A 288,358-nucleotide genomic window follows, 5' to 3' on the forward strand; every position below is an offset into this window, starting at 1 on the left:
GTCGGTGAATCATAAGCCGGGCATCTGGGTCATCTGGCTGTACCACCTGGAGCATCACCGGCACCTCTGCAGGGACCTGCAGCACATGCCCCTCTTCCTCCGCCACCAGCCCAGCTGAGCTGGGCCTCCTCCTTTCCTCGGCTCATCCACTGTATGGTTAGCAGCTCTATCGTCCTCCCAAGCACTTGCCTGTGCTTGTCAGTCTGACTCAGGCTGGGCTCGTCAGTCTGAACGAGCGGTTGGGACGGACGCGCTGATGCCCTCAGTGACGGGCAGCGTGTGACCCCCCTCCCACTGTGACCTTTTCAATATTCTGCATTTCCTTTGAGTGGCCTCCTTGTCTGCCCACAAAGGTCAGTGGGTCATGGTGTGTGAGCACAAGACAGCTGGAAAAGCTCAGCTATCAAACCGCACCTGGACTGTAAAGGTCATGGCGCTATTGTGTCGTGTACGGTTACACACCACATTCATTTCCAGCACGAGGCTTTCTAAGCTGCAAACGAGCTTTGGGTGCCAAATGACCATTAGGCGGATTGAACAAGCTGGCTCATAATGTATGTCACTTTGGAAAGACTGTCTCTGAAGCATGCGATTCAGCAGCGTAGTGTGCCTAGAAAATCAGCTAGCATCTTCCATCGAGTGTACTGGAGTGAGGTATAACGCCCCGAAAGCATTTGACTTGCATATACCAGTAGGTAAGTCCAGTGTTATCTAGTTTGGGATCAGCTCCAAAGGCAGAAAGAGACGACTAAGGAGAGCTAGGATAGAGGTCTATAAAATCATGGCTGAGGCGGAGAAAGTGAATAAGGTAGCGTTATTTACTCCTATAACACAAGAAGTCAACAGTGTGATGCTGTTGCAAAAAAAGCAAATATGATTCTAGGTTGTTGTCACATTACCGAATTGGAGGGAAGCAGCCAGATCGCTGCTGCACCCATAGGTGGGGGTGTTGGCCCCAGAAATTGGTATAAAAGGGAGCCATGTGGGGTGTTGAATGGGAGCTTATTGTTTGTTAATCTTATGTACGCTATTTATGTGAGTGTATAATGTCTGTGTGTGTAGGTAGGAATCTGTAATCTGTGTGGAAGCTGAATATTTCTGTGAATGTGGTTAAGCATGGCTATGGACAGGCTGAGTAGCAAAGCCCTGTGGGACAATGGCTCTCAATGGGCTATGGACACACCCAAAGAACAGGGTTTGTCACCTGAGGGCAGCCAGCAGGGAACATAGAGATTGGCCTCTGACCAGGTGACTTACTGCATAAAAGAAGAGGCCAGGAAGGAGGTATAAAGAGGCCATGCGGTCGATGCCATTTGGTTCTCAGCTCAGCACTTCATCCCAGAGGCAGCACTGCAGGGACTGAAGAGCCCGGAAGACCTGTGAACCCATCCTGATCTTAGGATGTGCAACAAGAACTTTTAAACCAGCAGCTGTAACGTCTCTGCTAGAGCCTGCATCGAGGACTGGGAGGTTCGGTGCATGTAACGTACTGTACTTTAACAACCTTACACTCATGTTTTTCTTTCTTGTGATAATAAACCTTTAGTTATAGATTCTAAAGGATTGGCCCAGCGTGATTTGTGGGTAAGATCCAGAGGGTAAATTGACCAGGGATCTGTGGCTGGTTTCTTGGAACCGGACAGGACTTGTTTGGGGTAGGTGGGATTGGGTGCTAGGACCCCCCCACCTGTGTATGAGGCCCGGGGCCATCTGGGGCACGGATATTGCTGGGGTGTTGGAGGGGTTTTGCTCGTGAGGCTTCAGGCAGGCAGCTGAAGTGCTCTGTGAGACTGGTTCGTGGCCTGTTTGGAGAGGTCACCAGTCAGGGGGGCTGTAAGGAGCCCCGGATTTGAGCAATTCGCCCTGAGCGGACGCCCTCAGCTGTGCCCAGACACGGCCCGGTCCGTCACAGTTGTATCAACAGGTGTGTTGTAAGCAAAACTCGTGAAGTCATTCTGCCGCTCTACTCTGCACTAGTTAGGCCTCAGCTGGAGTACTGTGTCCAGTTCTGGGTGCCACATTTCAAGAAAGATGTGGAGAAATTGGAAAGGGTACAGAGAAGAGCGACAAGAATGATTAAAGGTCTAGAGAACATGACCTATGAAGCCAGGATTCATGAACTGGTCTTGTTTAGTTTGGAAAAAAGAAGATTAAGGGGGGACATGATAGCGGTTTTCAAATATCTAAAAGCGTGTCACAAGGAGGAAGGAGAAAATTTGTTCCTCTTGGTTTCTGAGGACAGGACAAGGAGTAATGGGCTTAAAGTGCAGCAAGGGAGGTTTAGATTGGACATTAGGAAAAAATTCCTGTCAGGGTGGTCAAATATTGGAATAAATTGCCAAGGGAGGTGCTGGAATCTCCCTCTCTGGAGATATTTAAGAACAGGTTGGATAGACATCTGTCAGGGATGGTGTAGACGGAGCTTGGTCCTGCCTTGAGGGCGGGGGGCTGGACTCGATGACCTCTCGAGGTCCCTTCCAGTCCTATGATTCTATGATTCTATGAAGTAGGATCAAGCCATGAAATAATAGGCAGCAGGTTTAAAATAAACAAGTATTTCTTCACGCAGTGCACAGTCACCTTGTGGGACTTTTTACAAGACCATGTTGTCAAGGCCAAGACTATAATACAATCCAAAAAAGAACTAGATACATTGAGGGGATGGTGTCCGTAGTCTCTGTTTGCCATCAGCTAGGAACGGGTGACAGGGGAGGGAATCACTTGGACTATGTCTCGACTACATCCCTCTTTCAAAAGAGGGATGTCAATTAGGCAGATCGAAAGTGCAGATGAAGCGTGGATTTAAATATCCTGTGCTTCGTTTGCATATTCGCGCCTGATCGCTGTTTCAAAAAAAGGTATTTAGAAAGTGAAACTACAGTCTAGATGCAGTTCTTTCGGAAAAAAAAAACCCTTTTTCGAAAGATCCCGTACTCCTCATTTTTTCAGGAGTACGGAATCTTTCGAAAAAGAGGGGGAGAATTTGAAAGAACCGTGTCTAGACTGTGGCTTCACTTTCAAAATACCCTTTTTCGAAACAGCGATCAGGCGCGAATATGCAAACGAAGCACGGGATATTTAAATCCATGCTTCATCTGCACTTTTGATCTGCCTAATTCGAAAGAGGGATGCAGTCTAGACAAGCTCTTGGTGACTCCCTGGCATTGGTCACTGAGAGACGACAGGATCTGGGGTTACATGGACCTTCAGTCTGACCTGGTATGGACATAAAAAGTCATTTTAACAGCGTTATGTTGCCTACACCACATTTTCATATAAAATACATTTGAGAGCACAACTTCCATTCTTCATACACAGCAGAGGAATGAAGAAACATCCAAGGCCAATCTTTGGCTGCTGTACAGCGTGTAGTCAACCTGTGGAACTCCTTGCCAGAGGAGGCTGTGTAGGCTAGGACTAAAACATAGTTTAAAGAGAAGCTAGATAATTTCATGGAGGCTATTAGCCATAAAAGGCTATTAGCCAGGGGATAAAATGGTGTCCCTGGCCTCTGTTTGTCGGAGGCTGGAGAAGGATGGCAGGAGACAAATCGCTTGATCATTGTCTTCGGTCCACCCTCTCTGGGGCACCTGGTGCTGGCCACTGTCAGCAGACAGGATACTGGGCTAGATGGACCTTTGGTCTGACCCAGTACGGCCGCTCTTATGTATATTTTTGCTATTGTGCAGAAGTTAACAGTAGCCCCCCAATTTACATCAGTGGAGAAAGTGGCCTTCTGTGTGCAAATGATAAAGATGCAAAGACTGAAAGGCTTAACACAGTTGTGTTGTAAGATCACGAGTCAGCTCTAAACATTCCCCAGCTGATGCCATGGCTGTAGAGTGTCTCATTTGTATCGGGGCTGCTGCACACATCTTGCAACAGGTCGTCACATCGTTAGTTCCTGCAGGCGATAATAAATAAAAGAAGCTGCTTTTCCCTTAAAAACGTAAATGCTGCGAGTGTTGAGTGGCTTGTTAAATATCAACCTGATCTGACAGGGCTCCTGGTGTCTGCAGCAAGATGACAAAGCTGAACCTGCTTTTTATAAAGTAACTAACCACTGTGGTGTTAACAGGCCATTCCCCCCAGCGGTCCTTTGGAACGTGCTAATTACTGACACTAACCTGTGTGTTCAATCTCAGATTTAGCTGTGGCATTCAGGAGTTCCGGGTGCTCTGGGCCGACCCTGCGCCCACGTGGGTTTGTACTGACGGAGCCCAGCGGTTTAACGTCTGCCTCCTCTCTCCGTTGCTTCACGTTTCTTCTCTCGCTTTTGTGATGCAGTGAAAATTCCTTTTCCTGTTTCTCACTGTCGTTTTCTTTTGGAAAACAGTGAACCCTAAATGAATGCAAGGCCCCCTCTGAACTTGAGCAACCCTGCTAGAACCACAATGTCTTTTATTCCACTGCAGTCGTAAAATCTCTTCTTGTTGTGAGGCTTTTCCCCGTTGAGGTTGGTCATTACCTATGAATAGTTTGAACCAGAGTTTGTCTGTCTGTCTATTGGGGGGGGGGGGGTGGAGTGCGTGTAACTTTGCTACAGCTACAAGGACAGATACATACTCGGATTAAGTAAGAGAAGGAAATAAAACCCCAGTATCTTGCCAAGCACATGCCAGCTCCCATCCATTCTTTACCATCCGCCACTGTGATGGCCTTTATCTGCAGCTCTGGGATGGTCTCATTCAGTTCTGGCAACTGTTAAGGGTAAAATCCTAAGTCGTTCAATGTTTGGTTTGGAATGTTTGATATTCTAGGGTATCCCTGTTAAAATCAAAATGGAGGACCTGTCATCCATTTTGTAAAACACAATGAAAGACAAGCCACACGCCCTGGGTCTGTCAGAACATGATTTTCCCGCCTTTGGCAGAAAACTGGATTTACCTCAGAAGTACATCATACAGGGTCTCCCTAGCAGGGGCAGATTCCACGTGGTCTCCCTAGCAAGGGTCTCCCACCTTAGAGGGTATAAAAGGCCAATAGCCAGACAGTTTGGGGCTGCCCATCCTAGAGGCAGGGTGCACGGGGTTTTCCTTATAGATAATTGGACTCCAGAACAAGACAGCTGCTGCAGCCATACAGAAGACTCCACTGAAGACCATCGCCAGCCACCCTGACAACTACTTACCATCGACACGGAAGAGGACTAGGAGGGCTCTCCTCACTGCTCCTCTCTCAAAGCTCTCAGTGAGCTGCGAGATTTGAGGTCCTGAGTGACCGTCTGGGAACTATCAAGAAGGTTGCTATAAACTTTTGTTATTATATTGACCATACCAATTGGACTCAGCCAAAATTTTGCTTTTCCTTGTGGGTTTTGGGGTATTGATTATTGTACCATTTATTGTTTGTTGTTAGCCATTTTTGAATACCCCCTTCCCAAATCCCTGATTTTGTAAATTTACCCTTAATAAATCGGTCATTTGTTCGGTTCACCTAAACTGGGTTATTTGATTAATTAAAACGTGCCACCAGATGATAGAAGCTGGCTGTCGCAGGACTCAAACAGAGGGTTTAGTATTCTTAGGGGACCCCTCTGCTGCCTTATCATTTCTCTCCACCTAACACAACGGGGATATGGGATGTGGACGGGAGCACTTTTCTGGGATGGAGTGAGAGAGGATTGCTCCAAGAAGTTGCACTCATTGACATGTGGTAGTTCACAGTGGGGCCAGGACTTGGGGCTGGCAGAGTGCAGTGGAGGAAGACAGGGATGCTGCTGTCCATCTAGCATGTCAATCTCCCAGGGTAAAAGCAGGAGTGGAGGGTCACAGGGAAAGGGGAAGCCGGAAGGCGCCTGAGATACACCCTTCCCCCAGGGACTAGGGGTATTTGCTCCCCAGGGTTGAGCGAGCTGTGTGGTGGTGTTTGAGGAAAGCCCTTTTGAAGCTCTGTTTTGGGAGGATCCTCACTGCAGACTCCCTCCTCGGCAAGTCCCTTGTGGATTGGGTGGAAACTACTTTCCCAAGAGCCCTTCCCAGCTGAACCTACCTTGCGGCCCTTGCAACACCAACCATGCAAGGCTGTCTCTAGCCCCCTTGTAGTCTAGGGGTACTGGGACAGTGACATCCGGAAGAGGGACCTATTGTGCCAGATGTGTGTGCAAAGGCAAAGGGGAAATGGTCTCTACTTCTTCCCTCCCCTCCAAAAAAAAAAAAAAAAAACCATGACAGCAAGAGTTGTCTTGTGACACCACTAGGCTGAGACTCTTAAAATCTGGGTTCAGCCTTGTTGGGTGAGTCACGTCAGCTCTCTGCCAAAGCCCCACCTGTACCTGGGCAAACACTCTTCCATTTCACTGCCCCTTCCTCTATGCTGCCATGCCTCTATGGCACCTGCAGCACAACGGGGCCCTGGCTTCCGCTGGGACCGTAGAAGTAATAAAAGGTCACAGTATGGACAACGCAGAATGTATTACATAATTGTGAACTGCCACAACCCCATCCCACTGGACTAGCGACCTCCACAGTGGTCACCTCCGCCTTGTGTGGAGAATCATGACAGAAGCAGCCCTCACGTCATATGCACAACCGAGCTCTGGTTTCCCTGCTTATGGGACAGGTTATTTTTAATTCTGTAGCAATGATGAATAAAAGCGAGGTAGCATTCCCATGGCTATTTCCTGCTTGCATCACAACATTTCCATAATGCGCCTCCCTGCTATGCTGGTTTATCAATAGCATCTTGCATTCCAAATGAAAAAGATGATGCGGAAGGGGCTGGCTCTTATCATTGCAATTTATCCTTCTGCTGCTACGGAACAAATTGCCGACATATCGCAGGGTCCAGGGTTGTTCCCTAACGCAAGAGGGCCAAGGGAATTTTTGGTGCCTTTTGTAACAAAAACAAGTTACAAAAGTCACATTCGATTCCATGAAAGGGAGGCACGTTGTTTACGCAGACAGACTCAACCCAATCCTGGCTTTTTAATCTCAATACTATTTTATCATCAATTATGTTGAATTTTTTTTTCAGCCAATTAGATTGGAAAGATGCATTAAATCTCTGACCCAAAACTGGACAGGAAGCATCAATACCTGCCTACAACCACACCGGTTGCTTTCTTTAAAAAGCAAAACTCTATAGGCCCGCAAAGTGCAGGTCTCCAAAGCCGTTCACCTAGCCCTGGTTTTACATTGTTTGTTTGCTACCAGAAAACCCAACTCTTTCTGCTTAGACCAGATTAGAAGAGAGAGAAACAAAGCTCCGTGCATCTCTGTCTTTGGGGCTGTAGAAAGACAAGTTGGACAGACACCTATTGGGGGATCTGATATACTTAGTTCTGCCTGAGAACAGGGGGCCGGACTCGATGATCCCTTCTAGCTCTTTATTTCCATGAATCTGCCACCAAAGGGGAGAAGAGCTTTGCTGATTTGGAGGGAAGGTGATTTCTTCATGGACAGGAGGCAGCGGGAAGGACAGGGAATGTGAGAGGATAAGTGTGACGGACCGGGCCTTCAGCAACGTGACAATGAGAAGGAAGGAGATACGCGCTCCTTAGCTTTTGCTTTACAGAATTACCAGTTGGCAGTAGAACAGGCCTTTCTGTTTCCTGTGGTGGTGTCCCACCCCGCCATCATTTACAAAGTGAATCTTTAACATTTCCAGCAGCAGAGTCCCCCAGTTATAATCCAGGCTCTCTTGATGAGGTAACAACCGTTTCCTGAGACGATAAACTTGGAGGCCGTTAGCCTGGGATGCAGCCAGCCCAGGATGGGTTTACTGCCTCCTACACATGAACCAGCCTTAAGTCTCCATTACAGAAGTGACAGAAGAGAGACACCCCAGAGCTGTTTGAAGTGTGCACCTTGCAAGAGGCGGATGACTATGTGGACTGCGATGGGCAGCACTGCAATAAGACACAAAGCATCCCTTAGTGGATGCCTGGGGAAAAGGGGAGTTCCTCTGTGCAGCCAAATGCAGGACAATGTAGCACTTTAAAGACTAGCAAGATGTTTTATTAGATGATGAGCTTTCGTGGGCCAGACCCACTTCCTCAGATCAAGTGGGTCTGGCCCACGAAAGCTCATCATCTAATAAACCATCTTGTTAGTCTTTAAAGTGCTACATTGTCCTGCATTTTGCTTCAACTACCCCAGACTAACACGGCTACATTTCTATCACTATTCTGTGCAGCCAGGCAGTGGCTTTGCCAGCAGAGTCCACACATGGGCAGGTGTGTGAGCTCTGTGCAAGCCACCCGCATGCTGACTTGGGTGTGACTCTGGATGTGTGTGTCCCAGAGACCAGCACAGGGCCACGGGGCTCTGGACTGCATGGAGAGAGGCAGAAATACAAAGAGCAGCGAATTCATGGTGCTAGCTGCGGCACAGACAGCCAAGGCCCTTCCCAAGCGGTGCGCAGGGTGGGGAGCAGACAGAGAGGGAAGATGGATCATCGAGGCTGGAAGGTGAATGCACCAGAAAGTTTCAACAGGAATAAGTTCTAAGCACTGACAGGACCATGGTGACTGTCTAGCCTGTATGAGTGCAACAGACCCGTTGCTGACAACAGTCTGCTCCCAGCACGACCGCCATCAACGCACTTTGGCAGGGGAGCGTCACTGGGGAGCAAATGCCCCCATAGAAACATGAATTCTGCAGGGTTCCAGGCAAAGAGTCAAGGGGGCTTTGGCCCAAGGACTTGGCAAACAGTTTTAGCTCAGTGGCTCCCACCCAGGACCCAACAGTCACCCCCAATTCCACACCATGACCTGCCAGTCCCTTAATTCCACCTTGGTCCTGGCACTCCTGGCCCAGGCCCAGGGCAGCACCATTTCCTCTCCCGCAGAGCAGAGCACTTGCAGGTGGGGGCATGTGATGGAGTCTCAGACGTCATAACATCATAGAACCAGCCAATCCTAGGGCAGGAAGAGACCTCAAGAGTCACAGAGTCCAGCCCCCTGCCCAAAGCAGGACCAATCCCAACTCAATCAACCCAGCCAGGGCTTGGTCAAACCAAGACTTAGACACTCCCTTCCTAGGGAACTCATTCCAGTGCTTCACCACCCTCCTAGGGAAATAGCTTTTCCTAATATCCAACCTAGACCTCCCCCACTGCAACCTGAGACCATTGCTCCTCGTTCTGCCATCCATCACCACTGAGAACAGCCTCTCTCCATTCTCTTTGAAACCTCCCTTCAGGAAGTTCAAGGCTGCTCTCAAATCCCCCCCCCCCCCATTCTTCTCTTCTGCAGACTAAATAAGCCCAAATCCCTCAGCCTCTCCTCATAGGTCATGTGCTCCAGCCCCCTCATCATTTTGGTCACGTTCTGCTGGACCCTCTCCAATGTGTCCACATCCTTACTGTAGTGGGGGCCCAGGACTGGACACAATACTCCAGGTGTGGCCTCACCAGAGCCAAATAAAAGGGAATAATCATTTCTCTAGATCTGCTGGCAATACTCCTCCGAATGCACCCTAATATGCCATTAGCCTTCTTGGCTATAAGGGCACACTCTTGGCTCCTATCCAGCTTCTCATCCACTGTAACCCCCAGGGCCTTTTCTGCTGAACTGCTACTTAGCCACTCGGTACCCTGCCTGTACCAATGCTTGGGATTCTTCCATCCCAAGGGCAGGACTCTGCACTTGTCCTTGTTGAACCTCATCAGATTTCTTTTGGCCCAATCCTCCAATTTGTACAGATCACTCTGGACCTTATCCCTGCCCTCCAACGTATCTACCTCTCCCCCTTAGCATTGTTCCCTGGTGTGCTGATCGTGCTACTGACACCCACCTTCTTGCTCTCTGGTGCTCCCCACCACCCTCTGCAGTGGGGCCAGATCCTCTGGTGTTGCCCAGACAAGGCACAGAGTTGGGGTAACTGCACCCTGCAGAGCAATGCAGACATTGAACCAGATCAGCTGTGGGAAGACACAGTTCTAGGACTCAGCATCTCCAAATGGGATCAAACCCCCAAACAAATCCATCTTTCTCCAAGTAATAGTTTTACACAGTGAACGCTGATCCAGGGCAGCCCCCTTTATCAGTGCAAGGGAGATATGCACACTGGTTGTTCCCCACAGGTAAGAATTTCTCACACTGAGAGGTGAAGGAGAAACCTTTCTGCCAATACTTTGTGATAGGGAGTCACGAATATATTTCAGAGGCTACGTCTAGACTGCAAGCCTCTTTTGAAAGAGGCTGTTTAGTAAGATACTTTCAAAAAATCCTCTTTCAAAAATGAACATCTAGACTATAACCAGTACTTTCGAAAAAGCAAGCCGGTTTTTTGAAAGAGAGCACCCAGGCAGTCTGGATGCCCTCTTTTGAAAAAGCACAGTTTACATTACATAGCGCCTTTTTTCAAAAGTGCACTTTCAAAAGTTCTTTCTCGTAAAACAAGGTTTTCCGCAGTCGAAAAAACTGCTGCATTCTTTGGATTTATTTTTGAAAGAATGCAGCAGCAGTCTAGATGCAGGGAAAGTTTTTTTTAAAAACAGGCCACTTTTTTTCGAAAAAAACTCTGTAGTCTAGACACACCCTGATGGTTGAGTGGAGTTTTCAGGAAAGGAGAGAGGCCCATGCACTTTTTCTACATTTCCTTTTATTCCGACAGTAATTGGATGGATTGCATGTGTATGTGGCTCTTCTGATGTCTAAATAACTATTTGTGCAACCAGGGCAGCTGGAAAAGGAATTGCCAGCTGCCTACTCGGGCCTGTGACCTTCTCAAAAGCAAAGGCATTTTTATCTGCAAATGTGCCCTTTCAGGGGCAAATCCAGCAAGCACCATAGACGGCAGTTCTAGCTTCGTTTCATGAGCCAGGAGGAGCTGTGGGTGATGGAAATCCTAGCTCTTAACCCTGCACAGTACTGTGTCATCAGCAAGTTATATGGCCAAGCCTGTATGGCTCTGAAACGTGTCATGATGGGAGCGTGAAGAGAACCCAGGCAACCCAGTGGTGAGGAAGGATACATGTCTGCTTCTGCCCAAACTAACTCTGGGCGTGTCTTGCTGGTATTCCTCCTGGATAGCTGGCCATCACCTCACGCTGAACACAGCAACAGCAGAGGGCCTTGTCATCCCCCCAGACCCGCCGCTATCTCATTTCTCAGCCCTTGTGCTGACCACCTTCCTGCCTCTCACACAGGCCCATAAATGGGTCACCGTCTTTGGCTCAGGCCAGGTTCTCCATCCTCACGCCAGGCTAAATCTAAACCTTGCAAATTTTCTCTGCCGAACATCTCAAAGATACGGACTCTCCTATCATCCACATGGTCAAAACATCTCTCCTGGCCTCCCATTGGGATTCCAGCACCCCACCCCCTGGCCGGCTGTGTGGAACCTTGTCCTTCAGAATGCGGCTGTGGCAAGTTCAGCTTTCTAGCCTGCTCCTTGAAGCACGTCCCCACCTGTCATTCCGACCAGTACGGTCTCGTCTATAGATCGCGAGACCTTTAAGAGAGAGGCCATTTTGGCACTGTCTGTGCAGCACCGAGTGCTGAAGGACCTTTGTGACCAGACAATGGAAATGGCTCAAAATTACATGGATCACGGACAGTGTCTCACATGGAAATATCGCATTGGAATTCAGCATGAGTGACAGTCATTCCCTGCTGCATTCCTACTAGTAACCACAATACATGCCCAAGCTCGTCCTTCATCCCGCATGCTGTCAGCTACCAGGCCTGCCAATTATCCACCTTTTGTACATTCCTACCAACATCCCCCAGGTCCATTCTGGGCCCTGCGTTAGAAGCCATTTCTGTGCAGGGGCAATAAATCAAATGGCCAGTGCTTGCACGCGGGAGCCGTGCAAGTGCTTTGCCAATCTGTAGGCCACTTACCTGCACTGCATAAACATTTTGGTCATCAGCCCATTTCCATGTGGCGCCTCTGCATATGCCGATCCCAAAGCACAACCCTGAAATTACATGTCACTCGCAATTCAGCCTGAACGGGTGTGAGAAATGAAAACAGGAACGCTTCCTCTGGGTCTTATCTAGCCCAGGTCTTTCTGATGTTTTCCCATTGTTTTATTCTTTATATAATTTACCCCACACAGTATTATCCATTGGGCCAAAGTGTATCACATGCAGAAATGTCTATTGGAATAAAACACGTTTTTCTCTTTGAAATCAGGACTCTGGGGTGCTGCAAGCCAGCATTAGAAAGGACGGCCAGAGAGAAGATCGTGTCTGTTACCACTGGTATCAGGAGTGAAATTCAGCAGTTATTTGTACTAAAAATATCGAGCCACCTTGTGCCCTGAGTGCCAGACACAGCTGCGAATGGCTTACACGGGGCAAACTCCTGAAACACTTACTGAGCGGATTGTATTCAGCCAGGATGCTATTAAATTTTGTGGGAATTGTGATGGAGTAAGGACTTTGGCTGGTCACAAATGTTCCCTCTAACCAGTTTTCCAATAGGAAATTGTCTTTATGACTCCACACTTTTTGCAAAAAGCTATCTGCCCTCCAGCATTCCCTGAAAGCTGCATGCCTGGGCACAGAGCTACCTTCTGCCCTGCATGCATGTCACAGAGCTGAGAGCGGGACTGGAGCAACAGCACATGCTCCCAGCACAAGATGCTGAGCAGAGTCACGCCACCTGAGCATGCTCAGTAACTTCTGTGGAAGCTGCTGCCCTCACCTGGAATCACAGTGGGATCCCTGATATTAACAGGGACTGAAGGGCTGCGTCTGCACCACACAGTTATTCTGGAATAGTTGTTCCGAAATAGCACATCTACACTGCATGGAAGCCTCAAAATGAGTCTGACGCAGGCTCCCCTAATGTAGATGGGCTATCTCAATTGAGAACCCCAGAAGGAATAATTTAGAATGACTCTGGTGAGGAGCTATTTCGAAATAGCAGCAGTGGAACGTCTACACGTGCCTTATTTAGAAAATGCATATTTTGGAATAGGCGTTATTCCTTGTAGAATGAGTTTACAGAAGTCAGAATAAGCCGTCTGTTATTTTGCAAGTATTTCGAAATAACAGAATTGCTGTGTAGACACTCACAGAGTTATTTTGGAATAACAGCCATTATTCCGGAATAACGGCCATTATTCCGCAATAACTTTGCTGTGTAGAAGCACCCAAGGGGTGCCGCAGAGGGGGCAATCCGAGAAGGGGAGAGGACAGAATTGGTGCAAGAGGCAAACAGGTGGAGGCAGAGGAACAGTGAGGGGACTAGGGGCAAACACAGGGCTAGAGTGTAGAAACCTGGAATAAGACAGAAGTAGAGGCACATCCAGACAGCAGAGAAGGGGGCAAACCCTGGGGTAGGGAGGGGCAGAGAGGATAAAATTTACCCCATGTGGGAGGGGCCATGTGCATTGTTTGCAAAGACAGGATGCTGATGGCAAAAGGGATGTTCTCCCTCCCCCTGTCGGGATGGTTCATCTCAGTACCACGCTGCAGGGCCAGCCGGAGGCAGTCCGGAGTGGGTTGGGCTAGGCAGGGGCATCAGAGAAGAAACAAGAGAGGACTGATCCTGATCCTAAAACACCTGGAGTTACAATTACCACCAGAAATTTTCAAATCTCAGTAGTGACCCCCAGGGCTTTTTATATATAAAAACAAAAGGTGCCGGGACTCCAGGGGAAATGTTGTTGAGCTCTGATTGAAGTTGTGGATACTGTGTCTGGAGGTACCGGTATTGTGAACCAGGCAGTCCCGTCACAAAAAGCACTGGTGTCCCCCCTCCCCTTTTCCTTACCCTTGCGTGAACAGGGCAAACATCTGGCTTTATTTGTCCCAATGTTACACATGGACATTTCCCTTCGACCCACAGGACCCAGTTGAACTATTATATTTAGAAATCTGGCTCTGGGTGCTCCAAGCAGAAGTAGCCCCCAAGTACCTCAATGGCACGTCTTTTGGACTCTCGGGAAGCATACGTACGCGAGGCACGACTGTAGCAGGCTATGTCCGCACGCTGCGCTTCAGAAGTCCCTAGCTACACACTTACATGACCCAGGCTCCAGTCTTGGACCACTCGCGCGGAGTCTCCAAGTCACAACTGAATCCAGAGCACCTCCTCTCACACAGCTCAGAGGGATTTGGCTCTGGTTTTTCTATTAAAGCGTGAGGTCAGTAGAATGTGCAGCCTGCTCAGTACAAGGAAAATTTGCTGCCTTCCGTGGGACATTTTGATTTTGTTAATTGAAACAAACCAACCCAGACACCCTTTCAGCTGAAATGAAAAATGTTTCAGCTCTGAGATTCTGCTGTAGTGCCTTTGGGGGCTTGCAGTCCAGGTGCCTGTGGGATGGGATCCCAAGCTGAAATTCAGCTTCCATGGTCCACCACGTCCCTGGGGAGAAGGGAGACCGATGCATCATGGGTGATGTAGCAAGACCAGCCTAACCACTGAAACTACCACTCCCGTGAGGTAGCCTGCTGACATTTCAGGATTGATTTTTTAATTTTGTCTGAAATATTTAGAGCTTTGATTCCCTCCGACCTCTCATAACTCCAAATATTCCATGGAAAAATTCCAATCAAATTCTCTCATAGTTATTTTTGTAAGACCTCACCTGCCTCCTGATTTTTCAAGTATCCATGCTTCCGGGTTGCAGCCTATGGAGGTATTCTACATCCTAAACTGATAACACAAAATGTAATTAACAGTTATTCCCAATTCCTTGGTTTGGGCTCAAAACAAATGAGTCGGAGACCGGAGATGAACTGCAAGAATGCAGTAGTGACCTGGAGCGACGGAAGGAAGTAATGCTTGTTCAGGATAGAACTGAAAATTTACCAAAAGCTATAATCTCAAACTTTTGCAAGTAGTTTGGCTTGAATGCCAATTGCATCTGTAAGCTACTGGGTTTTTAGAAGGCACATCCCTTGCTTACGGTGAAGTCAGTGACTATAGTCACTGAAGATCATGTCTAAGTGCCACTGTAAATCTAATCCACTAACTCCAATTTCAAACCAAGGGCCAGGGCTTGGGGGTTTGCCTGCTAGCCACCAATGGAGCAAGAAGAGTTTTCTGCCCATGTAGGTGGCACCCGTTTTGCCCAGCAAGGGCTGGACGAAAGCCCCAACACTCCCTCTACCCTGGGCCCAGCAAAACACTGAAATCTTGCTCCCCGCAATGGCTGGCTGGGTTACCAGCTTCCATCCTGGTTGCTGGGTCTGGCAGAGCAGGCAGTGGTGGCTGTGCTTGCTCACACTCGGAGAAGGATATGCTAATTCCGGGCGATGAGTCACCTTCCCCCACAAGGGGAACTTTTCCCTTGTCCCGCGGTGCATGGGAGAGTGCTCCACACAATTCCTTCGGCAGGGGTTGGGGGCTGCCAGGAAGGGCCACAGAGACTCTGGCCATAAGCCCTTGCACAGAGGCTGTGTCTAGACTGGCAAGTTTTTCTGGAAAATCAGCCGCTTTTCCAGAAAAACTTGCCAGCTGTCTACACTGGCCACTTGAATTTCCGCAAAAGCATTGACTTCCTCCTGTAAGAAATCAGTGCTTCTTGCGGAAATACTATGCTGCTCCCGTTCGGGCAAAAGTCCCTTTTGCGCAAAACTTTTTCACCAAAGGGCCAATGTAGACAGCTGAGATTTGTTTTGTGCAAAAAAGCCCCGATCGCGAAAATGGTGATCGGGGGTTTTTTGCGCAAAAGCGCGTCTAGATTGGCACGGACGCTTTTCCGCAAAAAGTGCTTTTGAGGAAAAGCGTCCTGCCAATCTAGATGCTCTGTTCTGAAAATGCTTTTAACGGAAAACTTTTCCGTTAAAAGCATTTCCGGAAAATCATGCCAGTCTAGACGTAGCCAGAGTGGGGGAAAGAATAGCATGCTCTACTGTGCCCCCTGGGGAAGGGCTTCCATTTCTCCCTCCCCTCGGAGGGCCTCCTCTGACAGACTGTCCGTAGGGAGGAGACCAAGGCTTGGCCATCAGAGATCTGCCCCTTCTGGAGCAGCGTCAGTGCTGTCACTTCTCTGCAGGTCTCAACTTGCGCCCATCCCTTGGGAGGGCCTTTCCGCCGCTCTCCAGGTGGCAGTGCGCTCCCTTTCCATGAGAAGAGCCCCGCCCCCACAGGGAGGGGTGTGATGATCCCACTTATCAATTCTGACTTTACCCAATGCCGTTTTTGCATGGGGAAGCAGCAAGAAAAATTGACAAATGTTCAATGGTTCCAAGGTGAGTGAGAGAAGAAAGAAAGAGGGGAAATGGACAATGAGAACGACAGAACCTCTCTCTGAGCCTTGTCCCCTTCACCTCCACTGCCAGCTCTTCCTTACAAGCTCAGCTGTGGGCGCCAACTCGCCAGAGTAGCAGCAACTCGCCGATGGGGCGCCCTGCCGCCCACACCTCTCCCACTCAGGCACAGCCCTTCTATTCACCAGCAGGAAGACGTGAAACTGGCGCCCTGCCACCCACACCTCTCCCACTCAGGCACAGCCCCTTTATTCACCGGCAGGAAGACGTGAAACTGGCGCCTTGCCGCCCACACCTCTCCCACTCAGGCACAGCCCCTTTATTCACCGGCAGGAAGATGTGAAACTGGCGCCCTGCCGCCCACACCTCTCCCACTCCGGCACAGCCCCTTTATTCACCAGCAGGAAGACGTGAAACTGGCGCCCTGCCACCCACACCTCTCCCACTCAGGCACAGCCCCTCTATTCACCGGCAGGAAGACGTGAAACTGGCGCCCTGCCGCCCACACCTCTCCCACTCAGGGACAGCCCCTCTATTCACCAGCAGGAAGATGTGAAACTGGCGCCCTGCCGCCCACACCTCTCCCACTCAGGCACAGCCCCTTTATTCACCGGCAGGAAGACGTGAAACTGGCGCCCTGCCGCCCACACCTCTCCCACTCAGGCACAGCCCCTTTATTCACCGGCAGGAAGATGTGAAACTGGCGCCCTGCCGCCCACACCTCTCCCACTCAGGCACAGCCCCTTTATTCACCGGCAGGAAGATGTGAAACTGGCGTCCTGCCGCCCACACCTCTCCCACTCAGGCACAGCCCCTCTATTCACCGGCAGGAAGATGTGAAACTGGCGTCCTGCCGCCCACACCTCTCCCTCTCAGGCACAGCCCCTTTATTCACCGGCAGGAAGATGTGAAACTGGCGTCCTGCCGCCCACACCTCTCCCACTCAGGCACAGCCCCTTTATTCACTGGCAGGAAGATGTGAAACTGGCGCCCTGCCGCCCACACCTCTCCCACTCAGGCACAGCCCCTTTATTCACTGGCAGGAAGATGTGAAACTGGCGCCCTGCCGCCCACACCTCTCCCACTCAGGCACAGCCCCTTTATTCACCGGCAGGAAGATGTGAAACTGGCGCCCTGCCGCCCACACCTCTCCCACTCAGGCACAGCCCCTTTATTCACCGGCAGGAAGACGTGAAACTGGCGCCCTGCCGCCCACACCTCTCCCACTCAGGCACAGCCCCTTTATTCACCAGCAGGAAGACGTGAAACTGGCGCCCTGCTGCCCACACCTCTCCCACTCAGGCACAGCCCCTTTATTCACCGGCAGGAAGATGTGAAACTTGCGCCCTGCCGCCCACACCTCTCCCACTCAGGGACAGCCCCTCTATTCACCGGCAGGAAGATGTGAAACTGGCGCCCTGCCGCCCACACCTCTCCCACTCAGGCACAGCCCCTTTATTCACCGGCAGGAAGACGTGAAACTGGCGCCCTGCCGCCCACACCTCTCCCACTCAGGCACAGCCCCTTTATTCACCGGCAGGAAGACGTGAAACTGGCGCCCTGCCGCCCACACCTCTCCCACTCAGGGACAGCCCCTCTATTCACCGGCAGGAAGATGTGAAACTGGCGCCCTGCCGCCCACACCTCTCCCACTCAGGCACAGCCCCTTTATTCACCGGCAGGAAGACGTGAAACTCTGTAAGTCCCCAAGGCTATGCACCTTCTTCTCATGGACACTGCCCCCAAGGCAGACCAACCCGGCCCGTGTCGCCTTTGCCTCTGCCCACCTGGAAGCGCTGCCCTTGCAGTCAGGGACAGACACCACCGGCCAGTCTCTCGCAAGGCTGATCAGGAAGGGACTCCGTTATCTTAAGATTGGCCCTGCCTTGCATGACCAGGATCCGAAGACTAAGCGCCAAGCCAGTTTCATCAGCACTCAGAAGGAAAGCCCACACCATGCCAGGTCAGACCATGCGCCACAAGCAGGTAACATTGGTCTTCCCATACAAACCATTGTATCCTCAGCCCACACAGCAGCAGCAAACCATTTGCATATTTCCCATCACCACTTAGCACCATGGCTGGTGCATGCAGGAGGGGATCCCATCAGAATTTCAAATACCATTTAGCAGCAACTCATAGTACCTCTTCATCAACACAGCCCCTTAGCACTGGTGTTAGCATGCTCTCCTTGAATGCCATGCCCACAGCTGGGACCCACTCGGACACACCCACACTGCCAGCAGGTTCCCAGCTGATACCTGAAGTGAAAGAGCCGATGATTTAACAGACATGCACGGGGCTAAGAGAGTGACAGTGGCAATCACAGTGGATCAGGAGGCCATCTGTTCGGGAATGTGGCATGGCACCTGTTCTAGACGGGGTTACTCTCCCCCTTAAAGGACAGGTACGCAGCTTGGGAGTCCTCCTGGACCCTTTTTTAACATTTGAAAATCAGGTTTCTTCGGTGGCCAGGAGGGCCTCTGGGCAGCTTCATTTGATCCGCCAGCTGCGACCCTTCCTGAACAAGCATGACGTGGCCACAGTGATCCAGGCTCTTGCTACATCCCGACTGGATCACTATAATGCACTTTATGTGGGGCTGCCTCTAGAGAGCCTTCGGAAACTCCAACTGGTCCAGAATGCAGCTGCTCGAGTTTTAACCAACACTAGTTATGCGGAGCACATTATGCCAGGTCTTCGGCTGCTGCACTGGCTTCCGGTATGTTTCCGGGCACAATTTAAGGTTTTAGTTATGACCTATAAAGCCTTAAATGAGTTGGGTCCAGGGTATCTGAAGGACCCTCTTCTCCCATATGAACCTGCCCGGGGATTGAGGTCAGCTGGGGAGGCTTTGCTTCGTGTTCTCCCACTTGTGGAGATAAGATTAACATCTACGCGGAACAGGGCATTCTCAGCCTTTGCTCCCAGGCTGTGGAATTCTTTTTCTCAGGATATTCGCATGGCACCAATGCTAGTGTTGTTTCGGCATCAGGCTAATGCCAACCTTTTTATTCGTGCTTTTATTAATGTTTGAGTTTGAATGTGTCTGTTCCTCCTCTCTATATGTTTTTAGCTGGTTATGTCCCTCTGTTGTCTCATATTTTAAATTTTTGTATATATTTGTATTGTGTTTTTTTGAAGCCGCCTTGAATATTTTAAATAGAAAGGCAAGGTAAAAATATTTAAATAAATAAATACATACCTGAGGGAGGGGAACAAGGACAGAATTATTTAAAAAAAAACCAACTATTTCATCTAGACATGAGAAGAATAAGAAAGGGTGCTATTGGGAGATGGTACCGAATGGATTAACCAAACATCACAAGAGGCCATGGATATGTGTGTGGGGCGGGGAGAAAGCAAGAAAGGTAAACAGAACACTATCCTGGCTGTCCTTATTCGCTCCCCTGGCCATGTAAGAAAAAGTAGGAGCTCAACAAAATTACAAAGCAATTAAACTAAATGGCTAAGATGAAGCTAGGCTTTTTATGCAACACACAGTTACACAGTGTATTTCTGTGCTCCAGTATGTAACAGATAACCCCATTATAAGCAACTTTGATTGCAGGACTTTCCTGGGGGAACCTGATTCATCAATATTTGAGAGTACAATGTTTTTTGAGAACTCATATTCTGCCAAGGCAACAGTATGCATCAATTCCCGGGTAAATGTTCTTCAATGTAAGGCAGCTGTGTTTGTGACCATTAGTGACTGCACTATGAATTTCTAGCAAAAGCAGATGAAGTGTGGGGTATGCTCTTATGTATTATAAATAAAAATAAATAAATGATAATAAATATGGAGATGAAATTTAACTGTCTTGCCAGCATCAAGGTTTCTCCGTGTTTTTCTCAGTGCTTCAGAATTGATGTAAACTTTAAATCCCAGAAGCTTCATCTGTACTAGATTGAACCTGTCATGACTTCTGGAAGAAAAGCTTCCAAATTATTAACAGAATGTGAATCTGACTGACGGCAAGAAGAACTACAAAAGCCATCAGCGCTGGAGGTCCTATAAACAGTCCAGTGTGTATACAGCAGAGTTAAAAGATACAGCCAAAGGTGCATGATAGCCAATGAGGCTGGACACTTGGGTCCTATCCAGATGTGTCCTTTAATCTAAAAGAAGATGTATTTCTTGTCTCATCTGGGATAAAACATATTCAGAGAAAGGAAAAATGGAGGCATGTGAGTGTGTAGCAGTCAAGAGTGGAATAGTGCGCATCGGAAGAAGTGGGTTTTGCCTACGGGTGGCTCATGATCATATATATACGTGGGAAAGCTCATGATTTTTTTTTAAATGAAGCTTTGTTAAGACATTTATTAGACAACTAATGCCGATCAGTCAAAACAGGAAAAAAGCTCATTGTCTTATTTTGTACTCTTGACAAAACCGTGCCTTATGTCGTTTATTGCAGGGCATATAATTCAGTCAGAGAAAAAAATTCCCAGATGTCATCCGATTTAACGAGAACCTGCTAATTCAGTTAAACTTTCAATTTGGATGTGATATTTTACCAGCTCAGCCCAGCTACCCAAATAATATCCCACACTATTATGATCTGTTGTAAAAGCGATAAATCAATCTAGGACTCTATTTTCACTTTGTAACTTGGCAACAGCTAAGCAATAAGTATTTTGATGGTGCCAAGCCCAAGAGACACTAAGCAACCCATTTCCTTCTCAGGGCAGAAACCCTTCTCAATTATATGCAACGAATCTTGAGTGTTTTTCATGAAAAAAAAATCTGAAAAATAAGAAAGGTAATTCTTTTCTTTTTAATTTTAAATCTGGGATATGTCCATTTCACTTCTGTGCCACCCAGGTGGACATGACGAAGGAATCAGTAATGAGAATTGTAAGGTCAGGAAAAAGATCATCCAAAGCTTGGGTCTTAATTTCAAGGCCAATTTGCCTAGTGTCTCTGCAGTCAGTTCATGGAAATTTAGCAAATCTGACAGCTAATTAATTATAAAGGAAGACAGGAGACAGACCAGGCCTAGTGGTACAGGAGAATTCATCTGGTGTGTCACCCTACTTAAGGTGAATCCATTCTCTTAGCATGGGAGGGAATACCTCTAGTCAATTTTGTTTATCTTCCACATCTAAAAGGGAAATCAAACATGACATGAACAATTACCACTGCATTCTAGGGGAAATGCACTCTTAAAAAGAAAACATGAAATAAATTACAGGCTGATACCATATATTTCCTTCTGATTCTTTGGTCTATATTGAATGCAGCATTTATAAATCACGTTACACCAAACTGTAACATTTCAGCTTTGGAACATGCATTCACCGAGGAAGAATTCCACGCAAAGGGGAAGTACCCACTTACACAGCAGAGATAGGTAACACAACACTTCCAAATAATGATGATACTGTTTAGGCCAATAATATGCAAAAGAATTAATAGTCACGTTCGCCTCTATGGCTGGCAATTATAAATACAAAACAGAACCAAAAGCAACAGTCCTTCACAGCTGCATAGCAATCAGCAGCACTATACATATGGGAACAGTTGCTGAAATAGTGTTTGGACTGTACAGAAAATGTGGCAGGTCTTTGCCGAGGCAAAAAAGCGAGAAACCCTGCAAGGACCTGGCAGGAGCTGTTGACATCAGTACATCCTGGCTTCCCAAATATCCGTGCCCGTTGCAAGAGTTAGCTTCTGGAATTTGTGTTTTTCTTTCACTCTGAAAGCTGACTGTTGACACTTCCCCTCAAGTACAACGTGTGGAGGAGCTGCAAATATCAACAGGCAAATATGCCGGGATTCCAGTGGAGACAGTCCTGACCAAAGCTGCCGAGACACTCAACAGGGCTGACAGCATGCTGGCTAACCAGAGCGCAACATCATCTGTTCTCATGGAGATCAAAGCAATCTCCCGTCCCTTGTAATCGTTACTACCCAATGCCACTGATGCGCACACGCTTCTGCAGTTTCACTTTCTCCTCCCTCCAACACTCCAGAATGAGGTTTGCCTCACCCCAGACAACAGCCTGACCCATAATATCCTACTGGGCTCTGGTGCAAAAATGGGTACTGCAAAGAACTCCGGAACGTGAGAATTAAAAGCAAAGTGCAGGGCTACTTCTGCAAATACAGTCCTGAGTGCGCACAAAACAATTACTTCCCCTTGAATTTGGCCTGCCCTGCCATTCACCATTCAAGGATGCTGATAAATGGGATGAGGTTCAGAGAAGAGTCCTGAGACTGATTCAAGCATTAGAAAACAAGCCTGAGAGGGAGAGACTCAATGATCTCAGTCTGTTTAGCTTGCTCAGGAGAAGGGTCGGGGGTGAGGTGGTCATGGATGGTCAGTATCTACTCAAGGAGCAAATACCTAATAATGGGTTTGTCACAGTGACAAAGCTATAACTTGATCCAATGACTGGACATTGAAGCTAAACAAATTCAGAGGGGAAATCAGACACACATTTTTAACCAAGAGAGTAATGAACCATTGGGCCTCTTTACCCAATAGCATGCTAGATTCTCCATCGCTACCCCTTTATAAACCAAGGCTGGATGTTCCTCTACAAGATCAGCTCCAGGATTGGTTTGGGGCAAGTTCTGTGGCCTCTATTAGAGAAGTGCTTAGACTAGATAGTGACAATACTCCCCATCTGCACACTCCCACTGGTAATGGGCTAAGAGAGGAGAACATGTCCTCTGCAATATCAAGTTCGGAGAAAGAATAGTGAAGGGCCTTTCCCTAGAGAGTTGTGGCCGATACACACACAACACGCCACTTTCCCGCCGTATTCTTACAGCAGAGGATCTTGTCCCAGACTCCCTCACTTGAATGACACGTGTGTCCAACCTCGCTGATCAGCTGAGTGACAGAAACTTGCCAGGATGTAAATATCACCCTTCATCGTGTAGCCATTACACCGAACAAGTGCACTCCGCTGTTCCTCCCACCCTTCTTAACGACTGTGCATCCCACCCAGATGAACCGCTCATGGCTCCCATCACCTGTGCCAAGTGGCAGGGAGGAGGAGCACAGCCTGCCCAGGTACCAGAGGAAATGTCTAGACAAGTGGCCCAGGGAAGTAGCTGCCAGACGGGGAGTTGAACAAACCCAGTCGGTTGCCTCTGCTTAAAGTCCCTGGGCTGGAACCTAGAGCAGAGGGTGGGCCTGCATTCTCCCCGACCCTCCCTATGTTGCTGCAGAGTCTGCCCCTGAGCCGGGAGACCAGGGCTATGGAGGGGTTTCACTCCAAACTGGGGACTAGCCTGTGATGAGGATGGCTCAGGAGTTGGGGCCCTGGCCTCTAGAAAAGAAGAGGCCGCCTGGAGGGTCACTGCGAGCCTCTGAGGCAAACACCAACCCTCCCGAAGCACCGGGCCCCCAGGACTTGGCCAGAGCTTGGCCACAAGTTCTAATAAACAATCTTTTTAAGCCCCCATGAGGTTATTTGTAAGTACACAAGCAATGGCTCCTAAGGACCCTGATAACAACTCAGTGCTATGACAAAGCACCGCTTGAGCCACTTGCCAATGTACTTCACATCTAAAGCTGGTCTTAATTCATCACTGATACAAAGTGCAGAATTTGTTGCCGTCTGCAGATTGTGCTATAGAAATATGAAGTTTGGGTTTCTATGACAACGGGTGTCATAAATGCCAAAACTCTCCTTTCTCACTTTCTTTTCAGCTTGAGGATAAATCATGTATTTCAGTCCTTTGGGTTAACTGTTTCCTTCGTGCCAGCGAGGAATTAGCCGTGCATTTGGCCTGGGGGCAGCAGTGGGGATGTTCAAAGTCTCCTCCCACCCTGCCCCCGTCCTGCAAGGAGCGTGTGGCACCTAGAAGTGCCGTGCCCCTCGCAGGGCGGGAGCAGACTTTGTGCGCTCTCCCTCCACCATGCCATTCAGGGCTTGGGGGAAGGGGGTGCATGACGTCTCCTTCTGCCCTGCCAGGAGCACACAGCAGTTCTAAGCGCTGTGAACACCTTCTGGGAGGAGTGGGGGGGACAGAAGGGGAGGAGACTTTGGGTGCTTCCCCCTGCCTCCCCACCCTGATTGGCCTGGGGGTAGGGGGAATGGCAGGGCCTCCACAGGCTGGATCAACTTGCTTTGTGGGCCAGATCCGGCCCGTGGAGGCCCTATTGCCCACCCCGATCTAGACCATCCCTGGCAGGCATTTGCTCTTAAAAACGTCCAGTGAGGGAGATTCCGCAACCTCCCCAGGCAATTTATCCCAGTGGTTAATCGTCCTGACAGGTAGGACATTTTTCACAATGTCCAACCTAAATCTCCCTTGGTGCAATCTCAGCCCATTGCTTCTTGTCCTGTCCTCAGATGTGAAGGAGAACAATTTTCTCTCTCCCCCTTAAACAACTTTTATTTGAAAATGGTTATCATGACCCCTCTCGGTCTTCTCTTTTCCACAGTAAACAAACCTACTTCTCTCATCTTCCCCAATAGGTCAGGTTTTCTAGATCTCTAATCATTTTCTGTGCTCTTCTCTGGACCTTCTCCAATTTGTCCACATCTGTCCTGAAATGTGGCACCCAGAATGGGACCCGATACTCCAGCTGAGACCTAATTAGTGCAGAGAAGAGTGGAAGAATGACTTCTTGTCTCTGGCTTATAACAACTGTTAATATATCCTAGAATGATGATTTTTTCTTTGCAACAGTATCACACTGTTAACACAAATTTAGCCTGTAGTCCACTGTGGGTCATATGGCCCCTAGGCCCTTTCCGCAGTCCTTCCGCCAAAACAGACCTTTCCAGTTTTGCATGTATGCCACTGATGGTCCCTTCTTAAATGCATTTGTTCTTATTGAATTTTATCCTATTTCCCCTCAGACCATTTCTCTAGTGTGTCCAGATCATTTTGAATTACGACCCTATCTGCCAAAGCACTTGCAACCCCTCCCGGCTTGATATCATCTGCAAACTTAATAAGCATCCTCTCTGTGCCTTTATCTAAATCACTGATGAATACATTGACCAGAAGCAGACATGATCCCTGCGGGCCCCCACCCATGGTGCTCTTCCTGCCTGACTGTGAAGTTGACTGTAAGTTGTACCCCACCTGCGGATGACTCTCGGCCGGGGATTCCTCCAGGGGAGTTTGGCCGTAGGGCTTTAGAGGGAGGCAAGTTGGTTGTGATTTTAGGGTAGCTCAGAAAACCTACAGCAAAGTCTGGCCTAAGTTCTGTCTCCAAGCAGGGTGGCCATCGGCAGAACACACAACAAGGCCCCTATCATTGGCGTGGAGGTAGCTATGATGTTCACCACAGTGGCCCCAGGGACACGCTCGAGGGCAGGAACTGTTTCCACATGTCTGGAAGGGAGGGGACTGCATGATCACCTGCCACTCAACCAGAACACCTGGTCCAAAAGGGACCCTGGTGGCTCCAGGCAGCACTGCTGACCGGGCTATTAGAGTCTAATCAGCAGCCCAGAAGAGCTAAAGCCAGCGTCCTGCCTGCCTCAGCTCTGCACAGGGCTGGAAGTGGCCAGCATTTCTCTCTGGCCTCTAGGCAGAGAGGCAGCCCCGGTATGCTGCTCCTGCCCTATTACTACCTCTGTGGCTCCCATTGGCTGGGAAGGGCAGCCAATGGGAGCTGCATGTTGAGTGCCTGTGTGCATGAGCAGCATGCATCATGCAGAGGCCATACATGGTGGCCGCTTCTGAGAGCAACACGGAGCCAGGGTAGGCAGGGAACTGTGTCACCAACCAGAAGCTGCCTGAACTAAGTGCCAACTGCCAGGGCCTACATCCCACACCCTGTGCCCCAAATCAAATCCCTTTCCTGCATGTCCCAGAGCCTGCAGCCCCTCCTGCACACCAAACTAGGAGGGCTTTAAACTAGGTTTGTCGGGGGCAGGTGAGCAAAGCCCACAGGTAAGTGCTGAATGTGCGGGACTGGGAGATGGGTTGGAAATAGGGGGGACTACGGCCTATAATGGCAAGGAGAAAGGAGGGTCAGGGCACAACAGGGAGGCAAGATCAAATCAGTATCTTAGATGCCTATATACAAATGCGAGAAGTATGGGTAATAAGCAGGAAGAACTGGAATTGCTAACCAATAAATACAACTATGATATCATTGGTATTACAGAAACCTGGTGGGATGGGACGCATGATTGGAATGTTGGTATGGAAGGGTACGGCTTGCTCAGGAAGGACAGACAGGGAAAAAAGGGAGGAGGGGTTGCCTTGTATATTAAAAATGTACACACTTGGACTGAAGTGGAGATGAATGTAGGAGATAGCTGTGTAGAGAGTCTCTGGGTTAAGCTAAAAGGGGTAAAAAACGAGGGTGATATCATGCTAGGAGTCTACTACAGGCCACCTAGCCAGGTGGAAGAGGTGGATGAGGCCTTTTTTAAACAATTAACAAAACTATCCAAAGCCCAAGATTTGGTGGTGATGGGGGACTTCAACTATCCAGACATATGTTGGGAAACTAACACAGCGAGGCACAGGCTATCCAATAAGTTTCTGGACTGCATTGGAGACAACTTTCTGTTTCAGAAGGTTGAAAAAGCTACCAGAGGAGAAGCTGTTCTGGATTTGGTTTTAACAAATAGGGAGGAACTAGTTGAGAACTTGAAAGTGGAAGACAGTATAGGGGACAGTGATCACGAAATAATAGAGTTCATGATCTTAAGGAAAGGTAGAAGGGAGACCAGCACAATTGAGGTAATGGATTTCAGGAAGGCAGATTTTGATAAGCTCAGAGAACTTGTAGGTAAGGTCCCATGGGAAGCAAGACTGAAGGGAAAAACAACTGAGGAGAGTTGGAAGTATTTCAAAGGGACGTTGTTAAGGGCCCAAAAGCAAACAATTCCGCTGTGTAGGAAAGATAGAAAATATGGCAAAAGACCAGCTTGGCTTAACAAGGAGATCTTGCATGATCTCAAAATAAAAAAGGAGTCTCATAAAAAATGGAAATTAGGACAAATAACAAAGGATGAATATAGGCAAGCAACACGGGAATGCAGGGGCAAGATTAGAAAGGCAAAGGCACAAAATGAGATCAAATTAGCTACAGGCATAAAGGGAAACAAGAAGACCTTTTATAAATACATTAAAAGCAAGAGGAAGACCAAGGACAGGGTAGGCCCACTGCTTAGTGAGGAGGGAGAAGCAGTAACAGGAAACTTGGAAATGGCGGAGATGCTCAATGACTTCTTTGTTTCGGTCTTCACCGAGAAGTCTGGAGGTGTGCCTAACATAGTGAATACAAGCAGAGAGAGGGTAAGTTTAGAAGATAGGATACACAAAGAACAAGTTAAAAATCACTTAGGAAAGTTAGATGTCAGCAAGTCACCAGGTCCTGATGAAATGCATCCCAGGATACTCAAGGAGCTGATAGAGGAGGTATCTGAGCCTTTAGCTATGATCTTTGAAAAATCATGGCAGACAGGGGAGATTCCAGAAGACTGGAAAAGGGCAAATATTGTGCCCATCTATAAAAAGGGGAATAAGAACAACCCAGGAAACTATAGACCGGTCAGTTTAACGTCTGTCCCAGGGAAGATAATGGAGCAGGTAATTAAGGAAATCATATGCAAACACTTGGAAGGTAATAAAGTGATAGGGAATAGCCAGCATGGGTTTGTGAAGAACAAGTCATGCCAAACTAATCTGATAGCTTTCTTTGATAAGATAACGAGCTTTGTGGATAAGGGAGAAGCGGTGGATGTCATATACCTAGACTTTAGTAAGGCATTTGATACGGTCTCGCATGATATTCTTATTGATAAACTAGGCAAATATAACTTAGATAGGGCCACGATAAGGTGGGTGCATAATTGGCTGGATAACCGTAGTCAGAGAGTGGTTGTTAACGGTTCTAAATCCTGCTGGAAAGGGATAACAAGTGGAGTTCCTCAAGGGTCTGTTTTGGGACCCATACTGTTCAATATCTTCATCAATGATGTAGATATTGGGATAGAGAGTACGCTTATTAAGTTTGCAGATGATACCAAACTGGGTGGGGTTGCGACTTCTTTGGAGGATAGGGACATAATTCAGAATGACCTTAGCAAGTTAGAGAAATGGTCGGAGGTAAACAGGATGAGGTTTAATAGAGAGAAATGCAAAGTGCTCCACTTAGGAAGGAACAATCAGTTCCATACATACAAGATGGGAAGCGACTGTCTAGGAAGGAGCATGGCAGAAAGGGATCTAGGGGTCATAGTGGACCACAAGTTGAATATGAGTCAACAGTGTGATGCTGTTGCAAAAAAAGCAAATATGATTCTAGGTTGTATTAACAGGTGTGTTGTAAGCAAAACTCGTGAAGTCATTCTGCCGCTCTACTCTGCACTAGTTAGGCCTCAGCTGGAGTACTGTGTCCAGTTCTGGGCGCCACATTTCAAGAAAGATGTGGAGAAATTGGAAAGGGTACAGAGAAGAGCGACAAGAATGATTAAAGGTTTAGAGAACATGACCTATGAAGCCAGGCTTCATGAACTGGGCTTGTTTAGTTTGGAAAAAAGAAGATTAAGGGGGGACATGATAGCGGCTTTCAAATATCTAAAAGGGTGTCACAAGGAGGAAGGAGAAAATTTGTTCCTCTTGGTTTCTGAGGACAGGACAAGGAGTAATGGGCTTAAAGTGCAGCAGGGGAGGTTTAGATTGGACATTAGGAAAAAATTCCTAACTGTCAGGGTGGTCAAATATTGGAATAAATTGCCAAGGGAGGTGGTGGAATCTCCCTCTCTGGAGATATTTAAGAACAGGTTAGATAGACATCGGTCAGGGATGGTGTAGACGGAGCTTGGTCCTGCCTTGAGGGCAGGGGGCTGGACTCGATGACCTCTCGAGGTCCCTTCCAGTCCTATGATTCTATGATTCTATGATTCTATGAAACCCCTCAGCCCCAGCCTGTAGCTGCAGCCAGAGCCCGTACACCCACCCCCCTGACCTGAGCCTGTTCTCTCACTCCAAACCCCTTGGACCAAGTCTAGAGTAACCTCCTGCTCTCCAAATCCTTCATCCTAAGTTCACACCCCTAGCTGGAGTCCTGCACCTCTGTCTCCTGCAACAGCCCTCACCTCTCCTACTCCCTGAACTCCTGCACCAGCCTAGTGAAAATGAGTGAGGGGGGGAAGACTGAGTGATGGAGGGAGGGGGCTGAAGTGAGTTAGGGGCAGGTCCTCAGAGAAGGGGCAGGACAGGGGCAGGGCCTCAGGGAAGGGAGCAGGAGGTAGGGTAAGCTTGTCTGGTTTTAGGCCATTAGAAAGTTGACTAGCCTGCAAAGAGACATTGCTTTTCTGTTTTCCCCTGGGCACCTAACAGATTTGAGACATGCAAAAGGTAATAAACAAGACTAAGAAAGGCAGCTCCTTTGCAGATTTCTGCCCATTCTTTGGTCCTGCAGTCCTCAAAGCTCAAGGGGACCGTGTCAGCTAGACTCTTTTGAAGACGACTAATGCTAAAAACAAACCAAGGGCTCTTTGGAGAGAACCACCATTAAACAGAAGATTCAGGATATTTTCATGTGTCCTTGGTCTGCTCCACTACTCAACTTGGAGCAGGGCTCATCCTTCCGCTCTGTGAGCTTGTCTTCCTTCTGCCTTGTTAGTTTCATTTTTGCTGCTGATGTAGCTGCTAGGACACTGGTGTGGCCCTGGCGAAAGGCGAGCATGAGGTTCAGGCATGAGATAGGAAGTGCAGCTAACCCATAACAAAATGCTAACACTGATGTCACAAAGGGCATGTCTACACTACAGACTTTTGTCGGAAAAATGCTTGTTTTTCCGACAAAACTTGAGGAACGTTCACACTACAAACATGTTCTTCCAAAAGAAAAAAAGTTTTTCCGGCATTGGTAATCCCCATTCTACAAGGAAGAAGCCTTTTTTATGAAAGAGCTCTTTCGCAAAAAGGCGAGTGTGGATAGGGAAGAGGAAGTTTTTTCAGAAGAAGAGAAAGAAAGAAAGAAAGAAAGAAAGAAAGAAAGAAAGAAAGAAAGAAAGAAAGAAAGAAAGAAAGAAAGAAAGAAAGAAAGAAAGAAAGAAAGAAAGAAAGAAAGAAAGAAAGAAAGAAAAAGCACAAGTGCCCTGGTGGCCATTCCATCCATAGTAATCATAGTTACACGTGAGAGAGTGTCCGTTCAGTCTGGACACTCTCTTTCGAAAAAGCAGATTGCTTTTTTGTTGTCCTTTTGCAAGGTGGACGCTCTCTTTCAGAAGACATTTTTTCAGAAGATCTCTTCTGAAAAAAGCTTCTTCTGAAAGAAGGCTGTAGGCCAGACATAGCCAAAAAGTTCTGTCAAATGCTCTAAGAAAACAAACTAAAATATAAAGTGTGGGAGCCATTAGAGAAACAAACTTTGTTAACAGTGAGGCGCTGGAGGAGATCCGTTCTCACATATGATCATACACAACACAATCATAACTATGATTATGAAATTATTATTATTATCATACCCCTATTTCACTGGTCTCTTTCTTTAGCTCAAGTGTATAGCACATGTGGAAATTGCTGTATATGAATCAACCACTGGAGGAAGCCAGAGTGACAGTGTATTAATATGGGGTAACAGACATATTGTCCAAATATGAGGATTTTTATTGCATTCCTACTACTGACTTTATCTGATAACTTCCAAATAACTCCTGCCATTTGTAAGGTCATCGGTAATTAGTAAAATCCAAGGAACAAAAGCTCTCAGACAATGTTCTCCAAAATGTTCACTGAGAAATTAACATCTTGGCTGCTCTGGGAAAGAGCAGACAAGTATATTTTAAAATGATATTTGATAAGATGCTTTATATTCTCACAAAATGTCAGGTTCTTCTAACAAGAAGAAAATCAGAGGTTTTTGTTTGTTTTTATTGTTGGATTTAAATATGAAGTCGTAGTCTTCATGGGAAACAAAAGGACAGGAAGTTTTTGACCAGATCAATACTTTATCTTTAGCACTTCTCCGACCAACTAAAAAGTTCATTGTGAAGCTATTTTGCTCCATTTGTCAAAATTCTCTCACCTGTCTTCCATAACAACAGGTCCCCCAGTAACAATGGTCTGCCACCAAGAACCACCAAAGGTGCACAAAGTCCAACACAGGAGGTAAATGCCCAGCACCGCACAGCGTCAGGACACTTAGATGCTTCATGTGGATCGAAGACCCTAAATTCAAGCACCCCTGTTGGGATGTTACCATCGTGAAACATAAACACGTTTAAAAGAGAAAAAGGAGAACTCCTTCCCCTCCTGTGCTTGTAGAGTGCACCAATGCGGCAAAACACCAATTCACAATTAAAAGTACTTGCGGGGGAGTCCTATTTGAAGAGAACTACGTTAACAGGCACTAGGATCCTTTTTGTTCACACCCATAGCGCTATCATAGGAGAGCTACAGAGCAGCATGTGGGCGTACCCACGTACTTACATCACCACTCCAGGGCACACTGTGGGCAGTGAGGATTCAGCCCTACTCCCTGCATCCATCTGTTTGTTCAAGAAACAGTCTCTCTCTCTTCTTGCAGGCCAGTAATCACTTTCTACGTGACCGCTCTCGGTGCGGTAAGCCGGGGAGACAAGCAGCGCTGTAGTTGTTGGTATCGGTAGATCTGTGTCACACTCAGCCACCGTCAACTGATAATCTCCTCAGCGCACACTTGGGCAAATCAGATACTCTGACGGATGGCTTACTCCCACAGCTCCAGTCTCAAGGCACACTCTGGGCATTGCACCAGTACATGCAGGATGGTCTCATTCAAATTAAAACAGCACACGGAATCTCCATTTTAATTCACAGTCTTCTTCCTGTGTTAGATCTTCAGCATGCGAGGATGCCAGGTCCGTGTGTGCTAGGGAAGGCAAAGGTATAAAGTTAAAGACAGAAATGCAATGAGCCTGCAAGCCTCGAGGCCTGTAAGACAATAACGTAGCTAAACTAATCAAGACAGAAGGCCCCAAAGCCTGAGCATAAGTAGCTACCCAGGCGTAACCTAGCTCACAAGATATTACGAGACAGGATGCTAATATGCCAAAATGACTGATGGGTAACCACTCGATGCCAGTTTACACCAGCTTGAGATATCGTAAAGTTGGATAAAGCCCTTCAAGTTCGCCAATATCCGCTTTGTATCCACAGATCTACTTCTCTGCAGAGGTGGATGCAGAGATCCTCGGACCATTTTTGCAGACTGTGGTTTGGATGTGGACACAAATATTGCATCAGCACAGGGCTCTGAAGTTAGGCCTATCAGCAGATGTCCAACCACAAGACTATCATAGTAACTAACAGATGTATATGCTAATGAGCTTGGCCCGGTAACCTGTAGAAGGTCATCTCAATAGGGTAAGGAAATACAAACATAGGGGCTATCAGGCAGTCCAGGGCTTTATAAAGGAGTGAGTCAGCGACCAGGGAGCTTGCGAACAGGAGTTGCTAACAGGGAGTTTGGAGAGGGAGTTCTCCAGATAAAGGAGGAAGCTAATACAGGACCCTTGAGGGAAGTGGCTGTCTGTAGTGTGTGTTTGTTTGTGTTTGTGTTTGGTGTTTTCTTGCTGCGTGCTGAGTTTGTGTTTGGCTGTTTGTTTTGTTCTTTCCCTTCTTTGACCCCAGGGTGGTCAAATATTGGAATAAATTGCCAAGGGAGGTGGTGGAATCTCCCTCTCTGGAGATATTTAAGAACAGGTTAGATAGACATCTGTCAGGGATGGTGTAGACGGAGCTTGATCCTGCCTTGAGGGCGGGGGGCTGGACTCGATGACCTCTCGAGGTCCCTTCCAGTCCTATGATTCTATGATTCCCTCTCCCTCCTCCTCCCCATGGAGTATGTGCTATGGCTGGTAAGTGGAAGCTGTAAGCTTCTAATCAGGGTTTGAAATCTAGAAGCCTCGGCTCATTGGTTGAGTCTTAATCGGGGGAGGGGCTATCAGGCAGTCCAGGGCTTCATAAAGGAGTGAGTCAATGACCAGGGAGCTTGCGGACAAGGGCTGCTAACAGGGAGTTTGGAGAGGGAGTGGGAAGGGAGTGAGACATTCGCCATACTTTAAAATCCTTCGACTACATTCCTGCCCTTCAAGGAGGCATTTAATAACAACTGAAGAATCTCTCCGAAGGAAGGCAGGTATGGATGGTGATAGGTCTGCTGTTGTTACCTGCACAGTATGTGCCATGTTTGTCTTCTTCCTGGAAGACAGAAGGCATTTCATCTGCACTAAGTGCAAGCTGGTCACCATTTTGGAAGAAAAAATTAGAGGACTTGAGGCCCAAGTATCGACCCTGCGTTCCATCAGAAAGGATGAAGACTTCCTTGATAGAAGGCAGCATTTAATCCTGCAGGCAGAGCAGGCTGAAGAGCCAGTGAGGGCAGTACAGGACAAGGAAGAGAACTGGCAGCATGTAACCTCTAGAAAAAGGAGAAGACAAACTCAGGTACCCCCCAGGTAAGTAACCACTATCATGCTCTCTCCACAGGCACAGTGGTGGAGAATGCTTTGGCAGGGACCTCTCAGGGAAGAAATCAGAAGGGAACACCATCTACTGGAAGCCTGGGATGCATAGTCCTAGGGATGGGGGTTCCACAACCATCACCGCCAAGAGAAGAAGACGTGTGGTGGTGGTTGGGGACTCCCTCCTAAGAGAGACTGAGTCATCCATCTGCCGCCCAGACCTGGAATCTTGAGAGGTGTGCTGCTTACCGGGAGCTCGCATTCAGGATGTGACCAAGAGTCTTTCAAAACTGATCAAACCTTCAGATTACTACCCCTTCTTGCTTCTCCATGGAGGAACTAACGATAGGGCCAAGAATGACCTTGAGCGGGTCACAGCAGATTAGGTAGTGCAGAGAAGAAGGCTCAAGGAATTTGAAACGCAAGGGGTGTTCTCGTCCATCCTTCCAGTTGAAGGAAAAGGTCCAGGTAGAGATCGTCGAATTGAGGAAGTAAATGAGTGGTTGCGCAGGTGGTGTCGGAGAGAGGGCTTTGGTTTCTTTGACCAGGAGATTCTGTTCTGGGCACAAGGATTGTTAGGAAGAGATGGGATCCACCTAACCAAGAGAGGAAAGAGCATCTTCACGGGCAGGCTTGCAAAACTAGTCAGGAGGGCTTTAAGCTAGGTTCGTTGGGGAATGGTAACCAAAGCCCTGAGGTAAGTGAGGAAGTCAGACACCGGGAAGAATCACAAGGAGAAACGAGCAACAAAGGAGGACCCCTGATTCGGATGGAGAAGGCAGGGTGAGCAACTGGTTAGCTAAGGTGTTTGTACACAAATGTGAGAAGCCTGGGAAACAAACAGGAAGAATTAGAAGCCCTGGCCCAGATGAAGAACTATGATTTGATTGGAATAACAGAGACTTGGTGGGATGACTCGCATGACTGGAGCACTGTCATGGGAGGGTATAAACTGTTCAGGAAAAACAGGGAGGGGAGAAAAGGAGGAGGAGTTGCATTGTATGTAAGAGAGCAGTATGATTGCTCGGCGCTCCAGTATTTAGAGGGAGAAAAGACTGTTGAGATTCTATGGGTTAAGTATAGAGGTGAGAGCAACAGGGGTGATGTTGTGGTTGGTGTCTACTACAGGCCACCGAATCAGGTGGATGAGGTAGATGACGCTTTCTTTGGAGAATTGAGAGAAGCTTCCAGATCGCAGGCCCTGGTTCTTGTGGGGGACTTTAATCACCCTGACATCTCTTGGGAGACCAATACTGCAGTACACAGACAGTCCAGGAAGTTTTTGGAGAATGTTGGGGATAACTTCTTGGTACAAGTGCTGAAGGAACTGACCAGGGGCCATGTGCAGCTTGACCTGCTGCTCACAAACAGGGAGGAACTAATAGGGGAAGTAGAAGTGGGTGGCAACCTGGGAAGCAGTGATCATGAAACGGTCGATTTCAGGATCCTGACCAAAGGAAGAAAAGAGAGTAGCAAAATACACACCCTGGACTTCAGAAGAGCAGACTTTGACTCCCTCGGGGAACTGATGGGCAGGATTCCCTGGGATGTTAACATGAAGGGGAAAGGAGCCCAGGAGAGCTGGCAGTATTTTAAAGAAGCCTTATTAAAGGCACAGGAAGAAACCATCCTGATGCGCAGCAAGAAAAGCAAATATGGTCGGCGACCAGATTGGCTTACCGGGAAAATCCTTGGTGAGCTTAAACACAAAAAGGAAGCTGACAAGAAGTGGAAACTTGGACAGATGACTAGGGAGGAGTATAAATATATTACTCGAGAATGCAGGGGGTTATCAGGAAGGCAGAAGCGCAATTGGAATTGCAGCTAACAAGGGACGTGACGGGTAACAAGAAAGGGTTCTACAGCCATGTTAGCAATAAGAGGGTGATCAGAGAGGGTGTGGGACCCTTACTGGATGAGGGAGATAACCTCATGATAGATGATGTGGGAAAAGCTGAAGTACTCAAGGCTTTCTTTGCCTCTGTCTTCACAAACAAGGTCAGCTCCCAGACAAATGCACTAGGCAACACAGTATGGGAAGGAGGTGGACAGCCGTTGGCGGGGAAAGAACAAGTTAGGAACTATTTAGAAAAGCTAGATAAAACACAAATCCCTGGGTCCAGATGTAATGCATCTGAGGGTGTTGGCAAATGTCATTGCGGAGCCTTTGGCCATTATCTTTGAAAACTCGTGGAGATATGGAGAGATCCCAGATGATTGGAAAAAGGCAAATGTAGTGCCCATCTTTTAAAAAGGGAAGAAGGAAAATACAGAGAACTACAGACTCATCAGCCTTACCTCAGTCCCTGGAAAAATCATGGAGGGGATCCTCAAGGAATCCATTTTGAAGCACTTGGATGAGAGGAAAGTGATCAGGAATAGTCAACATGGATTCATGAAGGGCAAGTCGTGCCTGACCAATCTGATTAGCTTCTATGATGAAGTAACTGGCTCGGTGGACATGGGGAAGTCAGTGGATGTTATATACCTTGACTTCAGCAAAGCTTTTGATATGGTCTGCCACAATATTCTTGCCAGCAAGCTAAGGGAATGTGGATTGGATAAAATGGACGGTAAGATGGATAGAAAGCTGGCTAGACTGTTGGGCCCAACGGGTAGTGATCAACGGCTCGATGTCAGGTTGGCGGTCGGTTTCTAGTGGAGTGCTGCAAGGATCTGTTCTTGAACCGGTTTTGTTCAACATCTTTATTAATGACCTGGATGAGGGGATGGATTGCACCCTCAGCAAGTTTGCAGATGACACTAAGCTATGGGGAGAGGTAAATACACTGGAAGGCAGGGATAGGGTCCGGAGTGACCTGGACAGATTAGAGAATTGGGCCAAAAGAAATCTGATGAGTTTCAATAAGGACAAGCATAGAATCCTGCACTTGGGACAGAAGAATCCCAAGCATTGTTGCAGGATGGGGACCGACTGGCTAAGTAGCAGTTCTGCAGAAAAGGACCTGGAGGTTACAGTGGATGAGAAGCTGGATATGAGTCAACAGTGTGCCCTTGTAGCCAAGAAGGCTAATGGCATATTAGGAACATTGCCAGCAGATCTAGAGAAGTGATTATTCCCCTTTATTTGGCTCTGATGAGGCCACATCTGGAATATTGTGTCCAGTTCCGGGCCCCCCACTACAGGAAGGATGTGGACGCATTGGAGAGGGGCCAGCGGAGGGCAACCAAAATGATTAGGGGGCTGGAGTGCATGACCTATGAAGAGAGACTGGGGGATTTGGGTCTGTTTAGTCTGCAGAAGAGAAGAGTGAGGGGGGATTTGAGAGCAGCCTTCAGCTTCCTGAAGGGAGTTTCCAAAGAGGATGGAGAGAGGCTGTTCACAGAAGTGGCGGATGGCAGGACAAGGAGCAATGGTCTCAAATTACAGTGGGAGAGGTCTAAATCTTAAATAATCTTAAATAATTAATATAATTAATACACAACCACTAGATCAGGCAATAATACTGAGCACGACAAACTGGAAAAAAATAATGAAAGTCTTAATAGTTTGATGCTTTATATATATTGAATACATGACACAGAGTTTTTGGAAGCTGTTTTTCCTTCTTGTGTAATATTTCAGCACAGAGCACGGAAGTTCCATTTCTCCATGGCAGCCGTTCGATTTACAGCCTATTTATAACACAACATATCACCGTTGTGAGAAATGAGTTTCACAATTTCACCATAAAGTGTTCCACAGATGAGTTGCCCCACAGTGCAAAGAGAAAGAGGTTTTAATAATCGAACGTCATGAGTTGCTACCTTGAAATTCAAACTGAATTACAGGCAGAATGTTAAAACCTGTTTCCAGAGCTGAGAATGAACAGGAAGAACCAGTACATTCATCTTCAGAGTGTGGCAATGGCTACATTAGCCCAGAGCTGTCTGGGGTCCTGAGGTTACATTATTCCACTGAGTGAGAGGAAATGCTCTTTGGGTGCCTGCAGAGAAGCTTTTCAAAGGGGGAAAGAACTTCACAGTAGTTCTCAAAAAAAAAAGAGGTGGGGAAATGTGAGAAAGCAGTGCCAGGGTACGTCTATACAGCGACGCTATTTCAGGATACTTCCAGTAACCCAAAATAGCTATTCCACATCTTTTAAGCAAGCCCGTTATTTCAAACTATAACAGACTCGCTATTCTGATGTCCCTGCAAGCCTCGTTCCACAAGGATTAAGGGACATTTTGGAATAGCGCCAAATTACAAAATAAGCTATTTTGAAATTAACTAAAAATAAGCTATACGATTTGTGTAGCTCAAATTGCGTAGCTTGTTTCAAGATAAGGGTGCGGTGTAGACACCCTCTTTTCCCCCAAGATTTAGGTATTTTGATGGCATACTAGTACTGATTCAAAGCACAATGAAATCAATAGGAGTCTTTTCATACACTTCCTGGGGCTTTGGGTGAGATCTTCACTGGAAAGAAGAGGCTGCAGTAAACTCAGAACTTCCACTATTCAGGCAAAAAATGAGTCCTCGGCAACATTATTTTGGGTCAATTCTCCACTCCCAGAGAGCTGAAGACCACTATTTGTGCAGGTCTGTGCTATGGTTCAGGAGCGAGTGTCTATAGCAGCTGAGTTGCTCTACCAGTGCTTTAAGGAAATAAACTCTAGGCTTCAGCAGTCTGGGATGCTCCAAATAAGAAGGATGTTAAAGCCCCTTCTGCCTCCAGGACAACTTTTCCCTTCCCAAAATATGGAGAGAAATGATTCCGATCCTCCACATTTTGTCTCACATGGAGAGAGACATTTTGATTAAAAACTAGAACAATAGAAAACCAGCCTGGCCCACATTCACTGGATTAAAACCAGCTCAACTGAGCAGTCTCAAAACGTAATTGTAAACAGGGAATCTCGCTTAGAGGGTGTGTTCCCAGTGAGCTCTTGCAAAGATCGGCTCTTGCTACTACGCTAAGGAACATTTTGATCAATTACCTGGAAGGACACATAAAATCACCCCCGAGCGCTGGTTTACGACACAAAATTTGAGGATGTGGTATACGAGGAAGAGGACAAGTCCCTGACACAGAGTGAGGGACCTGGATCGCTTGAGCCAACCACATGTGTTTTAGAGAGTTGAACGTAATTGTGCATGGCGCAGGACAAAGAACGTCAGCTGTACTTGCAGAAGAGGGGCGTCTCCCCTGGGAGCAGTGACTCTGAAAAAGACGTAGGGATTGAGAAGAGTAAAGGCTGAACATGGGTTCCCAGTGTGATGCCGTGGCCAAAAAGGGCTAATTGTGATCCCTGGAGGGAATGACGGAGGGCTTTTGAGAAGGGAGGACAAAGATTATTTTAATGCTTTATTTACCATAGTTATTTTATTTTGTGGAACCATTGTGGAAAAAACTTTTCCAGTTCTGGTGTCCACAATTCAAGAGGGATGTCCACAAAATGGAGAGGTTCCAAAAAGAGCCAGGGGCATAATTAAGGACTGGAAAACATTTACATTGCTCAGACCCAGCAAATGGGAAAGGAGGCTTCTGTGATGCAAAGGAAGAACTTTAACAGGAAAGTGCTAATGCTTGTTCATTTGAAGGCAACGGTTCACGATCTGTGATCACCAACGGTCAAAGACTCCAGATGCATTCCTCTCTCCCCTCCCTCACAGCAAGTGCCCACATGGGTGGTGACCCTGTCAGCTTGTTTTCGGAGAGAGGAAGCTATTCGTATAGAGAGGAGGAAGAATTCATCCTCTCAGGGCTGTTTGGATTCTAAGGGGGCAGAATACCTGAACTGAAGTTGTGGAGTTACTCTGGCTAGCCCAGAGAGACGTTTGGAACTGACAGATTTCTACATCTCTGCTCCAGTTTGGAATTACAAACTGTGACTCATTTGTACATATATTTTACCTGCTGTAACCTCTCAAAAACTCATTGGTTTTGCCTAGCTAATAAACCAGTAGTCGGCTTACTACAGAAATGGCTGCCAGCATTGTCTTTGATGCGAGGTCGGGGATGCAAATTGATCTGGGTGAGTGACTGATCTCTTGGGACTGGGTGTATCTTGGAATATTTGTGGTTTTGTGAGATAAGGAACCATTTATCCAATAACCCACCCTGTCAGGATGGCCAGATTGTCTCTGTAGGTAACCCAGTCTGTTCACGTATGGGACTGTCTGTGACTTACAGAGTTCACATTTGTTACCGGCTTGGTGAACTCTAATTGCAGAACACACCACTAGCTTGAGGTATTTACCCCGCTCTTGGCAGTCTGTGCCATGGGAGGCACTCACAGTCATGAGACACTCCACACATGTGGGACGACAACCTCATTGTACAGAGGAGGAACCAAGCCATAGAGTGTTTAAGTGACTTGACAAAGCCACACAGGACTTATGTGGCAGAGCTGAGACTTGAAACCCTAGCTCTTGAGCCCAAGTCAGGGGCTGTATCGTGAGATCTTCCCATCAAATCCCAAAGGGGTTTGAGCTGGGTTTCAAGTGCTGTGAGAAATGACTAATCTTGTGGATTGCAAGATCTCTCGCTGAAGCATCACCAAGATGATTGGGCAAAAGGCTCTGCCGGTATAAACTGGTGCAGCTCCATGGACTTCAGCAAAACTGTGCAAACTTGTACCAGCTGTGAATTTGGCCCATCATTTCATACACCAATTGCAGAATTTTAGCTAGTCCTAGATAACTGGAAACAGCACAAAGGACACAAAGGAGGAAAAACTTCCTGTCGTGCGATAAGAGGGAAAGTCCTCTCATGGGTTGATAACTGGTTAAAAGACAGAAAACAAAGATCAGGAGTAAATGGTAAGTTATCAGAATGGAGAGAGGTAACTAGTGGTGTCCCCCAAAGGTCAGAACTGGGATCCATCCTACTCAACCTATTTTAAATGATCTGGAGAAATGGGAAAACAGTGAGGTGGCAATATCTGCAGATGATACTAAACTGCTCAAGATAGTTAAGACCAAAGCAGACTGTGAAGAACTTCCAAACGATCTCACAAAATTAGGTGACTGGCCAACAAAACGGCAAATGAAATTTAATGTTGACAAATGTAAAGTAATGCATGTTGGAAAAAATAATCCCAACTATGCATACAATATGATCGGGAGAAATTTAGCTACAACTACTCAAGAGCGAGATCTTGGAGTCTTTGTGGCTAGTTCTCTGAAAACATCCACTCCGTGTGCAGCGGCAGTCAAAAAAGCAAATAGAATGTTGGGACTCATTTAAAAAGGGACAGAGAATAAGACAGAGAATATCTTATTGCCTCTATATGAATCCATGGGATGCCCACATCTTGAATACTGCATACAGTTGTGGTCACCTTCTCTCAAAAACATTACATTGGCATTGGAAAGGGTTCAGAAAAGGGCAACAAAAATGATTAGGGATTTGGAATGGTTGCAATATGAAGAGAGATTTAAAAGACTGGAATTTTCATCTTAGAAAAGAGGTGACTGGGGGGGGATAATATAGAGGTTTATAAAATGATGACAGGTGTGAAGAAAGTGAAAAAGGAAAAGTTATTTACTTTTTCCCATAACATAAGAACTAGGGGTCACCAAATGAAATTAATAGGTTGCAGGCTTAAAACAAACAAAAGGCAGTTTTTCTTCTCTCAGTGCACAGTCAACCTGTGGAACTCCTTGCCAGAGGACGTGGTGAAGACCAGGACTTTAACAGGGTTCAAAAAAGAACTAGATAGATTCATAGAGGTTAGGTCCATCAATGGCTATTAGCCAGGAGGGGTAGGAATGATGTCCCTAGCCCCTGTCAGAGGCTGGGAATGGATGACAGGGGAGGGATCACTGGATGATTCTGTGTTCGGTTCAATCCCTCTGGGGCACCTGGCATTGGCCACTGTGGGCGACAGGACACTGGGCTGGATGGGCCTTTGGTCTGACCCAGTCTGACTGTTGTTATGTTCTTCCTTTTCTTTGGAAAAGTTAAACTTCCTCAGTGTGCTATGCCACCTGACTGGTGAAGGATGGTCCTTTTCAGACAGATGATTTGCCATTGGAATTTGCTTCTTAATTTAAAATCCCCAGGTGGCATCAACAGGCCATGGCAGCACCAGAGTCAATAGGGCCAGCCCCCACAACTGGTGTATAGTGGCCTGGCACCAGTGCCATCAGCACAGCAGGATCTGGCTGCTGCTTTTCCATCCCCTTCTCGGCCACCATTTTCTCTTCTTCAGCATTTAAGGAAAGAGTCTAACCAACCTGATTGCCTTCTATGACAAAGTACCAGGCTCTGTGGACACGGGGAAGTCACTGGATGTGATATACCTTGACTTTAGCAAAGCTTTGGATACGGTCTCCCACAATATTCTTGCCAGCGAGCTAAGGGAGTATGGATTGGATAAATGGACGGTGAGGTGGATAGAAAGCTGGCTAGACTGTCAGGCCCAACAAGGAGTGATAACAAGCAGAGCCTCCACACTCCCCAGCCTGTTATTTCAAAATAAGGGGCTGGCTATTTTGAAATAATAACTCCTGCTTTCCTCGGGAAATGAGCTTATTTCAGAATAGTTATTTCAGGAGTTATTATTTCAACTGTAGTTATTTTGACATTATTTCCTAGTGTAGACATGCTGTGTGTTCAGGGCAACCTAGGGGTATCTCCACATTGCTGTAGTGCCTGGAGACTGTCAGGATATAGGAGGCCTCCAGGCACAAGTGGTGAATCTGACCCCAAGAGGATACTAAAAATGGAATAAAAAAACTTAAAGCAACAATGGTCCTGTAGCAACTTAGGGGACTAACAAAAATCTATAAATAGCATCATGAGCTTTCGTGGGCACAGCCTGCTACTTCAGATGACAAATATCAAGACACCAAAAAAGGAGAAAAATTGAATCACTGAAAAGGGATTTGGGTCTCTTTAGGTGACAGAGTCAATAACTATCCAGTGTAGTTTGAGGCAGAAACTATAAAATAGTCACAAGAAAAATACAAAACTGTCCAATTAGTAACCCCCTAGAATATTGAGCAGAAAATAAATCGGGAGCATGGTGCATTTGCAATGATTTTCTCCCCTTTTCCCCTCAGTCCAGAGCACAGCTGTGGGGGACGGAGGGCGGGAAGCTGACTATCAAATTACCAAGCTGACTCTGCATTAGCTGAAATGAGGAGAAAACAGACATGCAATACGACAATGTGGTGGACTCCTGCTGCCACTGAATTCAGGGCCAGAGAGTTCAATGGGCACCAGACTGGACCTGACGGATCTCTCTGCAACATGACAGATCACTTTGCAAGTCAGAGATGCAACAAAAGACCACAGAGATAGCACCTGGGTATAAAATGTTCTGACTTAAGGCCTTGCCTATCCTTCCAGCTCTGCAGTGCTGTAGCGCTTAGGGAAGGTGCTATCCGTGGGAACGCTTCTCATGCTGGCATAAATACTCCACTTTCCCAAGAGGTGGTGTCAACAGAAGTCCTCCATTGACACCGGACTGTTTACATAGGGAGTTAGATCAATATAATTACAACACTAAATTATGCTAGGATAACTGTAGAATAGAACAGGGATTATACAGTGGTATCTTCCACTACCATTGGATCCACTCTTGCACCGTCTTATACCAGCCATTTTGTGTGCACATCACACACACACACACACACACACACACACACACACACACACACACACACACACACACACACACACACACACACACACGCCCCAGAGACCTTACAAACTAAGTAAGAAACTATGATGTGAAATTTCAGTGAAGGCAGTTGGTGTATTGAGAAAAGAGAAGATTTTGAAATAACTTTTTAAAGGGTTTAAAGAGCTCAAAGGCAGAGAGACTATCCCATTGTGATATACATCATAAACTTAACTCAAATAAGATAACAAATATTTGGAACATCTGACTGGGAAATGAACTTTTAAAAAAATGTTCAATCTCATGTGGGTTTGAAGGCTAAATATTCAAACACTGAGAGACGGACATGTGAAAATCTAGATGACATGTTACAGCATGAACACGTGCCAAAAGAAACATCCTTGCCTGGCATTAGATGGGAGGCATGAATGACATATTTCACCTTTTTGGAATATAAAATGCATGTAACTATTTCTGTTTCACATAGGTGCCAAGGCAGTGGAAGTAGAATTATAGCTGTACATTTGTAATTCCCAGCGGAAGGTTCTGTGGGCAGCTGGGCTAATTCAGACAAATTAAATGCCCAATTGCTCCCAGCCTCAGTGAATGCTGTAGTCATTAACATGTTTGTATGAATCCGGAGGAAGGGTATGAGAAAGCTCAGAAGACAAAGCTCCAGGCAGGCAAATTCGTGCTCAGGTCAGCAAAGGAATCGCTGTTCCTCTTAGACCACGTATATGGAACGCAACGTTTTACGGGAAATCAGATGCTTCCAGAAGTCCCTGTCCTTGCTTTCCCTATTGTGCAGTAGGTGTAAATGCTGTCTACAGCTACTCAGGGAACACCTGTTTTCATTCTCCATAAGGCTGTGGAACGTAACAAGTCTAGGATCAGGCATAACAATTTGCTTTTCTGTGATGCTGAAGGAGCTCCCTGATTTCAGTAATGTCACTTGCTGGACTCATATTGTCACCACATGCGTGGGGTTTATTCCAGTTCACAGCCATGCTCAGCAAATTGCCTTTCTGTTGCTGTCAAGTCTCTCAGGACTAAAACAGCTTTTGGAATTACCCGGAATTGAAGTGGATGAGCGTGGGAGGGGGAAATCACAGGTATTTACAGATAATGTGACTCAAGCGACGTTCCAGGAGATTAATCTGTCAATTTAAATAACCAGGAGTCCAGCGTGAGATGGCAACGTTAGGCCATGTGAGGCTGGGGCCCACACAGGCTGCAAATTGATGGAGACAGTTGCCATTTGAAAGCTCACTTTGCCGTGATGGCTTTCAGAGATTGAGAATATGACACCTTCACGAGCGCCTGACTTCCAGGGCAGGGGTAGGAGTGGCTTCCAAACGCCGTAAGACCATAAGAATGGCCATCCTGGGTCACACCAATGATCCACCTCGCCTAGCAACCTGTCTCTGACACTGGCTGTAGAAAGGCTTCCTGGGAATGTACTGAAGACGTCAGCGATGCAGCGATCCACCCACCTTCCACTCCCGGCTTCGAGCAGTCAGAGGTTCAAGGTTGTGCCCTCGACCATCTTGGCTAAAATCCACTGATGGACTGGTCCTCCATGAGCTTTTCCAGTTCTTTTTTTGAACACATTTTTGTTTTGGTCTTCATAACATCCAGTGCCAGATTTACACACAAGCTACAATTTAAGGCTTCAGATTATGAGGGGACTCAACCAACACACACACACACACACACACACACACACACACACACACAACTGGTTTTTAGTTGCATCCTTGCCTGTGTACTGGTATATCCTTGCCATGGATCATCACCTTGTAGTGATGGAGAGGCTTGTGTGTTCCAATGACCCCCAAGAACGATGTTGCTGGAGTCACATACCCCCTTAGGGTCTCCATGGCAGAACGGTTCCAGACAAAGTGTGATCCTAGCTATCCTCAATGGCAGAGCAGATGGAAGAGAGCTGCACTATGGAGGTGAAACTGTTGTGTGATGTGACCATGGCTGTGAAGGAGGATGAAGGCTGAAGCAGACAGAGGATTGCCAATCGTCGTGGGGTCCAGGCCATTGGTTTCAAGCACCAGTCTCCCCACGGGGTTTAACATCGATATTGCTGCAACTAGAAGAGCTGACAAAGAAAAGGAGGAGAAAGGGAGATACAGCTACTTCTGGAAGGGAAAATCTTTCGGTGAACCTCAGCTGTATGGAGCAGGCTTTGCTATTAAGAATAAACTCATAAGGTGCCCCTCTGAGCTGCCAGCTGGCATCAATAAGCGGCTTGTGACACTCTTCTGGATAATCAAGCACAGCTCAGCTGGGTCTCTGGCATGGAATGGAACCTGGCATGCCAGTGCATAGGGTTTGTGCCACCAGATTCCACTTGTGCTGCAGAGACATAATATCTTTCTCCAATTCTTTTTTCAGAAGATGCTTTTCTGACATTTGGCCCATCTATACGGGGCCAAATGTGGGAAAAATCTCCTCTTTCAGAAGAGCTCTTATTCCTCATAAATTGAGGAATACAGGGCTTCTGAAAGAGCATGCCCGCTTTTTCAGAAACTGATCTGAAAAAGTGGACGCGTCCCCTGGAGTCTACGAAAAGCTATGTAGCGTAGACATAGCCTCAGCTAGAAACCATTCTATTGGAGACCCACAAAAAAGATCGGATCGTTCTTCTCGGGGATTTCAATGCACGTGTTGGATGAGACTCAGACCTGTCGAAGGGAACAATCAGGAAAGAAGGAGTTGGCAAAAGCAACTCAGATGGAATCCTGCTCCTGACCGAGTGAGCTGAACATGAGCTTATCATGAACACCTTTTTCAATGAAAGGACAAGTTCAAAACATCTTGGAGATGCCCATGTTCACACCACTGGCATTGTCTCGACTAGGTCATAATTCATGCTCACGATCGCAGTGACACACATCACACAAGAGCAATGACAATGACAATGACAATGACTGCTGGGCTGATCATCGCCTCATTCAAACCACAATTAAAATTAAGATCGCCCCCAAATGGAGGCTGCAAAAGAAATAGATCAGGTGCAAGCTAAAGGTTCAAGATTTGAAGGATCCCATTAAGCGTGACCACTTCCAAGCAGTCTTAGAAGAAAAGTTTCCATCAGTTTCCAGAAGAAACTGAGGAACAATGGAGCCAGCTGAAAGCTGAAACCATTAGCTACCCCACTAGACAGCATCAGGTCTAGTTGGATGAGAATGATGTTGAAATTGAGCAACTGAGTGAGAACAGAATGGCATTTCGTCCTAGGCAGAATGGTATGAATTGCAAGACAGAGAGAAGCCCCTGCTAAGGTGAAGGCGAAAGTCCAATGTAAAACCAGAGAACTCAAGAACAAATGGTGGACTGAAAAAGTGCAAGAACTCCAACATTTCGGGGATACCCATAGATACACATGATTTCTTTAGTGCCATTAAGGCTGTTTATGGGACAGCTTGTCATGGCATGAACCCCCTTCGCTCTAAGGATGGAACCACACTTCTAAAGGAAAATGAAACCATTAATTTTCACTGGAAAGTATATTTTGAAAATCTTCTTAATTGTAATTCCATGCATTAACAAGTGTGTTGTGAGCAAGACACGAGAAGTCATTCTTCCGCTCTACTCTGTGCTGGTTAGGCCTCAGTTGGAGTATTGTGTCCAGTTCTGGGCACCACATTTCAAGAAAAATGTGGAGAAATTGGAGAAGGTCCAGAGAAGAGCAACAAGAATGATGAAAGGTCCAGAGAACGTGACCTATGAGGGAAGGCTGAAAGAATTGGGTTTGTTTAGTTTGGAAAGGAGAAGATTGAGAAGGGACGATAGCGGCTTTCAGGTATCTAAAAGGGCATCACAAGGAGGAGAGAGAAAACTTGTTCTTCCTGACCTCTGAGGATAGAACAAGAAGCAATGGGCTTAAACTGCAGCAAGGGAGGTTTAGGTTGGACATTAGGAAAAAGTTCCTACCTGTCAGGATAGTCAAACACTGGAATCAATTGCCCAGGGAGGTTGTGGAATCCCCATCTGTGGAGATATTTCAGAGTAGGTTAGATAAATGTCTCTCAGGGATGGTCTAGACCAGTGGTCTCCAACCTTTTTAACCACAAGATCACTTTTTCAATGTAAGTACAATGTAAGATCTCTCTCAAACCCAAATACCCTGCCCCCACTTCCTTCCCACTCCTTTTCGAGGCCCTGCCCTTGCTCCACTCCTCCTCTGAGGCCTCAGCCTGCTCACTCCATTCCCTGTCCTCCCTGAGTCTCATTCGCTTTCACCAGGCTGGGGTGGGGTGTTGCAGCGCAGGCTCTGGTCCAAGGAGTGGAATGTGGGTGGGGCTCCAGGCTTAGCCCAGGGCATGAAACTTGGGAGGAGTTTCAGGGTGCAAGCTCTAGGAAGGCATTTGGGTGCAGGGGGACTCACATCTGGGGCAGGAGGTTGGGTGCAGGAAGAAGTTCAGGGCTGGGACAAGGGTTCAGGAAGCAGGCTCTGGCAGGGCATTGTTTCACTGAGACGGCTTCCTGGTGGAGCAGCGGGGTTAAGGCGGCTGACTCCTGTCCTGGCCCTGCACCACTCCGGAAAGCAGCTGGTGTGTACAGCAATGGCTCCATGTGCTGCCCTCATCTACAGGCACTGAGCCCACAGCTTCTACAGGCCAGTTCCCCATTACTGATCAATGGGAGCTGCAAGAGCGTTGTCTGCAGGAAAGACAGCACGTGGCGACCCCCTGCTCTGCCTTTTCAGGGGCTGCAGGGACATGCCAGCCATGTTCAGGAGCAGCAATTGCCACCGGGATAATTATCCCAGCCACGACAGGAACTTTAGAACTCACAGCTCAAAGAATTAAATGTAATGTAATTAAATTCCTAATGTCCAACCTAACCCTCCCTTCCTGCAGGTTAAGCCCATCGCTTCTTGTTCTATCCTCAGAGGCCAGGAAATGAAAATTATGAAATGCACAGACCAGTCAAAAACCTAACATAACCCACTTTGCAAGCAGTAAAAGAAGTAACAAGCCCTCATGTCTGTGTTGGGTCGGGAGATGAGAGGGAAGGACAGTGTGTGTTTGTGAGAATGACAGAGGCGCACATATTGTGTGAAAATGACAGAGATTTGCCTTGCCAAGCGCCCACCATCCCCTTCTCTCTGTGTGGAGACAGGGTACAGAAGTAGGGAGAGGAGGGGCACGCTGACATCAGCATCTCCCCTCTTCTTCCTCCCACAACCTGCACAGAAAGTAGGAAGTGCCCATGGGGGCAGCTCCAAGCAAAGGGCTGGAGCAGCATGATGGGGTGGGGGGGCAATTGAAGTGCCAGCGCTTGGCCAGCTATCAAACCTGTCAGGATCACCTGTCAGAGACTCCAAGATCTACTGGTAGATCCTGATCTACTGGTCGGTGACCACTGGTCTAGATGGTGCTTGGTCCTGCCATGAGGGCAGGGGACTGGACTCAATGACTCTCGAGGTCCCTTCCAGTCCTAGTATTCTATGATTCTATGATTGCAGATGAAGTTCTTGGGCAAATCCCCCAATGACCTTCTAGGGATGAGCCTGGAGACCTTCACAATTTGCATGAGGTCTACAATGCCATCAAATAGATGAAGAACAACAAGGCAGCAGGTCCTGATAGGATCCCCGCTGAAATCTTTAAAGACAGTGGACCAGAGTTCATTTGGCCTGTTAGCCTGCTTATCCTTAAAATCTGGATAAAGGAGGAGATACCCAGGGAAATGAGGGATGCCTTGATCATAACTCTCTTTAAGGAAGGGGATAAAGCAGACTGTGGAAACTATTGTAGAATCTCTCTTCTTGCTGTTGTAGGCAAAGTTCTGGCACGAGTCCTTGCAACCCGTCTTCTGACCCTGTCAGAAGAAATTTTACCAGAGTCACAGAGCGGCTTCCAAACATGTTGTGGAACTGCGGATATGATCTTAATCACACAGCAGCTGCAAGAAACGTGTTGGGAACAGAACCGACCACTGTACATGGCTTTTATTGATCTAATTAAGGCCTTTGACCCAGTGAATCACCGTGCCTTTTAGACTGTTCTTTCGAAGTTTGGATGTCCCGATAAATACATCAATGTCCTACAGATGCTTCATAAGAACATGAAAGTGATTGTTCTGAGCAGCACTGGCTCCCAGAGTGAATCTTTCAAAGTACAAACAGGAGTCAAACAGGGTTGTATCATTGCCCCAACCACGTTCGCGGTCTTTATTGCCATCATTTTCTACCTAATTGCTAGGAAGCTCCCAGCTGGCGTTGAAATCATCTACAGAATGGATGGAAAGCTGTTTAGGCTTAGCAGGCTGAAAGCTAAGAGTAAGATTTCCACCACATCTATTGTGGAACTTCAGTATGCTGATGACAATACAGCTTTTGCCCACTCTTAGAAATATCTTCAAACCATTCTAAATGTGTTTGGTGATGGTTACGCAAGTGTTGGTCTCACCCTCAACATCAAGAAGACCAAAGTGCTCCATCAGCCCTCTCCACATGACATACCATATGCCCCATCTATTAAAACCAACAGAGAGAGACTGGAGAATTTCAATCATTTTCTCTACCTTGAAAGTGGCCTTTCATCCATGGCAGATATTGATGTAGAAATCCAACATCATCTGAGTTGAGCCAATGCAGCCTTTGCTCATTTACGGTATAGGTATTTTTAAAGATCATGACATTCAAACAGACACTAAACTTCTTGGCTGTGTCTACACTGGCCACTTATTCTGGAAAATCAGCTGCTTTTCTGGAATAACTTGCCAGCTGTCTACACTGGCCCCTTGAATTTCTGGAAAAGCACTGACGATCTACTGTAAAATCATCAGTGCTTTTCCGGAAAAACTATGCTGCTCCCGTTCGGGCAAAAGTTCTTTTCCAGAAAACTGTTCCAGAAAAGGGCCAGTGTAGACAGCACAGATTTCTTTTCCGCAAAAAAGCCCAGATCACGAAAATAACGATTGGGGCTTTTTTGCGGAAAAGCGTGTCTACGTTGGCACAGACGCTTTTCCAGAAAAAGTGCTTTTCCGGAAAAGCATCCTGCCAATGTAGACGCACTTTTTCCGGAAATACTTATAACAGAAAACTGTTCCGTTTTAAGCATTTCCGGAAAAGGGTGCCAGTGTACACGTAGCCCTTGTCTATTAACTTGTCATTCTCCCAACACTACTGTATGGGTCTGAAACCTGGACAACCTACAGACATCACTTGAAAGTCCTTGAGAGGTATCACCAATGCTGCCTCTGCAAGATCTTGAAGATCCAGTGGGAAGACAGGTGCACTAACGTCAGTGTTCTGGAAGAGGCAAAGACCCCCAGTATTGAGGTAATTATCATCTGTCAGCAACTTCGCTGGACTGGTCACGTTGTTCAGATGCTAGACCGTCACTTCCCAGAAAAGGTCCTGTTTTCTCAGTTGAAAGGACACCGTAATGTGGGAGAACAATGGAAGTGTTATAAGGACTTGCTAAAGGAGAACTTAAAGAAGTGCTACATTGAGGTTGACACTTGGGAGACACTCATCCAGGATCACTAAAAATGGAGAGAAGCCCTACGCGATGGCTCCCTGCATTTTGAACCTGCCCACTGACATGCTGAGGAGAAGAGGCACAGGAGGAAGGAGAGACTTGCTTCTAATCATGGCCAACAGCCTCTTGCTATCCCTGGAAACATCTGTCCTCACCATAACAGAAATTGAGGTTCAAGGATCGGCCTTATCAGCCACCCGAGGGTCCACAACTCCAATGGAAGATGATCATTCTTGACAACGAGCGATCACCGTCATCATCACCGGCATATGTGCAAATATAAAACTTTATTATTTCTATTTTCATTATCCTTTCCATTAGAATAACACTCATTTTTGGTAATGCTGTGGGGCCTCTTAAACTTGACATAACCTTAACCCCACCCTGGCAACAGCCCTTGGCAATGAGCCCCATGAGTTAGTTGTATGCTACCTTGCAAAGCACTTCCTTCTGTCTTACATTAATCCTGTAGCGATTAATTTCATGAGGTGACCCTGGGTTTTTATATGGTTTGAAAAAGTAAATAATACTGCTCTATTTACTTTTCTCTCAGTATTCACAATGGTAGACCCGTGGCATGTCCCTTCTTAGGCATCTTCTATCTACGCTGAAGCCAACCCCCTGCCTAGACACAAGAGGTCCTGTCCTTTGATTCAAGGTGGCTGCATCCAGACTGGCAAGTTTTTCTGCAAAAGCAGGCGCTTTTGCGGAAAAACTTGCCAGCTGTCTACACTAGCCGCTTGAATTTCCACAAGAACACTGATGATCTCATGTAGGAAATCAGTGCTTCTTGCGGAAATACTATGTTGCTCCAGTTCGGGCAAAAGTCCTTTTGCGCAAAAGGGCCAGTGTAGACAGCTCAGATTTGTTTTGTGCAAAAAAGCCCCAATCGCGAAAATGGCGATCGGGGCTTTTTTGCACAAAAGCGTGTCTAGATTGGCCATGGATGCTTTTGCACAAAAGTGCTTTTGCGGAAAAGCGTCCGTGCCAATCTAGACGCTCTTTTCTGCAAATGCTTTTATCGGAAATCTTTTCCATTAAAAGAATTTTGTAAAATCATGCCAGTCTAGATGTAGCCGGTAAGTTTGGGTGAATTGTTTTGAGCAAACTCTTTTTTTCCCAGTAAACAACGCAGATACAGATCGACTGAAACATGTAGCCAATCTGTGCCACATTTGTCACATTGCTTTGGTCAGAAAGATCAAATGAAATAATCCAGAAACAAATCTAAATTATTTGATTAACATTTTCAAAACTGAGCTCTTTGATTTTTCAGTTCAAAATTATTTCAATTTTGAAATTTCATTCAAATATCTTTAAAGTTTAAAAACCTAGATGAAATGTTTTCCCTGAACTGACGAATTTCCCCACTTATCCTTTCACTGAACATTTAAAAACAAAGATTTTAGATCAACTTAAAACAATTTTTTTTTAAATTTTTAGAGCTACCAAAAAATAATATTTGTTCTTCTACTCTCTGGTATTCTATGGAAGCAAGTTTGGGATCAAAGCTATTTAACTACTATCGCCTCTCACACAGCTTATTAAATTTCATAATGGAAGAAGGGAAACGTTGGGGTTTTTCTTCTTAATGGTTTCAGATCTTCAGCAGCTAATACCTGCCAAATGAACCTGGAATTTTAAAATCACTGTTTTGTGATTAAATTGTGTAAAAATATAATTACAGATATTGTTCTTTAAGTAATGTGGTCCAAAATAGCTTGAATCTGCCAATTTCCAGGCCATGCCACCATGTCTGTCTCTAAGGGTGTGTCTAGACTACATCTCTTTTTTGATAAAGGGATGTAAATTAGACATGTTGATATTGCAAATGAAGCCAGGATTTGAATTTCCCGAGCTTCATTTACATAATAGCAGCTGCCGCTTTTTTTTTTTAAATGGGTTTTTTTGAAAAAAAAATGTAGTTTAGACAGGAATCTTTTGAAAATAAAACCCTTTTTTGAAAGACCCTGTACTCCTCAAAAAATAAGGTTTACAGGATCTTTTGAAAAAATGGTTTTGTTTTTGAAAGATCCCTGTCTGAAATGCCGGGGGGGGGGGGGGGGGGGGGGTTCCGAAAAAGTTCCATTTTGAAAAAAAAGCGGTGGCCTCCATTATGCAAATGAAGCATGGGAAATTCAAATCCCGGCTTCATTTCCAACATCGACATGCCTGATTTATATCCCTGTACTGAAAAAGGGATGCAGTCTTGAAACACCCTAAGTGGTGATGTAGCTGAATACTGTACTCAGATATGAGGTGAAAGATACATGAGGAAGTTTGTTTACTTTTCTGTGCTACAGGGTTATTCCGTGCGATCATCGGCTGTGGGGCTGCTGTTTGTTGGAAGACACCTTTTTCTGTAAATAATGTCCAAAGCTTCCAAAAGACTCACCCAGGCTCCGCTTTGCAATATTGCAAATAAATTAATGGGGTAGCCAACTGAAAAGCATCTCGACTACTTTGCCCTCTCAGCAGGCCTTGTGTCAGCAGGAAATGACTCTGGTCAATATATAACATTGCTGTGCAATGTCACAACACAAGGCATTAAAAAAGAACCCTCTGGGTTCCATTAGCTCTCCCATTTCTAATCATTCACACAGCTGCTGCCTTCCCTCCTCCTCCAGCTTTGGCACACAGTTCACGAGAAACCTATGAAACCCAGTTACAAGCCTCAGACCGAGCCTTTGCTTCCTCAGGGCTGTTTTTTTTTAAAACATTTATTATTTCCAAACGCTCCTCCGTGTCCTGGCTTTAGTTTTGATCAGAAAACGTGATTAAACAGTGCTTAGAAATCGTTGACATTCAGCACAGGCCAGAATAAGAAGAAGCACACCCTTACTAGGAAAACTCCTCTCCCGGGTTCCCTCCCTGCTTTTCACACAGAGACGTTTTCATAGGCTCAGCTTTATTGTCGGTATTTGCATAACGTGTAGAGCACTCACCACAGGCCAGGCTCCGCGCGCTAGGTGTAAACACACAGTGACAGGTAATCCCTCCCTTTTAGGCTACGTCTAAACTAGCGGCAGAGGGATGTAAATTAGACGTTTCGAAAGTGCAAATGAAGCGAGGATTTTTTGAGGAGCACAGGATCTTTTGAAAAATCACCCCGTTGTCAGAAAAACTGTGTCTAAACCGCGGTTTCAGTTTCGAAATGGCGCGTGTTCGAAACAGAGCCAGGATGCGATTATGCAAATGAAGCGTGGGATATTTAAATCCCCGCTTCATTTGCACTTTTGAAATCTGTAAGGGTATGTCTACACTACCCTGCTAGTTCGAACTAGCGGGGTAATGTAGGAATACCGCACTTGCAAATGAAGTCCGGGATTTGAATTTCCCAGGCTTCATTTGCATAAGCCGGGCGCTGCCATTTTTAAATCCCAGCTGGTTCGAACCCCGTGCCGCGCGACTACACGCGGCACGAACTAAGTAGTTCGGACTAGGCTTCCTAGTTCGAACTACCGTTACTCCTCATTGTACGAGGAGTAATGGTAGTTCGAACTAGGAAGCCTAGTCCGAACTACCTAGTTCGTGCCGCGTGTAGCCGTACGGCACGGGGTTCGAACCAGCCAGGATTTAAAAATGGCGGCGCCCGGCTTATGCAAATGAAGCCCAGGAAATTCAAATCCCGGGCTTCATTTGCAAGTGCAGTATTCCTACATTACCCCGCTAGTTCGAACTAACGGGGTAGTGTAGACATACCCTAATTTACATTCCTCTGCTGACAGAGGGGTATAGTTTAGACACACCCTTTGGGTACGTCTAAACTACATGGTTCTGTCAATGGAGCCATGTAGATTTGTTTGTTCGGCAAAGGGAAATGAAACCGCGATTTAAATAATCGCGGCTTCATTTAAATTTCAATGGCTGCTGCACTGAGCCGACAAACAGCTGATCAGCTGTTTGTTGGCTCAGCGCACTAGTCTGGATGCTCCGCTGCCAACATGAAAGTCCTTTATCGACCTCCCCGGTAAACCTCATCCTACGAGGCATAACGGGGAGGTCGATAAAGGGCTTTCAGGTCGGCGCGGGAGCATCCAGACTAGTGCGCTGAGCCAACAAACAGCTGATCAGCTGTTTGTCGGCTCAGTGCGGCAGCCATTTAAATTGAAATGAAGCTGCGATTATTTAAATCGCGGCTTCATTTCCCTTTGCCGATCAGCCTAATCTACATGGCTCCATCGACGGAGCCATGTAGTTTAGACACACCCCTAGAGACATACAACAGAAATGGACCAAAGAAGCAAAAAAATGGGATATGACCCTATTTTACAGGAATTGAGCCCAGATTCACACATAGCAAATCTACCCAGCATCTGGGAGATGTAATTCCTAGCTGAGGTCTGTCCACCTACATGTGCTCACTCGCCCCGGGGAGAGAATTGCTTCCCCAGGATTCAGTTTGGACAGTTCCAGTGTAAGGGGGCAGTTACGTGGATCGGCACAGAGAAGGTCCAAGAAAACCAAAACTAAAGAAATCATCTGATCATGTGCAACTAAACATTTCCTGTTCTACTTGCACAGTTGCGGTTTGGTTCAGGGTTTATGGGTGCTAAAGGGATTAGAGATCAGTCTCATTAACAAGCTGCTAGCCTCAGCACATGGGTCCCCCCCAAAATAAACAGGCTCAGCACATGGTCCTCCAACCAAAAAGACCAAACCCTACCTTTCAGTGGGTCAGCAAGCACACCACAAACTCAAACACTCATACATTATCAACAACACCTTATCCCAAGGGTCGTGTAATTGTGCCTCTTTTTCCTGGGGACTGCCCTTGAAAACTCCTCTGTTCGCTGCTCCTAAAAGCCTCCCGGATTTTCTGTGGGTGTCATTAATGCCTCACCTTGTGGGCAGAACTGAGGCAATTGCTCACAAGAGAACTCATTGCAGGAAATACCTTGAACCACAGAGCTGATTCTCAGAAGGGATCACCAGCCCCAGCTGCCCCTGCCATTAAGGTTGCATCCTGGAAGCTGGATACATATCAGCATTTGTGCCTCAATTTCCTGGTTCATATATTCTTCTAATTAACTCATTTGTCTCAGCCAGGGAACCTCACAGAGAGAAACTGTTAAAAGATGAAGTAGGAGAAACTGCCATCTTCTCTGTGCAAAGAAGAGAAGAAATTGGTTTCACGCTATGAATAGTATTTAAGCCAACTTGTCATGTGGAGAGACAGATCAAACTCAGTTGCCATCTGATATTTGGGTCCCCCCCTTCTATTTTAAACTTTAAATAGATTTGCAAACCTCTTCTGATTTATTGAGAGAGACACTGGATGCAGATGGAATGGCCATTTTCTACATGTTTGTGAACTTGGCAAATTGAGACTCTAGAGAAAATGCTACCTAATTATCAGGAGTGCATTAAGAGGAGTGTTGTGAGCAAGGCATGCAAAGTAATTCTTCCCCTCTATTCTGCACTGATTAGGCCTCAGTTGGAGTATTGTGTCCAGTCCTGGGCACCATGTTTCAAGAAAGATGCAGAGAAATTGGAGAGGGTCCAGAGAAGAGCAACAAAAATGATTAAAGGCCCTATGACCTATGAGGGAAGACTGAGAGAACTGGGCTTGTTTAGTTTAGAAAAGAAAAGACGGAGTGGACATGACAGCATCTTTCAAATACCTAAATGGGTACAAGGAGGAGGGAGAAAAATTGTTCTCCTTGACCTGTCAGGGTAGGACAAGAAACAATGGCCTTAAACTGCAGCAAAGGAGGTTTAGGTTGGACATTAGGAAAAACTTCCTGCCTGTCAGGGTGGTTAAACACTGGAATAAATTGCCCAGGAAGGTTGTGGAATCTCCATCACTGGAGATATTAAAGAGCAGATTGGACAGACACCTGTCAGGGATGGTCTAGATGGTGCTTGGTCCTGCCATGAGGGCAGGGGACTGGACTTGATGACCTCTCAAGGGCCTTTCCAGTTCTAGTGTTCTAGGATTCTATTATTCTCAAATGATTGAATTTAGCAGCTGCACATTCAAAGCAGCAACACCACATCTCTGTAGCATGGGTGGAATCTGGTGCCAGGATCCATTCCTTGCCAGGGACCCAGCTAAGCTTTGCTTGGTTATCCAGAAGAGAAGAGGAACATGTGTGTGAGCACTGACTGTGATGTCGCACAGGAGATTTGGCAACAGGTGCTGTCACAGCAGTGACAATGGCCACACAGATGCAGGAATGTTACACTAAGGACCGGACTTGACTTCCTAGAAGATCAACGTTGCAGTGATCAGTCTTCTGGAATTTGATTTAGTAGGTCTAGTTAAGACCCGCTAAATTGAACACCGATGGTACCCCCATCGACGATGGCACTCCTCGATTTGCGAAGAGTAAGGGAAGTTAACAGGAGCATTTGCTCCCATCAACCTCTTGCTGTGGAGATGGCGCCAAAGTTCGAATCAAGGTAAATCAGCCCTAGCTACGCAATTACCTAGGTGGAATTGAGTATCTAATTCAAACTTCCATGCAAGTATACACACGGCATAAGTCCCTGAGAAAGGCAAAGAACAGAGCAAAATCAAGGTTCTCTCACATTTAAAATGATTGAATTCACATAGGAGAGTGAAGCAGCTACTCTTTAGAAATAACTTTTCTTCAATGTCGGAGTAAAAAACTGCCAGCATGGACTTAATGGTACACGCAGCTCTAAAGTGTCTAGAAATGATACAATACTTTCAAACTGTTATTTATCGATATGCACAGCCCCTCTGTGCCCACGTCTGTGTGTACATATGGCAGGAAAGATCTTTAAAATGAGATCTTTGTCAACTCCAGGTGCCTGAAGAGTGAACCTTTTTGTGCAGGCAGTTTTAACTACAGTTGCTAAAACAACAACATGTTGCAGAAGTATTTTTACTCAGAGAGAAACCATGTGAATTGAAATGTGAGTTGTGACTGGTGTGTGAAGTCCACGATCTTTTTAAAAACACAGAAGTTCTCTCGTCTGCCAGGAGACCGCAGTTTGGAATGAAGCCACATGCCCTGAAATAACTCAGACTAGAGCAAAGCAGCCCATCTGCTTAGCAACGCTGTCAACAAATTACCCCAGCCCTCTCCTCTGACTCTGGGGCTCTCAGGCAGTTCATAGCACGCGGTTCAAGGTCTCTCAACTCACTGATGTGTTTCTGGTCACTCCTTGGAACATGGGCAAAACACGAGCTTGTTCTTAGATCAGAAGGGATAATACGACCCAGAACACGCTTGCATAAATGGTGAGACCAAAGGTCCATCTAGCCCAGAATTCTTTCTTCCTACAGCACCAATGCCAGGTGTTTGAGAGGGGCAACAGAAGAGGCTATCCCCAAGTGATTCATTCCTTGTTGACTACTCCCAGCCTCTGGCAAACAAAAGCTCAGGACACTCCGAAGATGATGCTCCAGTGGTTGAATGACTTGTTCATTTTTTAATCAGTTTCACTTCACCATTTCAATGCCCTAAAGGTCAAACTTAACAGTTGAGGATACCATGACAGCATAGCAAGGGTTGTGAAAAGGAATAAGAAAAAAGAGACTGGACTTTGGCAAGCTAAAAACACTTCTCATTGGCTAAATAATCACCTGGAAAATAATTGTCTGTTTTCAGGGACAAGGAAACATCAAATAAGTTTGCCAAGGAAATTCAGATGTAATCATAGTTATGGGAAACCTGTTCAGGGTGATATGTTTTTACATTTGGAAAAGATACTAAACTCAAAGACTGTGTCTAGACTGGCCAGTTTTTCCGGAAAATCAGCCGCTTTTCCGGAAAAACTTGCCAGCTGTCTACATTGGCCGCTTGAATTTCTGCAATAGCACTGACTTCCTACTGTAAGAAATCAGTGCTTTTTGCGGAAATACTATGCTGCTCCCGTTTGGGCAAAAGTCCCTTTTGCGCAAAATTTTTGCGCAAAAGGGCCAGTGTAGATAGTTGAGATTTGTTTTGTGCAAAAAAGCCACTATCACGAAAATGGCGATCGGGGTTTTTTTGTGCAAAAGCGCGTCTAGATTGGCCACGGACGCTTTTCCACAAAAAGTGCTTTTGCGGAAAAGCGTCCGTGCCAATCTAGACGCTCTTTTCTGAAAATGCTTTTAACAGAAAACTTTTCCATTAAAAGCATTTCCGGAAAAATCATGCCAGTCTAGACGTAGCCAAAGGGTCCATCTAGACTACATGGCTCCGTCGACAGAGCCATGTAGAATGCTTTACTCGGCATAGTCAATGAAGTGGGGATTTAAATAATCCCTGCTTTATTAAAATAAAAATGGCCGCTGCGCTGTGCCGATGAACAGCTGATCCGGCACAGCACAGCAGTCTAGATGAGATGCGGTCAACAAGGGAAGCCTTTGTTGATCACGCTGGGTCTAGACTGATCGTCTAGACTGTTCAGCTGATCGTCTAGACTGTTCAGTTGATCGTCGGCACAGTGCAGTGGCCATTTTTATTTTAATGAAGCAGGGATTATTTAAATCCCCGCTTCATTGACTATGTCGAGTAAATTATTTTACATGGCTCCGTCGACAGAGCCATGTGGTCTAGACGTACCCAAAATGCTACCAGATCGGTGTGTGAAAATCTCTGTATTACACATTGCTAGTGACTAGACAGAGGAAACCCTGAAATGATGGTTGAGATCAAGAAGGGAACTGTTTGGAAAACCAAATTTGCTGACTTCAATTTCCAAGAAGCAATCATTGAGCATGTCGGGATTGAAGAAAACACTCAAGGAGTGTAGCAACCCTGCAGAGACAGCCCAGTAACATTCCAGCTAGCAAGAGCAAGAGCCCAAAGAAGCAGCCTAGGGTTTACTGAGGGGCTATTTGCATATTTTCGGGGTGCTCCGTGGAGGGGTCATATGGCTCCAGCCCCCCTCAGTGGTTTTTATCTCCAGATGTTTTCCCATCTCCAGGTGCGTGCGAGGGTTTGTGCGCTAAGAGCTAGGAGGTGACCTCTCTTTCTTCAATGCCGAGAAATGTTTTCATTAAAAATAAAACAGCAGCTACATCACGACATTTCCTCTTGTAAAGCTCTATGTTCTGAATATAAAATAGGGTGAGCCCATCTTTGCAGTGTTGCTTTGCAATGCTCTGCTGTGAAAAAAAAAACAAGGCACATGCTGGATTGTTTCAGAAAGAAGATGAAACCATTTGTGCGGACACCACTGTGGGCTAGTTAGATCTCTCCCCCCCAAGAAAAAAGTTCTGAACAAATAAACTCTGTGAAATATTAAATAAAAACATGATTATTAATAATAATATTCCTTAACCATCTCCTTAGTTTCAACTCCTTATTCCAAGGAAGGGATAAAATAACCCGAGTTTTTTCACCTGGATAGGCTAACGGCTAAGTAAAAACATTCAGATCTGACCATGGGTCAGCTCAAGCACTGCATGAAAACCAAACATTCGAACAGTTCAGAGCAATTCAGCTCGTGATAAATGATCGACGTTTCCCCTGCCTTTGCTGATATCCCATCAAATCCACAATGGGACTCAAGCAAGTCTAGCAGAGCAGATATTCTCACTGTGCTGAGATTATGTCTACACTCCACGGCCACTTCCGGGGTTTGATTTAATGGGTGTAGTATAGATTGCCAAATCAAACTCAACAGGTGCCCCCCGTTGGTGCCCCTACTCCTATTCCTTGCCAGGGGTAAAGGAAGCCGACGGGAGTGCTGCTCCTGTCAACCTCTGGCAGTGTGGACGGGGATTTAAGATCCGTCGACTCCAGCTAGGTAATTTACTGGAGCTGTGTATCTTACTTTGCCCTTCCCCTGTAGTAAGCCTGGCCTTGGTCATTTGTTCCAATAGTTAATCACCCTCACTGTTAAAAACATTTCTGCTTTTATTACTAATTTAAATATTTATGACTTCAGCCTCCAGCCACTTAGGTCTGTCTCTCCCTGTGAGTCCCTGGCATTTTCTCCTCCTGAAGGTACTTCTGCATTGCAGTCAGGTCACGTCTCAGTCTTCCCTTTGATAAAATAAACAGCCGGAGCTCTTTCAGTCTCTGACGGCGAGGCATTATCTCCAGCCCGCGAATCAACTTTTGCAGCCCTTCTCTGCCAATTTTTCAGTGTTCTTTTAAACAGGCAGACACTAGCACTGGAGGCAAGACCCCATTTTTGGCCGCAGCAAGCCACTCGGCAGAAGTCAAATCACAACCCTGGTACTCCCGCCTGTCTCTCCAGCTGTTCTCCCGCCTGTCTCTCCAGCTCTTCAAGGCTCACATTGGCCCTGGAAGCACGTGTTGAATTGTTCATCCACTATGACCCCCAAATCCATGTCAGAGTCACTGCAGCCCAGTACACGACCCTCCCACCCCCATGCTGTAGCGATAGCCTGTGTGCAAAGCCTAGCGAGATACACACTGCCATTCTGTCTACGGCGGCCCCGCTTACCAAGCCATCCAGATCTCCCCCAGCAGCCGCCCAGCTCTCATAGATATTTTCCACCCCACCCACCCGCAAATTTCATCAGCCATGCTCGTCTATTTACTTCCAGAGCACTGAGGGCAATGGTGAATAGCATTGGCCCAGTGCTGTACTTACAGAACCTGACTGGAAACCCTGCCCCCCAATTGATGATGGTTCTCCATAGATAATTGTTTCTGAGAATCTGTCAGTTATCCAATGCCAAACTCTGTTGATTTATCTCGTGCTAGTTTTAAAAACACAAGGCCAAGGGGTACTAAATCCAATGTCTGATTTGTTTCAAAGGACATTGCAGTTACAGTTATTTTATCAACCAAGTCCCGTGTTACTTTAAAAACAAGCAGTCCTGTGGCACCATGGAGATTAACCAAAATACGTAGGATCATGCGCTTTCATGGGCACAAGCCACTTCTTCAGGTGAGCTGCAGCCTCCCAGCTGGGTGTCTTGTGCAGATTTTATAATCATGCCCAAGTCTTTAAGGAAACTATGGGTTTAGTATTTGACCCAGGACTGACCTCTGCGGGATGCCACTCGATGCGACCTCCTGTTTGGACAGCAAACCACTGATAACGACGATAGAACCTCAGAGTTCTGAACATCTGAGCGATGAACTGAGTGATCAACCTTCTGGCTCATTTGGAAGCAGAATGTGCAATCAGGCAGCAGAGACCAAACGCGCTGGCCGGTGCAGATCTCTGTTAAGTATTAGCCACTCAAACGATAAAGCAAAAGTTTAAAAAAACAAAAAAGGTTTGACCAAGTAAGGAAACTGATTCTTGCGTCAGCAAAAATGAGACTGTTAAAACCAAAATTCTTCTTCTGCCCAGCCAGGTGCTCTGTTAAGTCCCTGCTCCCTTGGCGCTTTGGAAAGAACGTTATTGTTCCGAGTTCTGAGCAGGCTCCATTCGCGAGGTGTTTGTCCCTGCGAGGTTCCCAGGGCTGTTGGAGCAGCGTCTTCCCATCGCTGGAGCACCCGCCGCAGGGTAATTCCATCTAGACCCCTTTCCCGAGGCTTTTAACGAGAATGTCACACGGGATTGCGCCTCACTAAACTCAAGCGGCATCCTGGTCTCCTGCTTCTCTCATCAGCCAGGCAAGAACCCTGTCCAACCAATCCATACCTGAGGGTGCTGGGCATGATTCGTTCTTCACAGATCCAGGCGGGCGACTTTTTATAACCCTGTTACCGTTACACGCTGCTTAACCATGTGTCCCGCTGACTTTGCTCCTATCAGGACGGGCTGGTCTGCTGGTCTAAGCCTCCGGGACCTCCCCTGGCCCCCAGGGGCACTCAAAGGGAACGGCTAACGATTCCGAGATGGCGTCAGCTAGTTCCGCGTGTGCCCCGGGCTGAACGTCATCAGCAGGGACCAGGCCTTTCATTATTTAATGTAATGTAACGTATTGATTGATTGGCCACCGCCCCCAGGCTCCAGGTGCTCAGGTGGCAATTCTCTGGTTTTCCGGCTGCTGTGGGGTCCTAGTGTCCCCCCGCTATCACACTGTGCCACTCCAGCAGCTTGTGCAGAGCAATCTGACCTGGCCTGCCCCTGCCCCACCCCCTCCAGGCTTCTGTCTTGGAGGGAGGGACCCCTCCCTGTTCCAGCAGTGGGACCCTCCACCAGTCCAGGGGCCCCCTCCTAACACAGGTGAGTGCCAGCAGCCAGTCTCCATCAGGCCCCTTTGCCCCAGCCCGAGACTGGTGTCCCCCCCCAACCCCACAGCTCCCTCTTCTACTGCCCTTTCTCCCCTCCCCCAGCACTGGGTGTGGAGGGGCCTTGCCAGCAGGCTCCAGGCTGGGGTGGGGGGGCAGCCCTTAGCACCCCCTGCCCCAGAGGGGCCTCCTGGCCTTGTCCAGCTCTACAGCAGCAGGCTCCAGCCTTGGGCTCCCCCTCCCCACAGTACCAGGCCCCAGGTACCCACAGCTCCACCCCCACACACCAGGGCATGGGGGTGCTTTCTGGGGAGGGCCCAGCATTGGGGAAGACAGGAGTGGAGACATTAGAAGAGGGGGAGGGTTGTGGGGGGAGAGTGGGTTGTGGGGGGCAGAGATAGTGAGATGGGAGGGAGGAGAGGGGAGAAAGACTGGGGCTTAGGTGAGGAAGGCATATTGAACCTGCAGCCAGTAGCCGCCCTAGGCAGCCACTGCAACCAGATTTCACCTGTGTGAAAAACGTCCAGGGGGCCCCGTTCAGGTGACTTGCCCAGGCCCCACAGCCCCTCGCGGTGTCCTGCTCACCGCTGATGGTTTTCGTGGGACCGAAGCCAGATCAGCATTCGACACCTCAGCTGCCAAGGCCCCACACTGCCCTTTGGCCCACTCTGGCCTGGCCTGGTGTTGGTTTGCCCCACGGCGAGCTTCCCACAGACCTGGGATGGACCCCGGGCGTCCTCCTCCACGTCTGGGGCTCAGGGCGGGCGGATGGAGAGAGAGCACGTTCCACTCTGCAGCCTCAATCCCGACCCTTCCCGGTCGCAGTCGGGCCCAGAAGAGTCCGGAGAGCGGTTCAGGCCTCTCTCAGTTGTAGTGACCAACGGGGGGTGCTTGCTGCTCCCCGGCTGGGTGTGGAGGGCACAGGAGTCACACTCAGCCTCCAGAAGCTTCCAAACCCACCGCAAGAGGGGCTGGATTTCTGTAAGAGACATCCCGTGTCCCTAGGCGCGCCACGGAAAGACCACGATCGCTCCCGGCAGCACCGGCGCGGCAAGGAAACGGGAGAGCTTACCGGTACGGGGGGGCCACACCAGCTCAGGGGGACACCTGACTCCCATGTGACTATGCCCCACCCCCAGCCTGGGACCTCCACCCTCGTCCACTCCCCATCCCCCGTTCCCCATGGGGAGGGAGGCCTGGGAGCGCTACGGCCGTTCCGTTCCTTGCCCCACTGACCGTGCCAGCAGGGCAGGGAGCAGACTTCCAGGCCCAGCCGTGTCTGGCTAGCGGGTGGGGCCTGGACTGGGAGTCTGCTCCATTTCCTGCCGGGACGGGCAATGGGGCAAGGACCCAAACTGCCTGCCCCTATCCATGGAGCTGCTGCGGCGCAGCCTGGCAGGGCTGGGGATGGGGCGGCAGCCGGGAGCTGCCGGCGTTTGGCTCCTTTCCCCGTGGCCCCCAGAGCTGGGGAGCTCTGCTCCTTTCCTGGCTGGGGGGGCAGCGGTGCCAGGCACAGAGAGCTGGCAACTCCTCCAGCCGCGGTAGCCCAGCTAGCCCTGCTCCAGGCCCGGCCCCAGAGATGCAGCAGCAAGGAGGCTTTCCCGTACTCGGTACCTGCTAAAAGGACCTTGCCGTTACGGTGTCCCGGACCACCCCAGCCCACTTGCTGGACTCCGTGTTGGACCATCCCTGGCAGCTGTCTGTCTACCCTGCTGTTAAAAAGCTCCACGATGGAGAGTCCACCCCCTCCCTGGGATTTATTCCAGTGCTTCACCACCTGGAGAGAAAGGAAAATTGTCCTAATGTCTAACCTACCTTTGCTGCAATCTAAGCCCATTGCTGCTTGTCCTCTCCTCACAGGTTAACGAGAACAATTTTTGTCCCTCTTCCTGGTAACAACCTCTTACGCACGTATGAATATAGATTCCTATTTGCATGCAGCCATCTTAGACAAGCTGTTGCGTTTTGTGAATATTTTTCCATATATTACTTACAGCACAGGTATTGCCTCAAGGAATGTTCTGAAAGCCTCTCTCCCCCAAAAACAGTATGACGCAGCATATCTGCCATTCTTGGACAGGAAAGTCAAGGTGTATCTGAGTTCCAAACTCACTGCCATCGAGAAGCTGTTCCCTTCAGTCTGAAATCATAGAACAGAGGGACAGGCGCAAAGAACAGAAAAGGTTCATATGCTGAAATGAACCTTGCGACTGTGAGACAGCCTGAGCTGTAACCTGGTCAGCTGAAGAAGTGGGCTGTGCCAGCTACATGGGATTCCATCTACGTGTTTTGTTAGTCTATACAGTGCTACCAGACCATTGGCTGTTTTTTAAGTGTAACCTCTGAGGCGGATGAACGGGACATTTCTCGTTTCGATGTTATTTGCACAAGTATGGAGCTGGGAGTGTCACACTTCAATCTGAAAATCTTGGGAACCACGGGGTCTTAGTGCCCACCCACGCACCTCTGCCTATCCCTGCTCGGTGGCTCTGGTTTCTCGGGAGAGGAGCTCGGTAACTAACGAGTGACAACGCCTGCCAGAGCTATTGGCAGAACATACAACCTGTGAAAGAGCCACTCAAGCAGCAATAAAAACAAGAAGTCCTGTGGTACCTTATAGACGTGAGCTGTGTCTACACTGCACCCCTTTCCAGAAAAGGGATGCAGATGAGACAAGTCGGAATTGCAAATGAAGCAGGGATTTAAATATCCCCTGCTTCATTTGTATAAACATGGCTGCCGCTTTTTTCCGGCTCGGGGCTTTGCCGGAGAAAAGCACCAGTCTAGACAGGATCTTTCGGAAAATAAAGCCTTTTCCGAAAGGTCCCGTATAACTGATTTATTCCTGACGTTCTACTGTATGAAATCAGGGCTTCTTGCGCAAATACTGTGATGCTCCTGCTCAGGGATAAGTCCTCTTGTGCAAGTGTTCTTGCGCAAGAGGCCAGTGTAGATAGGCAACATTAATTTCTTGTGCAAGAAAGTCCGATGGTTAAAATGGCCATCAGAGCTTTCTTGCGCAAGAGGCGTCTACGCTGGCACGGATGCTTTTGCGCAAAAGCAAATCTTTTGCGCAAAGGCACATGCCAGTGTAGATGCTCTCTTACTCAAATACTCTAACGCAGTGGTGCCCAACCATTGGAGCCTCCCGGGCGCCCGGGGAGCGGGGCCGCGCGTCCTGGGGCACGCCAGGGGCGGGGATGCCCTTGCACCCGGTGCCGGCATGTGCCCCAGGGTCAGGGCCACCCAAGCGCCTTGTGCCGTGGGCCCGGAGCTGGCGCCGCCGCCTGAGCCGCGCGCCTGGGGCCGGCGCCTCCAGTGCACCGCGCGCCGGGGCCGGCCCAGGTTGTCGGCAGGCGCACACAAATGCCCCAGCAGGTGCCAGGGCACCCGCGGGCACCACGTTGGGGACCACTGCTCTAACGCAAAAACTCTTGCATTTAGAGTATTTGCACTAAATCTCGCCAGTCTAGACATAGCCGAAGTGTTACTTTTGCTGCTTTTCAGGCACCTAGAACTTCTAAATGGCATAACATTTGCCTGCCAGTCATCCTCTCTCCTTGGTGTCCATGGAGTCCAAAATCCTTTATAGGAAGGTAGAACGCCACCACAGTAGCAGCTGTGGGATAATGTGCCTGATATATTAGCTCTCGTTAGCCTGGTCTTTGATAGTTAGAAATTGGCTTAAATCCTGCAGCCCAAATTTAATGTCCCTTCCAAACTGTTATCATCATGAATTACGGCAACACCGGGTCGTCTTGATGGTCATAAAATTGTCCAATCTCTTTCTGAGTTCAGCCCTTAATCATTCTCATCGCCCTCCTCCCAACCCCTGCTAGTTCTGCAAGATCCTTTACGAGCAGGGTGACCAGCACTGTGCACATTATGCAGATGAGGCTGCACCACTGATTTATTTCGACTCTCTCTAATAGCCCTGGTGTTATTGCCCACCCGTTTCCCCGCGGAGCCAGCGTCTTGCTTGGTTTTATGGCCATAGCTAGCAGCACACTGAGCCGAGGTCTCCAGGGATGCCAAAGTCTCTCGTGGCGGATGAGCAGACGGAGTATCTCTCCAGCTCTCATTAACGCGCGGTTATGGACAGTGCCTTTTATTTGCCTTTGTGTCAATTGGTCGCCTCCGGCAGGCAAGTGTCTCTTAAGTTTCAATCTCCAGCCTATGGAAGCAGCCGTGGGTCCTGCCTAGTCAGGGTGTTGGTTTATTTTCCTTCATGCAGCAATCGGTGACATTTCTTGAATCATCCCCTAAGGATTCTTGGGAACTTGCAGCCACTCCGCTTGGCAGGGGGGTCCCATTCCACCGAGCCTGGACTTCGCTCCCTCCTCCTCCGACACCATTCTGCAGTGAGCTGGGAGAAGGATTGTCGTTGTCCCCGCCTCCGGATCCAAGAAACCACCTTTTCCTTTGCGCTTTCCTCTCTAATCTCTTGACCGGATTCTCTCCCAGCATGAACCAGCATCAGCAGGGCAGGGAGGCAAGCAATATCCACACACAGAAAGGAGGGAGAATGAGAATCGGCCAACACCACCCCACGCCGGCCGCCTCATTATCCAAAGGAAACTTGTAAGACATTTGCCATCCTCAGGCCTCAATTGCATCTTGAAAACCACCCTTGGGAGGAAGCTGCCGTATCTCGTGGCTGATCATCCCAGTGTCTCCTGAAATCCGTATCCAGGTTGGACCTCTCTCATCCGGCACCTCGACACCGGGCCGGTCCCAAAGAAGGGATTCTGTCAGACCAGGGCAGGTCATTTCTGGCCTTCCCAGTATCCCGACCCAGCCCATCTGGGCTTGTGGTCATGGAAGGGCTGCCAGCTCTTTGCCACCCACCCCTCTTCTGCCTTCCCCCCTGCCTCCAGCCCCGCTGCCCTGCCAGCAGCCCACTGCCCCAGCCAACTGGTGCTCCGGCTACCCTGCCGCAGCCCAGCCGCACTCCTGTGGCAGGGCACCCGGCTGCTGGCCCCCCTGTAGCCAGCCTGGCTGCCCTCCCAGTCCCTGCAGGACTCTCCACCAGGACCCACTGGTCCAGGAACAGCTGTGGTCCTGCCGGACTCTGGATGTTGCCAGACCAGAGAGTTCTGATTGAGAGAGGTTCATCCTGTACCCCACAAACTCTCCATAAAATACCCCCTTGCTTGCCTTGCAGCATTACTGGTGCAAGCCAATCAGCATGGATCGTACCCAAAGGGCATTCCTGGAGCTAATCGAAAAGTTACAAACCTTTCACGTTTGTACAAAAAATCGACTGTTTGCTGTGGCCTCGCGCTGGAACAACCGGCACTTCAGTGAAGGTGGAAATAAAGAGAATCGCTCTGAGTGTTCCAGCAACGCCCTCCCATTCCGCGCGGGGGAATAACCCCCCGGTGAGAGTCACCGGGATGAGTGTTTAAGTCAGTGCAAATCACAGCAGAGGCTGCAAGTGCACAGAAGGGAAAGGCTCAGTTGGACCAGCCTGACCCTGGGCTCTGTTGTGCAGACTCCTGACCCTGTCTGTCAGTCCGAGTGTAGCCCACGCGACCTGCCTCTGTCGACATTCGGTCCCCCTGGGCAGGCGCACCCACAGGCCTTTCAGAAGAGGGAAACGAATGAACAGCTTTTCATCCCAGCTCAGCAAAGCCCAACAAGTCCCCAGCGACAAGTGACTCATTCACACTTAGTGTTCAGTCGCAAATGCACTGAGAAGCCGGGCAGGCAGACTTCGCATTCCTAGAGTGCAGCGCCCTGGGAAGGAGTGACAGACACCCGAGATCCTAGATACGGAAATATTGGTATTTTCTCAGACACAGCCGCTTAGCTCATGCTCTGCAATGGCGCTGGAGTGTGTTGTTAATTCTCAGAAATACAGTGCTAGCCCTTCCATGGCGCAGGTGTTACTCTGAGGGTAGTTACGTCTAAGCCCCTGTTACTCAGCTAGAAAATGGAATACTTCGCTTCCTTTCCGGCTTGAAGGGAGCTACTTTCTGGGGGTATGTCTACACTGCCACCCTAGTTCCAACTAATGGCTAATGTAGGCATTCGACCTTGCAAATGAAGCCCGGGATTTAAATATCCCAGGCTTTATTTGCATGTTCCCAGGCACCGCCATTTTTAAATGCCCCATAGTTCGAACTCCCTGCCCGCGGCTACACGCAACATGGACTAGATAGTTCGAATTAAAGCTCCTAATTCGAACTACCATTACTCCTCCTGCAACGCACTCCAACACCATTGCAGAGCATGAGCTAAGCGGCTGTGTCTGAGAAAATACCAATATTTCTGGTATCTAGGATCTCGGGTGTCTGTCACTCCTTCCCAGGGCTCTATGCTCTAGGAATGCAATGAGGAGTAATGGTAGTTCGAATTAGGAGCTTTAATTTGAACTATCTGGACCATGCTGTGTGTAACGACCAATGCCAGATGCACCAGAGGGAGGGAGCACAACAGGGAATCCTCACCTGATCCCTCCCCTGTCACCCACCTCCAGAGAAAAAGAGGCTAGTGACACCATTCCTACGCATCCTGGCTAACAGCCATTGATGGACCTACCCTCCATCAATCTATCTAGCTCATTTTTAACTCAGTTAAAGTTCTAGCCTTCACCGCATCCTCTGGCAAGGAGTTCCACAAGTTGAGTGTGAGCTGAGTGAAGAAAAACTTCCTTTTCTTTGTTTTAAACCTGCTGCCTATTCATTTCATTTGGCGACCTCTAGTTCTTATATTGTGGGAACAAGCAAATAACTTTTCCTTTTTTACTTTTTCCACACCAGACATGATTTTATAGACCTCTGTCATATCCCCCTGAGTCTTCTCTTTTCTAAGCTGAAAAGTCCCAGTCTTTTTAATCTCACTTCATATGGGACCCGTTCCAAACCCCTCATCATTTTTGTTGCCCTTTTCTGAACCTTTTCAAATGCCAAGATATCTTTTTTGAGATGAGGCGACCACATCTGTATGTTCTTATGTGCTTCATCAGGGGTGTGCAGCTGTTTGGTATGGTGGGCGGGGGGAGGGGGTAATCCAACATTCCTATGCACTAAATATTCTAGATGGCATGAAGGAATTGGCTTCCAAATATGGTAATAGCTTCACTAACACACCGCGTAAGCTCGTAAAAATGCCCTCTCGATTATGCCAGAGAGCTGGCAATTTCATAATCCAAACTATTCCCTGCAGTGTGGGAAAGGCATGTTCAATCTTTTGCTCTCTTGGCAATAATCACAAAGGCAAAATGTGTAGCTGGAGTCGGCTTCCCTTAAGCCGAGCCGCGGTGGTGTCCGATGGGAGTCTGATGGGAGCAAACACGCCCATTGGCTTCCCTTACTCCTTGCAAAAGAAGGAACATTGGAGACTGACGGGAGCTGCCCTCAGCGTTCGATTTACGGGTCTACACTAGACTCACTAAATCAAACACCAGGAAATTGACCTCCGGAGCATCCATCTTTCGGTAAGTACAGACCTAGAATCATAGAATCATAGAATAATAGAACTGGAAGGGACCTCGAGAGGTCATCGAGTCCAGCCCCCCTCCCTCAAGGCAGGACCAAGCTCCATCTACACCATCCCTGACAGATGTCTATCTAACCTGTTCTTAAATATCTCCAGAGAGGGAGATTCCACCACCTCCCTTGGCAATTTATTCCAATATTTGACCACCCTGACAGTTAGGAATTTTTTCCTAATGTCCAATCTAAACCTCCCCTGCTGCACTTTAAGCCCATTACTCCTTGTCCTGTCCTCAGAAACCAAGAGGAACAAATTTTCTCCTTCCTCCTTGTGACACCCTCTTAGATATTTAGATACCTCCCAACTGGAACTCAGCAGACCACCTCCTGCCTCTGAGGCTGGAAATTCTCACCACTGCCACCACATGCTCACTCTTTCCTCTCCTGAGGGAGGCTCTGAACAAGAGCAGGGTACGTGCTGTTCACACAGGAAGAACCATGTTCTCAAATGTCACTTCTCTCGGTGACAGGTGGCTTCCTTCCCACTCGGACATAATCCTGAGAGATGCCAAGGGGAGGAGATGGCGAGAAATGTGGAGATACTTGGGCAGTGATGGTGATGGGGGAGCAGACTAAATTATTTAATCAAAAGGTTAAAAAAAGTTAATTGAATCTAATATTAATCTGAATTTATCTTGAAATTTACTTGTTCTTCTCAACCATCCTCTTGTTATTTTATTCAGGTCCATGCTTAACCTCTAATGATGCTGGTTGCTCTGAGATTTCAAGAAAGGAAGTTTTAATAAAAGTTTGATTTGCTATCATTCCAGGAAAGGTTCTGCGTTTAATTAAGCAAGCGGCTGCAGAGATGTGTTGACAGGATGTGTGCCTGCAGTTCTGTACGGGTAAACAGCCTTATGTCATTTGCTGGAACGCTCATTCCAGCTTTCAATCAGCCCTCCCCCCAAAATGCCCATGGGGCTTTGTACGAATTCTTGTCATGGCCACATGTCTGGAACAGCAGAGGCAGCTCTAAGAGTGAGACAAGAAAAAACGCGTCTTACTCGTTTTGTCGAAGGAGCTACGTTGTGTCCCAACGCATGGGCTCCCAACGCAGTATGCCCAGGAGAACATGGTTCGGGTATAGCCAGACAATACACTGGCTGTGACTCACCACCGCAGCGCCTCCTGCTGGTCCCCTCGGGAATTAGCTCTGTCCTCAGAAGGGCGCCCCCTTCTGGCCGGTGTCGTTGTTCCATGCTCTCCTGTCGGTGCTCCGTGCTCTCTCCGTGCTCTCGCTCTGGACCCGCATCGCTCTCAGGACCACCACCTCCTCTTCAGGACGCTGGCTGCCCCTTTCCGGGAGGTATCAGCTGCCCCCAGCCTCGGGCCTGCCACTGTGTCCAACTGCAGCCTCAGTCTAGCGCCTCGCCTCAGGGGCCAGCCGCAGTCCATACAGGCCGCTCCTCAGCGTGGCCAGGTTTGGTGCAAGGGGCGGAGGGGGGGGGAGGAAAACCCAGGCCCAGCCACTGCTCTGGGGCCCGGCTCAGGGACCCTCCGGCAGCAGCCTAGTCCTGCCTCCTCCTCTCCCCCTCTACTGCTCCTGCTCCCTGGGCCACGTCTCCTGCGACGCTCACACCCTCCTGGCCCTTGTGTCAAGGCCACAGCCTGGCCAGGGTCAGGCCAATGCCTCTCTCATTCTGCTCCTGAGCCTGCCCAGCCCACGTGCTCTCTGGGTGCCAGTCCTGCACCCCCTGGTCAGCCCCCAACTGCCCTCCGCACCGCTGAGCAGCTCCTTATGTAGGGTGTAGCGGGGCAGCTGCCCTCTGATTGGCTTCTTAAAAGCCTCCCTCTGATTGGCCAGGGTTCGGTGCAGGCTCCTTCCAGCCTGCTTTAACCCCTTCCGACCAGCATGGGGCACCTGCCCCGCTCCCGTGCTGTTCATTGCTGAGGGACGGCTGTGCTGCCGGTCTTGCACCGGGGCTCTTATGATAATTCCCTCTGTTCATTGAGGTGCAGTAACCCTGCTGGGAATGGCTGCATCTCTCCCAGTGCCCCAGCCACTCTCCTGTGGAGAGTAACTTCAGCTAAATCAATGGGCCATTTGCTATACGCAGAGGGGGACATCCTGGCCCGCTGGGAAGTCAGCGAGAGTTTTACGCAGGGCCAGGATACCACAAAAATGCCGTAAGATCAGGTCCTAAATTGGTAGCTGTTTTTGTATTTCCCCATCATTTGCTACTGAAGGGGATGACAAATCGCTGCAGATGTGGACAAATTACCTCATACCTGGCCCTAGATGTGTTATTGCCACCTGCTGCCTCCTCGCCCTGCAGCATTGGTCCTTCGCTTCTGGAGGGAAATGGCTACCCTGCACAACTCGTTTTACGTTCTGGGGACATAGCGCCCTTTGAAATCAGTGCAGCTCTCCAGGCTTACACTGCGGCGGGGCCCAGAGGAGATCCACTTACACCAGACCACCTTCGAGATGAATGAATCCAGCGTCTGCACAAAGAGGAGCTTCCAAGTCCATTTTATTAGGCGCAGGAACGGTTTGTTAATTAATAATCCGAGCGCAGGCTGGAGCCAGCTCGGTCCATTAACCTGATAAGGTGAAAGTTGGAAAGGAAATGTGCTGAAAGCTATTACCGACTTCGGAGAAAATTCACAACAGGAAGGTTTATTAACATTTTCCATCCACATTAAAGGGTTCACTCCTTTCAGAGATTAACATAACATTGGTTTAAGGGGACAGCTTCATTTAATTAAAAGATGCCTTTTGAAACGTTTATTTCATTAACGTTGGCTGCAGGCACCGAGCAGCCAGACCAGACATGCCTTGTCCACCACTGCCACAAAAGTAACTCCACCCTCCCGAGGGCCTTGTCCTGGGTGAGAACGCCAAGGACGGCTCCCGCCAGGGACGCCCCATGGCCAGACCAGCCAGGCTGGCACGCTGCGAGCTTGCAGGGTGTGCGAGTGAGCTCCCCGCCACGGGGGAGGCCCAGCTGGAATCGCATCCTCTTGTGACCTGTCTCTGTGCACAGCTCCGGTGGGAGCCCGCGGTGGCTTCCCAGTTGGCCGCCTGGTTCCTATCCCCGGCACCACGTGCAGCAGCCCCATCCACTCCCTGCACTGCCATCAATGGTTAAGCTGCTGGAGAAGCCAACACAGGACACTTAGGGACTCTCTCATGGGCCGAAATCGATCCCTCCACTCGCTGTGGTGCTCACAACATGAGAAGAGAGAAATCAGCTGAAATCTCCCTTGTTGGAAGGTGCAACGTAACAGCACTGCACTTCCTAGAACGAGAACACACGGGAACCAGAGCAGAGAGGCAAAGCAGGCTGCTCCCTGACAGAGAGGCATAAATCAGCCCACTTTCCAACAGTCGCATCACATGGTTCCCTAGCAAGCTCCCTCCTGGCAAACAGCACCAGGAAAACCCTAGAGAACGTAACAGTTTTCAGAAAGCCCCTTCCAGCTGGAGGCTGCTGCCTTGAGACAGGCCTCCAGCCAAGTGCAAGCAGAGTATCTCAGCCACATTCATGCTGTCCCTGACTTGTTCAGGCAAAAACACTTGCCTTTGTCAGTGTCACAGTTTAGCAGCTTCACAAGTATCCAGACACAACGCACAGTCAACCTGCGGGACTCCTCACCAGAGGATGTGGTGAAGGCCACGATGTTAAGAAGATTCAAAACAGAGCTACATTCATGGAGGTTTGGTCCATCAATGGCTATTAGCCAGGATGGGCAGGGGTGGTGTCCCTAGCCACTGTCAGAAGCTGGGAAAGGACAACAGGGGAGGGATCACTGGATGATTCCCTGTTGGGATCCCTCCCTCCGGGGCACCTGGCATTGGCCACTGTGGGCAGACAGGCCACTGGGCTGGATAGGCCTTTGGTCTGACGCAGTCTGGCCGTTGTGTTCTTAAGACTCTTCTCTACCAGGGTCAGTGGTAGCCTGAAGTCAATGGGATCTGGATCAGGCCCTAACTTTGCAACCCGTTATTTTTTGAGGGCACAAACGCTGAGCAGATGGTTTGAACACGATCCACTGCAGGGAATTTAGAGCCTAGCATAGGCACTAAGAGGAAGAAGAGTGTCCTTCTCCCCCGGAAAGCACCGGCGAATTCCTGGAGTGGCTGGGGGAATCGGAAGGGATTAAAACAGACTTACCTCAGAAAGTCTGGCTGCCTCACTTTCCCCCCTTTGCTGACACGTGTTGTAACTCCGCCACTAGTGGTGCAGCGCTGATAAGCTTTAAATAGCATCCCTGCCTTTGTCAAGCAACCTGGAGCTTCCTTTCCCCCTAAAACCAACAGAGATTTTCAGATGAAGACTGTTTTAAAGGACTTATCGCGCTGCGAGATAGGTGTGCAGACAGTACCTTCAAGAGTCAGTGACTTCCCTGAACTGTTCTGACTTGCTTTAGATCTTTCCATCTTTGCATTTGCTCACCAGCCTTTTAATTTTCAGGAGCGATATCAGTAGGAAAATCAAGAGAACGGATTAGAGTTTCAGTTCCTATTAAAAATCAAAACCAGAGAGAATTACCAAGGGCACCGAGAATGATTTAAGTAGAAAATGAAGAAATACCTGGATGCTATTGAGGGCTTCTTAGACGACACATTATTCATATCAAACCTTTTTTTTTTGGCTTTATAATAAAACTCTACACAAATACCAGTGTTCAATAATAAAAGTTTGCCAGGTTCATTCTATTTTTCTGCTAACTCAGCCAGATCACCGTGCCGACATACTGAGACTTAATTTGAAAAACTTACATCTGAGTTGACTAGAATGGGTCAGGGTTTTCTTTCAACATGATTTGTCTTTGAAAAATAGCATTTGCACAAAATACAAATGTGGCACAGAAAATGTCAGTGTTTCTGGTGTTTTAATTCTCGGTTAGGAAAAATCTTTTGAAAAAGCATTTAGTTTTGGATCAGTTCAGCATGAACTAGAATGTTTGGGTTTGTGCCCCTGAACTAGACATTGCGTTTTGAGTCAGGTGTATAAGTTTATTGTCAAAGGAAGGTGCTATGGGTGCCTGCTGGGAAATGTAGTTCGGCAGCTGTGTCCTCAGTCTCTCTTGTGGGCTGGGTTCCTTGGGTAGACTACAGCTTTCATGTAGACTACAGCTTTCGCGTGTAGTCAACCTGTGGAACTCCTTGCCAGAGGAGGCTGTGAAGGCTAGGACTATAACAGAGTTAAAAGAGAAGCTAGATAATTTCATGGAGGTTAGGTCCATAAAAGGCTATTAGCCAGGGGGTAGAAATGGTGCCCTGGCCTCTGTCTGTCAGAGGCTGGAGAGGGATGGCAGGAGACAAATCGCTTGATCATTGTCTTCGGTCGACCCTCTCTGGGGCACCTGGTTCTGGCCACTGTCGGCAGACAGGCTACTGGGCTAGATGGACCTTTGGTCTGACCCAGTATGGCCGTTCTTATGTTTCATGATGCCCCAGGGTCTCCCCTGCTGTCCAAGCTGTGAATCCTGGGAGTCACATAACTGATGCATCCTGGAAATGTAGTCAGGGCAGACTGCCAAGCCAAGAGGGAAGAATAGGACCTAAGGCACCGGGACCACAGCTCCAAGGAGACATTGTGCACCTTAATATCAGGTAAATCAAACCGATGGAAAGAAAAAATGTCTAAATCTCCCGGTCCAAAGGAAATGTTCAAGCTGTGAAAGGTTTTCGTTAATGTGGGGTTTCGTCCCAATTCAATGTCAAACAAATATTGAGATACCAGGGTTTCCTGTGGGATAGAAATTCTAATTTCTGCTCAGCTCCCACGTTGCCTATGTCTAAAATATAATTTTGCATTGGATGTGAACTTGCAATCCAGCAAGCCGCAGACTCAGAGACCTTAAGGTCAGATGAGACCATCATCAGGCCTCACCTGCAGTTTGGTGACCAGTTCTAGGCACCACATTTCAAGAAAGATGTGAACAAACTGGAGAAGGCCCAGAGAAGAGCAACAACGATCACAATGGTTCTTGCTGGCCCGAACATCTATGGCTCTCTCAAGAGATCACTGAGGGTGTGTTTAAGCTACATGGCTCCGTCGATGGAGCCATGTAGATTAGGCTGATCGGCAAAGGGAAATGAAGCCGCGATTTAAATAATCGCGGCTTCATTTAAATTTAAATGGCTGCTGCGCTGAGCCGACAAACAGCTGATCAGCTGTTTGTCGGCTCAGCGCGCTAGTCTGGATGCTCCCGCGCCGACCTGAAAGCCCTTTATCGACCTCCCCGTTATGCCTCGTAGGATGAGGTTTACCGGGGAGGTCAATAAAGGGCTTTCATGTCGGCAGGGGAGCGTCCAGACTGCCCCGATCTGCCGACAAACAGCTGATCGGCAGAGCAGGGCAGCCATTTAAATTTAAATGAAGCCACGATTACTTAAATCGCGGCTTCATTTCCCTTTGCCAAACAAACAAATCTACATGGCTCCGTCGACGGAGCCATGTAGTCTAGACGTACGCTGACTGGCCCATGCCACTAGCCGTCTGGACACTGTCCAATGAACTTTGCAAGTCTCAGAGGGGAGCCATGTTCGTCTGTCGCTTTATAAACAATGTGCAGTCCTGGGGCACCTTAGAGACCAACAAAGGTCTAAACTATCATGTGCTTTCATGGGTAAGACCCCTTCATCAGGTGTGTTGGGGGCCTTACCCTGCCTTACCCACGGTTCTATATAATTGGGTTAGTCTCCACGGTGCCACAGGCCTGCACGTTGGCTCTGGGCCTTGCATCTGTCACACACGGGTGCCCCACAAACATCCGGGTGGCTCCTGTGGGTTATTCCTGCATTTTTACAGGGCGGTGACACCCAGAGGCAATGGTGAGGGCCCCATTGTACAATGTCCCGCAGACACGCAGAAGGAGAGACAGTCCGGGCGCAGAGTGGGAGTGGGAGCACTGGCTGACAAGTGCCCACTAAGCCAGGAGCAGAGCCCTCAGGCTAGTGTCCTGCTCACTAGGCTACACAGCTGCCCCGTAGGGTTAAGCAGACAAATGTTATTCCTGGGTTCATCTGATCTCGCAGGATTGTGCCGCCCTGTTGCCCCCAGGCTCCTCGGGCCTGAGGATTCACCTCCACCAAGTGCCTGGCCCCCTAGTGCAGAACGCCAGATAAGCAAAGCACCTCAGGACTCCTCTCTCGCAGGGCTCTGTGTGCGGAAGCCAGCCCTCCCCCTCCCCAGCCAAGGTCCCGGGGGCCAGGGAGAGCAAGCGCTCAGCACCCGCCCCGCTCGGATGGCACCGGTGTGACTGAGACACAGCCCATCCGACACGGGACCCGCCGCGCTTCTCGCTGTGTTAAGCGGTGCTCTGGGGTCCCATCCCCCACCCCCAGCAGAGCACAGGCCAAGCTGTAACGTGCGGCTCTGAAAGCCGCCTACTCTTTGATGAGGTTCGGCTCTGAGGCTCCTGTTCAGGTCCATGACTAACCGGGCTTCTCCTTTTGCAGACGCCCCACGAGAGAAAGGAAAGGGAGCTCTACAGGGCCTGGAGGGACCCGGAAGGAATTGAACAGCCAGGCTTCTTACATAGGACCCACCAAATAGACCCTAGCAAAGGAAGGACCCAGCTATCCAGCCACGCCCAGAACAAGGGACCCGAATCCAGAAGTGGGATGGAAAAACACATTTTGAACTTCCTGAATGTTTCCAAAAACGGAGATTTTAAGAACAGCTGGAGTGAAGTGGGAACCCGTTTCCCATGAAGCGTTCTGGAGCCAGCGGCTCCGAATGTCCCAGTTCCCAAGACATGGACACCAGTCTGTGGCACTGTGGTACATGCCGCTCGCCTTACCTCGCTGGCTGAAGGGTGACCATACCAAGCTGTGTTCCTGTAATACCACCCCAGAGTAACCAACGGCTCACGGGCCAATTGCAACCACCAAGGATGCTTCAAGGGAAGCATGACTAGAGCCCTGAGGGCGCAGGAGCCCAGGGTGAACGAGCCAGCGCAGAACAGTGCAGGGAGGGGGCTGTGAGGACTGGAGTGGCGTTTCTCAGCCCATGGGCCAGGACCCAGAGCTGGGTCACTAGAGCGTTTCAAAGGCTTGTGTGGCAGCTCCTGTCCCTCCCACGGGCTGGCCTCCCTGCTCCAGGCTCTGCCCCTTTCGGGTTCCAGCGCCGCTGCGGTCAGGCTCAGCCTCCACAAGGGCAGGCGCCCAGCCAGATGTGCGTGAGTGAGCCAGTCGGGGCGCACGTCTCCGCTGCAGTCAAGGGGAAGACCCAACCGCCGCTGTGAGGAGAGCGATGGGCAAGACCCAACCATGCCGGGGGGAGGGGGAGGCGGGATACAACTAAAAGCAGCCCTGGCCTGCACCCCCAGATGATTTACCACAACACAGCAGGCCACAGACATCTCCAAATGGGCCCTGAGCCCAAAGAAGGGAAGAACCAGAATCTATGTTCCTTAGCCCCGAAGTGCTGTGTACTTTCTGTTCTGCACAGATCCAGTGGGAAGAGAAGACTCCAAATTAACCTGGTCATACATTAATCTTGGTCTCATAAGCAATTCTCCATATGTGTGGCAATTCTTCAATAAGAGACTGAGTTATTAATATCTATGCACAATCTGTGGAACTCCTTGCCAGAGGATGTGGTGAAGACCAGGATTTTAACAGGGTTCAAACAAGAGCTAGATAAATTCATGGAGGTTAGGCCCATCAATGGCTATTAGCCAGGATGGGCAGGAATGGTGTCCCTAGTCTCTGTCTGGAAATAGATGACAGGGGAGGGATCATTCCCTGTTCTGTTCCCTCCCTCTGGGACACCTAGCATTGGCCACTGTGGGCCGACAGGACACTTGGCTGGATGGGCCTTTGGTGTGACCCAGTCTGGCCGTTCTTATGCTTTTATCTATTAATGTCCAGAGGGTGAAGGGTAAAGGAGCCTCTGCCAAGTGGAGCCAAGAAAACTGAGCAATTAAAATAGTAGCCAGGGAAGCCCCAGAAGCAAGTTCAAGACAAATCACTTCTTGTGAACTCAGTTGCTAATTAATAAGTAAGCCTCTTCCACGAGATGTCTGGTCTCTGTTGGCACGAATGCTAACAGGAAAACAAGGAAAAGCAGCTTCATGGATCAGTACACAACTGAAATCTCCCAAAAGGTTTTATCCTCCCGTGGTCATAGTCAGTCACCTCCAGTTCTGGCTGCCTGGGAAGTCGGGACATTTCCTCACTTCCTCTTCTGCCTCTCACAATACACTAGCTGCCAGCACTTCCCAGTCAGATGCCAAATCACCATCGTGAATTGGCATCTTCGCAAGGGGATATGTCAGGATGTGCAGCGCCAGCAGTGCCCCTCGGCCATGCACATCGCCCAAACTGGGCAGTCTCCGAGCCCACGGATAAATGGACACAAATCGGACACCAGGAATGGTAACACACACAGCTGTCGGGAACACTGTCACCTGCCTGGACAGCCAGTGATGGATTGGAAAGGAGCCATCCTTCCACAAAAGAATTTCGAAAACCAGCCACCAAAGGATCTGAACTGGACTTCATTTGCAAATACAACACTGCCCATTTAGGACTGAATACGGATCCTAACTGGTTAATGCACTGCAAAGGCCAGAATAACTGTCTACACTGCAGAAGGAATAACAGGTAGTTCGAAATAGGGCTTTATTTCGAACACCCGTTTCACTGCTGCGTGTAGACACGGGCAGTTATTCTGGGCTTGTAAATTTCAAAAATGGCGCTCGGCCAGGAAGATGAAAACAAGCGTGGGATATTTAAATCCTGGGCTTGATTTGCAATTCCGAATGCCTACATTTGCAGCCCTATTTCGAATTAGGCTGCAAGTGTAGACATAGCCTAAGAGAGTAGATCATATTAATGTCCATGTCTTCTTGTACCTCTGAAGACTACACGTTCTTCTGTAAAAAGTACGGCAACCATTATCTGCTGAGAGATTGTCCCGTATTATCATTCAGCTTTCCATGGGCAGACAGTGAGAGCTTTGCTCACAGGCACCCTATAGACCCCAGATAAACCAGCTGCTGCTACTGACGTATTTTGCTAGCTCTCCATATAAAAGTGGACACCTAGCGCATATCTGAGTGCCAGAATGAGGCCTGCGGGGGAATGAAACCAGGCCTGTAAACTACCAAAGAGCAAACGTAGTGGTTGAAATAAAGCCGTTTGTTTACAGATTCAAGGGTTCGGAGAAAGAATTCCCACCCAGAACTAAGCCTGTCAGCGTGGGTCACCAGTAGGGAAGAGACCAGTTTAAGCTGAACAACTCTTATGGGAGGGTAAACTTTTTGACTTATCTTTCCTAGTGTTTCCAATCCTTGAAATATTTGGAGTGAAATCCTGGCCTCATTAACGTCCAAGGCCATGGTCTTCAAGGAGGCCCGAATTTCACCTTTGGTATTCTTCTGAAGGCTCCAGCTCTGGACTTGGACAGGGACCTCAGCTTTCATTAAAACCTAATAAAACGAAAGGGTGTTGGCCCCTATTGCTGCAGAGACAAATTTGAAAAGGTGACCCACTGCTGGCCCAACGCCAAGGCGGCAAAGCAAAAGGACACCACGTTTTGTTCAAAATCAGCATCAAACAGACTTAACGCCAAGCCTCGCGGCTCCTGACGTCTTCCTACCGCGTTCATGCGGCAGCCTTTGGTCCCAGGTAGTGCATGCAAGGCAGGTAGGCCATTCAGCATGCTTGGCCCTGTAAGAACTGACCAGATCTGTCCAAGAGCCGTTAAGGGGAACTCAGGCAGCCAACTCGGAGCTGGTAGAAGTTGGCAGGACTCCACCGACCGCGGGAGGCCGCCAGCGCTGTTCGCCAGCCTTTGGATTTTTCTGAACCTTGCTCTTTGCAAGGGCAGGTCCAAAGACTTCTCTGTCCTCGGCCGCTCGTCAGGTCCAGGGCTCTTTGTGCTCCTTCGCTCCCCCCTACCGAGAGCAAGAAAGGGGCTGGACCAGCTCCGGCTGCTGGAAGATGACTCCTCTGTACAACCTCCCCCACCTCACCAGACATCTCCAAGCCTACAGAGCTGAATACGGCAGAAGAGTCCATTGTTCAGCTGGTTAAATCGGTGCTAGAACACGTTCAACAGCTGCAGTACCGTTTTCTATTACTTCTTTTGGATGTTTCCATACGGGAGAGCCACTTACTACTAAATGTTCCATGCTCCTGCTGAAATCATGGGTTTTTCATTCTTTTTTAACACTCGTGGTCCTTATCGGGCACACACACTCAAGTCTATTTATATGGTTGCCTGAGGCGGCATCAGTAAATATCCCCCCTCTTGTTATTTCCATAGGGTTTTTTAATAAAAACACGGGAGACCGAAGATAGGTGAGTTGATTAAAGTGAGAGGAAAACATTGTGTCCTGAACCCAGTAACAACCAGAATTGTTCTTGGAGTATCCAGGAATTGAACGTTAATCTGATTAAAGATGAGGTCCAGTGAGGAGGCCTCCAGTAATAGATGCCCACCCAAAATAGGCAAGTGTAAACCAGGATGGGAAAGGGAGAAAAGGAAACGAATGCAAGAGTAGGAAAGGGTGACTAGTTACAACAGGCACAGCTAGCGGAGGTGAGTTCCACACAGAGGTTCCTAGCCATTTCTCTTGTTGGTTCTTGGTTCGGTAAAATGGCGGGAGTCCCAGAGGCTTAAGGCCAAATACCCAGTGAAAACACCGAATGATGGCAAGACAAGTTTTAACAAAGAAGGAATGATTTATTAAACTGAACAACTTAAAATGAGCAATTCCCCAATATTTGCCACAAAACAATTGAACCACAACAGTTTTTTAAACTCTAAGTTACAGCTAAGTCAAATATATACACATTTCAAAACCTGCTTCTTTAAACATACTGACAATAGCAAAGGTAAAAGTTATAACTGCTCTTTTAAACCACTTAAACAGGGAGGGTAAATTAAATACTTACGAACTCAGCAACAACAACACAAAGATATCCAAGGAATCAGAGCATGCTTGAGATTTGTACCCCCGAGATTTGTAAACCCCTTTTTAGATTCGGTGGGTGGGAGGCGGCCTTTGGGTGATCAGTCCTAAGCCAGACTCAGATTCTGTCTTCCGATATTCGGGTGTCCTCCCCGAGCTTAGGGCTCAGGGGTTTTTATGTTATTGCCTATTACCATATTTGGTATTGTTTGTGCTTTGGGAGTGGCATGGGTGTGGTCGGGGTGCGGTGTGATACCCATATATGGTGTTGAGTGCTGGACTCTGACAAGCTCCATTTTATTGGCAGATAAGCCTTGTTGCTATCCATGTGACTGGTGAGGTTGCTGAGGCAGATCTCGGCTATGCGCACGAGGCCTGGCCAAGAGAACCCATACTTGACATCTCTCAGTGGTGCAACATGGACGCGGGTCTGCATGGCTCCGTGTACCTCCCGCTAGAGAGAAGACAGGGTGAATCTGACCTTCCTTGTGGCGCTCTGCCTCCTCTCCTCAAAGTGGTTAGCAAAAGGTGACTGCAGAGCAGCAGAAACACCGGCCGTTTGACTCGTTCTCAGCAGCAGGGCTTGAGGTAGGAGGCACGAGCTGGGAAGAATTATGGAAGTGTAGGACTGGAAGGGACATCGGGAGGTTATTTAGGACGGTCCCTGGCAGGACTAAGTAATAACGCCTGACAGCCGTTGAGTAAGCTTTTCTTGAAAACCTCCACAACCTCCCTACACAACTTGTTTCAGGCCTTACCTACCCTGACCATTAGGAAGTTTTTCCTAATGTTCAACCTAAACCTCCCTCGCTGCATTTTAAGCCCCTCAACCATTTCTCTGAAGCAAGGTGGGAGAAGGGAGATCCCAAGCAGTCACTGTTTTATGTTTTTCCAGAGGAAAGGATTAAAAATACTTTGTGTGCTTGTTTACACTCAAGCCCACAGCTTCTGTCTCGTCTGCAGTGACAGACACATATTAGGTCCGTTAACCAAATCCCTCAGGCCTTTTTTCACTCCACTTCTGAACAGCTACCACGGCCAAAGTCAGTCGGCCTTGTTAAGGGCTTGGACGGAAGGGACAGTATGATGCTAGAGAATGTGCAGAGCAGATGTAATGAATGTGTTTCCAAGGGAACAAACGACTGTGCAGAAACTAGTCAGAAGCCACATGAAAACGTCTGATATCAGTCCTGGCTTCCATTAGGAATTCTCTAATGGCTTGTAAAGATGCAGGCAAGCTCTCAAGCAGTCAAGTAGGGGAAAAACACACTGGAAAACACTACACAAAATTAAAAGGTCTTTTTTTTTTCTTCCAAGCACCATCTCCTCTTGTACCATTCATCTGAGCTTGTGTTCATTTCAGATTAACTGGTACAGAGCCTCACACCGGGAGAAATTCTTGGCTCTGTCTTCATTATTTTTATTAAAATATGATTAGGAAAACCCCTCTAAATGAGCCACCAACATATCTACCATGCCTAAAGGCCTCCCTGAGCCCTTCTCCTACAGACATTCATTGTGCCATGGCTGCAGACACGTCCGTACTTCCTGGGGAGTTTCACCCCCAGACACTTAAGCGTGGGCATGCTGTCCTGGGAGTAGGGCCTCAGGCTGCAATCTCTTCTCGGGAAGGACCGATTCTCGCCATTTCTGCTCAATGTCGGAGAAAGAAAGAGCCTGAAATATGGGCCTGGCATAAGGCCTGAGTCCTGAACCAAGTTTAGCAAGAGTTAAACACTGAGTAACAGGCAGGGCCTGACCCAAGCCAATGTCCGGGAGACGAACTCGGCAGTGGTACTGCTAAAACACACGGGCCATGTAAACAGCTTCCACCAGGTCACCCCTGCTTAGCACCCAATTAAATAGTTTGACAAAAAGTGATGAGGAGTGAGATTTTGTCAGAAACATCATGGCTGTGTCTAGACTGGCCAGTTTTTCCGGAAAATCAGCCGCTTTTCTGGAAAAACTTGCCAGCTGTCTACACTGACCGCTTGAATTTCCGCAAAAGCACTGACTTCCTACTGTAAGAAATCAGTGCTTCTTGCGGAAATACTATGCTGCTCCCGTTCGGGTAAAACTTCCTTTTGCGCAAAACTTTTGCGCAAAAGGGCCAGTGTAGACAGCTCAGATTTGTTTTGCGCAAAAAAGCTCCGGCCGCGAAAATGGCGATCGGGGCTTTTTTGCACAAAAGCGCGTCTAGATTGGCCATGGATGCTTTTCTGCAAAAAGTGCTTTTGCGGAAAAGCGTCCGTGCCAATCTAGATGCTCTTTTCCGAAAATGATTTTAACGGAAAACATTTCCGTTAAAAGCATTTTTGGAAATTCATGCCAGTGTAGACGTAGCCCATAAGTAAAAGCCCGATACCAAGACAATATGCTTGTCTGAAATGTCAGGAGGAACGAACAGAGGGAGGTGCCAAATGTGTTGTTAACATGCAAATGAGATGTACGGTGGTTATCAGACTGTTTAAATGTTGGGGCACCTCGGCATCTCTGTTTGGCCGGCCGAGGGGACAACAGAGAATCCTTACTACTGACTGAGCCGGGTCCACGGTCAGCGGGTTCATATGCGGAGTGGTTATGGCCTTTGGGGATCTCGCGAGGTCTCTTTTGCTACCTGCGCAGAGCTGCGTGGTGTGCGGCGGGAGCATGCGAACACGCAGGCAGCCGAACGTTGATCATCACCGATGGAGCAGGAGACTTGTCGGGATGCCGCACCGGTGAATCCTGAATTCACTACATCGCTGTCCTGCCCTACTACACTCTAGAGGGTCCGGCACAAACCCATCCACCACCAACAGACTCCCCGGCTTCGCCCGGGGTTGGATCCTCGGCACGTGTTGGCGCATTGCGGTGGGAACGGTGCATCGGCATGGTAACAAGGAGCATCCCAGCAGAGAGGGTGAGCTACCGAGGTGCCCCGGCATGCCTCCATGTGCTGGCTCCCAGGGACGATCTCAGCACAGATGCTGCTGTCCCTCCGTCACTCACCCCTTGCACCCTGAATGACATGGAGCCCTGCTGATCTTCCCCTTTTGCAGCTTTCTCCTCATTGCTACCCACTCGCCCATTGGGTCCCTCACCTGCGCCAAGCCCTCTCCCTCCCTAGGCAGCACCAAGAGCTCCCCCTGCTGTTCACTCTGGGCGGCACTGTTGACTCCTGCCATGGCGCTCGGCTGACTTGTGCGCCGCTCAGCCGGGCTGCCACAGGGGCACAAGCAGCTGTTTGGACCCTGCGCTCCCCATGCAGTGCTCCCCAAACAGCCGCTTGCTCCCCGAGGCGGCCTGGCTGAGCGGCACAGAACTCAGCTGAGCGCCACGGCGGGAGGAGAAGGCAGTGGGGCGGTGACGTACACAGCCAGGGGGTGGAGCCTGGAGCCACTGTCATGCCACACATCACTGCTCCACCCCCTTTCGCTGTGCTGCTCAGCCGAGCACCACGACAGGAGGCAAAGGGGGGCGGGACGGTGATGTTCACGGCCAGGGTAGGGTAAAAAAACCCCAGAAACTGATTGGGGGCTAGAGGAAGGAGGGATTGGCTGGGAGGAGGGGGGTGGGAGTGGGAAGCAGAGCTGGGGGAGGGGGTGGTCAGAGGCAGCATAGCTGGCCAGGGAAGAACTGGGGAGGGGTGGCCAGCAGGAAGGAAAGTTGGTCGGGGATGGGAGCCAGGGCAGCAAGGCTAGCCGTGGGAAATCAGGAGGAGGAACTGGCTGGTGGGAGGTGGGGAGAGGGAATCGGCCGGCGGGGAGCCAGACACACCCGGGCACGTGCATCCCCGACGAAGACAGGAGAGCGGAGAGAGAGTGAAAGGCAGGAGCGGGAGGAGAAGAGAGAGGGAGAGTGAGAGGCAGGAGGGGGAGAAGAGAAAGAAAGAGATGGAGAGAGAGGCAGAAGGTGGAGGAGAGTTGAGGGGGGGGAGGCAGTAGGAGGAGGAGAGAGAGAGAGAGACCGGAGGCTCAGGAGAGAAGACCAATGTGGAGGAGAGACCTGAAAATCCCCTCTTATGACAGGCTAATTGGCTAGTTTCCAAATAACAGGCCACTTATTTCTAAATTTGTCCTCCTGCTCATTATCGCGAACAACGCTCATTCCAAAACAGTTATTTCAAAATAGCGGTCGTGTGAACGCTCCGGTGGCATTATTTTGAAATAACGACTTCCCAGAGTAATTCAAACTAATTACCCCCCCAAGCACTTCCTGGGGCTCTAAGTCGAGGAAGAGCATCCACATTAACGGAGCCTGCCTCAGACTCATTCGAGGCTTCCCCGTAGTGAGGACACGTTATTTCGATTTTGTAAAATCGGGAGCCAAGTCAAGGGATACAGGGAAACTTGGAGGAATGATGGGAGAGGGAGAGGGAGGGAGAGAGAGAGAAATGTGCAAGGCCAGAGAGCATGACAAAGTGATTTCCTTAAGCGCAGCACTTGCCCAGCTGAGAAGAGGAGAGAAGAGGAAACGTCTCATCAATATTTGAATAGCTGATCACGTAACTCACTTGACAGGCCATTTATACGGCAAGATTAGATCACTGCACTGTGCAGTCTGAGTCCACTCTGCCCTCACGTTCACCTTGCACATCTCACCTGATGCAGAAATGAAACGAAGAGGAGAGAGGCCGCGTCTCTCGTTGGAGCTGGGTGCAAGCGGCGGATCTGGTTCTGGATGTGCAAACACACCAACCCTGCTCCTTCGCCAGGCCAACAGAGACTCGCACGGAAAACGTGTGGAACACACGCTGGGGGGCACTTTCACACTATTCTATGTGCATTATGCCCATAGCAGGTATTGAAATCCCCATTTGGTAATTGACGCCTGCAGAACGGCTTCTCTTGGGAGCCAGGGAAAGCGGCAAAGGAGGGTGAGGGGAATCCCCCAAACCTCCACTGGGGGATTCTGGGGTGGGGAGACGCTTTTCCCCAGTAACTAAACCAGGGCAGCCAGTCAACAGGTTTCTCAAAGCGGTTGTGTGGCCCGAACACTGGTCTAGGGGAATAGAACATTGCCGCATGGGGCAGGGCCTGGCATGCTGGTATTATAGAGAAAATTTTTCCTTCAGCATAAGAATCCTGGCTGATATTGGTTACATGGTCTCTTGAATACACTGCATGCAAACCGACATAGGGTCAAGCGATGGATCACAGACTTCCTCACTAATTATCAAGCCAAGCCATGAGCCATCCAACCAAAACGTTGGCCAAGCAGGCCGGGCGTGTTTGCCACCTAGCTGCTTGTGAGGGGCAATGCTCAGTGAGCTCTGGGACGCTGGTGTGTGTTTACCCAGGCACACGCGTGCAGCCAGCCAGGCCTAGGAGCACTGCTAGCGCGCCGACAACCCCAGTGTGCACCAGAGTGCCGTGTAGGTTTGGTGAGTGAGACTATGGGAAGAAGCAACTCGTTGTATAAACAGGCAGGATAAAACACTTTGGCCAAATCTCAATATTTGAGGAAATTCTGGGCAAAAAGCCACTTTTAAGTAATTCTAAAGAGCAAAGCGCTTCCCTTGTCTGTATGACAGAGTAACAAGAGAGGAAAGGAATTCCAAACAAATATTGGATAATAAACAACAGCTCTGAATTCAACAGCATGAATCTTGACACTCGGGGTCACGTCGGTAACTTGTTTAGACTGGACACCATCCCTGCTAATAGCCATTGCTCAACCCGTCCTCCATGAATCTATGTAGCTCTTTTTAAAACCCCGTTAAAGTCCTGGCCGTCACCGCATCCTCTGGCAAGAACAGGTGGGATGTTATAAGCCGCTGTAATACCCTCAAGAAATGAGGGAAGAGTGGGGGCTTGTCAGGAGAGACACGGCTACCAAGAGGGAAATTAAACTGAGCTGGTGGACACAGGCGAAAACTCTGAGAACCCCCGGGAAGTTGTGAGGAGCAGCTAAGGAGAGCAGGGGCGGGCATTCCCGTAATCTGGCATTCGGACACAGCAGCAGCTCAGGGGAATGAATCCAGGTTTTGTGGGAACAGGTACCTCTCTCCTCCCCGCGCCAGAATAAAAACCCAGAGGCCCTTGTTCCCAGCCACTTGCTCTAACCACTGCACCCCATTCCCCTCTGCCCGTTAATAATATAAACCCTTTCTTCCCTCTGACTCTGCTCATGCGGCTCAGTTTGCTGAACTCATTGCTGATGCTTGTACTTTAAAATGACCTCACAGAATTAATCTCTCTTGACTCATGTCTCTCACCATCCTACACGGCTTTCTGCCTCCCTCCTGCCTCACTGCGGTCTCAGTGCTGGAGTTATTCCTGAAACCCAGCACCGCAAAAGAGGGAGAGATTGGGGAAAAAAGGTCATCAAAATGCTCAAGGGAAAATTTTTACTTCAAATAAATCCAGTGAATTTGTGATTTTAACCCTCAGGAAAGCAAGAGCTTAAGATACTTAACTTCCTTGAAGCTCTGGTTGCCCAGCAATAGAAATGCTAAGTCTGCTTCTAACCCTAGCCACTAACTACTCTGGGAACTACTCACAGATGTACCCAGTGTTACTCGGGTCCTTAACTGGCACAGTGTTTGGGTTATTTTTTTTAATAAAAAGGAAAATGCACATTCTTTAGGGAAATGAAGGGGGCTGGGTGCGTGGCAGGCTCAGGGCAAGGGTGGGGGTTCAGGTGTCAGGGAAGGGGGCTGATGATGCGTCCTCCTGGGCGGGGGAGGTGCGAGGCCACACTCCCTGGCTAGTGACACCTCCTGAGAGCTGGGGATCCAACCCAGCCTCCACCTTGTCTGGGCGGGGGGACAGGGTGCAGGGGCCAACTCATCCTCCAGCTGCCCCATACAGGTGGCTCTCGGAGCCCTGCCTTCCCCGGACCAGCAGCAGGACGGGGAGGGGGCAGCTACACCCCAGGGTTGGGCCCCAGATCCCTCCCCCCAGACTAGCTGGAGGGAAGGGGGAGAGCTACATACCAAGCCTTCTCCCCCCAGCCTCCGGAGACCTACAGTTTGACTGGGGGCCAGGTTTCAGCATCTAGCTGCATCCCCTGCGCTGCCACTGGTTCAGGGGGCATAGGCCTCCAGCTGTCCACCCCCAGCTCTCCAGGGGCATGAGGCTCTGAGAGGATACAGGAAGTTCCCTCTGTCCCCGGGGGTGTTCCCAAGGGGCCGGGGCAGGGAGGCTCCTCCCCACACACCACTGTTCAGGGCTGAGGGACTTCTTAACTGCTCAGAAGGCTGGTCATGTGGAGCCCCGTCTACAGCTGCTCAGTCCTCTGCTGGTGTGGCTGCACCCCGTGGTCCTCTGCAGGAGAGCGCCCCACGTTCGCTCCCCCCAGTGGTCACTGCGTGTGTTGCGTCCCTTCCCTCTGCCCCCTCCCTCCACAAGTTAAAATCCTAGAATCACAGGACACTAGAACTGGAGGAGACCTCTAGAGGTCATCATGTCCGGTCCCCTGCCCTCACGGCAGGACCCAGCACTGTCTAGACCATCCCTGACAGGCGTCTGTCCAACCTGCGCTTAAGTATCTCCAGTGATGGAGATTCCACAACCTCCCTGGGCAATTTATTCCAGTGTTTGACCCCCTGACAGGTAGGAACTTTCTCCTAATGTCCAACCTAAACCTCCCTTGCTGCAGTTTAAGCCCATTGCTTCTTGTTCTATCTTCAGAGGACAAGGAGAACAATTTTTCATCCTCCTCCTTATGACACCCTTTTAGATACCTGAAAATGGCTCTCATGTCCCCCCTCAATCTTCTCCTTTCCAAACTAAACAAACCCAGTTCTTTCAGCCTTCCCTCATAGGTCATGTTCTCGAGACCTTTCATCATTCTTGTTGCTCTTCTCTGGACCCTCTCATGCTCCCATCAACATGTTTAGTCTTTAAGGGTTTTCCCGTTACAGACTAACTCAGCTACCCCTCTGAAGCTATTGTAACATGATTCATGATATTGTAACATGATTATAATCCCACCACATTATGTCTCCTCCCTAGCAGCTGGGAGAGACTTGCTGCTCTGTCCTCAGCAGGGGCTGCTGCCGTCACTGACAGAGAGGTGACCTCGTGCATGGAGCCTTGAGCCCCTGGCTGGGCGGGGCTCATTAAATAGCTGTGGGGCCATGCTGATGTGCAGCTTAGAGGGAACCTCAATATTCACTGAGAACAGCCTCTCTACATCCTCTTTGGAACCCCCACTTCCACGAGGAGTACCGGTAGTTCGGAATAGGAAGCTTAGTCCCAACTACCTAGTCTGTGCCGCATGTAGCCGCGCGGCACGGAGTCCGCACTAGCAGACATTTAAAAATGGCGGCGCCCAGCTTTATGCAAATGAAGCCCAGGAAATTCAAATCCCGAGCTTCATTTGCAACTCCGGTTGCCTACATTACCACCCTAGTTGGAACGAGGGTGGTAGTGTAGCCATACCCTTGGAGAACAGGAACGTTCTCTTTAAATTGGAGTTTAACACAGAGGTGCAGTTCTTACAAGCATACATTGATCTTAAGAATCCGAAGGAAGTCAGCCTTCCCAGGTGCTCGTGACAACAGCTCTCCATCAAAGTAACTGTCAGCATCATCTCTCTACAGGGCGGCACTAATTGTCACCCTGATGCGTCCGTGTGTGGCACTGACACGGCCCTGCACAGGGCAGGCTGGAGGATAAACATTTGTAGGGTGGTGAGAATGTGCTTATCTGAGGCGTGTTTAATGTTTTATTCAAAGCTCAGTGGTGCTCTGGAGCTGTCAGAGAAAAACCGAGAGCACATTCGGATGCTGTGGTATGCCTGCCAATCTCCCTCCCGCCCCGCCCCAAAACCAAAAGCTTCTCTGCTGCTGTTCTGCTGTAGGGCTTCATTTGAATCAAGTGCACAGAAGGGAAGTAGCAACATAAACACAAATCCCGTTTTTGTTTGCCATTCCTGCCATATGTCAGACTTTTCCACCCCTCTGATTTTCACGGAGATACCAGGCTAGCATTGCAAAAGAGTTGGCTAAAATGAAAGCACGAATGCATCCCACTGTGTCTTCCAGAGCTACGAGGAGCATATTCAAATTGCCAGCCCCAACCGACTGAATAGAGAGCAGCAGAAACCTAACCACCTTCATGTATCAACAACACCAGATTCAAAGGGGCCTTTTGACTTTGCTCCAATTGACTCTAACCGCATTGCTTTCCCCAGTCCGGAACAGTGCGCCTGTCCCTCACGCTAATCGGTCATGGAGAACAGAGTGGACCCTGGAGGCACCGAACTGGCCTTGCAAGGCCTTTGGAAATGACTGCAAGCCCATCGGAATGCTTTTGAAAGCATCTAGGTGGCATTTTTGCAAGGCGACAGGTGGTGCGGCGGGTGTGTGTAGGACGCGTTACCGTTTCCTCCTTGCAAGGATTTGGCACCAGGCACTGCCACTGTTCGATATCCCCGATGTCAGGAGCGCTGCATCAACTGCATATGGCGCAAGGAAGAATCTGTGCCGTCCTTCCGGGTGCAGACTCCACCATCTACAGCAAGGGGCATTGCTAGCTGATGGACACACCCGGAAAGACCCAGGTCTAGTGTCAGGACGTGGTTTGACGCATTTCTGCAGAAGTAAAGGAAAATAAGAAGGGCCACACCGGGTCAGACCAACAATCCGATCCCGCCCAGGGTCCTGCCGGCCGATAGTGGCCAGTGGGGGATGCTTTAGAAGAGAACAGGGCAATTTATCAAACACACATCCTCTGTTGTCCGGGCCTTCAAAAGTGGGGAATGGAGGCCAGTCAGAATGAGCAGAAAAACACACTGAGAGGACGCCGCCCGTGGCTGCCAGACTCCCCCAGGCAGAGAACATCCATTCCCAATGGACTCCCCTACTCCTGACACAAAGGGCTCCCCATGCCTGACCTACGCCTGGCCCCACATCCCACTTAGCAGGCGTTTAGCACAGCCTAGCACACCTCTCTGTGTCACTTCAGCGGCTTCTTCTGTACTTTCTTCCTGGCTGAAAGCCCCACACAGGCAGCAGCATGCCCGCTTTGTCCAAAAGGAGCTAAGACACACACAATTTGCATCAGCATTTCAGGGTGGGGGAAGGGATTCCCACCTGGTCAGAATTACGGCTACTTAGTGCCACAGCCACTAGACAGATGGACCTGCTTTCACCCAGGTCAAAGGCTCATAGGCTCCAGAATTAGTTACTGGATGAAAATCTGCTTTCAGTTGTACCCGTGAATGAATTCACACCACTCTGGCCCGTGAATGAATTCACACCACTCTGGCATTGGCAAAAGTTCACACAAGGGCAACACAAATGATGAGGGGTTTGCAATGGCTGGCCTATGAAGAAAGAGTAAAAAAGATGACACTTCAACTTAGAAAAGAGGATAAGGAGGGATATGATAGAGGACTATAAAATCATGACTGGCGTGGAGAAAGTAAACAGGGAAAAATTATTTCCTTGTTCCCATAACACAAGAGCTAAGGATCATCAAATTAAATTAATAGGTAGCGGGTTTTAAACAAACAAAAAGGAAGTTTTTCTTCATGCAATGCACAGTCAACCTGTGGAACTCCTTGCCAAAGGATGTTGTGAAGACCAGGATTTTAACAGGGTTCAAACAGAGCTAGATAGATTCATGGAGGTTAGATCCATCGATGGCTATTAGCCAGGCTGGGCAGGAATGGTGTCCCTGGCCTCTGTTTGTCAGGGGCTGGGAATGGGTAATGAGAGAGGGATCACTGGATGATTCCCGGTTCTGTTCCGTCCCTCTGGGGCACCTGGCACTGGCCACTGTGGGCAGACAGGACACTGGGCTAGATGGACCTTTGGTCTGACCAGTCTGGCTGGTCTTATGGTGAATTCAATGCAGAAGCTCCTCAGCATGTGTAGATTGCAAATCGATGGAGCTATGACAGCTGAGCTGCCCTAAGCTCTCCCCAAGATAATGGCTTTTAGCACTCCCAGGATGTGCACCATGTGCAGGGTCTATGAGATTCTCTCTTTGGCCCGGATTTTGCAGGCTCCGAAGCAGGAGTGGAATTGTTCTCACACGGAGTAGTTCCGACATCCTGCCGCAGCATTCGCAGGGTAAGGGCCTTTTCAAAGTACACCTGACGAGAGGAGAATGTGGGATCTTTGTTTCTGGAGACACGGCACGGGCTCACTAGCTGTGGTCAGATCCAGCCATGCCCATCAGTTCCCCAGCTGGACCAACGTCTGTTTAGCATTCGTGCAATCTGCCGAAATCCACACGAACGGGCAATTCTCTTCTCAGCTCTCGGCTCTGGTGCATGAACAGTTCACAGGAGAAGTCAGAGCTATTGTTGAGGGAAATATGACTGGCTGCTTTGTAAGCTGAAGTGTTTGCTTAGCAAACTGCCTGGAGTTCAAAGAGCGGAACTAAAATGACATCTTAAACAAAGGGCTCAGCTCGGCCAAAGAGCAGAAGCCCAGAGCACTGGCTATACATTATTTATATCAGTGAACAGTATGTCGGAATCCACCCCAACAGCTGCAACAGCAGTGCTCTAAGGGCAAGACAGAGTTTCTAACACGAGCCTCAATTTAAAACCTAGGCAAGCTCAGCTCAGCTCGGATGGAAGTTACAGTCCCTGTCTCCGTGTCTCTGGACTGCGTTCGACGATCTGCCCAGGATTGCAATGTCGTGCACCATAGTTCTACAAACATGCTTTTTCCATAGCACGAGCTATACACGTGGAGGAGTGGAAAAAGGAGGTTCCTGTCCGGCGGTGTTCTTCAATTAGTAAAATAGTGATGGGCCGTGTTCATTAGCGAGTGCTCACCAGAGTGCATGTGCCATCCAGGTTCGCCCCTCAGCAAACAAGTTCATTGGGCTCACCAAGGACTTAAAGACCAGGCAGAATTTGGCCCACAAGTTCTCAGTGGCAGATGCTATTGTTTTGGCACATGACTATAAATCAGCTAGTCTATGAAATAGGAGACAATGGAAGGAAACCAAAGCCTATGGTCCCATGTTAAAATTCAAGCCCAAGTTACTAACGGCAAAGAAGTTATGAGTAATGGCTGCCTTTCCTGCCTGCCAGCTATTGCTGCATCGGTGGAGTACATATATAATTTACTCAGTTTAATGGAAGTTAAGTTTGATACTTTCATAGCGAGGCTTCTACCCCAGGCAGTCCTTTAGCCGCTGTAAATTCTGACAGCTTAAGGAACTCATCAATTATAGGTCACTCAGGGAGATCTATGATACACCGGTACATACAGCTAAAAGCAACGAGCTGGGTTTTTCCAAAGCAATCCATTATCACAGCTGTTTAGGATCAAATACATGTTCCTTTTGAAGTTGGGTTAAAATTACCAATAGCGCAAACAAACGCGAGTGTGCAAAATATCGGCAGCACCCGACTCCCATCACTACACTTCACCCAATCTACTTGCTAATGTAAATGTCTCCAATGAGATTCTGATCCCGACTCTATGGCAGCGGAAAGACGTGTGGAAAAGTCCCCGTGCAACATGAGGAAAGGCATCAGTCTCTGGCCCTCAGTCTGTCATCTCACCGGCACACTCTAGAAGCTTGCATGTCACTTGTTTACATTCATGAGATTAGCACCAGGCAACGATTACAATTTTGATCATGTCGATAGGATCTAGGAGCCCTATCGCTCCAGGAAATGCAGGGTCAATGAATACTGTTTGCCCTTTAACCTACAGAACTGATCATCAGTGGCGATAGCCCTTCCCCCCGTTCTTCCCATTCTCAAAACCCGTGTTCGGTGTCATGTGTTCCTTGATGTTCATCCCTGCCCTGCTGTGCTTGTGTGCACCAGACTCGGCTCCAAACAGGGCTACTCTGGAAACATAGCCCAGGTTAAGTCAGCGTTCAGGGTTCAATAAGAGAGAGCTATACAATTGTGGAAACCCAGGCCTGGAAGATCAAGAGGTTGTGTGCACAATGTGAATTGGAGCAGCATTCCAATTCCCTCCATCTGGGATGCCTCAGGATCTAGGCCACTTCTCCCAGTGTGTGTGGCGGGAAGAAGGGGGGAGAAATCTGGTTCTGCCCTCTAGTGTGGCCCCAGCCCAGGGACCCTGTAGACAGCAGCTGCCTGCTATGTCCATTCCACTGCTGCTTCGATTCCCTGAGCCACTCACCCATGGCCCCGTGTGGTCTTTGCCCTTCCCTCAGGGCTCCGACTTCTTTGCCATCAGCTCTTTCCACCGAGCTTTCCACTGCACTGCTACTGTTTCAGCCAGCCAGTCTTCACTCCTTGAGCTGCACAGAACAACTAACTGCTGCTCTGCAGCTCCTTTTATATGGCCTTCCTGGCCCCTGATTGGCTGCTTCCCCTGTAGCCACTCTAGTATGTTTGGAGGACCTCTCTACTGCCTTTTTTAGGGGTAGGGTGTGGCAGGAGGACAAGTCCTCCAGCAGGTGGCCTCAAACTCTAGTCCCCCCCCCCCCCATCACACTCTCATATAAGTAAAAAACTAAAACCCATCTATGCGGACTGGGCAAATCTCCTTCTGGGGTCTTTGAACAAATGTAACGGTGTCTTTGTTTGCTCTGTAGGCTGGTCACACAAATGGGATCAACTTCTGAGTTCTTTTGACTTCAGCATGTTTCTTGGCTGCTTAGTGGCAAATGCCCTGTTCCTTTGCTCAACAAGGCCTGAGATACCCTGGCCGTGGAACGATGTACTAGACTGAGCAGTAAAAACATTCTTATTCTTTCTCCAGACACCATCCATTATATGAACCGAATCCGGAATGTTTAAAGCTTGACTCCACAGTTTATTGCTCTTTGATCCCTGTTGATAGAATTCACTGTGTTTTCTTCTTTCCCGTAACAAATGCAGCCGACATCAGATGCTCTTAGAAAATGTCCTTTACTGAGTGGATTGTCATGAACATATTTCTGTAATGATCACTCCGTGTCCCATATGTACAGAGCAGTTCTCTTCCATTTTCTACCTTCAGAAATGACATTGTAAACCACAGATACAATAGCTCTGAAACATTTTGTCATCTTTGCTGGTACCCTCAGCTGGAACAATGGCCTCTTGAATCTTAATTAGTGTCTTAAATAGTTTATTCATTCATTACAATCTGTTCTGTCATTTTCGGGATATTGTACAGCTCCGGGAAGTCCTGCTTGAGTTTTTTTTCCCCGTGAGCTATAAACATCAGATATGACTAATCGTTCTTAATTATTCTTCCCATGCAAGTATTGTAGCACTTTGGTCTGTCTCTGCTGAGCACATCCAGTGTCAGCAATGAGCTTCTGGAAATGGGGCAGTGAGGCAGTTTTGGGATTAGATGAAACATGCGTAGATAAATATGAATTACCCTCTTGTAGACTGGCAGGAGTCACGCCCCTGGGCTTCAAGACGGGATCTGAGTCATTGTTTTGATAAGACGTTAGCAATTAACTGAAGCAGTAAAGTTTTGACACAAACTTTCTCCCAGTGTCTGTGCATGGCAAGGATGGAGGTCGGGTGTTTTTGAAACCCAGGGTGCATACAGGGCCGGATTTTTGCATCCAGTGCAGCACCAAGTGGGTAGGGGAACAGGGGAACCTGTCTGGCTAGCTTTCTGACCATGGCTGAACGACTGCTCAAAATAACTTAGGACACTCTAAGGGATGGTCTCAGTTGCACTAGCTACAACGGTCCTTGAGCTTTGTGTTGGTGAATCCATCCCTGCTCCTCTCCACTAGGAACAAGTCTTTCATTTCGTGGAGTATCAAGTACTATGTGGATGCTTAACCAATAGTGCTGCTGATTCGAGGTGGTGGAAATAGTGACAGAACCGTTCTCCACCAAAAATTGCACTTTCATCAGAATATTTTAGTGGGAACCTCTCAGTTTTGAGACAATTTTGAAGGCAAAAAAGTCAAAATGTATCATTTTGATAATGTCAAAACATTTTGTTTTAATAAGTTAAAAACACTTCATGTTGACTATTGGTTTGTATGATATTTTAGAATTCTGCATGATAGCAAAACTATACTATATACTACATATAATATAGTAATATAACTACTATTTTACATATCATGTTTGAATACAATATACATTCTATACAACTTTATAATATCAAAATGAAGATATTTGAAGGTCATAATTACTTTTGGAACTTATTTCATGGGAAATATTGTAATGTTGGCCTTAGGTTCTGGTTTGGAATTATTATTAAGTGTTTGAATTACCTAGATGAAGATTCTTGTTTCCAAAATCTGCATATATTAATGAGAAGACCAATGACTAAGAGACTGGAATGTTGGCAAGAATTTGTAGGAGGTTTGACTCAACAAACCAAACTCAGAGCAGTGTTGGACCCATGACAATACTATTCACAGAATTTAACAGTGAGTAAAAAGTAGAGCTGGCCAAATACTGATCAACAGCTATTGTAAACCTTGCCTCAAGAGGCAAACTTCACTGATGTTATTCCTGGTATTCATTATTCATGGTGTGGGAATACTTCTGAGAAAGGAATTTTGCTTCCATGGTGTTGGCAAATGAGTATTTTTTTCTTGAAGTACGTGCCCACATTCTCACACGAGTTGCTGGATTTGAGTGTTCATTGCAATTTACTATTCTTCATTGGTTTGGAAAGACTCGCTTGTGCTGTCAGGGATCTAAAAGAATACAATGTGACTCAGGTGACCAGTCATGCCCCATGAATAACCAATAGCAAGTAGCCAAATTGAAGTGATGAATAACCCAGAGGCTCAAAACTATTTGTCCAAACCACTAGCTCATGTTGAAAGGCTAAATTTAGTCTTAAACCATTGTAGAGGTTTTTCTCCTAAAGACATTATGGTATTAACGTTCCATAGGGAAGGAGATCTGAGGTTAAGATAAAGCCATAGACAACCACCTAACCTCAAGATGATTCTTACCAACAACCACAGGCCATACCACACTAAGACCAACCCTGGTACCTTCCCTTGCAACAAACCCTATTGCCAGCTTTGTCCACATATTCACTCTGATGACACCATTATTGGACCTAACCAAGTGAGTTATAAGATTAAGAACACATATTCCTGCGCATCCAGAAATATAATTTATGCTATCATGTGCCGAAAGTGTCCGTCTGCTATGTACATTGGACAAACGTCTCAGACACTTCGCCAAAGGATCAATGCCCACAAAACAGATATTAGACAGGATCACAAAGAAAAAACAGTTTCTTGCCATTTCAACCTGAAAGGACATTGTCTCAACGACTTGATTACCTGCATCCTGCTTCAAAGGCCTTTTAAGACTTCACTTGAAAGAGAATCCTCTGAACTGTCATTCATGCTTAAATTCGACACTTTACACTCAGGTTTGAATAAAGACGCTAATTATCTTACCCATTACAAAGATAGCTTCCCCAATTATCACCTCTAATATCATTAGCTCACAGACATTTACCTCCCCTCCTCCATCCCCCTTCTGTTCTGAAATTTGATTTGTCCTTTTCATCTGTGTTCATTTTTTTAATTGTATCCTTTGGTATATATAGTTGTGATAATTTTCTTCCACTGTCTGATCTGAGGAAGTGGGTCTGGCCCACAAAGGCTAATCACCTATGAAACCATCTTGTTAGTCTTGAAAGTGCTACATAGTCCTGTTTTTTGTTTAAGCTACTGGTCCTTCATTTACTAGAGAGACCCAGGAAGTGTAATATGGGAGACAAAGTGAAGGACTCCAGAGCAGATGGGTTTCCCCTATCGACTAGAAGCATATCGTTCCTGTGGCCCATATCGTTCTCTGCTCCCGTCCCATAAACACATCCCAAGAAATGAGGAGAGATCACACATAACTCACCATCAAAGTGACCCTCCGCCAAAATCCAGGGCAACCAGCCCTCCTGAGAAGACTGGAAGCCAGGATCGGAGACAGACCAAATGAAAGCAGAGGGGAAGACAGAAAAGACAAAAGAAAGAGAGATGCAGGAGACTGCACTAGATAACCTCTTGGTGTCTCTTCCAAACATACTCTCTGTTGATCCATAATTACACCCGTGAATTAGGCTGTCTCAATGGCAAACTCTGTAAAACTTCCACGTTAGCATCACTGCAGAATAAAAGATTTTCTGAGTTATTTTGAGGTCTCCGTGGAGGGTCTCAGCTTCCCCATTACCATGGAACCCATCCATGAAGTTTGCCAAGAAGTTAATGGGAAACACAGTGTCAAAACTTTAACAGGAGCATCTGTCTTAAGAAACCTTAGCCAACTTCAAAGAACAATACACAACAAAATGCTTATTGCTTAAATTATGCATTCGCATTGGTCTCCAGGTAGATTGTGAACTCTTTCCTTTGAAGAGTTCAGCCTTCAGAACAAATTGCTCTCCATTTATTCCTAAATGGAATATCAAGCCAGAGAAAATGGACATGCGGCTTTAAGAATTCCAAGCAACACCACTTGCTGCTATCGTCTCAAAAACGAATTTGCTTGTTCAATTAGGCAGCCTGCATTTGAACTCGCCCAAACCCAAAATCAATAGAAAGAAGCCTGGGGCTGAAGAGCCACGATGGGCGGCTGCCTCACAGATCCCCAGGGCAGGAAGGAGCCAGTAAAAGCAGCATCTTGCTGATGTCTTTCAAACCCAGGTGCTGAGAGGCTGCCTTTTAAGCTTTCAGCAGTTTAGAAATGCTGTGTGGCAGGCACTGCCGTTCCTGCTGCAGCTCATTCTACCCAGCTGGCCAGAGGCCTCTTGCATTTTTTATTTCAGAAGTAGGAGAAAGCTAGTAGGGAGGAAGCTGTTCCAGATTTGATTTTAACAAATAGGGAGGAACTGGTTGAGAATTTGAAAGTGGAAGGCAGCTTGGGTGGAAGCGATCACGAAATCACAGAGTTCATGATTCTAAGAAAGGGTAGAAGGGAGAAGAGTGAAACAGAGACAATGGATTTCCGCAAGGCAGACTTTAGTAAACTCAGAGAGCTGTAGCTAAGGTCCCATGGGAAGCAAAACTAAAAGGAAAAACAACTGAAGACAGTTGGCAGCTTTTCAAAGGGACATTATTAAGGCCCCAAAAGCAAACTATACTACAGCATAGGAAAGATAGAAAGTATGGTAAGAGACTACCTTGGCTTAACCAGGAGATCTTGCATGATCTAAAAATCAAAAAGGAGTCGTATAAAAAGTGGAAACTAGGACAAATTAGGATGAATATAGGCAAAACACACAGGTATACAGGGGAAGATTAAAAAGGCAAAGGCACAAAATGAGCTCATTCTAGCTAGAGACAAAGGATAAGAAGACGACGTTCTACAAACATGTTAGAGGCAAGAATAGGACCAAGGACAGGGTTGGCTCATTACTCAGTGAAGTGGGAGAAACAATAACAGGAAACTTGGAAATGGTAGAGGTGCTTCACGACTTCTTTGTTTCAGTTTTTGCCAAGAAGATTGATAGTGACGGGATGCCTAACATGGTGAATGCTAGTGGAAATGGGGTAGGAAGTTAAAATAAAAATAAAATAAAATAAAAAAAGAGAACAAGTTAAAAATTCCTTAGAAAAGTGAGATGTCTTCAAATGACCAGGGCCTGATGAAACGCATCCTAGAATAATCAAGGAGCTGAGAGAGGAGGAATCTGAGCCTTTAGCTATCAGCTGTGAAAAATCATAGAAGTTGGGAGAGGTTCCCAGCTATTAAAAGGGAAATAAGAACAACCCAGGAAACCACAGACCTGTCAGCTTAACTTCTGTGCCAGGGAAAATAATGGAGCAAGTAACAAAGGAATCTATCTGCAAATATCTGGAAGAATATAAGGTGATAGGGAACAGCCAGCATGGATTTGTAAAGAACAAATCATGTCAAACCAATCGGATAGCTTTCTTTGATAAGACATCAAGCCTTGTGGACAAGATGTGGATGTGGTATATCTAGACTTTAGTAAGGCATTTGATAGGGTCTCGCATCACCTTCTTATCAATAAACTAGGGAAATACAACCTAGATGGGGCTACTGTAAGGTGGGTGCATAACTGGCCGGATAACCGCTCTCAGGGTATGTCTACACGACAAAGTTAATTGGAACTAACAGCCGTTAGTTCGAATTAACTTTGATAGGCGCTACACAGGCAAACCGCTAGTTCGAACTTAATTCGAACTAGCAGAGCGCTTAATTCGAACTAGGTAAACCTCATTCTACGAGGACTAAGCCTAGTTTGAATTAAGTAGTTCGAATTAAGGGCTGTGTAGCCCCTTAATTCGAACTAGTGGGAGGCTAGCCCTCCCCAGCTTTCCCTGGTGGCCACTCTGGTCACCACCAGGGAAACTCTTCTGCCCCCCTCCCGGCCCCGGAGCCCTTAAAGGGGCACGGGCTGGCTACGGTGCCCATGCCAGGTGCAATCCTGCCAGCACCCAGCCAGCAGACTCTGCACCTGGCACGGCTCAAGCCAGCCAACCGCTGCCACCCAGCCCTCTGCCTCTTCCCGGGACCAGGTTGGCGGCTCCCGGGAGCCTGCCCAGGTCCACAAGAGGCGGGCGCCCACCTGGTCTAGTGCAGACATCATGGACCTCATCCACGACCTCCGCACTAGGCACAGGAAAGTGGCCGGCTAGGGCAGGAGAGCTGCCAGCCTGGCCACCCAGGAGCAGGTTTGCATGAAAATCAAGGTGGTCCAGTGAGACCCCCGACCCTGAGCCCTGAGCTTAGAATGGCCTTCCTGGGTCAGACCAAAGGTCCATCTAGCCCAGTAGCCTGTCTGCTGACAGCGGCCAACCCTAGAGACCCTGGAGGGGATGGACCAAAGACAATGACCAAGCCATTTGTCTCGTGCCATCCATCTCCAGCCTTCCACAAACAGAGGCCAGGGACACCATTTCTACCCCCTGGCTAATACCACTCCATGGACCCAACCTCCATGACTTTATCTCACTTCTCTTTAAACTCTGTTCTAGTTGTAGCCTTCACAGCCTCCTGCAGCAAGGAGTTCCACAGGTTGACTATGTGCTTTGTGAAGAAGAACTTTCTGTTGTTAGTTTGAAGCCTGCTACCCATTCATTTCATTTGGTGTCCTTTAGTCCTTCTATTATGGGAACTAATGAAGAACTTTTCTTTATGCACCCTCTCCACACCACTCATGCTTTTATAGACCTCTATCATATCCCCCCTCAGTCTCCTCTTTTCTAAGCTGAAAAGTCCCAGTCTCTTTAGCCTCTCTTCATATGGGACCTGTTCCAAACCCCTGATCATTTTAGTTGCCCTCCCCTCTCCCACCCTCTCTCTTCCCCTCTCCCACCTTCTTTTCCCAGTCTCCCTGAGTTTTGTTCAGTAAAGAGAGTTTCTATTTTTGACCACACGTGTCCTTTATTTTGTACATCAGGAAGGGGGGCTAGGGAGGGGTAAGTGGAAGGAGGTGAGGGAGGAATGGGGTATGCGCCCCCGATGGGGAGGACTGGGCTGGCTCTTCAGGCTCCTCGGGGTGGAAGCTCCCCTGAAGCCCCTTGATTGACCCCCCCTTCGGATGGCAGCCTGAGGCAAGTGCAGCCGTCTGATGGCCGAGTGCTGTGATGTGCCGAGTGTGGGCACTCAGAGCACTGCAAGCCAGGATTGCTTTGCAAGCAGGGAACCCCTGAGAACTGTCTGTCTGGGGTGGGGGTCGGGTCCCTTTAAGCACAGCCCTTGGCTAGCCTGAGGCGGTAGCTCCACGCTCTAAGTCCTCCTCTGATGCCCTGCCGGCACTGCTTCCGGCCATCCTTAACCTCGGTTCAGGGTCCACTCAGTGTGGACATGCTAGTTCGAATTAGCAAAACGCTAATTTGAACTAGTTTTTAAAGTCTAGATGCGCTAATTCAAATTAGCTTAGTTCGAATTAACTAATTCGAACTAAGTGAGTTCGAATTAGTGCTGTAGTGTAGACATACCCTCAGAGAGTAGTTATTGATGGTTCACGAGTGATGCTGGGGTTCCGCAGGGGTCTGTTTTGGGACCGGTTCTGTTCAATATCTTCATCGACTATTTAGATATTAGCATAGAGAGGACGCTTATTAAGTTTGCAGATGATACCAAGCTGGGAGGAGTTGCAAGTGCTTTGGAGGATAGGGTGATAATTCACAATGACCTGGGCAAATTGGAGAAATAGTCTGAGGCAAATAGGATGAAGTTTAACGAGGACAAATGCAAAGCACTCCATTAAGGAAGGAACAATCAGTCTCACACATACAGACTGGGAAGTGACTGTCTAGGAAGGAGAACTACAGATCTAGGGGTCATAGTGGACCACAAGCTAAATAGGAGTCAACTGTGTGACGCTGTTGCAAAAAAAGCAAACATGACCCTGGGATGCATTAAGAGGAGTGTTGTGAGCAAGACACGAGAAGTCATTCTTCCGCTCTACTCTGCACTGATTAGGCCTCAGTTCGAGTATTTGTCCAGTTCTGGGCACCACATATGAGGAAAGATGTGGAGAAATTGGAGAAGGTCCAGAGAAGAGCAACAAGAATGATTAAAAGTCTAGAGAACATGAGCTATGAGGAAAGACTGAAAGAACTGGGTTTGTTTGGTTTGGAAAGGAGAAGATTGAGGGGGACATGAGAGCCATTTTCAAGTATCTAAAAGGGTGTCACAAGGAGGAGGGAGAAGAATTGTTCTCCTTGGCCTCTGAGGGCAGGACAAGAAGCAATGGGCTTAAACTACAGCAAGGGAGGTTTAGGTTGGACATTAGGGAAAACTTCCTGCCTGTCAGGGTGGTGAAACTCTGGAATAAGTTGCCTAGGGAGGATGTGGAATCTTCATCCCTGGAGCCGTTTAAGAGCAGGTTGGATAGACACCTGTCAGGGATGTCCTGCCATGAGGGCAGGGGACTGACTTGATGACCTCTTGAGTTCCCTACCAGTTCTAGGATTCTACGTCACTCTAATAAACTCAACCAGAACAAAACAAACTGCTGGTCACTTCCAAGGGTTTTGGAAATCAATGTAAGGACTCTCTAACATTGTGTTTAAAGCATCGTCCTCTACCCCCTGAACTAAAGTTGTAACTACCTAAGCTGGCAGCTGTAGTAGGCTGCTCTCTCATGAACCATCCACAAATATTCAATCAATTTGCATGTTAAAAGAACTATATTGCTGTTTTGTCCATGCAAATGTGGATTCTGAGCAATCAAACTCCATGTGAATATCAGCGTTGCAGATGCAGGAAGGGAGAACTTCTGGAAATCTGATTTCATAACAGCTGATGAACAAGACTCATGTGGCTCGGCAGCTGGGCGGCTTGCTAAAATCACACTGGAGAAAGCCAGAGAAACAGAGCCGGGCCAACGCTGTTTGCAAATATTTCAGAAGCTTCGATAACAAAAGTCCTATTAGCATATTCCCTGTCTGCTCAGTATATTGGCCCAACGGAGATTTAATAAGGGTAGGTGCCATAGTCAAGAGGACTGGGGAGGTGATCTCAATAGCATTTGAATGGCTAAGAAGAGGCCCGGGCAGGGGTCAAGGAGAAGAGAGAGGACCAGATTACACTTATCAACAGAGGCACATGTGATATGGCGTCCGCCAGGTTTTTTAGCTGGGTGTTAAGTGGGGGGAGGGAAATCAGACTGTAGGAGCACTATGAAGAAAGAATAGAGAAGGATGGCAAGATATTTAGGAGTAGAAGGGCTGGGAAACAGGACTGGACAGAACATAAGAATGGCCAGACAGGGTCAGAGCAAAGGTCCATCTAACCCAGTGTACTGTCTGCCCACAGAGGCCAATGGCAGGGAATGAACAGAACAGAAAAGGGAACCATCAACCCGTCCAAGCCCTCGACAAAGAGAGGCTAATAACACCACTCCTGCCCATCGTAGCTAAGAGCCATCGATGGAGCTATCCTCCATGAACTTACCTACTTTGGAAGAGAGGAAAGTCATCAGGAATAGGCAACATGGATTCTACAAGGGCAATTCATGCCTGACCAACCTTACTGCCCTCTATGATGAGGTAACTGGCTCTGTGGACATGGGGAAGGTGATGGATGTGATATACCTTGACTATAGAAAAGCTTTTGGTGTGTTCTCCCACAATATTCTTGCCAGCAAGTTAAGGGAATATGGATTGGATAAATGGATTATAGAGTGGAGAGAAAGCCAAACAGGTATTGACCAACGGCTCGCTGTCTCGTTGGCGGTCAGTATCAAGCAGGGTGCCTCAAGGGTCAGTTCTACAGCCAATTTTGTTCAACATCTTTATTAATGTCCTGGAAGAGGGGATGGATTGCATCCACGGTATGCTTACAGATGACACTAAGCCGGGGGCAGAAGAAGATACTCTGGAGGGCAGAGATAGGGTCCAGAGTGACCTAGACAGATTAGAGGATTGGGCCAAAAGAAATCCAATGAGGCTCATCAAGGACAAATGCAAAGACCTGCACTTGGAATGGAAGAATCCCAAGCATTGTTACAGGCTGGGACCAACTGGTTAAGCAGCAGTTCAACAGAAAAGGACCCGGAGATTACAGTGGATGAGAAGCTGGATATGGGGCAACAGTGTGTCCTTGTTGCCAAGAAGGCTAAAGGCAAATTGGGCTGCATTAGGAGGTGAATTTCCAGCAGACCTAGGGAAGTGATTATTCCCCTTCATTGGGCTCTGGTGAGGCCACATCTGGAGTATTGTGTCCAGTTCTGGCCCCCCACTATAGAAAGGACGTGGACACTTTGGGGAGAGTCCAGCAGAGGGCAACCAAAATGATTAGAGGGCTGGAGCACATGACCTACGAAGAACGGCTGAGGGATTTGGTTTGTTTAGTCTGCAGAAGAGCAGAGTGAAGGGGGATTTGGTAGCAGCCTTCAGCTTCCTGAAGGGAGGTTCAGAGAGGATGGAGAGAGGCTGTTCCCAGTGGTGACGGGTGGAAGAACAAGGAGCAATGGGCTCAAGTTGCAGTGGGGGAGGTCTGGGTTGGATATTAGGAAAAGTGATTTCCCTAGGCAGGTGGGGAAGCGCTGGGCTGAGTTCCCAAGGGAGGGGCTGGAATCTCCATCCCTAGAGGTCTTTAAGTGCCAAGTTGACAAAGCCCTGGTTCTTCCCACCCTATGATTCTATGCCTTCTTTCTTGAACCCGGTTATAGTCTTGAAGGGGCCTGTGAGGAGAGAACAAAGGGGAGATGACACAGAGATGGAGATCTGTGGAACCGTGATGCCTAGCGGGAGAGGAGATGAGGGAAAGACGGGCTCCTCTTTGCGGAATGTCGAGCCTGGCAGCCGGAGATGCACAACAGGAAGGATCTGATTGACTCTAGAAAGGGCAACAGAGAGATGATGGAAAATGCATATAAAGCAGGGGCTGGTAACTGTAGAAGAGTTCTGTCAGATCCTGCTCCTTGGCTCCCACCAGTTGGTTGCCACTGAGTCACATATGGAAGAGGAAATCCACCTCACCGAAAGTTTTCTGCAAGTAAAATTAGCCCCTAAGACACTAAATTCAGCTGAGAAGCCAAACTCCCCAACATAAGCGCCTATGAGAGACTGGACACAAGGCCTACCTCAGACAGTACCTCAGAAGGCCTGAGTAGCAAGCTGAGGGTTGTGGGTGAAGGGCCAGGAGGGGAGCAGTCCTTAATACATCATGCTAACTTTTTAAGATCTTGGCAGACCCAAGAGCTTCTCTATATTCACCCAGACAAAAGAATGGGGCTTAGGATCTCCAGGGTGGTCCCAGAGCGATTTCCAGAGGTAGCCTCGGGGGGAGGGGAGAGATATCCCAGGCACTTCAAGAGGAAGCCAGCGAGCTGGCTAAGGACTTCACAGGTGTTTTCATTCCAGGAGAATCCATTTGCTCTGACACCGTATTCATCCAAAGCCAGACGTTCTGGCTGGCAAGGCCACTTCCAGGCACCGGAGTGGTTAAGAGACCCTGCTAAAAAAGTACAGAGCATGCGCCAACTGGGAGTGACTAAGGAATCCGACAGAGAGTGGAGGAGCCAGTCATCTTGGTCCTAAACCCAAACGACAGAGTTTCCTTTCTATTGACTTCCCGCCCCCAGATTGGATGCAGACCCCGTGCTTTGGATTGATGGACTGGGGAAAAACAATTCCTGACATTGTGGGGCCTGACCACAGGACCTGATTGCATTTGCCAAACTTTATGGCTTCTACCAGTCGTAAACCGCTGTTCATTCTCCATAGGGCTCCAGGGCCATTTCAGACTCCTGGCTAAGATACTCCCGTCCAGACATGGTGTGTCTCCTCTTCCACTGGGCTGCCTTTGTTACCCTCCACCTTGTGCCTATTCTCCCCCCTTCCTGGGGTACATAAGAACATAAGAATGGCCGTACTGGGTCAGACCAAAGGTCCTTCTAGCCCAGTATCCAGCATCAGGTGCCCCAGAGAGGGTGGACCGAAGACAATGATCAAGCGATTTGTCTCCTGCCATCCCTCTCCAGCTTCTGACAAACAGAGGCCAAGGACACCATTTTATCCCCTGGCTAATAGCCTTTTATGGACCTAACCTCCATGAAATTATCCAGCTTCTCTTGAAACTCTATTATAGTCCTAGCCCTCACAGCCGCCTCTGGCAAGGAGTTCCACAGGTTGACTACACGCTGTGTGAAGAAGAACTTTCTTTTATTAGTTTTAAACCTGCTCCCCATTAATTTCATTTGGTGTCCTCTAGTTCTTCTATTATGGGAACTAATAAATAACTTTTCTTTATCGGCCCTCTCCACACCACTCATGATTTTATAGACCTCTATCATATCCCCCCTCAGTCTCGTCTTTTCTAAACTGAAAAGTCCCAGTCGCTTTAACCTCTCCTCATATGGGACCCGTTCCAAGCCCCTAATCATTTTAGTTGCCCTTTTCTGAACCCTTTCCAAGTCCAAAATATCTTTTTTGAGGTGAGGAGACCACATCCGTACACAGTATTCAAGATATTCTGGGTCTTAATTTCTAAGACGGGTATTTTCTAGGAAGGGTACGTTTCCCCTTCTAAGCCCCTCCTCCCCCAGGCTGAACAAGTCGTGGGGGGGCTCGTGACCAGAGCGCAGGCCAACGGGAGCTCCTCAGGGCTGCACCTAGGTGCTCTGTGAACTCACCTGGTTTCTTGCATCCCTATTTGCAGTGAGATTTTGGTGCCTCTTTCACAGGAAAGCCAACCTGGCAACATTCATCAGCACTGACTGTAGCTGAGCCTAAAATCGGCCCCGCTGCCCCACTCAGCTGGGGAGAGCTGTCAGAATGTCTACGGCCCAGACACGGTCGAAGCAAGGAGGCAGCCCCACGAGCAATTGCCACTAAGACAATAAAGCGGAGTTCAACTTGCCTGCTGCCGGGTGTGTCCGTGTCAATCGGTTGCTGCTTTGAAATGTAACCGCTCGGCACCGAACTACAGCCCCGGGCAAGAGGAGACCAATGAGCGCCTGTCTTCCTCCCCTCAGGCTGCCTTTGAGTTGCTCTGTTCCAACTACTCTCCCTCCCCTCCCCCCGTAGGTAAGAAGCCAACTGCACCATTCCTGGGGGAGGGGGGGGACACCCGCGGCTGGACTCTGGGTCCCTCACACGCTGCTGTACTAAGGAAATGCAAGAAGAGTCCAGACACCCTCCCTTCCACCCTTCAGAACCTGCCTCCCTTCTTGTGCCTGGCATTAAGCGCAGGGGAAATTGATGCTATATTGACGTCTGGGTACCTGACCTGTGGGCCCAGACAGGCACTTAGACAGTGGCATGAATTGTACCTGTGGGTGCAAAAGGACAGAGCAGCCAAAAACCAGGCCGATAGTCTGCAGGCATTCATGAGCTGCTGTCCTTCCTGGAGGCTGTTTTAAAGGCCAGCACAATACTCTTTCCTCCCCAGCCTTACTGTCCGCTTGGGGCCTCCGCTGTAGGCTCCCATTTACTCACCTTGCTAATCGCCAGCACTCCTTTAAGCAGTGTATCTATTTATTGCATCCAGGGCAAAGGTACGGCCTCTTCTTTGTGTGGCTTCTCTCTCTGCTGGGTAGACAATAGTCCGTGTAGAAAAGCTTTTCACAGCACATAGAAATCCCACATTCACGGTCCGCGCCGTCACTGCTGAGCACAGCCAGAGGAGAAGCAAAACCTCGGCTTTGTAATGCAGCAGGCTTTCAATCTTGGCCTTTATCGGCTATATTAGTTGAGTAACCTTTAAAAAGATCAGCTCACGCACAGCACTACTGAGCAACACAGGAGCAGAGATTTCCATTTTGAACAACCTTGTAAGCTTATCAGCCTATTATGGAGTGAGCGTCTCCCGGCAAATCCAGGTCAATGCTCCCTGAAACACGCATCTGAGAGCGGAAGGGTGTAAAGCAAATGGCGAAGGAGCACCAGCTGTTCTGAAAATGGCTGTGCCGCTCAAGTTTGCTGCAGAAAGGATGGTCCCTCACGTTGAATCTAAGACCCAGATAATCCGGAAAAAACAAGCCTACTTTTGTGCTGAAGAGTTATCAAGATCACTCCTCTTCGGAGGTTAATTTCGAGTTATTATGTTGAATTAATTCTTGTGCAAAGAACAGCTAAGGGAGGGAACGTTGGCATTCATGAAATGGCACCTATTTTGAATGCTGGCGCTAATTCTTAAGATTCTAGTTGACAACAGGTGGTTACACAGGTGCGTGTAGTGGGGCAGGTTTTGGGGAACACTGGGGTATTGACTATGGACTATTGACTTCTGATGGCCCCCATCTCAGTAGAAGAGAGGGGTACCAGTGGACTGGGTAACAGATTGGCTGGGAGGACTGCAAACCAACCACGAAGAGGGAGTGTGATAACAGGGCAGTCAAGGAACGGACAGTCAGAGGTGAAAACCAGCCCCAGCTCCCCATGCATTTGACACATTCAGGTGCAATGTGTCATGGAAGGAGCACATTTTAATGGTCCATATGCTAATGCTGGGATCCTTTGTAATAAGCAAGAGGCCTCAGAGATGTTCACAGATGAGAAGACTGACGGTATAGTCGGCATTACTGGAGCTCAGTGGAAAGGGACTGAAGACCGAAAAGGTAAAATCATTGGTTACAACTTAGAATCATAGAATCATAGAATAATAGGACTGGAAGGGACCTCGAGAGGTCATCGAGTCCAGCCCCCCGCCCTCAAGGCAGGACCAAGCTCCACCTACACCATCCCTGACAGATGTCTATCTAACCTGTTCTTAAATATCTCCAGAGAGGAAGATTCCACCACCTCCCTTGGCAATTTATTCCAATATTTGACCACCCTGACAGTTAGGAATTTTTTCCTAATGTCCAATCTAAACCTCCCTTGCTGCACTTTAAGCCCATTACTCCTTGTCCTGTCCTCAGAAACCAAGAGGAACAAATTTTCTCCTTCCTCCTTGTGACACCCTTTTAGATATTTGAAAACCGCTATCATGTCCCCCCTTAATCTTCTTTTTTCCAAACTAAACAAGCCCAGTTCATGAAGCCTGGCTTCATAGGTCTAACTTGTTCGGATGGGACAGAATGGGAGAAGGAGGAGGGGATACAACTCAGACTCAGCACTCCACAATCGCTCAAAACGCTAATCCAGGGGTCTCCAACCCATTAAACGAAGAGAGATGAAACAGAGGCAGAAAAAAATGCTAAGAGCCGCACCAGAGTTGTTGACGGAAAAAAAAGATGCTGCCCCTTTAAAAAACGAGTTAGGCTTTTTGGCCACCTTGGGCTCCCACCAGCCAACGCCATCTTGCAGTGCCAGACGGCTCCCCTGCACCCGGTGAGCACAGGAATCCAGAGGCCGTTTGTAGGGGTGCGTGGGGCAGCTTTGCAAGCCATGGGGGAGGCTCCGCTAGCCAAACTTTCAGGGGTTAAGAGCCAAATGCAGCTCATGAGCCATGTGTTGGCCGCCCCTGCTCTAACTAGTAAACAAGTTCGGATTTGCCTGGGTAGTAATGGTCATGATTTGGTAGCCTTATCCACACAGAATATGGCATCAGCCAGCAATATGTATATTTTGAACTTTAAAAGGGCCAATTTTCAAAGCTCCAAGCAATTGTTAGCAAAACTCATGGGGAACATACATTTAAAATGGAAAGTATTAATGAAAACTGGGAGCGGTTCAAAGGCATTCTCCTAGATGCTCCAGAAGCCATGATTCCGCAGAAAATGGAAAACAAATAACACTGGGGAAGAAGCCATCCTGCTTAAAATACAGCACGGAAGGATAAACAAACAAATAAATAATACTTACAGAAAGGCTGGAAAGAAGGGAAGTAAGTGGGCATGAATATAAGTTACAATTTTTAAAATGTAGGCTACTGATAAGGGAAGCCAGAGGAATCAATGAAATGTGAATGGACCTTAGATACAAAAGACTTAAAGAGCTCAATTTATTCAGTTAATCACAGAGACAGTTGAGAGATAACTTGATTACTGTGTAGAGGTACTTATATATGGAAGATTTCTGACAGTAATGGGCTTTTTAACCTTTTAACAAATGCATATCATGAAACAGAGTTTGGAAGTTGAAGTTTAACAAATTCAATCTTCAAACAAGATGCAGCTTCCTAGCTGTGAGAGTGGGAACACATTGGAATAGCTTAGTGGGACTCACCATAACTTGGAGGTTTTACTAGATATATATATATGAAACTAGATATATTTCCAAAATATCCTTTAATCCAACATCAGTGCGAAATGCTGTCATGTTTCGGGAGAAAAGGGAATGGAGGGGTGGGGCTAAATGCTTGTGGCTCTCCCTTCTTGAATCTATGAATCTGAGTCAAATGCGCCTCACTTACCTCCCGGGCCGTGAGGAGAACAGCATTCCTTGCTGTGCCCACAATGTGCTTGCAATACATGTAACTCTGCATTAAGAATAATGACAATAGTCAAACCTGCTGCATCAAAGCTTCCAGAGCTCACCTGCAAAGGCAAGGGAGGAATTATGCAGAATTGGCTAAATGTTTTCTGGGATTTCTGTTCTTATTGCTTTCCTCTGAATTATCAAGAAAGGCCACATCAGATGAGAGGCACAAGTATCTGAGATAGAACAGACAAGCCTCTCCAATAGATGCCTGGCTAGTCTGCTTCGTTCACATGCTCAGGAACAAACTGGTCACCTGATCTGGGGTCAGGAAGGGATTTTCCACCAGGTCAGATTGACAGGGAGGAGAAGCTTTGCCTTCCCACTGCAGTTTGGGGTCTGGGTTGCCTGCTGGGATCATCTGGACATGTCCCACCTCATAGTTCCCTGCCATGACAGAGGCCTCCGCATCGGTGCCTTTGTGTCTCCTGCTCCCTGCCTGGGACACATAGTTTAGTCTAATTTAGTCTAATTAACACAATTTAAATGTTAAAATTTAATTTAACACAAAATCTTTTGGTCCCAATAATTTTTTTGCCCTCAGTTCAGAGTTATCTGGCTGGCATTGAACGACCGGGCAACACACAGCAGGTCAGACTAGACGAGCTAATGGCCCCTTCCAGCCCTAACGTCTATTAAGCTGAAGTCGAAAGGAAGGAGAATATTGACCACCAGCAAGTACAAGCCCCAGGAAAAGCCTGTGTCCGGAAATCAGCCTAGATTGCCATTGTCTCGCTGTCTATGATCTGGTCCCATTGACGTGCAAGGAGACAATAGGAGCTAAACTCAACCCTCTCTTGGGCAGGACCCTGCTGAGGGGAGGGGCAACGTCATGCAGAGCGACGTGGGTTCGCAGGACACGGGACACGGCGGAACACATTTCAGCAGACGCATGATAGGCAGCCAGCACATCCACTGGAATCACTTCGTTTCCCAGTTAGACAGGCACACGGCCAAGACTGATGTGTGGCCCACCACGCCGGGCCTGTTTGCCGAGGACACGGGATCACGGAAATCAAGGGAGTTGCAGCCAGTCTCACAACCGTTGAATTTCACCTGATTATCTGGAGGTATTAAAGCCTCAAAGCAAAAGCCACAGTGAGCTGCTTCACCAAGTCCCACAGGTCAGCAGGCCTTTGCGTGGCGGCCAAGGGTGCCACTCAGTCACGAGACAAACTCAGCGCATGCCAGGGCGATGAGCAGCAAGTCTGGACTCCACTGAAGAAAGTTCCCAAGAACTGTGTAGTGGCAGAAAACAGATACTCTGGGATTTTCCATTCACAGCTCATTTTCAATAGAATGACTAACCTCCGGGTTCAAGATCTGGCTTGGACTGCTCTCGGGAACAATGAGAAATGCGAATACTGATCAACCCTGCGATACTGCGCAGCAGGAACACGGGGGGGGTAACGATAAAACATTCCAGCAGACTGGACACACAAGAGGACTGGTAGACCACACTCTTAACCAAGTCCATGTTGATGGATGACAAGTCTAAGCCCTGGCCTACAGTAGGAACTTATTTCAAAATATAGTAGCCTAATGTCTGTGACTCTGTAACTCTGAAATGCTGGCTGTTCCCTCTGGGTGGCGCTGTTGCCTCCCTGGCTGTTCCCTCTGGGTGGCGCTGTTGCCTCCCCGGCTGTTCCCTCTGGGCGGTGCTGTTGCCTGAGTCACCTTCCTCGCCTCCTGCTGTGGGAGGTGCTGCATGGGGAGCACGGGGCTGAAATGGCCACTTGTGTCAGCTGAGTGCCACAGCGGGAGGGGAAGGGGGCGGGGCAGTGATGTACACGGCCAGGGGGTGGGGCTTGGCTGTGTACGTCACTGCCCCTCCCCCCCTCGCCTCCCGCCATGGTGCTTGGCTGATTTCTGTGCCACTTAGTCGGGCCGCCGCGGGGGAGCCCAAACGGCCGCTTGTTCCACTTTCTCCCCCACGGTGGCCCGGCTGAGCGGCGCAGAAGTTAGCCAAGCACCACGGAGGGAGGTAAAGGAGGGAGGGGCGGTGACATGCGGCATGACATCAGCTCCAGGCCCCGCCCCCTGGCCGTGAACGTCACTGCCCCACCCCCCTTTGACTCCCGCCAAGGCACTTGGCTGATTTCTGTGCCTCTCAGCCGGACTGCCGCGTGGGAGCAAGTGGTGCAAGTGACCATTTGGGCTCCATGCGTCCCATGCAGCACGGGGAGTGCGGAGCCCAAATGGCTGTTTGGGCTCTGTGGGCCCCCAAGTGAGAGGCTGGAGGGGGAGGAGAAGTGAAAGAGAGAGACAGAGAGAGAGGCAGGAGGCAGAGGAGAGCTGAGAGAGAGAAGGGGAGGCAGTAGGAGGAGAAGAGAGAGAGAGAGAGATGGAGCGAGAGACCAGAGGGTCAGGAGAGAAGACCAACGTGGAGGAGAGACCTGAAAATCCCATCTTATGACGGGCTAATTGGCTAGTTTCAAAATAATAAGCCGAGTGTCTACACTACTAAGCCCCTTATTTCAAAATAACAGACTGGTTATTTCAAAATCTGCACGCCTGCTTTCCTCGGGGAATAACACTTCGAAATAGTGGTAGTGTGGACACTCCTGCTCTTCTGAAATAACTACCGAGAGTAATTTGAAGTAAGTACTCCCAGTGCTTCCTGGAGCTCTAACTTGAGGTGGCACATCTACAATAACGGAGCCTGCCTCGGACTGATTTTGAGGCTCCCCCATTGTGGAGATATGCTAGTTCGATTTTGTGATTTCAGGAGTCATTTCAAATTTAATTATTTCAAAATAGAATCACAGAACTGGAAGGGAACTCTACATCATCCCTGAGAGGCGTCTGTCCAACCTGCTCTTCAATATCTCCAGGGATGAAGATTCCACAACCTCCCTGGGCATTTTATTCCTGTGTTTCACCACCCAAACAGGTAGGAAGGTTTTCCTAATGTCAAACCAAAACCTCCCTTGCTCCTTGTCCTATTCTCAGAGGCCAAGGAGAACAATTTTTCTCCTTCCTCTTTGAAACACTTTTATACACTTGAAAATTGCCATCATATCCCTCTCAGTCTTCTCTTTCCTAAATTAAACAAGCTCAGTTTTTTCAGTCTTCCCTCATAGTTCATGTTTTCTAGATTGTTAATCATTCTTCTTGCTCTTCTCTGGACCTTCTCCAATTTCTCCACATCTTCCTTGAAATGCGGTGCCCAGAACTGGACACAATACTTCATTTGAGGCCCAATCAGCGTAGAGTAGAGCAGAAGAATGACTTCTCGTCTCTTGCTCACAACACTCCTGTTACTGCATCCCAGAATCTTGTTTGTTTTTCTTGTAGCCATATCATAGTGTCATCTTTAACTTGCTGTCCACAATGACTCATAAATCCCTTTCTCCAGTATTCCTTCCTCGACAATTGCTTCTCATTCTGTACGTGTAAAACTCCTAAGAGGAGTATTTTTGCATTTGTCTTTATTAAATTTCATCTGGTTTACCTCAGACCATTTCTCTAGTTTGTGCATATCATTGTGAATTCTGACCCTTCCTCCAAAGCACTTGCAACCCCTCCCAGCTTGGGATCATTGCAAACTTAATAATCACTCTCTTTATGCTATCATCTAAATCATTGATGAAGATATTGAACAGAACCGGTCCAAAAACAGACCCCAGGGGAGCCCCACTTGTTATACCTTTCCAGCAGGACTGCGAACTGTTAATAACTATTCTCTGAGACCGGTTATCCAGCCAGTTATGCACCCACCTTTCAGTAGCCCCATCTAGGTTGTATTTCCCTAGTTTATTGATAAGAAGTTCATGTGAGATTGTACCAAATGCCTTACTAAAGTCTAGGACTATGTAGTCCTGCATTTTGCTTCAGCTACACCAGACTAACACGGCTACATTTCTATTACTATTTTACTAAAGTCTAGGTATACCTCATCCACCTGTTCACCCTTATCCACAAAACTTGTTATCCTGTCAAAGAAAGCTATCAGATTGGTTTGACATGATCTGTTCTTTACAAATCCATGCTGGCTGTTCCCTATCACCTTATTACCTTCCACTTGTTTACAGGTGAATTCGTTAATTACTTGCTCCATTATCTTCCCTGGCACAGAAGTTAAACTGATTGGTCTGTAGTTTCCTGGGTTGTTCTTATTTCCCTTTTTATAGATGGGCACTAGATTTTCCCTCTTCCAGACTTCTGGAAGCTCTCCTGTCTCTCATGATTTTCCAAAGATGATAGCTAGAGGCTCAGATACCTCCTCTATCAGCTCCTTGAGTATTCTAGAAAGCATTTCATCAGGCCCTGGTGACGTGCAGACATCTAACTTTTCTAAGTGATTTTTAACGTGTTTGTTTATTTTAACTACTAAACCTACCCCATTTGCACTAGCATTCAGTATTTTAGGCATTCCTTCATCATCAGACTTCTTGGTAAAAACTGAAACAAGTCATTAAGCACCTTCGCCTTTTCTGAGTTTTCTGTTATTGTTTCTCCATCCTCATTGAGCAATGGGCCTACCCTGTTCTTGGTCTTACTCTTGCTCCTAATATACTCATAGAATATCTTCTTGTTAACCTTTACGTCTGTAGCTACTTTGAGCTTGTTTTGTGCCTCTGCCTTTCTAATCTTGCCCCTGCATACCTGTTTGGTTTGCTTATACACATCCTTTGTAATTTGTCCTAGTTTCCACTTTTTATATACTCCATTTTTATTTTTAGATCATGTAAGGTTTCTCGATAGATCCAAGGTGGTCTCCTGCCGTACTTTCCATCCTTTCTACGTAGTTCTTGCTTTTGGGCCCTTAATAATGTCCCTTTGAAAAATTGCCAACTGTCTTCAGTTGTTTTTCCCCTTAGTCTTGCTTCCCATTGGACCTTACCTACCAGCTCTCTGAGTTTACTAAAGTCTGCCTTCTGGAAATCCATGGTCTCTATTTTGCTATTTCTCCCTTCCACCATTCCTTAGAATCACGAACTCTACGGTTTAATGGTCACTTTTCCCCTATCTGTGTTTCACTTTCACATTCTCAACCAGTTCCTCCCTATTTGTTAAAATCAAATCAAGAACTGTTCCCCCCTCCCCAGGAGCTCTCTCAACCTTCTGAAATAAAAAATTGTCTCCAATGCTGTCCACGAATTGGTGAATAATCTGGCCCCGCTGTGTTAGTTTCCCAACAGATGACTGGATAGTGGAACTCCCCCATCACCACCCAATCATGCACTTCGGATGATTTTGTTAGTTGTTTTAAAAAAGCCTCAGCCATCATCAAATTTAAATAATTTCCCAGGGTAGACATGCCCTAACAGCAGTGGGAGCAGGAGCTGATACGAATAACGTGGAATAACTTTGAATAGCATGCCCAAATATCAACACATGGTCAAACAGTCAACATTAAATGTGCACCATATGGAACATGATGGTTCCAGATAAATGAAAATCAGATCCCCAGTTCTGTCAAGGAAAAAGGAAGCTCTAGGTGGTTACTCCAATGGCAGAACAAACCTGAATACAAGAGCCCCCGGTGGGAAGAAGTAGGGCCTATGGAATGGTGTAAATATAGAATGACTGGTACAGCACTCTAAGTAAGTAAAAAACAAGGGTTGGAGAGAAAGCATTCTGCAATCACAGGAATGATGCAAATAGACAATGTCTTGATAGTTTCATTTTTGTCCTGTCCCAGTAGTTTATCCTCCTCCCCCATCAAGCTAGTTGGCTGTTTTCTTGTGTGCATCACAGCAGAGGAAGGCTTGGAATGCAGAAGACTTTCTGACAAGCTCAAGTAGCAGATCAAATGGCAATTAGGGTGCGTCTCTTGTTTATTCCTTGCCAAGAAGCTCAAGGGATTGATCCAAAGGCCACTGACATGTACGGAAAACCTCCCATTGACTCCAATGGGCAGAGTAACGGCCTAAGAGATAAATGTAGGAATTGGATTTAGCCCATTTAACTAGCCTGACACCGGAAAGAAGAACAAAGGGACCAGTGTTAAAAGCGGAGCCGTGGGGTATCGGTTGTGACTTCAGAAGGGGAATGGAAACCTTGAGTGCAGAGATGCAGCTGAGCATGGTCAGGATGGGCAGTGAGGAAGGAGTAGCGCCAGGGCAATGCCAGGTGGCTTCCCCTCGTGCCAAACCGGAGGGACACGCACACCGTGACGCGACAGAGCTACTCGCTCGGGAAGTGCTGCACCATGATATCAAGGATGCACTTGACAAGAGAACTGGATGACGACTACGCCCAATGCTGGCATTTCTTCCCTGTTCGTATTCCTTCTCTATAGGACCAATGGGGAAATGAAATTCCTTTCTTGTGAGAAATTCCAATGTTTCAATGTTTCTTTTTATCCTGCTTTGGATCAAAAAGGTAAAATACCTAAATCGATCATGTGACAAAGAACTCGGAGGAATTTACTTGAGAAATGTCAGAACGATTCATTTCAGGTTGATGTGAACCGCTGTGCACACGGTGCATCGTGGGAGTTGTAGTTGGGAATAATTCATGTCCCTATTATCCCCAAAGGGCCAGGATACCCAGCCAGACTTCATATCCCATAATGCATCACTCTCCACCAGATACTGTATAACTGGAATCTCTGGACCACAGTGCAACATGGGAAATGTCATCTATCTGGACTGATTTTCCAAGCAGGTAGTATGGAGGTATGAACCTTCTCAACCACTGGTCCATGGGGCAGTTAAGCAGCTCAGATGGGCAGAGATATGCTGACCCAGGTCAAAACATGAATGTTTCATTGCAATTTTCTGAAAAGAAAAAAATTCAAACTGAGATAAAAATCAAATTTACAGCACACAAAAAAAAGATATTTTGCTGAAACAAGGGAGGTTTGTTGTTGAAAAAAATCAGTGAAAAATTCCTTTTTTTTTAATTGTTTAATTTTACATTCCGCATACTAATGAAAAGGCTTATGCTGGAGCAAAACTAGCAACATCATTGATTGTCAATATTGTTACAGGTGCCTCTCTCCAGACAAACGTAGTGCTGCCATTCTATTCACACCTCACCTTTCACCAGGCCACAAGAACACAAGAAGGGCCAGACTGGGTCAGATCAAAGGACCATCTAGCCCAGTGTCTTGTCTGACTTGAGTGGCCAATACCAGATGCCCCAGAGGAAGTGAACACAACAGGCAATCATCACGTGATCCTTCTCCTGTCATCCATGTCCAGACAAACAGAGGTTAAGGACACCATCCCTACCCATGCTGGCTAATAATCTACCCTCCATGAATTTATCTAGCTCTTTTTAGAATCCTGTTAAAGTCCTAGTCTTCACAACAACCTATGGCGAGGAGTTCCACAGGTTGATGGACCAGCTCTTGCCATACACAGGCTCTTAAAGGTTTCACATTAGCCCCCACACTCCTGCAACAGTAAAGGAAAGCCCTTCCTTGATACCTATTTGAACAACCCCATCAATCCCACACTGTAACACACAACCTCCACATGTCATTTCCATACAGAGCAGGGACATTTTTCTTTGAGGCGCCAGCGAGTGACCACTGAAGAGAATAACGCTGAGCCCCCTGACATGTCCTATGTGCCTGAAGACAAGGCATTGAAGGAAACAGGAGTCACGTTTGCAACTTAGCAAGGACCTGATCCCACATTATTTGCATCTCTAAATGCCGACTATGCTCAACTAGATTATTAAACATGCAACAACCAGAGAACGTGGCCACGAAACTCTGCCGCAATGCACTGGGGTACGGGCCCAGATCACTGACTGCAGCTTGGCAGTGCCAGCACAGTGCACAGGAGCGAGGCCCTCCCAGGTTACTCTAAACACCAGAATATTTGGGGTCCCCCACACATGAAGGTGCTGCAATGTAAAAGAGCAGAAAGAACCATTGCATGGCCAGGAAGCCAGCAGCTTGACTATACCCCATCTTTCCCAGCCACGTTCCCTATGCTTGCAGGCATGGACTTCGTGATGTGCCAGGTCAGGGGAGGGACACGAGGAAGCAGGGCAGAGTGGGGCAAAAATTTGTCAGGGATGGTACTTGGTCCTGCTGTGAAGGCAGGGGACTGGACTCGATGACCTTGCAAGGTCCCTTCCAGTTCTAGGAGATAGGCAATCTCTGTTAATTTTTTTTTCATAAAGCCATCGGGCGATTCTCTGATGAGTCATGCTCTACAGACACCGTTAGCATGGACTGAGCTAACCCTATTACTTCTTACAAAGGCATCATTCTACCCAGGCTAAGCCACATGCAGTTGAATGGCAGAGCTGACCGATGAAATGCTTAGCCTGGCTTGTAAACTTTGTCACCCATTTCTCACACAACGGGGAGCAGTAAAGCTGTACAATCAATTCTCAAACACAGCAGATTCCTATTTCTGCTTGTAACTCCCATTGCAATTATTTTTAAACGCTATCTTTCTTTTTTTTTTTTTCTTAACCTGGAACGTGCACTCCTCACGAGTCTGCATTCATCAGTTTCTCTTGCCCCGGCATTGGTACTTGGACTTTCTATAATGCCTAAAAGGGTTATAGAACGTGTAAAACGTCCCCCATGGTCCTTCCTACACCAAAGGCCTGGAAGGTCAAATGCTTTGAGAGTGAAACACAACATTCTAGTATTTTATCCTACCCCTGGGTATAGTCCACAGCCTTTTGGAATCTGTGGGATGCGAGCTTTAATTTACCTGTAAAATCAAACTGTTCTAAATTTGGAACTGACATCTTAATGCATTGACTGTGTTAAATACCGTTCTGCTTACTTTTTTAATCTCTTATGAATGTCTTGGCTCATCATATGAGAAAGATTATTAGCTGTTATCTCAGTATGCAACAGAGAAAATTGCATCAGTGTGTTGTGGCTAAAATCTCCTGGCTATAAACAAGTTTGAAGCTTGCTCAACTGTATTTGTGAGGAAGATGAAGCCTTAGTTCAATGTATTAACACAATACACCGGGTAAAATGTATAAAAGATGTGACAGTTAAATAATATATTCAATTATCAGGTCATAAATAATAGCAGAAGTTACTTTCATTTTGCAACGGTACAGGCAAGCTCCTACTGGAATTTTACTTTCACTTTAGTGCCCTCTTGTGGACATAAATCTTCACGCCTCTCTGGTCTCTTTCCGACTCGCTTGTGTATATTTCACAACCTACTTTTATTTGGCTCTCCATTATTTTTATGCCCAAGCAGGAACAGTGCATAATTCCATTGTATTACCCATCATAATCACCTAGGCATGCCAGGGGCTTCCTGTCCGTCCCCCATGCTCACTCTGGGTGGCGCAGAGGGAAATGGTGACACAAATGTCTATTGCTGGGTTTGCAAATGGATACTTGTGGAAACTGGACTGACCAGCTTTTGAGTGTCCATCTCCCCCTGTCTCCTGGACCCAATGGATGTGCTACCTTCCCATGGTCAGCTGGTGGCAATCTCAGACCCACTGCTTGTTATGCCTCGCCCTGGACAGGTGGCAGCCGTCTTGTGCATGGCACTTCCACTGAACTAAGGCTCAGTTACTAAGGTAACCAGGTGCATGCAGAAAGCAGCAGCCATCTTTCTCCACTTTTCACAAGCAGGCTGGCAAAGCAATGCAGCAGAATGCCTGCCCAAAGAGACACGGATGTGGATAGAGTCGTAAACCTGGTCAGCTGGGGTTTGCCAAAATACTTTTCCACCTGTTGGAGCCCTGCCTCCTGTGGACAGGAACGGAGTCTCCTCTGGTGGAAGATGCAGCTATCCTCTCCCCTCCCTGCTTTAAATGATGGCAGCACTGGTTTGTTTCCGACTGGGTAACTGCCAAGCCATGAGAACCGAAGATGTTCTGCCAGGGCCGTGCTCTGACTCAAGCAAGCTCCCGAGCAGATCCCGGGGGAAAAGTTTCAATGAGAAGTGGAATTGCAAAGGAGACAAACAGAACATGTTTACGGTTCCTTTGCGTTTTGTTGCTTAATTTCACAAGAAAAGGGGAGAATGAGGAGACGACGCCACTCTCCCGCAATCAAGCACTGAAATGAAAGTGTCCCACTGCAACAATCTGCTGCACATACTATTCATTGTTATGAATACACCTTGAAAGGTCTGTCCGAAAATCCTCACCGCTTTTTGACCGGCCTTAGTCCGCATGCCCACTTCAGCAAGACTTCCGCAGCTCGGGTCTCAGGGTTATTCAGCTCAGGAGGGACACACACACAAGGCTGCGAGACTAGAGAACATCCTTTGTGGGATACGATAGCTAAACATAGGATAGAAGTCCAGCTGGTTGGACAATGGGGGGGATTCATAAAAAAATCAATGTCATCTTTTTGTTCCCTAGGCTTGGAAAAGGAACAATTTTCACTAACTGCAAAGGTTCCTCACAAAAGTTTGCTCATGAAAATAATCAGTTTTCAGTTCCCTTCCCCCTTTCTTTTGCCACTGAAAATGGAAGGAGGAAAGGGGAAAGGAAAAGGACAAAACCTTGACTTCTTCACTTCGAGGCTGACAAAACCTGGAAATGATGCAAAGACAAAGGAGCATTTCCACTTCATGGCGAAGGGGGGGGGGGGGGGTGCCAATATTTAGAGACGTTTTAATCAAAGATTTATTTTAAAATACAAAAACTTTGACCAGATTTAAGTGTTAGAAGAAAACGGGCCGGGCCAGCTTAAGCATTCTAACATCCCCTTGTGACAACATCCTCCACTGTTAAACCAATGCAGTCAAATGCCACACCTTGGACCAGCACAAAAGACAAAGCTGCAGCGATGTAGAAGATACCATGGAATCCCACGTTATCGTTACACCGGAAGTGCTGGGCATGTAACATTCAACTCAGACAAAGCCTGAAATGTCAGTGCACTTGGGAGAGAAGTGTATCCACATTTCAAAGAGCCTTGGCCAGGGTTTTCCACGTTCACCACCAATGCCAGGCTCTTTGTAAGGGAGCAAGTTATAAGAGGGCAGGGTGCTGGGGTCTGGTTAAAGTAGCATAACGCCATTCAAGTGTTCATGGAAAGAATCAACTTGTCTTGGGAGCCAAAGCAAAGCATGCGAGTCTGGTCCCCGTCACAGAGGAGGGTAGCCCTTTTAACAGCATCAGCAGGCCTCGGGGCATTACGTTCTGACACAGGACTTCAGGGCACTAGTTTGGGGGCAAACTGGACTTGGACCCAGAAAGGAATACGGGACCAGAGGGTGCATGGCAAGGATGCTTGAAAGTCAGGATGCCAGTGATGTGCGGATCGGGAGGAGCACGTGTCAGATGGTGACATCTCTGCTACTGCTGCACAAAATAACAGAAGAGCATTTTTCAGTTTGTTTTCAGGCTGTCATGCGCCATCCAGAAATACAGTCTGGATAGCACGTTAGAATTGAAGCAACTTTTTATGGGTGTCTACTGTATGACATGTATACTGGTGTAGTCTGTATAATCAACTGTGTATGGAGACACACAACTTACACACCACTCAATTAAATTACCCAGTAAGATAAGCAACTTACCTAGGCACACTGACCGACTGTGTAATTCAGCACCCTGGACAGCATCAGTTCAGCAGTGACCTGTTAGTCAACAGGCCTAAGAACAGGATGTCAGAACATGGATCAAATAATGAAAAAAAAAACCCAGACCCCAGATCCATGTGTACCCACGTCCTCATCAAGGACTAAGAGGACCATTATGATCTAGTCTGACCTGTCTGGACCAAGTTTGAGAAATTCAGTTATTCCCACCTCAAGCTCTGGCTGAGCTAGAGGGGAGGTTGGAGACATACATGTCATCTTGAGCTAAAGTCTCCAAATGACAGAGAATTCACCATAACCCCAGACATGCCTTCAGAACTGGCAATTCCCCTGGCTTTTTATTTTCAGTCCAAAATGGCCTATCTTCAGTTTCCAGACCCTGTATCTCATTAGGCCTTTTTATTTTTCTTAGCTCAAAGATCCCTCTACTATCGGAAATCTTTTCCCTTGCAGGAATGTGTAGAAAGTAATCGACTCCTCTCTTGTCTTAGTTAAACACACCCGATGGAGTTTGTTTTGTCTCTCACTGGAAGGCAACTTTTCCACATCTCAAATCATTCTTGTCACTCTTTTGTGAATACTTTCCACTGGATATCTTCTTCCTTAAAGGCTATGTGAGAACTGAGCACAGCATGCAAAATTGCAATTACACCACCTTTCTTTTAGCACTATGTTTTACTTCAGATGATTCCAAATCCCTTAAGGTATAGCAAATCGTGTTATAGGAATGCCTTCATTTCAAAGGTATATAAAGCAGTACAATATATGAGAATGTATAATTTAATGCCCTTTGGGGATAATATAATCAATACATAAAAATGCTGTTTTCATACACAAATACTTAGTTCTGAAAATTAAAATCCCCATAGATTATGTATTTGTTCACATAGTCACAGAAACTTTACATGTTAGAAGTGTGTCTACATGCTAGCAACACTGATTCCAGAGGTTCTATCTTTCTTCCTACAGTTGAGTCCAATATGTAACTGACCACTGGGCAATATGACTTCCTTACAGCCAGAGCACAGACATATAATGTCTGATTCCTCTGTGGAATGAGGCAGTTGCTATTGTGATTCTCTAAACGGTTCTTTGGCTTCATGAGCATTTCTGGGTGCAATTAAAGGGCTTGATTAGCCCCTGCAGTACCTTGTACTGTTTGAGTCGAGGGTTCTTAAGAGACCATTTTCATCCCAATACACATCATGGCAGATTAATAAGATTTACTAATTTCCCATCACCCAATAGCACATGCTGGCTGTATTCAGAACTCCTCTGCAGTTTTTCAGCACATCCACGTAGAAAGATCTCTGTGTCCCAAACATTGCTTTCCATCCTAGACACTGATAACTTAATTCTCACAGATGCTGCTGCTGACCAAATGCATCTCCAGCATTACTGTCTATTTTCACCTCTTTAGCCTTTTGCTATCTTTTATTGACAGAAAGGCCCGAAGATATTTTAAATGTTTCCTCTCATATTGACTAAAGCTTCCAAGTGAATTATTTCAAAGCTGAGAGCAGTTTGGGAAACATATACAATTCATTCAGATGTATTGCTTGCTTATCCATTAAGAGGGAGCTGAAAAGGTAGGAGTCTTGCACAACAAGTATATTCTTCGCCAGTACAGTATGTGCTGAAAGCTTCCAGCAGCCAATCTTGTGGGCTGATCCCAGAGGATGCTTACCTCCTGTGGGAAAGCCAGAGAAGTCTGGCCACTGCATAGGAATTTCTCACAGATTCCAGACCGTGCCAATGCAGGTCATTTGGGGACTCAAACTCCCAGCCCGGAGCCCAACATCAGTACCAACCGCTACTGGGCAGATGCACACCCAGAACACTGCACCTAATTCAACCCCCGATAGTCTGCGCAGCCATGGAGATGTGTACGAGCAGATCCAAATGAGAAATCAAGACTTTGCTTTCTACTCCCTTCCAAGATTGCTTGGGATACGGATTTATGCACAGTAAAGTAAGCTACAGTTTATGGCCTCAGCTTATGCAAAACAATAAATACAAAACAAATTGCTAGTTTTTAGTTGCATCCTCACCTATGTGCCGGTACATATGCAAATATAAAACTTTACCTTTATTTTCATTGTCCTTTCTGCTAGAATAATACATATTTTTGGAGTCTCAGAGGGGTTACTGTGTTGGTCAGTAACTTTAAAAACAACAAGTGGTCCTGTGGCACCTTAGGGCATGTCTACACTAGCCCCCTAGTTCGAACTAGGGAGGCTAATGTAAGCATTCGAAGTTGCAAATCAAGCCCAGGATTTAAATATCCCGCGCTTGATTTGCATCTTCTCGGTCGGTCGCCATTTTTTATATGTACAAGTTGGGACTAACTGCCCACGTCTACACGTGTCAGGGACCTGGTAGTTTGAATTAAAGCCCTAGTTTGAACTACGTGTTAAACCTCATTCCAGGAGGAATAACAGGTAGTTCGAACTAGGGCTTTAATTCGAACTACCAGGTCCCTGCCGCGTGTAGACACGGACGGTTAGTCTGGACTTGTAAATTTCAGAAAATGGCGACTGACCGAGAAGATGCAAATCAAGCATGAGATATTTAAATCCTGGGCTTGATTTGCAACTTCGAATGCCTACATTAGCCTCCCTAGTTTGAACTAGGGGGCTAGTGTAGACATACCCTTAGAGACTAACAAAAATATCCAGTATCGTAATCTATTGTGGGCAAAACCCACTTCATCCGATAAACACATTTTTGGTAACACTGTGGAGGCCTCTTAAATCCGACATTGTTTAGGGCCTCAGCAAGTCTTAATCCGGCCCTGATGCTATGGAGAAAACTGAACCAAATGAAGCCTCAGTCCTGCAAAGACCATATGTACTCTATGCCGGTGAATACTTCCAATTAAGTCAGCGCGTGTCAGTGGAACTACTCATTGCAAAACGTTGGACGTCCCATACAGGCCCACACAGACTCAAACTGGTTTTCATAAAACACATTGGTAAACAAAGTGGGCCCATGCTAGGAGCTGAGACTTTGCTGTGACTGAGAGCCAGCCAGGACGCACTGATCCCTAAAGCCGTTTCATTAATGCCGAGTAGAAAGGGAGGAGTCAGTGACACTACGACCTGAAATGCAACCTCACCCCAGAACGACGCAATGAATGGCTCTCAGTACATTTCATGCACATTAATGCAATGGGCAGGATCAGACCTCACGCCTGGGCAGGCCATGACCTGAGGTCGGGGGACTCTCAGCCATTTCAGCGACATTAAGCTCAGTGTTCACATTTGGAAGTGAATGAAGCAGCTCAAGTCACCACCCACAAATATTGCAGGCTCCTGTGCTCTTGGCTAGCTGCCCCTATATTGTACAGAGAAAACCTCACAGCTGGCCAGTCTGGGCACATTGCCTGCTCCCCTGAGATCACCGCAGATGAGCACATCTGCACGTTGCACCAACTTCCTTACCTAGACCCCCATCCCGCCTCTCCCAACACTGTAAACACGTATTCATTACTGCCTGTTACTTCTCCCCCATGGCACCGGTCTCGGGGTGGCCATGCCAGTCTGGATCGACAACAACAATCAGGAGCCCCGGGATTAACAGATTTATTGGGGCAAAAGCATTTACAAAGACCCAAGCGGCAAACTGAGTCTTTGCCCACAAACGCTGACGCCCCAATAATTCTGTTAGTGTTTAAGGTACCACAGGGCTCCTGGTTCTTTTGCAACATGGTACAGTGACTTGGGTATTACAGGGCGCCCTGGTAGCCAAGCATGGTAACGGCATATTGGGCTGCATTATGAGGAGCATGGCCAGCAGATCTAGAGAAGTGATTATTCCCTTTTATTCGGCTCTGGTGAGGCCACATCTGGAGTACTGTGTCCAGTTCTGGGCCCCCCACTACAGGAAGGATGTAGACGCATTGGAGAGGGTCTAGCAGAGGGCAACCAAAATGATTCGGGAGCTGGAGCACATGACCTATGAGGTGAGGCTGAGGGATTTGGGCTTATTTAGTCTGCAAAAGAAAAGAGTGAGGGGGGATTTGATAGCAGCCTTCAACTCCCTTAAGGGAGGTTCCAAAGAGGCTGAAGAGATGGTCTCAAGTTGCAGTGGGGGAGGTCTAGGTTGGAGATTAGGAAAAACTGTTTCCTTAGGGAGGTGGTGAAGCGCTGGGCTGGGTTTCCTAGGGAAGCGGTGGAATCTCCATCCCTACAGGTTTTAAGTCCCAGCTTGACCAAGCCCTGACTGGGTTGATTGAGTTGAGTTGGTCCTGCTTTGAGCAGGGGGCTGGACTCGATGACTCCTGAGGTCTCTGCCCACCCTGGGATTCTCTGATTCTATTTTTATTTCAGGATTTCACTTTTCAGCCAGACACTAGTTGCTGTCTGATCCGAACCTGTGTTATTCCTTCTCATTAGCCTAAAAGTTGGAGCAATTTGAATTTGGGATCACCCCTACGCTAGGGCTGCATTTACACATGACCCGCTAAACCACCAACAAAACTGGCCATTCTAAACAAGGGCCAGTTAATCCTTATTTTGAAGAAGATCCTCATAGAAACGTCCTAGAGAACATAAAAATGGCAAGTGTGCCATATGTGTTTGGATGACTCGTACATTTCCTTGCTGAAGAACCACAGAGGATGATTAAAACTGAGTATTTCCCAGATGGTTTACGGTTGGGATGCAAACAAAGCTGTAAGAGCGAGCTCCGTTCTGGGTTTGTGTAGGAAGAGGGGGCGTCCCGACAGGCACTGGGACCCCAGCCCATCAAAGTCCTTTAGCACTTACCTATATCTGTTCCCTTTCAGTAAAACACTTCAGTGTGAGCTCAACTTTAAGCAATGGGATTCACACGCAAAATCCCAAACTACTTATTTTAAAAAATAATCCAACTAAACATCAACTGCTTAAATATTTACACAGCCTGCAGGAGCAGAACATGCTTGAAATGCAGCAATTCCAGTCAAGTAATAGCTTGTATACTTGGGAAGAAATACTATTTGTAATAGAAAATACTAGAAGATTAGAGCTGGTGAAAATTGTTGAACTAAACCAACTGGTGGGTTAATTTTTAATTCATTAGGCGAGAAAGAATTACCTCTGTGCAGATCGATTCTGATTGTCCAGGATGAAATTCTAGCCCCAGAGAACAGACCTGGAATAGGAAATTGTATTCTGTTTACGGTGGGCCACGGCACGCTCATCCTACTGGGAAAAATCGTCAGATAACAGTGCCAAATGCCAAGCCCTGGAATCCATTGCAGAGAAAACAGAGAGTCTGTGGAGCCAAAATCTAGCAACAGCTACTGAAAGGGAGGGTGCAGAATCGATGCTTAAAAAAAATGAATTGGCATTTTGATTTAAAAGGAACTTTTTAAGTTAAACACGGGTTTAATATTTTTAGAAAAATCAATTTACAATGAAATTTGAAACTGACAGCCTAGGTTGATGCTGAAAATTATTCCAGTCTATTATCATTTAAATTAACTGCAAAAATAATATTCAGCAGCAGACATTTGCTGCCAAGTTTTAAGAAAGTCAAACCACAGAACTGGGGGAAGTCAGTGGCTAAACATCTGGACCCAGAGTTGTTAACGTGCTAACCTAGTTTTGGACAGCTATGGTCTCTCGTGCAGAGGGAATATTTTCTTAAATAGTTCAGTTCAATGACAAGTTCATTTGAAATTAAGAAACTGGTTGGGAATTGTTAAGGAGAAAAGCTTATTTTCCTCTTCCAATTAGAAATAAACACTAGATCTAAGTTCTTGAAGTACACAGTCACCAGAGATTATCGTACACTGAAGAAGTAGGCTGCGCCCACGAAAGCTCATGATACCATCTACATATTTTGTTAGTCTATAAAGTGCTACCAGACCATTTGTTGTTTTTTAAGTTTATCCTGTACAGACTAATTCAGCTACCCCCTGAAGCTTCTGGACATGCAAGGCACTGCATTCAGCTGTATGGAGTGGAAATCCATCAGTTTCACAAAGAAACTCACATAGATCCAAACTGACATCATCTTCCTTTCCAAATGCAAACAGATGGACATCATACGTAAGGGCCAAAGAGTGAAAAACCCACTACAATCTACATAGCCCACGGATTGCAGCCAGAGATTGTCACACACTTGCAAAAAAAAAAAAAAAAAAAAAAGTAGAATTCCGGTCATCTGAAGAAGGGGGCTGTGCCCACGAAAGCTCATGATCCCATCTACATGTAGTGTTAGTTTATAAAGTGCTACCAGACCATTTGTTGTTTTTTAAGTTTATCCTGTACAGACTAACTCGGCTCCCCTGGAAGCTTCGGAGAGCATCCGTTCATTTCACAAATCACAGATGATAACTTCCTTTTTGTTTAATAAATCAACTAGTTTTAAATGCACAACAGGGTTTGTAAAAACGTCAAAGATAAGAATCTGAATAAATATACGTGGAACTACATAGTTGCTGATATGAATGTATAACGATATATCGCGTCCTCCTGACTGACAGAAAGAAACACCCATTTTAGGATAAAGACAACTTAGTTGCAGAGCCGTATGTTTTAATGGTATCAACCAGGGAAAATCAACCCCTCTGTAGGAAAATAACAAAAAAATGCTAAATGTAATTAAAATTGATTATTCAGATCAAAGCTATTGTGCTTGCTAATTTACATCATGATGACAAGTTGATAATTTAATTCATTTTGATTTACATTAGTCCACATTGGTTTAGCCCAGTGGGCCAGTTTATCTGCATTACAGTCTCTCCTTTGCAATCTATTTTCCTTTATTCTATTCAGCAGAAATGCAAAGAACCTACAGGTTTGGATCCTGTAAGACGTGGGCTTTCACTGTTGGGTAAACTTCAGTAACTTGTAAGTTATGGTGAACTGGCATAGGGGAAGGACTTATGACATCAGCTGACCACAGAACAGGAGCTAATGCCAATTTCTGGAAGGTTCTGGATGGAACATCCAACCAGAAATGTTCCTGGCAATGAATTGACATATGATCATGGGGTGAAGTCATAGATAGGCTAACCCAATGGTCTCCAACCTTTTTAAGCATGAGATCACCTTTTGAATTTAAGTACAATCCAAGATCTACCTCAAACCCAAATACCCTTGCTCTGCCTCCTTTGTGCCTCCTTCTCTGGACCCCGCCCCTGCTCACTCCATCCTCCCTCCCTTCCTCCCCCATCCTCCCTCACTTTCACCAGGCAGTAGCAGAGGGTTGGGGTGCAGGCCTTGGTTTTGGATTAAGGGATTTGGAGTGCGAGAGGGGCTCGGAGCTGAATTTAGGGCAGGCTGTTGGGGTTCTAGGTACAGGCTCTGGGAGGGTGTTTGCGGCTAGAGCAGGGGCTTAGAGTGCAGAAGGGGGTTCATGACTTGGGGTTCAGGATGTGGGCTCCAGTGGGGCACTGCTTACCTCAGGTGGCTCCTGGGTGGTGGTGCAGTGGGGTTAAGGCAGGCTCACCCCAGCCTTGGCCCTGCACTATTCCCAAAAGCAGCCAAATTCCCTCCATCCCAAGTCCTGTTGTGGCCCCCTCCCTGCTCTGTGGACATAGGATACGGATTGGGATAGGATACCTTGACATCAGTGCCCCTCTTCTCCCTGCCCTGCCCTGCCCAGCAAGCAGGAGGTGGGGAGAGGCAGCTCCAAGGGAAAGGGCAGGACATGCCCAGCAGTGCAGGTAGGGCCAGCTGAAGTGCCTACACTTGATAGCCTCTTCACCAAACCAGTCAGGATCCCCTGGCAGAGGCTCCAAGATCTACCAGCAGCTCCCGATCTCCTGGTTGGTGACCACTGGGCTAACCCATGGAAAAATGACACCTTAGCATTGGTTAGGGAAAGAAACACAAATAAGGGAGAAAGGCAACACTCCCTATTGAATGTGCATGCGAGATGGGAATGGCAGCGTAACATTTCAGAAAGGCAGCATCCCCGGGTAGCAAGGGTAGACATGTTGTCCTTGGAAGAGACCAGAGTGTTGGCCACTGGCGACGATGAAGGTGAGGGTGATGAGGCAGAGAGTGGCTGGCATTTCAGGTTGTTCTGCAAGGGGTAGTGTAAATACAGCTGTTCAGATGTACTTTCTGCACTATCTCTGTCCACCTTGCTGGGTCAGCATGTGTAACGTTACTCGGTGTGTAACGTGGCATGTTTCCTTTCTAGATCAGAGGGAAATCAGAACACTCCAGAGAGACACCTAACTACTCTCTTATTTTAGTGCAAGCTGCAAGCAGTTAAAACAGGCCCATTCATCTGGCAACTTCTACAAAACAACACTACAGATCCAAGCACCGCAGTAACTGTAACTACGGCACAAGTTGCAACACAAGCATGAGCCATAATTCTGATGACAGGTTAAGGATTACAATATTGAATAAATATCTCACTCACAGTTCACCCACTGTCCCCTACCAGTGCCCAAGGCGGGAGGTTCATGCTCTCATTAATTCCCACGCGTAGACAGACCGTTCACCGCGTGGTCGGATGAAAAGGTCGTTGCTACTAGTTACGATGAGCAGGGTCTGTGGGTCTAGCTTGTTCCCTACCTCCCAAATCATTAATTGCAGAAGCTCGTCTTTATACCTTAGGCGAGACTTGGTTGCTAAGACCCTGATTGCCACATTTAGTTCCAGTTATACGTACTTCCCTATTCTAAGACCTTTCTCTTTGTTAACCCTCTCTGCTCTAGCATACGGACTGTATTCTAACATACGCAGTTATCCTACATTGTTTACCCCCTTTGTGGCTAATTTCCTTGCAAAATACCAGCTGTGTCCACTATTTTGCACCCTTCTCCCACATGTAGTTACAGCATCAGTCATGACTATTGCAACCATACTGGAGGTTGCATGAAAAAAAAGGGAGGACAATCCAGGGAACTACAGACCCGTCAGCCTCACCTCAGTCCCCGGAAAAATCATAGAGGGGATCCTCAACTAATCCATGCTGAAGCACTTGGAAATGGGGAAAGTGATCAGGAATAGTCAGCATGGATTCACGAAGGGCAAGTCGTGCCTGACCAATCTGATTAACTTCTATGGTGAGATAACTGGCTCTGTGGACATGGGGAAGTCAGTGGATGTGATATACCTTGACTTCAGCAAACCTTTTGATACTGTCTCCCACAATATTCTTGCCAGCAAGTTAAGGAAGTATGGATTAGATAAATGGACTATAAGGTGGATAGAAAGCTGGCTAGACTCTTGGGCCAAATGGGTAGCGATCAATGGCTTGATGTCAGGTTGGCAGTCGGTATCTAGCAGAGTTCCCTAAGGATCGGTTTTAGGGCTGGTTTTATTCAAAATCTTCATTAATGACCTGGACGAGGGGATGGGTTACACCCTCAGCACGTTTGCGGATAACACTAAGCTAGGAGGAGAGGTAGATACACTGACGGGCAAGGATAGGGTCCAGAATGACCTAGACAGATTAGAGGATTGGGCCAAAAGGAATCTGATGAGGTTCAACAAGGACAAGTGCAGAGTCCTGTCCTTGGGACAGAAGAATCCGAAGCATTGGTACAGGCTGGGGACTGATTGGCTAGGTAGCAGTTTGACAGAAAAGGACCTGGGGGTTACAGTGAATGAGAAGCTGGATATGAGTCAACAGGGCGCACTTGTAGCCAAGAAGGCGAATGGCATATTAGGTTGCATTAGGAGGAGCATTGCCAGCAGATCTAGAGAAGTGATGATTCCCCTTTATTTGGCCCTAGTGAGGCCACATCTGGAGTACTGTGTTTGTTTATTATCCTTTACATAGTCTAGAAATAGGAGTCATATGTGTGAGAAGCAATTGATTTGGGACCTAAGGATGTGGACATATTGGAGAGGGTCCAGCAGAGGACAACAAAAATTATTTGGGGGCTGTAGCACGTGACCTACGAGGAGAGGCTGAGGGATTTGGGCTTATTTAGTCTACAGAAGAGAAGAGTGAGGGGGGATTTGAGAGCAGCCTTCAACTCCCTGAAGGGAGGTTCCAAAGAGGCTGGAGAGAGGCTGTTCTCAGTGGTGGCAGGTGGCAGAACAAGGAGCAATGGGCTCAAGTTGCAGTAGGGGAGTCTAGGTTGGATATCAGGAAAAACTGTTTCCCTAGGAGGGTGGAGAAGTGCTGAGCTGGGTTCCCTGAGGGGGGCGGGGGGTAGACTCTCTATCCCTAGAGGTGTTTAAGTCCCAGTTTGACCAAGCCCTGGCTGGGCTGATCGAATCGGGGTTGGTCCTGCTTTGGGCCGGGGGCTGGACTGGATCACTCCTGAGGTCTCTGCCCGCCCTGGAATTCCATGATTCTATGATCAGTTCAGTAGATTCAGCAGCGTCCCCACTGCTTGGGGTTAAGCCCCAAGACGTAGGGCAAAAAGGCACATTTCCACATACTTGCTTGACTCAGGGCTTGCTCATTGGCATCAGACTTTAGTGGGGCCGAGGGTTCGCTTGGCAAGACTGCTATCAAGCCAGGGAAGGCCGGGCAGACTCCTCCACATGTAAATAAAATATTTATTTGTAGATTTCGAAGCGTTCCGATAGGGTGAGTGTTGCACCTGGGTATTCTGGGGTCAATGTAAGTGTCTGCAAGAGAGTGAATTCAATTGTCAAGTGGCACCTAGCTGCCTTGCCCGGCGGAGCTCTGTGAAGCTACTTGGCTACGCGCCAGCTGAGAATTTGGCTTTTGGAAACTTAGTTCAACCCTCTGAATCACTCACCAGTCTGCAAGTCTGGGCACGAGCACTCCCAGAGATTGCCTTCCTCGCGACCCTCCATCGCGCCCGGGGGGGGGGGGGCAGGTGGGCGGGAGAAACTTGATGGCTCCGACCCTCGTGAGGCAGAGGGAGAAAAGCCTCCAGTGCTCTTTGCAGACTGGGCAGGATGCAGTGCTGCAGGGAAGGAGGCAAGTTACCCCTCTGAGCTGGTGCTAGTGCAGCTGTTCAGAGTCCGTCTTGGTATCACATATGAGGTGGCCCTTGGAGGAGTATGCGGGATCCTGGGGATATTCTTTGGGACCCACCTCATGAGTCCACTGTTGGGCACAGTTTGTCTCTGAGAAACCCTGTTGGCCTTGTTCTACCCCACTCCCACTGCAACAAACGTCCTCTCCAGGCGCGCAGAAAACCACACGCCGCTGCTGACAGACATTATTGCAGTGGTCCCCAATGGTTTGGGGCTGCCGGGTGCCTGGGGGCAGGGCCGCTCACGCGCTGCGCGTACAGGGGTGGGGCCGCTCACCGGCCACGTGACTGGGGGTGGGGCCAAGCATGCGCTGCACGCCCGAGGTCGGCACCGGCATGTGCCACGATCCCGGGCAGGGGCTGCCCAGGTTCCGCGGGGCCGGGGCCGGGACGCGCGGCACCCCCAGAGGCGGGGGTCAGGGTCGGCACCAGCATGCGCCAGCCCAGATTGCTCCACGGGTGCACGTAAAGGGCCCTGCGGGCTCCATGGCGCCGCAGGCACTGGGTTGGGGACCACGGGATTATTGTCTTTTTGGCAAGACTCTGCATTTGCCAGCAGCACCATTTCAGCTGGGGGACTTCTGGCAGCCCCCTCCCCCGCTATGGGGGAACCCCCAAGCCAAAAAGACAATGCAGTTGAATGCAATAGAACGCAATGCAGTGTAGTAGAACATAACGCAGCGCAATGCAATAGAACATAATGCAATGTAGTGTTATGCAATAGAACGCAATGCAATGTAGTGTTATGCTGTAGAACACAATGCAATGTAGTGTTATGCAGTAGAACATAATGAAATGTAGTGTTATGCAGTAGAACGTAATGCAATGTAGTGTTATGCTGTAGAACACAATGCAATGTAGTGTTATGCAGTAGAACGTAATGCAATGTAGTGTTATGCAGTAGAACGTAATGCAATGTAGTGTTATGCAGTAGAACACAATGCAATGTAGTGTTATGCAGTAGAACGCAATGCAGTGTAGTGTTATGCAATAGAACGCAATGCAATGTAGTGTTATGCAGTAGAACACAATGCAATGTAGTGTTATGCAGTAGAACGCAATGCAATGTAGTGTTATGCAGTAGAACGCAATGCAATGTAGTGTTATGCAATAGAACGCAATGCAGTGTAGTAGAACATAACGCAGCGCAATGCAATAGAACGCAATGCAATGTAGTGTTATGCAATAGAACGCAATGCAATGCAGTGTAACAGCAGTTTACAGTCGCATCCTACAGGTTCTGACACTAGTAGCCCAGAGAGCTGCATGCACAGACTTGTGTCATTTAATGGGAAAGTGGCAAAAAGACAGGATTGAAGGGGTACGAGCTTGTTATTTCTTATTGTTTTCAGAGTGTCGGTCCGTCCCCTGGGATAAAGTCACCTGGACTGATCTCTGCGCTCACTTTGGAACACTCCAACACTTCAGGATCTGAATGCTGTTACCTCATTAGTTTTAGTGGGCACTGGGTTCCCAAATCTGCTAGCCGGCCTAGGGAATTCTGGAGCTCTACGAAAGGCTCGGACGTTTTCAGAAGAGGCTACAAGCCAGACAGGTAGAGAACACGCAAGGTGGGAATGGGCGGGTGCTGGTTCTGTGGCACAGACGGGACTACAGGAAACAAGAAATGCCAGGCCACGAAGGCAGGGGTGGAGGAAGAGCAGAGGATGGTGAGCGATTTCAGATCAATGACAACGACGAGGTGGCACCGTGCCGAGTGGAGGACACTCATCCCCACAAACCCTCCCCCCACACCCGTTTAAGACAGGAAGCGAGCTTAGCGGCAGACACAAGGAGCTTAGCATCAGGCGTCTCAAGGTTTGGGGATTTTTGTTGCTTCTCACAAAAAAGGAGAACCTGGTTCCTGACTGTTACTATGGTTACCGGGCTAGCTGCACCTGTGTCCCTTCGTGGGGTCTCTCTGTGTCCAGCACCTTCAGATATCAGGCCTCAGGCCTCTATCTCCCCTGGGCTGCGATTCTGCCATCCCGCCATCACATCTGGCCCAGGCTGCCTGGGAGGGTTTAGCAAACCCCTCTGAGGCTGGGCACTCCAGGGATTTGCAGTGACCCGGACACAGCTCACCAGGGAACGTGGGGGAGCCCTGCTCCTTGAGACACAATTCCCCGGAGACGAGGCCCGATCCTGTGCAGAGCTGAGCGACCAGGCCCTACCTCAGTGACTCAGGAGGCATCATCATCCACTCAGGAAGGGACAATCCGTGACACACACAGAATGGGAAGTGACTGACTAGGAAGGAGTACGGCAGAAAGGGATCTACAGGCAGGGCCGGCCTGAGCCCTTTTGGTGACCTGGCCCCGGGCGCGCTACGCCGCCCCCGAACGCATGGCGCATGCGTGGGCCTGCCCCACCCCAGGGAGCGTGGGACCACCCCCGGATTGCACACGCAGCCCGGGGCCCGCCCCCGGGGCACACAGTGCATGCGCTGCCCAGCCTGGCCTAGCCGGCACTGCTGGCGCACGCGCAGGGTCATACAGGGTCCTGCAGCCGTGGGGAAAGGGCACTTTTGGCCCGGCGCCGCGGGAGCCTTACAGCTGCCATCAGGCGCCCCCCATCGGTTGGCACCCTGGGCAACCTTGGCCCCAGGGCAGGCCCAGCGGCCCTCTGCTGCCATTCTGAGACCTGGCCCCCTGCTCCTAACGCGCATCCGATGGCTGAGCCTGGAGCAGCGCTTCCCTCCCATGCCAGGGCTGATTACGTTGCGCAAGAGCCGGTGCGGGGGCCCCTCGCTTGAGGCTCTCCGAAAGTCCAACCGTGCGGCGCGCCACATGCCCCTTTTCCCGGGTACCCTGGAAGAATTCTCCATGGCCGGGGAGCACGATTCCCCTGCACAAACATCAGGTCGATTCTTCCCCAACAGACCACGTTGATCAAGGCTTCTGCTCGTTTCCTTCTTCAGCTGAGCTTCAACTCATTTGCCTGGGACTGAAGTGAGATAATTGGGCGGATTTCTCCACAGCCTGCTGTAAGGAAGAGGCTGTGCTATATTACCCATCCCTCAGTCATCTGCCACAGACGCTGATTGAAGTGATCTTACATTACCGCCCTTAATAGTGCTGCAATTGCATATTTGAACACCATCTGGTCCTGGTGACTTATTACTGTTTAATTTATCCGTTTGTTCCAAATCCTCCCCTAGTATTGCTTCAATCTGGGACAGCCCCTCAGATGTGTCACCTCAAAAGAACGGCTCAGGTGTGGGAAACTTCCTCGCGTCCTTGGCAACGAAGACCGGTGCAGAAATTTAATTTAGCTTCCCTGCAACAGCTCTGTCTTACTCGAGTGCTCCTTTAGCACCTCAATCATCCGGTGGGCCCACTGCTTGTTTGGCAGCCTTCCTGCTTGTAATGCATATTTAATGCTGTTCGGGTTCTGTCTCGTTTCCTAGTCGCTTTTCACGTTCATTTTTTGGCCTGCCCAATTATACTTTCACTTTCAAGACGTAATGCTCCTTTTTTATTTTCCTCACTAGGATAGGAATTTAAAATGTGAAAGGGAAATCTTTTTCTATTTAACCACCTCTTTTACACGGCTGGTTTGCCACAGTGAGTTTTTCCTTTGAGCCTCTTATTGATTTTTCTATATTATTTTTATCGGGGTATATGTTTAGTTTCAGCTGCTATTCTGGTGTTTTTAAATGGTTCCCATGCAGCTTGCGGGGAAATTCATGCTTCCAAGTTTTCCCCTTACCAGCTAGCGCGTTTTTCTGCAATGCCCCTTTCTGATGCGAAATGCTGCGGGGCTTGTATTTCCTGCCAAGCATCTTAATTTCATAGAATCATAGAATCCCAAGATTACAAGAGACCTGAGGAGTCATCAAATCCAGCCCCCTGCCCAAAGTAGGACCAACCCCAACAAAATCAACCCAGCTTGGTCAAGCTAAGACTTAAAAACCTCTAGGGATGGAGATTCTACCCCCCTCCATAGAGAATCCATCCCAGCGCTTCCCCACGCTCTTAAGCTAAGTCTACACTGTAACCTTTTTGTGGAAAAGCTTATGAAATGAAGCTCAGCGTGGAATATCGCTACGCTTCGTTTGCATATTTAATGAGCAGCCGTTTTTGCGCAAGATGCTTTTGCGCAAAAAAGAAAAGTGTAGACGGCTCCTTTTTGTGCAAAAACCCCCATCTTCTGCAACAGCCATTCTTCCTCAAAAAATGAGAAAGAACAGCTCTTGCACAGGAGGGGTTTTTTGTGCAAAAAGGAGCCGTCTACACAGCTCTATTTTGCGCAAAAGCTTCCTGTGCAAAAATGGCTGCTCATTAATTATGTAAATGAACATAAGAACAGACGTACTGGGTCAGACCAAAGGTCCATCTAGCCCAGTATCCTGTCTGCTGACAGTGACCATCACCAGGTGCCCCAGAGAGGGTGGACCGAAGACAATGATCAAGCGATTTGTCTCCTGCCATCCCTCTCCAGCCTCTGACAGACAGAGACCAAGGACACCATTTCTATCCCCTGGCTAATAGCCTTTTATGGACCTAACCTTCATGAAATTATCTAGCTTTTCTTTAAACTCTGTTATAGTCCTAGCCTTCACAGCCTCCTCTGGCAAGGAGTTCCACAGGTTGACTACACGCTGTGTGAAGAAGAACTTTCTTTTATTAGTTTTAAATCTGCTACCCATTAATTTCATTTGGTGTCCTCTAGTTCTTCTATTATGGGAACTAATAAATAACTTTTCTTTATCCGACCTCTCCACACCACTCATGATTTTATATACCTCTATTATATCCCCCTTCAGTCTCCACTTCTCTAAACTGAAAAGTCCCAGTCGCTTTAACCTCTCTTCAAATGGGATCCGTTCCAAACCCCTAATCATTTTAGTTGCCCTTTTCTGAACCCTTTCCAAGGCCAAAATATCTTTTTTGAGGCGAGGAGACCACATCTGTACACAGTATTCAAGATGTGGGCGTACCATAGATTTATACAGGTGCAGTAAGATATTCTGGGTCTTATTTTCTATCCCTTTCTTAATAATTCCTAGCATCCTATTTGCCTTTTTGACCGCCGCTGCACACTGCGTGGAAGTTTTCAGAGAACTATCCACCATGACTCCAAGATCTCTTTCCTGATTTGTCGTAGCCAAATTAGCCCCCATCATACTGTACGTATAGTTGGGGTTATTTTCCCCGATGTGCATTACTTTAAACTGATCCACATTAAATTTCATTTGCCATTTTGTTGCCCAATCACTCAGTTTGGTGAGATCTTCTTGGAGTCCCTCACAGTCTGCTTCTGTCTTGACTATCCTAAACAGTTTGGTATCATCTGCAAACTTTACCACCTCACTGCTTACCCCTTTCTCCAGATCATTTATGAGTAAGTTGAAAAGAATTGGTCCCAGGACTGTCCCCTGGGGGACACCACTGGTTACCCCTCTCCATTCTGAAAATTTACCATTTATCCCTACCCTTTGTTTTCTGTATTTTAACCAGTTCTCAATCCAAGAAAGGACCTTCCCTCTTATCCCATTGCCATGTAATTTACACAAGAACCTTTGGTGAGGAACCTTGTCAAAGGCTTTCTGAAAATCTAAGTGTACTATATCTACTGGATCCCCCTTGTCTGCATGTTTGTTAATCCCTTCAAAGAACTCTAATAGATTAGTAAGACATGATTTCTCTTTACAGAAACTTTTGTCCAACAAATTATGTTCTTCTACATGCCTCACAATTTTATTTTTTACTATTGTTTCAACTAATTTGCCCGGTACTGAAGTTAGACTTACCAGTCTGTAATTGCCAGGATCGCCTCGAGAACCCTTTTTAAATATTGGTGTCACATTGGCTACTTTCCAGTCATTAGGTACGGAAGCCGATTTAAAGGATAGGTTACAAACTACAGATAATAGTTTAGCAATTTCCCATCTGAGTTCTTTTAGAACCCTTGGATGAATGCCATCCAGTCCTGGAGATTTGTTAACATTAAGTTTTTCTATTTGTTCCAAAACCTCCTCTAATGACACTTCAATCCGGGACAGCTCCTCAGATTCATCACCCACAAAGGACAGTGCAGATTTGGGAATCTCCCCAGTGTCCTCAGCCGTGAAGACTGAAGCAAAGAAATCATTTAGTTTATCCACAATGGCTTTATCGTCCTTGATTGCTCCTTTTATATCTCGATCATCTAGGGGACCCACAGGTTTTTTAGCAGGTTTCCTGCTTCTAATGTACTTTAAAAACATTTTGTTATTTCTTTGAGAGATTTTGGATAGCTGTTCCTCAAAATCTTTTTTTGCTTTTCTTATAACATTTTTACACTTGATTTGACAGTGTTTATGTTCCTTTCTATTTATCTCACTAGGATTGGACTTCCACTTCTTAAAAGATGCACTTTTGTCCTTCACTGCTTCTTTTACATGGTGGTTAAGCCACGGTGACTCTTTTTTAGGTCTCTTGCTATGTTTGTTAATTTGGGGTACACATTTAAGTTGGGCCTCTATTATCGTGTCTTTAAAAAGTTTCCATGCAGCTTGCAGGGTTTTGGCTCTAGTCATTGTGCCTTTTAATTTCTGTTTAACTAACCTCCTCCTTTTTGCGTAATTCCACTTTTTGAAATTAAATGTCAGAGTGCTGGACTGCTGAGGTGTTCTTCCCACCACAGGAAGGGGCCCAGAACTGAACGCAAGACTCCAGATGTAGCCTCACTAGTGCCAAATAAAGGGGAATAAACACTTCTCTGGATCTGCTGGCAATGCTCCTCCTAATGCAACCTATTATGTCGTTAGCATTCTTGGCTACAAGGGCGCCCTGTTGACTCATATCCATCTTCTCATCCACTGTAATCCCCAGGGCCTTTTCTGCACAACTGCTACTTAGCCAGTCGGTCCCCAGCCTGTAACAATGCTTGGGATTTTTCCGTCCCAAGTGCAGGACCCTGCACATATCCTTGTTGAACCCCATCAATTTAATTACATTATGGTCACTATGAACAAAAGGTCCATACATAGTCACATGAAACCCCCCACCCATGGTAGTTCCGGAACAAGAAGCAGCCTTTCATAGAAACATTACCTCTGCATCGTGCCCTCCAGCAATACCTTGCCAGTCAATATGGAGAGCGTTAACATCGCCCAATGACACACTCTTTTTCGGGTTTTGTGGCTTCTATAATCACCATGAGCATTTCACAGTACCCATCGCCACCTTGGGCAAGCGCTCAGTAACATATTCCTACTGCTCGACGCTCATCATTCAAGCATGGCATTTCTATCCACAGAGATTCTCTGGTGGATTTTGATTCATTTAAGATTTTTACTACATTTGCTTCCTGTCACATACAGTGCTACTCTCAGGACAATCTGTTCTCTCATTCCAATAATTCCGTACCAAGGTTACTCCATGTCTCTCTGATTATCCTCATTCCACCAGGTCTGTGTGCAGCCAATTCGACCAATATCCTCCTGTAATATCAGGTACTCAGATACCTCTGCCTAAGTATTGAGACTGCTAACACTGGGTTCAGCTGAGACCACAATTTCTAGCTATCTGCCTTTATCTGATTAATTGAAAGGGACTTGTTCATTGGAGTGTTTCTCTCTAGTTCTTACCGATACTTTATTAACTTCTTTCCTCTTCTCTTTACTAGGATACAGTGTATCATCCAAACTCTCCTCTAATGGAATGGCTCTCTCCAAAACGTGTGCCTTGCCACATTTCTCGGCTTTCCCCCACTGCTGGTTTTAAAAATCCCCTACAATGTATTTAATGTTCTCTGCCAGCGTTCTCCATCTGTCTGAGTTAATAGGATTCCATCCTTCCTCTACATGTTTCTCCCTTCCCAAGAGCTTCCCCAGCTCCCAATATACTGAAATACCTCCCCCAAACCGCATCATCTCATCCACACATTGAGATTCTGCCTGTGAAACTGGCCCTGCAGGTGGAACTGGAAGCATTTCAGAGAACACTGCCATAGACGTCCTGGACTTCATCCTCTTACTTAACAACCTGCATTTGGTCTCCACACTCTCTCACACACTTCTCTGCATGTCAGTGATACCTTCCTGTACCATGACCACCGGCTCCTCCCTAGATGGTGCTTGGTCCTGCCGCGAGGGCAAGGGACTGGACTTGACCTCTCGAGGTCCCTTCCTGCCCTAGTGTTCTGTGATTCTTGGAGTCTTTCTAGATGTCTTTAGATGTCCTCAACCTGGCTGGCAATTCTCGCTATGTGGGTTTCCCGATCATTGCAAACCCAAGTATCTGTATTTCTGTAGACCAACCTCAAATGACTGCTACACCCGGCACTGTAACACCTGGGCGGGGGTTGCTCTCCATGCAAGGGGGCACCAAGACAGCATCTAGGAGGAAGCTACTAACAACAGGGTAGATCTCCCACCACTGCAGCTTGAGATTCCCCTTTCTCCTCAGTAGCAAGCTGGGGGTGGGACCACCCAACCATCTTCCTCTCTCTAGAATCCCAGGCTGGCAGAGACCTCAGGAGTCATCGAGTCCAGCCTCCTGCCCAAAGCCGGACCAACCCAACTCAATCATCCCAGCCAGGGCTTGGTCAAGCCGGGACTTAAACACCTCTAGGGATAGAGATTCCACCCCCTCCCTAGGGAATCCATCCCAGTGCTTCACCACCTGCCTAGGGAAAGAGTTTTTCCTAGTATCCAGCCTGGACCTCCCCCACTGTAACTTGTGTTAGGCCCTAGATAATTGGTCCTAGTGCAGTTATGTTAAGACAGATCAAGGAAAGAGGTTAACAAAGGTTTCTGGGTAGTCCCTGAACAGAACTAGAAATATGGTAAAAGCAAGGGGCACTCCCTACATACTTGCTTAAGTTGCAAAATAAAGTAAGTGAAAGGCTGCGCCTGTGATGGGAACAGCTAGTTTGAGAACTGATAAGGTAACTCCCTGTTTCTGTTCTCACCCTGATCTTAACGAACTGTCTCTGCCCTCTGTTTGTTTTAACTCCCTGTCTCCTTGTTGTTTGGTACTTGCCTTCTGGGCTGATAAGAAAGCTGTTGATGCATTATGAATTGCTTAAGGCCATGAAGTATACGCATTAACACTAGAAGCTTCTAACTAATTAAGGGGGGCTGAGAAGCTTGGGCAAATGTTGATGACGCGATGGAATTGTCTATATCATCTTACTTGTTACTGAAATCATGGCTGGTTCACTTGGGAGACGGGCTGCTCTCTAGTGTAGTGTGCACCATTCAATAAAGAGCTTGTGATTTGGATCTTGCTGGTGTTGCCTGTCTCTTTGCGGTCAGACAACGAACGGAGGCCATCCAGGTTCGAGTCCCCGACACTTGAGACCATTGTTCCTCGTTCTGCCCCTACTGAGAACAGCCTCTGACCATCGTCTTTGGAACCCCCTTCTGATTCCTCCTCACCTCTTCTCTTCTGCAGACTAAACAAACCCAGATCCCTCAGCCTCTCCTCGTAGGTCAAGTGCTCCAGCCTCCTCAACATTTTGGTCACCCTCCACTGGACCCTCTCCAATGCGTCCACATTCTTTCTATAGCGGGGGGGGGGGGGCAGAACTGGATGCAAGACTCCAAATGTGGCCTCTGTCTCCCTTAGCTCCTCCAGTGCAGCCAGGCTGGTCTCCAGAGCCCAAACACAGTCTCAAAGGGCCAGGAGCTGCTTCTGCTGCAGGCTCACATCTACCACTCACCCACAAGGCAGGTTAGCTCCAAGTTGCCCTCAGCACAGCCAGCTGGACTGTGGATGGGCTTCTGCCTGCACTCTTCTTTGCTCCAGCAGTTTTACTGATCTTTGTTTTTTGGAAGGGCTCTTGGCCTAAGATTAGAATAGTTCAGTTTGCTGTTTCTGGCTTTCCCCCTCTCCTGCTAAACCCCCTCATCAAATTCCCATTTGCCCCTCCTGCTCATTACCAGCACGGGGGTGGATATTCTCCATCCCCATTGGCACTACTAACGCCTGCTCAGATTATTAAAGCTCCTGGCATCAGGACGAGCTGAATTATTCATCACTCTTAATTTGTTCAGGGGATTTGGCCTGTTTGACAGCAGTAGGAAAACCATTGTTTAAAGAAAACACCGTGGTCATTATTCAGCATTTTGCAACATTCTTGTGTTTTGCCGGGGAGCAGAGTTAGAGATTCTTTCAAGGACAGACGTTTGTTCGTAAATAAGCAAATCCATGTTAATGTTTCTTAAATGGAACATTTCAGCCTTTTTAGGACGCGTTCAACTGAAATGCTGGCTTCCCAGCCCAACGGGGATTGAAAAACCTTGAACTTTCACCTGGGATGGAAACGTCGGTCTCCTACCAGCTCTTTTCAAAATCGTTTCATTAGCACATTACACACACTTGCGGCGTGTGTGTGTGTTTCTCCCACTAATCGCTGTGGACTCTTATTTCACCCCTCTGATGGCAGAAGCTGTGTTATAAACAGAAAGAAGGGAATCCACAAGGCCTCAGGAAGAGCCGCATGAACCTTCCCAGGGGAAAGTGTCACATCCACACAACTTTGCAGGCAGGCAAAGAAGGCCACTGCCTCAGGGCCCGGTGATCAAAAGGGCCGGAGGTCCCAGCTGCCACTGCCGTTACCTCGACACCAGTGGTGGCTGGAGCCCGAGGCCCCTCAAATCACCATTGAACCCTGGGCGGTGTGGCCCAGGCAGCACTGAAGGGCTCTTAGCCCCGCCCCGTCTGCCCAAAGCTCTGCCCCTTCTTGGAGTGTGGTGCTGCCTCCTCCCCCAATCCCGATGGGCCTGGTAATTATGTTGGTGACCCTGTTTGTCTGAGTGTTCACAAGATTTTCATAATTTCGTATTCTTGTGACTAAAATGGAATGTCCCTCACTGTGGATATCCACGGGACACTACCAAAGCAATCGTAGGGGTCTCATCCCAGTTCGTGCTAGCAAACACTAGCGTTTATTGAGCTCTCCTCAGGACAGGCTGTTGAATTCCCTGTCTCTAGGTTATTTCTGAATGAAAGTCTTTCAAGTGCAGCAAAGGCAGCCTCACAAAAAGGCACTTGGAGCTGACCTTCTGGGGGAAGCTCCCGTAGTTCCTTATGGGGAGACAGAAATAACATGAAAACCAGGACTCTGAAGCCATCGGTCTCCCCACTTTTCTGGGGTAGAGTCGGAGGCTCCGCTCGAGGCTGAGAACTGCAGTCTTCGAGGGATGTACCAGGAAACCCTTCAGCAAACATCTGACTGTAAAAGTAGACACACCAATGGCGGTCTGAGGGGAAGGTGACACCTCCCGGATTAACCACAACTGTTGAACTCACAAAGAAGGGATTTGCCACCCACCGGAGCATCAGGCAGTCCGTGGGCAGCCTCAGGGAGTGACAGCTCCTTGACGATGGCTGAAGATAGGCCATACTGCAATGGAGGATCCTCCCCACATGGAAAGAAAGCGCAAAGGCAAGCCCCCCTGGCTGGATTCAGGAATGGTTAGAAGAACGGTACCATCTCCTCAACCACTCTGCCGACCTCTGCAGCAAGTTTTTCACTTCATGAGATCCCTCCCATGGGATGTATCCACCTACTCACTCCTGGTGGCCAGGGACCTCACAGAGGAGACTTTCAGCTGATGAATCCCATGCCTTTAAGCTCTTTCTATGTTGGGCACAAATAAATATAAATTAAAATAAAGCTAATTTAGATCCCACTTAAACCACCACCTGACACAAAGTCTTTACCATACAAATTAGGCGCATTGAACAAATAATGGGATACTCATACAAAGTGATTAACTTCTCCAGCATCAAGCCGGTCCAGGAGGAGCCTTTACTAATCATGTGTCATTTGCATTCTATTCAAAGGAAGGTGCCTGCCAGAAATAGGAGTCGGCTGGGGGAGGCTCTGCCAGGTGACTCTAATGGCATTGATTATGTCTCAGTCACAGACTCCTCTGACTAATCTGAGCTCGTTTGATTGTGACTGTTCATCTTCTCACTCCCACGACTCCATCAACACCCTGCAGAGCACTTCCCTCCGTAAATAACCCTCCCCCATGGCGGACGTCAAGCATGCGCCCATGTAAAATTAATCCATCAATGAATTCGCCCGCTAGACTGACACAGCCCCCGAGGAGAGAAACGCACGTAGGCATCAGCTGACTCCCAAAAATTCTTTTCCAAACAGGAAAAAGGAGGCTTTCCTATTCCTGCAAGGCTAGAAAGATTTGGCTCCCGTTGTGGGGAGTGGAAGGGTTAAACCAGAGTGACTCTTCCAGTGTCTCTGAGCCTGCCCCATAGCCCTAATGTGCCCGTACAGCTGGCCTGGAGATGTGTTTGAAATGGAACTTCTTACATTTCTTCAAAAGCCACAAGAAATTCCACAATCTGCCCCTGTTTGGCCCATCCTCACTACACCAGCCTTGGCAGCCCACACTCCATCCCACATGGTATCCCGTCCAAGGCCTGATCCAAATCCCAGCGTTGGAAAGTAGCCATGCCTCTTTGTGGGCAGAGCACAGAGCGGTACCTTGCTATGCCAAGAATCATAGAATCATAGCGCTGGAAGAGACCTCAGGAGTCATCAAGTCCAGTCCCCTGCCCAAGGCAGGACCAACCCAACTCAATCAACTCAGCCAGGGCTTGGTCAAGCCAGGACTTAAACACCTCTAGGGATGGAGATTCCACCCCCTTCCTAGGTAACCCATCCCAGTGCTTCACCACCCTCCTAGGGAAATAGTTTTTCCTAATATCCAACCTAGACCTCCCCCATGAGAAGCCCGGTGAGAAAGAGCTCACCAATTTCACCAGAACTCAAGGCCACTTTTCACATTGTAGCATTTTCTGGCCATCTTTCACCTATCTGCACCCCCACTGTTTTGGCACTAGAGATATTTAAAAGACAAGGTTATTTATTTGATTTTGTTTCTTCCTATCATAGTTAAAGCACATGTATTTCATTCCCCTGCCAGTTGCTGAATGAGAAAGTTCTCTGCAGCTCTTTTTTATAGCACACCGGATAGATTTGTCATTACTGGTGACAAACACGAGCTAACAATTCCATGCGAAAAAAACAGGGTTTTTTTTTCACTATTGACCTTAGCTAGGTTATGATTTCCACCTACCTTCCTATCTTACCTACCTTTCATTAAATAAATTGGAACTGCCTCTGTGCTCAAAATGAGTTGTGGACCACTTTGAGCTTGTTAACTCCTTTTTGAAATCAGAAAAAAATAAAAAGAGCAGAGAAATCAAACACATTGGCAACAAGATCAGACAAACCACAAATGTTTGCACTTAGTAGCTGACTCGCAAAAGTCACGTTGAGTTCCAATTTATCACTGATTGGTGCCAAGGAATATCCTGTACATCAAATTCTTGGCATTATTTAGGGAAGAAGCATTAATAGATGTAAAGACTCCAAATTTCTGCTGACATGTTTCATCGTTCAATTTGTAGCATGTTACTGTGTTTTGTGACATTTGTACCTCTAGACCCCTTGCTCCATTGATCTGAAGAAGTGGGTTGTGCCCACGAAAGTTCATGACACTATCCACATTTGTTGTTAGTCTTGAAGGTGCTGCAAGACCATTCATTGGTTTTTTTAAGTGTTTTCAGGAACTGAACAGTGAGTTTTCAGTCTTCACCTCTACATCGGGAACATGGGCCCTGGATCTTTGTAAAACCATGTTTAATTTTGACAGATTCAAGGATTTTAAGACTAGAAGAGTCATTAGTGAGCAACACTGAATTCCTGCATCACAGAGATCATAGAATTATGCCCAGTGATTCCTGCACCAAGCATATAAAGAGATTGCCCAAAGCAGTGCTAAAGGGAGGGAAAAATAAAAGTGGATTTTTGTTCTTTGCACACTATATGCATGGACCCCATTCATTTGGGAGCTCTGCTGGTGTCCTCATTAACATGCTGTTAACACAACTGACATGTGGAAAACACTAGGGCATGTCTACACTACGGAGAAGATCAACCCTCTGGAGGTCGATCTCCTGGCATGTGAGTTAGTGGGTCTAGTGTAAACCCCAAACTGAATGCTGAGGGCCGTCTCCACTGGCATCCGGTACTCCTCGTTTGGTGAGGAGTAAGGGAAGCCAACAGGAACGTTTGCTCCCTTGAGCCTCACACAGTGTAGACGCCAAGGTGACTCAGCTTACGGTCAGCCAATTCCAGGGTGCCAAAGCAATTGAAAAGGCTGATGATGTCTGAGTGCAAGGGAAAAGCTGAACTATGCTCAGAGGAATTCTGCCAGAGCCCAGTTGGGAAAGTAGCTGAATGTTCTCAAAGCCCAATGACTGAAACAGGAAGTTAGCAAGCTTAGCCTGGGGCGGGACCACATACTCAGGAGTGTATAAGTAGAGTCAGAGGGTTGAAGGTCAGACAGCCTAGCCTGATCTCCTGTGTATCACAAGCCACCAACGTGAAACCCAACAACCAATGTAGGACCAACCCACTGCAACCCCCGGGAGACTCCACAAAATCTCACAAGCTTCCTGCAGTGGTTTTGTGCAACTAACAAAAAGGCGTCTGTTGCCCGTGGCCAGTACAAACACAACCCCAAATGGCACGCAGATGGAAGCTCATCATGATATTTAATCCTGGCTGCCTGAAATTTAATTGCACTGTAGCATTTTCTTTTTAGTCGCTAGCAAAACCTGTCACTTCCCTTTCCTCGTGAAGCTGCACCTGTGTGCCAAGGAATGCCAGCTTCAATCAGAAATCAGTTAAAGGCTGCATTGTCAACATTCAATAAGCTGGCAAATCACAGACACCAAATACATTATGCTAATAAACACAGGGAATACTTCAGTGCTGCCAACACCTCCAAATAACTCGTATGAAGCAAAACACTTGACAACACTATAAACACTTGGCCCGTCTGATTCACCTCTTCCCTCATCCTGTAAACACCTTCTCAGAAACGGAGAGGTTAGCAGGAAGAGAAAGGAACAGGTGATAACATCTCCAATCACATAATATCCCACAGAACCAGTACCGGTCTGACCATTCGAACAGAGACGGGAGCAGGGCTGAAAGAAAGGACTGAAAAGGGGTGAGTGGAATGGCGTGATTGGAGAACGGATGAGGCTGGGAACAAGAATGGGAAATTAAGAGACCATGGAAAAGGCCTGAACTAATGGAGAATAATGTGGGAGAGGGTTAGAATGGGTGTGGTGATGATGTATTGGTTGGAGGACTGATGTTCCATGCAGGACACATCACATGATCAATTATCTACAGCCAAGCCCTAAAATACAATACAGATTTGCTCCAGAACCACAGACAGAGACAAACACCCACCGGGTCTTTATCAGGAAGATCTTTCTCTTTAAAACCTAACTGCCCTCCTGGGGCAAAGAGGAAACAGACTGACAGCACCAGACAAGTACCCAGACGTCAACAACTTCAAGACAGGCCCAACAAGGAAAATAACAGCCCACCACTGGTCATCCCCTACAGCCCCAAGCTCAAACCCCGCCAGTGTATCATTGACAATCTACAGCCTATCCTGGAAAATGACCCCTCATCCTCCTGGGCCTTGGGAGACAGGCCGATCACACAACCCCTCAAGTAGAAGCAAATATTTACCAGCAGCCACATGCCACACCGCAGATACACTCACCCAGGAACTGACCCCAGCAACATACCCTGGTGCCAACTCTCTCCATAAATCTACACAAGTGACAACCCATATCAGCCATCACAGCAGGGGCTCATACACCTGCACATCCACGAACGTGGTCTAGGCCATCACGTGCCAGCAATGCCCCTCTGCCACAGATATTGCCCAAACCGGCCAGTCTCTGTGTCTACGGATAAATGGACACAAGTCAGACATCAGAAATAGTAACACACATAAGCCTAAAGGGGATCATTTCAACCTGCCTGGTCACTCAGTAATGGATTTCAAAGTAGTCATTCTTCTACAAAGGAATTTTACCAGCCAATTACAGAGAGCGAGAGAGAGAGAGAGCAGAACTGGAATTCATCTACAGATTTGACACTAAGGGTGGACGGACATGATAGAGGGCTAGAAAATCTGGATTGGTGTCAAGAAAGTAAATAAGGCAAAATTATTTACTTCTTCCCATATCATAAGAATCAGGGGTCACTATATGAAATCAATAGGTCACAGATTTAAAACATACGAAAGGATTAAAAAAGAGCCAGCTAAATGCTTGGCGGATGGGTCCATCAATAGCTATTAGCCAGGATGGGCAGGAATAATGTCCCTAACCTCTGTTTGTCAGCAGCTAGAATGGATCACTTGATTCCCGGTTCTGTTCATTCCCTCTGGGGCACCTGGTATTGGCCTCTGTGGGCAGACAGGACACTGGGGTACATGGACCTTTGATCTGACCCAGTCTGGCCGTTCTTATGTTCTTAATGAGAGTAGGCAACGTGCCTTCTGGGATGTCGAACCATTAGGGGCTGTACTCATTTATATTTTTAAGCACACACATTAGATCACCGTACTCTAAAGACTTTGCCTTTCCTCATTCTTAGAGGCATCATCCGGCAGCATGCCCTGGAAATCGCCTCTTTGCATCTGTTCTCGTCTGGTGACATTTGCGCCAGGTGACGGTTCTCTCGCTATGAAGTCAGGGTGGGCACTGGGGAAGGCGTAACTGTCCCTCACAACAAGAATTCCTGGAGGACGGAGTCATCCTTGACCAGGAGCTCCACAGCGAGCAATGGCTCCGTGTAGACTGGGAACATCTTTGCCCCTTTGAACTGCGCAACAGCTCCCAGAATTAACAACAGATTTCAAGTGGTGGGAAGATGATGCCTGAGGGGCTATTTCCAATAGGGGAAGGTACCTGCAACTCACATTGAAGTCAGCAGATGTGGCAGATGACCAGGATCCTGCACCAGGGCTCAGATGAGCCAAGAAGAGAGCGACTGCCCAGCATAGCCTGGGCAGGTAGGTACTGCATGTGTAACTGTAACTGCCACCAGGCAAATTTGAACCAGAGACCTCAGGAGCTTAGTGTAGGAGCCTCTGCAGCCTGAGCTATAAAGGCTGCTGGCGCTCAGCTTCGGCTGTAGAGCTCCCTTGTTTTTACCTCTTGCTGTAAGAAGTCTAAGTGCTACTCCATGGGACAGGGAACCACACCCCATGGGACAGGGAACCACACCCCATGGGACAGGGAACCACACCCCATGGGCGTGTGGGTTACATAAGCACCAATTTGTGCTGGCGAGTCACTGATATAACCGGGCGAAGGTAGCGTTTGACCAGTGCTGAAAGAGGGTGTGTGTGTGTGGCTATTGACCTGCTAGCCTCTGGCCCAGGACTACGAAAACATGGCAAACAGATTCGTTTCAATGATGATCAACACACACATTTCATGGACAATTATGTACTTAAAACAAGGTTGGTTTCCCATACAGAACGAACTCCTCTCCTCAAAAATAGCCACGGGCATGTCTTTTCCCAAATGTTTAAGAATATTCAGTCATAATATTTGTTTATCGTATTACAACAAGGCAGAAAATTGTCAGCAAATGGAGCAAATAATGGATGCAGAAATCAATCGTGTGCAGCCTCTCTCTGACAAGGAAGCTGCTGTGGAAAACGTTGTGAAAGCAGCCTTAGATGCAGGCCCTGATCTTGCAGTTCCTGCTCAGCAAGACTCCAGTTGATTTTTGCCTGAACAGAGGACTGCACAGTCTTGTCCTTGGCCCATTAACAGTAGGAGGGAGTAACAGCGACTCTTTGGCTGCAGAGCAGTCACCCATGGCCAATGGGAAGGCAAGTCTCCATCTAAGGTCTTGCCACAAGGGACAGCTCAGAACCGAAGGAGGAACGGTCAGGGCTGAGATAGCATGACAGGCTTTGGGTATGTGTGACGGGGGGCAGTCACAGACGACCCCTCAGGGGGGCCTCCCGGGGTGCTGACATGGCCACTGCCACTCGCCTTCCCGCTCTTTGGAGCTCCTCACCACCCGGTCCTGCTGGACCAGCTCCCCGGTCTCCTCCAGCCAAGGCCCCGAGCTGAGGTCCCTGCCCCACCGAGACTCAGTACAGACACTGAATCTCTTCAGGACCAAGGAGAGGGCAGTTTAGGGCCCAGCCTCCGGAGAGAGGCTCCCCAGATGGGATCAAACCCCGAAGAATTAGGTGATCCCCCTTTAGCCATGAAAGGGGGAATGTGCACGCTGGTTGCCCCCTCCCCCCAGGTAACAGTCGCTTACACTGGGCTCGATAGAAAATACAAATGGATTTATTAAGTTGAAGCAGTAGGATGGAAGTGGGAATAAGTGAGAACAGACAGAGAAACGTAGGTTACAAATAAAAAGAAACAAAACCGCTTGGCTAATTCTCCACTGAAACCTCAATACAAACTTACTCACCCTCACCCTCAAACCTCTTTTCCAGCTGCCCCTCCAAACCAGGGCTTTCTTCCACAGCCTGGGGTCCCTGGCCCCTTCCTTCAGGTGCAGCCCAACCAAAAGACCCAGACCTCTGCTTTCCTATTCCTTTTGTTAAGGAGTTGAGGCCCCTCCCTACCACCCACTGCTCAGGCTTAAGGACAAAAGATTGTTTAACAGTGGCCCATCCAGAAGTTGCAGGAAACCCCCTCCATGTCTCTCATTCACACATTTGAAACTCACAAATTATTCCCCACTCCCTGTGTCTAATTTTATGGACACAAATGATACATACAACCGAGTAAGATAAACAGAACCAGTGGATCATGACGTGAAGATCGATGGGTTACATGAAATAATTCGTTCAAACCACCTTTGAGTTATGTATATTCATGTCCATGAGTCCATTTCATAAACCATGGGGTGGAGGGGCTCTGTCACAGTATGCTCAAACCTAGGTTCCTCAGATATGACTGCCCATGGCAACGCCCATTCCTGCCAGAACTGAGGCTGCTCGCTTTGGCCATGTCTACACTAGGGAATTCTTTCCAAATGACTAAATTCGATGTAAGAACTCCTGATTCAACAAATTCAAACTTGCGTGTCCTTACTATGGGGAAGCATCAAAATGAGACAGGTTCCATGAATGTGCGACCTTGGACCCGGAGCCCCAGGAAGCCGTGGGGAGCTGCGGGAGGCCAACTGGTTTGAATTCACAGTGTCCACACTAACGTTATTTCGAACTTGGAAGTTTAGAGTTGGAGGTATTCCTCATGAAAAGCAGGACTATAGAGTTTGAATTCCGCAGCCAGTTATTCCGAAATACTGTGTGTGGCAGTGTGGACGCACTTACTAATTCAAACTTGGGGGGGAGGGGTATTTTGGACTAAGATCCTAGTATTGACCTTTGTAATTACGACTGGCCTCAGTGAATTTGCATGGAACCAGCTTGCCAAAGCGGATTGGGGTGGGAAAGTTATTCAAAGACAACGACTGGCAAGAAGAGGGTAGGTGGTGTCATTGCTCTCGTTTGGAGGTTAGCTTGGTGCTCTCAAGCTTGTCCAAGCCCAGTGCTCTACAAGGGCCTGTGCAGGTTTAAATCCAGATGAAAGTGGTGAAATGTGCCTACAAGTCATGGGCCTCGCCTCAGTTGCTCACCTGCCTACCCGTTTGGAAAGGCAAACGATTCAAAAGGAGGCCTGATGTTATTGTAGAAGCTGCGCCCAGTCATAAGCCATGCCTGGGAAACGGGAGCAGCCTGCAGCACGCCGAAAAGAGCTTCAAGGCAAATCAACTTGCCAAAATTGAAGCTCTCGTGGGAACTACAACAGCAAAGATCCCACAGCAGCCTCGTACCAAAGCCGTTCCCACCCAGGTACAGAGCCTCGCAAGTGAGAACTGGCCCTTGTCTGGATGGAGACCGCAGCCCACGCAGCCTGGCGAGGGGGCTGCTGCAGGACCCGGTCTAACCAAGCGTCCACAGCTAGAGAGTCTTTCTAGGCCGGAGAAGGGGTCGTTGAGGCTCAAATTATTCAAGCTGGGCATGTCTCAGCGTGTGCCAGCCTAACCCCTACGAAGCGGAACTGGCCTCTCTCTGAGCCAGGGCGCCCCCAGCTGGATTGACTCTTTCTAAGCTGGGGCAAATACCCTGGCTCCCTAACGATCCAGGCAAGCAGCCACCTCGGAGCTTGACAAACCCATCACAGAACCAAGAGCCAGATTCTGCAAGGTGCATGTCCACCTTCAGCTGGGGAACTCTCGGCCGGCCCAGCGTAACTGGCAAGAATGCAGGGCGCGGCAGCTGCTCCTTCCTGGCAACGAATGGAACCACCCCAAACCTGCTGGACTGCGCTCACTCCAGGGAGTATCGGCAATCCAAACGGCAGTCCTTATTTGCTTTGTCTCATTTCCCTACGGAACGGCAGCTGGATCTGCCCACTATGCTAAAGGTCAATCATGTGTTTATTAAAAATATTTCAGCCTTTTTGCAATTGTATTCAAGATAGAATTCCTTTAGAAAAAACGACCTACAGAAAAAAATACTTTGAAACAGAACCAAACACACACGACTGCCAAAACAACAAAGGAATTCGAAGACAGATTGTATAATTACGTTGGTGATTTTTAATACGCTTCGATGTAAATAAAGTTTCATTTCTGAGCATTTGCTTAATGAATCTGAGACTGGTTTAATTAATGACTTCAGTATGAATCAACCACAAAGCACATACGGGAGAGATTTAAAAGTACATATCCTATTACATGCACGTTAAGTGTGGCTTTATCAAGGACTTAATAAATAACCGCAATATCTGAATACTGAGAAAGCAAAAAAGCAGGACCCATGAGGGCTATCATCTGTCATATGATGCAGTTTTAAAATCAGAGACTGCAAATGCGTAAGGGCCTTAGAACACAAAAATAACAGTTTTGAGAAGAAAATGTGTGTCCGTCTGTCACTCCACATTGGAAGAGAGAGAACATCAGAGGCTCTTTCAATGCAAGATGTGAGGGAAGGAGACATATGCAGGACAACAGACCATGTCCCGATAGTGTTGTAAATAACATTGCCAGAGGAGTTAACCATACTAGGCCCACCTTTGACTTGCCAGTGCCTTGAATGGGATTGCCTAGTATAACATGAAGAAGCAAATGGTCCAGGCTGTTTGAAAGGGGACCAATGCTCTGCTAAATTTGGTTTGGTTTAGTAGACATAACATCGGGTAAGTCAACAGAATGGTTCAAAGTCTCCTTTTATTGTCACCTGTTCGAATGCAGAGATGATGGAGTTATAGAATCATACAACACGAGGACTGGAAGGGACCTTGAGAGGGCATCAAGTCCAGTCCCCTGCCCTCGCGGCAGGACCAAGCACTGTCTAGAGCATCCCTGACAGGTGTCTGTCCAACCTGCTCTTAAATATCTCCAGTCATAGAGACTCCACAATGTCCCCATGGTGGCATATGCACGCCCTGCTACTGGGGTGATCTAATTTTGGGGGTGTGAATGCTGCCTCCTCGGCAAAAAGGGGGTTGGCCATCACTATAGTCTATAAGACTTGACCAGTCTCCGAGCCACCCCGAGACCATAAGCGGCCAGGCTCGCCGGGTGGTGTGCCCAATGGCCAGAATCCAGGGCAGTGCGGTTTACTAGCCACAGTCTGTAAATAGCTGCTAGTCCAGGGCAGTATGGCCCACTAGCCAGTCAGTGCAGCTGGGGGCTAATGCCCTGGTAGGGGGACCTGGGCCCTTGATGCTTCACCAGGTCCCAACCCTGGGCCCTGTGAGCAGAATGGTCTGCCACTCCCTCGGCGGGGAATCCAGCCGAAACGCGCCGAGGACACCGGGCTGGGAGAGGTCGCTCCTGCACTCTCCCTGGGTCACTTCCTACCGTATGGTTTGAATCAATGTCCCATGTGATAGTTGGGCCTTCTGGCTCTCCAGTAGCTGTTTCTCCCTGGGATTCCACGGGGGTTGTGTTGCGACTGTCTCCCGGGCCTCCAGCGCTCACCCCCAGGGTAGCTGGCTGCAGAATTTAGGAGCTCCAGCGACAGGTCCTTCTCCTTCACTGGTCAGTCCAGCCTGAGCTGCTCCATGCCTTTTATACTGCTCCACAACTTGGAGCACACCCAGTCTGGGTAAAGGACTTCCTCCGCCCACAGAGTCTTAGCCTCCCCCTTCCCCCCTTCAGGGAGGGGTATGCTCTCCCCACCACAGTCCCCAGGCAATTTATTTCAGTGTTCAACCACCCTGACAGGCAGGAAGTTTTTCCTAATGTCCAACCTAAACCTCCCTTGCTGTAGTTTAAGCCCATTGCTTCTTGTCCTATCCACACATTTTCTCCTTTTCCTTGTAACACCTTTTTAGATACTTGAAAACCGCTATCATGTCCCCTCTCAGTCTTCTCCTTTCAAAACTAAACAAACCCAATTATTTCAGTCTTCCCTCATAGCTCATGTTCTCTGGACCTTTAATCATTCTTATTGCTCTTCACTGGACCCTCTCCAGTTTCTCCACATCTTTCTTGAAATGTGGTGCTCAGAACTGGACACAATACTCCAACTGAGGCCTAATCAGCGCAGAGTAGAGCGGAAGAATGACTTCTTGTGTCTTGCTCACAACACACCTGTTATTGCATCCCAGAATCATGTTGCCTTTTTTTGCAAGAGCGTCACACTGTTGATTCATATTTAGCTTGTGGTCCACTATAACCCCTAGATCCCTTTCTGCCGTACTCCTTCCTAGATAGTCGCTTCCCATTCTGTATGTGTGAGACTGATTGTTCCTTCCTAAGTGGAGCACTTTGCATTTGTCCTTATTAAATTTCATCCTATTTACCTCAGACCATTTCTCCAGTTTGTCCAGATCATTGTGAATTATGACCCATCCTCCAGATCACTTGCAACCCCTCCCAACTTGGTATCATCTGCAAACTTAGTAAGTGTCCTTTCTATGCCATTATCTAGATTGTTGATGAGGATAGTCCCAACACAGACCCCTTACAGAGCTGTAAGTACCTGGCTGAAAGGAGAATGTGGCTGAGTTAAAGGCTACACAAAGCACCAGGTAACGAATAGGTTATTTCATTCGGGTGTACTAGGAAGGACACACTCTCAGCGTGAGCTAGAAGAACACCCCACTCGCGTCTAGCCCAGGTGTGGTGGATAAATCTGCCCATTGGCCTAAGTGCATGAACCCCATCAGGTCAAGGGGCTGTACCGTACTATGGACCCAGGGTCCTATTTCCTGTGCACAGAAAACACCATTTTTCAAAGAGGATACTAGGAAACATACCAAGCGATGGCTCGTGTCATTCCCAGTGGCACGTGTGCTTGCAGGTACATATGAAGAGTAGCATTTGCTGTACTGCCGAACCTCCAGGGCAGAAGTGATCACTCAACATGCAGAGTAAAGAGAAATAGCCTAAATTAGCCACTAGGAATACGAAATGCTCTTCCTTTTCCAGAAACACGTTTCCCACCATCAGCTGCGGTGTGTGACCTCTACCGGATGAGAGCATTCGGTGGACAGCCATTTGCACCTGGGCAGCACGACAAAGGATGTCTTCTAGGTCTGCCTTGCCGTGCCTGCGAGAGCTCGCCTTTTCACGTCGGACTCCTGCAAGATGGCACCGGACCGTCTGCGTGTGCTGACTGCTCCAGTATTCCACCAGTTGAGCCCAAGTATTTTCTAGCCTCTCTTGCTTGAATTCAGCTTGTGCACTGCAGAAAAGCAGAAACAACTGCAAAACCCTCTCTGCAAACCCCAGATCCCCTCTGAAACTGCTGACTCAGCAAGTGGCATCACCAGCTTCCAGCACAAAATGGTTCTGTGCAAAGAGAATTATAAAATGGTTACCAGAGAGCGGGTGTAGCAGGGGAGAGGGGAGGTCTAGAGCAATGCAGGTCATGTCAGTTCTAAGTCGGAGTTCTGCCATGAATGCTACCATTGCGGAAGTCAACAGGGTACCCTGGTAGCCAAGAAGGCTAATGGCGTATCAGGTGCATTAGGAGGAGCATTGCCAGCAGATCCAGAGAAGTGATTATTCCCTTTTATTTGGCTCTGGTGAGGCCACATCTGGAGTATTGCATCCAATTCTAGGGTCCACGCTATAGAAAGGACGTGGACACATGGGAAAGGATCCAGCAGAGGACAACGAAAATGATTGGGGCACATGACTTACAAGGAGAGGCTGAGGGATTTGAGCTTGTTTAGTCTGCACAAAAGGGGGGATTTGAGAGCAGCCTGCAGCTATGTGAAGGGGGGTTCCAAAGAGGCTGGAGAGAGGCTGTTCTCAGTGGTGGCAGAACAAGGAGCAATGGGCTCAAGTTCCAGTGGGGGGGGGGGGGGTATAAGTTGGATATTAGGAAAAACGATTTCCTTAAGAGGGTGGGAAGCGCTGAGATGGGTTCCCTAGAGAGGGGGTAGAGTCTCCATCCCTAGAGGTGTTTAAGTCCCGGCTTGACAAAGCCCTGGCTGGGATGATTGAGTTGGGTTGGTCCTGCGTTGGGTAGGGGGCTGGACTCTGGCTCCTGAGGCCTCTTCCAGCCCTAGGAGTCTAAGTTTCTAGATCTGTTAATGCTGGTCTGGGAACAGCAGCAATTTGAGAGGATTGCAGGGATGTGTAAGACCACAGAGGCAATGTGCTCATTGCGCAATTCACAGCACCCGGAAACATTTGCTCTGAGCTGTCCTATGCCATGTCCCCTTACCACAAACAACCCTCGGCACAGTGAGTGTTTTCAGAGCTCCTTCCTGGATATATGTATCCAGGCACCTCCATGCTGGCTGCCACAGCACAAACTCTCCTGCCCAACGATGGGTGGGAGGATTTGGATCAGCTCCCCCTGTTCCTTGCTTGTAGTGAGCTGGAGGAGGTTAGCACTTTCGGCACATGTTTCCCAAACAGGAAAGCCTATGGCCTGAAGCTCATTAAAGGTTAAGAATCTGTGGCCAAAAGGCATTCTGCACTACAAGGCCGGGCGCGGCATGGCTGCCATAGCTCCATCTTCAAAAGGTCGGCCATAAAACTCCTATTGTAGACCTTTCAATATCACTCCAGTGGTCCAGCTCTTGCTGCATCAGAGACATTAGAACTCATTTCACCATAGTTCACAAGCAGTTTTATAAATGTCAGCTCTTAAGTCTTTCATGGGAAAGTGCAGTAAAGCATCGGACTGGCCTTTTGGCAGCCACTGGAGTATTACCCCAGAAAGGCCAGAGGTTCAGTACTGCATTATCAGAACGCCAGCCGTTAGGAGGGCGTGTTTAGAACTGCCTGATATTGCTTGTATCCTCATCAGTACCAACGAGAGAGAGAGAGAGAGAGAGAGAGAGAGAGAGAGAGAGAGAGAGAGAGAGAGAGAGAGAGAGAAAGAAAGAAAGAAAGAAAGAAAGAAAGAAAGAAAGAAAGAAAGAAAGAAAGAAAGAAAGAAAGAAAGAAAGAAAGAAAGAAAGAAAGAAAGAAAGAAAGAAAGAAAGAAAGAAAGAAAGAAAGAAAGAAAGAAAGAAAGAAAGAAAGAAAGAAAGAAAGAAAGAAAGAAAGAAAGAAAGAAAGAAAGAAAGAAAGAAAAAGAAAGAAAGAAAGAAAGAAAGAAAGAAAGAAAGAAAGAAAGAAAGAAAGAAAGAAAAAGAATCTGTGAACTTTCAGGAAGCACTAGCAAGAAAAAATGTCAAAAAATAAGAGAAGTAATAAATTACTAGCTTCGATTTTACACAAGTGAGTACTTAGCAGTAGAAATGGGGCATGAAATGAACAATTTATATTTTAATTAAAGTATAAAGAGGACATAGTTCATACATTCTGCACATTTATCATAAGCAACTGGTTTGAGAAATACCAATATAAATGTTTAAATTCTCTCCCAACTCTGATCTCTTCTTGCTGTGATAATGTTCTATCATCTATTTCAAATGACTCTCCCATGGGATTGCCCCAGAACCACCCCCCCCCCCTGAAAGCTTGTTGGAGATGCACTTTAGAAGTCATTCATCTTTGGCTACATTAATGTTTTCAGGCAGTAGTATGCAGGGAGATATAATCATACTGTACGTCAGTTTCGGTGCAGGGCCCCATAAGCCAATAAAGAAGATACAACAATGGTCAGCGACTTCAATATTCTGTCAGAATTCTTCCAGGAACAGGAAATAAGTTAACATGAGAATGTTAGAGTAGCATTCATTATACCATAAGATACAGCAAAGATTTTAGCATTTGAGCACTGCTCTTTAAAGAGTTGTGTCTGTTGACAGTTATTAGTAAAATCTTTTTTTAAAAGTACCAAGTACCATAATAGTGTTATTAATCAATGAGACATACATAGTATTCCCTGGGTCTTGTCTAGTAAATTTCCCTCTACTTGTGTTATTTACAACTGTCAAAAGAGGCAAGCTATAACAGATCTACTATACGAATAATTGAACTGGCAGGCCCTATCCCTCAGCCAGATTTGTATTGGTAAATTCTTACCCATTCGTATAGACATTCATCTCTCTCTCTGTATGTGTGTTATATATACGGCGAGAGAGATGAATGTATATACGCAGAGACTGAGTGAGGCTATCACTGAAAAACAACAGGGAACTGGCATACAGCTGTACTTACTACGAAGTGATTCAGAAAACCCCCCAGTAACCCTCTTTCTTCACACTACAAAGTCTGTCTTGCCTGCTTAGCTGTTGTTCTATAATGTTTGAGGTCGTACTAACGAACAGAAAAGGTTTTCCTGAGATCGTATCAGACAGCACTTGTAACACAAGTACATGCACACGAAGGTCACCTCAGTGCACAGCAAACAAGATGTACAGTAATTACCGTTAATCGCATCTTCAATAGAGTGCGCCATGTGGAAGTAGAGAAACTGGGAAAAAGCCACTTGGCAGAGTAGAACATGGAACTCCAAGGCTGGAGGGCATCTCAAGACGCCTCACGTCCAGTCTTGCGGGTGGGTGCGGGGCCCAGTAACCCTTGGCCATCTCGGACAGGTGTTTCTCGAAATCGGAGGGTCTCAATCTCCTGACGTGTACTCCCCGGCGGTAGCGGTTGTGCGATCCAACCCAGGGGTCCTGGTGGGCTGGGGTCTGTCCATTCCCATCCTCCAATGCCTGCACCTTCCAACCATAATCTCCTTCTCTCTCCTTACAGCTCCTCATCCCCTCGGGGGACAGTCCCTGGGGGTTATGGGAGAGGCCTGGTGCAAGGGCGGGAGCCATAGGGAAGTGAAGAGCAGTTGGAGAGAACACTTGCACCATTTTCCTGCAGCTCCTTTCACCGTAGAGTGTGTGTGTGTGTGGGGGGGGGGGGGTCAGCCTGCTGCTCCTCTCCTCCCCCGCAACAGATGTTGAATTCTGCACCATTTGAGTCATTGGGAGCTCAGTGAATGACTCCTACAGGGAGAGACACCCGTTGGCAGAGGAAATGAATGAACCAAAAGTCATGACTCAGAGCTTCAGCCGTCTGCAGCATGGGTTGACATAAGGCCGGTGTCAAGGCAAGCCAAATACTGCAACGCATCAGCCTGTTCCACGTTCACAGCCCTCCCTTTGCAGGGTACATGAATTCTGGGATTTTCCCGCCTGAGGAGAGCTCCTCCATCGCGCCAGTCCCGTGTTTATTTCGGTCTGTCTCGCAGCTACCGTCCGTGCGTTCTCTCTCGGTACGGGAGGGGTCTCCCTGGCTCGCCAGAGAGGTTATTTTCACCGAAGACGGGAGCTGTTCCAAGCTGTCCATCTCGGGTGGAGGAAAGTGCTCCATTGGGAACGGCAATCCAAGCCACAGGAGGGAGCTGGCGTACACAGAGCTGTACTTGCCAAGGGAATAGCAGCTCTCAAAGCTAAACGTTTCTCCTGCGTGTTAAAGCGCTGCCCCTGAACGGCACCGCTGCACGTGCCAGGCAACTGAGCCAAGAGCCCAGCCATTTTCAACTTCTCTCCAGCCATTCCTGCAAGCGGGGATAGGAGCCGGGCACCACAAACACAGCAAAGAGCTCAGTACGCTCCAGATCTGTAGCCACCCGTCTTCGTGTGAGACAGAAAGGGGACCGCCCCCTCCGCTCCCTTGCCTAAGGAAGATCCTGCCCGCGAGAACGCCGGCGCATTTCAGGTACAAAATGTTTCTATGTTTACAGCTTCCTTGAGGCATGGCCAGGATGGTGTCTTGTATGAACACACAACTCCACTGCTGAGAAGCCACGGGCAAGAGGCTGCCTTAGGCTACTCCAGTCATCAGTGCGGGAGCTGGAAGCTAGAAAACAGAACGCCACACACCAACAAATGGTCTGCTGACTTTGTTGTTAAGATATCCATGGTCAGGGATAGGAGGGATCCCTACACCCTGCTCTCCGCATTTGTCACGTTTCCCCTAAGGGGAGGTTTCATGCCTGGCTGCTTTGGAAGGGCCATGAGGAGCAAGGGGAAGTTTGGATCTCCCCCCCCCCCACACACACACACACTCAGCTGCTTATCCTAGAATCCTAGGGCTGGCAGCGGCCTCAGGAGTCATGCAGCTCCCGGCCCAAAGCAGGACCAACCCAACTCAACCATCCCAGCCAGGGCTTTGTCAAACTGGGACTTCAAAACCTCTAGGGATGGAGATTCCACCCCTCCCTAGGGAACCCAGCCCAGCGCTTCCCACCCGCCTAGGGAAATAGTTTGTCCTAATATCCAACCTAGACCTCCCCACTGCAACTTGAGCCCATTGCTCCTCGTTCTGCCATCTGCCGCCACTGAGAACAGCCTCTCTCCAGCCTCTTTGGAACCCCCCTGCAGGAAGTTGAAGGCTGCTCTCAAATCCCCCCTCACTCTTCTCTTCTGCAGACTAAACAAACCCAAATCCCTCAGCCTCTCCTCGTAGGTCATGGGTGCCAACCCCCTAATCATGTTTGTTGCCCTCCACTGGACCCTCTCCAATGCATCCACATCCTTTCTGTAGTGGGGGGTGGGGGCAAAACTGGACACAACACTCCAGATGTGGCTTCACCAGAGCCGAATAAAGGGGAATGATCACTTCTCTGGATCTGCTGGCCATGCTCCTCCTAATGCATCCTAGGTGTGGCCACTTGGTGCCACTATCACATGCAAAAGTGGCATAAACGCACGGTAGCTTCCACCTTCCTTCCCACAGAGTGCGTCTGAGACACCCATTCACTTTCAGCGTATCCCACTGGAACGTGGGCTGCCAAACACAAACCAGAGCAACTCTCAGGTCCATGGACTTCCCTCGTCTACCCCGCACTTCCCTGGGAGACGGCATACAGTCTTGGGTTGTTGCAAGGCAGCAGGATCACCTGTGGAAGGGCCTTCCCTAGCCAAACCAAGGGTTAGTCAGTCCTCGGGGATATAAATGGACACAACACGCGACTGATCTTTTTCCAGCATCCAGGCTCCCTTATGGAGCATGCACTTGGTTTGTCTTTGTACTTCCTCCCAGGAATGGCAATGCAGAGGCTCGGCTGATGCAGAGAGGTGGCGCACATTAATAATAGTCTTAACTGAGGCATTAAGAACATAAGAACAGCCGACTGGGTCAGACCAAAGGTCAGTCTACCCCAGTGTCCTGTCTGCCCACAGCGGCCAAGGGCAGGTGCCCCAGAGGGAGTGAACAGAGCAGGGAACCAGCAAGTGATTCCCCTCCTGTCTTCCATTCTAGCCCCTGACAGACCGAGGCCAGGACACCATTCCTGCCCAGCCTGGCTAATCAGTATCAATGGACCTAACCTCCTTGAATTTATGTAGCTCTTTTTGGAACCCTGTTAAAGTCCTGGTCTTCACAACATCCCCTGGCAAGGAGTTCCATAGGTTGACTGCACATTGTGTATTTCAAATCAAGTTTATAATCCTCCGGTAAGCCTAACAATCAAAGCAGTTTTATATGAAAACCCAATAACAACCAAGAGAGAAGGATGCTGGGAAATCGTGGCCTTATGGAAGTCAAGGCAAAATCCCCATGGTCTCCAGTGAGCTGCAATCTCACCCAAGATTTCATGTGTGTTCTTGGCTTCAGTGGTAATAACTGGTCTGCCATAGAAACATGACAAGCGGTGGAACGCCAGAAGGGTTTGAGTGCAGCAAATATGACTCGTCACTCCAGGCTGCAGTCTAGGGTAGCGCCACATTGCCTCCTGTCAGGGAAAGCACCCACATTTCAAACACAGCCACCTCTCCCCTCAGCGTGCCTACCACTAGGAGCAGCTGCAGAATCGCCTCTGGTATCAGCTAGGCAAGTGGTGAGCTGGGACGTCCACTTTCTGCTCAATTCTGTTCATTTTGTTAACTTACCCGCCTGCCCACCCACCCACCCGTGCCGCCTTCCCAGCTGAGCTGTTCAACTCCCCTCCACATCCAGTCGGACGCCTGCCCTGAGTGTTGTGCGGGGCCGTTGCTACTCGTGTATGGGGCCAAGCATGATGGGACCCATTCTTGATGTGTTTTTCTCAGGCATGCCCACAACAGAAATAGTACAGCTGTGAGTGCTCTTCCTGAACCTCCACTTCCTGTTCAATGCGACAGACAAGCATGGAGTCGTAGGTCGTTATGGCCCAGTCCTCCAATTGGATCCATGCCATCACTCATTCTCCTATATAGAGCCAATTACAGAAGTGAGGCCCTGAATTGCAAGATCAATGGAATCAATGGGGCTGTGTGCAAATAAGGACTGGGCAGGTGAGAGAGGATACATTGGCATAAAACCAGTGGTCATTTCTTTCCAAGCTAGTTTGTGACTATTTTTTTTAATGAAATGCTCTGGGATTTGATATAGAGATAGCATTTATTGTTTGCAAAATGAGATTGAATCAGAATTCCTGTTTGAAAGAAACTCGCCGTGCTCAACAGCCGGGCATGCCAGATGTGAGATCTCCCTGGCTTTGAGGGCTGCGTTCTAGGCCAAAGGGAAATCTGACTTTCAGATTTCAAGGTGAGATGCAAAAACCTCAAGCTGTGCAAGGATCCTGATGTTGATTCTAGATTTCTCAGCCCTTCCCCATGTTACCGTGTGTTACACCCGCCTTCCCATCTTGATCCAGTTTAAGAACTAGAAGGAAGCACCTAGCAACAGATGCAGCCCCTAAGCTATCATAAATAGCTGCTCAATGCAAGTCAGATGGCGGAGTTGGAAGCATGGAATGACAGTGGGACCAAGCCCAGGGAAAGGCGTTTGCAAATATCTGGGTTCACTGTAAAACATTCTGACCGTGTTCACATGGGCTCATATGTCCTGGCTGAGCAGGTTGAGATGATGAAACATTTCACATGCTGCACATTTCAGTTGCTGCTCTCCAATCATCTTGGATCCAGTCATACGCTGATGCCTGAAGCCATCTTCCTCCTGCGTTTGGCAGGAACGACTACCGGGTGCTCTTCGGCGTTGTTTGTGAGAGCCCCACGTGACAGTCATCGTTTTTGACACTGCCATCTTGAATTCGTCTGTCAGCTACAGAAAAGGAAATTAGCAACAGCAGCCAGAGGCCCAAGGCAAAGCGAGCTGCCTGGCGAACATTCATTTTCAATTCAAGCCCCCAACATCTTCCTACTTCAGGCAGCCGACATATTAGGAAACTTATTTAAGCAAAGAAATTAGACAGGTGCAAAATATCACCGTAAAACAGTCGGGAAGGAAATGTTCTGAGAAGCCCAGATACACTTGAATACTGTGGGCTGGTATGTGTAGTGAGAAATGGCTTCCTCCTTCTAAATACACCCCATTCTCCAGGATCAGTTTTCCTCACAGTCATTATTAGTGACAGCACAAGTCGTACAGTAAAGACGGGGGAAGTTCGAAATACACATTACGAAGCAGGGCAGTAAAAGAGAGAGACGTCAGAATGACTTTGGTAGGTCTCACACAGTCATCGGCTGTTCAGTAGCCTGGGAGAGAGCAGCGCAGAGTCCAGGAACCTCTCTCTAACCGACCAGCAAGGTATCCTCAGCCATTCTTAGGGTTGCCAGGTATCTGGTATGGACCCGGACAGTCCGGTATTTTCACCTCCGGTCCAGTAAAAAAAAAAAAAATCAGAAAATACTGGACACCTAGAATGTCCAGTATTCTCTGATTTTTTTTCTCTGCTATGAGGTGAAAATACCGGACACCTGGCAACCTTATACATACTCAGCAACCAGGCCTGGGCCCAGCCCCAGCACCCCCCTCCCGGACCCCCAGAACTCCCCCTCACTCTGCTTACCTGATTCCGCAGAGAAGCTGCCTTCTGGCTCTAATCAAGAAAACAAGATGGACACCAGCAAAAAGCCTAACAACTTTTCTTAAAGGGGCCATGCTATTTTAATGAGGTTTTATTTATTTATTTTGTTGCTCAAGAACTTTGGTCTCCCCCTTTTTTCCCCCTCAACCCGGTGTTTTTTTGGGGGTGGGAGGGTTGTTCAGTATTTTTGGTTAAACAATCTGGCAACCCTAGCCGTTTACTAAGTGGGCTACTGTTGGGACCCCAGGGGTAGCCATTTGCCAAACTTCACCACTCGCGTCTGAAGCGGTTGGGCTTACCCAGGAGGTAGCACGGCACCTCAGAGCCTGGACATCCCTCCTCGGGCTGAGTGATGAGATAGGACTCACTTACAGAACACACAGAAATTCTTGGCTCCTTTTCCACAAAGCTGCGTCTCTCAAAAGGAGAGACAGAAGTGACGGACCCAGACAGTGTGGTAATCTTGTGCAGGTGGCAATCATATTGGGCTCTGGAGATAGTTGGGGACTAAAAAGGAAGCTGCACGTTTAAATCCTGTTAATATTAACCTCTTAATCAAATAAAGCAGAATGTCCTGAGAAAGCAAATGTCTTTTGTATCTAACAAATTCACGAATGCCTATGACCCAGTTTAAGATGGTTCCTACTTTGTTAAAAATTGAACATCACCAATTCATAGAATACAAGAATTGGAAGGGACTTCGAGAGATCATCAAGTCTAGTCCCCTGCCCTTATGGCAGGACCAAGCACCATATACTCCATCCCTGACAGGTGTCTGTCCAACCTTCTCTTAAATATCTCCAGTGATGGAGATTCCACACACCCCTCTCCCCCCAGGCAATTTATTCCAGTGTTTAACCACTAACGTCCAACCTCAACCTCCCTTGCTGCAATTTAAGCCCATTGCTTCTCGTCCTATCATAAGAGATCAAGGAGAACAATTTTTCTCCCTCCTCTTTGTAACACCCTTTTAGGTACTTGAAAACCGCTCTCATGTCCACTCTCAGTCTTCTCCTTTCCAAACTAAACAAGCCCAATTCTTTCAGTCTTCCCTCATAGCTCATGCTTTCCAGACCTTTAATCATTTTTGTTGATCTTCTCTGGACCATCTCTGGCTTCTCCATGTCATTCCTGAAATGTGGTGCCCAGAGCAGGACACAATATTCCAACGGAGATGAAATCAGTGAAGAGTAGAGTAGAAGAATGAATTCTTGTGTCTTGCTCACAACATTCCTATTAATGACTCCAAGAATCTTGTTTTCTTTTTTGCAGCATTTAGTTTGTGGTCTACTGTGATCCTTAGAGCTTTTTCTGCAGTACTCTTTGTTAGACAAAAATGTCTCATTCTGTATGTGTGAAATTGATTGTTCCTTCTTAAGTGGAGTACTTTGCATTTGTCGTTATTAAACTTCATCCTCTTTACCTCGGACCATTTCTCCAGTTTATCCAACTCATTTTGAATTCTGACCCTATCCCCCAAAGCACTTGCAACCCCTCCCAGCTTGGTACTCTGTAGGTCAACATCTAAACTGTCGATGAAGATATTGAAAAGACCCAGTCCCAAAACAGACCCTTGCAGAGCATCACTTGTTATGCCCTTCCAGCATGACTGTGAACCATTGATGATTACTTTCTGAGAACAGTTATCCAGCCAGTTCTGCACCCACCTTATAAGCCCCATCTAGGTTGTATATCGCTAGTTGTTTTGATAAGGTCATGCGAGATTAGAGCAAATGCTTTACTAAAATCTATGCATGTATCTGCCAGGAAAAGTGGTGTGCACACCGGGTCTGTGCCCCGTTTCCCTAACAACTGTTAGCTTGCCATGAATTCAGCCCAGACATATTCATTTCTGTTCTTTTACAAACTGTCACATCTTTTGCAACATGGAATAGGATAATTGTAATGATACGCTTAAGCAAAATTACTCAACAAAAATAAGAATACTCCTGCAATAATTATGGTGCAATCTACATCAGCAGTCAAATTAGTTCCTTTTCCATTTCTTTACCTCTCTTAGAGAAAAGTTACATTTGCTGCACAGTGTTCTGCACAGACATCTGCAAAGTTGCATGAATCATCACTTAGAGTTCAGGAAGGCTCCTGCATTTATTAGCATTTCAGAAATTTGTGTTAACCAGGGTAACATTTAGCTTCTCAAAATTCTTAATGGAATTGAAAGGCAAGACAGCCAGTGTAACGCAGCATAATCACAGACTGTAGCGCCTTGGATTTGTTTGCGTGGAGGTGTTTATTTCCAGTTCTTCTTGGTTGAAAAGTTCTTTTTGGAGATTTTTCGGTGCTTTTTTTTTTTTCAACTTCTCTACTGAAATCTTAATTTCTACAGAGTTTTACAAGCTTTGACTGCACTTGCCATTTGAGTTCAAAGATTCCCATCCCAGTCGTTTGCGCCTGTAGCCATCAATTCCATCAAGAGCTTTGAAATATCACATTTCATGGAAGAGAGCCAAAAAAAGTGAGTAATAACAAAAAGGGAATTTAAAAATCTTACGGGCCACGAGGCGGGGTTGGCACGGGTAACTGCTCTAAGAGATAAACTTAAAGAACAATAGTCTGGTAGCAATTTAAAGCCTAACAAAACACGTAGATGGGATCATGAGCTTTCATGGACACATCTGAAGAAGTGGGCTGTGCCCACGAAAGCCCATGATCCCATCTACATGTTTTGTGCATCTTTAAAGTGCTACCAGACGATTGGTTGTTTTTTAAGTTTATCCTGTACAGACTAACTCAGCTCCCCCCTGGATGCTCAAAGAGAAACACAGAGCTGGCTCCAGAGAGTGACAGACAAACCTCCTGTCATTAATTTGGATTTATAGAAATGCTGCTCATATACTTTCTACCCCACCAACATAAAAAATAACACAACCCAGTAATATCAGAAGCACCCACTACCAGCAAGTCAGTCACCTCAAAGGTCAAATGTGGCTGTCCTAGACTCTTCCCACATCTACCTTCTCTCGCCCCATCACTCAGTTTTCAGTCTCCTGGGAGACTCTGATGTTTGCGCTGTGCCTATTACATCATGAGGTTGAAGCTGTTCTGGACCAATGGTGTGACTGGATTCCAAAGTAACAGGGCTCTCCAGTGGGTTCGAGCTTTCATTGCGATTCTCACCCAACCAGTGGCAGGGAAATGGAATTTCCATTCTGTGGGAAACTTCACGCACTGGAGGATTTTGCTCCTTTCCAAATGGAAATCAGCTGTCAAACCCTGGCATTTTCCATGGCAAAGAACCTCCCAACTATGGAACTCCCCAAGACAGATTGCCACCTGTCTCTGTGGTTGCTGGCTAACCCTTCCGCCTGTGTTGTGCGCTGCTAATATGTCGCATGTCACTGGTTATGCAGAAGGGCAATAAGGGCGCCGAAGGGGAGAAAATGCTGGGTACAGGGAGCCAGCAAAAGGAAAACGAACTGGGGAATTTACAGGTACAGCAGCACCCGCCACCAAACTATTTTCTGTCCAAAATGATACATTTCCACCAAACTTCCTGAATTGGACAATGGTCATTTTCCAGCAGAAAAATATTCTGTCAAAAACATTTCAGAGAGACACCTTTAGGGACTAGCCACAGATCACACAAGCCTGTCATGAAAACATGCACTGTACTGATGATTCAAACTGTTTAGCCCAGCTTGTGCCTGATCAGATGCCAGGAACGACCCAACGAACTGTGCATTTCATAAAATCATAGAACACTGGAACTGATAGGGCCCTCGAGAGGTCATCGAGTCCAGTCCCCTGCCCTCACGGCAGGATCACGCACTATCTAGACCATCCCTGATAGATGCCTCTCTAACCTGCTCTTAAATATCTCCAGTGATGGAGATTCCACAACGTCCCTAGGAAACTTACTCCAGTGCTTAACCACCCTGACAGTTAGGAAGTTTTCCCTAATGTCCAACCTAAACCTCCCCTGCTGCAATTTAAGCCCATTGCTTCTTGTCTTGTACTCAGAGGCCAAGGAGAACAATTGTTCTCCCTCCTCCTTGTGACACCCTTTTAAATACTTGAAAACAGCTCTCATGTCCCCTCTCAGTCTTCTCTTTTCCAAACAAAACAAGCCCAATTCCTTCAGTCTCCCCTGATAGGTCATGTTCTCTAGAACTTTAATAATTTTTGTTGCTCTTCTCTGGACCTTCTCAAATTTCTCCATATCTTTCTTGAAATGTGGTGCCCAGAACTGGACACAATGCATCAACTGTGGCCTAATCAGCACAGAGTAGAGCGGAAGAATGACTCCTCGTGTCTTCCTTGCAACAATCCTATTAATGCATCCCAGAATCATGTTGGCTTTTTTTGCAACAGCGTCACACTGCTGACTCATATTCAGCTTGTGGTCCACTATAACCCCTAGATCCGTTTCTGCCGGACTCCTTCCTAGACAGTCGCTTCCCATTCTGTATGAGACACGGGTTGCTCTTTCCTAAGTGGAGCACTTTGCATTTGTCCTTATTAAACGTCATCCTATTTCCCTCAGACCATTTCTCCAGTTTGTGCAGATCATTGTGAATTCTGACCCACCCTCCAGAGCACTTGCGATTTTGTTATATTACTGACAGTCTACGATGGGCAGAGCCCACATGAGAAGCAGGAATATATCCCACTGGCTCGGTGTGGCGCTCTGCCCCCCTCTGGTGGCAGCTGGAGGTTGATGAGCCAGCTAGAGCAATGGCTAACAGATGTGTCTTCTAGTTGCATGGAGGTCCCAGGTTTGAGTCCAGCTGACCACAGCTGGTGTCTGATGGTGCTCTACCATCTCCTGGCTGGAGAGTCCAAATATGCTCTCCCACATAACCCAATGGCAGGGGTTCATTTCACATAGTTTCTTCGGGTACGTCTACACTAGCTCGTTAGTTCGAGCTAGGTAGGGTAATGAGGGCATGCGGAGTTGCAAATGTTTAAACATCCCGGGCTTCATTTGCATGTTCCCGGGCACCGCCATCATTCCACAAGGAGTAACGGTAGTTCGAATTAGGATCTTTAATTCAAACTACCTACTCCGTGCCGTATGTAGCCATGGGCACAGAGTTCGGACTAAGGGGATTTAAAAATGGTGGCACCCAGGAACATGCAAATGAAGCCTTGGATATTTAAATCCCAGGCTTCATTTGCAACTCCGCTTGCCCTCATTACCCTACCTAGCTCGAACTAATGAGCTAGTGTAGACATACCCTTCCTTATTCAGCCACCCTTGGATGAGGTCTGCTGCTCCCCCGCCATGCCCCCATGAAACAGAAGGGAGGTTTGGCTGCCTAAAGTGACAAGATCATGCATCTCAGCGTTCACGATGTCCTGGTGCTCAAAGAACTTGCTTAAGGATGTGCGTAATCCCCTGGGTTGTCATTGGGTCAGTCGGAACAGTCAGGGTTAAAAAAAAATCTAAAGATTGGGTGTTCTCTAGGTGTTATTCCCAGGGATAAGAATTGTGCACACACATTTCCAAGGGTGATCCGGGAGTTCTCCCAGGCATCCCCATAGCAACACAGGTCCACAGAATGGATGAACCAGACCTAACAATGTGAATTCTCTGCTCCAACTCCTTGTGGGCCAGGGAAAGTGGAGAATATGTAAGGCAGGGTCATTGGGGGTGTGAAACACACAGGTGGGAAGAACCCGAAGTTAACAGTAATGACAGCAACACGCAATCTCAATCTCTCTCTCTCTCTCTCTCACACACACACACACACACACACACAATCTCTCTCTCTCTCTACCACACACACACACACACACACAATCTCTCTCTCTCTCTCACACACACACACACACACACACAATCTCTCTCTCTCTCTACCACACACACACACACACACACACAATCTCTCACTCTCACACACACACACTCACTCTCTCACACACACACACACAATCGCTCTCTCTCACACACACACACACACACACAATCTCTCTCTCACACACACACACGCGCACGCGCGCATACACACAATCTCTCTCTCTCTCTCACACACATACACACACACACACAATCTCTCTCTCACACACACAAACACACACAATCTCTCTCTCTCTCTACCACACACACACACACACACAAACACACACAATCTCTCTCTCTCTCTACCACACACACACACACACACACACACACAATCTCTCTCTCTCTCTACCACACACACACACACACACACAATCTCTCACTCACACACACACACTCTCTCTCTCACACACACAATCGCTCTCTCTCTCTCTCTCTCTCACACACACACACACACTCGCTCTCTCTCTCACACACACACACACACACACAATCTCTCTCTCTCACACACACACGCGCACGCGCGCACACACACAATCTCTCTCTCTCACACACACACACACACACACACACACACACACACACACACACACACACTTGCATTTTGTCCCCCACCCCAAAATGCTGCTGTTGAAGTGGGATTTTGATGTTGAGATCCTGAGACCCCTGCCTGGAGGCCAGGCACAGATATGCTGCTCCCTTTGCTCTCTCTTGCCATAGGTGTCCGTGTTTCCACAACCGAGTGGTGTGTTTGTTTGCAAAGAAACAGAGGTGGAGTCACTTCTCGCTCAGAGAGCTTTACACTGACAGACAGATTTCCAGCTGCAGCAGAACTGCGGCCTGTTTTTCACACCCCCAGCAATTGACAAATCCTTTTCCGATGGCTTGTAAATGGAAAAAAAATCAGGGGAAACTTTAGCTAATTATATACAGATGAGTATTCTCTATTTGACATGTTTATTCACTGCTACATAATCAGCGTTACTTAATGTGCATTTATTTAATATCTGCATTTACGCTCTTTAGCTTCGGGCTTGTAAAGAGCCATTTTCCCAGGTTCCCTCCAGCTACTTAAGTCGTGAGCTATGAATGACAAGAGGATAAAGGAAACCCCCTCTTCCCTCACTCCCTAAATTATACATAGCTGTCTCCCGCCTCACAAGGGAAGTCTGCCGGCAGAGATGTGCAGCTCACTCCTCATTCCCTTCTGATTAGCACTGGAGTGAAGAAACACGTCTGACGCGGCCGAATCAAACCCCTTCTGCTCCTTTCCCATGGAAGGAACTATTTGTCACCTGCCGTCTGCAAGGACAGATAACCACTCTGTACTCGGAGAAGAATAGAGGGCTTGACCTCCGCGGATAATGGCATTACCACAAGCCTGAACAACCTCCTGCTGAATCCTTAAGCAGCTAAGAAGGGTTTGAGCGGTGCTCCCAGGAAATTAGTGAGTCAGTCACCCTAGGAAAACAAGGGTAATGCAATAACAGGCTCGTATGGGGAGTTGAGATGAAGTGTTGCGTTCACAGCCATGTTTGAGGCCTCTCATGCATCTCTGCCTCTTTGCCACGCTATTCTCACTCTGACAGTGGGGGCTGAGCAGTCTTGTCCAGGGGAGGGACATCAGTGAAATGTTGGTGACCTGGAGTCAACTTGTAACGGAAACTCATCACGCGATTAAACAACCGGAGCCAGCAACCTGCGGTCAGCTGCACATCCGACCTTCAGGTTGACGGAAAAGGAAACGGTGTCTTCAGCGAACACTGGATCAGTCCCCCAATGAGCGTGCCTTGTAACGTGCCTTGAAGGGTCCGCTGGACCATCAGAGGGAACTCATTTGAGAGCCAAAGACTTGCTCACTGGGAATCCCTGGCAGATGCTTCCAGGAGTTCAGGTGGACAGCAAGTGATGGACTACGATGGTGGCACAGACAATCTTTGCTCAAACAGCCTCTCCTCCACATGCAGGTTTTGTAAGAGGACAGCATTTACCGAATGACTGAGGCAGAAGAATCAGCATGGGACTGAGAACGAAAACTCTCCTAAAAGCTGGGACACATAAGTAGGTGAGAAGAACAGTTGTAATCTGATGACTCTAAGGAAGTCTACAACATGCACAATCATCAAAGCATTTAAATTGGAGCAGGACAAGAAGTGATGCCTTTCCTTAAGAAAAGCATTCTGCAAAAAACACGTTTTTTACAGCCATACATTCTATTTTTGTTCAGATTTTTAAAACGTTTTTCAACTTTTTTTTATTATTATTTTAGTTGCCAAAATAAAATAAAATAAAATAAAATAAGTCTTTGGTAATGTACAGCCGTCCTGAATTGACAACTTTGAATTTCTTACAAAATCTTTCCATTTCAATAAAAAAACACGATTAAAAAACAAAATATTTCGACAAGGTTGAGGTTGAAATTAAGATGAGGAACAATCATACAGAATGGGAAGTGACTAGCAAGGAGTACTGCAGAAAGGGATCTAGGGGTCAAAGTGAGCACAAGCTAAATATGAGCCAGCAGTGTGATGCTGTTGCAAAAAACCAAACATGATTCTGGGTTGCATTAACAGGAGATGTGTGAGTAAGACACGAGAAGTCATTCTTCCGCTCTACTCTGCACTGATTAGGCCTCAGTTGGAGTATTGTGTCCAGTTCTGGGCACCACATTTGAAGAAAGATGTGGAGAAATTGGAGAGGGTCCAGAGAAGAGCAACAAAAATGATTAAATGTCTAGAAAACATGAGCTATGAAGGAAGGCTGAAAGAATTGGGTTTGTTTAGTTTAGAAAAGAGAAGATTGAGGGGGGACATGATAGCTGTTTTCAGGTATTTAAAAGGGTGTTACAAAGGAGGAGGAAGAAAAATTGTTCTCCTTGGCCTCTGGTGCTAGGACAAGAAGCAATGGGCTTAAATTGCAGCAAAGGAAGTTTAGGTTGGACATTAGGAAAAACTTCCTAACTGTCAGGGTCGTTAAATTCTGGAATATATTTCCTAGTGGGGTTGTGGAATCTCCATCACTGGAGATATTTAAGAGCAGGTTGGACAGACACCTGCCAGGGATGGTCTAGACGATGCTTGGTCCTGCTGTGAGGGCAGGGGACTGGACTTAATGACCTCTTGAGGTCTCTTCCAGTTCTAGGATTCTATTATATGTTTCTATCAAGCTCCCTTATGCAAAACTGCTTTGTTAATAAACATTAATACCACTTAGCTGTTTAGTAATACTTTCCTTCAGCAGATCTCAAAACAGTTCACAACGAAGGTAAAAACCATGACCTTCATTTTCCAGTTGGGGAAACTGAGGCACACAGCAGCAAAGTGACTCTCCCCAGGCCACCCAGCAAGTACTTAGCAGAGCCGAAATAGATCTCAGTGTTAAACGGTGCTATAGTAAATGTGCAGTTCTGAAGAGTTCATTGCTTCAACAGAATACTAAATTAAAGTGGCAGGCCCATAGCTACTGGCAAAGTCCTGTTTGGTTCTATAGCATAGACCGTCTACCTTGCTGTCGTTAGCCTGTGCTATTTACAGAACTTGGCAGAAGAGTAACCAACAATTCTTGGGAGGAGTGAGGGGGCTTTTTCCAATAGAGAAATGTCTCCCTAGAGGAATGTAATGGATCTGGTCCACTCCACAGTAGTAACACCATACAAGTCCATACACGAAAATGTTGCTTACAGTCTGAAGTTGGGGATTTCAGGTATTCTGCAGTATTATGATAGGACAGCGCATCCACAGTGTTCTCTAAACAACATATTTGTCCCTTAAGCCTCCGGGCAACACTCAATACATACAGAGACAAGCACAGTGAAGCTAATTGTACCTGAAACACGAGATTAACCACACGGCAGTCCTGTTTGCACAGCAACGGTTCAATTGTAGTTGAACAGCCACGGTTGGGCACCAATTATGTTTGATTGATCCTATTCAGTGGAGGCAGGCCGCCATATGGACAGCGTATGTCCTCCGCGTATCGAGAGTTTGGAAATCAGCTTGACGAAATGGAACAAAAACAATCATTCAACCAAGTCCAAGCCAATCTGGTTTGTCAGTGGGACTCGTGACAAAGATAGTCCTTGGAGAGAGGCTACATTGATTACCGGAATTAAAGCAGGAATAATAGATGAAAAGCCAAGGCCTTAGGGAAGGGCAAGGTATTCTTCCCTGTTCGATTTTTCATGAGTGCCCTGGAGAGGAGGCTGAGAAACTTGAAACTGCATTTAATAGCTCAGCATTTAATATCACCCCTGTATTAACACCTTCCACGCTAACACAGTGATCATTAAAAACAACCAGCAGTCCTGTGGCACCTTAGAGACTAACAAAAATGTACATACAGTATTATGAGCTTCCATGGACAAAACCCACTTCCTCAGATGAGCTGGAATGGGGGAGGAGGGGGAGAAAGGCAAGCCAGAATTGATCAGGAAAAGAAGCGGGGGAGAGAGAGAGAGAGAGAGAGAGGAAAAAAAAGAACTTGTTGATTGTGTTGATGGTGCTAACAAGACTAATTGAGCGTACTGGAAGCATCCCAGACTTTGCTTTTGATGTCAATGAGGCGTTCAATGCAGGGAAAGCTGGTTCTATAATGTGACATCCAGTTTATGTCTTTGTTCAAATCCAGAAACAGTGTCAAATTTGCAGATGAAGATCAACTCCGCACTCTCTGTAAATGGTTCAGGAAATTCCTTTGTAGAAGAATGACCACACTCCAACTCACGTGAAGAAGTGGGTTTTGCACAAAGGGGCCCATGATATGATCGATCTATATTTTTCGTTAGTGTCTAAGATGCCACAAGGCGACTTGTTGTTTTGAAAGTTACAGACTAACATGCCTCCTCCTCCCCCCGAGACATAGTCATCGTTGTACAAGCCTGCCTCAGGAGGTGCCCTTTGAAAACACAGGACAGGCCGATCGGGTAATAGTGGGGGTACCTTGCTGGTTGCTGTGCTGTGCAGTGGGTTGTGAGTGACCCCCACTGGCTGCTGGCTGCAGCACGGCCCAGCAGGGCAGGGGATGAGTCATTATGCAAGGGGGCTTCTGAACCTGTCAGACGAGTTCTTCCCCAGGGAGCAGAACAATGGGAAGAAAGGGGAGTGGAGCCCTGGCTGGGGGCAGGGCTGGAAGAGAGTTAATTTTCCCTCTGGGAGCATGGAGGAGACAGCCTAGGGAAAGGGGCTGGAATTTAGGGGCCCAGTCTCGCCCATCTCAAGGGGGGCTGAGGCATCCCAGGCCTGCCCTGTAACCAGATGACATCTGTGCTGTGCTGTATCCTGGAGAAGCAATAAACTCCCTCTGTTCTACTGGCTGGCGGAGTCTGTCCATGCCATTACAGGGGTGCAGGAGACGGGGAAACCCCAACACGCCATCACATAAGAACATAAGAACGGCCGTACTGGGTCAGACCAAAGGTCCTTCTAGCCCAGTATCCTGTCTACCGACAGTGGCCAGCACCAGGTGCCCCAGAGGGGGTGGACCAAAGACAATGATCAAGCGATTTGTCTCCTGCCATCCCTCTCCAGCCTCTGAAAAACAGAGGCCAAGGACACCGTTTTATCCCCTGGCTAATAGCCTTTTATGGAGCTAACCTCTATGGGTGTGTCTAGACTACAGGGTTTTGTCGACAAAAGTGGACTTTTGTCGACAAAACTAAACCTGCATCTACACTACCGCTGAGTTCTGTCGACATAACGTCGACAGAACTCAGCAGTTTTGTCGACGCTGGTAAACCTCATTTTACGAGGAATAACGCCTTTTGTCGACAGAGTTCTGTTGACAGAAGGCATTATTGCATCTAAACTGTCCTTTGCGTCCACACTGTTATGTCGACAAAGCAGCTTGCTTTGTCGACAGAACTGAATGTAGTCTAGACGCTCTTTGTCGACAGAAGCTTTGTCGACAGTATCTGTCGACAAAACTTCTGTCGACAAAACCCTGTAGTCTAGACGTACCCTATGAAATTATCTAGCTTCTCTTTAAACTCTATTATAGTCCTAGCCTTCACAGCCTCCTCTGGCAAGGAGTTCCACAGGTTGACTACATGCTGTGTGAAGATGAACTTTCTTTTATTCATTTTAAACCTGCTACCCATTAATTTCATTTGGTGTCCTCTAGTTCTTCTATTTAGGGAACTAATAAATAACTTTTCTTTATCAGCCCTCTCCACACCACTCATGATTTTATAGACCTCTATCATATCCCCCCTCAGTCTCCTCTTTTCTAAACTGAAAAGTCCCAGTCGCTTTAACCTCTCCTCATATGGGACCTGTTCCAAACCCCTCATCATTTTAGTTGTCCTTTTCTGAACCCTTTCCAAGGCCAAAATATCTTTTTTGAGGTGAGGAGACCACATCTGTACACAGTATTCACACGTGGCACATTGCATGTAGCATCATGATGGGTCACATTATGGAGATGAGCTCAACTCAGGACAGAACGTGTTTCCCGGACAAGGCTGGGGAGTGGCTAATTCTGAGTCTCATAGACTAAGGGCAAACTGATGCCCCAGTCAGCTGTCAGCAAAGCCGTTGGGTCATCCCCTTTCGAGTAGCTATGCTTTGGCAGAAAGAGGGGCAGGAACAAAGAGATCTGCAGCTAAGCAAATAAACAGCAGGAGATCTCCTTCGCCCACCAGACTCCCCATCCCTTGCTTGTCAGCTGGAAAATGCTTTTCAAGGAGGGACTGAAACGATTAAAAACTCCCCAAACTCTCTCTCCTCTCTCCCTGCCCACCTCACGCTTTGCACCTGAAAAGACAAAAGCAGCAGCTGCTGGCTTCTGTAGGAGAGGTCCTGAGAGGTCCTGGAACGTTTGTACCGGCCTCTCAGGAATGGGGTGGCTTGCTCAGGGATCCCTATTGCTACCATTCTGACGAGACCGCTGAGTCATCCTTTTTTTCCCCAAACTGGGCTCTAGCAAGGCCGCACATGCTGCTGTATTGTGCGAATTCCAGCCCAGGCAGCATTTTCTAACTCTCCACAGGGGCCAGGAAGGCTCCCCTTCATTTGCACCCACTCACAACCACACAGGCTGGTCAATAATTAGCTCTGGTTTTCATTTCTCATAACGAGAGTCACGGGGAAAAGGACACGTGCCCAGGTGAACTTTTGCTGGCTTAACAGAGAGTGGCTTATTAAACCTGCCTGTTTGTGACCTGCTTCATTAACTGATGGCCTAATTAGTTGCCATCTCTTTCAAATTGCTTCCTGAGAATCTCTTATTTTGGGGAAGTAACAAATGCCGTCCACCTCTTTACACCGTGGCTGCCTTTATATTTAGAACGAGAATGCACTGGCCTATAAAGACAGACAAAGTACTTTTCTTCCTAGTTTTTCATTTTTCTCTCTCTCCTCCATTGATTGTAATCCCCAAACACCAACATCATTTTACACCCATTTCTTTCAAATTGCCACACATTGATTTTCCTCCCCATTTGTGATTGTACACAAGCCAATTCTGGCATCATTTAATATACTTCCTTCTTTGCGCATCCATTTTATTATTAACGCTAGCAGCATTATGCACTGCTCGGGGAATAGTGCTGGCTAGCTACTAGGGAAGATCCAGCAAAGGGAATATCAGAGGAGCAGCAGAACAGGACCCTGCTGGTGATATAGGAGTTTGCTTCATTTTAAACAAAAATGAAATGCAAGAAGAGAAAAGATAAACAGAAGAAAGATTTTAGAAAGTCTCATTGTATGGGTTTATATTAAATCCATGTAAGCTTAAAACAAAATATCAGGATAAAATGACATTTGTTGAGCTCCATATGGTTAAAACCAAATGGCATAAAGATCCAGGGCTCCCCTATGACCTCCGGCACAGACATCTGAAGCACCAAATTGCAAAAGCCCTCCTTAAAATTACAATGGAATAAACAGAATCGCCAGCAACGGGCCCCAGACTTTGCACTGCTCACTCTGTGAGGCAGAAATGGGGAAAGTGGTGGTAAGAAAACCCAGCTGCCCAAAATTCATCTGTGTCAGAATCAGGGGATGCTGCACCAGCAGCCTTTGTAGCTTCACTATCAGACTTTCTTTGCCCACTTTCACTTCTCTTCCACAGTATCCCTGGCCGAAGACCCCAGCTCCTGCTCTCAATGGGAGGGGAGTTCCAGTACTTGCACGGGGCGGGTTGATGGGCTGCAGAGTTTCCCTATTCCTTGCCAAAGGCAAGAACTTGTTATTCCCTATAAGGATTGTGGCACAGGGTATCCCAGAGACACCATCATGCCTTATACTTAAGACCCAACCAAATTCACGGCCATGAAAAAGGCGTCCCAGCCTGTGAAATCTGGTGTCCCAGCATGAAATCCAGCCCTGCAGGTGCTTTTACCCTATCTTATGCAGATTTCACATGGGAAATGAGAATTTCTCTAAACGAGGTCCTGACCCAAAAGGGAGTTGCAGGGGGTCACTCAGTCATTTTAGGGGGGGTCACAGTACCACCATCCTTACTTCTGCTCTGCCTTCAGAGCTGGGCACCTGACCAGCGGTGGCTGTTGGCCAGGAACCCAGCTCGGGAGGCCGTGCCCTGTAGGCAGCAGTGCAGAAGGAGGGGTGGCAATACGGTAAGCAGGCCATCCTTCTGCACTGCTGCTGGAGGTTGCAGCTCCGCCTTCAGAGCTGGGCTCCCAGCCAGCAGCGACCTCTCTCTAGCTGCTCAGCTCCGAAGACAGAGCCACCATCAGCAGCAGCATAGGAATAAGGGCGGCAGTTCCACCGTCCCTCCTTGTGATCCCCACCATACACAGCTCCTTTGTGGGTCTGGACCCCTGCCGTGCCAACGCAAACGTCAGATTTACATCGCAGAAATCATGGAAATTCACTTCAAAATCGTATGACTGAAACTGACCGAAATGGAGGGTGAATTTGGTAGGGCCCTCCTCTCCCTGTACAATGGCAGTCAAGGGTAGGAGGAGCCACTGAGGTTGCCAGCAGAGCGCTCTCAGTGTGCAGCCCTCAGCTACGACACCCGGTTCCCTTTTTGGTCGGACCAAGTCTAGCTCGATGTTGACTTTCAGGACATGCCACAGAGACTCTCTCTAAAGCCCCCACAACTTCTTCGTAGTTTTGCCAGACAGAGGAAATCAAACTCAAAACTCACTTGGTTCATCAGCCCTTCAGACACCAGGTTTGCAATCCAACCAGCCAGGCACATGCAATCAACCTTACAACCGCTGCGTTATGGACACAGGCCCTAGGCACATGTACTGGCATCACAAGCATTTGCTTTCAGTTGCAAATGCTGAGGATTTAACAGGTGAGATGTATGGGCCCAAAGTTTCAAAGACCTTTAAATTGCAGCTGGGAGGGACCTACCTATGACTTTGTGCTTCAATGTGTATAGGACCTACCTATGTCTTTGTTCTTCAGTTTGTATAGGACCTACCTATGTCTTTGTTCTTCAGTTTGTATAGGACCTACCTATGTCTTTGTACTTCAAGGTGCTGTCTGCACAAAAGCTCCAGTTATTCTCTCAAGCTCTCGTCAGTGGTTAGATGTTTAATGACTCACCCAACCGGGCTAATGAATCATTCTGATGCCACAGGGCAGCCCCTGAGATGCCCATGGGCTCTGTACATGACAACAGAAGACTCTGGGGAGGAAGCTGTGGGATTAACCACAGTCCAGACCTACTCGCAGGAATGTGCGTGGTCCTGTAACCATCACATCATCTACCCTTTTTCAGGTATCTAAAAGGGTGTCACAAGGAGGAGGGAGAAAAATTGTTCTTCTTGGCCTCTGAGGACAGGACAAGAAGCAATGGGCTTAAACTGCAGCAAGGGAGGTTTAGGTTGGACATGAGGAAAAAGTTTTAAGTATCAGGGGAGTGAAACACTGGAATAAGTTGCCCAGGGAGATTGTGGAATCCCCATCTCTGGAATAGTGATAGAAATGTAGCCGTGTTAGTCTGGGGTAGTTGAAGCAAAATGCAGGACAATGTAGCACTTTAAAGACTAACAAGATGGTTTATTAGATGATGAGCTTTCGTGGGCCAGACCCACTTCCTCAGATCAAATAGTGGAAGAAAGTAGTCACAACCATATATACCAAAGGATACAATTAAAAAAAATGAACAAATATGAAAAGGACAAATCACATTGCAGAACAGAAGAGGGATGCGGGGGGGGTGGGAAGGGGGAGGAAGGAAGGTAAGTGTCTGTGAATTGCTGATATTAAAGGTAGGGAGAGTGGGATGTTTGTGAGTTAATGGTATTACAGGTGATAATTGGGGAAACTGTCTTGGTAATGGGTGAGAAAGTTCAAAGTCTTGTTAAGTCCTTGTTGGCAAGTGTCGAATTTTAACATGAATGACAGTTCAGAGGATTCCCTTTCAAGTGCAGATGTAAAAGGTCTTTGTAGCAGAATGCAGGTGGCTAAGTCATTTAGAGAGTGTCCTTTCTGGAGATATTGCAGAGCAGGTTGGACATGCACCTGTCAGGGATGCTCTAGACAGTGCTGGGTCTTGCTGTGGGGGCAGGGGACTGGACTCGATGACTCTCGAGGTCCCTTCCAGTCTTAATGTTCTAGGATTCTATGATCCCCTAGGCCATGAGCTTGCTGGGGGTTTTCCTCAGTGGCATAGTGCCCAACAGCAGCTGAGTGCCTAGCAGAGCTTTCCGCTGCCAGACCGAGCTGCGATGCGCAGGAATTCCCCCAAACATTTCACTGCACATGGGCTATCCTATCCAGGCCTGTCACTGTGTCTCTAAGGAGCCAGGTCACACCTTCACCAGGGTTCCCATCGCAGCAATTCAGAGGACCTGACCCCAAACCTACTGAAGATGATGGGAAACTCCTGCAGTCCACGTACCTTTGTCACATTTTCATTATCGGGGCACCAGGAGGACTCGTACATATGTTAGCCCAGCGCCTTTCCCCGGACTTGAACTCTAGCCTCCAGATTTGTCAGACTCTGTCTAATGCAGGGTTTCCCAACCTATGGGTTGGGACCCAAATATGGGTCGCCATTACATTTCAAAAGGGTCACCAAGTGTCTCCCCAGGTGGCTCTGCCTCCCTCCTCCCCCCATTTTTGAATTGCCCTGGGTCACCAAGTCTTCCTGAATTGTCAAAAAGGGTCCCCATCGGGAAAAGGTTGGGAACGGCTGGTCTAATGGGATCAGAGGCGCCACAGAGAAAGGAAATAGAGGCTAGTTATGAGAAATCAGAGCCCTGCGAGGACACGTCCTCAGCATGTGCCCCACGTCACCGCTCTCTGGAGGCCTCTCAAATACCCGAGGGCACTGAATTCTAAGAGACAGGAACAAAGCACTTGGGGATTTAGAGATCTGCTCACCCTTTGCATAACCTGCATCCCGGAACATCTGACCTCCTGCAGAAACGCATCCAAAGAGCACTGTGTTACCCCAATAACTGTTCCCACTGGGACCGCCCAGGGTTACGCTAGCATGAGTGTACTGATTGCGGAATTAGCACTGCACTAGATACATTATAGGGTTAAACTAAAGAGGATGCCGCTATCTCTGACACACACACACACACACACACACACACACACACACACACACACACCCTTCATTCATTCACACACATTCTTTCCTGCCCTCAGGCACTCAGACACTTCCACAGGCATATAGGTTGCAGAAGGAGCCAAGGCATGTAGATTTTGGAGGGTCTGTCTGCTCATCATGGCTGCGGAGCTGGGCTTCCAGCTGCAGAGAGAAGGGCTTCTCAGAAAGAGGGTTTCTGCCACGTGCTCTCTCCTTTTATTACCTTTGTGCAACCCCTGCCACTCATCCACACTCCTCCCCAGGGAGCATGCCCACACTTCTCTTGCTCCAGCAGAGCAGCGGTCTCCTTAAGCGGTCTGATTACTCATCAGCTGGCTCCAGGTGCTCAGCCTTGCATTTTCCAGTCCCAAACACACAATCGTCTCCACTCACACACACATTCCTCTCTCGGGGAGAATGCATTTCAGAGCACCTTACAAGTATAGTGGCTGAGAGTTACAAAGACTGCGAAGTGGCAAGGCTCAATCACCAAGCTTACAGTAGGTTTCTGAACTTCCAAAGCAAAGTTGCTGGGAGTTTCAAAGTTGCGAGGTTGTACAAAGATTACAGAGCTGCAAGGTTTACGGTTGCAACCAGTTGCAGTTTAACAGGCAACGCAGCTGGAACAATTACAAAGCTTCAGACAATTATTTGCAAAGCATCAGTAAAGAAGTGACTTAGAAGACAACTGCCCTCCCTCCCTCTGGCAATGCAGTCAGCAGCAGGTTTTCGTCAGTCTCTAAGGGTCTGTCTACACTACCCCCCTAGTTCGAACTAGGGAGGCTAATGTAGGCATTCAAAGTTGCAAATCAAGTCCGGGATTTAAATATCCTGCGCTTGATTTGCGTCTTCCCAACTGGTCGCCATTTTTGAAATTTAGTCCGGAAAATTAGCCCCTAAATCGAACTACCTGTTAAACCTCATTCCAGGAGGAATAACAGGTAGTTCGAACTACGGCTTTATTTTGAACTACCGGGTCCCTGCTGCGTTTAGACGTGGGCAGTTAGTCCGGACTTGTAAATTTCAAAAATGGCAACCGGCTGGGAAGATGCAAATCAAGCGCGGGATATTTAAATCCTGGGCTTGATTTGCAACTTTGAATGCCTACATTAGCCTCCCTAGTTCGAACTAGGGGCTAGTGTAGACAGATCCTAAGTAATGTGTTGGCAGGACCTTACAGTTTAGTGCATTTCCAGAAAATCCATGTGTAAAATCAAGTAATAGCTCAGGCAGAGGCTTTTATGCAACACACTGAATCTAGATGGATGAGGGGCTTGCGGGGTTAAGAGTGCAGCTCACTTATCATGAACGTTCGTTCAAAGCACAAAGTCTCTCTGCACAGAGAATTCCATCTAGTCAGTTCCCAGAGACACACGTGAAAGCGAGCAAGTGAGCGAGAAAGAGAGAGAGATTGCACCTACAGGGAGAGGAGACCTTACCAAGCAAACACTTTATTTTCATTATTAACAAAATGCCCAATAAAGCACAGGAGCCTCCGGTGAATTCTAAAGGTCAGGCTTCCTGGTGGAAAACAGTATACTCCGCTGCATTTATTACAGGGCGTCTTTCTCTTATTATTATTTTTAACAAGGAAGTCTTATAACCAAGAAAGCATGACAAAATGACCCAGGGCTAAACTCAAGAAGAACTACAATTACAATTGTTTAATTTGTTCTCATTTATTGGGAGCTTTAAAAAGATAACTCCAGGCTGATTTATGTGTTTAATTTTTATTTAATTTTCAAGGTATTTTTCTTGCCCTAATAAAATATCACAAAACTAGAAGGCTTTGGGGAGCACATGTACAGCTGTCTGCGGTCTCATGGGTATTTCAATGCATCATTCCTTCCAGTATATTTAACAGGCTTTGACTTTTGGAAAGGAATTCAAAGAAAGGATTGGAACAGATTTTTAAATATTAGCATTTAAGAGCATCTTGCCTGTCCGAAGAGATAAGTGCACTATGGTGGAGAAAATACACCTGGCCATCTTGAGCTCCTGGAGACTGGCACACTGGGAAGTCACCCATTATTTCCAATACAATCTGTATTAAAAGACCGAGTTGTGGGGGGAAAATCCCACTTAGCTTCTAGTGACAAGAGAGTCATCCTTCAGGTGTCATCACATTGGGCTGGACTCTCCTACTGCCAAGGTACGAGTATCCAGATTAGCCCCATCGAAGGACAGTCTCCCAGTGGCCAGACAACACTCCAGGCCCTCTAAGGTCCATCTCAGGAAAAAAGAAGTGTGCCAAGAGTGTCACGATGCTCTAACTCAGTCAAGAGATGGCCTGTAATGTCACCTTTACCCCTTGTCTGGTCCTGCATCGAGCTCTGCATGGCCAGAGCAGGGATCTGGTCCATTTGGTGGCCCTGGCCTCTCTTACGTATGATACTTCAACCATCTGAGCCTGGCTTGGACAATGGGCTGCCCTATGAACAACAGAGAAAGCCCCTCCCGAACATGGCCACTGATGGAGTGGAAAAGGCCAGCCCTAACGGCTATGGTCACCCTGGGACCTGTTCTGTGAAAAGAGGGGACTTACTGCCCAGGCTGCCAAACAGCCTCTACAATATCAGAAAACCGAGAGCAGGAATCCAGGCACTATAAAAGGTGAAGCCAGTCACGCCTCCTGGAAGAGGCACTACAGATGAAGTTAGCAGGCCATTCCAGGGCTAGCTCAAGCCAACACATCTCCAGTATAGGCTGAACCTCTCTAGTCCAGCACCCTCGGGACCTGACCGGTCTGATCCAGAGAATTTGCCCAACCACGGGAGGTCGATATTGTCTAACAGCGTCATCAATGCTCCCACGGCTTGCTGGGCCCTTAGAAGACATTGAGGGGCAAATCAGAGCTAAAGAACAGTACAGAGCACTGAGAGCCAGGACTGGGGGCTGTAAACAAACATTATGGGACCATGGGAAACATGGCCACATCCATGGTGAGTGGACACCCAGTGAATTCCAATCATGCCAGACCACGGATGTTACTGGACCAGAGAGATTCAACCTCTGGGTCCGGATGGCATTCATCCAAGGGTTCTAAAAGAACTCAAATGGGAAATTGCTGAGCTATTATCTGTGGTTTGTAACCTATCCTTTAAATCGGCTTCCATACCTGATGACTGGAAGGTAGCCAACGTGACACCAATATTTAAAAAGGGCTCTAGAGGCGATCCTGGCAATTACAGACCGGTAAGTCTAACTTCAGTACCGGGAAAATTAGTCGAAACAATAGTAAAGAATAAAATCGTGAGGCATGTAGAAGAACATAATTTTTTGGACAAAAGTCAACATGGTTTCTGTAAAGGGAAATCCTGTCTTACTAGTCTATAAGAGTTATTTGAAGGGGTTAACAAACATGCGGACAAGGGGGATCCAGTAGATATAGTATACTTAGATTTCCAGAAAGCTTTTGACAAGGTCCCTCACCAAAGGCTCTTGTGTAAATTACATGGCCATGGGATAAGAGGGAAGGTCCTTTCTTGGATTGAGAACTGGTTAAAAGACAGGAAACAAAGGGTAGGAATAAATGGTAAATTTTCAGATTGGAGAGGGGTAACTACTGGTGTCCCCCAAGGGTCAGTCCTGGGACCAATCTTTTTCAACTTATTCATAAATGATCTGGAGAAAGGGGTAAGCAGGGAGGTGGTAAAGTTTGCTGATGATACCAAACTGTTTAGGATAGTCAAGACAGAAGCAGACTGTGAGGGACTCCAAGAAGATCTCACCAAACTGAGTGATTGGGCAACAAAATGGCAAATGAAATTTAATGTGGATAAGTGTAAAGTAATGCACATCGGGAAAAATAACCCCAACTGTATGTACAGTATGATGGGGGCTAATTTGACCACGACAAATCAGGAAAGAGATCTTGGAGTCATCGTGGATAGTTCCCTGAAAACTTCCACACAGTGTGCAGCAGTGGTCAAAAAGGCAAATAGGATGCTAGGAATTATTAAGAAAGGGATAGAAAATAGGACACAGAATATCTTACTGCCCCTGTATAAAACTATGGTACGCCCACATCTTGAATACTGTGTACAGATGTGGTCTCCTCACCTCAAAAAAGATATTTTGGTCTTGGAAAGGGTTCAGAAAAGGGCAACTAAAATGATTAGGGGTTTGGAATGGGTCCCATATGAAGAGAGGTTAAAGCGACTGGGACTCTTCAGTTTAGAAAAGAGGAGACTGAGGGGGGATATAATAGAGGTCTATAAAATCATGAGTGGTGTGGAGAGGGCGGATAAAGAAAAGTTATTTATTAGTTCCCATAATAGAAGAACTAGAGGACACCAAATGAAATTAATGGGTAGTAGGTTTAAAACTAACAAAAGAAAGTTCTTCTTCACACAGCGTGTAGTCGACCTGTGGAACTCCTTGCCAGAGGAGGCTGTGAAGGCTAGGACTATAATAGAGTTTAAAGAGAAGCTAGATAATTTCCTGGAGGTTAGGTCCATAAAAGGCTATTAGCCAGGGGATAAAATGGTGTCCTTGGCCTCTGTTTGTCAGAGGCTGGAGAGGGATGGCAGGAGACAATTCGCTTGATCATTGTCTTCGGTCCACCCTCTCTGGGGCACCTGGTGCTGGCCACTGTCGGCAGACAGGATACTGGGCTAGATGGACCTTTGGTCTGACCCAGTACGGCCGTTCTTATGTAACCTGTAGAGCATGGGCTGTGCCCTGTAGCAGCTCATGCGTATAAAGCAGTGCTAACAGGAATGCAACACAAAATAACCTTGCTGAGACACAGAACGCGGTACAGTGCCCATATGTAGCATGCACCTTTCAGCCTGATCAGACAACGATGAGCATTGCAAAGGTCAATTTCCAAACACATCTGTATAAAGAGATCACCTGGGCCAGGCCCTCCAAACCGCTGTTCCCTTTCCAGTTTGAATCAGCTGATGACCCAGCAGGCTGTCTCATTCCCATAGCTTCTTCATCCCCAACTCATGCAAATAAAGTCTGACCAGCAGGTTTGTGAGACCAAACTCCTGAGATGGCAGCGTGTACATTTCAATGACTTAATTAGCTTCTCAGAAGACATGGGCAGTTAATTGAAGACCAAAGGAGTGTGTGGAGAGCTGGGAGCTGACAGTTCAATATAACCACAGAATCACAGGACACTAGAACTGGAAGGGACCTCGAGAGGGCATCAAGCCCAGTCCCCTGCCCTCACGGCAGGACCAAGCAGTGTCTAGAGCATCCCTGGTATATGTCTGTCTAACCTGCACTTAAATATCTCCAGGGATGGAGATTCCACAACCTCCCCAGTCAATTTATTCCCATGCTTCACCACCCTGACAGGTAGGAAGTTTTTCCTCGTGTCCAACCTAAACCTCCCTTGCTGCAGTTTAAGCCCATTGCTTCTTGTTGTATTATCAGAGGCCAAGGAGAACAATTCCCCCCTTCTCCCTGTGTCACCCTTTTAGATACCTGAAAACCACTGTCATGTCTGCCCTCAATCTTCTCTTTGCTAAACTAAAGAAGCCCAATTCTTTCAGTCTTCCCTCATAGCTCATATTTTCTAGACCTTTAATCATTTGTGTTGCTCTTCTCTAGACCTTCTCCAATTTCGCCACATCTTTCTTGAAATGCGGTGTCCAGAACGGGAAACAATGCTCCAACTGAGGCCTAACCAACGCAGAGTAGAGTGGAAGAATGACATCTCGTGTCTTGCTCACAACACTCCTGTTAATGCAGCCCAGATTACGTTTGCTTTTTTTGCAACAGCGTCGCACTGTTGACTCATATTCAGCTTGTGGTCCACTATGACCCCTAGATCCCTTTCTGCAGGACTCCTTCCTAGACAGTCACTTCCCATTCTGTATGTGTGTAATGGATTGTTCCTTCCTAAATGGAGCACTTTGCATTTGTCCTTATTAAACTTCATCCTCTTTACCTCATACAATTTCTCCAGTCTATCCAGATCAATTTGAATTATGACCCTATCCTCCAAAGCATTTGCAACCCTTCTCAGGGTTGATATCATCTGCAAACTTAATAAGTGTGCGCTCTATGCCAATATCTACATTGTTGCTGAAGATATTGAACAGAATTAGTCCCAAAACAGACCTTTACAGAACTCCACTTGTTATGCCCTTCCAGCATGACTGAACCGTTAATAACTACTCTTGTTATGCACCCACCTGATAGTAGCCTTAGCAAGGTTATATTTCCCTAGTTTATTGAGAAGAAGGTCATGTGAGACCGTATCAAATGCCTTACAAGTCTGGGTATACCATGTCCACTTCTCCCTTATCCACAAGACTAGTTATCCTATCAAAGAAAGCTACCAGATTGGTTTGACATGATTTGTTCTTTACAAATCCATGGTGGCTGTTACCTGTCACCTTATTATTATCTTCCAGATATTTGCAGATGATTCCTTGCGATGATAATGATACATCGCTCTTAACCAAGTGATTTCTCCCCTCACATTCACACCAGGATCACCACCTTTGCAAGAAGTCAAGGGGGAAACAAATGAGGAAAAGAGCTGAGCTTAAATGATTTGGAAAGTGTGCATCCTTGCAAACATGAGAGCTGGAGGCAGCTCACAGCAACGGTAAGTATTTACCCCCACACCTTCCTCCCCAAGCCTATGTCTAGACTGCAAAGCCTCTTTCGAAAGAGCATGTCTAGACTGCATGCGGAACTTTCGAAAAAGCAAGCCGCTTTCTCGAAAGAGAGCACCCAGGCAGTCTGGATGCTCTCTTTCTATAAAGCCCTGTTTGCTTTCAAGAACACCTTTTTTCGAAAGAGCACTTTCGAAAAAAGGCGTTCTTCCTCGTGGAATTAGGTTTACCACCGTCGAAAGAAAAGCCGCGTTCTTTCAATTTAATTTCAAAATCGCGGCTGCAGTCTAGACGCAGGTGAACGCGGCTGCAGTCTAGACGCAGGTGAAGTTTTTTCAAAAAAAGGCTACTTTTTTTGAAAAAACCCCTGAGTCTGGACACAGCCCAATTGGAAGATATCACATCTGAAAGGAAAGCCACCTACCCAATGTGAATTACATACTGGCATTCCAATGCCACATGGCCATTTGAAATCAACACACAAAGAGTTGCAAAAGATATCCCTGAGCCACGACCTAACAATGTACGGGGTGAACTTCTCCACCGGAAGCAACAATGGGGAAAACCAGGGATAACTGGCCTTGCAGACCACGCTCAGGCTCTGGAGTATGCAGGGGCAGGTTCACAGCATTCACACAGAGAAATCAGGATATGTAATGCTTTCACGTCTTTTTGGAAGGATGCAGCACAATGCTGCTCTATTTCTTCGAAGATGGAGCCCTAATACACAAACCTAGAGACACACACACCAGGCTACTCCCATAGGCAGAGAGACACAGCTCAACCCTGCTTGCTCATGGCTGGCTCTTTCCAGACGGACTGCTACAATCCCAAGATGGCCTACGGCCCTACAGAGCCCCTTAGAGAGAGCCCACAACCTAAAATAACACCTTGTCCTTGTCACAGGGTTTTCAATACACCCCGGCCTTGAAAGGCTGTAGTCAAACATGGCTCAGACTCCCACGTAGCCAAAAGAAAGAAAGTGAAAGTGTGAAAGAAAGTGAAAGTGTAAAACAAAGGCAATCTCCCGTGACTTCAGGAAGGCTCCTTGGTAGGGTCAGGGCACAAGTGGCCAGCACAGTAATATCCCCAACCGGACCAGAGTCAAAGGCAGAAATCTGAATAGTTTACAAGATGAATCAACAAACAGATACGCAGCACACAGTCAACCTGTGGAACTCCTTGCCAGCGGATGTTGTGAAGACGAGGATTTAAACAGGGTTCAAGAAAGAATGAGATAGATTCATGAAGGGTAGGTCCATCAATGGCTAGTAGCCAGGATGGGTAGGGATGGTCTTTAGCCTCTGTAAGAGGCTGGGAATGGGCGACAGAAGACGGATCACTTGATGATTCTCTGTTCTGTTCACTCGCTCTGGGACACCTGTTATTGGCCACTGTCGACAGACAGGACACTGGGCTAGATGGACCTTTGGTCTGACCCAGTATTGCTGTTCTTACGCTCTAACATATCCCTTCTGCCAGCCAAAAGGGCCAAATTCAATTTTCTGGGGGATTCCCTAAAGGCTTAGAGAACACGGGGCCTAGCCCTCACCCGAGATCCTAGGAATTGTGTCTACCAGCTTGGTTGCCATGATGGGCAATGCCTGCCCACTCGCAGTGAATCAGGGGGTTAAAGCGAAGAGAACTTCACTACGGGGATTTAAGGGGGCACAAGAGAATGTGTTTGGCAAACCAACCACCACCCAGTTCTAGGAGGCAAGACTCCCACCCTGCAGGGGCCATGGCCATGATCTCAGACTCAGCCCGCCCGGCCATGGAGAGAGGCCGTGTGTCCTAGTCACCACCCCTCCCCCAGCTTCCAGTCCGATTGCTGTCCGAGGATCCTGGCGGGCCACATGGCTCTGGGAACTCGAACGCCTGGGCCAGCAGAGTGATTTCGGCTTTCACGGCTGGGTCGAGAGGCTGGTACCAGAGCCCCTTAGGTATTATTGCTCTCTGCAGCGTCAGCCCACGCTGCCTCAGTGCGGCTCCAGTTGCCCCCATTCTGTGTCCCCCCCACACACTGCTCCGTGCTGTAGGAGGCCTTGCCACCCTCTGTGGCATTCATCGCCTCCAGATCGGCTGCAACCATCTTAGCCCTTGGCAAGAGACCAGTGGTAGCTGGGGGCCTTTCGGAGTCCTCCCCAGGGAAAGATCCACTCAGCAGAGGGCAAGAACCTGGTTTTTTCGTTTCCGCGAAGTGAAAATAAGGGTTCCACGAGAACATTCCATTACAAGAACATTTTATGATTTAAAAAAAAATTAATATGATGTGATTTTTGTTGTTAACTATGTGCAGTTCAACTAAATGTTGATCTCATGACCTTCTTTAGCATTTGGTTATTATTATTCTTACTTATTTGTGGTCTACTTTTTCAGTTCCATATACGAGACTGTTATTAGGGGTTCCACAAAATGCTTTCGAGTTTAAAAGAGTTCCGTGGCTGAATAAAATTGAGAAATGCTGCCCTACAGCATCGGGCACAGGGCTACAGCATGGCCAAGTTTCTTTAGACGTGTTGAAATAAACACTGAACATCTTGTGAAAATCTGTGCACAAGGAAATGGGTTCAACTAAGTACAAATGCTGAGGAGCCTCAGACTACAGACACACAGTCGGGCTAAGAGGATCTCTAATTACATTTCTGTCTGTCTTCTGCAAAAGCCCAACCGGCTTCTGTCACTTCTGGTGGATATGCACTTTATGTCTTGATGTCAGATGCCATTTACAAGTGCTGAAAATTGGAAGAGAGGGATTGAGTCCAGACCTGGGTCAGTGTAATTTCATCTGCGCTGAGGAAGATAGAAGTTTTTTTCCTGCTTAGCTTTCACAGCATAAAAACCATATTCAGATAAGAGGGAAAGCAGAGGAACAGATGTCACAAAATGTAGTAGGTTAGAGCTGCAATTCAATAAAAATACAGACATGTTATGGTCACCTCTTTGAAGAGGATTCTCTAAAGACACTAAAGCTACGTCTACATTGCAGAGTTTTAAAAACGGACATTTTTATGCAAAAACTTGCAGAGCATCCACACTACAAGTATGTTTTTGCACAAGAAAAAAAATACAGTAGTTGTCAGAAAACAGGGCTTTTTGCGCAAGAGTTATTCCTCTTTCTACGAGGAATAAGCCTTTTTGCGCAAGAGCTCTTGCACAAAAAGGCTGTGTCTACACTGGCCAGTTTTTCCGGAAAATCAGCCGCTTTTCTGGAAAAACTTGCCAGCTGTCTACACTGGTCGCTTGAATTTCTGCAAAAGCACTGACTTCCTCCTGTAAGAAATCAGTGCTTCTTGCGGAAATACTATTCTGCTCCCATTCAGGCAAAAGTCCCTTTTGCGCAAAGCTTTTGCGCAAACGGGCCAGTGTAGACAGCTCAGATTTGTTTTCCACAAAAAAGCCCCGATCACGAAAATGACAATCGGGGCTTTTTTGCAGAAAAGTGCAAAAAGTGCTTTTGTGGAAAAGCGTCCGTGGCCAGTCTAGACACTCTGTTCCGAAAATGCTTTTAACGGAAAACTTTTCCATTAACAGCATTTCCGGAAAATCATGCCAATCTAGACACAGCCAAAGGCGTGTGTGGACAGACACCAGAGATTTCTTGTGCAAGAAACTCCTATGCGAAAAAGCACAGGTGCTCTGATGGCCATTCTGTGAATGGCCATCAGAGCTTTCTTGCGCAAGAGTGTCCATGGCAGTGTAGACACGTTCGTGTGCGAGAACTTTTTGCGGAAGATCTCTTGCACCAAAAGTTCTTGTGCAAGAAGCCTGCAGTGTAGTCGTAGCCCTACATGTGCTAAAGTGAAGAATCCCTTCTTCACTTTGAGCATATCCATCAGTAGCAAGAGGTACCAGGACAAATTGTGGGATGACTCCAGCATATTACTGACCATTTAAAAGCAAAGGAAGGAAAGAAAACCAGCATTTAAATGAAACATCTGTTTGTATTGTCTGACAAATATTCTGTGCCCAGAGACAGGGAAACTACTCTGTGCGACTGCACTTTCTATGATGCCAGCACAGCTAAGTGTTAGACAGACTTCATTATTCTGTGCTATTTGTTTCATTCTTTTTTTTTTTTTTTGAAAAAACAATTACTGATCACCCAGAGTACAAGAAACCCAAGGAGAGGAAATTGGCATTTTCTATAAACTCCGGCGGGTAATTACTCATATTTAAGATACAGTCAGCCGAAGGCTACAGCGTGTTGCAAAAGGAAATCAGCACTAAAAGTGTCTCTGGTAATTGAAATGATATGTTTTGAGTTCGATCCCTGTGCCTCTGAATATTTATATCCTGTGTGCTCCACGAGTCGCAAGCTGATGTCAACTATCTGAAGAAAGCATTTGTCTGAAGCTGTTTGGCGTCTTGTATCATTTAAAAGGCTTCTGCATTGTCATTTATCATACAAATCCATCGAACGGGGATACCACCAGGTTTGCTGCCTCATGCTCATTTCTCGTTTGCATTCCCTGGCTGAAAGTATTCTGGGACACGGTGGTGTCAGGGAAATTTGACAACCAAGCATGAAAGTTATTCCTCCGTTGGAAAATGCAGATGGCTCAGAAAGATGAAGTGCAACTCAGCAAAACACACACACACACACACACTCTTAAAGTTACGTTGAAAAAAACCCAGCTTTGGTTCTTTCCACAGTACTTTCTTTGATCAGCCTGATTAAATCAGTTCAGCTGGAGTCTACACCTCTCCCTCTATGCAACTCCCATTCTCGCTTGCTCTCCTTTGCCCATAAAAGCAGATAGAAAATAGCGCAGATGCTCCGTGTCGATAACTGAAGTCACACACCAGCGACGCTTTGCAGATTGCAAAGGCAGGGTAAAACTGCAAAGCAATAGAGGCGTGGAAAGGAAATTGCTAAGAACTGCTTTTCATAACAGGGATGCTTAATTCTCAGGCCCTCACTCCGTTCTCCAGCCTCCGCAGAAGTGGCCTACATTTTTAGAGGTCCCATTGAAATGTCCTGCTGCATCTCAGTGAAAACACCAGGTCGCTTATTCAGGTGCTCCCATTGGGACTGGGCACTTTAGCCACCCAACTTTGGAAAATGTGGGCACCACACTCTGTCACACAGACACACACACACACAAGCGCCTGGGGGGGGGGGGTGTTGTTGGGAGGTCCAGGGAAGGAGACATGCTTATATTTGCTTGTAAATGGTCTGCACCCTCCGCCCTCCCACCCCCCTCAAGCCAGTGGGCAGGCCCCCCAGGCAGGGAAGGAAACCACAAAAACAAAAGACACTGTTGCTGAGCGTGTCTCTTCCCCTCGGGCTGAATTTCTGAGACAAAGACGACTGCACCAAGTCATCGCCCCACACGCCGATAGAACCGAAAGCTCCACACTGCTCCGTGCCGGGGAGGATTTCGGTCTAGAGCTGCCACCCGTTTCCTGACGACACCCAAAGGCCCCCGCACAATGTGCCAGGGACACAGGAAAGGGATTTACGTTTTGCAGGGCTCTCAGATAGGAGGGGAGCATTTGACCCGTAAGCATTACGTGGGTGAAGGGCAGCCAAGGTCAAGTTGGTGTCCAGAGTGGCGAACCAGGGCACGGTGGGACACATTATGGAGACCAATAAGCTCAAGAAAAACCCTACGTGGTGCACACCTCGTGACTGTCGACACCATTGGGACACAAGTGCCTCACAGAGGGAGACGTTTTCTGTCGCCACAAAATGCCGATCCGAGTGACATTTGTTGTGCTCTAGTCAGGGGTGGCCCTAGACTAGCTGCCAGCAACTGGCGCCCGAGGCGACCCATGCAATCGGCGCCCCCACCTCCGAACCCCTCAATGAGATTGCGCCACCATTTGGCGCCCCATTTAACTTGGTGCCCTAGGCGACCGCCTAGTTCACCTGTATGGACGGGCCGGCCCTGGTGCTAGTGTGGACACCTAGCGGGATTTTGTCGTTCGTAGGCTGTTTTTCTCGACAGAAAGTGCAAGTGTAGACAAGGCCTGACCATCTCCCTCTCCTCCCCAGATCCTGACGTGCCCTTCCCTCGGCAGACCCACTCTTGGTCGGAGCAGCAAGAGCTGCTAGCGGAAACCACTGCACAAGAACAACCTCCAGGAAACGTGCCGGATCGCCATCCTCTGAGCTATGGGTAAATAGCTAGTAGAGAAGGTATCTTGTCTACTAGCTATTTACCCATGCTCAGAGCCTGGGTTATAAACAAAGGAACTGGGACTGCTCTTCAATCAATGTGAAATGGAGCTCATTGGAGTTACTGAAACCCAGTGGAAGATGTGAAATATTAGCATGGTACAATGCATGGGTCTCACCTGCATTAGGATGGACCAGGCACAGTGGAAACAGTATTGCCCATCTCCAAGCCCTGATAGTTCCGAAACAAGTTATCTTGAATGCTTGTGCATCAGTGTCCCAACACCTCCAAAGGTGGTGGGGGGGAATTAGCTGGTATTATTATTATTCCTACTACACTAGCACCCAGGAGAAGGGGTCATGCTGCGATAGGCATCCGCTACAAAGCAGAATAGCACGCCCATCTGACTGGCTTTTTAAGCACCTGTCTACAATGCATAGGAGAAAAAGTTGGTACTGTCATGTAGGACGTCAATCTGTGACTCACACTGGAGATTTCATGCTACCAGTGTTATCAGCTACTTGGAATTTCCAACCAACCCTGGAATTTTAGGATTCTATGATCTTGAAACAATTACACCTTCTGACTTTTCTTCAGCATATACAACACAAATATTTGTGGAGTATTTCTTCCTTTTCTGCACCATCATAATCATCTTGTAATGCACCAGTGTTGTTGTTATGATACCTATTGTTCCTAATAGGCTTAAACTGCTTCTTACGCCTATAGGAAATACTTCAGGGTGGCCTTTGGTCAGTGCTATGCAGGAGGTCAGATGAGATGATCACAATGGTCCTTTCTGGCCTCTAAAATCTATGAATATTGTGCAGACCTACAGCAGTCTGTAAAGTCACCCCTGCTACGGCTTCCCCTCCAACTTTCAGAGCCCCACTCCAAATCATCCACGGGATTGGCCAAGATCCCAGGCTCTCCTTGCTGTAACCTCTTATACACTGGATGTTAAGGAAAGAGGCCTGATAGGTTGAGCCATTTCTTTACCCATGTTCACTTTGTAAAAGGCAACCCAAGAGAAGACAAGCAAATGGAACCGTTGTTTGGAACCACGTGCTAGCAAGGAGCTGAAGGTTTGGATATTCTATGCCAGTTCTGAGCACAGATGAATCCCTGAAAGCCAACTCCAGTTACATTCAAGGATACATAACCTCGCGAGCAGTGCAAACTCAGCCAATTTAGTATGCTTTCCCATGGGCTAAGCCAATCTCTGAGCTCAAAACTTGCACAGCCTTAACCATTCTCATACCTTTGGGTGCAATTTATTCTTATTTGCAATGTTCTTTTGCAGTTAACAGGGAGTGAAAAAATACGTCAACATTTTCCTGCAGAGCATACAGAATGGAAATCTACAGATAATAAGAATGTAGCTTTGCAATGAGTTATTTAGAGGTGAAGCCCAAACCTTCAATTACAATGCAATTAAACCTCTGGCAGGTTATCCCAGTATTTCAACTCACATGTTACACAAAAACAGAACTTTGCATTTGTCTACAAACTAATGGAACAGGGGAATTGGTGGCTAAACACAAAGAAGGGAAAAGAGAATATTTGACCACAGTGAAACCGATCTTTACGCCACTGAAGTAAATAAAGTCTAGGAGCCCCCTTGTAAACAGACTGAAGCGACGTTAAATCCTGTGCAGTTTATACTTTTTGGTGGTTTGTTTTCTGTTTTTAATGTACAAAAAGCAATCAGACCTCAGTGTAATAGCGAAGGTTGGTGGGTAGGGAAGACTTCTCCATGTCAGAATGTCTACACTGGCCGCTTGAATTCCCGGAAAAGCACTGACGATCTAATGTAAAATCATCAGTGCTTTTCTGGAAAAACTATGCTGCTCCCGTTCGGGCAAAAGTCTTTTTCCAGAAAACGGTTCCAGAAAAGGGCCAGTGTAGACAGCACAGTACTGTTTTCCGCAAAAAAGCCCCGATCGCGAAAATGACGATCGGGCCTTTTTTGCGGAAAAGCGCATCTAGATTGGCCATGGATGCTTTTCCACAAAAAGTGCTTTTCTGGAAAAGCGTCCTACCAATCTAGACGTGCTTTTCTGAAAATGCTTTTAACGGAAAACTTTTCCATTAAAAGCATTTCCGGAAAATCATGCCAGTGTCTGTTTTAGATGTGGCAGCTTCTGCAACCTTTCTTCCCAGAACTCTTTTACGGGCTTCAGTGAACATTTTTTTTTTCAAGTTGGCCAGAAATTTTTGGCCAAGTTTGATGCCTGTTTTGTTACTCCTAAGTAAAGAAGGAAACGGTCCCATCGGGAAATGCTGATTCAACGGAACCGACACAACCCATGGGCATATGGTTCCTCGCTGCGATAATGCCTCTGTAGAGTTGTGATTTCTAACAGATGCTGACCTGTTGCACATTAATTGGTCCATGTGGCCCCCACTGATAATGCTTTAGCACGGTGCTGTTTAAAACACTCCTACATTATGCTGCACCAGCAGTCAGCACAGACCAATTAATCTGCAACAAGCTAGTGCATTTAGAAATCACGCTCTGCTGGGTGCATTACTGGACTGGGTAGACCAGCTAATAAAGGGCCCCTATGATTACTCAACTGGTCTCCTGAATAACAGAGCCCAGAGAACAGCCCCAAACAACTTCAAGGGGCTTTTATGTTAGAAAAACACCCAACCTTGATTTCAAAATGGTCAGAAATTGGCTTTTTTCCCCTCTTTTTTTCCTGCCTTTAACCTCTGAATTTCCACATCAAAAGTTATGTATGGGACACATCCAGCCCACTTAATTAGCCTCATTAACATGGGTCCTACAATCAACCAGTCCTCCTTCTATTATTGAAGGTGTGTCTACGCTGCAGGGCTTAACTTGAAATAAGCTACGCAAATAGAGCTACATTAATTGCATATCTTATTTTGAAACAGCTTATTTCGAAATAGACAGCATCTACATATCACTTGTTTCAAAATATAGCGCTCTTCCTTAGACTTCCCTTATTCCTCGTACAATGAAGGTTAGAGGAGTTGGAATAAGAAGTCCTCCAGCCTGACAATATTTTGACACTATTTCGAAATAACTGCCTGCTGTGCAGACGTGGATTAAGTTATTTTGAAATAGCGTTGCAATGTAGACATACCCTAGATCTCTTGGTTTCTGTCATTTCCACTCCAGTTCCTCTGATGAAGGGGGGGGTTACCCACAAAAGCTCATGAGTCTATATATTATGGTTAGTCTCTAGGGGTATGTCTACACTAGCTCGTTAATTCGAGCTAGGGAGGCAAATGAGGCAACCGGAGTTGCAAATGAAGCCCGGGATTTAAATATCCCAGGCTTTATTTCCATGTTCCCGTCAGGTCACCATTTTGAAATTTCACTAGCCCGAACTCACTGCTGCGCGATGGAATGAGGAGTAACAGTTAATTCGAACTAAGGACTTAGTTCAAATTAAAGTTTCACTGCCGCATGTAACTGCGTGGCAGTGAGTTCGAGCTAGTGAAATTTCAAAATGGCGACCGGACGGGAACATGCAAATAAAGCCTGGGATATTTAAATCCTGGGCTTCATTTGCAACTCCGGTCGCCTTCTTTGCCTAACTAGATCGTATTAACGAGCTAGTGTAGATGTACCCTTTGGTGCCACAGGACTACGTGTTGTTTTTAACGTAACAGATTAACGTGGTGACCCCTCTGAGATTTGTTCGCCACGTAGGTACTTACAGAGTGACCACGTCACCCTGGAACCTTCTGTGTGTTAAACTAAATATACGAGCCCCTTGAGTCTATCGCTAGAAGGCAGATTTCCCAATCCTCCAACCATACTTGTGGCTCTTCTCTGGACGGCGCTGATTCTGCCAACATTTTGAAGGAAACCAGGCAGGTCTTCTGCCACCTCCCCAGCTCCGCTCAGCAGCAGCCAGAATTCCCTGGCCTAGAACGGTGCACATTTCCAGGCTCCTGGCAGACTTCCACAGAACTGGGGCTCCTGGGCTATGTGTTTCACAAAGTTCCCAGGCTCTCAATCTGCCTGCCTCCCGGACTGCCAGCTTCCCTGGGCTGGTCCACAGCCTGGGCTCCCCCGCAGCCTGCCTGGCCTGCTCCCCACCCAGCTGGCTCCTGCCTCGCTGCCTGTTTTCCCAGGAAGCCAGGCAAGCAGCCCAGCTGGGGAGCCACACCGCTGGTAAGCCAACGTATCGTTTGATTCTTTCCGTTAATTGAATTGTTTTGGAAATGCCTTCTTCTGGAAACACTGGGGTTGGTTTCAAAGAAATACACCATGTTCATACCCAGCATTCTGTGATAATCGCAGCAAGATTGAGGTCTCCGGATCCCAGGAGAGCTGCGGGAGATTAGCAGGGCCAACTGAAGAAGCTTGTACTCCCTGTCAATGCCGGATGTGCTCTTGGAAGATTAGGGATCATCAGTCCTGTAAGTCCATCCTCTCTCACGAGCACTCTAGTTAAAGACAAACAGTGTGCAGTGACTAATGAGACTGTTATGGCACGAGGGACGCTGAACTGCACAAACGAGTTGAAGAGCAGTTGAGAGGAGCCAGGAGTTCGCGGTAACTGGAACGGTATCACTGATCCTTTTGATGAAATGTCTTTGATCTCTGGAAACTGAACAAAGAGATAATAAAACGTGTGCAAAAGAGACGTGCCCAGAGCTTGCAGATTCCACATTGCGCTTCCTATGTTCACTAAACGTTTGCAGGCCTGGACCATGGATTTCTCATTCCACTCCCCAGCATATCAAATAGCCAATCCTACAGACTCGCCAGCTGTCATATTCTGTGTTCTTATACGGAAGAGGGTCATTCCATTACTTGCCACACTGTGGGGGGTCCAACATATCACCGGCTGCTCGAATTATTGGTAAGGAATCCAGCAATGAAACAAACCCATTCGCTCTCCTGCTCCATCTCCCTATTGTCAATTTACCAGAGTGTCCAGTCTAGTTTTAAATAAGGCCAATCATACAGCACCTGTCCAGTCACTTGAGGGATTATTCCACAGGTTAATGGAACTCAATATTAAGTAAAAGGCCTTGATACCTGGCCTGTATTTTCCTTTTCTCAATGAGTCAACAGGGCACCCTTGTAGCCAAGAAGGTGAATGGCATATTAGGTTGCATTAGGAGGAGCATTGCCAGCAGACCTAGAGAAGTGATTATTCCCCTTTATTTGGCTCTGGTGAGGCCACATCTGGAGTATTGTGTCCAGTTCTGGAGCCCCATTATATAAAGGATGTGGAAACATTGGAGGAAGTCCAGCAGAGGGCAACAAAAATGATTATAGGGCTGGAGCACATGACTTCCAAGGACAGGCTGAGGGATTTGGGTTTATTTAGTCTGCGGAAGAGAAGAATGATGGAGAGAGGCTGTTCTCAGTGGTGACAGGTGGCAGAACGAAGAGCAACGGTCTCAAGTTGCAGTGGGGGAGGTCTAGACTGGATATTCGGAAAAACGATTTCCCTAGGCGGGTGGTGAAGCACTGGGATGGGTTCCCTAGGGTGGGGGTGGAGTCTCAATCCCTAGAGGTGTTTAAGTCCCAGCTTGACCAAGCCCTGGCTGGGCTGATTGAGTTAGGTTGGTCCTGCATTGGGCAGGGGTGGACTCCTAGGTCTCTGCCCGCCCTGGGGTTCCATGAATTCATCCCACTGTTTGTACTTAGAACCTCCGCTGGGCTCAGGCTCCTTTGCCTCAGGCAGGATCCCATTGCGTGGTCTTCAGAAGCCATGTGGCCTCCTAGCCAGGACCTGTGGCGGGCCATAGTCCACAGCTACCTCCTAGCCTGAGCGCAGCGCCGTGCCCACAGGGGGGCAGCCTGGACACTCCTTTCCTCGCCTCCCCTTAGGCCAGCTTCTGGCATAACAACAAGGCGGGATGACTGTTCAGTAACACAGAGGTGTGATCGGTCACCGCATCCAGCAAGGATGAATAATTACATTGGCTGAATGATCCTGCCACAAGCACCAGCATGGAGACCGGGGTTAAGAGCATAAGAACGGCCATACTGGGTCAGACCAAAGGTCCATCTAGCCCAGTATCCTGTCTGCCGACAGTGGCCAACACCAGGTGCCCCAGAGAGGGTGGACTGAAGATAATGATCAAGCAATTTGTCTCCTGCCATCCCTCTCCAGCCTCTGACAAACAGAGGCCAGGGACACCATTTCTATCCCCTGGCTAATAGCCTTTTATGGACCTAACCTCCATGAAATTATCTAGCTTCTCTTTAAACTCGGTTATAGTTCTAGCCTCCTCTGGCAAGGAGTTCCACAGGTTGACTGTGCGCTGTGTGAAGAAGAACTTTCACTTATTAGTTTTAAACCTGCTACCCATTAATTTCATTTGGTGTCCTTTAGTCCTTATATTATGGGAACTAATAAATAACTTTTCTTTATTCACCCTCTCCACACTACTCATGATGGGTTGGCCCAGAACCACGGATCCCTAGGACTAGAAGGGACCTCAAGTGATCTCTAGGCCAAACCCCTGCAGGGAGGCAGAACTAAATATTATCTAAACCAGCGAGACTCAGACTGAGACTCATAAGCCACAAATGGCTCTTGAACACGTCTCCTGTGGCTCTTTGCAACACATGTTATTAAAACACCGGGTGACTGAATTATTAGCCAGGCTAGGCTATTAAGCAGTCAGGCTGCTTGTACAATGCTATTAACCAATTAAGAGATCAGCTCACACAAACTTTCAAACTTATTTGCTGCAAGGAAAAATAATATAGTGCCAGAGTAAATGAACCGTTGAACTCACACTGTCCATGCACTTTTGGACAAAGTTGATTGCTGATTTCGGTCCTGAACCTCTGAGTGTCACTGATCCAGACCAACCTTGAGAGGTGTTTGACAAACCTGTCCTTAAAAGCCTCCACCAATGGAGATTCCACGAGCTGCACAGGCAATTCATTCCAGTGTTTAATTACCGTCACAGTTAGGAAGGTTTCCCTAATGTCTAATCTAAATCTGCCTGATTAAAATTTGGGACCATTATTTTTTCTCCTGTCCTCAGTGGTTAAGGAGACTATCTTATATCACGGTCCTCCTTAGGAGAAACTTTTAAGTAGTTGGAGACTGTTACTATCATGTCTCCCCTTCTCAATCTTCTCTTCTCCAGATTTCACAAGACTTTTTCTCTCCCTGTAGGCCATATTTTCTAGACTGTTGTCACGTTACTGGAATTTGAAGGAAGAAGTCCAGATCATGGCTGCACCCATAGGTGGGGGTGCTGGCCCCAACAATGGTATAAAAGGGAGCCATGTGGGGTACTGAATGGGAGCTTGTTGTGTGCTGATCCTGTGTACGCTATTTATGTGAGTGTATAATGTCTGTGTGTGTAGGTAGGAATCTGTAATCTGTGTGGAAGCTGAATATTTCTCTGAATGTGGTTGAGCATGGTTATGGACAGGCTGATTAGCCAGGCCCTGTGGGACAATGGCACTTGATGGGCCAAGGACACACCTAAAGCATGAGGGTGGAGACCTAAGAGCTGCCAGCAGAGAGAGGCTGAGGGCCAGGTGACGGGCTGTATACAAGAAGAGCCAGGAAGGAGGTATAAAGAGGCCATGTGGTCGATGCCATTTTGTTCTCAGCTCAGCACTTCATCCCAGAGGCAGCATTGCAGGGATCGAAGAGCCCGGAAGACCTGTGAACCCATCCTGACGCTAGGATGTGCAACAAGAACTTTTAAACCAGCAGCTGAAACATCTCTGCTAGAGCCTGCATTGAGGACTGGGAGATTCGGTGCATGTAATGTACTATTCTTTAACAACCTTTCTCTCATGCTTTTCTTTCTTGTGGTAATAAACGTTTAGATGTTAGATGCTAAAGGATTGGCCCAGCGTGATTTGTGGGTAAGGTCCAGAGGGTAAATTGACCAGGGATCTGTGGCTAGTTTCTTGGAACCGGACAGAACTTGTTCGGGGTAGGTGGGATTGGGTGCTAGGACCCCCCACGTGTGTATGAGGCCCGGGGCCATCTGGGGCACGGATATTGCTGGGGTGTCGGAGGGGTTTTGCTGGTGAGGCTTCAGGCAGGCTGCTGGAGCGCTCTGTGGGACTGGTTTGTGGCCTGTTTGGAGAGGTCACCAGTCTGGGGACTGTAAGGAGCCTCGGATTTGAGCAATTCACCCTGAGCGGACGCCCTCAGTTGTGCCCAGACACTGCCAGGTCCGTCACAACTGTTAATGATTTTTGTCGCTCTACTCTCTACTTTCTCCAATATACCCACATATTTCCTGAACTTCAGTGACATTGGACATTACTCCTCGTCAGTGCTGAACAGAATGGAGGAATGAGGTGTACCGGTAGTTCGAATTAAAGAGCCTAATTCGAACTACCTACTCCATGCCACGTGTAGCCGTGAGCACGGAGTCCGCACTAACGGGGATTTAAAAATGGCAGCACCCGGCAAGATGCAAATGAAGCCCGGGATATTTAAATCCCGGGCTTCATTTGCAACTTCGAATGCCTACATTAGCCACCCTAGTTCGAACGAGGGTGGTAATGTAGACATACCCTAGAGTACTTGGCACTTACCTTTATTGAATTCCAGCCTTTGATTCAGACCAATGTTTCAGTTTATCACAATCTTTTTTAATTCTTATCCTGTCTCCAAAGTGTTCGCAACCCTCCCAGGTTTGTATCAGCCACAATACGTTATCGGTCTCCTCTCTGTGAGCGGGGTGGCCAAATTGCAGCTTGAGCACCACATTCAGCTCTTTTATCATTAAAGTGACGAGGAGTCCTGTGGCACCTTATAGACTAACTGAAGTGTAGGAGCATAAGCTTTCTGACGAAGTGGGTCTTTGCCCACGAAAGCTTATGCTCCTACACTTCAGTTAGTCTATAAGGTGCCACAGGACTCCTCGTCGCTTTTGCAGATTCAGACTAACACGGCTACCCCTCTGATACTTATCATTAAAGTGTGGCTCACGGAGCCCCGCCCCATCCTTCCATTCTCCACATACCAGACTGAGGCTGGCTCGGGTCCTTTGTCTTGCAGCTGGGTGGTGGAATAGAGGCTTCTGCCCAGGGAGGAGGGGGTTCTTGGGACTTCAGCAGAGGCAGGGTTGAAGCCCTGAGCCTCCTCAGCACCTCTCACTGAACTGAAGTCCCCACCAGGCATGCCTTGGCTCTGGAACTTGTGTAGATTGTCAGACGTGGATCAGAGGGTGAGTGAGTTTGGCCACTCCTGAGTCTATGCCATTGTACAAACCATTAAGATACTGAACAGGACTGGACCCGGACCCTACTTCTGCGAGACCCGCCCCTCATGATGCCCTTCCAATTCGATTGTGAACCACTGATAGCTACCCTCTGAATACAGTTTTCCAGCCAGTTGTGCACCCACCTTCTAGCAGGTTTCTTTAGGCAGGAGATCACGTGAGACATTAACAAAAGCCTTCCTGAAATCAAACTGCATCACATCTACTGCTTTCCCCCTTCCACCAGGTTTGTTACTATGTCCAAAAGGATATATTGTTGGTTTGATTATGATTTTTTTCTTGACTGTTACTTTTTGCCTTATTTTCCTCTTGCTGCTCAAAAAACTGATTGGTACCCAGAATGAAAAGTAACCAGACAAAGTGAAGCTGGCTGGTCTATTCTTTCTTGGACTGTGCTTACTCCCTTTTTTATAGACAGGCACTATGTTTGCCTTTTCCAGTCCTCTCACTGCTCTTGCATCCTCCATGAGTTCTCACGGATAATCACTAATGGCCCAAAAACCTCTTCCACAGGTTCCTTAAGTAGTTTAGGATATATTTCTTCAGTCCCTGAATACTTGTCAATTTTTTTTACTTTTCTTTTCTTATTTTAACTTCAGACTCTACCCCATGTATACTGATGTGTACTAGCCTAGTCATTCAACCGCTGCTAATTCTTTCTGATGAAACCTGAAATATTTCAATTGTGGGCATCAGTTTCATCGTTATCACCTGACTGAGATGAAGGAGAACATTGTGTCTCTCTCAGAGCTACTATTCAAGCTGTGCATCTTCTCAGGAAGACCAAATGCCATCTCCTCATGTTGGTTTCCATTTGACAGGTTCTCTTCCCACCCACAAAGGATGAAAATCAAGGTTAATTAGAGCTATTTATGAAAGGCAGTATTTTCAAGAGAGCTCCGTGCTGTCCTAAACTTACTCCCACTGGACACAGAACTAGGGATGTAAAATCCTGAATAATCAGTTAACCAGTTAAACATTAGGTTAACCTGACATTCAACCCGTTAGATGACTGAGCAAGATCTCGGCCCTTAAGAGGGATTCTGGCACTAGAGCTGCCGCCAGGCTCCCAGCCGGGGGCAGGAGCTACCGCTGCCAGCAAGCTCCAGGTCGGAGCAGCTCCTGCCAGTGGTGAACCAGGGCGGCTTGTACACCATGGGTAGCGGTGCTCAGCTTTGCTAAAGAAAATGTGTAGATCAAGAAGTCCCAGTTCTTCCTAAAAACAGCTCTCACTTAGTGGGAATGACTGCATGAGTGACACCCAATATCGTGAGGTCAAGCTGTGGAAAAGATATTTCTAACCAATTTGTCACAGAACAAAGTTTGTTTATATACTTATGGCACATAGACACTGCACGAGCAACAGATTAACACACGGCACACACAGTGTAAACCACTAGTACTAAAGACAGCCTGGCATTGCATGAGGAATTCATGCTGTCAGAGCAACAATGTCCTCTGAAAAGAAATATGTCATAGAGTCACAGAATACTAGGACTGGAAGGGACCTCGATAGGTCATCAAGTCCAGTCCCCTGCACCGATGGCAGGACCAAGCACCATCCAGATCATCCCTGATAGACATTTATCTAACCTACTCTTAAATATCTCCAGAGATGGAGATTCCACAACCTCCCTGGGCAATTTATTCCAGTGTTTGACCACCCTGACAGGTAGGAACTTTTTCCTAATGTCCAACCTAAACCTCCCTTGCTGCAGTTTAAGCCCATTGCTTCTTGTTCTATCCCGAGAGGCCAAGATGAACAAGTTTTCTCCTTCCTCCTTATGACACCCTTTTAGATACCTGAAAACAACTCTCATGTCCCCCCTTAATCTTCTCTTTTCTAAACTAAACAAACCCAAATCCTTCAGCCTTCCTTCATAGGTCATGTTCTCTAGACCTTTAATCATTCTTGTTGCTCTTCTCTGGACCCTCTCCAATTTCTCCACATCTTTCTTGAAATGCGGTGCCCAGAACTGGACACAATACTCCAAGTAGGCCTAACCAGCACAGAATAGAGCGGAAGAATGACTTCTCGTGTCTTACTCACAACACACCAGTTAATGCATCCCAGAATCATGTTAGCTTTCTTTGCAACAGCATCACACTGCTGACTCATATTCAGCTTGTGGTCCACTATAACCCCTAGGTCCCTTTCTGATGGTCTCCTTCCTAGACTAGTCGCTTCCCATTCTGTATGTGTGAAACTGATTGTTCCTACCTAAGTGGAGCACTTTACATTTGTCTTTATTAAACTTCATCCTGTTTACCTCAGACCATTTCTCCAATTTGTCCAGGTCATTTTGAATTATGTCCCTATCCTGCAGAGCAATCGCAACCTCTCCCAACTTGGTATCATCTGCAAACTTAATAAGCGTACTTTCTATGCCAATATCTAAATCGTTAATGAAGATATTCAACGGAGACAGTCCCAAAACAGACCCCTATGTAACCCCACTTGTTATACCTTTCCAGCAGGATTGTGAATCATTAATAACTACTCTCTGAGTACGGTTATCCAGCCATTTATGCACCCACCTGATAGTAGCCCCATCTAAGTTGTATTTGCCTAGTTTATTGATTAGAATATCATGCGAGACCGTATCAAACGTCTTACTAAAGTCTAGGTATACCACATCTACTGCTTCTCCCTTATCCACAAGACTCATTATCCTATTAAAGAAAGCTATCAGATTGGTTTGACGTGATGTCCATGAAGAGCCCATGGCAAGGGAGAAGTGCACATTTATTAATGTAAGGCCAAGCGTATGAGAACAAGGGGCAAGGGACACATCGTGGATCTCGCTTTCCTCTTTCCTTTGATGAAGATGCAGTTTTAAAAAGGTGAGGTAAGATCACAAACAACAGGGTTCCAGCTGCCAATTTAAGAACCACATACAAGGGGTTTGTGGCAAGTTCTAAGTACTGGGTCAATGAATGGTTTGCGCTGTTCGTATGTTGTTCACTTCTCGCAGGAAGCTTCTAGTGGCACCTTGTCCATGGCAGACCAAGGAAACCCAGCAGTTCCCTGCTCCCATCTTGAGGGGAGCAGACCAAGAAGCACACAAGACGAGAGAGCAAATTGCCAGATGGTAGAGGAATATTACGATATAGCCTGGGTTTGAGAGTCACCAATTAATCTGACCCGAAGATAAGGTTGTTGTCCCGGAATCAGGTGACTTCAGACTTATACAAGGGCCTTTGAGATGTATGACAAGGGCACTCTGGCCAAGAGCAGAAAAATAGAGCTTCTGAGAATTACATAAAGACAAACGCACCAGTAATGAAATGGAACAGTAACCAGCCAGAATGAAATGGAGAGCAAGTTTGTTCTAGAGGTATGTGTGGCATCACTTATTGTAAAGTGTCCTAGATTAACACACACACACACACACACACACACACACACACACACACACACACACCCTTGGGCCAGGTTCCTCAACTCTCAAGTGGAAGATGAAGATGGTCAGAGAAGCTGAAGGGCCAGAAAGCTAGAGAAAGACCCAAGAAACTAACTTAAAACCTGTCCAAAAGCTAAACATGGTGGGTTGCCCCTGATTGATCTTGAGCATCATGTGCCCACAATCCATGTCCACACTTAATTTTCTTGGCCATATAATATTGAGTTGCGGGGGGCTTCCTCTAGAGTCTAGAGGCTGGCATGCTCATACATGTTAATAACAATTAGCATCTGTTGTTTCTGGCATGAACAGGGTTAGGTGGTTTTATTTATTATTTTATTTATTTAAATATTTTTACCCCGCCTTCCTATTTAAAATATTCAAGGCGGCTTACAAAAACAAACCAAAAAAATAGTTTGTGTTTGCCATGTGCCTTGTTCCCTTTTTACATTGATGTTTCAAGAGGGCGATCGGGTGGCCACCTGTCCATGCCAACGTTCACACACCCCGGTATACTAACTTGCTTCAGCTGTCATCGCATATCTGTGTTAAAGATCTCAAACACGGGTAAGCTACGGCGCATGGGCTCACCATACAGGATGTGGCTTGTGGGTTCCTTTGTAATCCCCCAGTCCAAAGCTATCCATCCACTATTGCTTATCATAAAACAAAGTCTAGTCAAAGTCTAGAATTCGTTCGGTTTTAAATCTAGTGTCTACTGTAACAACACAGACAATACACCTATACGAAAGGGTCTAATAAAGCAAACAAGACGGTCAACTCCATGGGCTACCGGCTGAGTGGGTATAATGCAGCCAGACGGCAAGGAGTTCGCCTTCCCGGACTCCGCCAAGGGACAGCATCAGCTAGCGCTATCGGAGCCCATGGCAGGGCCCAAACAGCATGGTGAGGCTGCTGGGGAGCCCAAGTGCTAAAGAGAACAGGCTTGGAATGGCTGCTCCCTTCCCGTCTTTCTTTTCAGCAAGAAATGTAGCCCAGCCTGAGCGGAAGAGCCAGCCAAGTCCATGGTTTGCTGTCACTGGGGACTGTCAGACACTGGCTGCAGAGACCTGCACAGTGGGTCTGGAGAGGCCTGTGATCTGCCAGTCTGCAGACCCCCTGAGAGCCCAATGGCCCGGTGAGGGAGCGGTGGAGTGGGGCAGGCAAGCAGACGGTCCAAAGAAAAAGCAGGAAACGTGATGAGTCCTTGCAGGGAACAAGGCCCCCAGTAGACAGCACCACGCAGTCACGTTCCCCCTCCCCGGGCTCCCATTGCCACGGTGCCTGGGCCACACCTGAGTGGCGCTGGGGGCCCCGAGGGGCAGTGCCAGGAGCAGGGAGGCCAGCCCAGCCTGCCCCGTGGGACGGGAGCTGCCAACAGCTCTTAGAACCCGTCTAGAGACCTAGACATGGGTCCTGACCCCCGGGCTGAGGAACCCTGGTGCACAGGATGCGGTTCTGCCAAGGTCACACAAGCAAAGAGAGTAAGAGGTGTGTTGGATCAAAACTTCTCCCTCCAGAGCCCGGCGTGAGGAATTGATTTCAAATAAGTGGCCTGAAATGCAATTTAATCATCCAGGAACGAAAAGACGCCAGCAAGGAACCGGGGGAGCAGGCGAGAGACAGTAACAAGCCGAGGGAGAATGGGAAAGGCGCTCTGGGAACCAGAGAGCCCAGCCGCCCAGCCCCTGCACCTCCCCCAGAGACAGAGAGGCACCCCGGTTCTTTTCCTCAGCAACCCCCTAAGCATGGAGGCTGTGGGGTGCTTGAGCCTCTCCATGTCCAGAGTTTGAGGGTGCGGGGAAGCCACACACGTGCCCTGCCTCAGTAGCCCTCCAGTAAGCCATTTGTCAAGTGCACAGCCAGGCAGAAAGGCGTTGGGGCAGGCAGAAAGCCACCATAACCATGAAAAGATTTAAAAACAATCTGGCAAAACTGAAATTTTCCCTCAAAAAAAAATTGAGATTTACAAAAAGGTCATTTGGGGTGAAAATATAATTGCAATGAAAAACCTTCCACCAGTTCCAGGCCACAAATCTTTCCTACCTAATGCTCTGCCTTCCCCTTTCCTGACACTTGTCAGCTACTAATTCTTACTTGGAATACACACGTGTCTAGACTGGCCAGTTTTTACGGAAAATCAGCCACTTTTCCGGAAAAACTTGCCAGCTGTCTACACTAGCTGCTTGAATTTCCGCAAAAGCGCTGACTTCCTACTGTAAGAAATCAGTGCTTCTTGCGGAAATACTATGCTGCTCCCGTTCGGGCAAAAGTCCTTTTGCACAAAACTTTTGCACAAAAGGGCCAGTGTAGACAGCTCAGATTTGTTTTCCGCAAAACAGCCCCGATCGTGAAAATGGCGATCGGGGCTCTTTTGCGGAAAAGCGCGTCTAGATTGGCCACGGACACTTTTCCACAAAAAGTGCTTTTGCGGAAAAGCATCTGTGCCAATCTAGATGCTCTTTTCCGAAAATGCTTTTAACGGAAAACTTTTCCATTAAAAGCATTTCTGGAAAATCCTGCCAGTCTAGACACAGCCACCATGTATATCAGAGCCACAGTGCTACCAAGCCCATGGAACTGCCAGGAACCTGCCAAGTCCCCATGACAGAAGCTTTACACATCTCTTAACTTGGCCTGCCTCTAGAGAATATCTCCATAGCTCAACTATCATTCCATTGCCTCCCACTGCCACAGGAAGGCTTCGATGAGAGCAGGCAATTTCCTTTCCTCCTACGTTCTCGGCCCAGCTCATAGACTCCTAGGGCTGGAAGAGTGCCCATCACTGACCTGCAAGTTGTTCCATCATGCCCTTAAGAGCAACCCGCCCTTCCGGTTTGGGCTCTGACCCTCGCTTTGCAGTGGCACCGATGACTGTTCACTACTTACACTAACGAATCAACTACACCGCACTCCCTGGAAAAATCATGGAGCAAGTGCTCAAGGAGTCCATTTTGACCCACTCGGTGGAGAGGGAAGTGATCATGAACAGGCAACAATCTCGCCAAGGACAACTGATGCCTGTCCAACCTAATTCCCTTCTACGATGGGGTAAGTGGCGCCGTGGATGTGGGGAAAGTGGTAGATACGACAGACCTCGAGTTCAGCAAAGCCTTGGATAGTTTCCTACAGTGTTCTTGCCAGCCACGTAAAGTAGTATGGCTTGGATGAATGGCCTACAACAGGATAGGCAATCATTTTTGCCTGGGGGCCGCTTCAAAAATGTTTGAAGTAGACCTGGGCCACCCAGGAAGGGGCAGGGCTACCCTGTTTACCATGATTGGTCTGGGGGTGGGGGGGGTGCACAAAGCCTCCTCCCTCTCTCCCCCCTCCCTGCAAGCAGTGTGCGGCGCTTAAAAGCGCCACGTGCTCCTGGCATGATGGGAGGAGGCTTTGGGTGCTCCCCTCCCCCCAGACCCTAGTTGGCCTGGAAACGAGGGAGCAGCATGTCCTCCACAGGCTGCATCCACTCGCTTGGTGGGGCAGATCCAGCCTGTGGAGGCCCTTTGGCCCACCTCTGGCCTACGAGGTGGATAGGAAGCTGGCTAGATCATCCGGCTCAACGGGGAGTCGTTCAATCTACCAGGTTGACTCAGGGCAGAGTGCAGCACAGCAAGGTCTTGGTGGGCCTGTGGGCTGGATGCTCCTAGCCCCACCCCTTTCATCTAAGACTTCCCACTTTCTGGGAGAGTAGACCCTCCCCCAGCAATTCTGTTGGCCCCTTGGGGGAGGGAATGGTTGCCGTACTCTTTCCATTCCACTAGCACCTTGCAAGGATGTCAAACAGCAGCTACTGAAGTTAGACATTTTAGAATCAGCAGATTCAAGTAAGTTGCCTCCAAGAATGTTAAAAGAGTTGGCCGAGGAGCTTGCTACGCTATTAATGCCGATCTTCATTAGGGCTTGGGGCACGGGAGAAGTTCAAGAGGACTAGAAGGACTCTGCAGTTGTGCCCATATCAAAAAAGGGTAAATGGGATAATGGGTAATTACAGGCCCATCAGTCCAACACTGATCCTCGGCAAGATAACAAGTGGCTGATATGGGATTCAATGAATGAGAATGAAAAGAGATTAATAAAATTAATGGTCATCAGATGGGTCTATGGAAATAGATCATGTCAAATTGAATGGATATTTTTGATGAGATTAAATGTTTGGTCGATTAAAGTAATAGTGTTGCTATAATATCCTTACACTTTTGTGAGGCATTTGAGATGGTCTCACATGGCATTTTAATTAAAAACTAGAATGATATAAAAAGTAATGTGACAAACATTAAAGGAATTCAAACTTGAGTTTCAGGCCATTGTCTTGGTAAAGATGTCACAAAAACATACAAACTAAGCCCTTCCTATTTTGGAGACGACAAAGTAAATCTAAAGCATTAGCAGCCATAAGCTGTAGTCTATATCTGTTTCATTTCAGCAAACAATGCCATGGATAAATACAAATGAAATCAATTACTTAACAAAAATGGGACTCGTTCATAGGTTAATATTCTCTAAACTAACTGAAGTTATTTTACAGCCTATACACGCACATTTATACACACACATTCACAAGCAAATTGAATTATCTTAGCATGGTTGAAAACGATCTTCCAAGTCAGCACCATCAGCAATGTATAGCTATCACTTTTATAACAGAACACCACAAACCATTTTTTTTTATTATGCAGCTGTTTGCAATTCAGAGGAAGAACGTGTGAGAGGGATTCTAGGGAACACAGCTCAGAAATTTTACATTTTGGTAAAACAAACTGGAAGGGAACATTTGCTGTCTTCAAATCGGTTGGCAACAGTGCAGTCTAAACCAGTGGTTGCTTGGAAAGAACTAACCACGGACGTGGGTGTGGAAATCGAAGGTGGTCTCACAGCAGAGCTGAGATTCGGCTAGACGGGAAAACGAGTCTGTTCAAGGAGTAAGAATGTCAAGCAGGTTTTATTTTGCCTCTCCTTCCTTTCTGGAAAATTCTGGAGCACTTCCTTATCCTGAAAGCTTTAGAGAGCAACCACACAGACAACGCAGCTCTATAGGCAGAACAACTCCAAGAACCAGATCAGGCAGAGGATGCAGTAAAAGGAAACAAAACGCAAATGAACAACTCCTATCTACAACATCAGTGCGCTCACAAAAGTACAGTAAAACAAGCCCTGAGATACTCCTGATGACCACACCAGCATGCACAAAGAATATTTTATGCTGAGTCCCGGCCAAGCTACATCAGCTGGTTTGGAATGCATCAATGACAATTATCGATTCCGACCCTCACAAGGCTGTAAATAGGTTGCCTGCATTAAAAAGGTTCTTTCGATCTCTCCGCACAGGACTTTGAAAGGCAGCCCTTTGACGGACAAGCTGAGTGCAGCATTGCTTGATAAGCTAAAGAGTCAGTTTTCCATTAATCAGACCCATAAGAGGCGCATTAGAAGGGATATGTTTCTGCGTGTTAGCTAGTTGGCATCAGAGCCAATACTAGACCTTTCCATGCCCTCCCAAAAGCAGTGTGTGGGACTGACAGTCTGAGAAAGGGGGAGCATAGTAGGGGAAGGAGAGAACAAGTCATCAGGGCCCCTAAAATTAATAGAGCGAGGCTCACCATGAAACTCTGGACACACCAATCCTTCCTGCTTCCCACAAGGGAACACAGAAATTCGATCACTTTTTGCTCCCCTTATACCTCTAGTTGTTTTCCTCCCGGGCATTCCCCCCTATAAATAGTGCCACCCTGCCACGTGCTCAGTAACTCCAGCTATATGGTGTCAAGTATCAGAGGGGTAGCCGTGTTAGTCTGGATCTGCAAAAGTGACAAGGAGTCTTGTAGCACCTTATAGACTAACAGATGTATTGGAGCATAAGCTTTCGTGGGCAAAGACCCACTTTGTCAGATGCCAGCTATACGGCAACACCTCCCTAGAAATGCTACAAAGTGAGCCGGCCAGCAAAAGGCCAGCTGGCACCAGTGACGACACAAACGCAGGAGGGTCTTTAAAGAAAGAGAAAGCAAGCTGAGAATTCGCAGCTAGCTGGGGGTTTCATTCAGCCAATACAACGGCTTCTGTCCTGAGCTGAGACTGACAAAGGGGCGGAGCACAGGAATAGCAGTCTGAATACACAAACACACTCTGTCCTCAAACTATACACCCATCACCTCCTGCTCTCATCAGACACAACGTCCTGGTCAAAACACGTGTTTGCATAGAGCACTGTACAGACATCAGATTACATGACCCCACTTTTGCTTTATATTGGCTTTACCCACTAATGTCACCAAGTTCTTAGTTTAGGTGGCACTTGTAGGCATTCTGTAATAATTTGTGGATTGCCTTCAAAGTAGAAGGCATTGAGAAAACAGGGCACTGCGGGAACAGAAGAATCCCCGGGGTAGAACAGTAAAACCGAAGCTACTAAAAAAAAAAAATTCTGTACTAGTTTTGCTGTTTTAGTGACACAAGACTATTAAGGAAAACTGGAGTATTACGGAGCATGGATAACGCACAGGGACTGAAGAGTTAAGAAAGAATTGTTAGTAAGAAAACACCCCTTTGGTAAATAAACTAATATTGATAGACATCTTTTGTAATGCAAATGTATTATTTATAGCTTCTCTAGGAAATCCCTGTTTAAGTATTTCTAAGTGGTTCTTCTTAGGATAAGATACCCTATCAAATGAACACGAAGAGTTTAGAAAGCTCAGTTGTTTGTAATAGCTGAAGGGCAGCACTCTTAGGGTATGTCTACACTACATAGCTCCGTCGACGGAGCCATGTAGATTAGGGTTGTAGACATAGCAAAATGAAGTGGCGATTCAAATAATCACCGCTTCATTTACATTTAAATGGCTGCTGCGCCATGTCGATCAGCTGTTTGTTGGCACAGCGCTGTAGTCTGGACGCTCTGCAGTCGACATCAAAGCCTTTGTCAACCGCCCCGTTATTCCTCGTGGGATGAGGTTTACTGGGGCAGTCGACAAAGAGCTCTGATGTCGACCGCGGAGCGTCCAAACTACAGAGCTGTGCCGACAAACAGCTGATTGGCTCAGCGCAGCAGCCGTTTACATTTAAATGAAGCAATGATTATTTGAATCGCTGCTTCATTTTGCTATATCTACAACCGTCGACGGAGCCATGTAGTGTAGACACACCCTTACGTGCTGATGAATTCTGATCACAACCAGATATCCTTGGATTCCCACATGCTTGTAATGCACTGAAAGAGATTTCTGGAGTCTCATCAAAGAATGCTGCTTGAAAATGATGCACGTTCATTTTACACATCTGGATGGGAACGCAACCTCCCACCCCTTGGATTGCACTGTCAGACAGGCAGTCGGAGTTGCTATCTCACATGCTAGTGAACTTACTAATGGTTCAGCAGCAGCTCACATGCTTTGAAGCTACCCAACGCTCTTTGACCAACAGGCACAACAAGCTGAGGTCAGCAAAGCTCTCAGGATACGTCTACACTGCAACATGATTTTGAAATAACTGGCGCTATTCTGCAGTAACTTAGTCCACAGGCAGATATTTCGAAATAGTGTCGAAATACTGTCAAGCTGGAGGACTTGTTACTCTGAGTCCTATAAGCCTCGTTGTACGAGGAATAAGGGAAGTCCGAGGCAGAGTGCTCTATTTCGAAATAACTGCTGTGTAGACACTCCCTAGTTTGAAATAAACTACGCAATTGACGTAGCTCAATTTGCGCAGCTTAATTTGAGTGAAGAAAGACCCTCAGTGCTTATTGTGATCCTAGGGGATCCGTTCCTAGAAAGCAAAGCACTTCAGTCGTGTCGCTGACTCCAAAAGGGCCCATGGGCCCACTTTAGTCCTTTGAGGAATCCGGACTCAGTTCCACACCCACAGACAATGATAAGTAAGAGGCAGGTCAGTCACTCATTACAACCTACTAGCTGAATGCCTGGGGGCAGGGGAAGCACCCAGTCTGGTTTGGGAATTTCAGCGGTTTGCACCATGATTGTTTTCCACTCTTCCTCTGTCCTCGTTCCCCCCTGAAATGAGCAGAGAGCATCACATCGTATTGACTGTTCTTACTCGGTATTGTAAGGCCCCCTTCTGCATCTACCACGCAAGCTGGCTGGTGTTCGGCGTCTGCTGGCATCCAAAGGGGGAGTGGGCTGTAAATCATAATCATGCATGCAAACGACCTGAGTGCTGGCTAGTTACCACATCCTATTGTGTGGGATCAGCCTTCCAAGAAATGCTCGTTAGCTATGCGGAGCCTGATTTGGACTCTGTCTTCTCTGCTCAGGGACGTGATTTTCTATAGGCAAGTGATTGGCACCCTGCGTCGTTTGTCAGCCGCTGACAGCAGGCCTGATTTGCACCTCACAACGTTAGCATTCAACAGGGGCAAAATTATAAACAATCTATTTCACATGCCGAAAAAAAGAAGTCTGCCCCCAAAGCAAGGCCTGTGCCCAGGCTTAGCTTGCTCTTTTGTTGCATAAACAACATTTCATTCAGCTAGAATCAGACTGGCTGAAAACCTGGCCAAGTTTGTGTGGGTCCCTATGTAGTTTGCACTTGTACATAATGATCAAAGTAAAACTATTCTAAGCTGACCTTGTGGACTCCATTTTTCTTCTGCCGGTAGCCACAATCCAGATGCATGCAACTTCGGTGACACGACACTTTCTAATAAAATAATTCTGTCTTGCTACAAAACATGGGGAAACCACAGTAATACTCTCTTGAGACAGAGACGGAGACAGAATTTTAGAGCATGTCTGTCTGTCTGCAAATCCATTTGTTCAAGAACTCCTCCTAAATGGTAAGAGCGAGTTCCATCAAATTCGGTGGGCAGCTTCCTTTTCTCCTAGCTTAAAGCAAGGTCAGGTTTTGTTGTGCCGAGACAACTGGAAGCCCCGAGAAAAGGACAGTTTGCCAGACCATGCAAAGGGAGGGACTGCTGTTCTGAGGGATTTGATATGTGAGTGCCTGCCGGGGGCAGCCGTACTACCAAGGGCGTGGCCAGTAGGGTTGGGACTTTGACATCTTGCATTCCAGGAGACCAGGTAAGTAACCCCTCAGGTAGGCTGGTGAGAGTGTTCTGTAGGGGGGGAGGAGAAAAGGCCCCAGGGATGGATGAAGGAGGGAGGAAAGAACAGGACCCAGGCGGACTGGAGGGGGGGGTCTGGGGGAGGAGAAGAGGCTCCAGTTGGGGGGAGCAAAGAAGGGAGTGAATACACCCCTGGTCCCAAGCCTCCGGTCTTCCTTCCCCCTCTCCCCCCAATCCTCAAGGCCTTGTCCTGAGGGAACCGGGCAACACTGGATAGGTCTGCTAGTGCGCGCACGCGCACACACACACACACACACACACACACACACACACAGAGTCTGCATCCGGATCAGCTGATTGTCAGCACAGGGCAGCGGCCATTTTTATTTTCATGAAGCGGGAATTATTTAAATCCCTGCTTCATTGACTATGTCCAGTAAACGAGTTAACATGGCTCTGTCGATGGAGCCATGTAGTCTAGACATACCCTATGAAAATTGGGCCTGGGCTCAAAGCAGACAGAACAAACCCAGCTGCAACTGCAGGGTGACTAACAGCTGCATACAGTGAAAGGAGGGACTCCCGCCAAGGAGAGCAGGGAGGGAGGGGCTAGAGAAGTAAGCGACTAGTCGACTATCTGATAAGCCTTCTGGGAGTTGAAGCCTGCTCTCAAATCCCCCCTCCCTCTTCTGCAGATGAAACAAGACCAAATCAGTCAGCTTCTCCTCCTAGGTCGTGTGCTCCAGCCCCCTCGTCATACCTCCCTACACTTCCTTCCAAGGCTGGCAACCCCAAGACTGAGAAGCCATTTGGGACAGGCAGTGCAACTAGCAGAGTAGGGGCTGTTTCCTCCTCATGCATATGCATGGCCCGGGGGGGTAGGGGGGAAGGGTTAAGAACCTTTAACTCATCAGTCTCCATCATTCCTGTCTCTAGAGCTGGTTCTCAAATCTTTATCAGCCATGCCGCTGTGTGTATGTTAGGTAGGCCCCAACTACACAAGATATATATGGGGGTGTCACATGGACTGATTGGCCACAGGAGGTCCATGGGTTGAGAACCACTGCTCTAAGGCCAATCATATCTCATAGTTAAGGAGGGGAAAGAGGCTTAATTGTTTGTCAGAGGCTGGAGAGGGATGGAAGGAGACAAATTGCTTGATCATTGTCTTCGGTCCACCCTCTCTGGGGCACCTGGTGCTGGCCACTGTCGGCAGACAGGCTACTGAGCTAAATGGACCTTTGGTCTGACCCAGTATGGCCGTTCTTATGTTCTTATGAAAGGGATATACCTGTTCGGATACAGACTCGGAAAATTCTGCTAATATTTTAAATCTTATCTACAGCATCCCAGCTCCTCCACCCTCCATGTTACTCTGTGACAAATACAGTCATCGAAGGATGTTTTTTTCTAGATTGTTTTTTCAGCCTGAATTGGGAGCATTTTCCAAACATCTAATTTCCTGGGGCGGGTGGATCCTTTTTCTCACTTATCTCTCCCCTCACACACGACAGAAAGGATTAATAGATGGCAAGGACACAAGGGACTATTACTATGATTCAGTCTGAGCTCCTGTATAGCACAGGACACAGGATTGCCCACAAATAATTTTTTTCAAACTAGAGAATATCTTTAAAATAAAATCCAATCTTGATTTAGAAGTTGCAAATGGTGGAGAACCCACCATGACCCATGGTAAATTGTGCCAATGGTTAGTTACCCTGACTGTTCAAAATGTCCAGTCAATTTCTCTAGCTTCAGATTCTAGTCATTGGATCATGGTCTCTCTTTGCCTGGCAGATGGAAGCGTCCAGTATTAAACATCTGATCCTCATGCAGAGACTTAGCAAGTCACTCCTTCATAGTCTAACCAATAAATTCCTTGAGTCTCCCCAGGAGACAGGTTTTCTAATCCTTTCCTTGCCCCCATGGAGCTTCTCTGAACCTTCTCTGTGTCTCAATTTCCTTCCTGAAATGCGGGCACCAGCATTCGATGTTCCAGCAGTTGTCATTCCATGCCGGGGTAAAACAACATCTCTACTCCTACCCAATCACTGGTGGACGAGGTTCCACTGTTCTTACTCATGTAGAGTCGTCATTTCCTTCAGGAACAATTCCACAGACGTCAACCATCCCCGTCAACAGAACTGAGGTGACTTGACCTCCCCTTTGCTTACCGGTATTTTATCTTCTGCATATCTAGAAATAACTCTGAAAGTGGAACGAATCATACTGCACCTTGGGCTCACAATGGGATGGCTCAGCCCCATCCTCTTGATCCATCAGAGGAACCCAACAAGTTTGGCTCTCCTGCCTCATCACAGCCCCTTTACAGCCAACCCAAGGCTCTGAACAGATGACCGTGCGGGAAGCGGACAAAAAGACAGTCTACGTCGTTTTTCATTGCTGCCTGACCGAGCATATGGAAAGTCCTTACATGCAGCCTCAGGAATATGGGACTTAATTCCTAGCATTCCCCTTCCTCACAGGGCTGCTTGCTGCCGCGTGCAGGGCTCTTCGAGTTGCGATACTGCAGAGCTGTGTTGTGTCCTCTCAGAAGAGGCTTTTAAAGAACACAAGAGTCGTGTGTTAATAAATGACAACGTGGTGGTAATTCAGTCTGAGGGATTAAGTTATCTGTAACTCTACAACAACATGTAACCCTGGTAACTATGAATACTGTCCACGACTGAATCTTGATTACTTCATTTCCATCTCCCCAAATTCTGGGCTCTTCTCTGGCTAGCTCACTCTCTGACTGTTGGCAACTATTTCACAATACAATGTCGGCAACTGGCAGCAGATATGGACTGGAGCAAGGCAGCCTAGTTACATGAGTTCCAGTGGGGCCTGAGTGAAGAGGGGAAGGAGCCAGCCTACGCTGAGAGCCTCTCCCAACGGGAGACTTTCTCTGAGTTCGAGCTCCGAATCGGTGCCCAACTGTGAGCAAGATGAGCAACACAGGTCCACCCCGACATCCACACACGGAACCACCCCAGAGCCCGTGCAGATGGAGCTACCACAATGACAAGGACCTTGATCCATCAGAGGAACCAGACAAGTATGGCTCTTGTATCCTCCCACTGCAGGGCACCAGGCCATATCTTCACCTCCTCCCTGATGAGAAAAATGGTTGGGAAGTCCACAGCACCAAAAGGGGACCCAGGTTGGGCACTATCAATTCCCCTCCCCTCAGTACTGCCTTCCCACCATCCTCCCGGACGCTCAGAGCCGAGGGGTTTCCCCACACTCCCCCATTCCCATACGGGTGTGCAACCTGGGTCTGGGAGCACCCTCCCCTTCCAATGGCCTTTTGATCAATTGTATTGATGTGGAGATAGCCCATCCCTTGGGTCTCTCCCTTGTGACCAGGAGCACATTGGAGCTGGTGGGGAAACATGAGAGATCCCTCTTGTCTTTTGCTGTGGTGACCCACAAACCGGGCCCTGAGAGGCTGATCTCCGGGAGCTCACGACACTCGATGTAATCTTAGCACAAAGCAGACATAAGGGGTGTCCTTTTCTCGACCCCACATCTGATACCATGTCCTGCAAAGGTCTAATTTAGTAACATTATTACTGATCCACATGACACCCCTCATAGTCACGCCTCAAATTACGCCCAGGTGCTGGTGTCTGCTGGATTGAGCCTCGCTGCGGATTTGGGGAGCTTGCGTCAGGTATAAAACTTTTGGCTGAGAGGGATTCCCAGTAACTTGCATATGGCAAACTCTGTTTAGACTTCTTTTGTAGGAATCAAACTTGAACTGAAATTGAGTTCTGTAGCTTCCCTGTCAAGCTGGCTTTTGAAAATGGTTTGCAATAATACAGTGACTTGAGATCCACTGAGTGCCCAGGCAAGTTAAAATGTTTCCCAACAGGTTTCTGTGTTGCCTTTTCGGGTATCCTCGACAGGGAAGCTACAGAACTTCATTTCAGTTACAAGTTTGAGTCATACAACAGAAGTCTAAACAAAGACGTTGCTAGATGGCCTGCTACATTTCACATCCTAAGGACATAAAAAACCCCAGGGTACTTAGAGTGGGTGCTAAGTATTCTCATCAACTTCATTTAACATTGACACACTATTTCTTTCCCCCCTTTTCACCCTTCTTTTTCCTCCTCTCCCCGCCCCCATCCCTTCTCTGTGCTATTTATTTAAAAACTGGACTTAAACTCCATACATCTGAAGAAGTGGGTTGTGCCCACGAAAGCTCGAGATCCTATCTACGGCTGTGTCTAGACTGGCCACTTTTTCCAGCTTGCCAGCTGTCTACACTGGCCGCTTGAATTTCTGCAAAAGCACTGACAATCTCATGTAAGATTGTCAGTGTTTTTGCAGAAATACTATGCTGCTCCCGTTCGGGCAAAAGTCTTTTTCCGAAAAACTTTTGCGCAAAAGGGCCAGTGTAGACAGCAGAGATTTGTTTTCCGCAAAAAAGCCACGATTGCGAAAATGACGATCGGGGCTTTTTTGCGGAAAAGCGCTTCTAGATTGGCCATGGACGCTTTTCTGCAAAAAGTGCTTTTGCAGAAAAGCGTCCTGCCAATCTAGACGCTCTTTTCTGAAAATGCTTTTAACGGAAAACTTTTCTGTTAAAAGCATTTCTGGAAAATCATGCCAGTCTAGACATAGCCTATATGTTTTGTTCTAAGGTGCTGTGGGTCTATTCGTTGTATTTTATGTTTTTCCAGTTACAGACTAACTCTGCTCCCTCTGAAACTTCATAAAGATGTTCACCAATAATTTTCACTGCTGATAAACGACAAATTTCATGATCCAACGGAGAGTCTTCGTTCCCCATCCCAAAGAGGCACTGCTAATTCCTCTGCTTTGAATGATGTCCTTAATAAGTCGGACTTACAATGGAAGCTCATGCTGCTGTTAAATGGATGACTGATAGAACTATTATTGCTCCAGAATGTTGTTTTTAATATTCCAGCCCATGTCTATAGCTAAGTGTGATGATAAAAGGCACTTTATACTAATAAAACTTATCAGGCTCACCATGCAGCAATAAAACACATTAATCTGATAAGTCCTCCAAGAGACAAGAAACAAACACAGAGAAGTATAAAAATGGCCTCTAGCAGCTGCCAGAAAAGGAGGATTTCTTTAACTGAAGTGGGCCGGTGAAGCGGCTCCTGCATGGAAGAAGTGGAGCTCTGCGCTGGGGCTGGGTGCAGCATGGATCCCGACTGAAATGGGACACACGGGCTTATGCTCAGAGACTCCCCTAGAGCAGGTGTCTTTCGCCCTCGAGGTTACGCTGGGGGGAGGCGCCAGTGCCTTTGGGAACAGGATGGCCCAGGTGTGAAAGCTGAGGTTGTATCCAAGGGTGTGTCTAAACTACATGCCTCCATCGACGGAGGCATGTAGATTAGACAGATCGGCAGAGGGAAATGAAGCCGCGATTTAAATAATCGCGGCTTCATTTAAATTTAAATGGCTGCCCCGCTCTGCTGATCAGCTGTTTGTCGGCAGAGCGGGTCAGTCTAGACGTTCCCCTGTCGACAGAAAACCCTTTTGTCGACCGCCCCGTTATGCCTCGTGGGATGAGGTTTACAACGGGGCGGTCGACAAAAGGGTTTTCTGTCGACAGGGGAACGTCTAGACTGACCCGCTCTGCTGACAAACAGCTGATCGGCAGAGCAGGGCAGCCATTTAAATTTAAATGAAGCCGCGATTATTTAAATCGCGGCTTCATTTCCCTTTGCCGATCTGGCTAATCTACATGCCACTGTCGACGGAGGCATGTAGTTTAGACACACCCCAAGAGAGGTGTTCTGGGATGGTCAGGTGCTATTTTTCCTGCGCCCCGTTTGCAGGTGCCTGTTTGTTGGCATCAACTCTTGTAAATCTAATTCCCTCTTGTCACCGCAAGCTGAGCCAGGAAGGAGTGTGTGTGCGGCTATTGTGATATGCCATAACGGAGAACACGGCCATCTGTATAGAGATCTCTGCACACGCCGCAGCAGAGAGGGAGAGGGCATTTAAAAGCAAATGGTAGAGAGACACTGTTGCAGGGGGAGCCTCTTCGCACTTTGGACCACCCCAAGTCAGCTGGCTGCTTTCCAGGTGTGCAACCCCCTGTGTGTGATTCAGCAGCCCCCTCCAGCCCAGCCTTCTGCAGCACCACGCAAGGGGACAAACTCCCCCCCGCAGAGGGGAAAGTTCCTTCACCTTGACAAACACTGTCCCCTGGCACATGCCGGTGCTTCCGCTCCTTGAACTGTTCACAGCTGATGGGTTGAGTGTTCTCAGCAGTTCCTCAGCCTCCTGCCTGATGCAGCCAAGGAGCACCCTCTCCCAAGCAAGTAGCCGGCGCATAAGAGACAGAGTGCTGGGTCAGATCCAGCCCCCTAGCACTCTGCCACGGACAGCGCCAGAAATGAGCTAGGAGAGAAGACTGAAAGAATTGGGCGTGCTTAGTTTAGCAAGGAGCAGGCTGAGAGGGCATGTGATAGCAGTTTTCAAGCACATAAAAGGGTGTTACAAGGAGGAGGGAGAAAAATTGTTCTGCTTGGCCTCTGAGGACAGGACAAGAAGCAATGGGCTTAAACTGCAGCAAGGGAGGTTTAGGTTGGACATTAGGGAAAACTTGCTGCCTGTCAGGGTGGTGAAACACTGGAATAAGTTGCCTAGGGAGGTTGTGGAATCTCCATCGCTGGAGATATTTCAGAGCAGGTTGGCAAGACACCTGTCAGGGATGGTCTAGATGGTGCTTAGTCCTGACATAGGGGCAGGGGACTGGATTCTATGACCTCTCGAGGGCCCTTCCAGTTCTACTGTTCTATGGCATCAGAAGGGTCAGAAATGACCTGCCCTAGACCAGCAAAACCCCTGATCCAAGACCAGTCAGGTCCTGAGGATACCAGACCAGGGAGGTCCAACCTGAGCGGGGACAGGTGTGTCCAGTGTAGTTGCTCCCTGCACACACCCCTTGTCATTATCTGGAGAAAATGGACCATTCCAAAACCAGCTGGAGAGCGCACCAGTCCCCCTGAACAAGCTGCACTCCTGCAAGCTGCTGTGCTTCAGCAAAGCCACTTCAAGACCAGACTGCAGCGTGAGACGGCAGAGCTGGGGTTCGTATGCTAGCCTGCCACTATCCGACTGGGACTGAACTGAGACTGGCGCTGGCTAGCTCACTCCAAAAAGTCACTTCCCTCTTTTGGTATTCACACCTGCACATCTCCTGTTGGGAATGGGCTACAGCTGCCCAGGTTGTAGAGACCACCGGTCCTCTGCACAGTAGTGCAACACACCCAGCTTTGCACGTGTCTATACCCCTGCCACACAGATGTCCCCATTTCATGCATCTGACGAAGTGGGGCTCCAGCCACAAATAAATGTTTGGAAGCTCCAAGGGGGAGCCAAGTTAGTCTGTACAGGAAAAACTTAAAAACAACTAATGGTCTGGTAGCACTTTATAGACAAACAAAACATGTAGATGGGATCATGAGCTTTTGTGGGCACAGCCCACTTCTTCATATGACTGGAGTTATGAGTTTAGGATGTCCAGACCCAAAATTAATAAGGGAGAAGGGAGAGGGGGGAAGGAAGAAAAAAAAGGAAGGGGCGGGAAACAAGGAGCAGAGGGCATGAACATATCAAAGAGAAAAATAAGTAGGCAGAACTGGTAATCTATAAGACCCTAAAGATGTTGTTAGTCTTCAAGGTGCCACGGGACTCCACGTGGTTTATGCCTTCGAGTGGAGAGATTCAAGGGCAACAAGATCTCAATCTAAGCATCTGCATGGAGAGCAAGTATTTGAAGTTGAAGCCAGAGAGATTGAATTACAAACAGTGTGAACTCGTCCTACTGAGAGGAATCAACCATTGGAAGAGTTCCCCAAAGGGCAGGAGGCCTTCTGTTGCTGCAGCACGAATTTCTTTTTTTCTCAACAATCTGCTCTGGGAGCTATTGCGGGAGGTTCTAGAGCAGTGTTTCTTCAACTGTGTTCCGTGGCACAGCGGTGTGCCTCGAGGCAGTCGGAGGTGTGCTGCGGAGAACAGAGTTCAAAATGGCCGCCCTTAAAGGGGCAGGCAAACTTTTTGTTTGTTTGCTTGGTTTGGTTTTTTTTGCTCAATAACTTTCCCCTGACTTTTTTTTTTCTTGGTGTTCCTAATAAAAAAAAATATTGTTTGGTGTTCCTTAGTCTTAAGAAGTTTAAGAAACACCACTCTAGAGTCTGCCTTCTAAAAGACATTTAAGTCGTCCCTTCTGATCACAATGGCCCCTTTTGGCCTTGGAAAGAATCTACAGGTAGCTCGCATCTCTCTCTCTCTCTCTCTCCTAGTCACGAGTAAATGGGTTTTTTTTTTAATGGTGATCACTGCCCTGTGTGTAACCACCTCTATTTCTCCATGATCGTTGCTGGTGAATCTACCCTCAACATATTCCCAAAGCGGGGAATGCTCCGGCTTGGTACACTCTGTGTGTGCTAACGCTGGGCTACCCCGGCAGCACATGTGCAGAATGAGTGTTACCTGCTTTGCCAAATGCCAGTCTGAGGGGATGGAGTCACACTTGGTTACATCGTACAGCACTGACCTAAGTGGGGCCATTGTACGGTGGGAAGGGAGCAGATTCAGCCTCTGGTGCCAGAGCACAGAAGAGACTTGCTGGGGACCTCATCTTCCACAGGAAGAGCAGAGCTAACAGGGAACAAAAGGACAAATATTTTATTTCAAAAGTGTCAGGAAGTTTGATTAATTTATTCACAAACCATTTCCCCAGATCCACAAGCTGAGCAAACTGTGAAAATGATCTTGCTTGAATAATTCATTCCAATTATTATCCTCTCCCTCCCTAGGAGAGGGTAGGCCCACGGGTCAGTGAAGAGGGAGAAACAGTAGCAGGAAACTTGAAAATGGCAGAGATGCTCAATGACTTCTTTGTTTCGGTCTTTATCGAGAAGTCTGAAGGAATGCCTAACATAGTGAATGCTAGTGGGAAGGGGGTAATTTTAGAAGGTAAAATAAAAAAAGAACAAGTTAAAAATCACCTAGAAAAGTTAGATGCCTGCAAGTCACCAGGGCCTGATGAAATGCAACATAGAATATTCAAGGAGCTGATAGAGGAGGTATCTGAGCCTCTAGCTACCATCTTTGGAAAATCATGGGAGAAAGGAGAGATTCCAGAGGATTGGAAAAGGGCAAATCTAGTGCCCATCTACAAAAAGGGAAATAAGAACAACTCAGGAAGCTACAGACCAGTTAGTTTAACTTCTGTGCCAGGGAAGATAATGGAGCAAGTAATTAAGGAAATCATCTGTAAACACTTGGAAATTGGCAAGGTGATAGGGAACCGCCAGCATGGATTTGTAAAGGATGTCATAAGGAGGAGGGAGAAAACTTGTTCATCTTGGCCTCTGGGGATAGAACAAGAAGCAATGGGCTTAAACTGCAGCAAGGGTATGTCTACACTAGTGCGAACTAGCGGGGTAATGTATGCATACCGAACGTGCAAATGAAGCCCGGGATTTGAATTTCCCGGGCTTTATTTGCATAAGCCGGCCGGCACCATTTTTAAATGCCGGCTTGTTCAAACCCCGTGCCGCGCGGCTACACGCGGCACGGGCTAGATAGTTCGGACTAGCAAGCTATTCCGAACTATCTGTACGCCTTCCAGTCCTAGTATTCTATGAGTCTATGATTCTAGTCCGCCAGCACCAGGTCCCCCCTTCTGGCGAGCGGGAGGCGCCTTTCCATGAAGCTGCTAGAGCTGTGCCAGGTGAGAGTTGCACCTTCTACATCTCCCCGAGTATTTCCCCATGAGTATAAGTGCCATGGGGTGTGGTGTGGGGAAGGAAGGAAGGAGAGGCGAGGGGTGGGGGGCGGGAAGCAGACATTGGCCTAGCATGGGAACATGCCATGCACAGGAAGAATTTAAAGGAAGTACAAGGGTGCTGGAGAGAGAGCTCAAAAAGCACACAGGGCGGAGAGGCTCAAAACAGGTGAAGAGTCCTGACTTCTCCTGTGGAACCGGAAGAAGCCGATGGGTTTAGTTTCACCCCACCCTGGAGTAGAGACAGGCCTAGAAGAGACAGCGCTGTCTTTTCCTCATTGGGTAGGGAGGGGCTTTCGTCTCAAAGCCAGAGACAGCTTTACCATGGAAGTGGAAATAATATTTAGTTTGCAGCCGCTTGCCAGGCTCTCTTGGCTGCCTCTGGCTATCCAGATGCTAGAACAGCCTTCCCCAGTTGGCTGGGCTCCCACTGCATTGGCTGCGTGCAGCAGCCAGCACTGCAGCTCAGACTCACACCAGAGAGGAGCCCAGCTCTTTTCCGTCCGTGTGGTTGGATGCTACTGGTGGCCCGCAGGGCTGGACACTAATCACTGACTATGAGCAGGCCTCTCACCTTCCCCAGCACAGACACTCAGCCTGGCCTTGGGGGCTGGAAAATCCATAGAACGACTCGGCTAAACTTTAGGGCCTAGCTCATGAGTACAGAGGAATTTGCACTGAAGCTGCCCTGTTAGCCATGATCAGCTGTCAACGTGCGGCAGAGCCAGCTCCTCTGCTGGGCAGCTCGAACGCCCTCCACAAGGTCATCAATGATCAAGTGGGCAAAACCAGGGCCCAAGCACCACAGACAGATCCTAGCGCTGACACCAACGCCGTCAGCGAGCTCCCTGGATCATCTTGGCCGATGTGACCGACTTGGCTATTTGAAGCTCAACTCAGAGGCTTGGTGGTAGGTGCTTCATTTTAACGCACTCCGATATAAAGCACCAGCCTTGCCCAACAGGGACCTCCGCCACAACATGGGGCCTCCGCCATCTTTAGAACGGGAAGACGGACGTTTTGACGTTGCTGATTGGTGCAGTCAGTCTGACCTGAAGCTCCAAGCCAGCAGTGGGCTGGAAATAAGGGCAGGCCTGTTTCCCAGCGAGGCTGAGACGAGTTTCAGAGTGCTGGGGAGGAGTCACAGCACTGGGCAGAACGTGCGCACACTGGCTTCCAGCAGCCCTCCTCCCTGGCACCGTGTAGCAGGCCCGCTGCCCTTCTCAGACTGTCTCCACGGGCAGGAGAGGTGAGAACCAGCCATGGTGCTGGCCCTTGCTCTAGCCTGGCCACTCCGCCTTCTAGCCCAAGCACAGCCAAGCCAGCATTGGCCTTGCCCTCTCATCTTCTGCCTGGGCCCAGTGGTTACTGACTGGGGGTTTCACCGACTGCAGTGGCAGCACTTGTGTTGGGAAGCGCTGGGTTGCTTCACAAGGGCAGTACATGCCCACCCAGCCCATCAGCATCGCCAGTGGCTGGCTGAGCCTCCCCAACTCCCCAGGGACTGGGCTCAGAGGTGAGGGACGTCCCTTATTTACAGGGCTAGCCCAGGTACCAATGGAAGCAGAGCCTGTGGGGCTCACCCCACGGACGGGGACTTGGGGGGGGGGGGTGAATGGAGAAGAGATAAAACGAGGCCTGTCGTTCCCTCGGTGGCAGGGGGATATATTGGGAAAGGGGAGAGGTGGGACTAGCACATCACAAAGTCCAGCCCGCTTGTGTGCAGAGTACCCAGTAGCGGCAGGTTTCTGGTAACCGCGTTACACGCTGTGTGTCGTAGAGCCTCAGCGCTTTGAGTTACATCTGGTCTCTTCCCACATTCAGCCGTTGCCCCCGCGCTCTGCGTGTGGGGCTCTGGGCACCTCACCAACTTCCCGCATTTGCTAGAAGCAATTTCCAGTTGTACTTTTCACCCAGTGTATTTTAATTGCCAAGGAAAACAGGCCTTTCTGGCTTCTTTTATTCATCGCCGCTATTCATTCTCTCTCTTCATCTCCAACCACCTGCTGAGTTACATCTCCTTAGAATTACACAGCTATTATATTTCAGGGGGAGATTAGTTCATCTGTGTTTCCGTGGTTTCACTAGGTCGTTAATGGCTGTTTCAGGCTGACTTTGAGCAGTGCCTGATGTATGAGACTGCAGATTACAGTGGCACTGGCTGGCATTGCTGGAACAAAGGGTTTGTTAATATTTTGATGACAAGCCCCAGCTGTCCCCGGTTTACGAATCCGGGCATTGTCTTCCCTGCAGAGTCAACTCACGCTCTGTCTAAGCCTCCCTCGGTCTCACCCACAAATGTACTTTTTGTGTCAGTGCAGGAACCCCAGCGAGCTCCACCTGGCTCGCTGTGTAGGGCAGAAACCTGGCTCTGCCTTCACTTGGCACCTGCCCTTTGCAGAGGATGCAGTGCTGGGAGTCCTGTAGGACCTTCCCACAATTCCCACCACAGGACAGAGGTTCGAGTACAACCGGGGAGGGAATTCTACCTCATCTCTGCCAGAGACCAATGGGACAGGCCCCAAGACAAGTGCACAACAGGGAGGACCCAGCCATGGGGCACAGCTGTGCCATGAGGTTGCCGACACCAGGGCTAGTGTGTGGACAACTTGGCTAACAGGGCAGCGAAGACACCCCCAACCTTCCCCCAAAAAGCTGCTGCGATGCCCAAACAACCTACAATCTCAGTGATGGCTGTTTCTGAAACCAGATGGGACTGAGCTGGATTCACTGGTGCAGTGAGTCCAGTTGTCAGTGGCACGAGGGAGAAGACACTTGTTTTTGTGATGTTTCAGGCTGTTTTGTCCTTTTCCTGGGACCCAAACGTTGATTTTGACGGTTTTGACCAGCTCCAGTCATTTGGCGCTTTTTTAAAAAAATCTTGATTACTCCCATTCAAAGCTTGCTGACCTTCGAGGCGCCAGCACTGATTCTGGTTCATTAGAAAACACAATGTAGAAAACCAAAAGCAACCACTCGTCTCCTAAGTGATGGCAGTGGGCTCCTCACCCAGGGTAGCAATATCACCCTGGCTGGCCCCACCATGTATCACACAGCTGTTAAGCCACCTAAGCCCCAAATGACTCACGTCCGTCATTTCTGCAGCCGGGGGAGGAGCCGCTCCCTGTGCGGTCGCAGAGGATAATCGAGTGCCAGCGCAAACAGCGGGATCTCCAGGTGACCATATTATCACACGCTAATTACAAAAAACAGCTGGAAAGAGAAGCTGCAGGGCTTAGTTTCATTTACAACTTTGATACCTGCAACAGAGGTTTGAACAAAGACCTTAACTGGATCACCCGCTACATTCCACATCCCAATGCCATAAATGGCCAAACTTAAGAGTACTCAGAACCTACTACCAGCTTCATTTAGCATGGGCACTCGGACTGACTAGTGTGTTCCCAGTTTTTTCTCCTTTCCTTCCCCCCACCCTCTCCCCCTTTCTGCTATTTATTTGGAACCTGGAGACCCCTTAACTCCACTCATCTGAAGAAGTGGGTTATATCCACAAAAACTCAGGATCCCATCAACATGTTCTGTTCGTCTCTATGGTGCTGCAGGACCATTCACTGGTTTTTTAAGTGTTTTTCGGTTACCAGTGAACACGGCTCCCCCCCGAGACAGCACAAGCCGCAAGACAGTAAGATGCTGTTCGACATGCGAGCGAAGAGCCAGCCACGGCCTGCGTGAGGCAACGCAGCTACATGAAACTGTTCTAATGCTTTTTCTCTTCCCCGGCATCTGAAAGAATAAGAGGGAATGTGGCAATAGCATAGCGCGTAAGAGACTTGACTTTCTAGGGGCATTTTACTCCCTTAAATACCAAAGAGCCGCTCGGGTTGATTGTGTCAGCGATCGCAAGATACCGGGTCACAGATTATTGAACGGTGCCTTTTAATCCAATGGGCTTTCAAGGATCTTTTACTGGCGCTCAAGCCACGTCTCAGACATTTCCAATGAGAACGGACTGCCTGGACTCTGCAAAATCTGTAACATTGCCAGTGAAATCAGACAGCTCCGCCTCGCCTCTGTGCTCCTTCTCCCACCATTTGAAAGACAAACGAAGCCACCACACTGCAGTGCTGAGATCCCGCAGGGCTGCACAGAAGCTCAGAGATCCATAGCCCCTTCCACTGCGCAGTGACTAGCCACTGGAGACCTGAGAGCGGTCCAGTACTTAAGCACAAAGGCGCAGGGTAAGGCTTGTTGTTATTTCTATAACAGTAGCGCCTTCCGTTTCCATACAGGATCAGGGCCCTCTTGTGAAGCCAAGTGAAACTGTGAGGAAGAGGCAGGTACTGCTCATGGAATCTGGCCCAAACAGGGTCCATGGTGTAAAACGCTAACGGGTGCTAGGCACAGGCTGGAAACACGTCCCATAGGAGCGGTAACAGAACATCTTGGTGTGAGCACCCTCCCTGCAGATAAGAGACACTCTGACCCAACTTCAGGATGGGGTCTACCCTGACGGCAGGATAGGCAATGACCCAACCCCCACGTAGAAGGGAATGGGTGATATGTATGGACACCAGAGGGAGGCAACCGGATACGTCAGGAGTGATGCGGAACTTGTTTGTACCTGTGTATAAAAACCTATCCCAAGGGAGTTGTCTTTGTCTAAGCTAGGAGGCAGTAGAAGAATCCATGGTACAAACGAAGCTGAGCCCATTATAACAAGCATAAATGTCTTAGAGTAGCAGCTGTGTTAGTTTGTAACATAAAAAACAAACCAGCCAAAAAGTTGTCCTGTAGCACCTTTGGCTACGTCTACACAGTAGCGGTATGTCGGAATAATGTCAGTTATTCTGAAATAATGTAGTGTGTCACAGAAAACTCATTATTTCAAAATAAATACAAAATAACGGCTTCTTACTCCAACTTCTGTAAACCTCATTGTATGAGGAGTAAGGGAAGTCAGGGGAAGAGTGCTCGGTTTCGAAATAACTGCTGTGTAGACAGCACCAAAGGTCAAAATAAGCTATTTTGACTTGAGCTACACTAATTGCGTAGCTTAACTTGTGTAGCTTATTTTGTGTTTAGCCCTTTTGTGTAGATGTTTAACAAATATACATTTAAAAAAAGGGAGAATCTCCCCTTCTCCCTTCTTTTTCTGTTACATTATATGAGGTTCCCCATTTTTTCTCCACTCTCATCTGAGGAAGTGGGTTTTGGCCATGAAAGCTCATGGTAGAATATATATGTATTCTGTTAGTCTGTAAGGGGCTACAGACTACTTTTTTTTAAGCATAAATGTGTCGGCCTAACTGTAGACACTGATCTGGGGAAACTAGGACCATGTTTGTTTACAATAAACCTGACGTGGTGCTGTCAATCCTTTGGGGTCTTGCTATGGGCATGTCTACACAGCAGGGCAAAAGTTGAATTAAGCTATGTCAATTGCGTAGCTTACGTTGAAATAGCTTAGTTCGGCTTTTGGCACTGTCTGCACAGCAGGAAGTCGAAGGCAGAACCTGCTTCCTTCGACTTCCCTTACTCCTCGTAAAATGAGGGTTACAGGAGCCAGAGTAAGAAGTTCTCCAGATGGCCGTTATTTCGACATAATGCTTTGCTATTCCGAAATAACACTGCGCTCTTTGCTATTCCGAAATAACACTGTTGAGCAGACATAGCTTTGAAGTCTGTTGTATGTGCTCATCTGTGCAGGGCCAGTAGAGTACACAGGAGCAAGCCCACAGTCCAACGATCTTCATCATCGGACTGAGCAAGATCCCATCCGGACACCACACCGGTGACTTCTGACAATCACTCTGAAATGGGTAGCAGCAAATTTTAAGTTTTGTTTCATAAATACCTTCCATTAGCATGGAGAACACAGCCCTCAATGCTTGTCTACACTTATGGTGCATCTACAGTGCAACCCTATTCTGAAATAACTTAGTTCGCGTCTACACAGCAGGCAGATATTTCGAAATAGTGTCAAAATACTGCCACGCTGGAGGACTTCTTACACTGACTCCTGTAACCCTCATTGTACAAGGAATAAGGGAAGCCGGAGGAAGAGTGCTCTATTTCAAAATAAGCGCTGTGTGGATACTCCCTATTTTGAAATAAGATATGCAATTGACGTAGCTCAATTTGCGTAGCTTGTTTCGAGTTAAGCCCTGCAGTGTAGACACACTCTTACAGTGCTGCACCAGTGCTGGCGTGCCTCTGTAGTGTTTCCCGAAAACGCAACTTATGCTGGCAGGAGAGTTTCTCTCTACGACACAGATCCTCCAGGGCCCAAGAGGCAGTAGCTATGTCCATCAACGTAGTACTGTCTACACTGGCAGTTAGGTTGATGTAACTGTCACCAAGTGGTGTGGATTTGAGTGACATGTTTACACTGATATAAGTGGGTAGAGTAAGTCTTATTGAGCTAAACCATGAGCCAGCTGTATGTCACTAGCCCAGTGCAGGACTTGTATTGATGATTAATCAAAACTACAAACAGCAAATTGTGGAGCCAAAATACTGTATTTGTTGCTATGATTAGTACTAACCACTGTCCTATTACTAACTGGAGCGGAGAATTCTGAGCGAGGCCTGGCAAGCCTTAACCTCGCACACTCCCAGAGGAAAGTTTCAGACCTTTCCAGATCAGAGACGACGCGCCAAGACTCAGAAATGTAGCCTCTGGCTTGATGGCATTCCGGCCATGGGTTCATTAGCATTTATGAGCCAAGCAAGGCAAGATCAAGGAGAAAATAGTGAACTCAGTGCAGAATCTGCTCATTTCCAAACCAACAGCTGCAAGGGGAAAGAGGATAACTCCAGTGGCGCTTTAAGCTGCTTTGAAGAAGTTTTTCCAAAGCGTCTAGTGATTTGGTGTGCTTCATCTGAGGTGTCAAACTCGAGACCCAAACTTGCTTGTCACTGCGGAAATGTCCCTTCAGTGCTCATATAAACTAGTGAGAAGAGAAGGAACTACACCGTGATCACAAATCCCCATTTCCACAGACACTACCTTCCCCTTAAGGCTTTAGCGGCTTTTCTGCCGAGCCTTATTTTTCTACATTCAGGACCAGCCGGCCAATGCAAACCAGAAAGCTGTGTGTTAGTGCTTCCGCCAGCAAGCAGTGAGTTGTGCAGGGACATGGCCTCTGTGCTCTCTTGCACAGATGTCTGATCTTAGGAGATTCAGCAACCTAAACAGAACGTCTGGAGTCAAACTTCTCACACACCCACATATGGTCAATGATAACGGCAAAGAAAAGGTTTTTAACATCCTGGAGAACTTCATGCTTGAGCATATGGATGTTTTTAGTTGGAACATCACAAACAAATGAAGTCTGACTTTTGCTAAGGACAGCCAGAGCACCCTGCTAATATCTCTTTTGCCCTGATACAATGGGTCCATTGGAAAGATGTTTATTTTCACAACATCACAAACTCCAACCCCAACATGGCCATGTCATTGCAATTTTTCCACACATTTTATTTTTATGTCTCCTATCTTTCAGTGCAGTTTAATTTCCCTGATGTACAGAAGCAGGCTACCCGTCTGCACTAAAGCACAGCCCTAGACTGGAAATAATAAAAAATGAGAAATTGCAAATGAAAATCTTAATAGTCGCAGTCATTAAAATGGATCCTACTCTCCCAGGCTCTGTAGGTTCTGGAACATCAACCCTGAGTAACTACAGACACCAGAGAAAATGAAGCGCTCTCTGAGGCAGCTGTCGTTAGTCCAGGAAAAGAAAAGGCGCCGTTCTGCTGAGTGCCAACCCGAAAGAGAAGTGAGACGTGGACCAACACGGCAGAGTCTCTTCTGCAGCGGGCAAGTGTCAGCATCTGATGATGCCCAGGGCTCTCAGGAAATTCCCCTTGCTTCCGATGGATGGGTGGGCCTGGCATTTTGAAAATATTCAATTCCATCTGTATGCCTCCTCCACATTCAGGGTATGTCTAGACTGCACCCCTCTGCCAGCAGAGGGATGCAGATTAGGCTGGGCGAAATTGCTAATGAAGCGGGGATTTAAATATCCCGAGCTTCATTAGCATAAAAATGGCCACCGCTTCTTTTCATCACGGAGCTTTGTCGGAGAAGAGCGGAAGCCTAGAGGCTGATCTATCGCTAATAAAGCCTCTTCCGCTTGACCCCTTATGCCTCGTAAAACGAGGAGTACAGAACACAAAGATGGGTTACCCTAGCTGTGACGGCGCGTTGGGGGTCCCCCGTCTCCTGCACCCCGAAATGGCACAAACAGACTCCACCAGCCAGTGGAATTGAGGGTGGTTTATTGCTCCTCCAGGATACAGCACAGCACAGATGTCATCTGGTTACAGGAACTGGGGCTAAGAGGCCTCAGTGCTCCCCTTGAGATAGGGGAGTCCCAGCCCCCTCCCCAGCTCCTTCTCCCCTGCTTTCCAGACAGGAACTAACTCTACCTCTCCCAGCCCTGCCCCCAGCCCGGGCAGCATCCACCTTCCTTTGTTTCTCCCCATGGGGGGCCGCAGGTCAGACAGGTTTTTGAGTCACCTTTGCATAATGAGGTTTTCCCTGCTGGGTCTTGCTCCAGACAGCAGAGGTCACCACAGCCCAGCAAGTACCCCCACTATGTCACACTAGCCCTGTGGTTCTCAAAGTGAGGCCCATAGACCATTAGTGGTTCATGACTGTCTTGCACGTGGGCTGTGGGCTCGGGGCTCCCCCTCTCCTCCCCGCAGTGAGGAGCCTCAGCCTCACGCCCACTTCCCCGTGAGATTGGAGCGCCAGTGCCGGTTTCCCATCATGGCGGGAGGGTGAGCCTCATGGGCCGGATCCAGCTTGCGGAGGAAGGAATTGGCTCCACGTGATGCTGCTCCTCCTCCCCCTGGCACCCAGACCCCCACCCCTTCCTGCACCCATTGTGTCACTGTGGGTGGTTGGCTGGGGGTCTGCACAAAGGTCTGTGTTGAGCCACGGGCCAATAAGTTTGAGAACTACTGCCCTAGCCCTTAGACCCGTGGTCCCCAACACGGTGCCCACGGGCGCCATGGCGCCCGCGGGGGCATTTCAATGAGCCCGCCAGGTGCTCGGGGCTGGCCTGGCCCCGGGCACATGGCGCAAGGGGGCTTGCGGGGGGAGCGCCGGCCCCGGGCGCGCGGCACTCAGTGGGAGGGGGGGAGCGCCAGGCGCGCAGCACTCGGCGGGAGGGGGGAGTGCCGGCCCCGGGTGCGCGGCACTCGGCGGCGGGGAGAGGGGCGGGGGGAGCGCCGGCCCCAGGCGCGCGGCCCTTGGAGGGGGCCCTGCCCCCGGACGCGTGGCCCTTGGAGGGGGCCCTGCCCCCGGGCGCGCAGCTATGGGGGGGCCACGCCCCCGGGCGCGCTAGTGTCCCCGCCCCCTGGCGCCCGGCAGGCAAACGGCCACGCCCCCTGGCGCCCAACAACCTCAAAAGGTTGGGGACCACTGCCTTAGACAGTGGTTCCCAGCCTGTGGTCTGCTGACCCCTGGGGGGTGTGCGAGGGCACTGGGGGGGGGGGGGACTGCGGAAAGTTTTTAAAAGTAAGGATCGCAATGGGCCCCATCTTTTCTTTTCTTTTCCTTTTCTTCTCCCCACCCCCCGGGAAGGGGGGAGGAAACAGCAGCTATGCATGCTGGGATGCGACTTGCTTTTGATCCTGTTCTCTGAAAGCTAAGGGAGTGAGGGGAAAGTGCCTGCATGCTGTGCATGACCCCCACGCCTGACTGCTGCCCCCTGCATTCTGGGTTGCGGCTTGCTTTGGATCCCATTCCCCAGATGCTAAGGGAGTGAGGGGAAAGTGCCTGCATCCCGGGCATGCCTCTCACACACCAGCCAGGCATGAGAGGCATGCACAGCCTGCAAGTGCTTTCCCTGTGCTCCCTTAGCTTCCGGAGAACAGGAGCAAAAGCAAGCCACATCCCAGAATGCACAGCTGCTACCCACCCCCCTCACCCCGCATCCCGCACTCCCAAAGTTCTACCCTTGCCCCCTGCATCTGTGCTCTGGAATTGGCCTATAAACAGGTCAGTCACTTTTTATCATTTTCACCCACTTTTTTGAATACATCACCCAGCGCTAACTGTTCACAAGCTATTAGAATGGCGAGAAGGATTTAGTTAGGTGAGAAAAAATGGATCATTTGGAAGGGTGGCCCGTGAAATTGTAATAGATTGGCAAGGGGTCTGTATGCTTGAGAACCACTCCCTTAGGACATAAAACCCTGAATCCCGGATTCTGAAATTATGCTAATTGGTGCAGCTAAGAGATACTAGAAATATGCAAGCTGATGTACTGCACAGCAGAAATGGCTTGGTACAGTCTGAAGTTTACTTACTCTTGCCTTTTTTGTAGCTGCTTTCTTAAGCAGTTCTTTTAAACTTTAATAAATTCCATAAACACGCTATATTCCAAATACCCCTCTTCATACCACTCCTAACAGCGGCAGCAAGAAAAATCTATAAATGACTCAGGAGGACAGTCACTCAAAGTAAATGCAGCCTTTAACAATAAATGCAGGGGCACTTTACAACTCTGCCTGAATCACTTTTAGCTTTATTAAAAGGGGATCGATATCAGCAGGATAAAGATTATGCAACTTTGGAAGAGAAAGACACTCCCAAATAAGTCGCTTAGGAACAGGCATTGCATTTGAGTTAGAATTGATTTTCACTCCTCAAAAAGAGCCAAGCTTGTCAGTAACAGTGACAGTAGCAGGAACTGCAGTCTCCAATTTTTAAATAAAAAGAGAGAGATTATTTGCATACATAGCCAGTTCAAATCTAAGAGCTTCAATGCCTTCACCAAGAAAATCCTTTCTAGTATGTAAACACATCCCTAGTACGTATATCAAGATGTCAATAGTAATTCAGCTGAAATCTAGCTTGCATTTTATACATGAATATCAGTTATCTGGAAATCCAACTACAGCAGCATATACCACTCAGCTTATGCACACTTTCAGGCCAGTTCATAAATAAGCAAACACAACAGCGAGAAATTTGAAACAACAGCAAACGATTCAGAGCAACAGCCATTCTAGAATGAACCGTGAGACCAGGAAGAGGGAGTTGCTAACACGCTTCCCTTCACACAAGCATTGAGACAATTCCATTTTGCGCAAAGATGCGAATTCTCCCTGCATTCTTAGGGTAAGACATTTGTATCAGTTTTAAAACTTCAGCACATGTTACAGGGGACAACACAGAGCTGGGATAAAAACCAATAATCATCACAGTGAGACACCTCGCAATGTATTTGTAAATTTGCCCCTTTCATACATATATCCCCATTTTAAAAAAAAAGATCAATAAAAATACAAAATCTTCCCACATTCGTTTTAATGGAGACTCTGTAAACCTGCTACAACATTTTTAGGCAGCGTAGCATGTGACCTCCCCCACATACTAGCATCCCATTAGTGCAGTTAGCCAGGCGCATCCCTCCCTGTCGCTGCAGGAAGCAGCTCTCCAGAGATCCTGCTCAATATCCATTACAATCCAAAGGAGAAAGAGAGAGTCGGGAAAAGAGGCTGCAGGAGCAGACCCACCTGTCACAAAACTGGCTCGCTCAAGAGACAGGATCCGTCTTTTGTTACCTATGATTGAGCGTGTCCCCCAGGGACAAAAGGGTTTGTACTCCCAGAAACTGCTTACCTCCACTTCCTCTGGTTCCAGGACTCCCAAACGTCCTCTGCTCAGCAGGGGTTGGTTGGAGAGGAGAGACACCCCTGTAAAAGCATCTAATTAGAGCCTGGAAGTTGGTCTGGTCGCAAGTGCTGTTGCTGATCCAACTGCTAACCTTTGACCTCGTCCATCTCAAACCTTGGGCCTTCGAACACTCAGTAGGAACCTCGGCTTGATCCTGTTGCCCCAACTTTCAATTCACTCCCTTTTCCCTCCCTGGGTTACTCGGGGCAGGTCACACTCACAGCTGTGCCTGGGCACCTGATGGGTTTTGACATCAAAGGAGGTCCTGCGTACCCCAGTGGTGATGTTCCCTATCCACCCCCTTGCTGCAGGCCCTTGCTCATAAAGAACATACAATGGCAGCGCCTCCAACTGGCTGGCCTTGTGCACACTTACTGGTGTGCCTTGGGAGCCTCCAGGAATAACATTATTCCAGCAATCAGCTGGATCTAACTCCAGGACAGCAATTACAAATTATAAATACTGTACATCTCATTGATTCCATTGGAATGAACACAGCTTTATGGAACAACTTAAAGAAACAGGGTTAACAGTGAATACAATTAACAAAGTGCACAGAAATAATAGGAACGTCTCTATCTGGCATTTGCACTGCCACCATGTATCCTCTGGACTCAGAGTTCCAGACGCTTGGTTGGGTGGGCACGCTTGCAGATCTGGAGTGGAGGTTCTCTGTAGGTTGAGTGTGTTAGTCCAAGGTGTGTATCCAGCTGCAAAGTCCCTCTGCCCCCGGAGCAGACTCCATCAAATGCCAGCAGTTCTGGTTCCCTGGGCCGGACACGCTGCCTCTCTTTAGGCCCAGAGTTAGTCTATATCACTGAGGTCTGTCCCAGGCAGCACTTTCCCAAAGAGCCCATTTACTTACAGCCACCTCCCGTGTGCTGGTTTGTGTGGCCAGAGTCTCTCCCCTCTAGGGCAATCAACAGCCCCTGAAGCAGCCTGCTAGATCCAAGGCTGTAGCTGCAACACAACAGCTCCTGGTCTGTTCCACAGCAGCCTCTTCCACAGCAGCCTGGCTCCCCCTCCCCAAAATGCAGAGCCCCCGACTGCCGAACCCCTCTCTCCACATGCCCAGACAAGCCTTCTTTTCCTGATTTCCCCAAGGGCTCATGGGAGTTGTAGTCTCTAGGGCTAGATTGCAGCACACAGGATCCTCCCAGAAAAAGTCAGAGGCACCTTTAGTAAGGGGACTACACCTGTCACTACAGGACTGACTCACTCTCGCTCCTTAACTTTTACAAAGCCACCCTCGCCAAGCTTACCCGCGGCTGTGGCAGGGGGGTACACTGAGCAAAGCTGGCTGAAACTCATGAGAATTTCCATCCTGGGAGAAATTCCACTATGGAAACTTTTGCTTCCATCACTGATAGGGCCAGAAGTGGAAATATCAATATTTCCCCAGGAATGGAAAACTCCTGGGGAGGGGCCTTCACAATTGTTGACTGTAAAAAAAGCTTTTAGTCCTTTCCAGAGCCAAACCCCTTGTTGTACAAACCTGCTCTGAGACCACCTGGCCACTCAGCTGCTTCCTCCCTCTGTCCTGGGCTCCCAGTGGAGCTGTCTCCCATAATGCACCACCCCAGTCCAACCAGAAGGGAGGCCACAAGTATCATGGGAGATGTAGTCCAAGCACCTCATGCCTCATTCTCCCAAATAGGCCAGATTTCAGCTCCCACATGGTACCAGGAGCTCAGGCAGGCACAGGTCACTGATACTGAATCCCCCCTCCCCCTTCCAGTTCTCCCAAGAAGGGGGAAAGTCCAAAGAAAAATCAGAAGTTTCCCTACATGAGAAACTTTCTGCAGGAAGAGTTTGGACTAGCTCTAGCTGGATCACCTTCTACTGCCCTTCCCCTTCAGCTGAACGTCTGATTGAAAAGGGGAAAAATCTCTGTGCAGCTGTAACCCACACACCTAGTGTGGTGCACTGGCCCATGCAGCGGCACTTAGAGCACAGCAACAGATAAGCCCAAGAGATGAGTCCTCCAGGGTTGCGAGGCAGCTGGCTTTTAGCTCAGAGGGTAGAGGCTCCTATACTAAGTTCCAAAGGGCCCAGGTTCAAATCTACGTCCTGGCAGCTCATCTAGGATCTCTGAAGCTCAGTGGAGATTCCTCACCTAGGGGAAATATGTAACCACATGCCTAGGCTATGTCTACAGTGAAGGCTTCTTGCTCAAGAACTTCTTGTGGAAGAGATCTTCCCCAGAAAGTTCTTGTGCAAGAGCCTGTCTACACTGCCATGAGCTTTTGCACAAGAAAGACCATCAAAGCTCCTATGCTTTTTCCAAGAGGGGTTTCTTGCACAAGGAACCTCTGGTGTCCGTCCACACACGCCTTTTTGCACAAGAGCTCTTGCGCAAAAAGGCTTATTCCTTGTGGAAAGAGGAATAACTCTTGTGCAAAAAGCCCTGTCTTCTGACAATCTACTGTACCTTTTCTTGGTCAGAAACATGCTTGTAGTGTGAACGCTCTGCAAGGTTTTGTGCAAAAATTTCTGGTTGTGTGCAAAAACTCTGCAGTGTAGACAGCTAGTGTGGGTCACGCTCTCATTCGGTGGGATTTAAAACCAAGTAACAGAGACGAAGGAGCAAGCTGTACAGCAAGGGCTGAGTGGCAGCTGGCTTCTAGCTCTGAGGGTAGAGGCTTCTCTACTAAGTTTCAAAGATTCCCCGGTTCAAATCTGCCTGGTGCCAATTTACACATTGGTGGAAGTTCTCTGCTTAGCTGCTCCAGGTGCTGTCATGCTGTTAGCAGGCCCCTGGAACCAGGGCTGGCCCACAACATTGTGGCACCTGATGCAGGGAGCTCACACGATGCCCCCTCACTTTGGCCAAAACTTTGAAAATTCTCTGGGTCCTAGTAGCATGTCCCCCTGGAGTCTGGCACCTGAGGCAGCTGCCTCAGTTCACCTCATGGTAAGGCTGGCCCTGGTGAGTACAGGGAGTGCTCAGGGGCAAGGTGGAACATTTTAGCCCTCACGCTACGTATTCTGTGGAGCAAAGTCGCCTGCTGGGTCCCACAAGAGCCCCTCCCTCTGCATGCATCTGGCGGCCCTGAAATACGGGCTGGGCAGCTCTGCGGTGGCACTGAGTCAGGCTCTGAGGGCCCCCCACGCTAGAGGGACGCCGAGCGGGTGCTAAGGGGCTGTCAGAGCGTGAGCCTCACAAACCGCGAGGCCCACTCCCCGGCTAAGGCAGGAGATTCCGCTCCCAGCGGGGGCAGAACGCCCGTCCCTTCTGCAGGCTCCCAAGAGTCCACACTAAACTAACCCAAACCCAGCCTGCCAGCCTGCCAGCCTGCAGCCCCCTCCCTCCACCCCGTCTGCCTCTCTCCCAACTGCCCTGCTGGCCTTAAATCCAAAGGACAAGGTGGCCTGGTGGTTTTCACCTGCCCCCTGGCCCGGGCTGAGGCCTTCGTGACTGGCGGCCGCTAATCACAACTGGGACTCAGCCACTCGTGACCCTCCAGGACACACGGGCTTTGCGGCTGGTGCGAGGGTTCGCCCTGGAAGCGAAGGGCAAACGCACAGAGCCCCAGTCTAGAGGCGGCGTCTACAGCAAGGGCGCGGGCGGGTTTCTACATCAAGGGCTCTTCGGGAAATTGTTCTTTAAGGAGAAAGATGAAGTGAAACGCAAGGGCCCTGTTTGAATTGCTCTCGGGCGCTTCAGGGCCTGTTCCGTGGGACGGCTCGTGCGCGCCCCCAGGGACTAGCGCCGCACACCGCACAGCTGAGTCTGTATTAATGGCCCCCACAGCTCCTGCCCGGGGGGTCTTTGAGCGCAGCGGCTGGAATTAAAATGAGCATTTCTAGCTCTCCTGCAGGCAGGAGCCATCTCGACAAAGAGAGAATTAGTGACATAAAAGAAGCAGCCAGGGGGGAAATAACTTAAATGTCTCACAGGTACTGCCTATCACAGCCAGCCCCGCCTCCACTGAGTGTGTGCGGGGGGGCCATACAGCGGTACCTGTGAGGAATTTGAGGGTGGGGTCTCAGGGCAGAGGGTTCAGGTCTGGAGGAGGGGTGCCGGACTTACAGCTGGAGATGGGGATGCAGGAGCCAAGGTTGGGGTGTAGGAGGGGCCCAGGGCAGGGGTATGGGGAGGGGGCCAAGGGCAGGGATTCGGGGTGTGGCAGGTGCAGGAGCTGGGAATGCAGGAGCCAAGGTTGGGGTGTAGGAGGGGCCCAGGGCAGGGGTATGAGGAGGGGGCTTGGGGCAGGGATTCGGGGTGTGGCAGGTGCAGGAGCTGGGAATGCAGGAGCCAAGGTTGGGGTGTAGGAGGGGCCCAGGGCAGGGATTCGGGGTGTGGCAGGTGCAGGAGCTGGGAATGCAGGAGCCAAGGTTGGGGTGTATGCGGGGGTCAGGCAGAGGGCTGGGTGAGTGCGGGGGCAGGGCAAGGGCGACTTATCAGGGGGGCTGCAGCCACACTTACCTCAGATGCCGAGTGGGGTTTTTCCCTATTTGCTGACTAGGGAGCAAGGCAAAGCTCTTAGCCTGTGTCCTTCCTCCTCTGCCTCCCCTGGGCAGCCGAGAGCGGAGCAGGCCGTGCACTTGGCCTCCCGCCCTGGTCAGCACAAAGAAAACATACTCGTGGACCAAGGTAAGTGCAGCTGTGCCCCTCCCCCCTCCCACCGCCCCGAAATGGATGCAGGGGGCAGAGGGACCCGGGGAGCCCCACCCCCAACCCCAGCCAGCCCCTCTAATCTGCCAGGCTGCCTGCTTCTAGCACGGTAACCTGCAGGCAGCCCAGCGCCCCCCGCCCCCACGCCCCACAGCTCAGTGCCCAGCCGGACCATTTCTTGCTGGGGCGGCGGGCCGGGGCGCAACGGCTTCCTTTCACCTCTGGAAGCAGCCCGATGTCAGAACTGGTGTCAGCTCTCTCCTGCTCTCTGGGCGAGCACCCGTAAGCCCGCACGGCCGGGTGACCACACGGGACCTTCTTTTTGCACTTATTCATCAGCTGGGTGGTGCGGCGTTGCCAGAGTTGATCTTGCAAAACTCCATTGAAAATAATCTTTGCTATCAGGCCATTGAACGCCTTGGCACTGCCCATCCAGCCAGTGAACGCTGAAGGGGGGACTTACAAATTGTCCGTCCAACGTGACTTTCTAATTCCCCTTGGATCAGAAAGAAACTGATTTCTAAACGGCAGTGTTTTCACCATGTCGCCTGTCAAACCATCCTTCGGTCTAACGTCTACCAAAGCTCATGCGCTTACATTTTATTTGGGCAACTCTGAGCATATATACAAGACGTGTCCACTTGGTGAACGTCTACAGAGGAAGATCATCCCAGTGCAACTTCTACTTTTCGAACAATTCCTACTGGGAATCAGCTGCAGACTTTGAACGTAAGGCCACCACCTCCATAGGAAAGTCTTCTACCATTTGACCCAACCAGTACATCTGCTAACACATAGCAGTAGTAGGTTGTTCTCATGGGGCCATCCACTACAAAGGGACTTAACATCCATTGCGTAAGTGTGTTACATACTTCTTATCAAAAGAAACATCCCAAGAAAGAGGGACATCGGAGCTCACATCCATACGTGGGCACCAATTTTAAGATCTTCCCAGCATGGTTCTCCAGCTCTTCTCCTAGAGCAGACTGGGGTTTTAGAGAGGGACAAGACATCTGGGACAAAGGAAAGTATTGTTACCCCGCAGATGGGAAGTCATTACGCACAAAGATGAAGAGCGGGATTCACAATGGGACTTCCTTGCAAATCAGGAATTTTTGGAACAATGTAAAAACCAACAAATCATCTTGCCGCACTGTAGAGACTAGGAAAACATGTAGATGGTGTCATGAGCTTTCGTGGGCACAGCCCACGTCTTCAGGTGACCGTGGTTATTAAAGGTCCAGTTTCTAAAAAGTTGTTAGTTTTTCAGCTACAGCCTAACTCGGCCACGCTTCTGGAGGAACTGTTGGGAGAGGTTTGGGACACTTACCGGTGCAGGCGCTGGAGGGGACAAGCAGGGGCCATGCTCTTTTGACCTGCTGCTCACAAACAGGGAGGAATTGGTAGGGGATGTAGAAGTACGTGGCAACCTGGACAGCCGTGCCCGTGCGATGGTCGAGTTCAGGATCCTGACCTCAGGCCGAAAGGCGCGCAGCAGAATAAGGACTCTGGACTTCAGACACGCAGACGTTGACTCCTTCGGGGAACTGCTGGGCAGGATCCCCTGGGACGCTAACACGAGGGGGAAAGGAGCCCAGGAGAGCTGGCTGGATTTTAAAGAAGCCTTATTGAAGGCGCAGGAACAAACCATCCCAATGTGCAGAAAGAAAAGCAAATATGGCAGGAAACCTGCTGGGCTTAGCACTGAGATCCTTGGCTAGCTTAAACACAAAAGGGAAGCTTCCAAGAAGTGGAACTTGGACAGATGTCTAGGAGAAATATAAAGATCTTGCTCGATCGAGCATGTAATCAGAAGGCCAAAGCAGGACTGGAGTTGCAGCTAGCCCGGGATGGGAAGGGTACCCAGAAGGGCGTCTACAGGTATATTAGCAACAAGAAGGTGGTCAGGGAAGATGTGGGGACCCTTCCTGAATGGGGCAGGCAACCCAGTGCCGGATGAGGTGGAACAAGCTGAAGTCCTCAGTGCTTTGGGGTTTGTTGGTTTGCTACGGTCCCCCCAGACTGCCGCTCTGGCTGGAGAGTATGGAGAGGACATGAGTGTAGCTCTTCAGGGAGGTGGCTGGTCAGGATTTACTGCCGAGGTTCCTCGCAGGTCTCTGGGTCCGTGGATGAGGATAACCAGAAGGCTTTGTGTGTGTGCGCTCAGTGATGTGGGCCGTGTCGACTTGTGCACTTGGTCTCCACAGCAGACCCCGAGAGGGCCCCCAAAGACCACAAACCAGATAAGGATCGAAGGTGCCAGGCCGGGGTGATTGTAGGGTTAAGTACAGTCACAGTTGTTAATAGACTCTACTGAACCACTACGCATATGAATTTGCCATAATGGAATGACTCAGTCAGTGGGAAATTTCCACTGCCCGCCAGGTCATACAGAGACTGTCCCGCCAAGACACCACCTTATACAGGTACAGCAAGTCACACCTCACTGCTGACGTGTGGGGTTACCACCTTCTGATGTTGTCAGGTTACCACCCAACACCCTGTATCTCATGGTTTGATTAGATTATCTCTATCCTTCACGCTGTCATTTTAGACCCGTTCCTGAACCAGGGTCTGTATCTGTGGGGAGTGGGTACCAAGGTCTTTTTTAATGAGCTGCTGGTACCATGTGCTTTCCACTTATGACCAGTGTCAATTATTGTTCTGCACCTGGGCCTATTACCAAGGAGTGTTTTGCGCACTCAGCCCTGTTTGTGCCAAGTTCTGTAACAGGGGCCGGCCTCTTGCTCGCAGCTTAGCTCTGCTTTGCGTTAGCCAGGGTTTGTCCATTGGTAGCTAGTACTGACTGGGCTTATGTTTTAGGCCCTCATCTTCTTACAGTGAGCAGCCGTCAGGGTGAGAGAATGGGATACAGACTGTTCAGAACGGCTAGTCTATGGGCCGGATGCAATGCATGGAAGGGCGCTGAGGGAGTTGGCTGGTGAGACTGCAGAGCCGTTGGCCGTTGTCTTTAAAAACGCCTGGCGAGTGGGGCGTGATCAGGAGCAGGCAACATGGATTCACCAAGGGCAAGTCCTGCCTGGCCAACCTGGTCACCGTCTGCGGTGAGATAACCGGCTCTGTGGGTACAGAGACAGCGGCCGTTGTCCTTTGCCGCACTGTCGCTGGCTATTGGTGACCAAGGGTGTATCCACCCCCCGCACTGGCTACAGGCGCTTCTGCCCCACGTCATCACCGTCAGCTCAAACCAAAGGGCAGGAGCCCCTGGTAAACCCACTGCCGCCTGGATTGATCTCTGGCCTGGTGTTTAGGGGGCATCTGATTGTCAATTTAGTTTCTATCCAATCACCGTCCGATTGTGCGCCCACGTAATGTCATGGGAGAAGCAAAAGCATCACCAGCCCCTGGCAACGGTAAGTGAAGAATACGCCACGGAACATGAAAAGGCCGAGCAAGGGGTCTCCTCTCGCACCACAAGCCAACAGCGCTCGTCCCGGTTTTCGTGCTGCGGTGAAAGCAGAGGAGCAAAGGTCAGAATTTGCAGGGAAAACAATTTGCCAAACAACGACGGAAGCAGGAAGTTCCTTTGGTTCACAAATGATGGAGATCAGCAAAGGAAAATAAAGAACAAAACCACCGCCTCCCTCCAGATCACAGTCACACTGATCACTAACGGCAGCTACGCAAGAGCCAGGAACAGGAACGAATTTGCAGGCCTGACAACAGCGCCCCAACTAGAAGAGGCAGCGTCCCGAGGCAAGGGGAATGTCTGAATCAGCAGATTTTGGCAGCTGAGACAGGCCAGGGCTAGGGAGCTCTCTGTAACCGCAGCCAGCAAAGGGAGAGGGACATGGAGGTCCACAAATGGGAACCTGAGCGGGCAAAGATGATCAGGCTTGGGCGGCTCTGAAGGAATAGCAGGAATACCTGGTCACATTGCTCTTTGCAATGGGACGCAGGCAATCTTTTTAAAAACTAGAAAAATTCCGAGTTGTCCGATTCTTGTAAACAGCCAGTCACAAGCAGATGACATCAAATTCATTTGGCAAGATCTATTTTCCATAAACCAGTTTGATAGGCAATAATTATATTACTTTCCTTTAATCATCTGTGACATTGAGTCTCTATCAGCTGTTCCAATATCTTGCCCAGAATTAACATCTGGTTGATAGATCTATAAATTATCCAATTTATCCCATTTACCCTTCTTAAGTATTGACACAGCATTAGCTTTCTTCCAGCCCTCTGGAACGCCCCCTGTGTGCCAAAACAATACTTGCTAATCAATATTAACAGTCCAGATGGGTCTTTGGCCAGCTGTTTTAAACCTCCCAAATGCAAAGTATCCAGACCTATTTATTTTGAAATGTCCATTTTTTTGTAGCTGCTGTTGAACATCCACTTTAGTTACTACTGGAATGGAAAGAATTTCATCATCATTATCTTATAGGCATACATTAAGTGGCTTCACAAATACAAAACACAAGTATTTAGCCATTTCTGCATAATTATTGCTAATTCTGCCATTTCCATCGAGTAATGGGTCAATATCATTATTAGAACATAAAAACATAAGAGCAGCCAGACTGGGTCAGACAAAAGGTCCATCTAGCCCAGCACCTTGTCTGCCGGCAGTGGCCAATAGCCGATGGTCCAGAGGGAGAGAATCCTCACGCAATCCCTCCCTTGTCACACACCCCATTAGGATTCTTTCTGTTCCAAAACATATATGAAAAATTCTTTGTTGTTTTTAACTCTGCTGGCCATAGAGGTCTCCCTGTGTGCATTTGCTTCCCTTATCAGTTTTCTACTCTGCTGAGCTCATCCTTTAAACTCAGTATTATCATCTTCCTCTTTCTTCGTTTATTTTATTTTATTTTACTTTACTGTTCATAGCTGCTTTCACTTCACCTTTAAGCCGGTTAGTGTCCAGTGGTGCACTCTCTTCACGATGGGTTGGGGGGGGGGCTAGTACAATGCTTTTAAGTGGCTCCTAATGATCATAAGCATTTTTTAGTTTTAATTCTTCCTCCCCATTGGTCTGCAGAGCTGCCCAGAGGCGCTGAAAGGGGGCATTTCCCTCAGGCCTGCTTGTGGGGCCAGCCCCAAAAGGACAGTGAGGGGCTGGGCTAAATTTGATTGAGAGGCAAGGTGGCCAGTGCTGTGACATGGGTTCCCTTGAAGCCACATGCATGTGTAGCAACATGGTAACTGCCAGGTATCTTAAGTGCCCGGGAGCCTGGCTGGCACCGGTGAGAACCAGCCGCTGCTCCCCTCAGCGCTACGGTCTGGTTGGCAGCCAACACCCTGGGCCTAGTCCATCTGCCGGCACCCACAGTGCTGGGGGCTACTCCAGTCAGCACCAGCATGGCGCTAGGGAGGTGACTCACGTCTCGCTCTGCCAGTTCCTCTGGGCACTGGGGCCAGCAGACAGCAGCAAGGAGGAGTGAGGATGTAGGCGGGGCAGGGGAGACCCATCCAGCTGTCCTGCGCGCCTGACGCCGCAGGGAGATGCAGTGCAGGGGGGAGGATGGGGCTGGAGGGGCCAATGCTGCAGGGTTCCCAGTGCCTGCACTCCTTACTACTCTGCGTTGCCAGGGAAACTCCTCCCAGGGAGACCCAGGACAGGAGTGGGGGCAAGGGAGGGGAGCAGGGCTGGAGTGGGGTACAAATGGGGGGGAAGCAGCTGGACATGAGCAAATGTCTCCCGAGAATGTGCCATAATCAGTCTCCCGGACAGCAAATTGTACCCCAAGTCGTCAGAGTTGTGCTCCTGAACGTGCAGGGGCAGCGACGTATTTCTCAGACGGCGAGGTTGCGCTTTGCACTGTCGTCTTACCTCAGGTTTACTAAAAACCTTCTCCTGTCATTCCTCCCTCCTCGGGACTCTCCGCAAACCTCATTATTACCTTCCTGACAGGAGGAGTCTGGCAATACTGTGCTGAAAATAGCCCTGTCTGTCTCTCTGCTGACAGAGGCAGCTTTGTGCTGGGTGACATGTAGTCATTTCCAAATGTCAAATCTTCCACGCGATGAAAAGGAGAGTCTATTTGGAAGTATTTTGAACTGTGTTTAAGCAACGCAGCCCGGGAGGCCTTTTTAAACCAGACTTGGTGCATGGCCTGAGGAAAATCTTCCTTGGAGCACCCTTTCTGTCTTTCCAAACACAAAGTAATTGGAGTCGCCCCCAAATTGGCCTCGTTAGTTTTCAGTCAGAGTCACTTGTGGAAAGCCAGAGCTCGCTGCAACGCTCATACCAACTTACCTCGTCTGCTTGGAGAAAAACTAGAATTTGCCACTTGGGACAAGGCTTGCGGTGCATACTGACAATCAACAAACTACTTCTTCCTGCCTTTTCAAAAGCAGAACTTTACACTGTATAGAATATCAAATGTTATGATTGGTTTGTGTTGTGTCTGCTGCTGACTCAGGGCTCTGCTATTGAGAGCGCTACACCCATCTCGAACGTCTCAAATAGAGATGAGACTGTTTTAAATGTGTACGTTTTGATAATGAGCAACATTTTCCTCCTAGGTTAGTGGCTTTTTGAAGCCCTAGTTCTTTAATGACTAGCAGGCGATGCGCGTCCTCTGCTAGAAACGGCTATTCTATTTCATTTAAGTTGTTATTGACTAAAATCTGAAATGAAAAGACAGATGAAGAAACAAAACGGTTTTTCTTTTCGAGCAGGCCCCTTGGCTAGGCAGGAAATGCCGCAGCGCATTGATATGTCAGTATTAGCAAAAGGAAAGCAAAAGGAGACGCGACTTGAAAAGGAATTGAACTTAAAGAAGCCTGACGGGGACGTGAAGAACACGCCAAAAGAAGCTCGCCACAATCCAGAAGACGCAGGATGATCTCACAAGAAAGAAAGTCTTGTTTGAAATAATGAGAACAAAGATATCGATCCTGGATTCATGTTGGCTAAGAAATTAGAGCATTAAACAAGTGATCAACAACTGCATAGCAGTGACCCGGAGCCGTGAAGACGGCAAATGAGCACAGATAGAGATTTGATGGTTTGCAGTGTGATTTCTAAGACTCCAGACATTTCTCCTGAGATTCCTATGATAGTGGCTTGGCCTCTGGAGGAAAGGTGTCCAGAGACTGGCTTGGATAGAGTCAGTCTGTTCAAGGACTGCTCTGTTTTTCTCGCCTTTTTGATGATGCCGTGAAGATAAGTAAAAAGCAGCACTGCATGGTCACACTGATGCTACACACAGTAATTACTGGAAGAAGCAGTAGGGTCAGGTAAAATCCACTTCCAGTTCTACTTTCCCTGGAAAAATCTGAAACAAAGTTCGAATAACCATACTGGAATGGATGCCTTGCTTCAAAAACAAATCGAGGCAGAAACTGCACCATGGTGCAACATTTCGAAACCCCAGTTAGATGTCACATCCTTTTAGCTGAATGGAATCTTTCATTTTGTGGAGCCAATCATGAAACAAGAGACTGTGGGAATTATCTTTTTCTAGGCGTTTTTGATTTGCTTAGTTGACACAACAGTTTTTGAAGTAAAAATGTAAGGGTCAGGAGACGTACATGCAAGTTCATTATCTTTCTTATAGGTCTCTGGGGTTATGTCTACACAGCAGGGCTTAACTCGAAATAAGATACGCAAATTGAGCCGTGTCAATTGCGTAGCTTATTTCGAAATAGCTTATTTTGAAATGGGCAGCATCTGCAGAGCACTTAGGCTATGTCTACACTCGCGGCTTCTTGCGCAGGTAATATGCCAATGAGGCCCCAGGTGTCATGGAGACACACTCATGAAGGCATCCGTGCCGTTCCAACCATTGGTCAGAAACTCAGGGTGTGCAGAGTACAGTAATTCCCCATTTAACAAGTGCTTGCTTAACACGTTTTCGCAATAGCACGATTTTTTTTTTAGGGAACATTTGTTGAGTTACACGACCTTCCCCGGAATAACACGATTTCCCCAGCTGGCCCGTTGCCGGCGGCTGCGCGAGGCTTCCCTCACCTCCCTGCAAAGCGGCGGAGGGTTCGCTGCTCGCCACGCCGTTCTCTGGTGACCCCCCCCCCCCGCCGGACACAGTGCGGGTGCCGGCAGACCCATCAAAGGGGCATACTCCCAACCCACTCCCCCTCCCCTCTCCTCCCCTTCCCTTCCCCAGAGCCAAACACCTACCCCCCTCCCCCCATTGTAACCCAGTCCCCTTTCTCCCCCAACCTTATGTCCCGGTCCCAACAGACACCACCGCTTGAAATGCAACCCTCACCTTTTCCATTATTTTCAATGGGAAAATTGACCCCGCATAACACGTTTTCACGTAACCCGCTCATTTTCTGAAACATCTCTGTAGTGTGAAATGAGGAATTCCTGTATTCAGAAAGGGACAGGGAAAGGCGTGACAATTGGTGGCACCCACTCATGCTGGCCACTGGACTCCATTTTGATCGCTCCATAGGAAGAAGGTAACAGCAGAACTGGGAGGCCTCAGAGGGGAAGAGAGCTCTCGGTTTAGCAACGAGACACAAAAGGCGGATTTAATAACACGCAGCAGCGAGCATTCCCTTCTTGCACTCTCTGGCAACATCAACTGCCCCCACCCTGGAATAGCTAATTAAATTATAAGCCAACAGATCCAAAGACAGCTCAACGCGAGTGCATTTGCATACGCTCTGTGGTGCGTTTGCTGGGTTAATTGGCAAACGATGTTACTGGGGAAATATTTTAGGAGGCTTGAAAGCAGTAATAGTCTTTTCCGTGAGCAATAAGAATATCATCTGCCGTTCCAGGGGCTGGCAGGTTTCACATTTCAGTTTTCTCAGTTCAAGGAGACTCTTGGTTTTGAAATTTCCTTCGGCTGTATTAAAACAGCACACACGCTTGTTTACAAAGGGCCCTACATGGAAACATTTTTATTTTATTTTCTGGAATTGGCTGCACATTGGAAAATCCATTATTCACCCAGCGCCAGTGTATTGACATTTTGAATCCGTTTTTAATCTACGTTATATTTGAGAGAGTTTGTCTGCCTGTCTGATTTTTCAAGAAAACTCCTAAATGGTAGGAGCTAGGACCACCAGACTTGGTAGGCAGCTTCCTCTTATGCTAACTTAAAGCAGGGTCAGGGTTTGGTTGGACCAGGGCAATGGGAGGTGCCTGGAATGTGATTGCTTCTCATAAACCGTACACAAAAGGGACAGAATCACCAGGCATGTGAAACCGGCTGTTTCAGGGGAGGGGGAAGTTCACCTTCCTCCCTCCGGAACTACCCCAGACTCAAGCTTCCCACCCTGCAGGCACCCTTTAAAGAGGACGGGGAGGGGGGGTTTCAACCTCCTCCGCCAGATTCTTAAGGGGGCGTTGTGGCTGTTCCCTTTTGTGGCTGTCAGGGAGCCGACTAATGTGCTAGTAGTTTAATATTCATCAAAACTGTCAGCGCCTACTCCTCACTTATCCTCGCTGGTTTATACACATCCACCACAAACATCAGCATTCTTGAGATTTGGAAACCTGGATTAAGAAGCTGCCAAGCTTTTCAGCAAGAGGGAAGCGTTGAATCATCTAAAACTGAATCCCTATTTTTGAACAATCCTTTTATTCCTGCGGTCCTCGAGATTCATGAATCCAACCAACCAGCCTATTCCTTTGATTTAAGATGCTGGTTTTTATTGTGTTGCCAGGTTGGTGTGGACAATCCAAAGCAGACTCAAGGTGGCAAAATGAATTATATTCCCGTACCGGCTGCCACTACGATGTTTTGGTAGAGTTGATCAAATCATGAAGTGCTTTGACATTTATAAAAATAATGTGTATTTATTTGCAGATAAAGATGACAAAGGATCCAAAGAATCTATTTATTTTCTTACTCCCAAATTGAGTTTGTCAAAATCTACACAACCACCCACACAAACGTGTGTTGAATTTTGCAGCAGACAGAGCCTACACACCACAGGCTCACAGAACAGCCACGCTTTGCATTACACCTGGAGGCACATGATTTATCTGTTCCAGCTACTGGTGCTGACATGGTGCCCCCCGCTCATGAAGGCAAAGAAATGCAGACCAACTCGGGCTTGGCCGTTTCCCAACTGTGGCACTTTCTTTCAGAAATAACTTTGTGGTGAACCTATTTGAAAACTAAAATGCTCAAAATCAGTTAAGAAACATAAGACTAATTGTCATAAAAATTGCATTTGTAGAACGCTAGCCTGCAGGAGAAGACATGAACATGCTCTCCTTGCATAGTTTATAAAAGACATTTTATGGGACCCATGTTTCCTTAATTATAAAGTCTTCAGAAGCAATTTTTCTAAGAAGTGGCATTATTTATAGTGTTTCTATGTTGTATTATTGCAGAACCTGGGATCGCCAGGGCTGTACAAACACAACGGCTACATCTACATTGGCAGCTTCTTGCGCAAGAACTGTTTTGCGGAAAAGTTCTTGCGCAAAAAGTCTTCCACAAGAGCGCGTCTACACTGGCATGTGCTTTTGCGCAAGAGCATCTATGGCTGTGTGGACTCTCTCTTGCGCAAGAAAGCTCTGATGGCCATTTTAGCCATAGGAGTTTCTTTTGCTCAAGAAATTCATGTTGCCTGTCTACACTGCCCTCTTGTGGAAGAGCTCTTGCACAAGAGGGCTTATTCCTCGTGGGGAGAGGAATAACTCTTCTGGAAGAAGCCCTGTTTTCTGATGCTAGACTGTAAATGTACTTGCGCAAGAATGAGCATGCAGTGTAGACACCTGACAAGCCACCAGTGTAGACGTGGCCATTGAGTTTTCACTAGAGATAGGTTCTTCAGGCATTTTTAGAGGTCAATATCACAATATCTGTAGAAATCATCAAGATACTGAAAGGCCCCAATGCAGAACGAGTCCCTGGAGCATAGGACACTGCAGACCTTTGGGTATAATTCATGAAGCCTCATCTCATTCTTGATAAAATATGTATCACTCACTAAGCCTATTACAGTACAGCAAATGTGTGAATTGCATTCCCAAAATCTGAAAGAATGTTCATGTAATTCCACGCAGTCCCCATCCAGCTCTAACGGATGGCTTCATTCTAACGCTGCTCCAGTGGATCGTACCGCTGCCCAAGTGTGAACACTGGAACGTTGCCTACTTGTTGCTAAATGATTTACAGCAGTGAAGCAACGTGGCCCTCCAACCCATGTGCTCGTGCGGCCGAGGCGGTAAAAGATAAGTTAAAAATATGCAAAGAAACAAAAACAATTAGCAGCCAAAAAGAAGGTGGAGGCTTTCATTTCAGGACAAGCATCGTAGGGCATGTTTACACTAGGAAACTATTCTGAAATAATGAAAATTGATTTAATAACTCCCAAAACAACAAAATCAAAATAGCATCTCCTCATTACAGGAAGCCTCGCAATTAGTCCGAGTCAGGCTCCATTAATGTGGATGAGCTACCATGACTTAGAGCCCAAGGAACCCCTGGGGAGTAAATAGTTTGAATGACTCTGGGCAGCAGTTATTTCAAAATAGTGGTACCGGTGCGTCCACACTCCTGTTTTTATTTTGAAATCACTATTTCGGAATTAGCGTTATTCACCGAGGAAAGCAGGAGGACAGATTTCAGAATAACCTGCCCGTTATCTCAAAATAACAGGCTTGTCGTGTGGACACGTCTCTTATTAATTCAACCTAAGGGGGGGGATTTCGAAATAAAGCCCTAGTGTAGACCAGGCTCGGGTGGCTGCCGATCGCACCGCTGACTTTGCATCGGCCAGCGTTCCAGGCAGGAGAAAAAGACAAATCGAAGCAGATGACGGTGAACATGTGGCATGGTTATCGCTGTGTCAGCAACCCATCACAAAACCAGCAATGCACTCATCTTGAGCTCACGGCATCCCAGCCATCTCTATCTTTGTTTTAACCCTTGGCCTACGTTTCTTGTTAGGCATCTAAATCAGCCACTGACTTTTTCCACCCAGCTATAGGGCTCCCGGCAACTCTGAAAATGGGATAACTCGGGAGCCCGGGTCGCAAAGGGGACGTCGGTCCCTTACTGCCCCTCTGGACACTCCTGTGTTTAGGCCTCTCAGAGCCTGGCTCAGCGGCTGCCGAACCGTGTGCAGACATTGCACGGTTCCCAGGCACCGCAGGCTCCCTGGTGAAATGCACCAGCCTCCTACATCTCTGCAGCAGGGCATGCAGCCCCCTAAGCCCTGACTCTGCCAAGCGCTCAGTGCCTGACCCCAAGGCCCTCTTGGGATTCCCAGACTGGGCTTCCCTCGGCTCGCCTGGGGGCCTGAGCTGGCGGGTGTGCACAGCACTGAGCTCAGAGCCCAGCACGTTGGCTCCTGCACAGTTGGCATGGGCGGTCCCTTAGTGCCCCAGCATGCCGCAGTCCCGCACTCCCCCGGGTTCCAGTCCCGTGTGGCTTGTTTCAGGCCAGTCCGCACAGGTCCTGGTGAGCGCCCCAGGCTTGGGGCTCCGTGTGCGCTCTCAGTCTCTCCTGTCGAAGCTGCTCCGCCGTGGATAAACACTTCCCGCATCCATTGAGCCAGCGAGGGCAAGAACCGACCCTGCAGGCCCGGCCTCAGGGCGCCCGCCCGCTCCGACGAACACAGGTTTGTACTTTGTGGAGCAGCTTCCGGCGGCAAGCACAAGCGAGCCAGACCCCAGTGCACAGCGGGGAGAGGAGGGGGCCATGTCCTCCCCATGGCTCTGCCCATCCTTCGGAGGACCAGGGCAGATCCCAAGACTCTCTGTGGGGAGAGACGGTAAGATAACGATGAGCTTCAGCAGGTGCTCGTCCGGCCGCACCTCCTCTAGCCACGTGGTGTGGGAGCAACCACGGCGTGTGCTGAGCACCACTGAAGAAAGACATTTGTTTTGCTAGTGTCCGGGCTCCCCCTTGGCAGGGCGGATTCTCCTGCTCCAACATTGCCGTGTCTACCGAGGGGCCGCGCGGAGCACGCTGGGACTGCCCAGGACCCTCTCCAGAGGCGGGAGGCCCGGGGAATTCCTTGGCTAGTTCCTTCCTACCGCACCCTCCCTCAGACACAGTTTGGATGCAGAAAAACCTGGGTCCCTTGGCCCATCTCCTAGGCCTTCCTCCATGTCATGTTCTCTCCTACTCAAGCTCTAAAGGTGAGATTTGTTTTTTAAATGATTCCTTTCACCTTCAAATTTCCTTAAGTAACACCGTGCCCACCCACTGTGGTCAGCCAGCAGGGTCCTCTGACAGCTAACCCCACACTCGTCCAGCAGGGTCTTCTGACATCTCACCCCACACTCGTCCAGCAGGGTCTTCTGACATCTCACCCCACACTCGTCCAGCAGGGTCTTCTGACATCTCACCCCACACTCGTCCAGCAGGGTCTTCTGACATCTCACCCCACACTCGTCCAGCAGGGTCTTCTGACATCTCACCCCACACTCGTCCAGCAGGGTCTTCTGACATCTCACCCCACACTCGTCCAGCAGGGTCCTCTGACAGCTAACCCCACACTCGTCCAGCAGGGTCTTCTGACATCTCACCCCACGCTCATCCAGCAGGGTCCTCTGACAGCTAACCCCACACTCGTCCAGCAGGGTCTTCTGACATCTCACCCCACGCTCGTCCAGCAGGGTCTTCTGACATCTCACCCCATGCTCGTCCAGCTCGCGGCGCCCAACACCCCATGCCACTCATGCCTTTTGCTCCACCCTGTTCCCATGTGTAACACACTGTTAGCACGGCCGCCCCACCTGCCGCCTTGCTCTCCTCTGCCCCGGGGATACATGACCCAAACACCTCTCGCACTGCTACCTCAGACCCCGCTCCACGCCCATGCACCTGTCCTTCAGCCCCACTGCCCCTGGAAAGCCACCACAACTGTGAGGGCCTTGGGTCAGATCTGCAGCGAAATTTTCAGCTATTTCATGAGAAATGCCTCTCGCTAATTATTCCCTTATTATGCCAAGCCTCAGCCCCTCGAAGAAACGTGTTCTGTTGATATGCATTATTACGGATGACCTTCATCCATGTAGGCCATCAAAAATGCCAACAAATTACAGATACAATTATTTGACTTAATAGGCCAGTTCTGCGAAGGGTCACACTAGATAGCTTGTGATTTGTGACCTTGGGCTTCTAATTGCTTCAGCGATAATGAGATGTAACCTACACGTTTAATAGCCACGAGCGCGGTAACAGAGAGAGGTTCTTTTCACCTCAGGAAACTTCACTCTAATTTAATACATACCAAGAAGAACATGATCTTGGGTTTCACACCTTCCCAATGTCCTAACACTTCTCCTGTAACGGTGCAATGAGTTCTCAAGTAGGTATAACTTTTTTTTCTTTTTCTTAAAAAAAGACCAACATCGAACAAAAGAGTCGTATTTCAGAAGTTGTAGCTAGTAACTCATTGGATCGTGCTGAAATAGCAGATGGGTTTGGTTATCGCATTAGATGAGAGCCAGGACGAATCTCCACCTCTCTGAAATCTCACCCCCTTGAATAGTTAACACCTTTCGATCCCACCTCCATTGGCTGTGTAGAATATCCTGGGGCTGACTCCGTTGTTTTCTGTCTCAGTATTTTGCTGCGTTTTCTCTCTGCTGCCAAAGCCAGCACCATGCAGAAGGCGCCCAACACCAAATGTGCCTAGCGGGAGGGGTGGAGCCATGCGCACTCAACTGGAAAAGCAGGTGGCTCTGTGGGAAGGTGGATAGAAAAGGGTGCAAAGAAGAGTATTGCAGCCACATTTGCAGTGGCCAACCATCGGCAAACCAGACCAATCGGCATAGAAAATAGTGCGTTTGGTGCATTAGCCGCTGAGCTGGTCAAAAAAAGGCTTAGACTAAAATGAAAAATGGTGCTAAATGATTGGGTTTGTCCTATTTCATGTGGCCAAGCTTTTCTCTTAGAAATATAAATAAATATGGAAAAATCCAAGGTTTGATTCCCCCCCAATTCCTACCTTTTATTCCCCCTTCCCCATGGGAAGAAAAGGGAATTGAGGGAAAACACCCGAAAAAAGCTTCAAAATTTTAATTTGTCTCTAAAAAGAAGAATTTGGGGTTTGGCCAAACATACTATGCAGTGATTTCTGTGCACTAGATCCCAGATTCTGCAGGCAGCCCCGGTAATCGTACCCCCCCCCCATACGGATTCAGTGTGCTCACTGGGATGTGCCAAGAAAGACATTAATCTGCACCCGGCAACACAGCAGCATCCCCCCTACAAGCAGTAGTCAGGTGCCAGTATTGAGGACAGTAACTTTTCCTTCTCTTGCCCAGAGCACCTCCAGCCGAGCAAGTAGGGGCATTTTCTTCTTATGAAGTTAAATAACATTTCAGCATTTACCATCCCTACGTGGGTCAGCCTTGCCCTCGCTGGCTCAATGGATGTGGGAAGTATTTATCCACGGTGGAACAGCTTCAGCGGGAGAGACCGAGAGCACCTGACCCCTGGGAGCCCCGAGCTTGGCGCGCTTCCCGGGATCTGCGCGGAGTGGCCTGAATCAAGCCTCGCGGGATTGGAACCCTGGTCTCCCACCTCCAGGGGGGCGTGGGACTGTGCCCTGCTGAGGCACTAAGGGACCACCCAAGCCACTTGTGCAGGAGCCAACGTGCTGGGCTCTGAGCTCTCTTCTGGGCACACCCGCCGGCTCTCATAGAATCATAGAACTGGAAGAGACCTCAGAAGGTTAAGTCCAACCCCTGCTCTAGGCAGGACCAATTCCAACTAAATCAACCCAGCCAGGGCTTTGTCAAGCCGAGACTGAAACACCTCTAGGGATGGAGACTCCACTACTTCCCAAGGGAACCCATCCCAGGGCTTCCCCCCGCCTAGGGAAATAGTTTTTCCTAATATCCAACCTGGACCTCTCCCACCACAACTTGAGACCATTGCTCCTTGTTCTGCCACCTGTCACCTCTGAGAACAGCCTCTCTCCAGCCCCTTTGGAACCTCCCTTCAGGAAGTTGCAGGCTGCTCTCAAATCCCCCCTCACTCTTCTCTTCTGCAGACTAAACAGACCCAACTCCCTCAGCCTCTAGGGCTCTGCAATAGTTGCCTTTTGCGAACAAATCCCTGTGGGCGTATTACACGGTGCTGCTGAGAGCGGCCCTTTGACGCTGGCTCAGAACTGCCTCCTCAGAGGGTGGGTTTGCTTGTTCGGCGTCTCTCTTTTCCAATGGACTGTGCTTTAACCAGCCCCACGCCAAACAGGCCTCTGCTCGCCCGCGTGCGGCACTTTGGCCGCATAGTGATGCTTATCTTGCTGGTTTTTCCAAGAGCGGGCGTCCTGACGACCCTGATTACATACAGCTGTCCCGGCTAATAGTCACACTATTCTCCTCATCCCCGACTGTGCTCCATCACCCTTTTGAGTTTCATTCATTTCCACCAGCCTGTGCTTTGGATCAATTGTTCCTAGGGTGAGATTTCGCCTACGTATTTGTTGCCAAAACAGCATCATTAGTTTGCAAACGCCCCTCGGGTACCATATGGAGGGGACAGCTTCCTCTCCAGCCAGAGTCTGATTCCTGACACAGAGCAGTCGACAGAAAAATCTACTTAGTACATAACCAGCTCTACTGATTTATTCAGCTGTTGAAAACTCTTCTCCTAAGGATGCGTCATGAGTGACCTGAGACCCTGAGAAAATTTCTGTATTTTTGAACCACAAGTTAAGTATTTGGCAACACAGAGATCAGGATTTGGAAAGTAAGGGTCTGTCTACACTAGCCTCCTAGTTTGAATGAGGGAGGCTAATGTAGGCATTCGAAGTTGCAAATCAAGCCCGGGATTTAAATATCCCATGCTTGATTTGCATCTTCCCGGCCGGTCGCCATTTTTGAAATTTACAAGTCCGGACTAACTGCCCACGTCTACACGCGGCAGGGACCCGGTATTTCGAATTAAAGCTCCTAACTCGAACTACCTGTTATTCCTCCTGCAAGGTAGTTCGATTTAGGGGCTTTAATTCAAACTACCGGGTCCCTGCCGTGTGTAGACGTGGGCAGTTAGTCTGGACTTGTAAATTTCAAAAATGGCGACCGGCTGGGAAGATGCAAATCAAGCGCGGGATATTTAAATCCTGGGCTTGATTTGCAACTTCGAATGCCTACATTAGCCTCCCTAGTTCAAACTAGGGGGCTAGTGTAGACATACCCTAAAAGACTGATTCTGGCCGCTTCTGGCCGCGCCGCCGCCGCCCATGGCCTCCGCGGTCCTAGAGCCTGCCCTGTAGGGCACGTCCGCAGCCCCACTCCCCCACTCGGCTGCGGGTTCGCCCTGCCCCCAGGCCGCCGTGAGGCCGGCGTGCCCTGCGCTCTCCGCCCGCCTCCGACCCCGCGGGCCCTCCGCCTTGGGGCTGAGAGTGCGGGGACGGCCCTCACGCATGTTCACTTCTTCAAATCTGGCCCTCTTTGAAAAAAGTTTGGACACCCCTGGTTTACTGCTTGTGGAAGGTGACAGCTCTTTGTGGCTCCTGTGATTCTTACCCCCATCTCTCTCTGCCCTCATTTCCGAACACTCATGCCTGTGGACACTTTCTTCCTCCAGAAGAAACAGGAAGAGTCTAAAGAGCTGCCTCGGCCCTCCGCCTGCTCACTGGGTCAGATGAGTGCGGCTTTGGAGAAGAATAACCGAGTCCAGCAGACGAAAGCCTGCGCCTGGCTCGGAGTTAGGAAGGGAGAGGGCTGAAAATACTTTGGACTTGCTAAAGCTTGATGCTTCCCATTTCAAAACCTTGCCCCTCGCCGAGCGAGTCCTACTCCGGGGCGGAACAGCAATAGCCTGGGGCTCCGGGGATCAGCGTCCACTCCCCATCTTTGACACAAACATCCTCGTGCAGGTCGCTTGAGCCCTGGGTGTCTCACTTCCTGCTGTGCAAACGAGACCAAAGCACGCTCTCTCTGCCCGGAGCTGTGCGAGCCTGTTCTGGAAGGGCTTCATGGCGGAGAAGACATCCCTGATCCTAGCCCTACCTGCTGCTCGAATACAGACAATGGTTTTCTAGCTAGGTCTCTTCTAAAGCTTCCAGCCGATGCTCCTTACATTGGTGTTGGCTTCTTCAGGCATCAGCTTTTTAACTTGTTAACGTTCCATACCTAGGAGAAGACTTAGACGCCTGCGCCACACTCAGCCACTGAGTAAGTGTTTGTGTGGCTTGGGCTTGGTGACATTAGAGTGAAATGCAAGGTGACAAATGGCTGGAAGTCTTCACTTTGCCTGAACGTCCTTTCCCACCAACTGTGGGGGCCGAGGGGCCGGTCACCCTGTTGCAGTCTCCCTCTGGCAGATGCAGAAGACAAAGTCAGCAAGCTGATGCAGACGTTTTTGTAGCTCCTGCCCCAAGCACAAGTCAGTCCCCATTGGAGGACCTGGTGGTCCAGGATGGCTATAAACGATCTTCCCCGCAGACAAGACCAGCAGGTTTTACAAGCCTCGCGCTGCCCAGTGTTTCAGCTCGGCTTCAAACTGCCATTCTTTCCGCTGCTCGGCTTCCAGCTGCCCAAAGCAACGCTTCACATCTGTCAGGGCCTTCTTGTCACACTGCGTTCCCGGCCAAGGCCATTGGAAAGCATCATAATCACCAACAAATGGCCCGGAGAAAGCTGCCTGTGGAAGGAATAATACAGCAAAGCTTCGTTGCAAGTTGCAAATGGCCGTTTTCATTGCCTTGCCAGAGGAACTGTTCCCGACGCAGAGGGCCGTCATGTCGGTGACTAACGTCAGTGACTTTCCATGGGTCCTTGGTTCTGCCCCACCAGCTGTGTCGAGGGCATGCATGAGACGGCTCAGGCGGTACCAGCCCCCGGATCTCAGCGCACTTCAGTTCCATCAGCTTGAACTAAGTCTCCTAAGAAGACTCGGCCCGTTGCAGCCCAACCTACCTGGCGTCGAGAAAGTGAGGATAAGGGAGTTCCAGTAATTCCAGTGAACCAATGATCATTGGCTGGAAGATGATTGAGTCGGGGTTGGTCCTGCTTTTAGTAAGGGTTAGACCCGACCTCTTGAGGTCTTCTCCAGCCCAAGGAGTCTTTGAGTATTGATAATCACGGGGTAGCAAGGGGGCACTTTTGGCAGCATTCTGGTTGACCCAGGAACAATCCAGTTATTTTATTTCAGGGCGCTCGGGTGTATGAACAGCGCTGCAAATCCAAGAGCAACACCGCTAGTTACTGCTCGTTGCTGCTAGGTGCACCAGTGCCAGAGGGGGATGGTTTGCGGGCAGCAAGACAAGGGGCTTGTGCCCATGTGCCGGAGGAGGGGAGACAACGGAGGGATGATGAGGGGAGCGATGAGCTGGGAGAATGATTCCATCGCTAGTGGTTAGCATGGACCGGAGTGGGCCAGTGTGGCTGACAGCAAGGCCTGAGAGGAAACGAGGCTTACAGGATCTGACGACAAAGGGCGCTGCACTGTGCCGACAATCAGCTGATCAGCACAGCACGGTGGCCATTTTGATGTAAACGAAGCGGCAATTATTTAAATCGCCTCTTCATTTGCTTTGTCTAGTAAATTCATCTCCATGGCTCTGTCGACGGAGCCGTGTGGTCTAGACACCCCCGTCTTCCTACAGCGTGGAGAAAGTGAAGAAGGAAAAGTTATTGACTTGTTCCCATAACGTAAGGACTAGGGGGCCACCAAATGAAATGAACGGGCAGCAGGTTAAAACAAACAAACGGAAGGACCACTTCATGCAATGCACAGTCAACCTGTGGAACTCCTCGCCAGTGGATGTGGCAGGACTTTAAGAAGGTTTAACAAAGAGTTAGATGAATCCACGGAGGACAGGTCTGTCAATGGCTGTTAGCCAGGCTGGTTAGGGATGTTGTCCCAGCTGTTTGTCAGAGGCTGGAATTGGATGACAGGGGAGGGAACAGGTGAGAATTCCCTGCTCTGTTCACTCCCTCTGGGGCACCTGGCTTTGGCCACTGTGAGCAGACAGGACACTGGGCTGGGTGGACCTTGGTCTCACCCAGTCTGGCCGTTCTTCTGTTCTCAAAACCCAAGACGTTCCAGTTTGTACACCCCTTTGCATAGGAAGGAGCCTTTTTAAATTCAAGTGACTATAAGAACAATATTGCTCGCAGGAATATCAGCCAAGGAGGGTGGTCATAATGGATGAGCTAGTGAAGAAGCAGCTTGTGTGTTCAGAACATACCGGGGCAGGGAGAGAAAATTAACTCTGCCGTTTGAAAATGTTAACCTTCTATTCCTAGCCAAGTAAGACAGATTATATTGATTCTAGAGGAGACTGAAAATATTACAGTAATTTATTTCTGTCTCCAAGGTCTTAAGCAAACTGAGATTTTAACAAAAACATGCTATATAAATATCAGCTCATCGTTAAAAGGGGATGTTAACTTGTCTCTTCCTGTGTCCTTGGAGCTGATGGATCAGCTGCTCAGCTTGTTTTTCAGATGCGCTTTCACTTAGGTATTCACAGACTCAGTGTTTTGAAGACTTTATTTTTAATCGAGGCTGCCAGGGCCTCGTGCGTTCCTCTCAAGCAAAAAGGAGGAAGCAGCACCTGTTCAGATGTAGGTTTATGATACCCTGGAGCGGTGTCCCCCTTTCGAAGCAGCTGATCACGTCATAGCTTGTAAGAGTTACCCTCTGCCTGGAAGCAGAGAGCTTTCGCTGTCCACTCGCAGCCCAACCGCGCTTCACTCCCATGGATAAGCACAAACAGCAGCGCGTCAGCGCTTAACACAAAGGCTGTGTCTACACTGGGCCACTTATTCCGGAAAATCAGCCGCTTTTCCGGAATAAGCTGCGAGCTGTCTACACTGGCCCTTGAATTTCCGGAAAAGCAACGATGCTCTACTGTACAAAATCAGCCGCTATTCCGGAAAAACTATTCTGCTCCCGCTCGGGCATAAGTCCTTATTCTGGAACACTGTTCTGGAAAAGGGCCAGTGTAGACACCCCAGTAGTCTTTTCCAGAAAAAAGCCCCGATCGCGAAAATGGCGATTGGGGCTCTTTTCCGAAAAAGCGCATCTACATTGGCCACAGACGCTTTTCCGGAAAAGGGTTTTTCCGGAAAAGCAGCCTGCCAATGTAGACGCTCCTTTTCTGGAAAAACTGAAAACGGAATAGTATTCCGTTTAAGCATTTCCGGAAATTCATGCCAGTGTAGACACAGCCAAAGTGTCTCCAGAGCACCTCCATGGACAACCCTATCTCTCCATTGTTTTACTGTTGTGAGAACATAAAACGGGTCAGACGGGGTCAGACCAACGGTCCATCCAGCCAAGTATCCTGTCTGCCCATGGTGGCAAATGGCAGACGCCCCAGAGGGAGAGAACAGAACAGGAAATCACCATGTGAGCCCTGCCCTGTCACCCATTCCCAGCCTCTGACACACAGAGGCCAGGGACACCCTCCCTGCCCATCCTGGCTAATAGCCATTGATGGACCTAACCTCCATGAATTTATCTAGCTCTTTTTTGACCCCTATGAAAGTCCTAGTTTTGATCACGTCCTCTGGCAAGGAGTTCCACAGGTTGACTGTGTGTAGCATGAAGTACTTCCTTTGGTTTGTTTCAAACCTGCTCTCTAGTTAATTTCAACTAGATCCCTAGATCTTGTTTAATGGGAACAAGTAAACAACTTTTCCTTATTCACTTTCTCCATGCCAGTCATGATTTTATAGACCTCTATCAAATCCCCTTTAGTCCTCTCTTTTCTCAGCTGAAAAGTCCAAGTCTATTTAATCTCTCTTCATATGGGACACGTTCCAACACCCCCATAGGTTTTGTTGCCCTTTTTTGAACTTTTTCCAAAGACAAGATTTTTTTGGTGAACGTAAGAGCAGCTGTACTGGGTCAGATCGAAGATGCACCTAGCCCAGTGTCCGGCCTTCCAACAGTGGGCGGTACCAGGGTCCCAGAGGGAGGGAACAGAACAGGGAATCATGACGTGAGCCCTCCCCTGTCACCCATTCCCAGCCACTGATGAATCTGTCCTCTGGGAACGTCTCTAGCTCTGTTCTGAACTCTGTTACAGTTAACACATACATTGCACTGTGTGAATTAAATCAAACCAGGACAAATAGCGAAGAAGAAATTCCATCACTTGCAGCCACAAACTTACCCCACCACATGGAACTTCAGCAGGGCTGGCTCTGTGGACACACACATCAGCTCCACACACGAGGGTGTGTGCTCCAGCAGTGGTGAGTAGCCTGGATGTGGGCCAGCCCCTGGCGGGGGACGTGACACTCTTTGGCAGAGGGTCACGTGACTCGTTGCTAGACACCAGAGAATATCGGCTGCCAGGGATCGTGGCTCGATCGCTGGCCATAGGACGGAGGAGGGGAGCGTGAGTGCAGCAAGGTCCCCCAAAGCAGACAATCTTGTCACAGAAGCATAGAACACTAGGACGGGAAGGGACCTCGAGAGGGCATGGAGCCCGGGACCAACCACCATCTAGACCAGGGGTTCCCAACCTTTTTGGCATCACGCCCCCTTTCTGATTTTTGAGATCCACCCCCCCAAAAATAGCAGCAAAACGTGTGGTGGGATTGACAAGGGCGTGTGTGGCTGGGTCACCTTGCACCCCCTGTGGAATTTCTTCATGCCCCCCAGTTTGGGAACCCAAGGTCTAGACCATCCCTGACAGGCGTCTGTCCAACCTGCTCTTAAATATCTCCAGAGAGGGAGATTCCACAACCTCCCTGGGCAACTTATCCCAGTGTTTCACCACCCGGACAGTTAGGAAGTTTTTCCTAAAGTCCAACCTCAACCTCGCTTGCTGTAGTTTAAGCCCATCACTGAAATCGTCACCAGCAAGAGAGGCTGTGTGGCTACCTGGGCTGGGTGTGGCCTCTGTTACCCACTCTGCACCCGATGATCCTCTGTGGCCTTTGTTAATGTATAAAACGGGGAGGGTTCATCATCGGCTGCTTTCTAGGGCTTGGATACAAGGCTCAGTAATGTGTGTGTGTGTGTGTGTGTGTGTGTGTGTGTGTGTGTGTGTGTGTGTGTGTGTGTGTGTGTGTGTGTGAGAGAGAGAGAGAGAGAGAGGCTCTCCTCATACACACACGTATAGTTGCACACAGACCTCCGAGAGCAAGCCAGCCAGCTGTAGAGACTCATGCACTGTCACTTGTCAATGTGACACACTTGTCAATCTGACACATCTCGATATCAATCAGTGTCTCTGGACTCCGTCCCTTTTCTCCCAGGCTACAGGTGCCTGAACACACACATGATCTGAATATAACACAGTCATGGTTTTCATCATTCCTGGAGGCTAATCAGACAACAGTCGTAGCTCTTCGAGTGCTTTCCTAAGGTGGGCAATTAACTCCATTTGCAGATGGGGAAAAGAGCTGCCAAGAGATGAAACAATTTGCGGAAGGACACAGAGCAAGTCACAAGCAGATCTAGGAATAAAAGCAAAGGCTCCCAAAGAATTTCCCTTACATAGACATCTCTCTGGGCCATCTGGTCTCCTTCAAGCAATCACAGGAGGTGGCTAGTCTAAAACAAATCCTTTTACTATTTGTTTGAACCTTTCTTACTCTCCCTTAAATTATACCATTCCCTCCCCATTTTGCAGTCTAGTTTGCTCTTTGAATTCTTCTTTTCAGTTACAAGTCACATCTTATTTTCAGGGTTACTTTACTTCCACTGTGTTCTCCAATTACTGGTATATTTAAGCTCTTTCTTTAACTTACAAAAAAAAGCTACCCTTCTGTTGCAAAAAGGAAGCATGCCCCTAATTCTCCCAGAAGGTGTTCTGTTCCTCTCGGTGACTCTGGGAATATGTACAACGGAATCCATCTGCCTTGGCTGCATATCGCCTGAGCTTCCATTTTTCACAACCCTGCTGACCTTTGTTCTCGTGCCTTTTCTCTCTTGTCTTCTGACTTGCTCTTAGGTTCCCTTCTTTGTAAATCTAAATGTCTTTTTATTTCCCACCAAAAGCTGTTAGACTAGGGATGTCAGTTCAAGGGCTCTCGTTTTTAGCAAGATTCTGTTCCTCCCATCTGTAGGTCTCGTGTGAATCTTGCCTCTCCCACGTTTTCTTTCAATGGCCAAAATATTGTACGGTTCAGAGGGGGAGACAAGTTAGTCTGTAAGTGGAATAATTTAAAAAACAACGAAGCGTCCAGCAGCACCTTAAAGCAGCATTTCTCTAAGGGTATGTCTACACTACCACCCAAGTTCGAACTATGTGGAACGAGGTGTACCGGTAGTTCGAATTAGAAAGCCTAATTCAAACTACCTACTCCGTGCCGCGTGTAGCCACAGGCACGGAGTCCAAACTACCGGGGATTTAAAAATGGCGGCACCCAGCAAGATGCAAATGAAGCCCAGGATATTTAAATCCTGGGCTTCATTTGCCACTTCGAATGACTACATTAACCACCCTAGTTCGAACTAGGGTGGTAATGTAGACATACCCAAACTGTGGGTCGCGCAGCGTGGCCGGCATCATAGGACTCCAGGAGCACAGCTCAGCTGCAGCAGGAGGCAAGACGGTGGGAGTTTGAGGCCGGTGCCGGCACAGGAGTGGACACTCGAGGGGCCGGCCAGGGCACGGTAGCCGGGTGACCAAACGCTTCCCCAGCTGGGAGAAGGCAGGGTCCCTCAGGCAGCAGGCTGGGGAATTGGGTCGGGGCAAATACGGGTATGTGGAGGTCGGAGGAGGAGATGAGCCACAGACACACACGCACACGGAGGGAAGGAACCAACCAACCAGAGGGACACAGAGCAGAAAAGAGGCACAGAGGAGAAAGAGACGGGGGTAAGCAGCCTGCGGGGGGGGGGGGCGTTGAGGACCCCAAACACCTTGAAGGACTCCCAGGAGGGCAAGGAGTCCGGTGAGAAGGGGGGAGGAAGCAACGCAGGGCAGTGAGGGTGTCACACAAATTCATCCAGCATTTTAGGTGGTCGTGGTATGACAACGTTTCAGAGCCCCTGCCTTAAAGACTCACGATCCCATCGACACGTTTTGTTTGTCTCTAAGGGGTGCTAGACGCTTCGTTGTTTTTTACGTTTTTCCCCACTTCCTTAGCAGCCCACTCAGCAACATTGTGCTTCTGCAATGACTAACGTACTGCTGGGACAGAGCGAAATAAATAAAGCCAGCAGGTGCCAAAGACAAAGTCCCAACGTAAGTCAGCTGCATTGCTCATAGGTCGTTTTTTTCTATCTTTCCCCCAATCAAAACCTCAGGGCAGCCATGAGAAAGCCTCCCTCTGCGGCCAGTGAGCAGTGGTTCGGGCTCTGAATGTCCATATTAGCAGATATTTATTTTTAAAGCTTAACTTTTGTATGTCTTGACTTCTAAGACCACTTTTTAAATTAGATAATTAGATGACGGAAACTCCCATCCCAAAACCTCACGTAACAGCAATGGACTTGGGCATCACTGTCAAACACAGGCATGCGCCCCAGTTAAAAGCACCAGACCAGAAATCTACCGGATACCAAGCATCACTTCGGTCAACAAAAGCAAGGTCTACACTGGTCTCTGTGCCAAACCACAAAGCAAAACAACAACTGAGCTTTCAAGGTTGGACTCTGGGGTCTGAGAGAGAAGAGGAAATTGTCCCCTGAGGACAGGCGATCCTCTGTCCTGAAACATTCCAGGAAAACTACTGCCCATACTAAGGTGTCGGTCAGTGATGAAATATGTAATGGGTCTAAATCAAATAATCTCTATAAAAATTAATAAGGACGTTAGCTATCCCACTGAAGGCAGCCTCTGTAATATGTCCTTATTAAAATCTAGTCTGGAACATCCTATAAAGTGCACAATAATTCACAGCGGCTGCATTTCCAGTAGATTATTTGGAAATGCTAACAGAGGTTGAATAATACTTCAAGAAGATCTCACCAAACTAAGTGACTGGGCAACAAAATGGCAAATTAAATTTAATGTGGATAAATGTAAAGTAATGCACATTGGAAAAAATAATCCCGACTATACATACAATATCATGGGGAATAATTCTTGGAGTCACTGTGGACAATTCTCTGAAAACAACCACTCAGTGCACGGTGGCAGTCAAAAAAGCAAACAGAATGTTGGGGATCATTAAAAAAGGGATAGAGAAAAGGACAGAAAATATCTTATTGCCTCTATCTAAAGCCATGGGATGCCCACAGCTTGAATACTGTGTACAGATGTGGGGTTTGGAATGAGGAGGGGGTTGGAATGAGTCCCATAAGAAGAGAGATTAAAAAGATTGGGACTAATCATCTTAGAAAAGAGGAGACTAAGGGGGGATATGACAGAGGTCTATAAAATCATGACTGGTGTGGAAAAAAGCGAATAAGGGAAAGTTATTTATTTGTTCCCATAACATAAGAACTAGGGGTCACCAAATGAAATGAATAGGCAGCAGGTTTAAAACAAACAAAAGGAAGTTTTACTTCACTCAGCGCACAGTTAACCTGTGGAACTCCTTGCCACAGGATGTTGTGAAGACCAGGACTTTGACAGAGCTCAAAAAGAGCTAGATAAATTCATGGAGGTTAGGTCCATCAGGGGCTGTTAGCCAGGCTGGGTAGGGATGGTATCTTTAGCTTCTGTTTGTCAGGGGCTGGGAATGGGTGACAGGGGAGGGATCACATGAGGATTCCCTGTTGTGATCCCTCACTCGGGGGTATCTGGCATTGGCCACTGTGGGCAGACAGCACACTGGGCTGGATGGACCATAGGTCTGGCCGAGTCTGGCCGTTCTTATTTTCTTATGTTCTTACAACAGTAAAACCATGGTCGTAGGTGAGCCACCTTCCATACAATTTGATCAGAGATTTCCGTTTCTTTCAATTAGGACAAGCAGCAAAAGCCATTGAACTGTAAATGTTAATTCCTGACTGCAGACGGCTCCCTGGCTTTTGCCAAGCACTAGGATCTGTGTGGATATTGCGGGGCATGAAATCCCCTTGGAAAGTGGGGGAAAGGACTCCCTAGCGCTGCGTGTAGGGGAGTGAGGACCGCCCGCTGCAGTCCCAGAGTCCCGCTAGTGGAGCAGTAGGAAGCGAGGGAGAAACGAGAGCGCAGGCCTTCGAGAGAGGCCGGCCGTGTGAGCAGCTGGACCAGCCGCTAAAGATTGAGTGTCTGGGCTCCAGGCTCATCTCCTCTGGGCACTAAGCTTGCTCCTTGCTGTCTCAGCATTGGGGGGAGTGAAGCGGGTCGTGGGAGGAGAGACTCACGCCCCGGCGTGCCACAGCTGAGCCTCACCTTGTGTCTCGCCGTGCCCGGGGGAGTGTGCCCGGGGCGGGGGCGTCCAGCCAGGGCAATGAGGGGGGCTGATAAAGTTCCCCTCTCAATGTAAAGCCTCCCCAGGCATCTTGCTGTGTTATGCCCCCTTCTCCCGCAGCACCCCGGGGCTGGGGCTCTGAGCCGTCTGTGCACGTTTGGGGGTCAGGAAGGGATTTTCCACTGCTGGCCGAGAGTGGAGGGTTGTCGCCTTCCCTGGCAGCAGGGTGGAGGCGCTGGACTCAGCCCAGGAGGGTGGAGGTAGTGGGTATAAGCCCTGAAACCCCAGTGAAATGGCTGGTGTGCGAGAGGGCGCCTGCCTGGCTCCCCAGGGCCTACGTGTAACCCTCCACCCGCTCTGCTACGCCTGCCCATTGGCAAACCACCACCGACCCCTCCCAACCCTGGGGTGGACTTCGCACCGGGGAGCCTGGCTCCTGCCCCACAGGAGACTTTCTGGGCCCCACACCAGAGCAGGATGGGGGAGGGGGGAACAACTCAAAGTCAGAGCCAGTTAACAAACCCCCAGTGTCCTAGGAACGCTACCTGGTGCCCCGTGTACCTGGCGCACGGCGCTACGGAGTGAGGAGAAGCTGCCGCGTTCCTCCCGCTGCAGCACCTCAGACAAGGGGCAGCCAAGAGCAGGCAGGGAACCATCCGCGGCGCTGGGAGGCAGCAAACATCCGGAGGACGCTGAGGAAGGCCGGGGGCAAACGCACGAGGAACATTTCTGGACCTCCAGGGGAACAAAAGTATCAGAACAAAAGAGTCATTTCACGAACCAACAGCGAGCGCCTGACCGTGGAAGCAAGAGGCAAGATTCACACTGACCTCAGGCCGGCGGGAAGCTGGAGAAGCAGGGCTCTGTCCCTGGATATTATTAAAGTATCGGGGCTCGGGGGGGCCGGCTTCCTGCCCGTCAGGGGGTCAAACACTGGAATAAATTGCCAGGGGAGGTTGTGGAATCTCCATCCCTGGAGATATTGAAGAGCAGGTTAGACAGACACCTGCCAGGGATGGTCTAGACGGTGCTTGGTCCTGCCGAGAGGGCAGGGGACTGGACTTGAAGACTTCTCAAGGTCCCTTCCAGTCCTAGTGTTCTAGGATCTCTGCTTGCCACTGTTTGCAATTTTTGAGGTTGAAATTTCCATGCCTTACCCTCGGACAGGAGAGCTGTCTTCGGATGTGTCCTGTCACACTGAAAGGGTCTCTCTAAGCTCTGATGTAATGCAAATGATGTGATGTAGGTTATAAATTGGTAACATCCTTTCTATGTGTTTTATATACTGGCACAATCTCATTTCTTGACGTTCTCTCTTCCCTCAGCATTATGTTGCCCACACATGTGTACAGGGGGTTGGGACACGCTTCTTCTATTATCATGTGTGCAGCGGGGAAAAGGTCAGGGCACAGAGGGTGAAAGAATCTAACCACGGGGAAGGAGTTCCAAATAATACCCTTTCACGGCCGGCGAGAATGAGATTCCAGGCATGGCTATTATACATAATGATGTAACTATAATTGGTTCTTTGTAGAATGGTATTAAATTAAATTCACAAAATGTCAAGGTCCTTTGCGTTTAAGTACCCTTCAGCAGCGGTTTGAATGGCTAATTCTTTCAGCGCCTTACAAAGCCCTTTTAAATGGGCCGATGTGGATTGTGTGTCCAGCTCCTGTTAGGGAATACCGAAACCACAACCCTCCGCACGAGAGCGGCTGCAGGGTCGTCCAATCGTCGCCCTGTTCTCTACATGCTCTCGCAAGCCCCAGGCATCAGAAGACAGGATGCTGGGCTAGGTGGACTATTGGTCTGACCCAGCCTGGCTGTTCTCATGGACGTGAGCCATGCTGCTGTGGCTTATGGCCTTTGAGAATGGGAAGGAAGTCTGATTCTGGAATCAGCTCCGCTCGATGGGCTCTTGGCCAAGGGGATTTGATTTCAATATGGGGGCTGAATCTTTCATAGGCCCTTCTTCCATTTGCTTCTTTCATGACTCAATAAGACGAGCTACAAAAGTGCAAAGCACTCACGACCACTGGCGACGTGATGGGTTCTGTATGTTCTCGGTGCAACTCCCGCAGCTTAGGAAAATGCTCCTTGTGAAATGCAATACGGTTTTGTCGACGCTAGCACGAAGGGCAGGCTGCTGGGGAGAGCAGCAATTTCCTATGAAAACACTTGGGAAGGTGGCTGCAGACGGCTGTGGTTAGTGGGCAGGGGGCTGTGGCTGGTAGGAATGTGATAAGTCTTCCCCACATGGCAGGTTCATGCTACCGCTCTGTCCGGGACGTTCTCTATCCAATGGCTGGACTGAGCTGCATGGCTCGTGTGCTTCCCCCAACCCTCCTGCCCACGCTTCCCGGACCTGAGAAACCTTCCCAGCGGACGTTGCATCCCCCAGACACATTTCTGCAACAATTTTCCGATGAACAAAGCTGCATTTCCCGACAAAAATATCCCAGTGGGAATTTCATGCCCGGCTCTCGACAGTTGGCATTTCTTTGAGAGCACCAGCATTTTAGAAGGTTTGGCTGCCAGCTGGGGCCATTCTTGCATACATAATAGACGTTTTCTTGCTGTGTTAGATGATTTGTGGCTTTTTTGATGGCAGTGGATTTTGTTCCATTATTGATCAGAGAGGCGTGCGCTCAGAAGAAAGGGCCATGCTCTCCCGAGAGAGGCCGGTGTTGAGAACTGATTCTGGCTCTAGCCAAGGGGAGCATGGCTCCCTCTCCTTGTTTTGCAGATCTAAGGGAGGTTCCCATAGTACGTGTCCATAGTGATTATGTTGCTACCAGAACTCATGGTTCGGGACTTGAGTATGGCTCTGGGGTAGGGGACATCAAATGAATCTGGTTTTAAAACATTGCCCAGAGAGGCACTGCAAGTCGAAACAACCGCACGTTCCGATGGAGATAAACGATCCAGAGCCACCTGTGGAGACTGAGTTCCTGATGCAAAGAGAGAAATACTCAAGAACAGAACCCTTGGCTTGGATGGGGCAGTTGGCTGCTGGATACGGTAAAGGAGAGGCTTGCTGGCTTGAAGAATCCCTAGAGGTGTTTAAGTCCCGGTTGGCCAAAGCCCCGGCTGGGCTGATTGAGTTGAGGTTGGCCCTGCCTTGGGCAGGGGGCTGGACTTGATGACTCCTGAAGGCTCTTCCAGCCCGAGGATTCTATGGGTGTGTCTAGACTACAGAGTTTTGTTGACAAAAGTGGACTTTTGTCGACAAAACTAAACCTGCATCTACACTACTGCTGAGTTCTGTCGACATAACGTCGACAGAACTCAGCAGTTTTGTCGACGCTGGTAAACCTCATTTTATGAGGCATAACGCCTTTTGTCAACAGAGTTCTGTCGACAGAAGGTGTTATTGCATGTAGGGTTGTGTCTAGACTACAGGGTTTTGTCGACAAAGCAGCTTGCTTTGTCGACAGAACTGAATATAGTCTAGACGCTCTTTGTCGACAGAAGCTTTGTTGACAGTATCTGTCAACAAAACCCTGTAGTCTAGATGTACCCATTGAGTCTAGGAAGCCATGGGAGGAAGTCTTGGTACATGGAGAAGATATTAGGACCGGGCGTGGAGCAGGAACGCACAGAGCAGCACACAGCACAGGCCCAACCTATCAAGAACCTATCGAGTGGGGCCCATTCCACATGTGTTCGTATTCCAGTGGTGCCTGGGAGCCTTATCGTGCACCAGGGTCCCATTGTGTCAGGTGCTAGACAAGGACAGACCAGGAGAAGGCCTCTGTCATGCTAGGCTCGTAGCCCATGCCTGAGGCAAGAGGCCACAGGCTGATCCAGGCAGGCAGCAAAGTGCGTAATGAGGCAGCACGCCGGACTTTTGTCTCTGTACATCAGGGCTGTGTCTAGACTGGCAAGTTTTTCCACAAAATCAGCTGCTTTTGCGGAAAAACTTGTCAGCTGTCTACACTGGTCGCTTGAATTTCCGCAAAAGCACTGACGATCTCATGTAAGATTGTCAGTACTTTTGCGGAAATACTATGCTGCTCCCGTTCGGGCAAAAGTCTTTTTCCAAAAAACTTTTGCACAAAAGGGCCAGTGTAGACAGCCCAGATTTGTTTTCCGCAAAAAAGCCCCAATCGCGAAAATGGCGATCAGGGCTTTTTTGCGGAAAACTGTGTCTAGATTGGCCACGGACGCTTTTCCGTAAAAAGTGCTTTTGCGGAAAAGCATCCTGCCAATTTAGACGCTCTTTTCCAAAAATGCTTTTAACGGAAAACTTTTCCGTTAAAAGCATTTCCGGAAAATCATGCCAGTCTAGATTGGCAGGTCTCTTTAGATTGACTAGTGTCAATTTTTTGCCAGAGTCACAGCAAAGGAAAGAATAGTTTCCGACCTAATCCTATTCCCACCTATTTAGTTGGAGTTGGTCCTGCTTTGGGCAGCGGGTTGGACTCGGGGACTCCTGAGGGCTCTTCCTACCCTGGGATTCTAGGATTCCCACAGCCTGGAAGCAGAGCTTGAAATAGAGAGGCGCCAAATTGAGCCAGAGGCAGGAGAGAAAAGGGGAAGCGGGAACGCAATCACCTCCTCACGGGCTGCCAGTGGGAAGCCAACAGACGGCTTTGACCATCTGTGACAGGGCGTTCACCCTGAACTGGCCCTTTAAGGGCAAACCCAGCCTGGAGCAGGGCCTGGGAGTTTAGCCCCAGCTGTGGCTGCATTAGTTGATTAGGGCCCAGCTGGGAGCTATATAAGAGGATGAGCTGCTGCTCCTGGGGAGAGCAGCGAGAGCCTGGCTGCTGGGGGAGTAGGAGGCTCCCTGGAGCTAGGGCAGGGCTGGGGAGGGGAGGCAAGGCAGGGCTAGGGGAGCGCTGGCCAAGCAAACCCCCAGACTGCAGGGCCTGAAGAACGGCCTGCTGAAGAAACGACAACCCCCGGAAGGGGGGCTCAGAGACTGACGTGGGCGCTGCCGGAGGGCAGTGTCCTGAAGAGGACGCCGCGGCCTGTAGGAAAGAGGGGAAACGCCACCTGAGGGAAGGTACCCCGCCAGCAGAAGGAGTTAATTCCTAGGACAGACGGCAGGGGGTGCTGTGGTGGGGAGTGAACCCCTCACACCATCACTGGCAAGTCCCTCTCTGAGATGCTGGAAGTTTTACCTCAGACACGTCTGAGCCCGTCTGGTTCACAAGGAGCCTGGAAATCAATTCTCTCATCCAGTCTTGTCATTTTCCTCATTTCTTAACAGGGGACCCGAGGCAGGTCCAACGAGGCCATGCCCTGAGCGTTGGCACTGAAAGGCCTTTCGCACAAGAAACAGAAATCCCAATTCTTCCCTCCTTGTACAGCAGCATAGCACGGTGCAGAAACAGGCACAGACCCAGAGCAGGAACTGTTACGAGGTGGAACAGTTAACTCGAACTAAGAACTAAGGTCTGTTTTGGGACCCGTACTGTTCAATATCTTCATCAATGATGTAGATATTGGGATAGAGAGTACGCTTATTAAGTTTGCAGATGATACTAAACTGGGTGGGGTTGCAACTTCTTTGGAGGTTAGGGACATAATTCAAAATGACCTTAGCAAGTTAGAGAAATGGTCAGAGGTAAACAGGTTGAGGTTTAATAAAGAGAAATGCAAAGTGCTCCACTTAGGAAGGAACAATCAGTTCCATACATACAAGATGGGAAGCGACTGTCTAGGAAGGAGCATGGCGGAAAGGGATCTAGGGGTCATAGTGGACCAAAAGTTGAATGAGTCAACAGTGTGATGCTGTTGCAAAAAAAGCAAATATGATTCTAGGTTGTATCAACAGGTGTGTTGTAAGCAAAACTCGTGAAGTCATTCTGCCGCTCTACTCTGCACTAGTTAGGCCTCAGCTGGAGTACTGTGTCCAGTTCTGGGCGCCACATTTCAAGGAAGATGTGGAGAAATTGGAAAGGTTACAGAGAAGAGCGACAAGAATGATTAAAGGTCTAGAGAACATGACCTATGAAGCCAGGCTTCATGAACTGGGCTTGTTTAGTTTGGAAAAAAGAAGATTAAGGGGGGACCTGATAGCGGTTTTCAAATATCTAAAAGGGTGTCACAAGGAGGAAGGAGAAAATTTGTTCCTCTTGGTTTCTGAGGACAGGACAAGGAGTAATGGGCTTAAAGTGCAGCAGGGGAGGTTTAGATTGGACATTAGGAAAAAATTCCTAACTGTCAGGGTGGTCAAATATTGGAATAAATTGCCAAGGGAGGTGGTGGAATCTCCCTCTCTGGAGATATTTAAGAACAGGTTGGATAGACATCTGTCAGGGATGGTGTAGGTGGAGCTTGGTCCTGCCTTGAGAGCGGGGGGCTGGACTCGATGACCTCTAGAGGTCCCTTCCAGTCCTATTATTCTATGATTCTATGATTTGACTGCCGCGTGTAGCCGTGGGCAGTTAGTTCAGACTAGGAGGATTTAAAAATGGCGCCCGGATGGGAAGATGTAAATAAAGCCTGGGATATTTAAATCCCGGGCTTCATTTGCAACTTTGAATGCCTACATTAGCCTCCCTAGTTCGAACTAGGGGGCTAGTGTAGACATACCCCCACTGCCTGAATCACCATCTAGGATGCAACCCCCAGCCTCTCTCAGAGGCCTAGACCCATGTCTTGTCAAAGTTACCAAATTCAAGCCAAGTCAGACCAAGGGAACGCATGTTGCAATGTCTCGGGGGGAATCTTTTAAACTGGAGACCCATCTGATCTCACCACAGAGAGAAGTCTTTGACGCGGCAGTCAGTCCCATGCGAATGGCTGTGCTATATTGCTCATAAAAGAAACCCAAAACTCCTTCAAAGAAGTCTCTTCGGTGACACAATACATTCACTTTCCTAACCCAGTTTCCTTATTTCACATTCTTGATGTTTGCTTCCCGTGGTAGATTAACAGCCCAAATAGTTTGTCTTGATCTAAAAACGTGGCCTAAGACATCCCTTGTTTGATAATATGCAATACCCTTTGAGACCCTTCTCCAAATCCAAAAGGCTGAGGGTGAAATAAAAGACAGTTCCTAATGAATATTCTCTCCTTATGTAAATTTTCCACAAGGCTTTCTTACTGAGTTACCGCCCAATGTAACTGAAGAAACATAAATTAAACACTTTGTGTGAATGTGGGAAAAGAACCATTTCCGAAAGCATTCCCTATCGCAACAGAAACAAAAAACAGGACTATGTAGCACTTTAAAGACTAACAAGATGGTTTATTAGGTGAAGAACTTTCATGGGTCAGACCCACTTCCTCAGATCAAATAGTGGAAGAAAATTGTCACAACCATAGTTACCAAAGGATACAATAAAAAAATATGAAAAGGACAAATCAAATTTCAGAACAGGAGGGGAATGGGGGGAGGTAAGTGTCGGTGAGCTATTGATATTAGAGGTGATAATTGGGGACGCGATCCACTACATAGTCTCGTGTAGCTGAAACAAAAAACAGGACTAACACGGCTACATTTCTATCCCTATCGCAACAGGCATCATCACGCACACCGGGAGGAAGGTATTGTTATGGGTATTGCTATTAACGAGAGATCCACATGTCTGGTGACACCAGGCAACCATGACGCTCCAAGGATGTGTGTTATTCACCTGCCGCCTTAGGGGCTCCGTTCCTTTAACTAGTGACAAGTGCTAAAGCGGAGGAGGAGGGAGAGCTTGGTGTCATGTCCTCCTGACTTCCCCTGAAGCTGACAGTGGATGAGAAGCTGGATATGAGTCAACAGGGCGCCCTTGTAGCCGAGAAGGCAAATGGCATATTGGGTTGCATTAGGAGGAGCATTACCAGCAGATCTAGAGACGTGATTATTCCTCTTTACTCGGCTCTGGTGAGGCCACATCTGGAGTATTGTGTCCAGTTCTGGGCCCCCAATTACAGGAAGGATGTGGATGCATTGGAGAAGGTCCAGCGGAGGGTGACCAAAATGATTAGGGGGCTGGAGCTCATGACCTACGAGGAGAGGCTGAGGGACTTGGGTCTGTTTAGTCTGCAGAAGCGAAGAGTGAGGGGGGATTTGAGAGCAGCCTTCAACTCCCTGAAGGGAGGTTCCAAAGAGGCTGGAGAGAGGCTGTTCTCAGTGGTGACAGATGGCAGATCAAGGCGCAATGGGCTCCAGTTGCAGTGGGGGAGGTTGGATATTAGGAAAAACTATTTCATTAGGAGGGTGGGGAAGCACTGGGATGGGTTCCCTAGGGAGGGGCCGCAGGCTAGAGAGAAGAGTCCGGGTTACGGTTCAGGGAAGCGCCTACGTGGGGTGAGGGAAGAAAACAGACGCTTCCTTTGCGTGCCAGCGGTGACACAGTTCAGCAGCAGGGAGCAGAGGGAGAGAATTCCCTGGGAAAGCAATCAAGGGGAGAGCTTTATCCCTGGGGAATGGATTCTCCTGCTTGCTTCAGAGCAGCCTGGGCCTGCCTATTCCCCTGAGGGCCCAGAGGGCAAGGAAATTGGGTCCCAGGGGTGGGAACTTCTGAAGTCGGGGAAGCAGCCGGTGGAAAGTGAAATCACGTCCCTTGTGGCTGGGAAATAAAAGAACTTTCACAGATGAGACCTCTGGGTTTGGCAGGACATGCACGTGCCTGGAAAGTCAGATTAGTCCCCCTCTGTGCGTCCACACGGGCTTGGACTGCTCTCCTGGTACAGAGTGATATCGACCACCCTGTTAGCAAAGGCCTGGTCTCCGTGGTTACCGGTGATTAAAACAGTTGAGCTCACATCACCGTGCGCGCTACCCCGGTAGCTGGAGACTCGAAGAGCTTGCGAGAGCCAACAATCACAGCTCGGATGTACCTCCATTCAAAGGCCCATCATACACAATAGCCTAGTGAATAGAACAGCCACAGAGACTGTCCATCTTTGGGCGTTTTAACCCGAAGTTTTTCACCGATTACAGCTTTTAACTTACGAACATTTATGTCATAAAGGTGTCTGCCATGCTTCACACTGGCTGGTGGTCATCTTTTGGTGTTCACTGATCTCCTGTACTCATTATTAGCCAAAGCCAGAAGTTATTTTTGTCAAATTTCAGCATGCAAAAAGACACAAACTCATCAGATTTATTAACTTACTTATGCAAACCAATCTTTATAATATGGCTAAATTATCCTAAATCCTAGAGCCTAATTTGGCTACATTAAATATCTCACAGGGCTAAGGCTGTAGATTTCTTGACTTCCAGCTTTAAAATATTAGGCTTTTTTTTTAACCTATTAACAATCAGGTCTTAGTCACTTATATCTAACTCTTAAAATCGATTAATTTATGAGCTGCAAGGTTCACTTTTCGTGATGTTTATTTGTGGGTCCCTGTGGGGGGGGGGGGGGGTAAAAGAAAGTCTCCAGATATTTGTGTGTGAAATGGTCATTCTAAAGTCAAGGTTTGATGGCATGCTGGGAAACACATTTCTTGGACTCTGCATAGAGAGTGATGCTTCCAGTGTGTTGCTTTTCTTCTTGCAGACTGAAGTGGTTGGAGATGGATGTGTACAGGCCTGGCTCTCGCACTGTGGTGCACGGTCTGTGTGGTCATGAAGCCTTGGTTCTCCTCAATTCCAGCTGCCAAAGATAGTCACGTTCAGGACAAAGTGTGCGTGCCATGTAAGCAGCGGGTGGAGCTGGACCTGGAGGGATGTTACAGGACTGTGTGAGAGAGGAAGGAAGTGGTCGAACAATCAAACTGTGTTTTACTCTTCGTATAATGTGTCACGAGTGACCAGACATTCCCCACTGAAATGCGTAGAAAGAAACTGTGCCGACTTTATAACCCGATTCCAGTGTGTTTGAAACCACTCACAGGTCTAGCGCATCACGTCCATGGAGCTATTCAAAGCCCTGTGAAGTGCAAGTTATCAGTCAAAAGCCAGTCTGACCTGAAGGGATGTAAGTCATCATTGCATGGCAGGCCGGCCCATTAATTTAGGGGTAGAGCAGGTGCTGTGTGTAAAATCACTGTCCTGGAGAAGGGCCGTTACAGCAGAAGGCTCATGGGGCCTTCGTTTCCAAGGAGGATAAAAATGAGATATAAAAACCAGATGAGCAGGATCCATGGCAGGAGTTCCAAACTTCCTCACTCAGCAGTTGCTTCCCCAACTAATATAATTCAAGCATTGCTGACTCCTCATTGGCTGTGTCTAGACTACACCTCTCTGTCAACAGATAGATGTAGATGAGGCACATCGAAAATGCTAATGAAGCTGGGATTTAAATATCCCATGCTTCATTAGCATAAACATGGCCACCACTTTTTTCCGAAATGGAGCTTTTTCGAAAAACACCTGGAAGTCTAGACGCAGATCTGTCAAAAATAAACCCTTTTTCGAAAGATCCTGTATTCCTCAAAAAATGAGGTTTACAGGATCAATCGAAAAAGGGCTTATTTTCGACAGAGCCGTGTCTAGACTGCCTTTTTTTCTAAAAAGTTACGTTTCGAAAAAAGAGGCAGCAATGTTTATGCAAATGAAGAGCGGGATATTTAAATTCCTGCTTCATTAGCAATTTTGACGTGCCTCATCTACATCTCTCTGTCGACAAAGGGGTGTAGTCTAGACATAAGCCGTGGCCTTCTCCACACCACACGTGATCTGGAGAAAGGGGAAAACAGGGAAGTGGCAAAACTTGCAGATGGTACGAAACTGCTCAAGACATTAAGTCCAAAGCAGACTGTGAAGTGCTTCAAAAGCTTCTCACCAAACTAGGTGAGTGGGCAACAAAGTGGCAGATGAAATCCAGCCTTGATAAATGCAAAGTAATATACATTGGAAAACATGATCCCAACTACACGTACAAAATGATGGGCACTCAATTAATTGTGACCACTCACAAGAGATCTTGGGGTCATAGAATCATAGAACCGTAGAGCTGGAAGAGACCTCAGAAGGTCAAGTCCAGCCCCCTGCTCTAGGCAGGACCAATCCCAACTAATTCAACCCGGCCAGGGCTTTGTCAAGCCGAGACTTAAACACCTCTAGGGATGGAGATTCCACCATCTCCCTAGGGAACCCATTCCAGTGCTTCCCCACCCGCCTAGGGAAATAGTTTTTCCTAATATCCAACCTGGACCTCCCCCCACTGCAACTTGAGCCCATTGCTCCTTGTTCTGCCATCTGTCACCACTGAGAACAGCCTCTCTCCATCCTCTTTGGAAGCTCCCTTCAGGAAGCTGAAGGCTGCTCTCAAATCCCCACTCATCCTTCTCTTCTACAGAATAAACAGACCCAAGTCCCTCAGCTGCTCCTCATAAGTCATGTGCTCCAGCCCCCGAATCATTTTGGTTGCCCTCCGCTGGACCCTCTCCAATGCGTCCACATCCTTTCTGTAGTGGAGGGCCCAGAACTGGACACAGTACTCCAGATGTGGCCTCACCAGAGCAGAATAAAGGGGAATAATGACATCTCTGGATCTGCTGGCAATGCTCCTCCTAATGCAACCTAATATGCCATTAGCCTTCTTGGCTACAAGGGCGCCCTGTTGACTCATATCCAGCTTCTCATCCACTGTAACCCCCAGGTCCTTTTCTGCACAACTGCTACTTAGCTGGTTGGTCCCCAGCCTGTACCAATACTTGGGATTCTTCCGTCCCAAGTGCCGGACTCTGCACTTGTCCTTGTTGAACCTCATCAGATTTCTTGTGGTCCAATCCTCCAATTTGTCTAAGTCACTCTGGACCCTCCCTGCCCTCCAGCGTATCTGCCTCTCCCCCTAGTTTAGTGTCTTCTGCAGACTTGCTGAGGGTGCAATCCATCCCCTCTCCAGATCATTAATAAAGATATTGAACAAAACGGGTCCTAGAACCGAACCTTGGGGCACTCTGCTAGAAACCAACCGCCATCCTGACATCGAGCCATTGATCACTACCCACTGGGCAAGGCCTTCTAGCCATCTTTCTATCCATCTTACCGTCCATTTATCCAATCCACAATCCCTTAACTTGCTGGCAAGAATATTGTGGGAGACCGTATCAAAAGCCTTGCTAAAGTCAAGGTATATCACATCCACTGACTTTCCCACATCCACAGAGCCAATTACCTCATCATAGAAGCTAATCAGATTGGTCAGGCACGACTTGCCCTTTGTGAATCCATGCTGATTATTCCTGATCACTTTCCCCTCTTCCAAGTGCCTCAAAATGGATTCCTTAAGGATCCCTTCCATGATTTTTCCAGGAACCGAGGTCAGACTGATCGGCCTATAGTGCCCTGGATCATCCTTCTTCCCTTTTTTGAAGATGGGCACTACATTTGCCTTTTTCCAATCATCCAGGATCTCTCCCGATCTCCACGACTTTTCAAAGATAATAGCCAAAGGTTCCTCAATGACATTTGCCAACTCCCTCAGTACCCTCGGATGCAGTAACTCCGGACCATGGATTTGTGTACGTTTTGCTTTTCTAAATAGTTCCTAACCTGCTCTTTACCCACCAAGGGCCGTCCATCTTCATCCCATCTTGCCTCACTTAGCGCATTAGTCAGGGAGCCGAACTTGTCCGTGAATACATTGTCCGTCATTGTGGATAATTATCTGAAAACATCCTCTCCAGGTGAGCAGCAGGCGAGAAAGGAAACAGAATGTTGGGAATCACTGAAAAAGAGATGGAGAATAAGACAGAAAATATCTTAATGCCTCTGAATAAATCTTGAATACTGTGCCCCATATATTGACTATTGGAAAAGTTCAGAGCAGGGCAACAAAAATGATTAGAGGAATGGAACAGGGCCTTTTTAATTTGGATGAGAGACAACTAAGGTGGCGGCGGGCATGAGGGCATGTCTACACTTCATTCCCCTTTAGAGAGAGGAATGCAAATTCAGACACCCAAAATTGCAAATGAAGCGGGGATTTAAATATTCCTCGCTTCATTTGCATAATAGAGTTATGGTGCTATTGCAGAATAGCGCTATTTCAAGAGAAAAAAGGGGTTATTTTGAGATAAAACCCTTCCCTCTCAATAACCTTTACTCTTCATTTTAAGCCGGGACTTAGACATCTCTAGGGATGGAGATTCCACCCCTCCCTAAGGATCCCATCCCAGCGCTTTCCCACCCTCCTAGGGAAATAGTTTTTTCTACTATCCAGCCTAGACCTCCCCCACTGTAACTTGAGACCATTGCTCCTTGTTCTGCCACCTGTCACCTCTGAGAACAGCCTCTCTCCAGCCCCTTTGAAACCCCCCTTCAAGAAGCTGAAGGCTGCTCTCAAATCCCCCCTCACTCTTCTCTTCTGCAGACTAAACAAGCCCTAATCCCTCAGCCACTCCTCATTTTTTGAGGAGTAAGAGTTATTTTGAGGGAAGGGTTTTCATCTCAAAATAACCCTGTTTCTTCTCTTAGCACCATAACACAATTATGCAAATGAAGCGCAGGATATTTAAATCCCCGCTTCATCTACAATTTTGGGTGTCTGGATTTGCATTCCTCTCTTGGAAGAAGAATAAAATGTAGACATACCATGAGAGAGGTCTCTAAAATCTTGCCTGGTCAAGTCTCTTTACTTCCTTGCTTCGCTATAATGGAGAACGAAATCATGAACCCTCTTCACAAGACTTGAGTCTGTATTTTGCTTGGAGGGCTCATTGTGGAGTAGAAAATTAGTAGTATGACATCAAAAGAAGTGAAATCTGGGAAAAAAGATATTTTTTATTTAGACTTTTTTCTGGTTTGTTTGGTTTTTGCTAACACAAGATTTAACTCAAACTACTAATAAGCCCTTTGGAGAAAAACTCTTCAAGTGAAATATTCACATTCACACCCATACTCCATTCCAACGAAAGGCTCAAAAACCTCCTTTTTCCAATTCTCTAGCAAAAAGCAGGGAAGATTTTATACTTCTGATATATATTTTAAATACAATGTTATAATGTATTTTAAACACAAAGCTAAAACAATGGCCACATTTAAGTCCTTCCTGCAGAACAGTAATTTAATGTCAGGCATTTTTATACAATATCCTACAGCAAAAGGGTACCCCTTTTACTTTCCTGAGCATCTCTAATGACAATTTTATGTCACATATAATTAAAAATCATAAAATCCTTGGGGCGTGAGCCAACATAGAACTAGCCTTTCCAAAGCTTACCTCTGATAACTGATTTCAGTGGCTTTATTTTCAAGTATCTGCATATCAAAATTCATCTTTTGAAGGCACAATCTCCTGCTTTGTGAAAATAGCTTTTGAACAAAGTTAATTAAACATTGGGACTAGAAATGTCCGTTTGAGTGCTCCCCTTCGGAGAAACTGGAGTATGGAACTACAGAGCTTGCATGGGGAGCCATGGTGTAATCTAATTCAAAAATGAGTACGAAATACGTAATGATTGAATTGGGTCTCACACAGGCCACTGGGCTGCTTGGCACCTCTCAACAATTGCTTCCATACTCCCGATTTCCTGGGAAGTAAATAGAAACGTCACTTTGCTCGGAATTGTAAAGAAGTGAACAATGTTTACAGCCTTTGATTCTTTCTTGCTCAACCATGAAATGTCAGCTCTAAGCTATTGAGCACCTTGAATTGTTTCTCTTTCATGCATTTCTGTGCCACCGAACATAACCCGTTGAAGTGTCACTTTTCTCCTCTTTCAGTGAAGCCCACGAGTTCCTATTTAACTTAAAATAAGTCAGATTAAAACACAAGCCATCCAAAATTATGGGAAAGCGGCCTCAAGCACCTCCAAATTATTTTGTAATGAGCCTCTCCCTCAAGAGAGTGCGGGAAGTACATGTGGTGTAACCTACTGATCACCCAAGCCACATACAATGCACAGTGAACCTGTGGAACTCCTTGCCAGAGGATGTTGTGAAGACTAGGACTTTAACAGGGTTTAAAAAAGAACTAGATACATGCATGGAGGTTAGGTCCATCAGTGGCTATTAGTCATGACGGGCAGGAATGGTGTCCCCAGGCTCTGTTTGTCAGAAGCTGGGAAAGGGCGACACTGGTGGAATCACTCGATGATGCTCTGTTCTGTTCACTCCCTCGGAGGCACCTGGCATAGGCCACTGCTGGCAGACTGGACACTGGGCTACATGGCCCCTTGCACCCTTGCAATTGAGGTGAGCTGTCCCTGACAGAGAGACCGACCAGTCCCTGTAAGGCAAAGGAAGTCATAAGCCAACCCTCTTTTCTGAGTATGGATTCTGTCATTGCTCCTCATCAGACAACAGGAGAGGCTGCCACTTAGAACATCAAGGAACAAATCCCACCTTATTAACATTAGCCATTCAGACCGTCCCACCCCTGAGCAGACCCCAGGGGACAGCATCAGACTGTGGACTTGGCTGTCGCACATTTGATCAGAGACACTCACCCCTCCCCTTCCCAATGGCTCAGCTGTTATGAATGCGATTTTATTGGTCCTCAAATGCTTAGGGAAAAGCGTAGCCTCCAGCCCGACTCATGCTTAAGGCTGGTCTGCTCCAGCCAGCTAAGTCAAGGTGCAAGCCCGGAAGACACACACATGCTACTGCTCCTGTCACTAGGCTTGTCGGTGCTTGTGGGACAACCCTCCCTAGCACACAGGGAACGGTCTCCTTACATGGGCAGTGTGACGGACCGGGCCGTGTCCGGGCACAGCTGAGGGCGTCCGCTCAGGGCGAATTGCTCAAATCTGGGGCTCCTTACAGCCCCCAGACTGGTGACCTCTCCACACAGGCCACAAACCAGTCCCACAGAGCGCTTCAGCTGCCTGCCTGAAGCCTCCCGAGCAAAACCCCTCCGGCACCCCAGCAATATCCGTGCCCCAGATGGCCCCGGGCCTCATACACAGGTGGGGGGTCCTAGCACCCAATCCCACCTACCCCGAACAAGTTCTGTCCGGTTCCAAGAAACCAGCCACAGATCCCTGGTCAATTTACCCTCTGGACCTTACCCACAAATCACGCTGGGCCAATCCTTTAGAATCTAACAACTAAAGGTTTATTGCTACAAGAAAGAAAAGCATGAGAGTAAGGTTATTAAAGTACAGTACGTTACATGCACCGAATCTCCCAGTCCTCGATGCAGGCTCTAGCAGAGATGTTACAGCTGCTGGTTTAAAAGTTCTTGTTGCACATCCTACGATCAGGATGGGTTCACAGGTCTTCCGGGCTCTTCAATCCCTGCAGTGCTGCCTCTGGGATGAAGTGCTGAGCTGAGAACCAGATGGAGACCACCACATGGCCTCTTTATCCCTCCTTCCTCGTCTCTTCTTGGCTATAGCAGGTCACCTGGTCCCCGGCTTATTCCTGTCTTCAGTGCTGGTTGCCCTTATGTATGAGTCACCCTCATCCTTTAGGTGTGTCCTTGGCCCATTGAGAGCCATTGTCCCACAGGGCCTCGCTGATTAGCATGTCCACAGGCCCGGCCCTGCCCAATGCTCAACCTCATGCAGGGAAATCTTCAGTATCCATACAAGTACATGCTTATAATTGCAGACACAGACATTATACAAACACATGAACAGCGTACATAGGAGTAGCAGACAGGGAGCTTCTATTCAACACCCCACATGGCTCCCCCCATGCCAATTTCTGGGGCCAACACCCCCACCTATGGGTGCAGCAGCAATCTGGCTGCTCCCCTCAAAATCCAGTAACGTGACAGGCAGGGCTTTGGCAAGGCTTGGAGAGCTGGTGCCTCATTTTTTCAGGAAGAACGGCTCTTGTGCAAGACGGGTTTTTTCTGCAAAAAAGAACCATCTACACAGCTCCTTTTTGTGCAAAAGCCTCTTGTGCCCCAATTCATTATGCAAATGAAGCGTTGCAATATGCTAATCCGCACTTCATTTGCAGAGGCTTTTGCGCAAGAGCGGTGCAGTGTGGACGTAGTATGTTAATACATCAGAAGCCAGCATTCCGTTTATGTATTGGAATACAAGTTAAAATACTTTCAAGCCAGAACTGGCAGAACTATTATGTATTGTGATTTCAAAAAAACAAAATGCCAGCCATCGGCTTAAATTCACAGCACTTCCAATCCAGCAAAGGCAGCGTGGCTATTGTAGAGACACCCAGTCCTGGTCTACACTAGGGCTTTGTTTCAAATACCCCCCTTAGGTTGAATTAGTAAGCAAAGCGTCCACACCACCAAGCCTGTTATTTTGAAATAACGGGCTGCGGAATTTGCGTCTGTCCTCCTGCTTTCCTCAAGGGATAATGCTAATTTCAAAATAGTGATTTTGAAATAGCAGCTGCGTGAACACTCCGGTGTTGCTATTTCGAAATAACAACTCCCCAGAGTCATTCAAACTAATTCCTCCCTGGTGCATCCTGGGGCTCTAAGTCTGAGGTGGTGCATCCATAGTAACGGAGCCTGCCTGGGACTCATTTCAAGGCTTCCCTGTAGTGTGGACACGCTAGTTCGATTTTGTTATTTCAAAAGTTTTAAAATCAATTTTAGCTATTTCAAATTAGTCTCCTAGGCTGTGTCCAGACTCAGGGGTTTTTTCGGGAAAAGTAGCCTT

General features: G+C 48.1%; 1 long non-coding RNA gene across 2 annotated transcripts; it reads right to left on the minus strand.

Annotated features, from left to right (window-relative positions):
- Positions 1-30,610: 30,610 nt before the first annotated feature.
- Positions 30,611-240,726, minus strand: LOC142829042 (uncharacterized). Of its 2 annotated transcripts, none has more exons than XR_012903238.1 (5): positions 240,679-240,726; positions 239,130-239,203; positions 74,492-74,628; positions 74,281-74,413; positions 30,611-31,920 (listed from the first exon to the last, which is right to left on the minus strand). It is a non-coding gene; the product is annotated as an uncharacterized LOC142829042 (long non-coding RNA). The 2 variants fall into 2 exon arrangements; XR_012903239.1 differs by lacking the exon at positions 30,611-31,920 and adding an exon at positions 72,665-73,404.
- Positions 240,727-288,358: the final 47,632 nt, after the last annotated feature.

Source organism: Pelodiscus sinensis, chromosome 4 (assembly GCF_049634645.1).
Source record: "Pelodiscus sinensis isolate JC-2024 chromosome 4, ASM4963464v1, whole genome shotgun sequence".
NCBI classification, from domain to species: domain Eukaryota; kingdom Metazoa; phylum Chordata; order Testudines; family Trionychidae; genus Pelodiscus; species Pelodiscus sinensis.